The sequence below is a fragment of the Lepisma saccharinum genome, chromosome 24 (assembly GCF_977018435.1).
Source record: "Lepisma saccharinum chromosome 24, izLepSacc3.1, whole genome shotgun sequence".
Taxonomy (NCBI): domain Eukaryota; kingdom Metazoa; phylum Arthropoda; class Insecta; order Zygentoma; family Lepismatidae; genus Lepisma; species Lepisma saccharinum.
In genome coordinates this window covers 43,992,748-44,213,750 of record NC_139252.1, presented here as the reverse complement: position 1 = coordinate 44,213,750, position 221,003 = coordinate 43,992,748, and the positions used below count along the sequence as shown (strand labels likewise).

General features: G+C 38.5%; 3 protein-coding genes across 14 annotated transcripts; 1 reads left to right on the top strand and 2 right to left on the bottom strand.

Moving 5' to 3' along the window:
- The first annotated feature begins 11,408 nt into the window (after positions 1-11,408).
- Positions 11,409-13,046, top strand: LOC145978398 (ELMO domain-containing protein 2). Its single transcript, XM_083111016.1, has one exon. The coding sequence runs from the start codon at positions 11,569-11,571 to the stop codon at positions 12,505-12,507; it is 939 nt and encodes a 312-aa protein (XP_082967142.1). The 5' UTR covers positions 11,409-11,568; the 3' UTR covers positions 12,508-13,046.
- A 9,175-nt stretch (positions 13,047-22,221) lies between these two features.
- LOC145978367 (uncharacterized) lies at positions 22,222-32,725 on the bottom strand. The gene is made up of 6 exons (XM_083110969.1): positions 32,408-32,725; positions 29,670-29,855; positions 28,598-28,736; positions 27,989-28,150; positions 25,029-25,154; positions 22,222-22,801 (listed from the first exon to the last, which is right to left on the bottom strand). The coding sequence occupies exons 1-6, from the start codon at positions 32,559-32,561 to the stop codon at positions 22,648-22,650; spliced, it is 921 nt and encodes a 306-aa protein (XP_082967095.1). The 5' UTR covers positions 32,562-32,725; the 3' UTR covers positions 22,222-22,647.
- Positions 32,726-61,315: 28,590 nt separating this feature from the next.
- Positions 61,316-194,309, bottom strand: tmod (tropomodulin). 12 transcript variants are annotated; one of them, XR_014440672.1, is made up of 12 exons: positions 194,127-194,309; positions 101,870-102,025; positions 98,818-98,985; positions 97,841-97,961; positions 96,442-96,662; positions 95,088-95,242; positions 94,619-94,715; positions 92,648-92,795; positions 82,737-82,825; positions 68,026-68,070; positions 65,937-65,989; positions 62,111-62,166 (listed from the first exon to the last, which is right to left on the bottom strand). XR_014440672.1 is itself a non-coding variant. In XM_083110852.1 (10 exons), the coding sequence occupies exons 1-9, from the start codon at positions 194,208-194,210 to the stop codon at positions 82,746-82,748; spliced, it is 1,230 nt and encodes a 409-aa protein (XP_082966978.1). In that variant the 5' UTR covers positions 194,211-194,309; the 3' UTR covers positions 61,316-62,166; positions 82,737-82,745. The 12 variants fall into 12 exon arrangements, 6 of the variants coding, with proteins under 6 accessions (XP_082966978.1, XP_082966980.1, XP_082966983.1 ...); XR_014440675.1 differs by lacking the exon at positions 194,127-194,309 and adding an exon at positions 177,252-177,364; XR_014440673.1 differs by lacking the exon at positions 194,127-194,309 and adding an exon at positions 104,971-105,012.
- Between the last annotated feature and the right edge of the window lie 26,694 nt (positions 194,310-221,003).

Here is a 221,003-nt window from a genome sequence, read left to right as displayed (position 1 = left end):
TCAAACAAATCGATCAAAAAGACCGCGAGAGAACGGGAGGAGATGATTCTCAACGTATTTCCGGCCTTAAATATCAGAGAAAGGCAACAGAAAGATCTTTTCTATGATCATACGCATGACAAAGAGGATAACGAGAGATGGACTCGCCTCTCCCAACAACAACGATCGACAAGTGCGCAGGGAGGGAACCAACCCACCAAGGGCAACACACGGTTTCCCCCATAACAGTGCATAACCCCTCATGTTTCCTGGCACTATGCAAGTCCAGGAAAATAACCAATTTCCTTGGTACAAATAAGGGGAACGTGATGAAGGTCAGTGCTAGAGACGGCGCGACCTAAAATAACATCCTGAAGGAACTGCGGGACTCCGGATTTGAGTTTCATTATCTCAAGACCAAAGTGTACAAACCCCACCGATATGTCATCCGAGGTCTCGTGATTAGCACAGAGCCTCGCGAACTAGAGGAGGAAGTCGAGACCAAGACAGGAGTCAAGGTCGAGGCCCTCCAAATGACAAAAGGGAACTGGAAAGCCAGCCCACCGAAGAGGAAAAAATGCGATTTTCTCATCAAGACGTTAGAGACCGAAAAACAAAAACTTCGGCTCATTCACTCTATGACTGCGCTCCTCCAACAGAGGATAACCGTCGAGGTTTACTGATACGGTCCAGGTATTATGATATGGCTACAAGCTATGGTCTTCACGGCCAGAAGAAGATAAATAATAAGCAGATGTATTCTGTGTAAATGCTTGCTACATCATGATTCAATGTACTTGAATGTTTCGGACATAACGTCCAGTTTATATTAAATATGTTAATTGTTCACCGTCTGGTTTTTATCTTGTGCAACGTAGTATTAATCCACATCACCAAGTCCTTCACTCCGAACCTATCAATTTGGGGCGCTGTGGACAGTGAACACAGGATTGACAGTCAATAGAAGATTTGAAGGATTCCAATCGTATCGCCAGGATGACTTTATGACATTATCGGCACGGGATTATGACAAGTAAGATTTCATGTAGTAAATCAACAAGACTGTGTTTTACAGGTAACATTCAGTTTGCTAATTTTGTTCACGCTTAAGCAAAAGCAAGTTTCAGTTACGCATCGTAACTTTTATATGTTCCAGTTATTTCTATTAGTTAATGTAAAGTGAAGTTTCAACAACATGGCTCTCAACATTACATTCAGCGAATTTGTTGAAGAAAATGAAGATATCGAAAATTATTTTATGCGTTTTGATCAACTCTGTCTCGCTCAGAATGTGGTAAATGAAAGAAAGGCAGCAGTTTTATTAGCAGTCATTGGTCCTAAGGCTTTCAAAGTACTTCGCAATATTACGACTCCTGAAATGCCATATAATCTATCATACGCTGTCATTCACGACAAAATGGTTCAGCACTTCAGGCCCAAAAACAACAAGTTTACAGAGAGGTTCAAGTTTCGAAAATGTATTCAGTCTCAAGGAAAATCAGTTACTCAATTCGTAGTGAGAATCAAACAACAAGCAGCCAAATGTGCGTATGAGCAGTATTTAGATGAGGCACTTGTTGAACAATTCCTTGTTGGTGTACAGTCAGACAGTACTCGAAAAAGATTATTATCTGAAAGTGATCTTTCCTTTGCTAAATGTCAAGAGATTGTGAGTTATTAGAGCGAGAAGTTAAATTATTCTCGCATAAGTACAATACAGATTCTGTGACTTTTGCTACCAACTCAAGAAATTTGACGCGGATGAATCCAGATCGTCAAACAGGCCCTTCAACGAGTTCACGCTCGGGCCAAACGAGGCAGAACAGCTACAATCAACCTCAGAACTCAACTGCTACCAAGCAAAATCCTCACTCCCAGTGCGGCAACTGCACAAAGAATCACCCACAAGATATATGTCCGGCAAGAAACGCAATATGTAGCTACTGCAAACGACAAGGCCATTGGAATATACGATGCAGAAAGAAGCAGAAAGATAGATCCGTGAATAGAACGTCTAGTTCAACCTCACGGAGCACAACATCCGATGAGTTGTCTACGTTCAGCTTCAACCATCTCAACACTGATGCGCTCAGTCATCATTCCACACTGGTTACTTCTACTCAACACATTTTGGAGCAACAATTCAGTTCGGATAGCTTCATAATAAATCTCCAAATCAATAAGTGTATTGTTAAATGTGAAGTAGATACTGGGTCTGCTGTTACTCTTTTCAACGAAAAATATTTTGATCAGTTGTTCCACACTGTTAAATCTAATTCCAGCCTACGATTACGAGGTGTAAACGAAGGATATGTACGTGTTACAGCACAAACATCCGTCAAACTATACTTAGACAATAGGGATTATACTTTACCTGTCTTTCTCTGTCAGGAGAAACTTTTATATCCATTGATCGGTCGTACATGGTTGGACATTATTCAACCATCTTGGAGGCGATTATTAGTTACAGCCAGTGTTCTTTCAACTAACACAGTACAAGGTACTATTACTAAGGCTGGTGCCGACGACCTAAGGCGAGAAATTTCTTCTAGATACGAGAAAATCTTTGATGGTGATTTGACCAAGCCCGTTACACCTTATTTGGTCGATATACCACTGAGATCCAACTTTGCACCGATTTTTCGTAGACATTACGAAGTTCCTTACGGTATTCGAGACCGCGTTCAGGATTCTATTCAAAATCTTGTGAAAGTAGGGTTATGGGAACCGGTCGAATATTCTGATTGGGCCTCACCACTTGTCGTTGTTACCAAGAAAGATGGCTCACTTCGTCTCTGCACTGACTTCTCAGGAACGGTGAATAAAATGACTGAAAACGTCAAGTTTCCCATTGCTAGAGTCGAGGATATTTTCTCTAAGTTGGCCAGGTGTAAATACTTTACAGTAATTGACCTTCAAATGGCTTACGGACAGTTGGAACTTTCTGAAGCTGCCAAACGCATCACTGTCGTCAACACACCTTGGGGATTATATAAACCTCACAGACTACCTTTTGGCATAAACATAAGTGGAGATCTGTTTCAAGTGGTCCTAGCGAAGATCCTAGATGACATTCCCGGAGTTTCTTTCTACTTTGATGACGTCATCGTCGGAGATGAAACATTGCAAGAATGCTTCACACGCACGTGTGATGTCCTGAGTCGTCTGGCCAAACACAATGTGAAAGCGAGCGCCAGCAAAAGTCAATTCCTAACCTCATCTATCGAGTACCTAGGATACAAGATTGATGCCACAGGTATACGGCCGTCAGACAAGAACTTGGAGGCCGTCCTAAATTCTCCACCACCTCAAGACAAATCACAATTACGATCTTTCATCGGGATGATCAACTTTCATCGAAAGTTCGTTCCCAACTTAGCTTCGAAACTTCACTTCTTTCTTTCTTTACTCAAGAAAAGCGTCTCTTGGAACTGGGACGATAACTGTCAACACGAGTTCGACAGCATCATGGCGGAACTTCGACAGGTAAATCCTATTGTGCCTTTCGACCCAACAAAGCCAGTTGTACTTATCACTGATGGCTCTCCTTTCGGCTGTGGCGCGCAATTGTGTCATCGAGTTGATAGCGGTCTACAGACCATCGCCTGCTCTTATACCACCTTCAGTGAGACGGAGCGGAGATACTCCCAGGTAGAGAGAGAAGCTCTAGCCATAGTTCACGGTATCAAGCGATTTCACAAATTTTTACTCGGATCCAAGTTCTAGATTGTTACAGACGCACGTGCTGTAAAGTTTATATTTTCTCCGGATCGAGCCATTTCAAAATATTCATCCAATAGATTGATGAGATGGGCTCTACTTTTATCTTCATACCGATATAATATAATTCATTCCAGCAAGGTAGAAGTAGCTGACATGCTAAGCAGGTTGCCTACGCGAACACGTGACACAATACCAGCTGAAGAAGAACTTCATGCGTATTTCGGGTCCATTGAAGACGCTGTAGCTCCTCTTTCTCGAGATTCAATACAGAACGCCACTTCAGAAGACCCACTGCTCTCATTAGTTGTCTCCTGTGTAGTAAATGGTTGGCCAGATCAACTCGACACGTCTACCGAACGGAAGAAGCTCGCACCTTTCTTCGAAAGAAGAGCTCACCTAACGTACGAGCAGGGAACGCTCGTGTGGTCGGGTAGACTTATCATTCCCACAGTTAAACCGAATGAAGTTCTTAGAGCTTTACACGATGGACACATAGGTTCAACTCGTATGATAGAGTTGTGTCTATCCAGATTTTGGTGGCCAGGCATGTCAACAGAGATTACGGATTTTGTAGCGAGCTGCAATACATGCCGAGTTAATGCTCCTAAGGTCCGCAACGGACCCGATTCTTCATGGCCTCTCGCTTCGTACGTGAACGAGAGATGGCATATAGACAATTTTTTCTTTGCAGGGCGTAAGTTCCTACTGATAGTAGACGCCTTCAGCAAGTGGACAGAAGTGTGGCCTGTACACACATTAGACACAAAGGAAACGATCCGCTGGCTTATGCAATCTTGCGCCACTCTAGGGATACCAAATACTATCGTATCCGACAACGGCCCAACGTTCACTTCTCTCGAATTTCGTAACTTCTGTCTTAAGAATGGCATCAAACATGTTACTTCACCGCCTTATCACAGCCCTAGCAACGGCTTAGCCAAACGATACATTCGTACTGTCAAAACCGCTCTTGTCAAGCTTATAACTGACAAACCCAATCTGAGCACGCTTGAACTTGATATGGGGATCGCCAACCTTCTTTTCATCCTTCGGAACACGCGACTGGGTGGAAAAGGAAGCCTACCAGCACTTTCGGTCTTGAAACACCGACCCAGATTTTGGTAAGAACCAAACAATGTGCCCCTGTCGAGTGAATCTCCGTTCAAGCCGAGAAAGTCAGCAATGTTTCGGAACGACTCTTCGTCGAAATATGGTACCTTCGCCATCAACTCAGCAGTTTGGGTTCAATCGCCTAAACACGGTACTCCGAATTACATCCCAGGAGTTGTTATTCCTCGTATTGGGGATAGCATCCTCTACGAAATCATGCTAGAAGATGGAACCAAACGAGTGGTACATCCCAGGTGGTTGAAGAGACGTGTTTCACGTGACACTGCAGTTGGCGACGACTTGAACGTTACAATACCAAATAGAAATTCAACAAATCCCGGTGGAACAGTACCAGAACCTACCCCAGGCAGAGCCGGATACCCAGGACCAGGTCCTAGCACACTTCACTCGTCTCCGAGAAGGTCTACCAGGATTCGCCACCCACCAGATCGATACGGTCATCAGCATACCTGATTCTTTTTTAATGGGACACCTGGAGGGATGATACGGTCCAGGTATTATGATATGGCTACAAGCTATGGTCTTCACGGCCAGAAGAAGATAAATAATAAGCAGATGTATTCTGTGTAAATGCTTCTTGCTATATCATGATTCAATGTACTTGAATGTTTCGGACATAACGTCCAGTTTATATTAAATATGTTAATTGTTCACCGTCTGGTTTTTATCTTGTGCAACGTAGTATTAATCCACATTACCAAGTCCTTCACTCCGAACCTATCATTTTCAGAGTCCCCACCAAGGTTATGCAATGTTTCCAGTGCCAGGGGTTCCACCACAGTCGTAGTACATGCTTCATCCAACCGAAGTGCGTACGCTGTGGCTCTGCGCACGACGTTGCCGAATGCGAGCGGGAAACTGCCAAAGCCAAGTACGCCAACTGCGGTGGCGAACATACGGCAAACGCCCGAGTCTGCCCCATCCTGAAGAAAGTACATCAGCAAAGTTAAAAAACTATAGGAAGACACCGACGCCCGCCACACCGATCCCTACCCCGCGGAAAAAGGGAGGCCAAGAGCCGACCCGAGAAAAACCCGCATGGAAGAAAACAAATACTGGTCCTGAAAAGGGCGCTGAGTCCCAGGTCAGGAACCAACCCACCGACAGCGCCGCCAAGCAAGGTGCCCCCAAACGGGGAGGCGAAAAAAACTTCGGATCCTGAAAAGGACCCCAAGATCAGAACAATCGCCAAGGAGAAACGCGGTGGAAACACCCACGTGAAAATCTCCCCAGAACAACAACCGCACCAGGCCGACCGCAAGGTTTCTGCACCGGTTCCGGCAAAAAGACAAGCACTGCCGAAAAAAACCGAAATCCCGGCAGTGACCGAAGCGATCAATGAAACCCCGACTGTAGAGTCACCGCAAGAAATTGGACTCACCCAACTCTTTGTAGCCCTACATGCAACCATGCAGCAAATGCAAACAATGCAAGCTGCCATGAACCAGAACATGCAGCACATGATTAACATCTGTGCGCAAATAACTAGTGTTGTAGCATCACCCGTTTATGGCAGACACCCATAACCAGCGCGCTATCCCACATCTGATTCACTGGAACGCCAGAGGTCTCCTTAAACGAATTACGGAGTTCTATCCCTGGCTGCTATCCGGGCAGCCAGAAATAGTGCTATTATCCGAAACGCATTTAAAGCTGACGGACACGGTCAAGTTCCCCGGCTGCGTCGTATACAGGGAAGATCAAAATATAGCCGCAGGAGGAGCAGCACTCTTAATAAAAAACGACAGAGTGCACTCCCGCATACCGATACAGCAACTCAGAACAACAGAGGCGATCGCAGTCAAAGCACGAATGGCCTCACGCGAAATCATATTCATATCCGCCTACCGTACTCCTCGAAATGATAATAAATTAGATCCTGAGGACATTGCGAAACTTCTCTAGCTAGGACCCTCAGTCCTAATAGGAGGTGATCTACAATGTAAAACATTCGGCATGGCACAGTCACGTACATAATCCCAATGGCAACATTTTATTTAAATTCATTCAAAATAAGTCAATACTGGTGTACCCCCACCTACTATCCTGATAACCCTAATCAGACGTCCTCGATATCGTAATCCTAAAAGGACTCGATCCCAGCTCTCTCGTCTGACCACAACCCAATATTGGTCACACTGTTCGAAAAACCGGTGCGCAAGGCACACTTGAACTACAAAGAAGCTAACTGGGAAGCCCTACGCGCAGAATTAAAAAAGAATTTTGCGAACGACGAACTTCAAGCTGCAATAACGAGTGCAGCCCAAGCCGACGAGCGCGTGGCCAGAATCGCGTCAAAAATCAAAGGTACAATGGCCAAGCACATTCCGCTTCTGAGACCAACCAGACCAGACTCGGCGCTCCCAACCCCCATAATCGAGAAAATCCGACTCCGCAATAAAATAGGGAAACTATTCATGCGAACCAACCGTTCTACAAACAAGAACAAATGGCACTCACAAATGAAATCGAGAAAGACATAAAGAGTTACCGGAACCAAAAGTGGCCAGCTCGGGTTGATAAGCTTGCCACAAAGGATTCCTCTCTTTATAAATTCACGCGAAGACTTACTCGTAACAACGTGGATACGCCCACCTTGCACGGCAAAAACGGCCTTGCGTACGATGATAAGGATAAAGCCGACGCGCTAGCAGACACTCTCGAAGAAGCATTTAAGCCAAACGAGGAAACCGATGTAACGTACGAAGACGAGGAAGACACCCTCGAAACAGTCGAGGACTTCCTCAGCACAAACGGCGAACACTAATTTTCTAATTTCGACACTTGGTAAAAGTCTTCTTTAACAAGACTATAAACTAGGAAGCATGATATCCGATATCCTGTAGGTAGTTAGCATACTAGTGCATACCTGCATGAATGGAGGTCTCCTCAAAGGTGCCACATCCAGCGCTAAACCTGGATTTGACTCTCCGAGAAGTTCTACCCCCTGGCTGCAACCAAACCCGACCGCCTTAATCAGCCTTACGAGGCAAAGTTAAGACCCTAGGTGAGGTTCAAGCTGGAAAGAGGTAGTTGCTGGTTGACTCAGGTCGGGCACCGCTCATCCCCGCGAGCTCCCTTGGGGTCGTTTTTTTTTCAGAGCGCGAAACAGACGACCGCTTTCACTGCCGAACGAGAACGTCTTAACTGCAATTTCCAATCAGAGGCCGTTTTATTTCCGTGACGTATATCATCAATCTGGTACAACTTCTAAGGTTAATTTTTCGCAAGCTATGTCGAATTAACACAAACTATATATCCTGTATATATACCCTGTCAGGCATGCTCTCGACTAGTTTGTGGAGGACGTCCATTGGAATGCGTCGCCATTCCTCTTGCAAGATCTCAATCAGTTGGACAATGGAATTTGGCCGCATCTCCCGAGACCTCACCCGCCGGTCCAATGCATCCCAAAGGTGTTCTATGGGATTGAGATCAGGACTCTGTGCAGGCCAGACCAATCGGTGAACATTGTTGTTGGCATACCACTGCATAGTAGCCTCCGAAACATGACACCTAGCATTGTCATCCTGGAAGTAACAGGGTTCAATTCCGTAAAAACTCCACAAGGTTGGGAGCATTTCATTGTCTAGTATTGTACAGTATGCCTGTGAGTTCATTGTGCCACGAACAACCACCAGTGGTCCCACACCGTAGTACGAGAAACAACCCCACACCATTACTCCACCACCACCAAATTTCCTGGTAGGCACTATACACTATGGTAGAAGCCATTCCCCGGGTAGCCGCCACACCCATACACGTCCATCAGACCGAAACAATGTGAATCTCGACTCATCACTCCACAGAACCGCTTTCCACTGCTCCAGTGTCCAGTTGCGACGGTCCAAACACCACTTGAGACGCTGAGCTATATTTACCTTGGTGATATGCGGCTTATGTGCCGCTGTTCTTCCGGAATATCCGAGTTGGTGGGCCTCTGTTCGCAATGTTCCAATGGAAACTGACGCCCCAGTTGCTGCCGTAAACTCCTGTCTGATGGTAGCCATCGCTGTGTCCTGTTTTTGACAATTTCACGTTTTAGGGTTCTCCGATCTCTGTTAGTCAGTTTCTTCGGTCGCCCAGAACGTTCACCATTGTCACAATGTCCATGCACCTTCCACTTACGAAGCACAAATGCTATTGTTGATTTGGGCCTGTTTAACTTTGCGGCTATGGTCCTGCTTGACAGCCCACTATCCCAAAATTCCTGTTCCTTCACCTTGCTCATTTCGAACACGCTGATAGATAGACGATAGGCCTACAACAATACCTACGCCAGCATTCCGCTTGACGGGGTGCGCGCCTGCATGTTCAAACTTGTTACGAAGTTGCAAACTGCACGAAATCGCCCGAATAGCGGTAGCGCTGTATGCGAGGGACATTGAAACTCTTGCCTGTACGAATAACAGTGTTGCATGAAACAGCGTGTTTTTCTCTTTTCACACAAATTATATGCTCTGTTTATACACTTTGAACATACATTTTTATTGACATCTGTTGGTGAAATCTTTATTAACATTACTTCCAGGTCAGGGTTGGCATGTTTAAAACAAAAGTGTTTAAAACACTTTGTTTTAAACGTTTAAAACACACGGCTTTGTTTTTTTTACAAATGTTTTAAACGTTTAAAACAATGTGTTTTAAACATGTTTTTTTTAGAAGTGTTTAAAACACATTTTGGTACTTGATATTTTATAGTCTGTGATAATTTTTTTGTTTGGCAACCCTGTCTTTTCATTGAATCTGTGTTAATTATTCCGTGCTACACGGGTATCACTTATCGCACAACACTTGAGCAACCTTATGTTCTGACATCACGGAAAAACGCTTTTTAAATTTGGCCGAGTCTGCTGCCACGCACGTGTCAGCAGTAAGAATAAGCGTCAAATTTGCTCCTGCCACGTAATTCGTCTGCTAAGAGGATGTTACAAATCTTAAGAACAGATGAAGACGAGAAAAATGCAAGTTTATGATTAATGGGAATGAATATACAGGTAATTTAGAACCTTTTTCTTTAGATAGCATTTAGAGATATTATTTTAATGCTAACGGAATTTAACCTAACTACGAGAGCATGTAGGTTTATTATTAGAAGAATGCTAAGGCACCTAATCTTAAAACATTTATGTGAAAGTAATCGCTACAACTTCACAGTATGTGTTACAGACGTAATTGCATAAATAGCATGATGAAATCACGATAAAACAAAGACCGAGTTTGCTGCCACGCTCATCTCTTTTGAGGTTCCAGCAGAAAAAGAACGTGGCAGCAGACACTACCTTTAAAATTTAGGCTATAAATAAATGCCTACGTTGTTAGGTTTGGTAGGCTAGCTATGTACAAGGTAGCAAGACTGCTGTGCGACAAGAAACACGCGTGCTTTACTGTAGAAATCAAAACTTCTCAGTTCCTTGTTTTCTACCGTCCTGTAAGTTTGAGACTGGTGGAAGCTGGAAACTAATATCTGAATACACAATGCGTGATTTTGATAATGCCGTGAATTTTTTTTCTCCTGCGATACGATTCATTGGTTTGTATAACTGAATGAAGCGCAGGTGCTTACTTTTGGTAACATAATTTTATACTTGGAAAGATAAATTGATCTGGAGAATCTATTATGACACTGCAGGTTGCTTTCTGCCATATAAACTGTTCAGGCAGCAGGAAATATTTCACCCTGATTTTTACAGGACGAGGATAGTAATTCTATAATATTTAGTTTCTTGAAATTTAGATGAATATGAATCCTAACCTACTTCAGCAGTGACGGATAAAGGGGGCTATTACCCCCAACTTTTGTCCCTGCAGTAGAGGTGTGCGGAATCCCGAAAAGTCGGGACCAGGATCGGAAAAAAAAAATCCCGTCCCGATCAAGACTTCGGAAAATGACTTCCTGACTTTTCGGGATCCCAAGCAGTCGGTAAATACCGAATGGTCATTTTAAAAAGTCGTCAATTCTCGACGTTTTCTGCATTGTAAATGTTTGTAACTTATCGGAAATTGTTAGTCTTTGTACCAGAAGTGCAAAAACAAGCACTAAAGATGGAAATTACGTGTAGAATTCGAGATTTCAAGAGCTTTGGGAAATTTCGAACATGTCCCGTCCCGAAAATTTCCCGACTTTGTCGGGAAATTGAGAATTTTCCCCGTCCCGAATGTCGGGATTTGGAGAATTTCCCGTCCCGACCAAAAAAATTCTGTCCCGCACACCCCTACCCTGCAGTATGGTAAACCTTATCTCCAAAGGGAAATAAACTGTCCTTGCCGCCACTGTACTCATAACAATGAGTATTTTTTCTTTAACGATTTTAACTATAGTTTACTGTGGAAAGGCTGACTTTCTTTTGTTTAAAACATGTTTAAAACATGTTTTTTTTAACTCATGTTTAAAACTATGTTTAAAACAAAAAAAACATGTTTTAAACAAAAAAAAACAGTTTGTTTTGTTCTTTTTTAAAAAAACACAAATTTTGCCAACCCTGTCCCAGGTACACCTTTGGAATGCCCTCGGGCGTGCTGCCTCTGTAGTCTGCACCGTCTGCACCACAGAGTTGGAAACTGCCGGAGGAACGGCGATTGCTCACATCTGCCTACTTTTGTCGCGACAGCATGAGGCCGAAGTTTTATCATTATTACTATCCATGGAAAAGTTGCAGCAAAATATTGGAGGGACGGTTGGTTTCTGTTTATATGATGTGTAGAATTATATGATTTTTATGAAAGGAGTAAAGTATGTTGGATTTCCTGTGGACATCGTTATATTGGTATTTCAGACCACTAATTAAGTGGTTTTTGCGGAAAACAACCAGGCTGTGTGAACTTCAAAGACTTTGTTATGGTGAACCAGCTGGTGCTTCGAGGGCTCTTGGCGTCGAAAACTCGCTGTATCTCTCGAAGAGTGACGACGTGAAGCAGTTGATAACGTATTTGAATAGAATTGCATCAGAGAAAAGACTCTCTGACCATTCAGAAAAGAATATTGTAGATTTTGCTGTATTTACGATATTGCGTGTGAAGTGCATCAATCCTGTTGTTCATGACCAGTTTGTGATATCATTTGGAAATTGTGTTAGACAGATCTGGGGATATGGTCAGTTGGTTGAAGAAGTAGAAAGTTTACGAAAGACCCAATATGATAGTGCTAATGAAGAACACGAAGATAAACTAATTACACTCTGGCGGCTTCTGATGCCGCTACAACCTTTAGAAGCTCGTGTTACGAAACAGTGGCAAGAGATAGGTTTTCAAGGTGATGACCCTAAAACAGATTTTCGAGGAATGGGACTATTGGGACTTGAAAATTTGTTGTACTTTGTTAGTGAATATCCTGGTGCAGCAAGTCACGTCTTATCGCATTCACATCATCCACAGTACGGATATGCATTTGCAATTGTTGGCATTAATTTAACGAGTATGGCATACCATTTACTAAAGGATGGCACTGCAAAGACCCACGTGTATAATGTTTGCCGTTGTAGACCAACAATGAAAGTTTTTCATCAGTTATATTGTTATCTCTTCTATGAATTTGATAGCTTTTGGATTAGTGAAAAACCACGGGATGTAATGGAATTCAGTTTCATAAAGGAAAAATTTGAAAACAGCATCAGAGCTAGCCTCAGCAAACCATCAACTGTGTTTAGGATGAACCTTTCTGTCGATAACATATAAGTTGAATTGCAGTTATTGTCATTGTAATAATTTGTTACCATTTATTTATTCCTGTAAGTCAACATTGGGTTGGTGTATTACCAAGTTTAGTTGGGTTGGTGTATTACCAAGTTTAGAAAGGTATGGTGCAGAAATTAGTAGTCATATTTTTATACACAATTTACAGCAAACTGAAAAGTTTCAATAATCTGAATATGTTTATTGTTTACCATAATTGCACCTTTAAAAAAAAATGCCAGGACATATAAATAACAACAACATCCCTGTCCAAGATATGAACACGTAAGTGAAAATTAAAAGGGTAACATTATAGTATAGGGGTGATGGATTTCTTCAAATTTACAGGAGAAAGTACTTACAGAAATCATTTTCTGTAGCGTTGTCGAAGTTCATGAATGTAGTTTTGATCCATTTTAATGTGAATACATGTTTGCTGCAAAAATCTCTGTCCGACACGGTGTTTCTGTTGCCGCCATTTGCTTTCTGCACGAGAGCACAATGTTCCGTGTGTTAGATGACGTAACCCCGTAGTCAGTATTTTAAACATTCGAGGCTCATAATTGGTACCAAGTTGCATGTTTGTTTTCCTTCAAATTTGAAGAGAAAAAAAACAAGTTTTAAAATAGTAGTTTTAGCATTGATTTATCTTAATTTGTGCTTGAGATATGATTAATTGAATATAGTGTATGCTTGCCTAACCTAACCTTACGGAAAATGATTTTTGAGGCTAACGTGAATGGTTTGTGGGGCTAATGTCAATGGTTTGCGAGGTATTAGCATAATTTCAAATCCAGGCACGAAAGTAGGTATTTTCTGGTGAACGAGGTTGCAACACTGCATAAATCGACAAAACACACTCACAACGCGCCCTGAACCAGTACGCTATCACCCGCCATAATGTGTTACAGAATCGAAATAGCAAGTAACAGTAAGTACTCGTAAATGTAAGAAATAGACATTTTCTTAGTTAGAAATGCATTATTTCACCTTAGGAAATGTTCCGCATTCCAAAATAGCATGTTAGCAATGTAAAAAAGTGTGAAATATATGATTTATAGGTGTCACCCCCATACTATAATAGTACCATTAAAAGTTTAGTATCCCCGAAATGTCTGAAATTCCATTTTTTTTCTTTTTCACATTGGTACTTACGTATTCTGCATTCCTAAGGATTCTTGAAGGTGCCATTTCATTTTTTTCACGCAAATAATCTCAATTTTCGACATATCAAGTAATTCTTGTTTGTTCATTTTCGCTTGCATTACACGCAATATGGCGGAGAAATCTTGACTAGCGTTGTCCATGATCAGTGGTTATGCAGTGTTGCAATCTTCTTCATCGAAAAATACCTACTTTCATGTTACTGACTTGTATTTTTTTCCAGGTTCGAAAACCCCATGAACCATGCACGGATAGCCCCACGAACCATGCACGGCAAGGTTAGGTTAGGCAAACATAGTTAAAATTGTTATCTTCAAAATTGTCATGTTCTTGGAAAACAACGGTGTGGTTGGAAACACTGATCGGGGGTTACATCATCGAACGCACGCAACATTTGATTCACGTAGTTGAAGGACATAGAGGCAACAGCTTTCGTGCATTGGAGAGACATTAATCTTCAAAAATACATGATTTACCGGCGAAATAAATTAAGCGATGGGAAAAAACACTTCCACGACCTTTGAAAAGTGTACGGAAAGTCAGTTCAGTAAGTACTTTCTCCTGTAAAATTGAAGAAATACGTTTCGGGCATACTAAAATTTTACCAAGTGAAATGTTTATTATAACTACTGGAAAAGGCTCAACCAGGGATTGAACCTTTTTTTTTTTCATGCCCATGCGCTACTACTACAGAGCTACCAAGTCAACCTCTGGCATGCGAAGAAGTTACCATAGATTCTCTTAAGGCACTTGTACAAGATTGATAGAAATGAGCAACTTTAACTTATTAAAAACAGTAGACTCTATTTTCTAGGGAGGAATACTGGTCTTACAACATATTCCAAGTACCATTGCAGTTAAAGAAAATATTAAAATATTTATTTTGGGAGAGAGAGTCCGAACTTGGCTGTGTCATGTAATGAGCATTCCAAATGAATAAAACTACATAATTGTTTTAAAAAATCTGTTTACATAATTTACACAACTAACTAATTAGGCTTGGCACCAAAATGAAGGAAATATATTTTTAAATATTACAGAAATCTTTACCTTATTGTGGCAAATATATGAGTATGCAAGCTATGGCATTGCACAAATTAATTTAAGCATTTGATGTGTTCGACACTATTCATGTAGTTATCATGGTACCCTTGACCCTCTGTACCGCATTGAGAGAGAGAGAGAAATATTTTACATGGTTTATGAACGTTTTCTGCTGATTTTAGCTTGCAGAAATGTGTTATTGTGAAGTAAAGTACATCTGTTGTCTTAGTGAGTTAACTTACCATGAAGCAGAACAGCCAAAAGGCTTAGTGCAACTGAATGTAACACCCAACATGACATTCCACAACAGCAACAATAATTTTACGTCATTAGGTTAGTATTGTTAGATTTGGGACTGATAGCAATTTTCAATGCATTCTTTCGCTATTTGAGAGTGCATACAAACTGGTTTTACTAATACAGTGGCGAAAGTACTCCAAAATGGTAGGTTTTTACTTACACAGGCCATGCTTTGGGATCAAATATCTCCGTTGTGTGTGTTTTTCGACACAAACCAATTTTATATTACGTAAAATATCAAAATCTGTCGTTTAACCCCTACCCTGCAATGACGTTGAAGGGAAGTGCTTCCAAAAAGAAATCATCTAGCCTATACATAGATGCAACTGCAGATTCGTTTCATCGTCAATAATAACTATAAAAAGACTCTGCCGCAAATAAACATTCCACATTTGGTAAGGGAAAGTGCTGCGTGCATATAGCACTGTGCCATTAAGACACATTTAGGAGGTTTGGGGTCCCACGAGATTCTCAATCTCAGCCATTTTTGGAAGTGATGTGATCAGAATCATGCTCTGGTTGTCTTTACCCTCCAGGTACCCATTGATTTGAGGCTGGGTGAGCCGCTTTATGCAGGGACAAGGCTGAAATAATTCCGACCTTAGATTACTCACCCTGGAAATCGAACCCAGGTCTCTCGCATGGCAGTCCGACACCCTCCCGGCTAGACCACCGCACTAATAAAAGCACGATAAAGCAGAGTCTATAAAAATGACTTGCCGCAATACAACAATCATTAATTTTGAAATATATAAGTCCGCCACAGGTAATGGGTTAAAAAATTCAACGTATTCGAAGGGATACAGTGGGTCAACGGCTCCATTATCATAATTTAGTGACTTTTGCGTTCCATCACGGTGGAAAGGTCTGAGCAACATTGGCAACCATACGGATCACTTCAATTGTAATTTTTTTTTTCTTCATATTTTCTGTTTTTTGTGGCAACTGCACAGTTTTAATACTTGAATATTATGAATTGTTGTTTTCCAATATATTGGTTGCCTTTTTAAAAAAATGGAAATGGTATTGCTTTCTTGTGTGAGTGAAAAGAAGCATGGTTTGTGTACATAGAAATTTTGTTCCTATTTTCTGTTCCTGAAATGTATTCTTTGTTGAAGTCATCAGTAATTCATTCAGTGAATGTCCGATTTCAAGGCAAGTTTGTAATCCTCACTCAGCATCTAATGCATAGACTCATAATAATTGACAAAAAGATAACTGCTGACACTACGATATGAGTAAATCCATACTTTAAAAATATTTAACATACACTATGTAATTTATCATATACTGTTGAATTTCTTTAACTTATGACTATGGTGCATACTTTATTGAACAATGAGTACACACAAATCTTGACTTTGAAAGAAATTATGAAGTAATCCTTATACAAATAAAGAAGTTTTCTTTACAACAGTAATCCTAACTCTAACCAGAACTAAAACAAATGTTTCATTACATGTTTTAGTGGGACTTTCTTGGATCTAAGGCCATGTCCGAAAGATTCAAGACCGTACTTGAAGCGAACATCCTCCGAGAATGGTCTCGCAGTTCGGTCTTGGACTGGAAGTGAAAGTCTTTAGAATTGCACTTCGACTGCAGTGCCAAATAACAATCAGTATATAAAACTGAGGACATGTTCTTCCTGCATTTTAAACACTTGTTTTTCACCATAGAAATCACATAGCATTTTAAAATGTTCTCGTGCATACATATTCACACAGAAGAACTTCAACCAACAACTTGCTTACTTTCTACCTCTGTGGTTTCAAACAAATGAACGAGTCAAGTACTCAAGTCTTCAACGAAGCATGTTCTGCCCTGTGGTCTCGATTGCTCCTTTAATTGGCACTTTTGGACACGGCCAGAGTTGTGATCGTGTCGTGCATTTTCTTCATCCTTACCTAAGAGGATGAGAAGAAGAGGGTGTAGAATGCTGGAAGTGTACATGGGAAAAACTGATCTACACATTTTAATTTAGAAATTATGATGTGAAAAGTAGCTTATGCAAGTGACCATGTTAATTTAAACCCCTATTGAAAATGTTACATATATGTGGTGGAGAGGGGGAAAAGCATGGAAATAAGAAGGCAATAAATCTAGAAATTCTAACCTACTCATAAAATGCATAAGTGCATAGGAACAAAGTAGAGAAATGATTATGCACGTAAGATAAAGTAAGTACTCAGAACACCTGTTTAGTACATGCTTTTAGACATGTATTGATTTGAATTCATGAGTATGATGATGATATCATAATTGCGCAATCGCTGCTTCAGCTTTTTCTTGCTTAGATTAAACATTTTTCCTCTTTAAGAAAAGTTCGCGTAATGAGGAAAAAATCTGTGTAAAAAGATACTCAAGCTTGAGAAAAACTTCTCAATTTCTTTAACCACATCTAAACTTTTTGAACAGGGAATTTATATACATAGTTGCATAAATGTCAAAAAATAAAATCATGAATATGCAGAACCTCTTTAATTTACAAACATCAGTTATGTTGCAAGCATATACAGTGAGATCCAGCATCTGGTGGAGAGACTGGTGGTAAATTTGGTTGTTTTTCCACCTTTGTAAGAAAGGTACAAACAACCGAAGTATGCACAGTTTATCAGCGTCGGACACTATTCACATTATATGTTGTGGATGTTTCACATGTGAAGCACATTTGTTGTAATAAGTGTATTGAATGGTGACCACAATCTGCAAACATTCCTTGTCAGTATGTTGCACACATAAGATATGGATATTCTCAGTGATTATTCATGTAGTGTTTTGGGTGTAAGCACCTATATTGTTTGTGCAGATGTAATTGTTGTCGGATGTTGTGATGGATGCACCAAAAGTAATTTAATATTTGTGCCTTAGATAACTGAAGTCAGATAAGGTGTACAGTTGTATAAGAACAATAGGCAAACCACTTATATTTTCAGTAAAATTCAGTAAAATAGCTTTGTCAGGGTCGTACGAGTGTTTAGCAAATTATGTACCTTGTTTGCAAAGTCAGGGAGAAATTCTATTTTATCCATTTATGACCTTTCGTCTCAAGATATTACACTATGTTAGAATACATGTGAGCAAGACACATAAATTCAACATTCTGTACCACATGTAGAGATGATAATGCACATTTTCATCGTAGTATCATATGCTATTATTGATTGTCTTTTTATTTGAATTCCAGAACCTCACCTTGCATAAAAAAATGTTCCAACACAGAAGATATAATTTAGGTTATGGCTTGGGAAGAATTTTTTTTGTGACAGTGCCCCTGTATATAGTGGCTTACCCAGCCTTTTGTCAGTGGGTGAGTGTGATACTGATCACATCAGCTCTACTGTAGTCAGGATTGAGAATGTGTGGAGTGTATATGCCTTCATGGCAAGGTACAATTCACGAAGGAGAACTTTTTCTTGCATAACACAAACTGAACAATTTGCCTACTGCTGCACAGAAATGCACCATTCTAAAAATTACAAATGCTGTGGTGAAACAGGTCGTTGAGATTACTGTGCCAAGTCCCATCAGTGCTGTTTTTGAGACCAAATTCTTAGTGGTACATATTTTTGACTATTCAATGTGAAGAATGCAAGTCTTAGGTAAATTTAGCACTGAAATGACCATAAATCGTATCTTTGTAAAAAAAAATAATTAGAGGTATTCAGCAAGGGTGAGGCTGGATAAATCATTAGTTTTATATAAAATTTTAATATTTTCTGTACATGGGTTACCAAGATTGTGTAAGGATACTGTCTGCATCACTTTTTTATTTTTGGAAACTTTTCCATGAACCGGTTAACATAACTTCTTAGCAATTTTCTGTTTCTTTTAAGAGCATTAGACAAATTTCTCAATGACATGCAAACATTGTACAATATTTATTAATGATTCACACAAGTTACGAGGTCAGTGACAATAACATTAATAATTTAAGTGTTCCTATAATGCATTATATTGCCAAGTACATCTTATCTGACTCCTCAGATTCATTGAGCTGTGGTTTGTAATACACTACTTTCCACTTCCCACTTTTGTGTCTATTCTGTGTTGAACAGATCACTACAAGAATTTACTTAATAAAAAGAAAATTGAAGTTTGTCTTGTTCTTTTTTGTTAAAAATGTTATCCACACTGCACGATGCCCAGAGTTGCAAAAGTTACTCAAAAAGTAACATGATACTGTTACTTTGTTGCACAATCAGGACATTTTAAAGATTGCACGAGTAGTGTAAGTTAGCCCAGTGTCACTCTCCATGCACAAGTTCAAAACAACTCTGGCAAACAAATTCCACCATTCTGAATTTACCAATGTAACACAAAGTAATGCATTACTAGCATGTTCCTTGAGTTACCTTACTTCCAATTCTGATAATATTAAACTACTAGGACTGTGCAGGATACTGAAAAGTCTGTACCAGGATTGGGAAGAAAAAAATTAGACCTTTCAGAATCCTGTACAGTGGAGAAGTTCCACAGGATCCTGTCAAAAAGTGGTCAGTCCTTGGTATTTTCTGCACTATAAGTGTGTGAAAATTCTTGAATATAGCAGTTTTTATTCTGGACGTTAAAAATAACAACTTGAGAAGGAATATTGGGGTCCACCAGGAGATGCCCAATCTAAAATTTCCAATTATATTAAAATTGTGAATTTTGGAAGTTCTTTCGTATCAAAGAGTGGTCTTCCGATGTTAGTTTCTGTAAAGTGTGTGCACACAGCTTCCATAGGGCCAATGTTGGGACCATTATTTCGAAAATAGATTCCATAAGATGGCTAGAGTGCTTTCCTTATTTTCCTTTCTTATTACAGTATGTTATTAATGATTTTTCAATCCAGCATCGCCAGATTATAGGAAGGTAACATTTCTTTTCCCCCTCACTTCAGTTCATTGCCATAGCTGCAGTGACGTGCACAAGAATAATTTTGTATAAATTTGAAATACCTTCTTTATTTGGAGAGGGGATTATAAATTTCATCTATGAAAGGTCTGTCGGTGGGAAGAAAAACGAAACCAGTTACCTTTCTATGACAAATAGTTCTGCTGCTACGAATTTTTCACACATTATTGCACATTAGAAATATGCACACATTGAGACCTCACATCTGTAGAGTTACAGGCAGGGAGGGTACTGCATGCTAAAGGTTAACAGTATATACGTGTATATGTGTAAATTTACCAAAACATGTAAGCCTGACTAGGACTCAAACATGCATCACTGGCATATCATGCTATATAGCTTTACCCAGTAAGCTACCAAGACCTGATTTTCCCTATGTTGGTAGAGCATATACCCAGGTGAGTCTCCTGATCTGCCATTTTTCTCAATTCCTAGTGTAAAAATGTAATGTATACATTGTAAAGCTACACTGTGACAACAATTCTTTGCTACAGTTATCTGACTTCACACTAGTCCACTTCTACACATCTTTAAATAGCTTTGCAGTTGTCCTTACAATGCTGAGTCAGCTATAAATTATTGGGTGTCTCACACACAATCAAAAACCAACGACCACTCCACTCCTTTCCATTCTTGCTGAAAGGCTAGGGTTACCAGATCGCTGTAAGGGAAATGTAGGACATGCTGTCCCAAAATGTAGGACATTGAGTCAAAATGTAGGACACAAAACATTCTCAATAAATAATACATATTTCTATAGAACACGTTAGAAAGTAGTTGAAAAATGACACTTTTCAGTTTTAAAAAAATGAATTCTTAATTAATTTTTAAATGCAAAATTTCAAGACTTGCAATCATACTAATCAATGCACCTCTTACTATATGATTTAAGTGGTACTTCTCAGAGGAGACAATTTTTATCAAAATTTTAGGTTTAGTCAAATTATATTTATGTTAGACTGGACAGTCAAACTCTTTGAAATTATAGGGACCAGTAACAGACATTTTACAGACTTTATGAAAAAATAATTTCTCTCGTTAGTCTGTTGGCCTGATGGTAATAAAAGTACTCTCTGAACATTTCAATTATGACCTGTAGTGTTAAACAAATATTCAGCAATTACCGTAATTTAAAATTCGAGAAGTTTAAAGTTCGAGAAATTTCATCTTGGGTAGTCTTTAGTTCAATAACAGGGTGTCTACCAAAATAACACATCCACAATTCTTGACTTTTTCTGGACTTTTCTAGACCTTTTTCCTGTCTTTCTTAACGTTTATTTTTCCGACCCCTACTTAGGTAAAATTGGAAATTAGTAATTAACAAAACAAATATTTATTTATTGAAAATCCCTACCAAAGGTCTACTTAAGATGAAAACTGAAGCTGAATTTAAGAAGAGAATTAGATGTGCTTTCTCGTATTAATGCATCCTGAACTGTGTTTGGCAGACGAGCAAGGCTTTGGCGTCTGGACTCACAGCCAGTATAAACTTATGTGGGGCGTGTGTCGGTTGTCCCTATATGTTTGTGACTGTGCCTTCATCCATCTTACATTACCACCATTCATTATCATTTTCGCGATTAACCAAAGGGACAGAAAAAGTGAAGTAAAAGAAACTAAATCCACCAATCAGTCATTATGATAGCAAAAATTCTTGACCACAAGAATAATTTATTTCCTTGGGATTGAATTCTTGACCTATTTGTTGATTTCTTTACTTTTTCTTGACTACCATGACTTTTTTGACTGGTACACACCCTCAATAACTTTGTTCTCTATACCCCTGCTTTACAATCAAATTATATTGAATAAGAATGGCAACACCTTGTTCCATCAGTATAATCCCTAAGGCAAGAGATTCTGCTCAGGCATTGAACAGTTACGTTATCAGAAAGTGGTTCCAAAACTTTGTTCATTAAGTGCTTCCGTTTTTCCGTATTTTTAATACCAGGACAAACCTTTTTTCTTTTTAGGCAATGACTGAATCAAAATAAATGTCACAATTGAGTTTGGAAGCGCAGTTCATAGACTTGTAACTTGCATGATTTTTTTCTGTTATCTACTTTCCTAATTAATATTATGTGACGCTCAAAATGTAGGACATTTATGATATTTTTCAAATTCCTCCCGGACGCCGGACATAAGGCTAAAATGTAGGACATGTCCGGGAAAATCCGGACGTCTGGTAACCCTATGAAAGGCTAGGTTTAACGAATTTGAACCTTAACATAACTCCCGTTGGAACTTGTAGTCTCATATCTCCATGAAATCAGTGTGGTTAAGTCACTATTTTTACAATAAAATCACTTATAATAACTTACAAAAATATGTATTCTCAATTGACACACTCAAATGCCCTTGCAAAAGTACAAAATACAATTGAAGTATAGGATAGACTTATTTGACTTGGTAACATTTTCCTGTAAGAGTTTATATGTCATTCATAATTCATGAAAACTTACAAATGGTTTCAAATCTTACCATTAGACATTAAAAAAACCTCTATCTTTAATCTTCTTCATGACTTGTGAAAATACAAAAAAAATAATCATTTATTAAATGGTCATTCATTATACACAAACATACTGCTCAATGTTAAATGCATCCTTTATGTTTTTATGCATCTCTCACAGATTCAATGTCACACTTATTCCTTACAATGCACCAACATATTCTTTTGCTTTCCTTTGGAAATTGTGCACAGCATCACCCAAATGAAAAAGCATACATTTGATGTAATCATTTCTTCTTCTTCTTCTTAGGATCTGGTTTAGATGATTTTAGTTTTTGGATTAGCGCAATTAGTAAGATCAAACCCACGACAGCTGCCCCAATTTTCCAAACTAATGGATTCTCATGCAGGTAATCAGCTATCATCTGGGTGAAGTCATCACTGAAAAAAAATACAAAACTAAATCAAATTTCAGTTTTCAAGACCTTTTTATATATATTTTTTTTTTAAAGATGGGCCAATGGGATGATGCAACACCGATCAACCCTAAATTTTAGTACCTTTTCATGATCATCAGAAACCTAATAATGATAACATGAACCGTTTTTGTCACGCACAAACGTAAGGTAAAAGCACTCTTTTAGATACAAAATTTGTTTCACTTTTGATGCGCAAAATGTAGCAATACTTAGATCACGGAATGTTAGTCTTTAAAAGTACGTATCTTGCAACAGAGAGAGATATTCTTGGTATGTGTGTGAGGGGGGGGGGGGTACATTCTAAAGTTAAATAAGGGGTTCCCAAACTTTTTAGTTTCATGGTGCCCTTCTTGTTTCAAGATTTTTCCGCAGTGTCCAAGTCAGAATGTAGGCCTATCTAACACTTGTAAAGCTAAGTTACTGTGGTTATATTGCTTGCATTAAGTTAAAAAAATAAACGTATATTTAAAATTCAGAAACATTTTATGTGTAAAATGTAACAAGCACATATTTGGAACAATTGGAATTGATTTAATTTCAGTGAAAATATTGGAACATTTAGCAGTGACCCTGTAAGCCAGCCACGGTGCACACTTTGGGAACCACAGAGTTAAATAAAATGTTCTATTATCCCAGGAAAGTGTTGTTTTCTGATGTCCATAACATGAAAAATGCAATGAAGCTATATCAATTTCGTTTTTGACGAAATGTGAAATAACACGTTGTAATGTTAATTTTTCATGTTTTTGAAAGATGTGAGGTGCATTTTCCTACCCTGTTTTGTCATGAAATGATGCGAAATAAAATCTTCAACACGAAATTTATAGTTTATTTACCGACGCAACACTTTCTGAAGTCAGAATTATCCTGAAAGCTATGCAATTCACGAAAAATTGACTAATTCTGCTGTAAATATTTGAGAAGGAAAAATGGACCCCTTTATACAGGAATGAACTTAATATTCTGGTGACAACATAAATGTGTTATTAGAAGGGATATGTTTATTTTGTGTAGTAAGTGCAGTTCTTAATCAAATTTTGGATTACATTCACATTTTTAAAACCAAAATGTAATTTTATATACTGCTTTTTCACCCCTATAACAGTGAATTTTATTTTATTTATCACTTTTGAACCCGAAATTGACTGTTTTTGTACCAAAATTTTGCTTTTTTTATTTACCAAAAATATGTGCCTCTAATCATTGCACATGTACACTTTATTACTGAAATTAATATTTTTGGATTATCACATTTGTTCAAAGCAAGACATGTAATAATAAATACAATGGTGTCTCATAATGAATGCAGTCTGTTCTGGGATGTTGTTCGTTATGCAAATTGTTTGCTATGTAGGATGCTGTTTTCCATAGGATAATTTGAATCTATTGCAGAGCCCAGACAAAAAAAAAAAAAAAAAAAACACCAATGTTGAAAATTTAATAATTTATGTTATAGAAAATACAGTACATACAATAGTTACAAAAAATATGTAGAACATCACATAGTCTGAGTAGTGCATATATAACAATCGTTTTTTTACATGAATTTTAGTCAGGTTGCTGCTCATGTAAGACAAACAAGCAGGGCTACTGAGGGGTTAATCGTGCAAGATGACATTCGTGTGCAGTTCATAATGTGGGACACCATTGTTTACAGAAGTTAATAATGTACATGTAGAAATGCCAAACTTTGTGTTCTTAATTGTCAATAAATAATGTATTCTGGTTATATTTTATTATAAGATATGGTGCAGAAACCTGGACGTTGAGAAGAAATGAAGAGAAACGACTCGAAGCTTTTAAAAATGTGGACATGGCGAAAAATGGAGCGTGTAAAATGGACGGACAAGGTAAGAAACGAAGCCGTACTGAAAAGAGTTGGTGAAAAAAGATCTATACTGGAGACCATCAAGAAGAGGAAAAGAAACTGGTTAGGACACTGTCTAAGAAGAAACTGCCTGCTAAGAGATGCCTTGGAGGGAATGGTTGAAGGAAGAAAAGTCCGTGGAAGAAAGAGATATCAGCTTATGGATTATATTAAATTAACTGGGTCGTATGCTATTACGAAGCGTAAGGCAGAGAACAGGGAAAGCTGGAGATTGCAGTGAAAAACCTGCCAATTAGGCAGAAAACAATGAATGAATGAATGAACCACGAAGGAAACGTACTGCGCATATTCTTATACTTACAAGGGAGCTTTGGGGACAGGAACCGGTTCAGTTCTTGCATTTTTGTACCAATCGATGGCAAATGATGACAAGGAGGGAATGTCGTACTTAGCAATCTGGTAGCGGTACATCTTCCCCAGCCGGAACCTGGAAGAAAACAGTTTAAGAGTGGTTCAGGTTTGCAATAACTTCATATTTTGATCTGATAATTCATGTGCTACTCTACCAACGACAATGAAATTAGGCAGAAATGTACTATCATCACATATGAGGACAAGTAAAGCAAGCAGAGGCTAAGAATTGTTGGGCCTTGCAGGAAATGTAACGTTTAACATGCAGTGTTGCCTATTGCAAGCATTGGCCTTCCCTCCAGATTGTCATCCTTGATCTTCCAAACCCATTGTTATATCCCCCACATTACAAAGCTGGATTGTGAAACAAGAATGTACATTGTTGTAAATTCTTCAAAGAAATCCAGTTGAGAGTTCCCTTCCGATGTGGCAACAGGCAAAATTCTACATGTCCAACTGTAGTTTGTGGGCAATGCAAGACCTTCATCGGTCACTGTTAATCCCAAATTGTGGTTTTTATGTGATATCCTCATAAAACTTAATGCATTGTAACATAATATGTTGCACATAAAATTAACTCTGTCTCATTCCTTTTTGTGTGGACATACATACTTCCCTCATGAGATATTTATTTGTAGTTTGATCAATAGTAAAAAATGCCATGGACATGACAGATATTACACATGTAGACCCAAGAACAGGTATGTCGGCACATCATCAAGGAGAAAAAGCTTAGAATAGAGTAAAGGGAGGCTTCGTTCACTACAAAGGAACAGTGGAATAAAACACATAATAAGAACATTGACTCACAATGTGAGTTAGTTCTTATTTTCCACAAGTAGGGAAGCCACCACCTATGAAATTTAATCCAACTGAAAAGGTCAAGAAACATTGTTTTTAAAGATGATTTTGAATTCCCTGGTGATATTTAGGATGTATAATTAAAATTTGATAAGTTTTTCAGTCAAAAAATGGTTGCTCATTTCAATCAATTAGGTTGTTGCCTGGTTGGGCTCCAACAGTGTAACATTATTGACAAGATTTACTTTACAATGGTTTTTTTTCTTTTTGTTTGTTAAATCTATCCTATTGTTATAACTGTAACAATCAACTAATAAATGCTTGATAAAGAAAGCTTGTGTTCTCTCAAATTGTGTGTTTAAATGCTTCTGGCAATTGTAAACTGAAAGAGCAATTCTGTTTTAATACGCTTTTTGAAATGTAGCTTCGATTACTAACCTTACAGCATACATGTGAGTTACTTATACAGTTACAAGTCTAGAGTGTGTGTCAAATCTCCTGCATATGGCGATAGCCAATAGCAGCGCACTGCAATGGTACCATGCCGAAATCTCACACACCTTGTCACGGAGAGCACGGAACATTAGATAATATAACACATATTAAACTTAATGGGAGAAAAGATCATACTTGATTATGCCAGAGGGACTGCCAGGGGCTCATCATCACTGACCTCACTACTTTCGCCCTCTGTGTCGTCCTTCAAATTTATTATAATTGGGTCCAAAATTTCGTCCCGATCTATCTCCCTTACAAAATAGTTTTCCTGTAATTGTTGTGCATGTTTAACACAAACGGCCCATTGTTCTTGTGTTACATTGTCAAGTTCTTCGTTAACAACACATTTTAATGTGTGGTTCTGTTTTAACCATGTCTCGTCAAGGTAAAAGATTGGTCTCCAATCACCCGACACTCGAATTTCATGCATTGTTCGAAGTAATTTTACCCTTGACGTAACAATGTCACTTTTCTCCATCAGAAATTTACGACCGTCATTGGTTTTCCTGTACTTGAAGCCTAATTGTTTCAATATTCTCAAGATGGAAGTTGTAGAGCCTTTGTAAGATATTTTATCCTGTAAAAAGTATGTTATCTTTTTGGCAGTAGGAAATTCGCCTCGATCATAAAATTCAAAGATGGTTCTACGAACTACATCTTTCTCAAAGTCATCTAAGTTTGTTGTTCTTTTCGGTATGTTAATGTGCTTTAGGTGATTGAAACATTGGAGCAGGCCCTGATCCACATTGTTTTGCCCCCGAACATATCCGAGAAACGGTAGCTTGATTCACACCACACGCTTGAGCTGTTAGAGCCTGGCACTTCTTAAAGTCAATTTTACTTCCCTTTTCTTCACTCGAACATTATTTTAAAAACAGGTACGAAGGGAGAGCAAAAAGGATACAATGCAAATACGTTTATAACAACATTGCTTCTACAGGGGGAACGGTATATGCTACAATCACGCTTGTTTTTCGTACATACTCGCAAATTCCTTATTTTTCCATCTGTTGCACTACTGACACTTGAAATAATCTATTTATATCCGAGCGCCAGGTGCACGATTTAGTAGCGAGGTGAAACAGGTTCTGAACTAGGCAACGCCGCACGTCTGTGATTCGCTGGTGCTGTTCAGCCGTTCAAGGCCATATGCAGGAGATTTGATGCGCACTCTAGATAAGTTGCAACACATACGTTGTATGTATGAAGCACAAGGAAGTTGTTATTTTTTTCTCACAGATGACAAATATTAACATTAATTTTCATTAAATTATGATAAACATCACAAATAAGTTTAAATATGAAGGCAAAAAAATTTAAAGCAAGCCCATTTGCTGAAAAAAATTACACCCCAGAAACATTAGCTCGTAAAATTTCATTCCTATTTTTTTCATCCGAAACAATAACTTTATCCTTTACTGTTCAAGTCCAAGTTAAAGTGACACTTTTCTTATTCATTACCTGAAAAAGTAATTGTTACTTCTAATGAAGTATAACAAGTAACTCATTACTTCTAAACACAGCAAAGAATCTATAACAATTTCAATGACAGGGATTATCACACAGGCAATTAAACCTCCAATGCTACTAAAGTTAGAGTAAGGGACTTACAAAATGAAGGCTGGCACTTCTCGAACATTGAATCTCCTTGCAGTGACAGCTCCTCCGCCCTGCCTGTTGACTCTTGCAACGTTCATCCGGCCCTTGAGCTTTGCCCCCACGGCCTCCCACCTTGCCTGCAGACGTTGGCAGTCCACACAATCATTGCTGTAGCTGAGGAAACAAAATTATATGGTGGGAAAAAAATATGAGACGAAGCCTTCCAGGCATTTAACAGACTTTATTGTTTGAAATTTGACATCGGAAAGTTCTAGATGCATCATGCTAATATGATAGGCAGTGTCACTAGAACTACAGTTATATGTATAGGAATGTTTTCAGCACCTGTACTAGAGATTCACAATGATTTCAGTGGGAAAGGTAAACCTTGCAAGCCCACTCTTAAATGGTGGTTCTTCTCAGAACTTAGCATTGGTGCAAGTGCATTATGTGACTGAAAAATTGCAGTTGCAACCATTAATCTGTATCATGGGGTTGCATACGTACGGGAAAAAAATCAAACAATTAAACATGCTGTTCTTTGAACATTCCTTGACTATATGAACCACTTTATTGGAAATACAGAATCAATTTAGTGGAAATTCATGTGAAGAAACTTACAACATGACAAACCAGTCCCCTGTGGTGGCACCTGTCGCCGCTTGAGTTAGGTGCTCAAAGCTGTCATCCGTCAGTTCTTTAACGGCTGGCTCCTTGTTCTGGATAAAGGTATGGAGTATCAGCTCATCGTTCACAGGACCTGAGGGTGTACATTAGAATAAGTCTTTCATACATGCATGCAAATCCCCATGCCTTCTTTTAAATGAAAGACAATTTATTAATTTTAAAATATAATTTGTTTTCTACAGCTTGCAAAAATGCTCAGTATCATAGACAGCATAATGCTTTCTGCTCAAGTTCAGATTGTTGAATTCAGAATGAATCATGGTACACAGGCATTTTTTTGCAGGTTTCAATTGCTATTTAGCACATACGTCAATGTCTTGGTGGTTACCTACTATGTGTTTTCTAGTAAACAATTTTTCCCTTCTGTGTACACCTATTTGATTATTTGCTTATTAGCAGCTATTAATTTATTTTCATCTTGGATATGAACTGCAGCTGTCATCTACTTCACGCGTGTGAGGTGTGAAGACATTATGTTGCTAAATGCTTTCATTGTTAGGCGAGTCGGGTACAAGGTTCTTACCATTAATAAAACATCCGTGAATGCTTTGGCTATTAGGTTAAGTGAGTCAGGTTTATGGCTCATAACATTAAAATCACGTCGCCAAATGCCTCCCAACATCTGATCAGCCTCAAGCACGAAACCCCCTTTAGGCTTCCAATTATGGTTATTCAAATCATAATTTATCCAGTAAATAAAACTTAATTGAGCTTGAAATTATGCTAATTACTCTCTTCAAGCTTCAAACTTATTTCCCCAATTGTTTCCAGCATTCTAAACCACTTCCTAATACTACTCTAAAGCTTGTAAAAAAAATCAGAACTGTTATGAATCGTTTCCCCCTACAATATATGATATCTATTCATGGCATTAACCAGTTGGAATACCATTTTATTTATTACACTGTGACTTTTTTTTTACATGGAAGGATGAGAGAAGTACTGATAAATATTGTAGTGAAAATTTGTAAAGAATTGATAATAATTTCAACATATATGAACATACCATCATAAAGTAAAGGATTCCCATGTCTGAAAAATACAAGTGCTGGCTCCTTGCTTGGATTATAAAGCTTCACTAAGGAACTGGACACTGCTTTCACAACCCATGCATTGAGATTGTCTACAAGATCCTCACGCAGAACTATGAGCTCATTTTCCAGATTATCACAAGCCTCACAGTCTTTCTTTGCTGAAAGACAAAATCTGTATATAAGTAAAAACAAATAAGAATCACATCCCTATAAAGTAAATGCAATAAGTGATGAGTGTATGATGTAGAATTTTAATACATGTACATCGAAGAAGAAATAAAAAAGGTAACAGTTTACTATTCCACAAACACATGTAACTTTGGTATAATTTAACAATACAGGGAATTTCTCCAATTCGTTTGAATTTTCGGTTACTTACTAATTTGGGTCTCCTAATCACGAATCTGCACTTAAAATTTGGCGCTCACGTATAAATTTCGCGCTTATTTGGGGGCAGGTGAATCCGGCCAATTTCTAACATGCCCTTAACAGGGAGTCTATAGATATAGGCGGGTAGCCGGAGCGGAGCGGAGCGGAGGCGGGGCCGCGATAGCGGTTGGGGGCGGTAAGTCGATTACCCCAGGGGCGGAGCCCGGAACCGGCGGGAAATTCGGAAATCGAGGGTGTGGAAATAAGAACTTAATTTCGATTATTTTGCTATTTCCACGTGTGAGCGCCAAATTTTGACTGCAGATTCGTGATTAGGGGGCCAAAATTAGTGAGTATGCCGAATTTCAAACAAAATGGAGAAATTCCCTGTATTGTAAAATCGCTCCGTAACTTTTTTGTTTCGTCATTTTTATATTTGCAGAACATTCTTTAAGGTGTATTCACCTTTTTTGGATGAAAGTAACTTCAATTTTTTACATTACGAGTACTTCTTTCTTTTCGTTCTTTCGCTTCCGTAAGACACAATATGGCGCGTACACCTTTGTATATCATCGCGTGTTGTGCTTGTGTTTTGTCGATTTTCATTGGGTATGCAGTGTTTCCAACCTTCTTAACCAAAAAAATACAAACATAGTTAAAAAGCATTGAACCATTGACGATAGCCCCAAGACACATTACGTAAGGTTAAGTGAGGTATAGTTAGGTTAGACAAACAGTTAAAATTTGTGTAACTAGTTAGGTTAGGTTTAGTTAGGATAGGCAAACAAAAAACAAAGTTAAAATTCGTTAACTATGTTTGCCTAACCTAACTAAACCTGGTAAATATGCGATAATGCCCGGACACCTTTCACTCATTTATTTCCTTAATTTTACCACTGCTACTTACCTATTTTGCCTTGCAGGACATTCTTTAAGGTGAAGTTATGCCTTTTTCCATAAAATAGTGTCAACTTTTCATATTACGATTGATTACTTGTCTTGTGCACTCGTCATGGATCATCACGCGTCGTGCTTGTGTTTTGTCGATTTGGAGAGGGTATGCAGTGTTTCAACCTTCTTCACCGAAAAATACCTAATTTCGTGTTTATTATGTCATCACAAACCATTGACGGATAGCCCCAAAAACCATTGATGGATAGCCCCAAATACCATTCATGATAGCCCCAAAAAACATTCACGATAGCCCCACGGACCATTTCCGGCAGGGTTAGGTTAGGCTGGGTTAGGTAAGCATAGTTAAAAAAAAAATTCTCGTAACAAACAGGCACGTTTGGAAACACTGCAGAGATCGCGTGACTTTCAACGCTCTCGCCATCTGCATGCACACAATGGAAACAATGGCATAATGTGGCAGGCAATGCCAATTTCTTACGTAAAAAGTGATTAATTCTTGTTCGGCAGCATTCAAAAATGAAGTTTTTACTTTCCGTGAAAGAAAATACTTCCAAGAACGTCCAGAATGCTAAAGAAACTCATTTCAGTAAGTACTTTCTCCTGTAAATTTGAAGAAATCCATCCGGTCGATATCGCATATTTACCGTTGGGTTAGGTTTAGTTAGGATAGGCAAACAAAGTTAAAATTCGTTAACTATGTTTGCCTAACCTAACTAAACCTAACCTTATTAATGTTTCTTTTGGCTATCGTGAATGGTTCAACGGATTTTAATTATGTTTGTACTTTTGGTTGAAAACACAAAAGTTGGAAACACTGCATACCCAATGAACATCGACAAAACACAAGCACGATGTGCAATGATCTACGAAGGTGTACGTGCCAAAGGCTATTGTGCGTCGGAGAATTAATTTTCAACAAAAAATATGAATATTCGCTATGATACATTCCCACATGAAAGAAAACACCTTTCAGATGTTAGACAGTGCTACAGGAACTTATTACCGTAAGTAGTTTCTTCTGTAAAAATGGAGAATTGTTTGTGGAATAGTAAATTTTTACCAAAAAAAAAATAATAATTTTGAATTCATGCATGGAATAGAGGACGTTAATGAAATCAGGTGTATTAACAGTAAATATCTTGATTTTAATCAATGCCTTAGTTCACTACTATAAGTACAAGGCAGTATGTACTTAGTAATATTCTGGAATTATTTAATGAAAACTGTAGCACCTAAATTACAATTTTGGGTAACACTTCCGTATAGTGGAAACGTATTTCATTTTCAATTTAGTTTATTGTTCATACTGTAGTGTCTCCTGAAGTTGTGTTTATGAAAGACGTGTAAAGATTCGTCTCGAATAATGAATATTTACGTACATACTACTGAAAAAAACACACACGTACATTCGTATTGCAATACTTACTAAATAGTACAACAACATGCTTTTCATTCCTAATCAAGTTTAGTAACTCGTCGTCGGTCACGATTTCCAAAGAAGCACCATCACTATTACCCACCAAAAATATTGACACTAAATAAAATGTATAACTAAGTATGAGCCAATTCATTTTCCACATAATGTATTTTTTAAAAATAATAATTGCATTTCACACTTATAAATGCTAATAGGTCAGATTCGACCCCTATGTGAACATGAAAGTTTCTGCTGAATGCAAATCCCAGCTGTTCATGCAAACAGAAACGTGTCCAGTGTTTCAGTGTTTGTAGTCACAGTTGGTGCGTGGTTCCCCGTTTCTAATGTGTGTTGTCGACAGCTTTCACAGGGTTTCACTTATCGCACAACACTTGAGCAACCTTGTGTTCCGACGTCACGCAAGAGGTATTTTTAATTTTAGTCTAGATGCCTACGTTGTCAGTTTAGGGTAGCTAGGTTTAATTTACTTAGCCTAAATAATAATTTTTCATTATATTTATGCTAATGGAACCTAACCTAACAGGCCTAATCTAACCTCGTAGGCAGTGTTCGTCTGACGTCAGAACACAAGGTAGCAAAACTGTTGTGCAGAGAGGAAGTCCCGCTTTCACAAGCCATGGGGGATATATTCTGTGCCAGCTGCACGCAAACATGTCATCGTAAGAGATCACCGGTTGGTTTTCTTTCTTGCCACGCTTTCGCTTACAGATGCAAGTGAGTTTATACACAGACAACTATAAATAGTATTCTCTTCTCCCTTCCTATCTGCTTAGCCTCATCCCACTCTATATCATGTCCTGTTTCTCTCGTGTTTAAATATAGCATTTTTCTCTCTCTTAAGTCGTACATCATCCCTATGTTGTTTCAACCTGTCTTTCAGCCTCTTTTTCGTTTCTCCTATGTACACACTCTGACATTTGTTACATTTCACTTCGTAGATAATCCCTTCCTCTTCTCTGTTTTCCTTTTTCTTGTTTGAATTTTTCGCTATTCTTAAGATGATTCTCCCTCCCTTCCTGTAAGTTTTAATGCCCGCTTTCCTTGCATATCTTTTCTGTGGTCTTCCCCATACTCCTTATTCCAAACCTCCTCCCTTTTTCTTTCTCTTCCAATTCTCCCCTGTCAGTTTTTTCCTTCTTCTCTTTATGTCCAGTCTATCCTCCTTCTCATAGACATTCTTTTCAAGCTGTTTCCATCGGCTATTTATTTTGTCTTCTTTTTCACATTCTTTCGTGCATATATTCTTGATTCTGTACTCCATATTCTTTATAAAATTAATTTTTGTCACCTCACTTACATTACTTCTTTTGTGGCAGAATACCCCTGCTGCACACTTCTTCTGATGACAAGCGGTTTCAATTTCTTGTCCTCTCTTCCTTTTCATCAATATATCTAGGTAGCTTATCTTGTCTTCTTCTTCTATTTTGAGTTCCAATAATATCCCTCTTTCTAAATCTTGTATTTCCTTGGCACGTATGTCGAGCTGCCTCTTCGTTCCCTTCCATATGCCAAAACAATCGTCCACATATCTGCAAAAAAGAATTATTTTGTCTCCTCCTTTTTCTATCACTTTCTTTTCCCATTCATTCATAACCAATTCAGCCAATACTGGGCTTAGGCTAGAACCTATATTCAGTCCTTCACTCATTAACATTATTTTATCCCCCATTATACTGTAACCGTTATTCCAAATGGTTTCCAACGCCTTCACTACCCTTTCACTATCCCATTCTCCTATAATTTCTTGTCCCATTCTCTTTTTAACAATGTCCAAAACGTGTCCCCTCTTGATGCTCGAGAACATACGTTTCACGTCTAAGCTAACCATTGTCGTCTTCATCTCATTTAACTTAAGTCCTTTTATGAGGTCCACTACTTGTTCACTGTTCCTAATTGCTCTGCTTTTTTGCTGTGTTACTAACACTTCAATAACTTTCTTTAATTTATTTTCTAAGGGTTCCAAAATATTGTTTCTGCAGTCCATTACTGGTCTCAACTTTTTCTCCTCTTTGTGTATCTTTGGAAAGCCTTTCAAACTTGGCAGTCCTCCTGTCTCCTTTATGCACTTCTTGAATCCTCTCTTCCTACAGTCTTGTATGACCCTTTTTCTTATAGTTTGTTCATCTTCGGTTCCACAAATCTCCTCTTATACGTTCTCGTTTAGGTCTTCATACTTCCTCTCGTACCATTCTCTTTCCATCACCACAATTCCTCATCCTTTATCTGCCTGCTCGCTTCTTGTCTTGATTTTCTTCATTTGACTCAAATTATCTACTTTTCCTTCTCTTTCCATTTCTTTCTTTAGTATGGCTGCTGTTCTTGTTCTAATCTTGTCTCTTTCTGGTTCTTCTTTTATATCGAGCACTGCTTCTTCAATGTCTTATTTTTGTACCTTGTTACATTTGTACTTGGTGCAGAGTCTGAAGAAGACCTTGCTAGAAGGTTGAAACGTTACGTTTAGTTTATGTTTTATAATAAAATAAATTACTGCCTTGGTCAGCATATTGAGTTTTTCAAGTGTCATGTCTTCTGCTGCATGACGTCACTGAAGAAACTGGAGCAGCAGGGTGTGCACTTCTACGTAAAAGTTTACGAGTTTACGCACCATAGATAAAACTAAAAAACCTTTGGAATTAATAGGTATACATCATGATCACACATGTGGAAATAATTGTGATGTTTGTTTGGCGTCTGCCTTCTGCTTCCGTGTGGTGCGCCTGCGGCCCAGAGCACGGTGGGTGAAGTTCGGGCTGACACCTGGCGGGAAAAGTGACAACCGTACTACAAGGGGACATGTAGATTCGGACGACTTGGACGTGACTTGGATGGCACGCGAGAGCAACGGGAGAGAACGGGACGGAGCGCTTGCTAATCCGGACACGGCCACAGTATGGCGCGTACACCTTCGTAGATAATCGCGCGCCGTGCTTGTGTTTTGTCGATTTTCATTCGTTATCCAGTGTATCCAACCTTCGTAACCCAAAAAACACTAGTGAAGAAAGCTGATGTAATTTAATTTTTTTCTCACATTTTTTTTTTTACTTCTTCGCATTGTTTTACGAACAAAATTTTAACTATGCATGCCTAACCTAACCTTGCCGGAAATGGTTCGTGGGGCTATCCGTCAATGTTTTTTGGGGCTATCCGTCAATGGTTTGTGGGGCTCCCGGTATGAATTTCACCACGCATCCACGACATGCCATGTTCGTATTTTTATTGGAAACACAGGGTTGGAAACACTGCATCCCAATAAACATCAACAAAACACACGCACGACGCGTGATGATCTAGGAAGTTATACGCGCCAAAGGCCATTTTCCGTCGGAGAATTAATTTTCAACAAAAAACATGAATTTCCGCTATGATACATTCCCACCTGACAGAAAATACCTTCCAGATGTTAGACAATGCTACAGGAACTTATTACCGTAAGTAGTTTATTGTGTAAAAATGAAGAAATCTGTTTGTGGAATAGTAAATTAGAACCAAAAACAATGGTAAAATTTTCAAAGCCGGGAAACGGATTTCTTCAAATTTACAGGAGAAAGTGCTTACGTAATTGATTTTCTGTAGACTTGTGATAGGTCGTACAAGTGTTCTCTCTCATCGGTCAAGTTATTTCACCGTTAATTCATGTTTGTATGTGAGTGCTAATCATAGGCGCCGACTCCATGGGGCTTAGAGGGGCTCGAACCCCCCTTAATGTTAATGATGTGGGGGAGAGCCCCCCAAATAATTTTGCTTAAGAGGATCGAATGTATTATTTTTCTTCTCTTGTAAAGTTCTCTAAATTGTGCCACACGAACTTAACTTTAAGTACACATTTGAAAATGTTCTAGACCATCAACTTTGGGGGGGGGGGGCTGAGACTGCTAAACCATCAACTTTGTGGAGGGGGAGCTATGACCGGAGACAGCAAAACACATGACTTATTACTATATACTATGTATATAATTATTATTTACTATTATACATATATTAATCAGAGACATAATGAATTTAGCCAACGACTTGTTAAAGACTGTTTGGGAATCCCCTAAAAGAATGCAAATATTTAGGAATATTATTGATGTAAATGAGAAGGCTGGCCATACTGGACTGCGACCACTTTGCCCTCGTCGGTGGACGTTGAGAGCCTCCAGTATGCAACAGATCTTAAGGAACTATGAAAACCTTCTCAATTTTTTGAGAAATTTTCTGAAGAAGATACTACATCAAAATGTGCTGGATACCTGGACACAATGCTTCACTTCAAGACATTTTTCTTTCTCTCCCTCTACTGCCATGTGATGGGTCCAATAGAGGAGGTAAACTGTAAGATTCAGTCTCCACGCATTGGTGCTACAGAAGTGGAATGAAAACTAAAATACTTGATTGACATCTTTCATGAAAAGCGAATGTGTTTTGAGCAGTTCTGGCTGAAATGCACAGAGGGCAAACCGAGCCTAGTTGATGAGCCAGAATTGCCCCGGCAACGTCACGTCCCTAAGAGACTTGAAAATCCTGATGCTGCCAAACATCACAAGTTCTACACTCCAAAATAGTATTATAAATCAATATACACTGACGTGTGTGACACAGCAAAATCATGTGTTAAACAAGGACATGAATCTACAGGACTACAAAAAATAACAGCCGTAGAGAAAGAATGCATCTCAACTGTGAACAGTTGCACAACAAACTTTCAGCAAACGCGAGAATTCTTTCGCCAAGCTTTGGATGCCGATAGGCTCTCCTTACACATGTCCATGCTTGGTGATATCGCCAAACAGAAGAAAGTGGTACCATGCGTGACATAAGGAAGTTTCTTTTGGAAGACAGCACCCTCCAGGAGCTTCTGAGATCTACAATGAGGCAGAAGAGACTAAGCAGCTTAGCGGTACTCCAATACATCAAACTGTGCTTGATAATTTGGACCTTAGACCGCTCGTTAATGAGTTCATAAAAAAATAACCCACTGCATAGAGCAACTTTTGCTTTATTTTTAAATCATGTTCATATGTTTTTGTTGTGTATGCCACTTTATATCTTAGTGTGCATGCTATTTTCTTATTATTGCAAAATTAACTTTATAAAGTTAAATATTCAAGAACAAGAAAGTAAAATTATTTTCCTGCGATTTGTGTTAGCATTTATGTAAATAATTAAATAAAACTGTTAAATATTGTAAATATTCGTTATTTTATGGGTATGTCAACACTAAGGTTATTTGCAAACCATTACATGTCTGTTGCGGACATTAAAACACACAAATGCCCTCTCCGGGACTCGAACCCGAGACCTCTGGATCAAAGCGAGTTGAGTCGACCACCCAACACGCTCGCCTACCGAGGCCGGCATAAAACTGTTGGGTTGGTCTCTTAATGTAAATACATACTTTTCAATAAAAATGTTAATTGTTATCTAAAAAACAAATGAACAGACACAAAAGACATAAAGAGACTTTGAAACATTTTCTAAACGTTTTTCATGTTACATTTCATTTGCATGAGGAATATAATAGCTGCTTAAAAACTGCTATACGAAGACGTAATTTTTATTTTTAAAAAAGGGAGGGAGTGAGTCATTCATTAATTTATTTCAGTGATCAGAGCCCCCCCCCAATAATTTTGACAAGTCGGCGCCCCTGGTGCTAATGGAACCTAATCTAACCTCGTAGGCATACATCGTCCCTGTGATGGTTCGTGTTCACGATAGCCCCACGAACCATCATGGGGACGAGGTATGCCTACGAGGTTAGGTTAGGTACCATTAGCACTCATTTTCACCAAAAAATGCCTACTGAAGGGGAAAAACAAGGAAGATTAATTATTCGATATATCGAAAATGGAAATTATTTTCGTTAAAAAATGCTAAATCCCTTGTTAAACAATCTTTCGCAATGCAGAATAGGTAAGTACGAATGTCAACAATTACAGAATAAACTAGTTACAGACGTTTCCCGGCTTTGAAAATGTTACCAAAAGAATAACTGATCTTAGAAGATTATATGAGTAGTAGCAAGGTTTATTTTGTGAATGTTACGAGGGTCACTATTTATATTTTGAGCCTAACAATGAAAAAACAGGAATTTGGCATTGAAAACTGCTTTATTGTTTTTCGAAGTATTCTCCTTTATGACCAATACACTTTTGCATTCGTTCGAACCATTTGTCAAAGCAGTTTTTCCAATCTTCTTGAGACACCTCCATAATATGGTTTTTGAACGCATCAACGGCGTCTTCCGCCGACGAAAATCGTTGTCCACGCAATTTATTCTTGACATTCGGGAACAAGAAGAAGTCATTGGGTGCCAAATCAGGACTGTACGGCGGATGACCCATCAATTCGATTTTTTGACTGTTCATAAAGTCGGTTGTTAGACGAGATGTGTGACAGCTGGCATTGTCTTGATGAAGAATGATCCGACGGCGTTTGTTTGTTTTCCGTATTTGACCGAAGACCTCTGGCAAACAAATTGTTGTGTACCATTCAGAGTTGACCGTTCTACGTTCCTCTAAAGGCACAGTTGCCACATGACCAGTTTTCCCGAAAAAACAGGCGACCATTTGTTTCGATGTGCTTCGAGCGCGAACAACTTTTGTTGGATTGGGTTCATCTTGAAACACCCATACAGTCGACTGCTGTTTACGTTCCAGCTCACATGCATATATCCATGATTCGTCACCTGTTACAATCTTATATACGTCTTTTGAAGCATCACGATTGTATTTATTGAGCATTTGTTTGCACCAATTGACGCGAGCGTCTTTTTGAGTTTTGTCAAATTGTGTGGGATCCAACGAGAACATACCTTTCTCACAGCTAAATGATCATGTAATATTTTATATACCTAGGTATGCTGGTGGAACTAATGCCTATGGTTGCCTCAATCTCACAGCATGTCACATGACGATCTTGCAGTATTAGGTTTTGCACAGCATCAATGTTTTCTTGAACAACAACTGATTTTGGACGACCTTCGCGAATCTCGTCGGTGAGCAAATGGTGGCCAAGATTAAATTCGTTATACCAGCGTTTCACAGTGGCAAGGGATGGGGCTTCATCGCCAAATGTGGAAGTAAGTTGATCGATGCACTCTTGTCTTGATAATCCACGTCGAAAATCGTAAAAAATCATCGCACGAAAATGTTCACGAGTTAATTCCATTTTATTGTTGTCGCGCAATCTCCAAGGCAACATAAACAACACAAATCAAGCTATTGACAAAACATTTATAGTACGTTATGGTCAATAATGCCAGACGATTCCATGCAAACGTCAAATCGCGCCTAACTTCAATCAGTGTTGCCAAGGCTCAAAATATAAATAGTGGCCCTCGTACTGCATTTACCGAGAATGATGATTTGAAGGAGTCGGTACTGTAATGACATGTAAAAAGTTTGTTATGCCCTCGCGTGAAGTGTGAGTGTATTTGAGTGCCTATTTTAAGTTTTCTAAATAGATAATCTGGCACCTTTTGGACAGAGCCAGAACCTAACCATTACCTTCTCTATCTGAAAGCCTAATGGCTTGCTCCGGTCACATGACTAAGCGTCATCAACTGGAGGCGAGATAGCCGCCATGTTTGATTTGCTTCTTCGGGATCAATGTTGAACCTTTTTAGTGAATATGGGATGGTAATGCAAATTTAAGAACTGTAATTGAGTTTACATGACGTGTAAATATGCTTAAATGTGCAAGAGGTCTGGTGTGTAAGTGTTGTGTACTCAATTGCAGAGGCAATTATGATGAAAAAGGTAAGAGTAACGTTCACATTTCTTCAAGATGTCGTTGAAAATGAGACATGTTTAGAGCAATTCCATGCCATTCGGCCCCTACGAAAAGATACAAGTAACAAAGGTTTTATACTCATAAATAAATAAGAGTAATAGTTCATGATGTAAACATTTCATGTGTCCGGAATAGAAATGCAATATACTCTTAAATGTGTTCATGTTTTATCTTTTGTCAACAATTTTTTAAAATTTACCCTGAATTACAAACGTTGGTTGACGTTAAGATACGTTGTTGCTTATGATTGCAAATTAATTTCAAGATTTAGTCAACGTTTAAAATATACGTTCGTGTCTACAAGCAGTTTGTTAGTGTAACTTTTATGCAAGCATTCGATAACATATTCATATTATTGGCACAAATTTTCAGTTTCGAAATATGCTTAATGAAAGAAAGCTATACGACAGGGCGAAGTTGATAGATGTGTACATTTACATTCTTATTTTAGCTCGCTTTATGCTTCTTTCGGCTAATCGGAGGCTAATGGAAGATATGTTGTGCATTCAAATACGAGGGTGTGATGTGTAACAAGAACTTCGATGAAATATTCGTGTGTAAAATTATCTAAGAATATATTACTTATGTTTCAAACACAAATGTTTTCACACAGAAAGCATTTTGTTACCTAGCTATGTTAGGATATGAACTACAAATGTATTAAATTTAATAAAACTGTTTCATATGAACTGCTTTTTATTTTTTGTATTTGTGAAGCTTCGATGTTCGTAACTTTGATTATTAAATCAGTGATAATGTTTATTGTTTCATAATTTTTTAACATTCTTCACGATTTTATTAACAGAGTAAAGACAGTGTGAAGAAATATTCCAAATGTTTATTTCCCAAGTGAACGCTAAGATCGAAATATTAATCTGCTTTTTCTTTTCAATGAAAATGTTGGAAACTCTAGTTATTGTCACAGATCTTACTAACTACAATGAAAAGATTCAATTTGTTTATTATCGTTCAATAAGTCAATAGGGTCGAAATTACAATGTGACAAATGATTTACGTTTAGTCTTTATACGCAGAAATGTAACATTGCCCTTGTACCAATAACTTTCGTAAGTTTTTGTATTGAGATTGTATAGCTACACAGAATGTCTGCATTATCTGGTTGATTAATTTGGTAATGTTATAGACAATTTAATTCATTAGGTAACTTGGAAAGTTTGCGGTCAACCTAACATGCGGGGTTTTGATTTAATCAATTGATTTTTACATACAACAGTTCATACAAAAGGGGTTACGAGTTTTACTGTAGCTGACAAATATTCCCAATAATATTTTTCAAATATATACAATGTTTAAATTTTTCCGCCAGGAAGTTTCTAACGGTTTCCAACCCGTTCTTTGTGCTATGCTAGGAATTTTTTGTGGTGGCCATAGTGACTTTCTGAATGAAAATTTTGGTATAAATATTCAATATTCTACTTTTCTCTTCTAACTATATTCGTCGGGAAGGTAAATTCCAAAATTTAACTTCATAAAATAAATAAATATAGCTTAATTCTCTATGATAAAAATACGACAAGGGGTTTACAGCGTTAAGACGATCGCCTCCAGATGATGACGTCTTGACTGAGCGCTGTGGCCTGAATCTCAAGATGGTCTTGACCTAACGTGCATATATTGCATTGCTACAAAAAAATACATACAAGGCGAAAACAATTACTATACCTTTGGCTTTTGCCGTAAACTAGATGGACTTCAAAAAACACAAAATAGTAAAATGTAGTACAAATAAAGTATTCTTTCATACAGGAGAAAGAGACATCAGATGGAAATAATTACTATCTAGCCCATGTAATTAGGAAAATATGTTGAGATTTTGCACGTAAATTTTGACTAGAAGTTAATACCCCGCTTTGTACACGTTTTTCCCGGGAAAAAGTAACATCACAGAGAAATTAAATATTTTTATTGAACATTCATACTTTATTGGTAACTTTTATACCGTAGCTCTCTTTTACCCGACGATATAATAACAATTTTTAATTAATATTTTAGAATTGCGCGAAATAAAATATAGAATCAATGTCAAAATCGTGGTAAATGAACGATGACAAAAAAATAATGTCAGCAGCAGGACTCGAACGCACGACATAAAAATGGAACACGTGCTCCAAGCTACCGCCCTTATCCACTACACCAACTTGGCACCTCCTGATATAATTCCTTTCCCTCATCATACGTCAGAGATGTCTTCAGTACGTGGACACAAATCAAAGTTTGGCGATCATTTGTTTAGTTTTGCCTGTTTTCTGCGCACTTCATTTGAACTTTGCCAAGCGCAACAAGTTCATTTTTACACAAATGTAGTTTTTTTTATTGAATTATTTCTCGTTCAATGTGTCTGAGGAACTTTCTGGTGGAGATCTATCTTTCGATGAGGCAGCCATGTCTGTTCGGAAACTACCAGTAATCTCGTTGATCCCCAGATGAAGCACGGATCAAGTTCAGTGCCACTTAACCTCCAGTTGAGCAGTTGACCGGTGATGAAAAACTCAAAATTGCAGTAACCTCTAGTTATTTGCCCAACCCGAACTTTAATCTCACATTGAAAAACCGGCCCTCAACCCACCGCCTCCTAAATCTCCAGCCTGTCGTTATCCAGCACTTTGTTAAGTGGCAGTTTGAGTGGAGATGGTGCAACTGGCTCTTAATGAACATTTATTGATTGTAGAGTAATGAGCGAAATGATCCACGGCAGTTGCGTTTTCCTGATAGCAGAAAGTGGAAAATTAACGAGTAATACGAAGCTTGGATCAGGGACAGAGGTGAGGCATCCGGTCATCGGGAGATGCGTAGTACACGTAACCCCCCCCCCCCCTATTCGAAAATCCTGGGCACACCACTCGAATGTCTGCTATTTCCACTTGTTAAGAGGAAAAGCACACATTCAACGACATGAATCTGCTTTTCATTAACAAAACAACAATTGGCGGCGAACCATACAAAAGGTTATTCTTACCTTTAAACGCGAAAATTGAGGTGTTTACATCTCAGTTTCCATCATATTTAATAATTCTCGTCGAATGGGATAGAATTATGTGTCTTTTGTAGTCGTAAGGTCTGTGGTATGAGCTTTTACATTGAATTGGCAGTGACTTTGGCGTTTATCGCAGATAAATATTGTGCACCCCCCCCCCCCCTCTCTCTGTTGAAAGATCGATCCTGACGTTTGGCAAATTTTGCGATGATTACGTAAAAATGTCACGCTTCGCCACTGATCAGGGAGTATAGTTCGACCACAAGGAAAAAAACCTTCCGTCAAAAGCGTTCGCGCATCTTCCCTGCCGTTATCGGTGCTCGGGGCAGTGTTGCCAGGTCAGATTTGTAAAAATCGGGAGATTGTTCCTTGGGAAACCAGAAGATCTGCTACAAAATCCGATGATCTAATAGTAGCGGATGAACGACGTTCTCGGTGGCGGGGGCGGCGGCATAGGCGTGTGCACTGGGGGGACGGGGGCAAGGGGACGTCCACAGATTTTTTCCAGCGAGGGGGATTTTTTATCTGGTAAACGAGGCATATTACCCCGTAATAATGTTGCCCTCTCAGAAAACACCACTTGAGTTTGAAATTATCATGTTCCTACATCCCTATTATAAAAATGGATGTAAATTACTGTGACTGAAATCAACTCATACGTCTGAAATAATAGGTACTTTTATGTCAACATTCATTTTCCACAATATTTCAAGTCGAATGCTAATAACAAATTAATTTGCCTTCTGCTGGTGTTCGGTGTACAGCTATCGTTAGGGGTGGGCACGCGTCCTGCACCATAATGAGAAAATGCATTACGTATGCATAGGCGCCGACTCCATGGGGTTTAGGGGGGGCTTGAGCCCCCCCAATGTTAATGATGTGGGGGAGAGCCCCCCAAATAATTTTGCTTAAGAGGATCTAATGTATTATTTTGCTTCTCTTGTAAAGTTTGCTCTGAATTGTGCCACATGAACTTAACTTTAAATACACATTTGAAATGTTCTAGACCATCAACTTTGGGGGGCTTAGACCGCTAAACCATCAACTTTGGAGGGGCTATGACCGGAGACAGCAAAACACATGACTTATAACTATATACTAAGTATATAATTATTATTTACTATTATACATATATTAATCAGAGACATAATGAATTTAGCCAACGACTTGTTAAAGACTGTTTGGGAATCCCCTAAAAGAATGCAAATATTTAGGAATATTATTGATGTGAATGAGAAGGCTGGCCATACTGGACTGCGACCACTTTGCCCTCGTCGGTGGACGTTGAGAGCCTCCAGTATGCAACAGATCTTAAGGAACTATGAAAACCTTCCCAATTTTCTTGAGAAATTTTCTGAAGAAGATTCTACTGACGCAACATTAAAATGTGCTGGATACCTGGAGACAATGCTTCACTTCAAGACACTTTTCTTTCTCTCCCTCTACTGCCATGTGATGGATCCAATAGAAGAGCTAAACTGTAAGATTCAGTTTCCACGCATTGGTGCTACAGAAGTGGAATCAAAACTAAAATACTTGACTGACATCTTTCAAGAAAAGCGAATGTGTTTTGAGCAGTTCTGGCTGAAATGCACAGAGGGCAGGCAAACCCAGCCTCGTTGATGAGTCAGAATTGCCCCGGCAACGTCACGTCTCTAAGAGACTTGAAAATCCTGCTGCTGCCAAACATCGCAAGTTCTACACTCCAAAATAGTATTATAAATCAATATACCGTATCAATCTCTTCTAAATTGAGATTTATAGCTAGCCTGAATTCATAACCCCTGTCGCCAGCCGTTGCTCTCTCAGGCATTCAAAGAATGTCACATCAGTAATTTACAAATCCTTCCTGGTCTATTGGAGTTAAGGTGCTGATCAGCTGGTATTTCAGGGCAACGACCAGGGAAGGAGGAAAGAGAACAAAACAGAGAGCAACGTGTGGTGTGGGGTCTTTTGCCTGGAATCGCCGAACAAGAAGGAACTGAGGAGATTGAGCGATCGAACACGTTTCGATATGAACAGCTATCAGCGGGGAATTGTATCATCAGAGACAGACAGGTATTGTTACTTCCAACCATGTTGATCTAGACTTGAAGGTATAAATCCGAAAGCTTGTGTTTTGCCATTTCCAAGTGTGTAGTTAGTACCTCTCGCCCATTACCATTAGGCTTACCTTGAAGGGCGAGTGCTCAAATGAGGAGGATGAATAATTAAGCGAGCTACATCACCCCCCTCAATGGTGAAGGTTCTTGGTTCGATCCCACGTACTCAGAGTACGTTACGTGGATGGAGGTGCTGGAATTTTCATTCATTTCAGTTTGAAATAAATGAAAACTAAGAACATAGAACCGTCATGCCATTTTTGTGCCCGATTTCGTTCATCTCAGGCGGAAACGCAAAGGAAAATAACATTTTATTTTAAATTAGGCTTCCTCACCCTCCAGATAGGTTTTCTCATTTCTAGGCAGAGAAAAGAAAGGATGAAAGTTATAATGAAAACATTAAATGAATAACAGGCTGCGTACGTATTTAAAAGTAGAGAATTTATAGAGTTACACGTGTTTTAATGCTAATATCAGCTGGGGAGAACCATTAAGCTATGATAGATGTCGAGTTCTAACTTGAGGATGAATCAGATGAAACCTATAGACCTCAAGTCAGAGTCGGTCACCCGCAAAATGTAAATTGCGGAGGAACCTGCGCCCCAGCTCCGTCGCGGTTATCCGCGTCGGGCTGGCAATTTGGTATCAGGAGCGTCCGGCATTCCGCGTGGCGGAAGGTTCGATGTCGGATTTTAGGGAGGCCCATGTCATCAAAAATGTGGCCGGCCCAGGGACGTCCGTGGACGATTCCCTATCAATCTGCTCCTGGTAGCTCTGTGGTTCACTCACGAACCCGGTACCATGGCTACAACAAATTCCCACTTGGGAAATTTTTACCATCCAGAATTTTAAATAAGGAATAAGAATAAGGCATTTAGATTTGATGATTTCTTGCATTGACAGTGATTTTAGATTTTTTTTTATATGATCTTGGATACGAAAATTATGACAACGTTGGTTATGAGGATGCAGTAAGCTATAGTCAGCAGTAAACGATTTTTTACCCTTAACATTTTAATTAATTAACAACGTGGATTAAAAGTGGATTTTAAAGTTATTTATGAATGAGGAAAATAAATTAGTGCCACCGAGTCAGAGTCAATATATTGTTATTATTATTATTATTAATTGAAATTTCTTAAAAGTTTAATTTAAATTTGGTTTAAAACTGACCGTAACTTGTAAAGGATTTAGAATGCTTGAACTATGACTGCTAAGACTTTTGCAACGAGGATATTACATTTTATACATATATAGTTTTGGGAACGAATAAGGCCCCGAGGACCACTCATTTATATTCTTAATGACTGAAGTCTCCTAGCACCTCATGAAGGGAGCTTAGATTAAGGAGATAGTCAAGTTTATACGAGATAGTCACTTGCCTTATGTTACCTTAACTTACGCATACATTGCCTGAAAATTTTAATCCATGTTAATATGTAAAGAAACGAAACGCTAATTATATTCCTCGACACGCTGTACAATTATGTCCGCTATTACGCCAGGCGTATATAGTTAGAGTGGCGTACCGTGATTTAGGGTATAAACCGCCCGATTAATTAAAAGTTCTAGTTGAGAAGTAATAGATGTATAATTAGGCTGCAGTGACGAGAGATGTCTGTACACAGGTAAGCAGTTGTGACGAGAATGAATCCGTACACATATATACGTATACTTATATGCTTTAAGCAAAGTTAGGCACAGCCAACTTATTTTGAATAACTAGAAGAGAATTATGAGAGCATTACACGGCGTGGACCTTTCTCACATATTAACGAGATTTTATTGTTAGTATATATATATATATTTTTTTTTTCCTGTCCGAAACATTGTTTCGTTTGACAGTTGAATATTTATCCTTAGCACGTTGTAGCTTCGAATGTTAAAAACTTTAAAATGTAGTTTGTTTTAAATTTTAAAATATAAATATTAATATTCTGCTCCAAGTTACGGTATTTATTAAAGTGAAACAGGTCTAATATTTTAAATTCACTTGCATGACATAATAATAATTTATAATAAAATGGCACTAATAATATTAAAGATTAAAAGCAGACTTATTATTTAATAATGTGCTTTAGGCACAAAAGTTTTTTGCAGTATGTAATAATACTAGCTCAGCGAATACATCACTAGAATTTTATAGTTACTCTTCAGAAGAAGGTATACGATTATATTAGCAAAGTTTATTTTAAGCGCCAGTTATGAGAATATTTATATTATATGAATATGTAGACGACGACGTCAAGATTTTTTTGCGCTCCAATAACAAGTATTTTCCTGCGGATATTGGATTGCAACCGATAATCCTGGAAATCCATTCTGCCATAGCAGAATGATAATGATTAAACCACGACGGTTTTAGTTTCTAACTTTGCCACAATAATATGCTAAGCATATTTTAGAATGAGTAGAGGGAATTATAGATTCTTCATTTTTAGTGATGTTAGCATAATATAAAGTTAATTATCGCATGTTTAGAGAGTACTTTATCTTATTTTTTATGGTCGATTTCAAAATAAACGATTGTTAGCAGACGAAAAGTAAACTAACGAGACTAAAATAATAATTATCTTTTAAATAGTAAAGTTTGAACAAATTTAAACCAGAAAAGCCCCCATCAAGAAAAGTAAAACTTCAGGTAGGAAATAACGTTAGTTGTAAGAAAGAGTAACTGCGGTTGAGACTAAATATGCACAGGAACTTGTACAGTCAAGAGCAGAAGCATTACATAAATCGTGTCATCTTAACAAGAAACCAAAGTAATTTATTAATCATGTTCTTCAGAATAAGAATTTTCTTATTAAAACACCCTCGATTGTACTAAACTGCTTGCCTGGTAATTTGAAATAATATTGGGACATGGTTCGAGTCGCGTCAGCGCGATCGCCAGCAGCAACGTCGCTGGAATCAAAGTTTAAACCTCACAAGCTGAAAAACGGGAGCAGCGCCAAAAGTGTTAACACAGCTGCGGGCGAATCCTCCGCGATAACCAAGCAACCAATCACCGCGAGTCCGGCCCGACGTTATAAACATTAGAGAGAGTAAACAGTACAGTTTTAAACACGTGCATTTTTGTATGGGAGCGACCAAAGTCCAGCTCGGCAGCGGAGAAGCAAACCCCTCTCACTCCTCAAACCCCTTGCCATCCCGCAATCCTCCGTCGGTCATCTTTGGACCCAGTCGGCTTGTCACGACACATTTTTTTTTTCCAAACGTTGAATTTAGTCTCCAGTCTTGAAGCCGTCGGAATGAAGAATTTGCAACGTAAGAAAATCACCCCCCTTTCCCTCTTGTATCGAGTTACGCAGCAAGAAGCAGCCACTTCGGCCGCGAAAGACATGTATTCCTTTAACAGGACAACCACGGGAAGGAAAACTTCAATGATAGCAAATTCTTTGTTTGATACAATGTTGCCACTCCGGCCGCGAAAGACATGTATTCCTTTAACAGGACAACCACGGGAAGGAAAACTTCAATGATAGCAAATTCTTTGTTTGATACAATGTTGCCACTCCGGCGTTATAATTCCCAGAAACGCTTTTACGAACAGAATTTGCTTCAAGCGAAGCAAACTATTAGAATAAATTTAAGCGATTATATATCTTAACGTTTTATTTCCCAGTAAAAGTATGTATATTTTAAACCTCTCTCACCACAATGAGCCAGTACACGTTCAATTTTTAACGATAACAGGACTTGGTCGACTGTCTAGAATGTTCGTTAACAATAGTATAATAATAGGCAAAGTAGAGTTTTCAATGTTTATAGCAAGCAATTTTCCATTCAAAAGAGTAGTAGTAATTTAAGTTGAATCAAACGGAAACAGGACATTTCTCATAGCACAAGGGAAATTAAAGAAATAATTTCGATAATTTTAACAAATATTTCATTGGTTTCGTTATGAATTCTCACATAAATATAACTAACCTTATTCAGTATCAATCTAATTACATACCTTATTATTTTATGGTTATTAGCTTTCTTTATATTGTATTATCGTGGTAACTTATAAATGTTCATACGAGGAATGGCAAAGCAGTTGAATTTCTGTATTTGTGTTAATAAGTCTAGATCAACACCCCTTTCCTCATTTCCCGTTTACGAAATTATACTTTATCCTTTACCTAAGTCTGTCTATTCATCACACCAGTCAAGAGCTATCAACAGGAGAAGGATTTTCCCAGCGTATCTATTGGGAATCAACATGCAGCAGTTTGGCCAATCACCAGCGAGGAGAACGGGATTCGAACCCGAATCTGCACGCATCCCGACGGTTTAGCTTCCCAGGACAACAGCATGCAACAGCCATGTGAGCCAGCCAGCCTGCCAGTATTTTAGTACATGGAACAAACACTTTCCACCCTTATAAGAAGAAACTCCCAAACCGGACAAAATTCTTCAGTCCCTTTCCCCATCAATGCTCCCACAAAAGAAGAACAGAAGAGATGCAGAAAAGAAGAACAGAAGACATGAAGAGGGAGCAGGGAAGAGAGCAGAATACCAGAGAGAAGAATGAACACCGTAGTTTTGTCCCCACAAACTACACACAATATGCTCCTGTTCCGAAAGTGCATCGCTTTCCACAAATATCACGGTACTTCAATCAAAAGTGCAGCTTACATAATCCAAGTCATCACTGTGTGTAAACGTTCCCCAAAATCTGCCAGTCTTTATAAATTTCACCCAATGAAGAAGCAGAAATTCATCAAGGACGTATCCTAGTGTTTACACTTCTCACCTCTGTACACTTGCATTACAGAATGTACATGACCCCTCCTAAAAAGTCATTCCGCAGTGTTTACGAAAGTGCATTTTTATGTGACATGTAATGCGTCACATTCAACTCTACAACTTTCATGTAAAGCAGTTTTACACCCACAAAGAAGAACCTTCCAGTGTGTGCAACCTGTCTTTTAACGTCATGCACAGGAGTGTACTCAGTGAGTTTCAACGTCCCATGTCTCATTCACTTTTCCATAAATGCACAAACGATGCTTATCAACGGTGCAATTTTACATTGTTTAAGTGAATATGCTGCATGACAAAATCGTGTTTCGCCAGTGTCTACAATTTTGTCGACCGTTTCTCACTTAGTTTCTTGAAAGAAACGTTGAAATGAAAATCTGTGTGCAACCAGTTGTGCAACTTTTGCACGGGAGTGTACCATGTGAAAATCTTTAAAAGTCGTTTATTCATCATTAAGTACACCGAACAATACTAATCAACAGTGCTTTTAACACATGCCCTTGTCGATCGTTTTCTTACCAGCTTTAAAGAAAACATCGAAGCAAAATTGCTAAGTGCATCAACCTACAAAGGGAAGTCTCACAGTAACTCGACGGCATGTTTCCCCCAAGTGTACATGTGTGCTTCATGGATTCCAAATATTAATTCATACTTCCATCCGTAATTCCAGTAGTGCCGAGAGTGATAACAATCCACTGAACTATCGTGACAACTCCAAACACTTCCAGTGAATGCGTGTGCATCGCAATATAAAACAAGAAGAACCCAAGTGGAAATATATTTATTATACACACATACAAACACTACGTAGTGTATCCGCGAATTTACGGTACTTTTTAACTCAAGTGAAAATATGTGTCGTGTGAGTCCACTTGTGTTGACTACTAACGCACACGTGTGTTCACGCCCCCTTTTGGCGACCTCAGGTCATAAGCAGTCATCATTGTTGCTTGGCCACACCTTTAACATGTTACGTCAGTTATGTCATTGATCATCACATGTCAATCTTCCGCATCTATTACAAAATAGACGGTACGCTCATTCCATGCATGATTATGTGAGCGAGTATCAAAGTGCAAGTTAAGCACTGTGCTATTTTTTTTTACTAAGCAAAGATGCGAGCTTGTTATTTGTTTTTCTTACGGCCAGTTACACCAGACAGTACATTTATGCCTATGGCCAGTTCTCGCGTCTGAAGTATCGCCAAGTATTTACTCAATTACTATTCTGTTATCATTATTTTTTTTCTTTTCGGTTTTGGCGGAAACTATGGTTTTATTTCATTTTTATTTTTTCTATGTTTTTAATAAAAACTTCGATTTATAAGGATAGATCAACATGGATACCTTAAATATAAATTTCAATTCTGGAAATTTTTTCCAGAGGGGGTAATCGTATCAATCTCTTCTAAATTGAGATTTATAGCTAGCCTGAATTCATAACCCCTGTCGCCAGCCGTTGCTCTCTCAGGCATTCAAAGAATGTCACATCAGTAATTTACAAATCCTTCCTGGTCTATTGGAGTTAAGGTGCTGATCAGCTGGTATTTCAGGGCAACGACCAGGGAAGGAGGAAAGAGAACAAAACAGAGAGCAACGTGTGGTGTGGGGTCTTTTGCCTGGAATCGCCGAACAAGAAGGAACTGAGGAGATTGAGCGATCGAACACGTTTCGATATGAACAGCTATCAGCGGGGAATTGTATCATCAGAGACAGACAGGTATTGTTACTTCCAACCATGTTGATCTAGACTTGAAGGTATAAATCCGAAAGCTTGTGTTTTGCCATTTCCAAGTGTGTAGTTAGTACCTCTCGCCCATTACCATTAGGCTTACCTTGAAGGGCGAGTGCTCAAATGAGGAGGATGAATGATTAAGCGAGCTACATCACCCCCCTCAATGGTGAAGGTTCTTGGTTCGATCCCACGTACTCAGAGTACGTTACGATACACTGATGTGTGTGACACAGCAAAATCATGTGTTAAACAAGGACATGAATCAACAGGACTACAAAAAGTAACAGCCGTAGAGAAAGAATGCATCTCAGCTGTGAACAGTTGCACAACAAACTTTGAGCAAACGCGAGAATTCTTTCGCAAAGATTTGGATGCCGATAGGCTCTCCTTACACATGTCCATGCTTGGTGATATCGCCAAACAGAAGAAAGTGGTTCTATCTACCATGCGTGACATAAGGAAGTTTCTTTTGGAAGACAGCACCCTCCAGAAGCCAAATTCATGTTGGTCCTCCGCAATGTGCCAGTGACGACAGCCACAGTCGAAAGGTCATTCAGTGTTATTCACCGACTAAAGACATATTTGAGATCTACAATGGGACAGAAGAGACTAAGCAGCTTAGCGGTACTCCACATACATCAAACTGTGTTTGATAATTTGGACCTGAGACCGCTTGTTAATGAGTTCTTTAAAAAATTACCCACTGGGTCGAGCAACTTTTGCTTTATTTTTAAATCATGTTCATATGTTTTTGTTGTGTATGTCAATTTATATCTTAGTGTACATGCTATTTTTTTTTTTTGCAAAATTAAATTTAAAAAGTAAAATATTGTAGCAAGAACAAAAAAGTAAAACTATTTTCCTGCGATTTGTGTTAGCATTTATGTAAATAATTAAATAAACCTGTTAAATATTCGTTATTTTATGGGTTATTTGCAACCCATCACATGTCTGTTGCGGACATTAAAACACACCCATGCCCTCGCTGGGACTCGAACCCGAGACCTCTGGATCAAAGCGGGTTGAGTCGACCACCCAACACGCTCGGCCACCGAGGCCGGCATAAAACTGTTAGGTTTGTCTCTTAATGTAAATACATACTTTTCAATAAAAATGTTACTTGTTATCTAAAAAAACAAATGAGCAGACACAATAGACATAAAGAGACTTTGAAACATTTTCTAAACGTTTTTCATGTTACATTTCATTTGCATGAGGAATATAATAGCTGCTTAAAAACTGCTATACGAAGACGTAATTTTTATTTTAAAAAAAGAGAGGGAGTGAGTCATTCATTTAATTATTTCAGTGATCAGAGCCCCCCCAATAATTTTGACAAGTCGGCGCCCCTGTACGTATGTGAAATATATTTGGTGAATTAGACAGCAGGTCTTCCTCAATAATTCAAGATAGCAACGCTTATGCTAGAGTGCCACCTATCCTCCCCATCTGATTGATTGATTGACAGACAGACACACACACACACACACACACACACATACATACATAATCTTGTGGGTGCTAGTTTGATAAAAACAAAATAAAATAAATATTTCTCATTTGCCATTATCAAAAAATAATAAGCAATTAAAACATTGAGATGGGACAGACTTTGATCGACAAGCTAACATTTCACAGGGACATGTTTCTAGATGTGTGCAGAATGAACAAAGAAAAATTGGCCAACTTGTCAGACATTACAAATATTTTAAGTAGAGAAAACAGTGGTCCCATGCGTGAAATGCTCACAGAATTTGTGAAGTTTGTATGGGTGATTTTAACTATACCTGTTACTTCTTGTACCTCTGAGCGGTCATTTTCAGCACTTAGACGATTGAAAACGTTTTTTGCTCTCAACAATGACCCAAAAAAGATTGAATGATTTGGCAATTTTGCATGTTCATAAAGAAATGACTAAAAATATTGACATTACCAAAATTGCAAACAAATTCATAAGTGCAAATGACGTAAGAAGGAATGTGTTTTATATTAACATATCATTATTATTATTATTTGGTACATAACCTTAGTCATTTTGTAGTTTCTGTTCACAACAAAATCCTTGCATAGTTCTCTCTGCAATACAATTAAAATTATTTGCATTTATGAAGATTTTTCATTTTAATTTGTATGAATGTGGTTTTCTTTTAGTAACGTGTTGATAATATCATTCATTGCTTCTTGCAATCATTGTGCATGTAAGTTGTTTAAAGTATACAATACTTGATAATTACAGATCTAACCGCCATTGATGTGCACCCACAGAAATTTTGGAAAGTCGGCGCCCTTGACATACATACATACATACATACATTAAATAATTTGCCCACGCTACGAAGTCAGTGCAAGGACGTTTCACTGTGTTTGTGTCACTTCATCCATTTCATCAGTTTTTCATTCATCCATATTGTCGTACTTACCCGTAGAGGCACAAAAGCGACGTAAAATAACTAACATAGAAATAGATTTTCGGGTGGGATAAAATACAACCATCTAAAAATAGTAATGTAGTAATAGTAATAAAATAATAATAATGTCCTAGCACAATTGAGTATCGTTTGGCATAATTTCAGTTCAAACAGGACTTTTCATGGCTGAGTGGAGTTCCACTCTACCTCTCCCCTCCATGTTCAAGTAAGATGAGCAGGAAACGTGTTTTTGAGCAGGCCGTTGGAAGTTCCATAGCAATAGTTTATTAAGGAATTCTCCCGAGAAATCAATAGGTCTGGCAACACTGACGTGAGCCACGTTGAAGGCTCCTTACCCCTGTCATTTCCCCCACCCTCCAGCGCGATGAGGTTCTGCGCAGGTTTCTTTCCTTGTGGTTCCACTATACCTCCGAAGCCACCAGATGGCATTAGTGTAGTGAAGGTGCACGCAGTCTACTTCAGTTGAAGACCCAAAATCACTGCTTTTGAGGGAATTTCTACGTTCAACACACATTTTCACTCTATTTTCACGATTCGTATCAGGGTAACATGAGGGCCGTGGTGTGAATTGCTCACTGTTTCCCACACGCTAATGCTGTCTGGTGGCTTCTTAGTGAACTACGTGCTACGAACTCGAGACATTTCGTTATTTTTTCATGCGATTTGGACCTTCGGTATCAGGAGCACATAGCTGCTTAGGAGTATCAGTATGCTCTTCAGCCGCCACGTGGAAGGTGTACTTTGTACACTGATTTACGAGCAGACATTCAGAAAAATAAGGTATGGAATGTTGGAGCAGCAACAAGAGATTCCTTGCAAACAATATTAACACAAGATTGCTTCGATGCAAGCTTTCCTAAAGTTCCTTGATTCATATTCAGTCTCCTGGCATTACAAATAGAACTAAACGCTACTACAATGTGCAGGTTCGTTGTGTAGTGGTCTAACTTGTTGACTATGAAGCTGGTGGCCCAGGTTCGAGACTGGACAGACTATTTTTTAAAATTCCAAATTTGCACAATGTCTTCAACGTAAGTAAAACCATGAAAAATAAATCCAAATATCAATCCCTTGAGCTAATTTATCTGAAATTGTTCTCTTTATATTGGACAGTGGCGGCGATTGGGTTCCAAAACTAGGAGGGCAAGAACGGTTTACATTCCCTTAGTATATAAAATTTAGCATAGCGTGGGGGCAAAGGTTGCAACTGCACCCTAATCGCTGCCACTGATTTAGGACCTTACAGGAATTACAACCCGAACCTCTCACACCTCAGTCAGCAGCATCAAACACTACGGTACACCAACATGTTTGGAGCACATGGCATTTATTTTTCTGCAAGCAGAAACTATGTGGATGAAATTCTTTCTGGGTATTTTAATGAACATTTACAGACTGTTGAGTAATTAGCAAAAACCATCCATGGCAGTTATGTTTTCCTCATAGCGGAAAGTGGAAAATTAACGAGTAATACGAAGCTTGCTTGGATCACTGAGTTCCCTGAGAAGCTACCAGATGGCATTAGTGTAGTGAAGGTGCATTCATTCTACTGCGGCTGTTTTTTCCTGATACAAAGGCCCAAAATCACTGCTTTTTAGGGAATTTCTAGTTAAACACACATTTTTACTCGATTTTCACGTGTGGTACCAGGGTAACATGAGAGCCGTGGAGTGTACCTTGGTCGTTGTTTCCCATACACTAGTGCCATCTCGTGGCTTCCTAGTGAACTACATGCTACAAACTCGAGACATTTCGTTACTTTTGCATGCGATTTATACCTTCGGTATCAGGAGCACATAACTGTTTAGGAGTATGCTCTTCAGCTTATCACGTAGAAGATGCACTTAGTAGACTGATTTACAAACAGAAATTTGGGAAAATAAAGCATGGAATGCTGGAGGAACAAAAAGAAATTCTTTGCAAACAATGTTCACACACGATGCTAGGATACAAGCTTTTCTAAAGTTCGTTGCTTCATATTCAGTCTCCTGGCATCTCAAGTAGGTGAACTAAACGCTACTACAATGTGAAGGTTCGTGGTGTAGTGGTCTAAATTGTTGACTATGAAGCTGGTGGCCCAGGTTCGAGTGTGACGATCTATTTTTTTTAATTCCAAATTTGCAGTCTTCAATGTGAACAAAACCATGAAAAATATATCCAAATATCAAACCCTTGAGCTAATTTATCTTTGTCATTGTTCTCTTTCAATTCATTTGCTTATCAGTAGTGGAGTAGTGATGAAACTCAAAGTTTTACGGCACTTAACTTACGAAATATATACGCACGTGTCAGCAATAAGAATAAGTGTCAAATTTGCTCCCACCACGTAATTAGTCTGCTAAGAGGATGTTACAAATCTTAAGAACAGATGAAGACGAGAAAAATGCAAGTCTATCATTAGTGGGAATGAATGTACAGGTAATTTAGAACCTTTTTCTTTAGAAAGCACTTAGCGATATTATTTAAATGCTAACGGGACCTAACCAAATACAAGAGTGTTTAGGTTTATTATTAGAAGAATCCTAAGGGACCTAATCTTAAAACATTATGTGAAAGTAATCGCTACAACTTCACAGTATGTGTTACAGACGTAATTGCATACATAGCATGATGAAATCACAATAAAACAGACACCAAGTTCGCTGCCATGCACATCTCTTTTGAGGTTCCAGCAGAAAAAGAATGTGGCAGAAGACACTACCATATACTGCATGAGGCACCTAAAAGTACCACCTGAAATAGCGAAGAAACCAGAAACAGTAGCGATGTGAGGTTTGCGGGAAACAATAATATCAAATGGGGCTCGTAAATCGGAGGTATGGGGTGGGTCGAAAAATATCGACAAATGGGGCATCTGGAGCAAAGTCATATTTTTTTAAATGGAACGATATACAATAACATGCATAATATAAAAGAGCACACGCAGAGAAACACAACGCCGTTGGTCTCATGCATCTACTGCACATAGGAACGAAGATATGGCCATGTGAAAATATGTAAACAAACTAACAAGTGGCCCACTTGACCGTCAGTACCACGGCATGTACAAGTATGAGATGTCGGAAGCCATTGGACAAGATGAAGACAGAACGTGTTAAAGGAAGAAAAAATACAGTAGACATCGTCAGCACCATGTATTTGACAGTGTTACAGCATAATGAAAATGACCATGACAGTATGTCGAAGAACCACTGCATAAGAAGCGAAAACCTGTCAAAGTGTGTGTTCAAAGTGGTGGCCGTCAGCTGCGATACAGGCAACGAGGCGCCCACGCAAAGATCGTTGCACAGAATGTAGCATCTCGTAGGGAATGTCCCTACAGGCTGCAGTAATGCGGTGTTGCATATCCTCTGGAGTTGTTGGCACATCCCGGTAGACAATGTCCTTCAGCTTTCCCCACAGGAAAAAGTCTAACGGTGTCAAATCTGGGGAACGAGCCGGCCATTTGACAGGCCCTCCAAGTCCAATCCAACGATTTGAAAATGTATTTTCCACACATGCTGTAGCGCGTCTTGCACTGTGAGCTGGGCACCCGTCATGTTGGTACCACATTTCCCTCCTTGTCTGAAGTGGTATGTCCTCCAATAGTACAGGCAGTTCATGTTGTAAAAACTGTATGTATCGGTCAGCATTCAGTGTCCCTTGTATAAAAAAAGGGCCAATGAGATGTTCACCCACTATACCACACCACACGTTCACACTCCATGGGCGCTGGCGTTCCACTTGGCGAAGCCAATGTGGATTTGTCACCGACCAATAGTGCATGTTCCTTAGGTTGACATTTCCATGATTGGTAAAAGTTGCCTCGTCAGTGAAGAGGATACGTGACAAATCGGGTGTGTCGTGTCGTAACATCCATGTGCAAAACCGAACACGGTCCACAAAATCATTCCCGTGAAGTTCCTGATGGAGGGAGATATGATATGGGTGAAACTTTTGTGTGTGCAGAATGCGCAATACACTTCGCTGACTCATCCCAGCATCCCTGGCAATTTCACGGGAGCTAACGTGCGGATTCACAGCAACAGTGGCGAGAACATTTGTTGCACCTGCCTCACCTGTAGTTGGCTTGTTCCGCACATGTGCTCGTGGTGTTACACGTCCGGTGTCTCTTAATTTAATAAATAACTTACCAAACAGACGTCGAGATGGCTGTCGTCTGTCCGGATATCTATCTGCGTATACACGGTACGCTTCTGAGGCATTCTTTCGGCATTCCCCATAAATCAGGATCATGTCCGCTTTTTCTATGTTGTGAACACCATAATCTTCGCTCTTACCACTACGACTGCTTGCTATGAACTAACACGATCTCGTGGACCTGCTCTGCGTAAAGGCAGTTCTGTCAGGCACCTGAGAAGTTTTACATGCCGTGGTACTGACGGTCAAGTGGGCCACTTGTTAGTTTGTTTACATATTTTCACATGGCCATATCTTCGTTCCTATGTGCAGTAGATGCATGAGACCAACGGCGTTGTGTTTCTCTGCGTGTGCTCTTTTATATTATGCATGTTATTGTATATCGTTCCATTAAAAAAAATATGACTTTGCTTGTGAACACCATAATCTTCGCTCTTACCACTACGACTGCTTGCTATGAACTAAAACGATCTCGTGGACCTGCTCTGCGTAAAGGCAGTTCTGTCAAGCACCTGAGAAGTTTTACATGCCGTGGTACTGACGGTCAAGTGGGCCACTTGTTAGTTTGTTTACATATTTTCACATGGCCATATCTTCGTTCCTATGTGCAGTAGATGCATGAGACCAACGGCGTTGTGTTTCTCTGCGTGTGCTCTTTTATATTATGCATGTTATTGTATATCGTTCCATTTAAAAAAATATGACTTTGCTCCAGATGCCCCATTTGTCGATATTTTTCGACCCACCCCATACCTCCGATTTACGAGCCCCATTTGATATTATTGTTTCCCGCAAACCTCACATCGCTACTGTTTCTGGTTTCTTCGCTATTTCAGGTGGTACTTTTAGGTGCCTCACGCTGTATATGTGTGTGTGTGTGTATATATATATATATATATATATATATATATATATATATATATATATATATATATATATATAGACAGTGGAGACGATTGGGTTCCAAAACCAGGGGGGCAAGGTGCAAAAAGTGGGAAGACAAGGACGGTTTACTGTCAATTGGTACATAACATTTAGTAGTGTGTGGGGCAAGAGTGTAACTGCTTTCTTGGCCTCCCCCCGTAATCGCCACTTATTTTGGACCTTACAGGAATTCCAACCCAAAAGCACTCACAACAGAGTGAGCTGCTTTAACAACTTGCTTTTGAAGGAATGTCTATGTTAAACACACATTTTCACTCAATTATCATGTTTGCTATCAGGGTAACATGAGAGCCTTGGAGTATACCTTGATCGTTGTTTCCCATACACTAATGCTATCTTGCGGCAGCTTAGTGACCTACGTGCTACAAACTAGAAATTTCATAATTTTCCATGGGATTTAGACTTGGTATCAGAAGCACATATCTGCGTATGAGTATGCCCTTCAGCTATGACATGGGAGATGCAATTAGTGGACTGATTTACGAACAGATATTTGGGGAAATAAAGCATAGAGGAGGAACAACAAGGGATTCCTTGCAAACAATGTTAATTCAAATTGCTTCGATACAAGCTTTCCTAAAGTTCGTTGATTAATGTTCTTGAGAAAATGGCACGTTAATTGTAAGGAGGATTTTGCAATGTCCGCAGAATGAGAAGGAAGCTTCACTTCAGAGAGTCTGTTACAAATTTATTCTCTGTAGCATTATACATTCAATGAATCAGTTACGAGCCTTCATTAGATGAAAACTGTGTTTTCGTATAAACAAAGTTGTGAAATAAGTTGTCCTTCATATATCCTGGTGGGATCTTGTGAAACAGAAGTTTGTCTGAAAACAACAGAGTGAACAATGTTATTTTTAAAGCATGGAAACTTAAGTAGAAATATTTTGTAATTTTCTTAAAAGTAGTTGTGTAAATGATGAAAAGAATATTTTAGTCATTGAAAAGATCTTAAATTTTGGGGCCCCCTTGAACTAATGCTAACACACTTCAAATTTTCACTGGCACCGAACTTGAAAATTTTACAATCATGTTTTCAAAATATTGGTTGAAGGTGTCTACCAGTCTGTAAACCTTGAAAAGTGAGGGAAATTTACTGTCTGGAAAAAGTCAACTTTTTTGTAGTAGTGCACTAAAAGTACGTACTTGAACACAGAAACAATAAAGACATTTAAAACTTGTTGGCAAACTACACTTCAGTTTAATATATTGACCATTACCAGTTTTTACAATAAAATGTCAGCTATTTTCATGTAGAAATCTACTACAATATGGGAATATGGTGGGTATGGGAATTTACCATTTATTGTTGCTTTTTTAGCATCTGTTGGATAGTTATTGGCAAAAATACATGTGTTATTAAATTGTACTATAATTATGTATTATTTATGAAATAATTTACGATTTTTTTTAAAAAAAGTAATTCTTTGTAATCATTGGTCAATGATCAAGTCAAGTATCACATAAAAATGCACCCTTCTTGAGAGTTTCCCTTCTCGTTATTACCTTTACATGTGAAATAGATATTCCAGTATTAGGTTTAGCAAGATTCTAAGCATGCATTTAGCTGAAAAATATTGACCTTCTTTCAGACATGTACACTAATTGTCCTAATGGTTTGGTCTGTAAAATTTTGGTTCTTGGTATGGAAAAGTCAGGGAATTTCATTTTTACAAAATTGCATACACCCTGTTTGACATTTCACTTATTTTATTTAAGAATCAAATTGTCATGCAAAAATACAGTTGCACACGAGTGAGCACCATGCTCCCTTCTCGATGGCTCGCATTTTGTATTGTGGTATTTTTTAGAAGGGGATACTCGGAAAGGAAGGTAGACGAGAGCTTGGCTCACTTGCTCAAAGCTCGAATTACAAGCGTTTGAAAACTAAAGTGAACACACTCACGAGTAACAGCAGGTTAAGTGTCTGCAATTTGTAAGCTGACAACATAATCAGAATCAAAGAAAATAATTATTCCATTGTTAACAGGGTTTTTTCTTTCTTACAGTACACACAATAGAAAACAGATTTCATTGTTACATTTATTTATTTTTATGATTACCGTAAGACTCATTATGATACATGATATATATATTATATGCATGTGCAATTACTACAGCTTGTGATTACATGACTGCTCTCCATAGAGGCAATTCTATGAACTGACTTATTCTACCGGTCTCCACTAGGACAACTTACAAAGGCATACTTGCACAGTGTAACATTTAATGTAGAATTAATTTTCGCCCCCAACAATATTTACAAATTAGATAACACCATTCCTTTCACACTCTTCAGAATTAACAACAAATACATACAAATTTGTACACAGTACAATGCTGAACATATGATTGCTGATTTTAAAACAATCCAACTAAATTAGCTTTTTTTTTTATTTCCACAATTTATACAGCATAAATATCAAACTTTCTCTAAAATGCATAAAAACAAAGCTCTATTCTAAAGTTTAAAAAAAGAGAGAAAAATGTCTCGCATTGTGTCCTCACTGCAAGGTGTGATCCGTTGGTGGAAACACTTCACCAACAACCAAGCTAAGCTGTTCAGCACGGCTGACACATTCAGAGTACATGAGCACACACGTGCACATCTTCTCATGAGTATCCATAAACGTTTCCACGGAGTGCAATTTCCTTTGGCAGTAATACACGTGCAGCTGCAGTTTACACAATGACAATCTTGCACGGCATGCACGGAGCAGAAAGTTTGACAAAGACAAAGAGAAAGATTTGGGGACATTTAAGACGGGGAGGAACTATCACGCAGTGAATATCCAAACTGGTGCACTTTTCATTTCTTGGTGTTGAGCACCCAACCAACCGTGATATTGCGTGACATCCGGCCCATTCGACGTAAACGATCTGAAAAAACAAAGTGAGCAGTGATACATCTGAACAGATGCATTTCACTACACTTAGAGAAACCCATTGCAAACACAAGAATTACAACAGAGCAATAACTGATGTATGTGACTGCTAGAGCAGAATTAACTTTACACAACACAATAGTACAAAGCAAACATACACTGCACTACTTTCATTCCCAGCAATACAGCAGCTATTATTGTAATGAAAGAGTACGATACCTTAGGTTACAAGGTAATTCCACAACTATACTTAAAAACGATATGCTAAAGAATCTTCAATTCCCCCAGGGTCAGAAAGTTCCTGTTCCTGTCAACTAGGAGTGTGATTATACAGTGGAATGCATAAGTATTACTTCATTGATTTGTTGTTTTAAGTCCACTTTATGCACAGTAAGGCTTAACAGGACTGGACCTACAGTTTAAAGTGGGATCCGAACCTCTTGTGCCTCCACCGGGTATCGAACCCAGGACCCCTTGGTATAAGTATTGCCAAGCAAATTATCCATAACTATGTTTATTCTAGAGAATGATATGGAACCAGAGCTTAGAAAATGCTGACTGGCAACCTCTGCACCACCATACGTAAAAATGCATTCCTTAAAAACATGTAGTAGAATGCAAGAGAAAAAGTAGCGTACATGGACAATGTTCTGCAAAATACTTGTGCATCCCACTGTACCATCTGTGCACAGAACGAAATGATGAATGTGACAAACCTTCACTCCACAAAAGCTGGTGACATGGATCTTTCTGCTAACCACCTTACTGACACACACTCTGATATGGTAGTTTTACTAGTCAATAACTTAGTTTATAAATACAGGGTGTTACGATGGAGTTTATTCAAAGTATGCCAAAAGAGAGTTCATAATCATATGGGGTATGTAAATGTCGAAAAGTTTACAAACTGCAACAGGGCATTACCATGACTATCGCTAAGATGAACCAGGCAAAGTTGTAGCAAGTGTGCAGAAGTAGAATACAGGATGTTATTATGGTGAACATATCAAACATTTGTAAATGTACAGTAAAAAGGAATGAACATTTCTCCCATTACCATTAACTATGTTACTTTTCACTTTCCATTACAATATAGTGGTACGTTAAAATACTGAAGACAATTATGACTCGCCTTGTATAGTGTATGGTACACACAGTTAATTGTTTAATGTGTACTTAGTGTAAATCTTTGCTTCTTTCTAATCTTATTGATGAACAGAATATTGAAAAATATGACGTAGGTATAGGACTGAAGAACTGGTACTATATCAGAGAAAAATAGCATATTCGTAAATCTGTGACATTCCCAACAACTTTACTACAAATTATATTTTGTTGTTCTCATAAATGTAAAAACATTATGAAACCAGAGGGATTAGGTTTGAATCCTGGAAAAAATATGGACAATTTATTACTTGTTGCTCTACTTCAGTTTATTTCATCAATATTGTTCATATCCTAATGGTAGAGAAAGCTATGCCAAAATAATTACACATAGTTCAGACTATTATGAAGGCTTGCATTAACCTGTTTAATGGGCAGGATGTAGACATCTGTCCATGCACAAATAAAGTAATACATACGATACACTATTATATTTGTATCCTCCCCCCCACTAATTTAAATTTTATTGTTTATATAAAGGTTTACTAAGTAAGGTTGTCAATATCCTGAATTCTACAATCTGTTTGTCATGTGAAAGTTTATATTATATAATTTAATGTAAAAGGGGGGGGGGAGGAAGGTATTTTCCCAAAACCTCATTGCCTTCAGTCCTATACCATTATTAACGCAAACTAATGTGACAAATGAAATTATAGGTAAAAAGTATATAATTTACGCTGACTGACTTTTCTAGGATGTACGCTTTCCCTCCCCCATTCAATGACACTCACGGTATTGAATCTCAAATGTTGATTCTTGTACACTGGATACATTAAGAGCATATTTCAGACTTGATAACAAGTGTTGGTTGTAATACGAACCTGGATTCAATTTTGCCGGTAGAAGCCTACAATATGGACTTTTTACAAATGTAGAAAATACGTACAGCTATATCATATTTCTCCTCTTATTTAGAATGTCCTTTGCGTACAACAAAATATCTATATTGCAATCTAATCTTGATTTTAGTATCTCAATCAATGAGTACAATGTTATACTTAGCAATATATCACTGCATATGAATAAAAATGACATCTTGTTTGTTTTTTGGTCTTGTTTTGTATTGTCTTGGGTGAAGCGCTTCTAAATTGCTAATTGATTGATTTGTTTTATTTTACTTCGCGTTTTGTGCCTCTTGGCTAATTTGCGAAGATGGGGATGAGGGATGAAATTGATGAATGGACATTTACAAACAACCAAGCCCGAGCGGGATTAGAGAGACCCCTAGCGTCACAGCGCGATGGGCTAACCACTTGGCCACGGGGTCCGGCTAAATTACTAATTGGGTGGTATATTATTCTATAGTATAATTTAGTAATTTATCTGTTGAAGGAAATAAATAAATAAATAAAAAACAAATTTAGTAAGTTCTATCAGATAAATTAGGTTCTCCCCGGTCTTAAATCCCTTTCAAACATCTATTTCTTAGTTTATATCACAATGGTTGTTTCAAAAACAGGTTGCTAATTTATATTAATAACTAAATGCAGTCAAAAAACACACTAACCTGGCTGGTTTTATAAGCTCTACATGCATATATAACCATGTTTCCATGTTAGTATGTAGCATGCTTCATATACTTACAAAATCAAAAGCATTGCCTTAACAGAATTTCAGCGTGTGAATCCTTTGCTTTCATTTTTATGGCAAGTCTCAAAACATAGCAAAATATACTTTCTTGATCCTGAACAATCAGGGAAATTTGGATTATTCTTCTATTAAAACTGCTAGTTTTCCACAAGTGACTGTTCTCATTCCAGAAATGTGAAAATCGATTCCAGAAATGTGAAAATTGCTTCATGGAGGAACTGTATGCAGAATTTGATATTTTCAATATAGACATTCCTTACAATTTTACTGACGAACTTTTGCAGATGCAAACATCGGGATTTTAAAATTTCCCATTAAGGCCAAAATATTCCAGTACCTTATAACCTTGGTCATAATTAACCAAAAGATTTCTAACAATGGTGAATAGGCAAATAAAAGACATTTGGTATGCTTGTGAATATTCTGTTGGAGTTACCACATTTGCGGCCGTATAAGACACTTTTTTCCATTAAAAATACATCTGAAAAGCTGATAATCACTTTTTGATTACCTCCATTTCTGGAAATGTTCTGTTCTAATAGACAATTTCCTTGTGGTGAAGGAGTTTAAAATGTGTTCTTTCCTAGTTAGGTTAGGTTAAGTTTTTTTTTTAAAGTAGACATACATATTACTTAATATTTCAAATACTATACATTAATTATAATAAGTGATAAAGCTTTTCCCTCAGAAATGTGTCCAAAATATGCTGATGCATCTTATATGCTGGCAAATACGGTATTTGAAATCAAAGTTTCTACAGCTTTTCCCATTCATGAGCAAAATTAATACAGGATTACCAAGAATTTGTAGGTATCTTTGAGGCATATATTCCAAACAATTCATATTCAATAGATAACATAATTTTTGGAGTAAAATATTTTTCTTCATGAGCACGATAGAGAAACACATTACCAGGAAGAGATATACAGTCTTAAGTAACTACTTTCCAAAAGTTTCACAGGCTGATGACTTAAAATCTAGTAAAAGAAAGGGAAGAAATGAAGCTACTACCTACGGAGTCATCACACACTATGAGCTTGATGCCCCAACCCGAGAGAGGCGTACTGCAAAATAAAGAAACATTCAGGTCATTTCACTGCATCATCATCATAACACACACTTTTTCTATAATAATGCAAGACAAAATCTATTCTTTCTTTCTCAAACAACATGCATGTGACTTCATTCTCTTAGATCAGCAAATGCTCAAACTGCTAAATTGTAAAGAAGTCTGTCTCTACTAGAAGGTGGATTCTTATGCACTAAAATCTTGAAAATGTGTATGCACTATAATGAAAATATTAAACTCCAATGTGCAAGAGCCCTGCCAAACAAATTTTCCTTGCATAAGGTTTAGTCACATCTGTATATGTACTATAACCCAGTGGCGTATTCTCTCATGTTAACTGGTATAGCACCAGTAAACCACATTTTTTCATATATATACACAGAAATTGCCAGAAAATTTGACATCTGACTTCTATTTTTGTTTTACTTGCATGCCTGCATTAGTATTTTATTTCTATTATATCTAATTAATATAAAACAAATAAAAATTGTTGCTGTAAACCAGGTCAAATTTTCAGAATACACCACTGCTATAATCCTTGGTCAAAGTGATTCAAATATGCCAAATTTAATTTATATAAATTTAAAGCATGTTTTTTTACAAAGAACAAGCATGCCTTTGTGCAAAAATCCACCCTCTAGTCATTACACTGTTCTGAAACATCATCCATTAAAAATAGAATATGAAAAATTAGTGTCAATGATTTTGAACAGAGCATACACTTCATGTATTTCTATTCATATGTAACTATTATGGCTAGTACATGAAAAATCTCTCCGTGCAAGTAGAACACACACATGTCCTATTATAGACACAAAACACATTTCAGTTAGTAAAATCACTATGCAAATTCAAATCATGCCTAGTTTCAGCATTGGCAGCAAATTGTTAACAGTTCACATACACATACATAAAAGGCATCATTCTATTTGTTCATGTTTAAACATGAAACACACAGAATCACTGTGCACATGTACTACATACCTTCAATATATTGTAAGTAATATATACAAATCCACACACTTTTTAACTTGTTTCTTATATTTGGAAGTTGGGATGTTGCCAAGTTGATTCTACAAATTGCTATCTGGCAAAATATTTTCACAAATTGATCTATTAACGCACAAGATCTTCACTTAATACTACTTTTTGTCATCTCGAAATGCAATCAGAGCTAAGTAGGGGATTGTACAGTCACGGTCACTTTCAGTCGTAACAAATCCATGGTCTTTCAATGCAATTATTACAACGCCGAAGTGTCCGTGACTGTGCCATAGTTCATACTCATTTTAACTATTCATTACAACAATTTTATTTGGGTATTGCAAGTAAACTCATTTGGTAACATTCGACAAGGGAACGATGCTTGACATAAGGTAAAATTACATTTTTTGACCATTTAAAAAACAGTGCAGTGCTTAAAGTCCAAATTCATCATGAGTCAAGTGAAAACTTGTCAAAATTGTGGAGGGAAGAAGGAAGGATGTGTTCCCTTCTAAAAATTAATTATCATACCTAAAAGAAAAAAAAAACTTTTGCGATACTGAAAAATGTAAATTTTTCACCTTAAAAAAAATGTTATTCATTTCTATGAATAAGAAACAATAAAAACACATTTTTCAAGGGGAAATTTAATTTTCGTTCAAGTAACTCTTCATGTGGATTTTCATATGGATTCATTCATATGGATGAATCATTTTAGTCTTTCTCTGCCTTTAACTTAATCCATTGCAACAATTACGTTAGCATGGCAGAACACACCACTCAAGTGTAAATGTCTCCAACACATTACACTCAAATGCAAATATTCACAATGTGCACACACACACATACACACTCATCTCCTCTGCACAAATTCAAATGCAAAATATGCCCATGCAGCAGGGAATTTGCTCACTTAGTCATAATTTGAGCCCAGCCAGGTACACTTTTAAAAAAAATATCGAGGGGGGAGGGGAAGAATGCAAAGTTTTGAGAACACTACTAAAGATTCCAAAAAAGAACAATACAGAAAGAACTACTTTTATTTACGTATATAAGAACTCCTGTAAACTTATAGTACATCAGCGACAGAAGCTAGAGAAGGGGGGAAAAAGCAGAAAAAATTTGCAAAAAAAAATTGCCAAAAAGATCTGATAACTAAAAACTAAATTACTGCCACATTTATGTTAATAAAATTTAAATATTTCTGATTCGCATCTGAGTAAGACACAGTTAATACAACTCAAGTATCCTCCAGTCACACTTGTCCATTCACATTATCATGTGTGCCTTGTTAGCCAGTACGAGGACACTTGCGTATCGTAGTATGAGCCTATAACTATTAGAATATTTGTGATTCAGTTCCCTCCTACACTATTCAAATTCTAAGGGTGGACAAGAATGTTATAACTGATGTTTCGCAACATTCATGATATATTTCAACTCCTGGAAGAAAGCTAAGTAGCATAAGATTGCAACACCGGTGCTACATTTTCTGCAAGGGAGACAAACCCCACGCAAGTGCAACTCCCTTCTTATGGGATACAAAGCTGTTTGGATAGCTATGACTATCGTCCATTGTTCATGAAGAAATCAGTGGTGGCAACCCTGAAATTACCCTGGGACTAGTATAATTCGACTGACTCCTGGGCAACGAAAATATATCCCAATTCTTAAGCTTCCTATTTTCCCGTTAAGAGAGAGGGACTCAAAGTGGATATAGGCCTCCTTAAAATTTGGTATGCACCTCCATCGTCCATGAAAATAGAAACATTAAGAAAAAAACTCATCATGGTGTGCGATCAAAAAATATGTATAAGGAAAAAATTCCCAATTCATATAAAAGTAGAACACAATTTATTGACTCCATTTTTGAGTATGTAAGGAAAAAATTCCCAATTCTTATAAAAGTTGATGCAACATATTCAATTACAAATCAGTAGAACACAATTTATTGACTCCATTTTTGAGAACTGTATCAAATAATATGGCTAAATAAAAATAAGCAACATGTAAATGTTCAAAGTAATTTTTCACTATGAAGTGTCAATTATGAGAAATTTAGTGTTGGGTATTTTAAAGATGGGAACGAATTAAGATTGGTCAAGTATGGAAGGGATGGAGACAATTTTTATATACAGTTACAAATACTGGCACATAAAAAATTGTTGCATCCTTAGGATTAATGAAATGTCTCCAGGAAAGAAAAACACTAACCAATTAATATAATGAAATAACGTACTTACGTATCCACAAAATAAATTAATGAAGGTTCTATTGATTTTTGGGGTCACTGCCAGCATCTTGTAAAGTGGTAAAGTAATGCATAAAAAAAAATATTTATTGATATAACAAAGATATAGTCATTTAAGACCACCTTCTGCCAACCTTTAGGCAATATTGATGGGCATCTTGAAATTGAAATTAAAAGCCTCAAATGGCAACATGTTCATCAATAAGTTGTATTCAGATATTGGAAATTTTAAAAGTCATCTTTTCTTCAGGACCTTGAAGATGGTGCTCAACAAAATTGAATTCAATTTACTTTCAGTTAGAGCCAGAAAATGGTTTTATTTTGCATTTTGGCTTATTGGTAATTTATCCTATTATTTGTCACTTATTTATTGCTTTGCCATCAATTTCTTTCAATGAATTTGGCTTTTATATGGTAATTTCATCATTTCAGTCGTATTTGCTTCTACCAAAATTCTACAATGGAAATTAGTTTTATCTTTTTGGTATTACATCACTTCTCTGCCTCTTCAGGCTAATCATGATGATGATGAATGATGATTAGAGGGTTTACATTATACTTGCAAAGGAACACGCAATCCCACACCAGGATTGAAGTCTGGAACCTTTGGTGGCATCAAGAGTCGAGCCAAAGTACCCAGGCTATTTGTATTTGATTCTAACGCTAAACATCATATTCCAGAAAGAAGCTAAATGGTTGTTAGTGTTTAGATCACTAGAAACCTAATCACGAAACATCATGCAGAAGACGAAACAGTCCTTAAAATGAGGTCCATACATCACTTGCCACACACCTTAAGTCACCAGTTTTAGAATCCAATGTGAGTTCACTGAGTTCCTTGAGATTTATGAACTGCAAATTAATAAATGTAGAATATTAAGCAATGGCTTAATACTTTCAAAAATGCCTAAGCTGACAGCAGCTGTGAATTATAATTACTGCGAAAGAAAAAGCTCTCACTATCTGTTATATTTACAGTGGAACTCATTTCTGAAGCTATGAATATTTATGTTGCAGTGAGCATGAGAAGTGAAAGATACTAAACATTCTCCAATATTTACTTACAGAAACTGTGAAAGAATAATAATGTTAAATTTAATATTTTATAGCAATTTTTAAATACCATGAAATCTTAATTATTAACTACTGCATTAAGTATTTTACTAATAACTATTAACTAATTCAAATAAGTTAAAGAGGTGTCACACCTTGCTTTTCAATTTATATATAAATCTTAATAATACAGGGGCTGTTCAGCGTATATTTGACCAAACACGATTCCTCCCCCCTGCACTCAGAATGAACTCACCCAACCTTGGTCGGGCATGTTTGTCAGTGTAGTGTGAGCTGTAAAAAAAGTGGTTGTGTTTTCTCACTGGGCCAAAAATCCTGCCCAAACTAAGCCGCTTTTGGGAGGAGTGTGTTGCATAACTTTCCAAGTGTTTGCGTTTTCTCGCTTGGCCGAAAATGCTGCCAAAACAGTCACTTTTGGGAAGGTTATGTTGTAGCCCTTTATGACGCAAAGTTCAGTGTGTCAATGATCAGGAAGTAGTGTAAGAGCAAGAATTGTGACATTAGTTTGACTTTATTCAAGAATGTGATCGGCAAATATAAGGATTGCATGGCCCCAGCGTTCGGTTCTCCAACAAAGGGGACGAGAACACAGCCGTGCACACAAGCCACCACCAGTATGCAGGTGCAAGGTGCGGTTAACAGTTTCCAAAAACATACTTAGATAATTTTCCATCTGTCTTTGGGTCGGTGGATTCTCTTGCATGGCCATTCTGCGAAGTTTCGCCAGCATACTGGTGGTGGCTTGTGTGCACGGCCGTGTTCTCGTCCCCTTTATGGACAACCGAACGCTGGGGCCATGCAATCCTTATATTTGCCGATCACATTCTTGAATAAAGTCAAACTAATGTCACAATTCTTGCTCTTACACTACTTCCTGATCATTGACACACTGAACTTTGTGTCATAAAGGGCTACAACATAACCTTCCCAAAAGTGACTGTTTTGGCAGCATTTTCGGCCAAGCGAGAAAAAACAACCACTCTTTTACAGCTCACACACTACACTGACAAACATGCCCGACCAAGGTTGGGAGAATTCATTCTGAGCGCAGGGGGAAGGAATCGTGTTTGGTCAAATATACGCTGAACAGCCTCTGTATAAGCTAAACATATTTATGGGTCATTCATTCCATGTCAGATCGACCAGAGCCTCCAGGTCATGGTTCTTTGATTTGGATGAAATTTCTCACGAAGGTTCAATCATGTCTGGGAGGCTTGTATTAGGTTCCTCCGAGAAATAGTTCTAGAGTTATAGCCTGTGGAAGAAGGTGGAGCGCAACAGAAAATGTGACCCAAATTTGGGAAATGAGTCTCAAGAGCGAACTTCATGACTCAATAACTTTGGAACTATTGATCACAGCCTAGTGATATTTACACACCAAACAAATTGATGTATTGCATCAAAATAACCTCAGCCTGTTTACGTTAGCAAATAAAATACCCCAAAATATGCCTTAAAAAACCTTATGCGTCAAAAAATGCATATCTTGTGTGCCTGCTGTTGCAACTGTAAACCAACCAGGAAGGTGGCATTAATTTTTCTAGTAACCCTGATGTGAGCTCAGTATGCACACATTATGTCGTCTCCATATATATCATCCAATCCATATTATATGTGGTTGAATATGCAAGAAATTGAAAAATCACTGGAAAATGGTTGATTTTGGAAATGGTGTAGCACAAAAGGGACAAGAGATATCCAAGCCAAGTTGCATACACTACATAACTAGACTTTCCTCTAATGTGTGTCAAAATTTCAACTTGTTATTGCAAGGCACTAGTGCACAATAAAGGTAGACCCTTAAACGCCCAGCACATTTTCAGTGGGAAGTTTAAAATTGCACAAGGATTTAAATGAAGATTTATATCTCCGTAACTATGAATGCTGGAGTTACATATTATGGCTTGCTTCTTTCAGTACAGTCTCAGCTACACACCTTTTGTTGAAATAATCCAATTTTTTCATTACAAAATTTCAATTTCGTCGGTCCCCCACATAGGCAACGCCAGGACGTGAGGGTTCAAAACAGTTCCTGCGTATTGCCTGATATGTATTTCATTCTCGTAGCAAAAATTGTGCACTTACTGATAATACTTTCATAGAAAAATGTTTTCTAATATAAAAACCGTGCTTTTTAACGGGAAATTTAAAATTCCAAAAATTGTTATCTCGGAAACTATGAATCGTAAAGTTAAAACTTATACCTCATTTTCTTCTGTACACACTAGACAATATGCCCATGGTCAAATAAACTTAATTTTAATTTATCAAGTAGAAGAAGATGAAAATTTAGTAAAACTATTTTTTCATGAAATTTAAATTTCATCAGGCCCCCACGTAGGCAATGCCAGAACGTGATGGTTTAAAATGGAACCTGCATATTTGCTGGATGTGTGTTTCATTCTCGTGGCAAGAATTGCGGACTTGCTTCTGATACTTTCGGAGAAAAATATAATTTATAATGAAAAAACAGAAATTTCTTTTTCGGGGGAAGTTGCACCCACTACCCCACCCCCCTAAAAATATTCAGAATCATATTGAACTTTACTAAATACTAATAGGATGCTTAAGGCTTTTTGTGTAGCACTCAAGACATGTACCTCTTAACATTGCCTGAGTCGCAGTATGCTCCAAAATTCGAAAAAAAACAAATGTGATGTATAGAGCCCGGAAGTTCAGGCATTTATTTTCGTTAAAATAGGCAGGCAAAAAGGCATTTATAATGTGGTAAATAGGCACTAAAAATGAAAAAAAAAGGCAAAATAAACCGAAAAAAAGGGCACATTTAGAAGTCGCTTACTTTTATCTATAATTTCTGGCAAAATGTTAAAATCTAAATTGGGAAGAGCATTTCAATTTTCTCCGTCTTGATTGCACATAACTACAAGGTGCTTTTTAAGTTCTAAACATTCATTGATAGTTGTCTGTCAGAGAGAATGTTTTTCATAATAGAAAATGATCTTTCTACTTCGACAGAAGTTATTGGAGCATATACATATAACAAGCTAATGTAACTGGACTCATTTTGGTAACAGCATTTTCACCTTTTAGAATATCACAAATTGTTTTCAATTGTTTCAAGTCCTCATTTGCACTCACTACCCGTTAGCACTTTTCCGCAACAGCTCACCCCTTTTCTCCTGGCACTTCCATCATCTGCTGCATAGATTCCTCGAAGATTTTCATGGATGCTATAATTGTAATTGTCTCTGGCAATGCACCATAATGTGCAAAAGTAAACTTGAATAGCACAGGAGTTTTTTCACTTCACGAATTGAAGCTGCTTCATTTTCTGGAAGAGCATCGATCACCTCACTGATTTTTTCAAGGTTGTTAGCATAATAAAGGGTGATCCATAAAGAACGCCGAATTTGAAAAGGACGCCATATTTTTTTTGTTTGGTTGGCAGCATTGTTGGTGCGATTGTTGTTATCAGTTATCATTGAGGTTGTGTGTTGAGAAGCGTTTCAGTTGTTCTACTGTTTGCGTGTGTTGCTAACGCCATGGAAAGGTATAGTAACGAACAGCGAGTTTTGATTGTCAAAACGCACTACAAGAATGGTGAAAGTTTCGCGGTGACTGTTCGGATACTCCGTACGATACTTGGTCATCTTCATGCACCGAACGAATCAACTGTTCGTAGGTTGATCAAGAAATTTGAAGAAACTGGATCAACACAAGGCATCAAGCCCTCGAATTCGCCGGAGTGAAGCAAACGTTGCTGTTGTGCGTGATTCTGTTGCTGTGAGTCCTGCAAAATCGTATCGCTGTCGTGCTCAAGAACTGCATATGGCGCCAACAACAATGCAAAGAATCTTGACGAAAGATCTGCACTTGCACGCGTACAAAGTGCAGTTAACGCAGGAACTGAAACCAGCGGATCATGGAAAACGACGGCAATTTGTTGACTGGATCCTTGAAAGGGAACGAGAGAAGGAGGGTTTCGCAAAGTGCATCATTTTCAGCGATGAAGCTCATTTTCATTTAAACGGGTTCGTAAACAAGCAGAATTGCCGAATATGGGGATCTAAGAACCCAAGAGAGATTCAGGAAAAGGAAATGCATCCTCAGAGAGTTTCGGTTTGGTGTGGGATTTGGAGTGGGGGGTTTGGTCGGTCCTTACTTTTTTGAAGACGAAGAAGGAAATGCTCTGACAGTGAATGGAATTCGTTACCGTGCAATGCTAACTGATTTTCTTTGGCCTTGTTTGGATCAAATGAACATCGAAAATGTATGGTTCCAACAAGACGGCGCAACTTGCCACACTTCAGAAAAAACAATCAATCTGCTGCGTGAGAAGTTCCCGGACAGAATAATCTTGTTGCGAGGAGACCAAACCTTCCCACCTCGATCTTGTGACTTGACACCATGTGACTTTTTTCTTCTGGGGGTACACCAAGTCACAAGTTCACCAGAACAAACCCCGAAATTTGTTGGAACTTCAGCAAGAAATTCGACGTGTTTCAACACACTTGATGGGGAAATGTGTGATCGGCTCATGGTGAATTTCATGTACCGAGTGATTGCGTGTAGGGCTAGTAGGGGGGTCATATGCCTGATATTGTTTTCCATGTTTAAACCTTAATATCTCCTGAAGAGAATGGTATGTGTTTTGTGCTTCTTTTCCAAAAATAAATTTCATTTATAGCAACTTCAAATCCGGCGTTCTTTATGGATCACCCTTTATATAGCTGCTGATATCCAGGTTCCCTATCTCGTCAAGACTGGTTGCTGAGGTAAACTAAGCTCAATCGCAACTTCTGGAAATTTTCGGGTTCGAGAGGGAGATTTCAGAAATATTTTCTTTGTGTTCGAAATCAACCTGTCCACTTCAGCAGTCAATCATGCACAAGAAATGTTAACCGAAAGGCAATATCCTGACTCAGCATGAAATACTTTTTTCTCACACTTTTCTCCTTCAGCAATGTTGAAACATGCGTGAGTTCAATATTACTTAAATAAGGCGAAAATTATTCACATAATAAACGGAAGAAAAATAAATGCCAACAACGTTTTTTGGGAGAAAAATAATTTATACACACATTTTTTTTATTAAAAAAATGTCAAATTTCATTGAAAAAGGCAAAAAAAAAAGGCATTATAATTAAAAATAGGCAGTAGGGTGCCAAATAGGCAAAATAGGCAAAATGAAAAGGCTTCCAAAACATTCGAAACAACATAAGAAACGTATATGCGGAAAAATTTTATCAATATATGCAGTAGATAAAAATAGGCATTTTGCCAAACTTCCGGGCTCTAGTGATGTATTTCACGTCTCTGCGTTTATGGTTTAAAAACATGTATTGGAACAGATGACCATTTTTTTGTAACAACCCCAAAATTGGGATTTAACCTCGCAAAAAATCACTAGAAAGGAAGTAGACGATTACTTGCAGTTCTTTAGACATACATTAACAGGGTGAATTGAAAATCATAGGACACCCTTTCATTTCAGAAAAAGAATGTATAATTAAATATCCGACTACCACACATAAAAAGGTGTGACCTGTATTATAGCCACCATATTAGTTATTTTCAAAAGGGAAGGTTGTCATTATGATGTACAAATCAGGCAAGTTTTTCTCACTCACAAATTCATTTCTGCATCCACTAAACGTTATTATTTTGTTTCATCCCGCTAGGAGCATTCGGTGTCTAGTGCCATGATAATATCCGATGTCATTCGAATAGGATTCAACTGATCGCTAATTCCTTCCGTTTCCCAGCCGCCAGATGAAAATGTGAGCAGTATTACTCCAAGGACAACATGTTATGCATCTATGTTATGTGTTCAGTACGCTACTCTTTGCGTGGCTGAGGACAGAGCATAATGCACTCGTTATGCACTCCCACAAGAATTTCTGGAAATATTATTTTACAGGTCTCCAGGGTGCGTTCCTGCAAGTGATCTTTGTCGCGGATTTTCAGATTTCAGATGTTCTACGGTTAGAAACCAGGGGGTTAGGTCGGGTGATCTGGATGTCCATTCCTCTGGACAATTCCAACCAATCCAATGACCAGGTAATTCATTGATTGATTGATTGATTTAGTTTATTTTACTTCGCGTTTTGTGCCTCTTGGCTAATTTGCGAAGATGGGGATGAGTGATGAAATTGATGAATGGACATTCACAAACAACCAAGCCCGACCAGGATTCGAACCCGGGACCCTTGGCGTCGCAGCGCGATGTGCTAACCACTCGGCCACAGGGTCGGGCGCCAGGTAATTCATATCGACACATTGACGAACATTTGCTCCATACTATGATGGAACTTCATTATGTTGGAAATAACAGGGGAAACTGCCATCTTCAGTAAGAATTGAAGAGAAGACTGTCTCCTGCAGCATTTCCAGCTAGCGCTGTGCATTTAGGGTGAATATGGGTACCGCGAGGACCAACTGCAGCAAGGAGTCCTGGAGGCCTACAACATAATTAATTTTTCCAGATGTTTTGGTGCATAACGACTAAGCAAAGTGCCTTCAACGAGCATAATTGGTAACATCATGTGGCCACTTGGATGTAGTTGTTTCAAATTTTTAAGCTAATAACTTTTGTACCACACAACATATTGCAAAATAAATGTAATTGCAGAAATAAAATTCTGTGGTGAAAAAAAATGGCCCGATTTGATACATCATATGTGAGTCTCACATGATATGTAACCCAAAGCCAAGATACACAAGATAGCAGATTTCAATATAGCGGCTATGTTGTAGTTCTATCTTGGAATGTACAGGGTGGGCGAAAAGCCCCTTTACATGTTAATAGCATAGTACAGTTAGACATGTAGATAAACATTGATATGAATACAAAAACTATATTTTTTACTATTGTTGAGCAGATTGACTCTTTATTATTATTTATTATTAACATTATTGTTGTTCTGTTACAGATTGTAGAGATAAGAATTTCCCGCCATAAGCTGAGTCCTGCGCATGTCACGTTCACTTCGGTTAGTGTGGGAAGGACGTGGTAGAAGAACGTGGTCCACTGCATTCAGTTGAGAGAGTGAATCCATGGCAGATACAAGTGCTTTCACTGTTGAGGAGCGTTTGGTGGCTTCTGTGTGGGTTCACGAACGTCAGAACACAAAGAAGACAATGACAGACATTTTGAGGGACTTCGCTGTGCGGTTTGGAAAACCGCCGCCATCACGACCAACGTTATTCGAATGGGAGAAGAAAACCTTTGTGACGAGAAGTGCTCTCTATGCACCACGTAGAGGTACCTAGAAGGCCTACGACTCGCACTGAAACGTGTGCTGCTGTGGAGGAATCAATTGAACGATCGCCGTTTAAGTCAACCCATAAGCGGTCTGCAGAATTAGGCATCCCGCGATCGACCACATGCGGAAAGACTTGAACATTTCATGTTTTATGCCATCCTTAGTGAATGAGTTGAGTGATCGTGACTTGGAGCAATGTGTGCATGCATGCAAAATACTCCACCATATTTTGTGGATTGGACGTGGATCATGAGACCTTCCAGCACCGTTGCCATGGCCTCCACAAAGCCCAGACCTCACCACACCGGACAATGCACTATGGGGCATATTAAAAGACGACGCAAACGACGATACGTGAACGACGATCAACTGAAAGACTGAGTTCACATGGCATTTGAAAGGATCACCCGTGATATGCTGCAGCGGATGCACACAAGAACATGGCGACGCATCAACCTTTGCATCGAACATGGAGGAGTGCACACTGACGTTGTTGATCAATGAACCTTGAACCTTTGTAACAATGTTAATATGTTATTCACAATAAATGTTAACGTTAACCAGACATTGTTTATTCAAAAGAAATGTTGAAATTTAAAAAAAAAATACTGTTTTGTATTCATAACAATGTTTATCTACATGTCTAACTGTACTATGCTATTAACATGTAAAGGGACTTTTCACCCAACCTGTAGGTCCAGTTTTTATCTGTGGTACTCGAACATTTAATTTTATCCATTCCTTTTCTGAAATGCAAAGGTGTCCTACGATTTTCAATTCACCTGTTAATGTATGTCTAAAGAACTGTAAATAATAGTCTACTTCCTTTCTAATGATTTCTTGCGAGGTTAAAGCCCAATTTTTGGGTTGTTACAAAAAAAAGTGGTCATCTGTTCCAATACATGTTTTTAAACCATAAACGCCAAGACGTGAAATATGTCACATTTGGTTTTTTCGACTTTTGGAGCATACTGCGACTCAGGCAATGTTAAGAGCTACATGTCTTGGCTACACAATGAGCCTTAAGCAACCTATTAGTATTTAGTAAAGTTCAATATGATTCTTAATATATTTAGGGGGGATAGTGGGTGCAACTTCCCCAAAAACAATTTGCTGCTTTTTCATTAAAAAATTATATTTTTTCTCCGAAAGTATCAGAAGCAAGTCCGCAATTCTTGCCACGAGAATGAAACACATATCCGGCAAATATGCAGGTTCCATATTAAACCATCACGTTCCGGCGTTGAATACGTGGGGGCCTGATGAAATTTAAATTTCGTGGAAAAATTGTTTTATTTAACTTTCATCTTCTTCTTCTACTTCATAAATTAAAATTAAGTTTATTCGGCCATGGGCGTATTGTCTAGTGTGTACGGAAGAAAACTAGGTATAAGTTTTAACTCTACGATTCATAGTTTCCGAGATAACAATTTTTGGAATTTTGAATTTCCTGTTAAAAAGCACGGTTTTTATATTAGAAAACATTTTTCTACGAAAGTATCATCAGTAAGTGCACAATTCTTGCTACGAGAATGAAATACATTTCAGGCAATACGCAGGAAGTTTTGAACCGTCACGTCCTGGCGTTGCCTACGTGGGGGCCTGACGAAATTGACATTTTGTAATGAAAAAATAAGATTATTAACTTTTGTCTTCTTCTTCTTCTATTTGGTTAGTGCAAATTGAATTATTTCAACAATAGGCATGTAGCTCAGACTGTACTGAAAGAAACAAGCTATAATTTGTAACTCCAGCATTCGTAGTTACGGAGATATAAATCTTCATTTAAATCCTTGTGCAATTTTAAACTTCCCACTGAAAATGTGCTGGGCATTTAAGGGTCTACCTTTACTGTGCACTAGTGCCTTGCAATAACAAGTTGAAATTTTGACACACATTAGAGGAAAGTCTAGTTATGTAGTGTATACAACTTGGCTTGGATATCTTTTGTCCCTTTTGTGCTACACCATTTCCAAAATCCACCATGTTCCAGTGATTTTTCAATTTCTTGCATATTCAACCACATATAATATGGATTGGATGATATATATAGAGATGACATAATGTGTGCATACTGAGCTCACATCAGGGTTACTAGAAAAATAAATGCCACCTTCCTGGTTGGATTACAGTTGCAAGAGCAGGCACACAAAATATGCATTTTTTGACGTGTAAGGACTTTTAAGGCATATTTTGGGGTATTTTATTTGCTAACGTAAACAGGCTGAGGATATTTTGATGCAATACACGTATTCCTTGGTGAGAGGTTTGTTTGGTGTGTAAATATCACTAGGCTGTGATCAATAGTTCCAAAGTTATTGAGTCATGAAGTTAGCTGAGACTTATTTCCCAGATTTGGGTCACATTTTCTGTTGCACACCACCTTCTTCCACAGGCTATAAATCTAGAACTATTTCTCGGAGGAAACCTAATATTTAGAATACAAGCCTTCCAGACATGATTGAACTTTCATGCCAAATTTCATCCAAATCAAAGAACCATGACCTGGAAACTTTTCTGAAATTGGTCGATTCAGAACTATAAAGAAATCGGTATAATGTTACAAAGCATCTGTAACACATTTTAAAACAATTTTTTAATTCTCAAAAGGAAGACAAAAAAGTTCCTGGAGACAGTTGAACCCTACAAAAAAAAAGGATTATATATATCATCAGCAAATTGTTTATGAAATATAGGACCATGTAAAATATAGTTAATACCTTCCATCAAAAAAAAGAAGAGAAAACTTCATTTTAAAAAAAAATTCGAAACTTGTGTGTTTCCCCAATATAATTATTATAATGAAACACTAAATACAGTTGATCAATGACCTCTACTCAATGATTACTATTTTAGCTGTTACTACTCTCTGAAAATTTATTGGCCACTTTAGACATTGTCTCTGGGTGTGTTCACTAAGTTTTTTGAACATTAAGTGTGAGAGATTATCATTTTAGGCACTTTTCCCTCCATTTATGTGTGAAAATGTACTTTGACATCTTAGGGGTAACTGATGATTGTCCCCTCCCCCCCTGGTTAATCCACCAAGGATATAATTTACAAAGTTCCACTTAGACTTTTGATATCTTTTACACACCATTTCACAGATATCCAACAGTCAAATCATAACGTAATCATCTGAAAACTGTTAGTGTTGAAATATTGTATAAACAGAAATATGAGTGTGAAATCTAAATGAAACCTTGCATTATATATAAATTTATTATTTCATGCTAAAAATTATATTTTCAATATGTAATGTAAATTGTAACAGGGATTTAAGCATTATGACTGCATGTGCTTTGATTTGTACAAACATATCAATTTTATATTTCAAATGAATAAACATTTTCATCATGAACGTACACAGAAAGTATAAAATTGCTTAAAACTGGAAATGAAGATTCTTATGGTATGTGCCCTGATCACAAACACACGAAGAAGCTTCAGTGCAAATTTTAACAAATTTTAAACTTTACTATGTTCAAATTACACACAGTCTCAGGGAATTATTGCACATTAAAAAAAAATCTAGGAAAAAATAGGGTCATCACTAATTAAAAACTTCAGGTACAAAAAAACATGGTAACTGACGCTAACCAACTTTGTCTGGAAATATGGAAACTTGAAATAACCATAATACATACAACCAACACTTCGGTGCTTACACTTGATTTCATGTAAAAGAGGAGCCACAGAAAGTGAGCTCCATCAAAAATACTGCTTTCTTAACTCACTCACTTTCTCTCTCTCACACACACACACAAACAATGACTCCCAAAAGATACAACATACGTTACAGCATTTTAGCAGCTTTAGCTATATACTTCTTATGTGTTATCTACCTACTAGCAGACGTTTACATTTAATGGACGCTTTTACCTTGAAACACACATACACTCTACACGAACTACATACCACTCAATTAGGAAGAGTTAAGGATCATCTACAACAAATATAAAACTATGAGAAAAATCAGTGGAGCAATTTGACATATCATCTTGCTATTTTTTTTTTTTTCACGCAATGTTATTGTTACAGCTTGCTGCAAATGTAATAGTTGGCCATCTCTCCATGTTCTTTTGATTTATGTTATGTAATGCATGGTTTGAGATTTAAAAGAAAACCACCTAAAACCAGGACAATGTTTGATCTATAATCTCTCAAATTACAGGTCATAAACAGATAATTAAAAACAGCCTCCTATTGCATTTACTGCTGACTGTACATCCTAAATTCAAAAGGCTTTACTTAAGACTTCTGATACATCCACTCACAACATTTCTCATAGTTTCATGTGATAATAATAATGAATTACATGTCTCGTGGCATTTGTCATTATCTTCTTTCTCCTGATAAAAAATAAAACAATAAAAATTACATCTTGCTGAACCCCTTTGAAAAATAAAATGTAGCCGTAAAATAATGTAAATCTGGACTTACGTAAATTCCAAATCTTGTCTTCTCAAATTCAAATTGTGAACAAGTTAAAAAAATTCAAAACAAAAAATATTCTCAAAAAATATCTGCTCCAGAAATGTATCTGTTTCAAAAAAGAAATCCAAAATCAAAATGCAAAATGGTGTCCTAGCTCAATCTGCATAATGGACGGTGATGAACGTGTACTGTTCCTGGCTTAGAGGTCCCACGTGTAAACAAGGGTGGTGTACATGTGCCTTTAGTGAAATCGAAAAATGGTATATTAGCAACAGCACTGTGAGAAGCAAATCTACTAGCGTTTAGTGGAGGGTATATTAAAAAAAAAAGTAGTGAAAAAAACAACACCTGCTTGAACCCAAGAGTTTAGTGTACTTGTTCACACTCGCAATGTGTTATTCAACCTACAAAAAAGCATTATAGTAATGTTGTTTCTACCAAAAAAAAAAAAAGTACTGGACAGTGACCCAAATGTCAATATTTCGTGCCTGTTATAGTTATGAGCATGCCTTGCTTTGGGGTTACCAACAATGAGGAAAACAACTCAAATACCTTTTACGAGTAAACATTTTTCCTGCCAAGGGTGTTAAAGAATCGGCACTGCAGCCGCAGGGTAATGTCTTTCCGTACTGTAGGAAACGAAAGGATGGTAACGTCAGATCATCTGTACAACATAAGAGTGCATGACATTTTGTTTTTTAAAAACTGCTAATCATCAAATCACCTGATACAGGAAGGGATGGGGGAGGTATCACATGAAATGTACTCACGCTGTGCGGTTACTTTTTTGACTTTGGTTCCATGATTGTAAATGACGGGTTCCGCCCAAGTTTTATGTTGAATCTTGCGGTTGTCCGGCCTACGGACGAAGGAAGACAACAGAAAAGAAGAGAGAAAAACACAAAGAGATCATCACAGCCAAAAAGAAACCAGGAAATGAAACAGAAATATAACAAGCACTTGTCAACATAACAAAAGCAGCAACAAACTACATGTGTAGCAGAAATTGTATTACTATTACTACTGTGTGTCTCATGCTTGTAAATTATTCTACTGTACTCCAAATATTTGCAAAACAAAAAATTGCAAGCAATTGTAATGTTGCCCAATTTGTGTTAAGTGTTATGCATCTGATTTGTTAAAACATGACTTGTACCATGTATTGATACATATATGTTCTTCTGTTGATCAATAGTAAAATTCTTGTAACACTTTCAAAACCACAGCATAGGACCTTTCTCCTGAATTGTGATCCAGTTTTTATAAAAAGAAAAATCATAATCTTGGCCTTCTAATAATAATAATAATCCTTTGAGCAACAGCCCTGAAGGGCCTTGGCCTTACCTCCACAAAATTATCTGATGATTAAATGACATTTGTTTTAATATTCTCATTATCTTATACAAGGGGCTGTAATAATATTTTTATGTCTTAAGGCTGCATTGGGCCTTTGGCTGAAGCCAGCAAGGTCATTCTTAAATTTCCCATCCTTTCCAAAACTGTTATGATCATGGAATGGATTTATATGTAGTAAAAATGTGCTTATTATGTAAATACATATCTAGTTATTTTCACCAAAATTTGGAGTTAAATAGGGACTTAAAAATTGAAAAATTTACCTTTTTTAATAATATATGACACTACACAAGCTACATAAAATACAGTACGCTTTACATTAACGTTAACTGCAAAAAAAAACACATTCCGAAACAATGTATAACACAATCTTGTTGTAAGTGTTTGAACGTGAATTTCCTTCTGTTGTCTCTTAAGATAGATTTATATTGACTAGAACTGCGTTCAATATTGCAAGAAGTAATGGGAGGGTATTTCAAGTTTGTCAGTTATTCGCAAGAAATTCACCCAACTCTTTTGGTCACACGGGGACATAGTTATTGATTGATTGATTGATTTGGTGTTTTAAGTCCACTTTATGCACAGTAAGACTAATTGGGACTGGACCTACAGTTTAAAGTGGCATCCGAACCACTGTGTGCCTCCCCCAGGTATCGAACCCGGGACCCCTTGATTACAAGGTGACGACGCTACCACTGCACTATCGGGAGGCCCCGGACATAGTTATTGCACGAATAGGGAGTATATGTTGAGAAATGTTCTGAAATATGTAAAAATAACTAAAATATGTAAAATATGAGCCAAAACGTAATTTATGTACAAATATGGAAAATAAAAACTGAATTTTTTGAGTCTACATGCCATGATGTGCAAATATAGTACAAATATAACTGATTTCAGCTTCTTACATAAATATGCATTTACATATGCATAAAATTCCTTCCTTCATGCAGTTTACTTTGTCTGTTGTCTAGATGCATGTGATGTTAAATAAAAGTTGATACCATGTCAATACTCTTGACAATTCCACCGATACTGGGAAATTGAAACTATTTAAAGTACACTGCTCTCCATAAATTAAGCAACAAATGGTGATCATCCAATAACAAACACAAGGCCGGAGGGTGTACATATTTTATTTGTAACGAAAGTGACCGTTGTCTGCCACTAATAAGGGATATGATCCCTAACGCATTCGTTGCTTTCTTTCAGCGTGCCCACCACTCTTCTTCTCTTTTCTCCAACTGTTTTCTCTTGTACCTCACATTTTCTTGTTGTTGCTTAATTTCTGGAGGGCAGTGTAGTTCAGAATATTGATAAATTACAAGCTATCCACTGGATCAATACCGTATCAATTTACAATATTTTTGCTTTAAAATATTCATAAATGAACAAACTCTTTACAATAATGTTCCAAAATTAATTAAAATTATGCAATTTGCACATTTTCAGGATATTTATTGTTGAAGTTTGTTTTGTCTTCTTCATACACTAACACACAACACATCCAAACCTCTATGTGCCTCCACTGGGTATTGAACCTGGGACCCCTTCATTACAAGGTGACAATGTTACAACTATGCCATTGAGGAGGCCTAAAGACTAGAAAAATATTGGATGGTATCTGCGGTGGCTCAGTCGGTAACGCATCTGACTACCATGCTAGAGGTCCCGGGTTCGATCCCCGGCCGGTTCAAATCCGTGAACTTTTCTAACGTTGGAAGCGGCCCCGGCGCCCACCCAGCGTCGAATAACATGGGTACCTGGGGGGTAAAGGCAGTCAGGGGTGTGGTGCTGATCACATCACCCCCACTCACGACCGGATCAAGAAAGTGTGGGGGCGTTACCCCCACACCCCCTATATGCCTTCATGGCGTGGTGCTAAGCACAGGGGAACACTTTACCTTTTCTCTGTGATAAAATTCCAACTGGTGCTTTCTAATACTGATATCACTGGTATTTTGCCAATACTGGTCCAGTCATGGACACTACTGAGTTGTAACAATTCCACTGAAAGCTAATGGGATCGTTACAAACCAGGAGCAACCATGACTGTATATCGATATCAGCTTAGCCGTAGTTATGTCATCTTGTCAGCATCACCAGTGAAGAAAGAGAGACAAGGAGACGGCAAGTAAGGGTGATAACCACACAGTGCGGAGAAATGTAATAACAGGGCACTTTGCTGCTTGTTTCAACTGTGCTGCAATTTTTAAAACATAGAAAACCTTCTACTAGTGATCAACTTAAGAATACATTATGCATTTATTGTAAGTTTTGTTTTCTATACTACCCACTCTTAAGCAACGCTCACACACAGTAAGAGCTGAAAGAAAGAAAGAAATTAGAAGTAAAAGGCTCAGCAGATCCATCAAAGACAAGACGTGCATGTTTGTGCTGTAAGAAGTAAAGGAACGCAAGTTAAGTAAAGAAATACTAGATAGATTGCAGCTAAAAGTATTGCAAGAAAGGAGAAAGACAGAAAGAGAAGGAGCTACCTTAAGGATACTCTGAGTGACAAAAAAAGAGACAATACACAAGGTTCATTGAATTTATGTCCGTGTATGTTGGGCACTGCACACATTTTTTATTGGGACTTTTTAGTTAATGTAAGGTAATGTTGGTAACAACCTTATTCGCAGGGAAATTAAGCAATCGCGATGAAACAAGGTTCAAGAAAGCACGTAAGTGGGCATGTATCAGTGCTGCAATAATGATTGTTTTGGGATGGTCATGTATCACTTTCTCACTCATTTTTCCCTGTGCCAAAGACTGTGTACATTAGAGTACTGTATGGAAACACTTTCGCTCGGTCATACTTGTTCGAGTCTCCAACGCTTGAGCGTTTTCAATGGAATATAATTTTAATATCACAATAATTATATGTAAATTATCCATCCTTGCAGTCGCAGCCCATGATCATCTATTACATTTTCATATGTCATATAACAGACTAAACTACATTTTAACATGGAGATAATGACTACGTTCACTTAAGTCGCAATTTCACCAAAACTTTCAATTCACAATCCACAATTCGAGCTCACCCGCACAGGCAAATTACTGTTGTACATATACTACTGAGCTTCGAGCATATACTGCTAGGTTTACCATTCACTCGAACAAACAAGCTCTCAATTTCGTGCGAACTATTTGGTGCTCGAGCGAAATGCTCTCTCTCTGCAGCACTCTAGTATACACAATCACACCATTCTGAAACTGTGATATGTCCTATTGAAGGGGCAATGCTGTCATCTTTTCACACACAAAATTTCTCAATGAAATCTCCCAATGCCAAACACGAAGAGAAAAAAGAAAAAAAATCTTTCAGCAACATTGACATTTTAAATTGTAAAAAAATAGACCACTCGTGACAATAGTTATGTAGAGTGCATTCACTGTTGCCTAGATAACAGTTATAGGATTAAGACTATTTTTTATTAGAAATTTCTAGACAACAGTGAATGCAGTCAAGTCGTGAAAGCTCTAACTTTCCACGTTTTAGAATGCCCATGTAGTTCAAAATCAGAGGTTTTTGAAAAGTCATGGAGACACGCACGAGCAGAAACTTAACACACACAATAAGTGAAGAATTTTGAAATATCGTCAATTCCCTTTACCTTTAACCTACCACCAAAAAAAATTGAACTTTTGTCAAAAAATATACACAGTATGCAAACTCAAAATAGCACAAGAAAATAAATGCTTTCTAAAGAATAGGAAAATAATCTTGTTCACTGGGTTCAATGTAATTTGTCAATTTCATAAAACAAAATGAAAAATAAAGGTTTGTTTGCAAGTTAAAATATCAATTTTACATTGCTTTTCTGCCACTTTTGGTAATTGCAAATGTGAGCATGACTAATGATTGGATGAAACTGATGAATGGATATACACCATGCTTTACAAAGGACTCAAACCTGGAATTTTTCTTCAAAAACATTGCTGTCGATTGCTGGACCATGAAGGCAGGTATTATAGATACAAAATCACTTAGAAGTGGCATGCTTGTATATATTTCCTACAATTTTGAAATATTTTTCGATTCTATGATACCTTAACATGCTAATAAGCAAACTAAAGTGTCAAAGTGTTCAAAATAAATGAACAAATATTTATTCACAAATCTTGACAAAAACGCACTTGATTTTCCCTGTCTTTTCCAGGGAGCATTGAATAATTATATTTAATGCATATATGTGCATCAATAATATTTCTTTAAAAAAATATGGGTGAATTGGAAGGAATAGTAACTTGTTGAAATCCCCATTCATTAAAAAAAAAGAAGAAAACGATGTGGTATGCACTCATATTCTTTGCCTTATTTAGAATAATTATACGTAGATATTAGAACTCTATTCAATGTAAAATATTGGGCTTTTCCTCTTGGAAAAACTCTAAACATTCCAAAACAATTCAATGCTGCATATGAAGAAAAAAGACCACTAGTGTCACTATGCATGTGAAGAAAATGAATTATCCATAAAGAATGATAACACCACTCCTTTCTACCCAAGAATGTATATTGTGGAAATTCAAGCTGAGCAAGGCAGGTGCAAATAAAATTTATTTACTTGGATAATAAAAAGTTGTTCAAAATTATGAATAATAGGCAGCTGGAGCATGGTGCTGATCACATCACCTCCACAAATGTTTGATAAATCTGATACAGTGGAACCTTGATAACTCGAACCTCAACATCTCGAATTCCTTGAGAAGTCGAATTTTTTGTAATCCCCTTGAATTGTTCATAACACTCAATACTAATTTTACCTCAACAACTCGAATAAAACCTTGATAAGAGGAATTTTTGTGCAGTTTATGGGATGGTGTTAGAGCTCAATAACTCAAAGGTAGAGTATGAAAAACCTCTGAGTCTAAGTTAAATGCTAATCACCTCTATAACTCTGAAATTTCAGTCGCACGGACCTCAATAAGTCAAAGTGTAGGGTGCGTTCATACAATGTCAGGTCAATAAGTACAATCTAATTAATTATGTTCATAATTGTAGGGTCTCCTGTTCTTAAGTGATTTTATACAATATGTAGTACATACAGTGCTGTACCAAATCTTTTACCAAATAAATGTTGTACGTATGTATGTAGTGCATCTAAAGTTTTGTTCAATAAAATTTATTTCTACTTATGTTGTACTGTACAGTATATGTATTAACTTAAAATGATGCTACATACGTTATAGGCGTCAGTAAACTTTAGATCTCTATAACTCGAAGTCTGTGATTTTGGCCCTCAATAACTCGAACCTTGGTAAGTCGAAATCCTTGATACCTCGATTTCTTCTTTTCCCCCTCAAGTTCGAGTTATCAAGGTTCCAGTGTATACCTTAAATATTCTGTAACTTGGTGCAAAAGTATTTAATTTTGTTAGAATTTTTGTAATACAGTCAATTCTCTTTATGATCCGAGGAATAGCACAAAGTAACGACCCTTCTTCCACCAAGCATGAAAAAATTTTTGAAGAAAAGGTTGAATATTTTCAGGAAATATGCTTAAAAATATTTTTGTTGCACTTATTTTGGTTGCTGCATTGAGTTTCTCTTCACAGGCATTGTACTACACATTGTCGGTGGTATCTCATGACTAAATTCACTCAGCCAGAAAGGTAAACCATGCAAGTTCCTAGGCAGAGTACTGGACATGTTACTTGCCACAGTGTGATGTTAGGCCAAGTGGTAGTTTTTTGAATATTCTGACTGTAACTAGTGGTCGTAATTGTACTTGTGGGGTATCATTGTAATAGCGAGGATGTTCTTTTAAAATAGTTTTATTCATGAAGGATGTATAATTTTTGCTTACAGCTGTTATATTATGCCAATCGATTGGTAGTTTCATGTTCCCATCCTCCAGTTTTTCAAAATTTTTTGATGTCATTGGGCATATCTACACCTGTAGGGTATCACTTGGAGGTACAGGTCTACCTATTGCAATAAATTATTTAATTACTATAATGTGTATTTTTATCATTCAAGAACGAATGACCTTAGTAAAACTTTAAATCAATTTTTACATATGAAGGTTAGGAGAGGATAAAAATTGGCCTAAATTTAAATAACAGCCATTTGAAGTAATGAGCCTTTTCCTTGGAACCGTGAAAGATCATACCATTGAGTGTAAACTGTTAGCGGGTTTTGTAAAATAAAGGATGAAAATCACATGTTTTCCCAACACAAAACCCACTGCTGTTGCCTCATTAGTTACGTTAATTAAACAGGCAATTCAACCAGTCATGTTCTTCATTGAACATTTTGTTTCAGTTATTATCCAAGTGCAGTACATGACAATACAGCCTTACAAAAGGGGAACCCACCCCACATTTCCACAATTCATTCAGCACCTGTCAAGTTAGTTGTAGTGTACTGTAGCAACTGTTACTGTTAAGATGGAAACTTCTGTTCACTGCCATGCACTGTTGTATGTTTGCTGTGTAACAGACACTGGCACAAAGACGCTGGAGGTGGACACATACAGTGACCGAAAACGAAGGACGAACAACATACAACACAGTTCAAACATTTAGAAATATGCTAAATGGTTGACTCTCTGGATGGGTTAAAAACAGAAAAGACTTAGTGCCCGTAAAATGGAACCTCAGGGATCTTCTACACGTTCAACTAAAAAAAACGTTCTGTGGAGGTAAAATAAATTATAAATAGCATATAGTTTTGTGCATACAAATACATAATAATTTAACATTTTACAATAAAATTGGAGTGCTAATTCTAATACCAAACTAAAAAGAGAGAAACGGCTTGTGAGGCTCAAAAACATAACAAAGGCACAGTCGCAACATACACTCCGCTTGTCCAAATTTTGAGATCCCTTCTTCAGAACTGGTAAAAGGTTAAACATGATTATAAATACACTAGACTCTCGCTAATCCAGCCATTCCTTGCACATATGGGTGCCGGATTCGCGGAAGTGCCGGATTATTGAGAGGGTCGGAAATTACGTACTACTATGTAGTTTAAACACATTGGGACTATACAGGATGTACTTTATTAAATCCAAAGACACTGTACATAGAAAATTTAGTCGTTCAGTGTGTACATATACGGTAGTATCACTCACTATGAAACATGTCACGAATTTTTAGTTGTCGCAATGATGATACACGACAGTGGCATGCTTTATCACGCAAACGCTGTTGAACACGATAATTCATTCAGGCCGGGTGTGGGCTGGACTACTGAGAGGACTATTGAGGGCCGGATTAGCGAGAGTCTAGTGTACATAGAAATTTAAAAGCAAGATCAATGCAGTCTTTGACACAGCATGCAATTGCTGTACCAACTGAGCTACTAAGCCAGTGCTTTATGTTATGTTTCTGATACTGACATCATATGGTGTGAAATATCATGCGAAGCATTACCTATCTAACTGTAATACACACACCTGAAACTCAACTGTATCGTCAGTGTTTTCTCTACTAGATAATAAAGATTTCCAGATCTTCAATCTTGTGTAGAAAATACAACAGGGAACATACACTATCCTGCATTGGTAGATGCCTCTTAGGTGGCAAAGTTGGAAAACTATTTCTGGACTTATATACATCTTAAGTTATATATTGTAATCTTGTGATATTGCGAGGAACCTGTGCAACACCTGCCCCCCCCCAAAAAAAAAAACAAGTGTCTATGGTGGTTGAATCAAGCTGAAGAGGAACAGTTCGGAGAGAAAAAGGAATAAGAAATTATCTGAGGGTCATTCACAGAACTTTCACTAGATGGCAACATTGTGGCTCAATTAACTCTGATAAACTTACTTTTCATTTTTCCACATAAATTTCTTTCGCGATCGATTTCGCCACCCGTCTGGTGGCTTCGTCCGCGAAAGAAATTTACACGGAAAAGTGAAAAGTAAGTTTATCAGAGTTAATTACCTATCTCCACGTAACCGCCAAACAGATATCTTTAGATACATTGTGGCTCAAGTGAAAAGTGATATTTTAGAGACATATAGTGCTTGATTGGCACCATTAGCAGTCCAAAATTCTGTCCACAGATGCATGCCTTACTCACTTCTTTCCTAAACATGTACAAGATATAGAGTATTTTTGGCAATGATGATGATGACGAGTTAATTGTATTGAGCTGCAGTTGACAAATTTCTGACAGAATTTGGTTAAAACAACAATAAATAGAAAAAGCTGATGCGTTTCTCAATGATTTCATCAAATAGCAGAAACCTATTATATGTTTACTGGTTTCAAGAGAACACATCATAATGTAAAAAAAAAAAAATGCATGTTCTTACATATACAACCATGATAAAATATGATATCTATGTACTTTTCTTAATATTTGCCCTTTTTTTAATGCTACACCAGGCTGAATTCTGCTGAAATGTTATATTTAAGATAAACTACTTGTAATTAACAAAAATATTAACATTATTATACATCTGAAAGAAAAATATGTTTAAAAACTGGGCTTGTGATCAACAGATCATTTTCAAGTAGGCCAACTGCCAACAAGTTACCAGTTACCTTTCAATATTATTACTCCAAAGCAACACAACTTGACATCTTTGTTGATCGTATCCAGGATGTTCAGTGCAAGTAGCATTATGAACTTTTCAAAAATGTCCTTATGGCTGGAATAAAATAAGGAAATACTCCCCTGTTTGCATATATTCTGGATTACCACTTCTTGAATCCATTGCCTTTTTAAGGCTGCAAAGTCATTTTCTAAAATTTGTCTACTTTTGAAAAACTTATGGATTCCAAAATTCAAAAAAACTACATTGATTTAGAGAGCATTCAAGTGAATCTTATCATGGTTTCCATGTATAATTGTGATAGAAAATAGGCTTATGATGTTAAGAAACTATCAAACTACAGACAACACTGAATGCAAACCATGCAAAATATTCACTTGAATCCTCAAGAAAGAATTCTAATAGATGTAATTTTACAGAATTTTGAATATTGTTGCAGTTTTCCCAAAAGAGAAATTTTCGAAAACAAACTATGTCATTGCTAGTAGATTGAATGTGCATTATGAAGTCATGTTTCTAATGTATAATTGGCTAGATATACACAGTCGTAAGTACTTGCCGACTTTCTTGGCTTGCAAATCACTTCCAGACCTGCCGATTAAAATGTCACAAATACCAAAACAAATATAAACTTACTTAACTTTAAATTAAAAAATAACAAACCAGATGGTACTTTCTTTGAAAGAGATCAAATGTATCAATAAGTATGTGTCCTGTGTACAAACAAATACATACTAAATTGTATGTTTTGTGCAATATGTATGAATGTGTTGTGTAATGCTGTTTGTAGCTTCCGCATATACTTACTCCTGTCAATGTTGCGTTGGAGGTGCATGGCAATCCTGTGTCTTGCGTCGTTGTACTCCAAATGCAGTCCAAGTCTCAGGAGGGTGGGGTTCTGTTCCACTAGGCCTGTTATCTCCATCTCTATCTTATTGCCCAAAACTTGCGATCTCTGCAGGAAAGATCAAAAATTAAATCTTTGCAAATAGTCCATATGGGCACAGTCACCTTACAAATAACATTAATAATGAGAACTTTGTTTCTTTAACAGCTAAACCTCTATAGTTTGTGTAAAGAAGAGGAGAAAGGTGTATGTGAAAAATGTTGAGCAAATTAGGTACAAAAGAATCAAAACACTTATTATTTGTAATAACAAAAATTAATTAAGTCAAGTAAGCACGAATGAATGTGTTTATTTATTTCTTACAGGAAACTGCATCTATCAGCATAAATTAAACTATGAAAAACAGTAATTACTGGTATAAGATTGGAGCACCATTTCAAAAGTATCTCACTTTTTCATCAAGTTATACAATAATCAATCAAAACTATCTAATGTGCTTATTTGCATTATCTTATGATCTTCGCCACAATCTTTGAGAGATCCAAGAAGTGCCGTCAAGGCTTTTAAAGCGTCATGGATAAAAATGGTAGAATAAGACAGTTAAATGCAAGAATAGTTAGTACAGCCTGGTAGCAGGATTCCTTACTTTTAACATACTTTTATCATACCCATTTTTATCCATGATTCTTTCAACGCTTACTGGACTTTGTGGATCCCCTATGAAGAGTGAAACATTGGATGAAAAAAGAGGATACTGCAATGTAAGCACAGAGCAACAACAACATTGACATTTGGGAAGAACACTGAATTCTTCATCAGGCCTGGATACGAAGATTAACAATCACATTGTGAATTGGAATATGGAAAGTGTCCACGTATATGCAAAACTCAATCCTTACAGTGAGACAGTTAAAAAGTTTGGTACAGAGAGGGGAGGAGTGTAGCCAATACAGTACTGACTGATCTGTTGCCTGTACTCAGAACAGTTATTTTTCCTACAACAAAATCTTACAGTTCGACTGAGTTGACACTAATGCATTATTGACGGTTTTGGAAACTATATGTTGGAATTTATCTACCAATACCAATTGATACATTTCCGGAGTTTTGGTCTTTGGCAGGGTCCATAAAAATACCACATGACACTCTTGTGAAGACTAAATTATCTCGAAAATTATGCAAAATTTGAAGTTTCCATTCTCTTGTGCACTAGTATTGTATGCAAAACTGAATTTTAGGGAATACATGACACATTTAAATATTCTGATGTAATTCTTGAGTATTTTAAAGCAAAACTCTGGTAAATTGATGCATATAATTTAAAAAACATAAAGTAATGCAATAGTTCTACACCATTATTAATCAATAACTTAGAACAACTGTTACAATATTCAAGCATCACCATTGATGAGAATTGATAAGATAAGCCCTATTTTACAAGCATAAAATAAGCCCTATCTTACAGGCATTTGTTAACATACACCGATCATGGATAACATTCAGACTCTACAAGGAAAAACTGTTATTTTGTGTAGGTTAGGTACATCATTTAGGAATGTGGTCATTTAGCAGTGGTTAAAATGCCTTCCTTGGCGAATTAAAATACATTGTATGTCTCTTCGGTCTCCACAAAACACATGAACAAAATACAAGGGGGAAAACCATGGAAGTGAACAATTTAAGACTTTCTTACCTAGATATGTTAGCACATAAACTCCTTCTTTTCTATGAATCAATCATAACAAAATAAGGTAGGATGCAGAAGAGTCCTTCCAATAATGGAAAAATAGTACCCGATAAACTCATACCTATATAATAAAGAAGATTGGTACACTTTAGGTACGAGAACTGATTTACGCTGAAAAACATGTACTGTACACGGATATGCAGAAACACATCCCTTTTCCTATTTTCTGGAACAAAATTCATACCTGATTGGATGCCCTGAATTCTTCAATTGACTTCGTTGCAAGCAGGGACCTTATGAACTTCACTATGACAGGAGGACTCACAAAATTTGTTTCTATGCTGCAATGAAAGGAAAATAACTACATCAATATATTAAGTAATACAATATTTTAAAATCAAAAGCATTATTTGAACTGTTAAACTGAAATAAGATATTTTGGAAAACAAAAATACAGTGCCATCTCGATATCACATTTTAAAGGAGACCAGGATGATAAAACTTAAAATGAAGAAAATATTGGGAAATTTTATAGCACTTTGCTATGTTGGGACCATTAGGCTTAGACCTGATCAATAGTAACAAATCATGTCATACCTGATCACATAGTAAAAATTTCTTATCGTTCCTATCCCACTTCCAAGTAATAAATACACTAGCACCAGCCAATTTCGCTTGCAAAGACTAAAATATAGAATTTGAAGTTCACTCACTTGAGAACACGGAGTGTGCTGTTCCTCTCCAACGCCTCTACCAGCTTCAGAGCTGTTCGGTCCGAGAGGCCAGTGTTTGCCAGGCATAATGTCTCCAGGTGAGTGTTGATCGTCAAGGCCTCAAATAATGCCATGAATCTCTCTTCTGAGATATTCTGCGGAAAATACATTCCACTTTAATAAAAAAAAAAATACTACAAAACTGAACAACATGGAAGTAAAACTTGTTAGCCCACAATTAGTTTCAAATCGAATTAACATTGGATCCAGCTGTTCTAATAAAGAGGTACATCCTTCAACTGTTCAACCCCATGAAAGTGTGCCATTAAGTGAACAGGAGTGTAACATTGTGAACAAAGGTCACTACATGCTAAAAACATATTTGTAAACAAACCATAAGCCTCATAGCAGTGGACAAACTTTCATTTGCATTTTTCACAGCTCCATCTTTCTGTGAGTTACCAACTTTTACTCTCAAGCTGCTCAAATTGTTAACAGTTTGTATCTTCATAACTTTCTTTTGATGGGAACCATGTCTCAAGGGTTATGCACAATATTTTAATAATTGTTGTAGATAAATATGAAACAATTGTGACAGCATAATACAAGGCATGTCAATAAAGTTTGGCGAATGGTCTCTAAAAATTAAAGTGTGTCACACTCCAGGGAAACGCGGTATAGTCTGTATCAGGTGAATGCATGAGGGGGCAAGATTACAACATGCAGTAAAACCACTGATTCTGCACAAAGTGTGATTGGCTCAACCAGTCCATGATGGTATTACATTTCATTTGTCATAATATTCTTTAAAAACAGTGAAAAGAAAGAGTCACTACAAGAAAAGTCCACGGTTGTACATGGTTTACTAATTCTATTATGAATTGTTTCAACTCTCTTGAGTGTTTTAGTACAAGTAAATAATTTCTTTTTTGTAGATATCTACTTTATCCTAGTGAAAAAACAGGCACATTACAGTTGAATGTCAGTGCCTGAAACTGGCCCACTGTTTTTAACAAAGTGCAATGTTAGGAAAGAGCATGAACAGAAACACTGCTTGTATGAGTTGCTATTTCATTCAAGGTAAATGTACTGTATTTGATAATACACATGCACTTTCCTTCTGCAATGTGCACAGCAACTTTTATAACCTTTACATGATGTAAACTGGCTGTCCAGTCCTTCTACATACCTCATTTGTAACATGCTGCAATGTAACCACTTTACATTTCTTACACTGTTTTCCGCTTGAAATGTTTTCAAAAAAACATTTCCGGAGCTTTCAGTGTGTTTTCTCCCAACCAAAACATTCACTAAGGTAATTCCTAGTGTTAATATTCTCTGCCTGAAAACCCACCTTGATGTTGTTCCAGTTGAGATCAATCAAGTCTGAATCGTCGTCCTTCACTCTCCTGATGGACTCCTCGGGGTCTGTCATGTTGGGTGGCTCCATGGGAAACACCTTCAGCTGGGAGGACTTGGTAATGCCATCCCAGCCCAACCCCACTGGCTGGCCCTTGTTCAGCAAGGAGGCGTGGTACTGGTCCTGGTTCATCATAGAGTGGAAGCCAAGGATGGCTGTGGGAGAGGAAAGTGCACCATTAGTAGAAGGGTACACAAGAATACAAGTGTCATTCTCAAAGACTAATATCTCAAGATCTAAAAGTGGTTTATCCATACACTACAGATATTGAAAAGCTTTCACTCTATGTACTTTATTTGAGGTAGTTTATGTTAGAAATCATTACAAGCTTAACAATTACCACTTTTAGTATATACATATGTCTGCATTGTCTCGAGACACATACGAGGTGTGCTACAAAATCTTTTATTGGTTATTTTGTACAATATGAACATTATCCCCTTCAAAATACTCCCCTGCACTATCGATACACCATTCCATACGAATCTTCCATTGTTGGAAATCATTTTCCGAAACCATGTTCATGACCTCAGTCGCTTTTGTTTTCACACATTCTACGGTCTTAAATCTGGTTCCTTTCAATAATAATAATAATAAAAAAGTTGCACGGAGTGAGATCTGGTGAATAGGGTGGATGTTCTAACACTGGGATCCCATACTTGGCCAATAAAGCCTTGACTGACAATGCCGTGTGGACAGAAGCATTGCCCTGATGAAGAATCCATGACTTGCTTTTCCACAAATCAGGTCGTCGTCTTCATCTTACTCGCCCACGAAAGGTTGTCAGCATCGTAATGAAATATTATTGGTTGACAGTTTGACCTTCGGGTACACAATTCGAATCAATTCACCGACATTTGCAACATTTGATTCAATTTTTGATGTGCAAGACCATCCAGGACGCTTGTCGTTCGCAATCACTTCTCGTCCCTCTCTAAACTTTTGAAACCACTCAAATACTTGAGTGCGTGATAAACACACATCTCCGTACACTTCCTTCAACAAACCGTAAGTTTCTGTGGCGGATTTTCTGAGTTTGAAAAGAAACTTCACATTGATACGCAGTTCACTTTCACACTTAATTTCTTTTCCGACGGAGCACAGATGTACGATTCACTTCGTCCACAAACTACAGAAGAACTGAGCGCCGTGCACCCTGCACAATCACGCAGTCGGTAGTCAAGATATCACGTTATACACCCACGCACCGCTTATCCTTGATGCGCTTGCCGTTTGTCGACAGGAACATCAATCCGTTTTTTTTTCTAGCCCCACCTCATATATTAACACAGGATATTCAAAAAAAGACAAAAGAAGATTATGGATGAATTACCCGCCAAGTCAATGATCTCCTCCTGTGTGGCAGAGCTCAGGGCAGTTTCATACTCATCTCCCAGGTCAATGGCGATCTGCTCGTCAGCCGCTTTCTGCTTCGGACACTCTGGTGGAATCCACTGCAATGGGAAAAATCATGCATTAACACTAGAGTACTAAAAACCAGGGCTGAGTCACCACTGGTTCAAAAGTAATTTAAAATTAAGTTTCCCATTCAGATCAGAAAGTGTTGAACAGTTAGCTAAGATAAAATACTGGAACTGAGGAAGTCATTGGGGGACCAAGGATAGAAGGCCCAGAGAAGTATCATCTGCTTACATAGATGTTGCATTGTAATCAAGGCTTTCCAGTCTGGAAGCCTACCTCAGGATATAGTGGACTTAAACTTTGTGATGGTTGCAGCGAGTCACTGAAATTGGTATTTAAATAAAAATATACTTTTCGCAAGTGACACAGAATCATTGTAATTTATTGGAAGTATTGAATTCCATCTTTCTTTGTGCCATGGATATAAAAAAGGAAAGAATAATTCTTAATTGTGTGCAATAACTCCAGTGGTGGTGATTGGGTTCCTAAACTAGGGAGGGGGGAGGTGACAAAACTTGAGGCGTTTACTTTTCCTTGGTCGATAATGTTTAGCATAGGGCAGAGGCAAAAGTAGCAAAAAATGGAGGGGCAACTTCCCCCTCAGCACGGCACTAACTCCCATAAATTTGAAGTGTAAGTGCAAGCGACAAGTAATGTGCACTATTAGTCAAATATCAGTTACAATGCTTGAAAAGGCTAATAGGAAATGCTGAATTTTGCCAAATGAGAAACTATAGTGAATATTAAGAGGGGAAAGGAAGGCCGAGAGGATGATGAAGATGTGCACACAATGATAGTTCAAGGCTAGAGAAGAAGAATTGGGAAGAAAGAAGGTTAATTTTGGGTCAGTGTAGAAACCTACAAGATGCACACAGCGTTAACACTCACCTTCTTTCCTCTTACAACTCCTGCAACATAAGGCTTGGCTTCCGGTTTGTCAGGAGTCTCCATGGCCTGTTTGTTGATGTGCTCAATCAGCTTCTTCCGGTCCAGAGGCCCTGTCGATGATTTGTCACAGGTGTAGCTAGTCCTCTGTGATGGTGGCAGCAGTGAGTCCTGTCAGAGTAACAACACGTAAGAAGACAACCAAACAATAAACAATTCAATAGCAAATAATAAACTTTCAAAACAGTGGTAACATTAAATTATGCTTAACCCCAGTGCTTTTCTCCACCGAAAGTTTTTAATACTCTTCATAGGTCAGTTTGCTGGTGACAAACTACAGTGATTAAAAGCCAAACAAAAGAGCTACTAAAAATTGCATTATATTCCATGTTCAGTAGCGTATACAGGAGTTCATCAAAAAAAGGGGGGGGGATTATTGTAATAGTTTCTCCAAATTCACATTACCATTGTTTTATTATATTTTAATAAATTAATAATACTAATAATTAATTCTTATAATTAACTAATTAGTTTAATTACTACTAATAATACTACTAATGCAGCTGCTGTTACTACTATTACAACTACTACTATTAAGTAGTAGAGATCTACATAAATATATTTATGAAAGCAATAGAACAAAATTACTTTCTAGTATTCGATTTTTAACAAATTCTAGGAGCACTTTTTTTTTCTTAGTTTCTTTGTTACAAAATAATTGTTCAGTCAACGGTTATTTGTATATGATACGTGATATATTTTAAGTGTGAAGAAAATCCATAAAAACAATATATAAAAATAAATTGAAATAATCAAAGTATGGAACTCATCCAAAAAGTCGCAGTGGTCTAGTCAGTAGGGCATCTGACAACCATGCGGTAGATCCAGGTTCGATTCCCGGAATTGGTTAGAATTTTTCAGTGCTTGTTCCCGCATAAAGTGGCTCCTGGGCTCAGAATTTTCTTTAGTTAATTCTCATTGTTCGCAGAAAAAAAAATACATGTTCATTGAACATTGTTGCAACTGACATACAAAACATACTTGCCCTCATATTTTATTTTCAATACTTCGTGTTTATTTTCAAGGCATTCACTACTAAAGACTTGTGTGTTTGGAAAGCTGTGCTTTTCTCCGTGCTGCATGGGAATAATAATTCAAATTGTTATTATTATTATTATTAGTACCCCACACCCCCTATACGCCTTCATGGCGTGGTGCTATGCACAGGGGAATACTTTACCTTTTTTACCTTTTTAGTAGTAGTAGTAATAGTAGTATTGTCGCAGATCTTTGTGATAAATTAGGAAATGTTTAATTTTCTTTCACAGTATTTTTCATATCAAGCTCAAGGGGGGGGGGGGTTAAACCCAGTAACCCCCCTTGCACACACCACTGACCATGTTACATTCATACATATACATTTGATCAATACTAACAATTGTTACCGTTTATTCTCAAGTATGAGAAAAGGTGCTGGAATGACATGCAGCTTCGAAGTACTACAAAAAAAGGCCCACTTAACCCACCATTCTGATGATAACTAACACTTTCAACCAATTTTCTCAGCTATTTAAAAAGGTATTCCCCAAATAGCATTTACAGGCAAGTTCCTTTATTGTTCATAAATCACAGCAGCAGATATTAATGAAAAAGAAAACAGACCACTACAACATTAGATTCCTTGTGTTGGACAGTTGGGAAACTGCCATACATTCTTGCACCTTGACAATATGAACACTGTTAAAAGTAAATATGTGCTGTGATTGTGCAAACATTTCAAATGCATCTTATAATAGACAAGACGATATGTAGCAACAAAAAGTTTGTTTATATTGCCATGTTTTTGAATAACACATATGTGTGTACTCAATTACTACATCCACCTTTGATGGTCACATTACCAATTAAGAACTATCTATAGTGCTTCTGATTGATTGAAATAATATTTTTTGGGTGCATTATCACTATTCCTGAAAATACAGCACTGGCTACCTTTGACTCTCTTGAGGCGTTAAGCATTCCAAATATGCCTTTGTTGCAGTTTGGTATAACCACTGAATTTTCTCACACATGGCAAGCAATAGGAATTACATGATGTTGCTCCTTCTCGAAGCAAGGTATTGTACCATTACATGGGAACACAGAAATAGACAACCACCAGATAACTTCTATGAAAAGATGGTGAAACAAGCTTTACAGAATGTGCTTCTGTAGTCTCCATGTGCTTTTTGTACTTAGTAGATGATTTTCCTAATTTTCAAATGGTACATAAATTCCTGAACAGGAAAAATTACCAGTCAGACCACATTTCCATTTACTTTTTCTACTTCTGATATTCATATCTGAAAAATTCCTATTATACTTTTCACATTCCAAAGATCAAGGTTAAGCTCACACAGAGTGCTTCCATGTTCTTTCCTCAATCACTCCAGATAAATGCTGGAATGTTACCTTTAGCATTGACCATGAACATTTCCTTTCATTTCCCTGCCTCTTTCACTTACTCTCATACCCCATTGTAGTTAGCCTAATGGTAGAGCCAAGAGCAAAGATAACATCAGGCAAACTGTCCACCACCATGTTCATTCAGTGTTTTCCGCAATGTGGGGTCAAACAATTGAGACAAGAAGCACTAATAAGTATGGGACAACTTCTTTTCCAGCTCAAGTACAATTCCATTACCCAAAAATAGATAGATTGAAAGAAAAAAGAAAAATAATGATGGACAATTTGCCCAGTTATGTTTGCAGCTAACTGTACAGTTGGTAGAAAATGGTTATTGCGGAATTCTTATAACACACCCTGAAATGCCTATATTCCTTTTGGGCAGACAAGACAAAAAATGATATTGGAATTTTAGCATATAAATCCCTAAGAATTGAAATTTGCTCATGACTACAAACATGACACTAAATCAGCCAATCCAAAAAGATACTTTGCAGATTTCAAGGAAAAATTAGCTGACACTTCCAGCAGAAATTTCTCATGCATAACATTCCATCAAATGTCTGGTATTGACTATTGATATGTGTAATGAAGAAAATGAGGTACTTACGTCAGGGTCCACCTCCTTCGCCAACATGTCCAGCTCCTCTTGAGAGAGCTGGGCCAAGAGTTGATCCACATCCATCTCATCATATTCGCTCAAGTCTTTCCCATACAGCTTCCTGTTGGCTGCACTCATCGTGGTGGTGGTTGTGGTGGAGGACGTCTGCAATGGAAGAAATTATCATCCCTGGAGTTTTTCCTTACATATATATATCTCTCTCTCTATACATACAAAAGGGGCTGTTGACCCACATAACCCCCACCTCTCTTGAGAATTATGTTCAAGTTTTTTCAGTCGAAAGATTTTGATGTTTTGCATAATATAAAATTGGTTCCAGCATGCTGAAAACATAAGTAACTGAGATATTTGTTCCCAAAATACGGTTTGTATAAGTAAAAACTTGCCATCTCGGATTTTGACTTGTTTTAATTAGTAAAAACCAGTTGTATGGATATTTAAATAGTTAAAGAACACGTGCAAAAGATCACACCATCAAACTTGGCACTCTTAACTGAACAAAACCGTCAAAAATTGCCACCAAATCTAAAAGTCCTAACCTAATGATGTAAAATTATAAACAGCAATAAACCTAACACTCCTAACGATAATTTCACTCCTATTTTGTTTTCATACATTTTCAGTCTTTCGTGTTTGATTTACTTTATTTTATAATACATTTATGAATCGGTAGGCTGCTGTTGTGGAATGTCATGTTGGGTGCTATATTCACTTGCATGGAGCATTCGTAAAAGATGTACTTTACTTGAAAATAACACATTTCCCCAAGCTAAAAATAACTGAAAACGGTAATAAACATCATATTCTTCATAAAGCATGCAAAATCCAGTGGTCGGAAGTAGCGTGCTACTTGTAGTGTCGCTACTGTAGCTAGCTACAAAATTTGTAGCGGTATAACATTTTTTAAATTGTAGTTGTAGCGGTAGCGAAGCTACAAAATTCCTGTAGTTGTAGCTACATTTTTTCTCAGCATTTTGAGGTAATTTTTGAATGTGGCAACGGCGTCAAAAATAAATGACAATATTGCTTACTTTTGCAAGAGACTCAAAAAGACAAAGTCCATTACATGCAAATACAGATAATCTAGATTATAAATATATTTATATCACAGATTATAAATATCTGCATAATTTATTTCATTAGCATCTGAATAATTCTAATATCCAGATAAGTAACTGGCATACATGAATATATTCCGGCTAATAGCCATTTATTTTAGCTGCATCGCTATTTTGGGGAGAATCATGCCTCATTTGCTACACCGCCAGGAAAAAATGCCCCGTTTATGCCACCCCTGGAACAAACCCTGTGGATATCGATGGCGTAACACACAGCAAAATATCGATAATCACTGTGTAAAGCACAACTTACAGTGCAAAAACGGGCGATCCATTTTCTACTAATCTGACAAAGCAAAAGTGCCAGAAATCAATGATTCAGTTCGTTAACAGCATTGATCATTGTCAGTGTATAGGATCACACTGGCAAGAAATTATTGTTACAAGAACGATAGTGTTTCTGGAATTACAATTATTTTGGTCATAATGATTGTTTGCAAATTTCAAAATTACAATATGTTTAGAACACTCGGGTTTACACATCAGTTTCCTCAATATATTTTTATCATATTGTAAAAAGAATGTACAAGTTATTGACTTTCCTGCAGAAATGACATTTGTTTTGTTAAAATACACAGTTTTCAAATTTATGTATTTTTCCTACTTTTGCGTCCCTTTTCTGTAACTTTTTCTAATCATGGCAATGAGGATGCATTATTTATTTAGTTATTTTCTTATCTATGGCCCTTTTCTGCCACTTTTGGCTAATTTTGAGAATGGGGAATGGAGGAGCAGGAGGATCCCATGTTCCCAACTATAGTGGAACCACAAGCAAAACAACCTGCGCAGACCCGCGACTCCTGTGCACCGTACTCTGGTGAGGAGGGGAGGGGGAGAGAGGATCATGCTTCCTTATGGCCCGTGTTGAAGGGAAGAAGGGAAAGCTGCGTGGGGACTTTTCGTCCAAGGTTTTTTTCCTTGTGGTCGATCTATAGGAGTCTTTCCTAGCGTTTGTTTTGAGTCCACTTTATGCACAAATCAGCTGATCAAGACTGATACGATCCACCATATGCCCTCCGCCGGGTATCGAACCTGGGGCCCTTTGAATACAAGGTGACAATTACAATTTCCACTGTGTCTTCGGGGAAGCATTTCCAACAGAAAAACTTACGTAAAGCATTGTTCCAACTGTTTCTCATTTATACCATTAGAAGCATCTCTCAGCTATCCTCAAGGTTCGAGCAAATATCCGCCATCCCCCACTAAATATCACATGTTTATCTTATTCCCATTTTGTGCAACATGTTCTAGTGAATTTCGATACATGTGATATTCTTCCAATTAATTTTAAAAAGAAGTCTGTCACATAAATATTTTTTCAAATGACAATAAGAACATCACGGATACATGTAAGAAATAGTTTTTTGAATTGATATGCCACTTACAAAGGTATTTTATTCTCAAACACTTTATTAAAAATATGTATTAACTGAAGTAACACTGCTATAAAAATTATAGAATGAAGGGAATCATGGTAATAAATAACAGAATCTATTTTTCAGTAAGTAAAACTATCATACTAGGGCTTCTTTTGAATAGCCATGTAGTTGTTTAAGTTATTAATACAGAAGTAGCGCAAAAGTAGCGAGTAGTGAACAGGAGTAGCGTAGCGAGCTACTTTTTGGTAAATGTAGTTGTACTGTAGCGAAGCTACATTTTAGGATGAGTAGCTGTAGTTGTAGCGAAGCTACTTTTAAAATGTAGCGTTCTGATCACTGGCAAAATCTTTTCACTTTCTCGAGTGGGTACAGAGGGTCGAAGCCCATACACAATTATACAGAGCATGCTTCTGTAGCCCTCCCCCACTAAAGTTTATTCTGATATACTACTGGGTGATTTCAACCAGAGAAATAGTATGGTGGTGGAAGGAGTAAGAATAATTTCCAAGAAGTGGACAGATTTATTATAACCCTCACTAGTAAATGTAAAATTCGTATTTGGGATAAAAATGCATTTGGTTACCAGTTTTACCTTGTTTGTTGAGGGAAAGACAGGCATCCGACCTAACCTTTCTCGAACGTCAGTAATCAGGCATGAATTTATTCCTATCATTTTTTAATGTACAAAGTAGATGCATCTATCAACGAAAAAATATTGAAAAACCTCCAAATGTGAAAAATATGTAATATGAAATTCATTTACAGAGTTCGTAACATTGTAATTCGACTCTCATTTTTGCTTGGTCACATACGAAGAAAAAAAAATATTAGGCAAAAATCCGGCCCCTAGTCATTACTGAATTCAAGACTCAAGGCCGTCTGGTACATATTTATAATGTCGTTGAGCATTTACGCACTGTCCCTACACCCCCGTTTCACTCTTTCCAATTCCCTCGTCACGCCCTCTAGGCTCGCTTCGCAGTCAAAGGGGACAAAACCAACGGCAGGTAATGGTTGGGTAACTTTCACAAGCCACCGCCGCAGAATAGCATATCCAGGAAACCGCTACTCTCTCGCCGTCCAGTCCAATTTTACGCGAACATCTGGGGCTAACCAGAAACCAACAAAGCAAAAGCTCTAAGCTTGACTTCTGAGTCAGATCCAACGTAACATCACTGCACAAGACCTTGCATGACGTCATTGCTGTTTGTTCTTGGTCCTCGGTAAGTTGACGAAACCTCAAATATTCAACACAAGGACATCCCGCTTTGTGGCTATTGCTCACTGCTACGTCACTCTTTATACGAACCACAGTTAACTTTAAATACACACATCCAGTGTGTTTTACGTTACACACAGGCTCCTCAACAATGAAGCTATAATTTACTTATTACTAAAATATGTCCTCTCAGTGAATCAAACTTAAGGATCCCTACAGTGGCGTAGCCAGGCATGGGGTTACTGCCCCCCGAATTTTGCCAAGTTGCACTCATCAATGCATTTATTACAAAAAGCAATCTTAATTTGATACAGATTTTGCGGTGCTGACGAATTCGTTATTTTCATGTTATACAAGGGAATATAACAAACCATCAGCATATTTTTTTATGCCCTACACATAAAGGACTATCTTTCGTAATCCCGATAACGCCGAAAAATGTTAACTAGTGCTCGATGTTGCTTATAAATTAATAAAATTGCATGCTAACATTTTTATTCACATTAAATCGCAAAATAATGCATATTTATATTATCTCGTAACTGTTAGTATTGACCTCGAATTGATTGTTGTCTTAAGTCCACTTTATGCACAGAAAAGCTAATCAGGACTGGACTTACAGTTCAAAGTGAGATCCGAACCACTGTGCTATTGACTACAAGGCGCTGACGTTACCACTTCGCCATCGAGGAGGCTTAGTATTGACTGCGAATTTTACACAATTTCGCCCATATTCGGTCAAGAACACCGCGAACGTCGAACATTTCCGCTATGCTAGTTTTACATGTTACATAAATTTCTGGAAAAAAAATAGTACTTCATGAATACAGGTCGCAATTTATACACACAGTGACATGTAAATATATTGGAAGATGTTATTTGAGGACTTCGAACACAATTGGGCCAATTCCGAAAAAAAAACGGCCCTAGTTCCCAAATTCCCATGTAAAACACAGTTCCGCTACCGGTTAGTTTCCATGCACGAAATCTCTCATGTGGACGAGTGCATCTTACATTCCCAACACGAGAGAGGGTGGAAAGAAATAAAGGACATACAGAGACAAAGGAAGTTCAAGATTCCACAAATAACGAAATGTAATAGGATCGATAATATTTCTTAAAGTTCCACTTAAGTCCATTTTATACTCAAATAGTATAATCGGAACTGAGCCTACAGTTTAAATTTGGATCCGAACCACTTTGCGTTAGGTTTTTGCCACAATGGAAAACATGAGAGCATATTTAAGCTCGATCGCTATAGTTTATCCGTGAAACACTTCATCGGTTTGGACGATTGGAAAATAATTTTAACGTCCGGTAAAGGTTTTAAAAATGTGTCAGTCGGTGAGGCTTTACAATGCAAATAAACCTGATTGTGAGCATCTCTTACAGTTATCATGTTATTAACGTTCAAATTGAAGGTTACTGGGCATTCCAGCAATCGCTATACTTGCATACATTGGTACACAAGGACGTTAATTCGCATAAAAAAAACGTGTACGCACGCTGCATAATGCGATCGTGACTGGGCCGGGCTTGCTCCCAGTGACCACCGATCACGCTGGCCCACATTCTCCAGCACCCCGAGGCTATGACGTAAGCAAAACAAGCAACCTGTTGTTCGTCCAAGCTGGATCCTATAAATGGAAATGCCGGACTCGTCCAGACTCCGGCACACTTCATCTTCACGAATATCTTCTGCGACGATTCTCGCTCGAAGTCTCATTCTGACGTAACAACAGTGGCGGCGGGTTGCTTCGGATAACGTAACCGCGGTGGAATCTCCCTTCTTTGACATTCCTCCATCTCCACATTCGCTTTTTTTAATGCACACAGTTGCCAACCTGGTCATTTTACACTCGTACTAGATTCTAAAAGTTACGAATGCTCCTAAGATTATTATAGCTCTGAAAGGGTAAATCTATTTCTTTGAATACAGATCACATTACCACATTTCCAACTGTATTTGAATATCGCGTGAACCGACATCAGTGACGGAGTGGTTAGCACAGCGTGCCACGACGCCAGACTCTCGGTTTTGGATCCCGGCTTGAGGGCGAGTGTTCTTCGTTGAGTGTCCATAAATTTGACCATACCATCACTCATCCTCACTGTCGAGATTATCCAAAAGTGACAAAAGCGCCGCCAAATAACAAAAAATCAAATATCGCTACATTAACAGCAAAAAAAAATATGTACGCAACCCACCAATAACCATGCCATACGATGCGCTTACACGCGGGAAAGTTAATCTTGTCGTTCCTTTTAAAATCCACAAGGCGTGTCTCAGTGTGATTATAATTTAAATACTCGTGACAGCTTTACCGCTTCCTCGCTCATTGTGCTTTTTATCCAGAATCCTCTGTTACAGCTTATCTCAATTGTAAACAAAGTTTAGCTCTTTTTTAATCATCAAGTTTGGAAACACTGTTTATCCATCACTGCCACTTGACCGTGACACTTTCTTGCATCATACGCTCTCGAAAGGACATAATCCATTTCATCCAACGGACGTTGTGCTCCAGCTTTGATTCTTTGCATATTTCTTACGCAATGTTCATAGAAGTGCCAAAATCCGCGTAAATGATCTAGCAGTTGGCTTACCTCATAAAATAAACAAACAAACTATTGTATGGACGGGTTCATTCTTCCAATATTTTGTTCCTATGCACGTGCACTAAAAATAGCTTGCCCTAAAACTGATAACTTTGCATTTCAAGCGTTACGAAAGAACTGAAGAAAAATCTTTCAGAAAAACGTTGGAAACCTGTGCATACAATGTACTCCTTTCGGAGAATTTCATGTTCAAAATATGAACAAGACTGCTTGAAGCGCTAAGCAGTGCTTGAATAAGGGAACGCGAAAGTTTGTCAGAATGCCACCATAGGCACGTCCCCAACAACAACAAATTTCCACTTTAAGCATTGGTGCCAACATCGGTAACAAAGTAAAAAACAGTACATATTATATCTAAATGCATGGCCATGAAATTAGGCGGGTGGTAGACGTTCGCGCTGTTGCCACGTCGGAGCACAACCCCGTGTGTTCGGAGGTTGTAGAGTTTGTCTTTGTAATCTATGTGATACAAACTGACAGTGCCACTGTGGTATGACACAAATATGCCCCGGAGAGAGGTCAGTCTGACGCTCGAACTTGGCAACGCAGCCCGGTTGACGTTGCCACACAGTGCGCGGGAACCAGCAACTTTTGTCCCGCTCTCGCTTTGCTTTTCCCACATGTGGCACCAGCGCAATTCTGCCCAGCCACCTATTTTTCATAGCCGTGCGTATAGTTTTCTTAATCTACGAGTAACCAACTGTAATCTACATTGTAAATTTTCAAGAACATAAAAAGTTTTGGCAGCTTTGTTGTACGTCTTTACTCTTCTAATTTATCCTTGAATAGTGATACCTGGAAGCTGACTTAAATCTGATTTTATTTTCAAATGTGTACGAGCTGACGTTACAGTTATCAAAAGATTTCAGTAACATCACACTGCAGTTGGCAAAAAATACTGGAGACAGAAGAAAGCATGCATTAGTTCTCGCTTTTATCACACAACTTTACAATCTTTCTCTACATGGGGTGCTTAAACTGTGGTTAATTTGGTTTCCAGTGTTGGCGCCTCACGGAAATTAAACTGTGTTCTCATTTTAACAAGTGTCTTTCAAATCTTTTCGCAAGATGGTATATTTAATCTTCAGTTAACATGGTTCCCGATGGTGGCGCTATAAAGTTTTGTTCACGTTTTAACACGGTTTCCAATCCTTCCTCAAAATGTGCCTATGCTGCGCACAGAAACTAATTTCAACTTAGCACAACTTTTGAAAACGAAGTGAACCTTACTGGTTCAAGGTTTGTGTGGAAATACGAGGCGCATCCAGAAACTAAGTTTCCCTATTTTTCCCCCGTGAAAGTAAACAAGCCGTGTAAATTGCGCATGCGCAGCAGAGCTAAGACGTATCAATCATATGCCAGGCGGACAGATCCCGCCCGGCGCCAGTAGCGAGGCAGCAGTGGTCCGAAGTGGAAGCTCGTATTCCTTCTCCCGCCGCATGCCAGTAGCGAGGCAGCAGTGGTCCGAAATGGAAGCTCGTATTCCTTCTCCCGCCGCATGCGAGGTTCGGTCGGTGATAAAGTTCCTGAATGCACAAAGCATTGCGCCAATTGACATTCATCGTCAGCTCTGTGAGGTCTATGGGCCGAACATTATGAGTAAGCAGATGGTGCGTCGCTGGTGTCGGCAGTTTTCGGAAGGTCGTCAAAGTGTCCATGGTGAAGAGCGCAGTGGGCGTCCGTCCCTCATCACTGATGATGTTTGAGCTGGTGCGGCAGCGCATCGTAGAGAACCGTCGCTCCACGATTACGGAGTTGAGTAGCCTTTTTCCGCATATATCGCGATCCGTGTTGCATGAGATTGTCACGCAGCGCCTGCTGTTCAAAAAATTGTGTGCCAGGCGGGTGCCGAAAAACCTGACACCCGAACACAAAATGAAACGTTCAGGAGCAGCACTGACATTCCTGCAACGGTACCATGATGACGGCGATGATTTCCTCAACAGGATCGTCACGGGCGATGAGACGTGGATTTCGCACTTCACCCCGGAAACCAAGCAGCAGTCAATGCATTGGCGGCATAGTGGATCTCCGGTCAAGAAGAAATTCAAACAGACGCTGTCGGTACAGAAAGTGATGTGCACCGTGTTTTGGGACAGGAAGGGCATTTTGCTCATTGACTTCCTCCCCAGAGGTGAAACGGTGAACGCCGACCATTACTGTGAAACACTAAGGAAATTGCGACGTGCCATTCAAAACAAGAGGCGTGGCATGCTTACTGCTGGTGTTGTGCTCCTCCATGACAATGCTCGTCCACATACGGCTCGGCGCACAGCCGCTGTTTTGACGAAATTTGGCTGGGAGTTGTTTGATCATCCACCTTACAGTCCTGATCTGGCTACCAGCGATTTTCACGTTTTCTTGCACCTCAAGAAATTCCTGTCCTCCGGTGAGCGTTTTGGCAACGACGAAGAGCTGAAGACGTCTGTCACACGCTGGTTACATTCACAGGCGGCAGAGTTCTACGACAGTGGGATCCTAAAGTTGATACCACGATACGACAAGTGTCTCAATTCTGGTGATTGCTATGTTGAAAAATAGCTGAACCTTTGCTGTACCTGTTGCCAATAAATGGTTTCCTGAAACTGTGTTGGTTTTTTTTTTAAAAAAAAATAGGGAAACTCACTTTCTGGATGCGTACAAGTAAATTCTTCATATTATTTTTTATAAACAGAAATGTTCTGCAGGTGAATTTTTTGTTACAAAGAAAAAGCAATATAAAAGTATGCAAAAATAGTGATGTTATTTGGCACATCGATGTACCTGGATAATAAACCTTTTCGAGCAAGGCCTCATCTCTAGGAAGCTATCAACTCGCGACAAGCCACGGCACCTAGCGACCTGTTGAGTGAGATGAGTCAAGGCAAAATGGATAATAAACCTGCTCCCACAAAAATAGGCAATAATTAGGCTGGAAAGTTCATACGAACTAACCGATCACTGATCTTAAGGCCTTCCAGTGCAAAGCTATGTAAAACTATTCCGCTGTATCGGGTTCATTTTGTGCACAACGACTAATCGATACTGGAATTCTAACCATTATCACATGCCTGAGTGGAAATTGACCACGGTACTATTATTTATAACTGGAGATAACCACAACCACTACATTACCAGGAGCCATATAATTCAAAATGTCTATGTTTTCAACAGGCCTTTTCCAGATTAGAGAATTATTCTACGTGCAATATTCAAGGCAGTTTTTCTCTCCTAGCTACTACCTGCCGACTTCTTGATCTAGCAGTTATAGTAGCGAAATTTCGTTTTTTGTGTATTCTTTTCATCAGTTCATTGTGCATGCACGTGACGCTTAAACTTGAAATGCGCAAAATATATATTAAACTTCCGAGTCCTGTTGATACGCATCTCACACTGCTTGAGGTATGCTTATAAAAAGTGCGCGCGTAAGGAAAAAAAAAAACTCCCTTTATGAAAATGCAAGCCACGCCACCGGAAGTAAATACGTTTGACAGAATACAATAGATGTCAAAACGATGCAGGTAGTTTCTTTTTTCTTTTTGTGATTCTCTGCACCACACTGCATTTCCGCCATAGTAACACGCGCACACTCACACCGCCAACAAATACACGTACGGAGCGTTTGAACATGTGCCAAATGGCTCTGCTGATGTCATACGTTCTATTCACTCTCTTATTTGGCTGCCGTTGAATTCAACAGAAAGGACGGAAAGCAAAAAGACATTGAAGAAGAGCAAAGCAGCAAGAAGGGAAAATAGCAACTTCAAACTATTTTGTTATCTTGATACGTTCTTACATTTAAAAATGGGTTTGGATAGACAAAACTACAAGGAACGCCAACCAAAAAGGTGGTCGAGCATTCTGCCATGTGATTGGAGAACAAGCGCGCTGTCACGGAAAGTGGCGAATTCAGCCGAAATACAAGTATTTCGTTGGCTAAGCATGGCCATGTTGACTTGTTTTTTTTTTTCTTATTTAGCGTTTCTTTCCTGCCACTTTTGGCTAATCGCGACGATGAGGATGAGTGATGATAGGATGAAAACAAAAAACATCTATGTCCAAGCCGGGATTCAAACCCGGAACCCCTGCCCGGCCAATGTCACACTGCAAACTGACTCAAAAACTGTGGGGAAGAATTGACATTTCGTTGGATTTCCCAATGTTCCGTAAGATGTTCAGTTCGATAAGTTATACTTTCCTTGACGATGAGCAACTGCGACACAGGTCGGGTCAGTATGGTGGCTGATAATACAGTTCTAAAACGTGTTCTGTAGGCAGGAAAACACGTCACGTCAGCAACTCTGTGTAGACTGCTCCCATTCTACAGCCACCAACAGCTGTAGACCATCCGAATACACTGTTTGGAATCCTCTGCCAATTTGCCGCAGTACGGTTCAGTCTATTGGTATTGGATCCTTGTTGCCCCATTGTTGCCAGCTCTGTTCAGTCACAACCGCATTTTGAAGATGAGTTTTCAGATGGCAATGCTGTCCTGCAGGTTGAGCAACAAGTGAAATGAGGAGAGAACTTTAGCAGCACATATTTTCTGCCACACTGTGGTTGTCTGAAAGACATTAGTTTGTTTTTTATTATACTATTTGGAAACGGTCCGTGTAGCCACTCATCTCACAAGTAACAGTTAATACGAATTTTCGTTTCTTTAATGGCTTAAATAATTTATACTGCTCAGTTTCTAGGTACGGCACATACATCTTTCTAATTATGCTTACGTCTACTTTATGCACGGACGGGACCGGATAATGTAGAGCGAGTTTCGAACTGCCCTACGCTATCATTAGAATTCAACTCGAGAACGGAACGTTTGATTAGTTTATAGGCTTGAAAGCCTAGTGAACTATAGCTGCAGCCCCAGGAAAGATCAAGAGCTGTGATTTTGTATTTCGCCCCAAAACACGCCACGACAGGATCAAAACTAAGGTTGGCAGCACTGGACACACGGAAAAACGGGTACTCGAAGGCTCCTTTCTTCAAACGAATCCCCGGTTCGCGACGAGGAACAGCTACTGTCCTAGGCTACGACGCTGAGATGGGGCGATCGGGACTGTACATGCAAGTCTAAAATGATATCAGAACGACGAACCTTGTTGCTCAAAAGGTGATGGTGTTAGTCACCATGTTATGTGAGTGCTCCGCGTCTATCCCACCTAAATATAATTTCTTTTTAGATGGCAGGAGTGAATGGCAGGAGACTCCAGTGAATGTCCCCACTCATGTTGCAGTACTATTCTATTTTTAAAGAAAATGAAATGAGGCTAAAAGCACATCCATAAACATCTCAAACTGAGTTGTTCTGCTGCATTTTCTTTCCTTCAGTAACGGCTCGTAAGTTGCGTTCACTGAGAGAATGATAACACTACAGCCCTAACAGCGTGACTCATTGCTCCATTACAGATGCTTGGTTGCGGGTCGCTGCCTACCAAGTTCAAGCTCTTCCTTCCTTGTAACCGGATTTCCGGAACACAACAAACCATTTGCTTAGTTTACCAGACGAAATACTCCACGCCCTCGCAGTGGACTGTGCAGACAACGAATTCAGTAATGCTGTGTAATTTAAACAGCTCAATTCTGATGCACTGGCATTAACGTTTTGTAAAATTAATTAGAATAGTTAACACTTTCACAAAGAATAATTACACGACGTAATAGAAAATTATACTTAAAAACAGTCGGAACAATTTCGGTTCGGTAATCAAAAATAATATATAAAAAAAGCGACACCAATAAGTACGGCGAGTGTATCACCAAATCAAATTTTGAATAATCTTCATGCACTTTATTTCATCCAACGAGAGCTTCAAGAATTGAAACAAAACGCTACACACGCTGCTGATAACCTCTGAACCACCACCATATTCCTTACAAACACTTGAATTGTTGTTTTAAGTCCACTTTATGCACAGAAAGGCTAATCGCGACTGGACCTACAGTTTAAAGTAAGATACGAACTACTATGTCCCTCCACCGAGCATCGAACCCTGGAACCCTTGATTACAAGTCGACGACGCTCGCACTGCGCCGTCGGGCATGCCCCTCATTACAAATACGTAGGATGCAAAAGAAAAATTAACGAAAATAGCCACAGGCCTAATAGCAGATATTTGTTATTTTTTAAAAGTATTATTTCATAAAATCAGTAAAATCTGGGCCATCCATGAATCCACAAGGAATTTCATACTCTGTTCTGCGATTCTCTGGAGCAAGCAAACGAAAGCAAGTCTCCGTGCAAGTAGCATCGGGAGAGCTCGACCAATGTATTCGTGAGGGGAAAGTTAGTGAATGGAGGGGGAAACGAGGCTGCAGCTACCAGCTGTTTGCAGCAGCGCATACTGCTATGCTCCGCCCACTCGTTTTCTCCTCTTCTCTACCGTTACGCGCGGTGCTGCTCTACAGATTCCGAAACAGAGTGTAAGTGTGCTTGATAGATGAAACCGACGATTAAAGTCGACGAACTGGTTACAATGTTACGGATTGAAGTGTCACCTGGTAGTCACTGACCCTCAAAGAGGATTCACGGGCCAGTATTTCACGCGATGTAAAATGCGCCCGCCCAGTTCGCATATCTTCATTTCTTGCACGCCATAACGACAGAATCAGATTGTGCTCATGAGTGACATAGGACCGGAAGGGAGAGCTGGTTACATTAAAAAGAAAGAAAAATGTCGTGATTGACAGAAGATAATCAAAGAGCGTTCTACTTTCTGAATCAGAAACGTGGACTTTGAGAAACAGAGATAAAGACCGAGATGTTTACAGACGTATGTGGTAAAAGGGGATTTACAGACTAGAAAAAAAACATTACAGATGAGGAAATAGGAGGAATTACTGACAAGAGTAGCTGAAAACGTTGCAAGGGCAGGTGGGAATAGCAGGAACGGAAACTAGTAACAAAAAAAAACTAATTTCTAATTTAATTACAACATATTGACTGGCATTTTCAAAATAAAACTAATTTCATTTTGAAAAGATACCCGAATCAAACATGCCCACAGCCAGTAATGGTACTTCTTTTATTAAACACAAAACTGATATTTTTATGTAGACACACTTTTTGCACAAAAAAATATTAAGGTGGTATTGCACCATAGAATGGTAATAAGTAAGGACACAAATTTATGGTAAATAAAAACTGAGGAGAGCGGTAGTCACTGACCCTCAAAGAGGATTCACGGGCCAGTATTTCACGCGATGTAAAATGCGCCCGCCCAGTTCGCATATCTTCATTTCTTGCACGCCATAACGACAGAATCAGATTGTGCTCATGAGTGACATAGGACCGGAAGGGAGAGCTGGTTACATTAAAAAGAAAGAAAAATGTCGTGATTGACAGAAGATAATCAAAGAGCGTTCTACTTTCTGAATCAGAAACGTGGACTTTGAGAAACAGAGATAAAGACCGAGATGTTTACAGACGTATGTGGTAAAAGGGGATTTACAGACTAGAAAAAAAACATTACAGATGAGGAAATAGGAGGAATTACTGACAAGAGTAGCTGAAAACGTTGCAAGGGCAGGTGGGAATAGCAGGAACGGAAACTAGTAACAAAAAAAAACTAATTTCTAATTTAATTACAACATATTGACTGGCATTTTCAAAATAAAACTAATTTCATTTTGAAAAGATACCCGAATCAAACATGCCCACAGCCAGTAATGGTACTTCTTTTATTAAACACAAAACTGATATTTTTATGTAGACACACTTTTTGCACAAAAAAATATTAAGGTGGTATTGCACCATAGAATGGTAATAAGTAAGGACACAAATTTATGGTAAATAAAAACTGAGGAGAGCGGTAAATAAAATGTTAGATCAGCGGTATATACCAGCGGTGAAAAAAAATGCATACACTTTTTCATTATGAGAGGAAACAACATACAAAAGACCTATAAATTGATAAACTACTTCATTTTTATATACTGTACACATGCACAAGTACTTAGTTGTCCAACCAAAAAGAAAACATCAACACAAAATCACTTCATTTCTAAACTGCATATCTCAAGTGATTTATTCATTGTATGTATTTAAAGGATATCCTTGCTGTCCAACAAATAAAATAATCACAACTGCACATACACAAACACATGTTCACATTAACATGATAAACAAAATTCATTCATGACTGAACACCAATGACACCATTGTTTCCCTTGATGTGCGGGAACAGACTAATCTTATCGCTGCTACAGCTAGCAAGTTCAATGAAACTGGAAGTTGAGTAGACATTCGGGGGAAGAAAGGAATGCAGCTTGACAGGGAGCGAAGTTTTCGAACTGAGATTATGTGCATGGGAAATCCCAATTTGCAGCGTCTTCCTGATGTGATCGAAGATAAAACGTTCTTCAGCTGCTAGTGGTAGGAAACGTTAGGCAAACGTTTCGTTACAAATCGACAGTTTGCGCGCGCAACCTCGATTGCCGGTTTTTGCGTGTTTTCTACTTAATTTGATGATATTTCGCGAAAAAGCGTTCATTTCGTGCAAAAGCACACATTTCGCATTACTTCGCGAATAAAACTCATGCATATTTCATCATTGGGGGTGTAGTTACGTGCATAATGTTCAAAATTGAATCTTTTTTTTACATTTCGCGATTTCGTGCATCGCGAAAATTCAATGTCCCTAGTAATAAGGAGGAGAGAAGCATAACCCTCAAACCCTAGTTAGGCCACGTTGTCAGTTATTACTAGATTAGATTTTTTTCTTTCTTTTTTTTGCCATAAACTGCGTAGCAAACAGCCCTTTTTCTTTTGGTGACACAGCGCATCGAATCCCATCGTCGCTGTTCTCTGCCTTTCGGGACCCGAGGCCCCCTCCGGAAGACTTGTGAGGGTGAGAGAGGACAAGTCGTGAGGGTGAGGGCGAACCTTGAGGATGAGATATAGCTGAAAGTAACAAAGAAAATCTTCATGGTAGGACACTGCAGCAGAGTTTTCCAGCTCTTCGGTTGTTGAACTTGGAACAGTCATATTGTTGTCACGAGCCACACGCATCACGGCAGATGAACAGATTGGGTACGGAATTTTACCATATCCGGGGGGTCGACCCTCCGGGAGACTTATAAGGGTGAAAGCTTGGGCGAGTCGTGAGGAAGGTTGATTATAAATGAACACTTCTGATAACGTAATGCTGACCGGATCAAGAAAGTGTGGGGCGTTACCCCCACACCCCCTATACGCCTTCATGGCGTGGTGCTATGCACAGGGGAACACTTTACCTTTTTTTTTATCTACGAAACAGTTAAAGGGATGGACGACACAGAGACCGGTGTTTATACATCGAGACCGATCTTCTCGCATACAACAGAAGGATTAAGAAATTGTTTCGAAGAGTTCAAATCTACTTCCGGTATATTTGCATTTTTGTCTCTTTTCTGTTATTTTAGGATAACAGCAACGATTACACTGAATGACGACTACACTAATCAGGAGACACGACACACGCTACCTCAAACGACGGTTCGAATTCCGAACCTTCAGTGACGAAATCGTGAACAGATCCACTGAACGCGTTTACCCACAGAAGCGACAAGAAGTTGCTGCATTTTGCACGTTGTATTCATTGTGTTCAGTCAGAACAGAAAAGTGGTACGATTGAGATGAAAGCGGGTAGGTGCGAGGGGGATGTTTGTTGGAGCCGTGGAAGAAAAATGATTATCTTCAGAGGTTTTCCTAGCGGGGGGAGGGGGAGCAAAACTCGAGCACGGTATTTTGGCAATATCTAAAAGTGAATTTACAATTGAACAATTCGAACTACATGACAATATTCCCCATTACTTATCGCACAAGGACGAAGCCAATGGGAAATAACTCAGCCGTTAGATCGCGTCGTCTACTATCGGATTAAAAATTATGGATACTAGAGTTTGGTCTAATTAAAAATTAAACAGTAGACCTACATAAGAACGAGTTACATCAAAATTGAGCTTATTCAATTCTGCGTTAATTTATGGTAACCAATTATTCTTTCGAGTATGTTTTCGATTTATCATCTCGTGACAACAAAAAAGTCCCGGTTTCTTGTTATTTTCTAAACGACCGCCCTCTCTGAAGTTCTTTAAACAAAATACTTAATGGTTTGATTGTGATGAAATTTAAATACAGTGGAGGTACAAAGTTTTAAACACAATTCTTAATTTTCAGATTTTTTAAATCTGCCAAAAAAAGATTATCATTATTTTCGTGAAACAACTTTTTCTTAGCATTGAGTAGTCCCACAAATACGATTTTTGTCTTGTTTTGAAGCTCTTGATGGATGGTGATTGGCTGAAAGTTCAGATGATGTCAAGATTATGAACAAACGCGCTCGGCAGCTCGATATACGTGTTCCTCATCTCATACATCACGGTGTGTTTAACCTCGAGATTACACGTAAAATAAACACACATGTAATTCACACACTCACGCATCTATACGCACACTAATGGAAAAGCTTCTCCTAGCTCGTATCCGCTTGGCTGCAGCACTCAAAAAAGTTGGCTCACAGCACCTACCTGTTCAAAATGCAAGGTAAGCGTTCGATCCACTTCCGTCTGGCGCCCGTCTCGAGCAAAGTGCAGGTGATTCAGACGCTACAAGAGCAAGCCACACGCAATTCCCATATTCCCCCTACTTTTCTTTCATAATTAACAATCTGGAAGATCTCCTTTCCACACACGCACGAGATCTCGCAGAAAAGTAGGTCCAGGTCGCCAGGGCGGCATTGTTAGCGCCACGATGAGTTAGCTCTTCGGACAGACATTTACGCGACAAAAGCATGAGGTGGGCGTGTTGGTAATTTCAGCGCTGTTCCGTTAATAAACGACGTTTAAGACTTCGCCGGTTTCTCAAGAAATGTCTTGAGTGCATCTGCATTATCACTGTAGCTCTAAAGAGCATGTTCCCCAGAAATCCATGAACACTGGAAAGCCCAGGTACAGTCGAACGCAAAAATAATACTACGTCAACAGTCCGTCCCCACGGTTCACTTTTATTGAGTTAAAAAGAAGTATAACAAAATCAGAGAACATCTGTAACAGCATCAATAGTGGGGTGGATAAGTTTTACCAAGCAAATTGTCAATCACCATGTTTATTCTCTTAGTTTTACCGAATGATTGATTGATCATCTTCACTTTTGACATTTTTGACTAATCCCGAAGGCGATAATGATGTTGATAGGATAAAATGGATGAAGGGGCAATCACAAATACACATGGACGAAACACGGCAAGCCCCCCCCCCCCCCCCACAGAGGATTATACTGGCTGAGTCCAGACGCCAGAGCCTCGTCAGTCTTCAAAATGCAGACCTAAGTGTAGGGAAAAGAGGTTGGCATTTGGGTGTCTTCAAGACTTAAAACAAAACGCCAAACAAGCTGCTGGCAGCTTCTAAAATCTATTCCTTAAAAACACTAGAATGAAAGGAAAATTAATGAAAGTAGTCATTGACAATTTTGCCGAGTATTATTTGTGCATCCCACTGCGCAATCAAATTTCTTGCCGAAACAAGTGAACCACGGATCATACAGCCCTTTTGGGAAAAGATTGGAACGCAATTGAAAAATCCGTTAACAAAATTACGCTTCCTACTACCGCCAGCATCGGGAACCAAGTACACATAATATACACGCTTTCAGTCAAGAATGGGAAGCTACTAGATGAAACAAAATTTCACTTGCTCATAGAGCCAACGCAGAGAACCAAATGAAATACAAATAATACCGGGTGGTTATAATTAAACTGACGGTGTTCAGAGTGGTACAACACGGCCCGTAATGAGCGTAGGAGTCTGAAACTTCGTAGATATGCTAATGAAGCAATGCGCTCGCGAATTATGCCAAAAAAATGTTCAAATTTCCGCCACCAGGTTAAATTATGACGCTGTAAGGAGTCAGAACGTGCAAATTTCCGTAACTCTGACGTCAGTATGTTATTCCGACGTCGGTGACATTGCCTAACCGTTGTGTGAGCTCCCTGGTTGTTGTTGGTGACCAGTGGCGGCGATTAGGGGGGGAGGGGGGCAGTTGCCCCCTCACACTTTTCGCCACTTTTGCCCCCGCACTACGTTAAATCTTATCTACAAAGGGAAATATACTGTCATTGCCCCCTTAGTTTTGGCACCTTGGTTTTGGTACCCAATCGCTGCTACTGTTGGTGACACTTGTTGATTCCTTTTGTGATGTGAATGTTCGTTGAAAATTAAAAAGGTTGAATTTGTTCGTGTAAAACACAATGGCTATTGCGAAGAGAGACCGTGCACTGCTAGTGAAGTTGTTTTGCCAGAATGGGAGCAATAGCAACGCTGCATTGCGGGAATGTCGCCGACAGAAAGGGCTGAGAAGAGGGCCCATGTCAATTAATGGGATAAAGCACATGAAGAAATTCGAGGAAATAGGTGAATTGGGTGTCGCACCAGGGAGAGGAAGGCGGCCCATCTCCATGGAAATTGCGGACGAAGTTGATGTAGCTGTATCTCTGACCGTGCAGCACATGCCTCAACATCTGCAGCCAGTGCTCGAGCTGTGGCACGTGAACTGTCTCTTCCCTGGTCAACAGTTCGCAAGGTTTGCGGTGCATTTTACACTGGTATCCTATACGATTCATACTGTGCACCAATTGAAACCCCAAGATATTCCACAACGCCGTGAGTTTGCCTATCGGTTTTTGGCACGCATGGAAGTGGATGACATGTGGCCGGGAATATTATGTGGACTGACGAGGCGCATTTTACTCTGGACGGTACAGTGAATACACAGAACTGTCGCATATGGAGTTCTACTCATCCACATGTTGTGCAGGAACAACCATTGCACTCAGTTTACGTGACTGTTTGGTGTTGGTTCACTAGCTCCTTCATTCTTTGTTGGTTCACTAGCTCCTTCATTCTTGGTCCGTTTTTGTTTGAGATGACACCTCCTCATCATCTCTAGTCAATTTCCAGATGCGTGGCCTTCCAGATCCCCCGACCTAAATTCATGTGACTTCTGGTTGTGGGGATATTTAAAGGTAGTGTCTATTAGGGACATATCCGGTCTCTGCCTGATCTGAAGGCTAGCATACGACATGTCGCTCAGATTTCACCAGACATGCTGCGAGCAACTGCCGACAGTGACGGATTAAGGTGGGTGCTATTGATGGTGCACCATTAGGTCCATTCCTGAAATAGGCCCAGATGAAAACAGACGAGAATTTTCCGAAAGCTGAACAGTTTTCTTTTGCTATATTAACCTGAAAATAAATCTTAAGAGTGAAATTTGGAGCCCCAATTTCGGACGTCTAGACACAGCGTTACTTATTATACAGTTACTATTATTTTTGCGCTGTGACGTAACTATAACGTCGTTCTGTTTATTGTTGCCTGCAGCATCAGGCCCAATTTCGTCTTTATCCGGCCCTGACTGTCGACCATGTCGTGTTACGGATGCAGCATGTTTCTGATTTGGGAGGCCATATTGAACAGTTCTTGTAACCATAGTTCCTAATAAACGTGCCAGAACCACTGTTATCATGTGTTTGATCATTCCTGTATCCATACCACGTTCTGACTGCATACAGCGCCATATTTTAACCTGGTGGTGAGGATTGAAACTTTTTTCCCCTTGCACAATTCGCGAGCGCATTGCTTCATTAGCATATCTACGAAGTTTCAAACTCCTACGCTCATTACAGCCCGTGCTGTACCACTCTGAACACCGTCATTTTAATTATAACCACCCGGTATATATATTGAAGGGAAATGTATGTATTGTATACAGAATGTAATCTGAATGTTAAATACAATCAATTCATTAATTACATTAAATTTACGCGAAATTATTAGAGATGTGCTTGTTCTACCAACGCTTTACATTGTGGCACGCCGGGGAAGGGAGGGGATTGGCCCAGTCTTCCTTATTATTGAAAAAAGAAAGCGTATCATACGTGGAAAAATTGTAGTGTGAGAGCTTTTTACTAATAACGAAGAAGTCACACCCCTATCTACTGGATATCTAATTTTAGTGAATTGTACAGTCATTTATATTCATCCGTGTCACTGTGAGATAATACAATCAACATGAAGTAACAGTGGAACCAAATACTTAAACATGGCATGTGTTACTCACACGGAACTTTCTCACAAAATCACATAATGATGCACGTCGATATTTTTTCCAGTTTTCGCCGCTGTTCAAAGGATTTCATAATCAACCATCTTCATTTTCACAGCGTTAATCTATCCGCTCCCACGCCTCCGAATAAATGATAAAAATTCGAGCACTTTCAGTGGTTTCCTTCCCAGCAAGAGATAATACGCTTTCCCTTCCTGGGAACCTTATTATGTAAAAAAAAAAAAATGGGGGGGCTGTCACCTCAAATGTAACTTTCTAATTTGCAGCTGATTTAGACAGTGTTGGAATTGAAAGTGAAGCCAGGGAATCCCCCCCTCTTATTTTTCCCATCCATCAATATTTCTAAATTCATTTTTAACTGGCAACGATTTTCCTTCCCTATGAGAATATATGTGCTACACACTTACTTTTATCAATAACTTTCAGTACTAGAACATGATTTTAGAATTGTAAAGTAATCATTGTATTAATGGCATGAAGATTCATACTGTACAGTTTCACCAATCAATTGGTCAGCCAACTTGTCAAGTTCCTTCCCTTCTTAACTTAGTGAATTCATTCTTCTATCCTGGATAACACCAAAAGCTTAAAAGCTCCTGTGGCGTTTTACAGTTGCCTTTGTGCTATATTTATGGTATCTATAAGTTAAATTTCTGATTGCTGGATGTTTAATTAGTGATCAGAACGCTATACTTTATAAAAGTAGCTAGCTACAGCTACGTTTACCAAAAAGTAGCTCGCTACGCTACTCACGTGCGCTATACTCGCTACTTCTGCATAAAAGAAACAACCGCATGGATATTCAAAAGAAGCCCCTAGTATGATAGTTGTACTTACTGGAAAATAGATCGTTATTTATTATCATAATTAACGTAATTCGTTATATGTTTGCCCTAACATTGTGGATAGCTGGGGGATGCTTCTTTGGTATAGCTAAATGAGCAACAGGTGGAGCAATGCCTTATGTAAGTTTCCTGTTGGGAATGCTTCCCCGAGGACAAAGTGCAAATTTTGTCACCTTGTAGTCAAAGAGCCCCAAGTTCGATACCTGGCAAAGGCACTAGTGATTCGGATCCAGTCTCGATTTGCTCATCTGTGCATAAAGTGAACTCAAAACAAAAAAAAAACTAGGAAAGACCTCTAGTTGGGAGGATGGATTCTTCTGGTCCTCCATTCCCCACACTACTCATCATCATCATTCTTCCTCATTCTCACAATTAGCCAAAAGAGGCAGAAAGTGACTCTAGATAACAGAATAACAAAATAAACCATTCATCCTCCTTGTCATGATTAGCAAAAGTTACAGAAAAGCGACTTAAAAGTAGAAGAAATACATACATTTGGAACCTGTATATTGGCATTAACTAAAGAAAATTATAGTTTCTGCAGAAAAGTCAATAATTCGTACATACCTTTTACAATATCATAAAATATATTGAGGAAACTGATGTATAAACCCCAGTGTTCTACACTTATTGCAATTTTAAAATTTGTGAACAAATATTATGACGAAAATAATTGTAATTCCAGAAAGTGCATGCCTATCATTCTTGTAACAATAACAAATATTATGACGAAAATAATTGTAATTCCAGAAAGTGCATGCCTATTATTCTTGAAACAATAATTTCTTGCTGGTGAGATCCTATATACTGACCATGATCAATCTGTTAACGTACTGAGCCATTGAATTCTGACACTATTGCTTTGTCATTCTCCATCCACTGATCGAATCATTCAGAACGCAGAATGCAATGAAAGGCAAGTTCACAAACTTCAAAATACGAATATCTTCGAAATTCGATGCCAACCAAGAAAATTTATCGCCTATTGAGAATATATGTACAGTTACGTACATGGACGCACATAAAGTTATGAACAAAGTGGCAACATTACAAGTTCTGCTACCTTCCAAGTTTCATGTTCACAGGGTGGTATTCGTAGGAGGGGATTTCCCCCTCTGGGTACTTGTGTCTCCCTCTGCTTGATAAATTTTATCCATGGGGGGAATGTTATATGGCATAAAGTCATTATCTCAACTGGAAATTTCTTAAATACCACACAGCTTGTTCCTCACTGGATGCCTGAGTTTGCACATTACATATGCATTTTAGTTGAACTCTTGCTTAATAGATGGCGAAGTGATCAAAACAATGTGGTTCCTTTATTTAATTAAATTAAAGCACTAATAAAAATATTCTTGGAAAAATAACATTACATAAAAAAGGGTGTTTTTACTTGCTTGTAACAAGTGTAAGAAATATGAACATTCATTTCAATGATTTATGTACTTATGTGGGCTTGTGTATATGTACATGCGAACATGCCCACTCATGCAAGAACACATAGTTTTTGTGGCATATTGAAATTCCTGTTGTCAAGCTTGAACCCAAAAATAAATACATTATCTGTGGTGTGAACACCAATGCCAACCTTAAACCAGATTCCAGAAAATAAAAAACTTTCAAATATACAGTGTATTTGAAAGTTACACTGTTTTCTCTCAGTTTGAGTCCTTACATGGAGGCTGAAAATTATTCGTTAGCCTTATGATTATTTCTATAACAGCAGAATCAGAGCTTCCTCATTGCCGTTTAATACTGGCATACACTTAATTCTTTTTGATATATATATAAATCACTCCAGGACCAGGCACGGATCAACGGGGAAGGCAAAAGGGGTGATCGCCCCTCCCATCTGCCATGTTTTGGATATATTATTATGCCTAATAATATTCAAGACTCATTCGTTCTGTATTTTAATCACCACGTTTATCAGGCTCAAGAAGTCCACTTTATGCTCATGATAGGTTAATCGGAACTGGACCCACAGTTTAAATTGGGATCAGAATGAGTCTACAAGGTGCCTTAAAAGGGAATCTGACCTGAGACCACTGCAGAGAATGCACCTTTATTTATTTCTTTATTCCTCATATCTGGCCTTCAGTTTACCCTGACAATGGGAGGAATTATGATAACAACAGGGGCTTAGCAAAGGGTGGGTGAGCTCCCGGGGTCTCGCGTCCCATGGGCTTATTATTTTTTAAAAGAAATGTAATAAATATAGGTAAGAAAAATAGATGAAAAGGACTAATTTTTGTGGGCAATAAAACTACAACATTATGTTTTCAACTGGTTATAAATTCTAGTGAAACATTACAATTTGAATGAATAAGTCAACTATTTAGTATTTTAAATAAACCGAGTAGTAGCCGTCTAATTTTAGAATATTCACGAAACCAAAAAACAATGAAACATTCTCTTCGAAATCGAGGGTGTAGAAAGGGGTACCGGAGCCGAAATGTATTTCGAAATATAACCAATTACCACAAGAACATTTCAGACATACACAATAAAATGAGATTCACAATAATTATCCACATTCTGAAATTCAAAATGAACTGATACAGGTAACGAGCAATGATGTCAAAATGGCTATCCTAAAAAAAAGTAAAATTAGCTAAGTCCAGAGATTTACTAACTTCACGTTCAGTTTCAATATTTACTTTCTTTAAGTTTGAAATGTCTTCTCTTACATTCAAGATTCTTTTGTACCTGAACGTAAACTAACACAAAAAAGCACAACAATGTTTAAAATGCAACAGTTATTTTTCATTGTTGAAGCTCATTACAGTAGCTATGAAACTACATCCAAAAACTGACGACCAGACATGCATAAGAATTATATTGTACTAAAGCTTTCATACCATTCAAAAGCGAAGAGATGCTAGCAGCTGCAGGACAGTACGTAAGTTTTTTAATTTTATTATTTTCAGTTGCTTTTCTGTAATTTCTGGCCAATAGCAGGAACGAGTTTACAATACCGGACCACTCTTCAATTGCTATGAAATTTCACCTACTCACTAATTGAGACCTCCTAATCACGAATCTGCATGTAATAATTGGCGGTCAAGTATGGAAATCGAGAAAAAAACGAAATAAACTATGTTTAGCAATGATGTGATTAAATTTAAGACACTTACAAGGACACCAATGCTCAGATCGAGATTAGAACACGGGAACTCCTGTGGCAAGATCGAAAGTCAGCCACCTAACACACTCATTCATCAAACCTATGTGTTTATTGTTATTAATGCTACATTAATTTGGCTTATTTTACTTTGCTTTTCTGCCATTTTTGGCTACTCGCGAAGATGAAAGGACTGTCACAAAGAACACCCATTCCCAGGCTGGCATTCGAATCCGGGACCCTTATTAATACTATATATATGTTCGAAAGCGTTGTTTGTCTGTAAAATAGATAAACCCTGTGGCCAACAGGTCTTAAGAGCGCCAAAGCCTGCCAACCAGATTTCAGTTAGATGGTACCTAGCGAACTCATAGAATCCCATCACCGCTGCTGTTACAGCTTGATAGATTAGATTGTGCAATGAATGCTAGTTATTTTCTTTATCTGCTATTTTATCTACTAGTTATATCCTGTGTGTTATATTTTGTGCTAACAAAATATAACACAGGATCATCCTGAAGTAACTTGGGTTCTTGCTGTAACACAAATATGTCTTGTTTCCATATTAAACACACTATAGATGCTAACCAATGCAGATTTTTTAATTAATTAATTAAAAGCACTATACATTTCCACCCTATATCTCATGAATTCTTGTTATTCGGATGGCAAGAAAAACTGCAGGATCTCTCCCGATAAGGTTTAGCCCTACAGATTGGTAGGAGACATCGTTCAAGTTCTATCTAGGACAATGGGCCTGCCTCTGCATTGGTCGCCCTATACTAGGTGTGATAGTACATGACGTTTTCTGAGCTAGTACGAGTTTGTCAGCTCTGGAATATTGCTGGGTCGGAAAGGCTCTATCTATGTTTGATCAGCATCCACTTTTGTTATGCTGGGGTGAACTTGGCCAGCTTGCCACAGTACAATTACAGTAATAACAGTAATCCCTGAGATATTCCCATGTCACTTCATGCAAATGTAGGTATGTAATGAAGTAAGTCATGATAGCCAGTGTGTATGTAAGTATGCAGATAGGTATATAATGTAAGACTACTAAAGGTTCTTCCTTTTGGAACTGTGAAGTATTCCTTAAGCTTGTAGGTTAGGTTGAGGGATAGGTATTTCAAGTGCCTTGTGCAATTTTTATTACCTTAGATTTAAACATGTCAGCATTTGCAGACTCAAAAGGAAGAATGGTGTATTACAAGAGATCGCTGTGGACATGAAAGCGAGATCTTGTTATACACAGATGCAATCGACATTTATATCGAGTGTATTTGCAATCGATATATCAAGTCGATTGCAGCTGGTTCTCCAGCACGAGGCTGTAAGGTACAAATGGCCTTGTGTCCCTCTTCCAAATGAAAAAAAGAGGTCCTCACAGATGGTAGAGACTTTGACGCAGTTGTGAGGCTTTGAACTGACATCTACCTGTACCAACGCTAGTTGACCACATCTTTTCAGGATCTTGAGAGACAGATTGCCAACGAAACTTATCACATGGAAAGCACATCAGGCATCTAACTTCCCAGCCTCAAAATCAATAATGCAAGGATCCATTCTAGGTCCCGAATGATCAAAAGCACAATAGACTTCGCATATCACATAATAATTGTTATGGAAGGTAATTCAAGAACAGGGTTGGAAAGATAGACCAGCATTGCAATAAACTCTCGAGGACTTGTGTATATGGCAAAATTGACAATTGGCACCCAGAAGACCCACTTTATAATCCTAAAGGATAAGCTGAATGCTAATAAATGCCCACAGATATAACTCAAGAGAAAAATCTTAGAAGCGTAAAGGAAGCTAAATATCTAGGTGTGAAATTACAAGAAATACAACGATGACATGGATTACATAACTTCAAAAGCTGAGCCTGTAATAAATAAATTGGTAGAAATAGGTTTGAACACATGCAAACTCCCTATGTTGCTTATAAACCCATACGTATTCATAATCTAAAGCAATAGTTTCTTTCAGCGGATCAAACTGAGAAGACTACCTAAAATATACAACATATGTAACAAAAATAACATCACAAACGAAAACCAAATAATCAAACACAGACCCACCATATACTGGTGCAATGAAGGACAAGAAGGAAGAATTTACAAAGTACCTATGTAATTGGCAAATATGACCCTACCATTACAGAACCAGGAGTGGAAGGAAGAATGGACTAACAGTCTCCACGCCAGGAGACTGTGCCACTTCTTCCCATGTATAAGAGAGAGGCTGATAACAACAGATTGCTTCACTTATGGTAAAAGGTCGACCGGATTCACAGTTTCCAAATTCCTCAGCATACAAAATAACTATGTCTCAGTACTGCATCATATGAGTGAAGCTTCTGTCTCTCCATTTTTAATGTCAGTTTGCTGTGCATTTTGCAAAAGCTGCCTCATTGACCACCTATTTACAGGAACACCAGCATAAGAACAAATCACAGAGCTCACTACTAAAAATAGACTGACTCTTCCTTGTGAATGTTCATTGTCCTAACACAACAAATTTAAAGGAAACAATTTTGTTAAGGGTGATTTTTTTTAGTGATACTTGTACTTCAGTAAAATATCGAGGAGAAAACTTAATTACTGAAATTTGCAAACTAATACCATGGTATATTTACCTACAGGGTTAGAATTCAGGTGCCACCCTCTTTTCCTCACTCAGGACCCAGCTCTCCTTTTTATATTTGCAAATATGGTGTAAGAAAGCCATGAATCCAACTAAGATAAAGCTACACATTTTGAAATATGATCTTAAAACATTTATTAATTGGACTGGATTTTTTTCACATTTTCAACATCAAAGACCAGAGAAAAAGTTTTGCCTGGAATTCTTCGTACATAAAAACACAAACAAAGTTTAATAACTTTCAACATGCGTACAACATGGTGTCCGAGGAATCTGGCACTAACTCTATCGTAATCAACAACAGACTACTGAACATATTTGTTCTTCTTCGTAGTTGCCTGGAATTCGAAGAAATACTGTATTTAAATTTCATAATACCTTTGCTGACGTATGCCTGAAGATTTTGTATCTATGCACTTTAAGATGTAAATTTTAAATAACACATCGGGGTTTGCATTCTGATCATGCACAGGCTCTACAATATATTGCTACGCCAATGGATAACAATGTACAATAATAACCATCTACTCCACCCTGGACCCCTTAAAAGAGCTAATCCGTAGAGCATAAAAGAACAATATAGATATTGTTCATATAAAACAGTGCAATTGTAGGTTCGACTCTGAAATTCACCCCTCCCAACAGTATGGATCCGCCTCTGTAAAGGACTGCACCTTCAGTCTACAGTCCATGTGAGCCATACATTTGTATTACCATACATGCTCATTTAGGACCATACGGTTGGCATACTTCATGCCATGCCGGTAGCCCTGTCTAGTTGGTTACAAAGTGCAACACATGAGTTGTCTACTTTGTCAATTTGGCATAGCATAGTGCAGGGCATGAAATTTCAAGTTTGAAGTCAGTCGCCGGTCTAAAATCTTTGGTCACCACTATTTTATATTGATAAATAATTATTAAAAATAACACACCTTAGGAATTATTGTTTTGTGTAGCGCTGTTGTTCTGCAGTGAAGTACCCAAGCCTACAATGTAACACTTGTTTCTGTATTTATTTGAACCTATTGCCTTATCTAAATAATCAGTTATGGCTGTGAAGTAACCAGCAGAAGTAGAGTTTGGCAGCTCTATTACTCCTAAAATGCCCTCCTTGATGTGACCATAATTTGCATCCACGTATCAAACATACATACACATTTGCATGCTCGACTGATGATCTATCTGTGGATCCATCAATCAGAAGGCTGATGTATGTACTTTTCTTTATTTTCTCCACTACATCTAACTTCAGATCTACAAAGTCTTTAAATGGATTATCATGTTTAGCTACATAGTATGCTACAGTAAATAAATTTGTAAGATGAGAAAACTGTATAATTTAACAATACAGGGAATTTCTCCATTTTGTTTGAAATTCGGCATACTCACTAATTTTGGCCCCCTAATCCGAATCTGCAGTCAAAATTTGGCGCTTATTTGGGGGCAGGTGAATCCGGCCAATTTCTAACATGCCCTTAACAGGGAGTCTATAGCTATAGGCGGGAAGCCGGAGCGGAGCGGAGGTCGGGCCCCGATAGCGGTTGGGGGCGGTAGGTCAATTACCCCAGGGGCGGAGCCCGGAACCGGCGGGAAATTTGGAAATCGAGAGTGTGGAAATAAGAACTTCATTTCGATTATTTTGCTATTTCCACGTGTGAGCGCCAAATTTTGACTGCAGATTCGTGATTAGGGGGCCAAAATTGGCGAGTATGCCGAATTTCAAACAAAATGGAGAAATTCCCGGTATTGTAAAATCGCTCCTGAGAAAACATCTGGTGATCCATTTTTAGACTGCATTTTGCCATCTGTGTTTCTGTCGGGCATTCTGTTGCCTTTGCACTGGCAACATTTTCACCATTAACTTTAATCTGATTATGCTTCAAAAATGACTCCTTTTTAAAAGGTACAGAAAACCCATTTCTTATCAACGTTACTGGTAGGCACCTGTTTACAATATTTGCAAGATGCGAGATTTGTTGCCTCGTCATACAACAACCACTCAAAATGGTTTAACCACTCTTTATTAAATTTTGTAGGTTTGGTGCGTATTACTCACAATTCCAGAATATAAAAAGGACATTAAAAAATTAACGTTAAAAAACTGTACTTATGTATGCGAGTATGTTGTTCCTATTTTCCTTTCTTTAGAACTACGTTTCGGAGACTAACTATATCCTTCTTCAGGTTCGTATAAAAAAACTAGGTACTTACTGTACGGACGCGATAAGAAGCGGCGTGCAATCAGAACGCAGAACGGCAGAACGTGACCAAATTCTGTCTCCTCGTTGGCTGCCATGTGGCTGGGGGATTTCTACGTTGCCACGTTCGCACAAACAGGCGGACAGGCTAATCAGCTGTTGGCAAGCTCGGGCATTCTGGCAAGCATGAAACATTTTATCTTCCTGCTCTACACAGCAACCGAAAACCTTCACTGAAAGAACCTTTGTTGTGTTTTTATTATGGTGCATTGCAAGCATCGCTACCGGCATCTTTTTACTTATGTTGTATCGTATCACAATTACCAACAAAAGAAAATGCGTCTTGTGTTATGAACAACACTGTGGCAAATCGTTCTCCTTTGATTTCATGCCGCCTCTCTTTGCCTTCTTTATCACGCCGCAATTGTTGAAGCTTCAGAATGTACAAATGAAATGTATTTCTTGAAAATCAGGGCAAATTACGTAAAAACAAATTACATACAACTTCGTTTCGTTAACACGTTTTTAAATTATATTTTGAAGAACCTACAAAAATTCACCTCGAAAACAGAATTTTACAGAACTGAGTTACTGTATTACGGAGAAGAATTTATCAAGAACAAATCAATTGTGTGTGAATTGATTGATTGAGTTGGTGTTTTAAAGTCCACTTTGTGCACACTACGGCTAATCTGGAATGGACCTACAGTTGGAAGTGGGATCCGAACCACTATGTGCCTCGACAGGGTATCAAACCCAGGACTACTTGATTACAAGGCGACAACACTTACCCTACCACTGTGCCATCGGGGAGGCACATGTGGGTGTGTGAAGTGAGATAATTTGGGAGCTATATGAGAATACAGGCTCTGGCAATACAGAGTTCAATAAATTACAACGAAACGCTTGGCAATTGCTCGATTTCCTTAACATTAATGATACATTTGGTACATGCGTTATTAATGCTTTGAGCTACCTGTATGTAAAAACATAAAAAAATGAATGAAAGAACAGAAGTAGTAGTTAAAGAATCAGTTGTTTTTGCTTACCGGCTACCATTGCAGTGGCGCCATCCCAAGATCATCTTCATTGTTGGTTGGTAAAGGAACATCTTCGTCTGAGCTACTACTGTCACTGTTGTCTTCCCGCCCAAGTGAAATCACAAAATCCTCCATTTGCTGCTCTTCAACTCCCTCCTTTTCCCATGCTTCGGAAATAATCTTCCTTGTGTGTTCTATAGCCGAACGCCACCTATCTGCTGTCACATCCCCGATAGCCTGTTCTGTCAATTGCAAAATTTTAGACGGTGGAAAAGGTGGCAAAGTGTTGCTCTGTGCTACCAGCCCTTTGACCTGTGCCCAAATATGTTCGATTGCATTGTTCATACAATGATAAGGCGGGAGACGGACCACCGTATGTCCCACTTCTTCTGCAAGCTTGTCTCTTCGATATATGGGGAACTAGGGTTTATGTAACGTAAGGAGCTGCAGTAGTTCAGCCTTCCTCATGTTTCTGTGGGCTCGCGAGAATCCTGAAGTAGGTCGATCCGGCAACAGCGCGTCGCTACCAGAGTGGGTGGTCCCACGCCGCTTGCTAGCGCGTCCCGACAATAATACCACGTCGAAATGTAATAAAAGGATTGTGGACAAGGGTTGGTGTGGATACATTTAAGATATTATATCCCCGCCCCAGACGTATATAAAAAGCACGTCGTTCACTAAAGACTTGCACAATTAACCTATTCTCATGTTACAAATGTTAAAAAACTAAAAAAAACCTGTGTGAATCACTATATACAACTTGCAGGTATGGCCTTTCCTGCTCGACTGAGCTTCCTAATCTACATGAAGGTCACTCCTCCACGAACGCTTTCCTCCCCCCTTTATTTTCTTATTTCCCCTTATCGTGTCACAAATTCAACATAAATTCTCGTTCTTCTCGAGCAGCTTGGATAACTTCCAGAGTGACGTGGAACACATTTTGGAAAGTGGACATAGAATTGCAAAATAGGAAATAATTAGAAAGAGAAAGTTAGGAAGAAATGTGTACGAAACAGTTTGTAGAGGGGGAAGAATAATCTTAACACGGATGAAGGAAATTTAGAAGAAAGATGGATCAATTTCCTCAAAAAAATGGGATACAGCCTGGAAGATTGCACCCAATATCGGTTCCCGAGTGATTGTGGAATGCTTAGGTATATGTTAAATCATGGATAGACGAAATAAACTACAGCCTGTACATAAAAACACAAACAGAGTTTAATAAGTTTCAACATGCGTACAACATGGTGCCCGAGGAATCTGACACTAACTCTATCGTAATCAACAACAGACTACTGAACATATTTGTTCTTCTTCGTAGTTACATGATTATACATAATATAATGTTCAATCACACCAGTCACCATTGTAAAACTTGTGAAAAATGATAATGTACCAGATGTAATAAAATATATGAAGAAATGTAAGGAAAACAACTCTGTCACATGGAGTTTGAAGAAATCAATGAGTTTCATCTAGCATTAAAAGTAGTACCTTCAGTTCCTCCAACTGGTAGTATAAAATATGGCTGCCACTATTTTCACCAGGTGGTGAGAATAGCATGTATGGCTTTTTTCATCCGGTGCTGAGAACAGCATATGTGGCTATTTTCACCAGCAAAAAGTAATTACATGAATCATACCATAATATTGTATTTCATCTTATTTTATTATATTCATTGGCAGTGTTGCTGAACTTACTGCTAAGAAGTTATTTTAAAATAGAAACTGGTGCGACTACTACTGTCACCAGGTAGTGAGAATAGCAGAAAGTGCTGGAGACCATAAATTACATGATCAGTGTTGGTTTGATTGATTGGCCTTATTATACTTTGCTTTTTGTGCCACTTTTGGCTAATTTGCGAAGATGGGGATGAGTGATGAAATTGATACTAACAAATATTCATGCCCAGGCCAGGATTCGAACCCGGGGCCCCTGGCACCGTAGCTCGATGTGCTGACAACTCTAGCACAGGGCCTGTGATCAGGTGTTGGGAACTGTTTGCAAAAGTAATTTTAATGTTCATGCTAATAGCTCTAAACCTGATCTGCCTAACCTAACAACAAAAAAGAATTTAGGAACGTAATACCTCTTCATACGTAACTCATGTGACACATTAGCAGCACCAGTCCATATCAGAACACCTTGTGGTATTTTTCCAAATCCATGGCATGCAGAAAAATAAATGTACACTGGCGTAAGCTTCATACACATCAACAACTAAAGAATACAGACCAAGCCAGGTCATGCGGATGTGCAGTTTCAAATCCAGTGAAAATAGCTCAAAAGCTACCTTCACCAGCTGGTGGAGATAGTCACTCTGATAAAATATTATGTGCAGTGTATGATGGTATACACTTTGCTTCACACGGAAATCAGTGTCACTGACTAGAAATATATGCTACAGTGCAACTTGTGGAAAGTACAAGGGAGAATACTTGGTTTGTAATTTTTATTACTGAAGGGAGAAAAACGAGCACCGGATTCTACGATCGAAATGTAGACAGTTCGAATAAAATAACTTTAAAATATGCTCAGTCATACTGTATAGCCCTCTTTCGTGACGGAAAAAATATAAATAGCTAGCACAACAAATTGGCACATACACTAAAATACAATATATCTACATAATCTCGGTGAAAAAATATTTTAGTCATCTGATCATGTGCATAATATGCGAAGTATGAATGCAAAACTGTGAAACAGTGTTACGGAGCTACTTCAAGTGACAAATAATGCTGTACAGAGGAATACATCATCTAGTTATCAAAATTAAATTAAGTATGTGGCCATGATAATGACATGAAAAAAAGTTGTTCCGTTTAAATGTCTCGTTAGTGCTTTTAATGAATTCTGACACTGTGTGCACAATGGGGTTTGGCTTTCAAATGATGTACGTTCAGGTGTTCTCAGACCAAAGCAATGGTTCTGAAGACTTGGCAATGCATTCAAACTAAAGCCTGAAAATAATTAAAACATAGAATATTGAAAATACTCACCGACTTTCAGTTACAAGGGATAAGCTGATTCTGGCAACTGACTTTCGGTACACTAAATACTGTACACCAGTGATAAAACACAGGCGTCACGGTTCTGCTTACGAGTATATTCACTTCACATGAAAACACAATATCGGCCACCTCCCTGCACCGAAATCAGAACACGGCATATCGTATTTACCCTACGTTTCAGTACCGTACACTTGCGCTTAGCGTATTAATACAATTTTCAATAATATATCTGTAGTTTTGTTTGATTATATTAACATATGGAATTTTTTGTACAGAACAAACACAATATCGGTAAACTATAAAATTGTATAACTTTAAAACATAGTACCGTTCAAACTATGCTAATCAATTAAATTGTGGTAGACTTGCAGTAAGATTATGGATCACGTGAGGTAGCCATAGACGTTGGAAGAATTTCAGGATGGCTACTGGAGTGCCTTATTGTCGTTAAACGTTGCAATATGGAATCAATGATTTAATAATCCTGTGTAATATATACAGCATAGTATCATTCCATTTATTCCCCTCTTCCCTCCACGTTTTATATTTCTATACATGTCTGCTGTACTTCAGCAATTATCTGATGCTTGCATCACAATCAAGGAAAAAGTTATTCAGTTTTTTCATAGTTACTAATATTTTCCCAGGTGGGGGTCAACGATGGCGCCGCAGGTAAACAAAATTTAATACGCGTTTTTAAAATGGTAATTAAGGGCGCAATATACAGGAAGCAGTGCGGGCGGGCCCGAAAAAGGAGTACAGATTATTTCCGTATCCCTCATATAAATTTACGCAAATGTTCACGATTACTTGCTTGGACATTTTTACTCTCTTCTCTATACCCTGGTGTGCCCACAGGGGGGATTATGGCGCAGGTTGCGTCATCGAGATTTTTGGGGGGGAATTTTTCCCTTCAAATAATATAAAATTCCACATTTATATATTTTTCCAAATAATATGTAAAAATGTTACAATTAAATGCACCATATTTAATCCATTAGATGAAGAAAAGAAAGTGTTTAAGGGTATTATTGAAGGGAGGGAGAATAATTGACACGTGGGTTCTGGAGGGGGATTCTGAATTAAACTTTGGAAGGACAGGACAGTATCCAACTCTAGGTCTTAGATTATGGCGGGTATTTTAGTTAGAGGGGGATTGAACATTAAATTGATGGGGATATCCAATACTTGTGTATTACTATTGTTTTAGTCTGTAGCGTAAATTCTGAAGTGGAGACTGAGAATTAGTTATTTGGAGCAGGCAATATCCACTCGTCAATATCAACAGTAAATCTAAAATTTGCATGGAAATTTTGGTGGTAGGATTGACTATTAAATTTAAAGGGGGAGATAGAAAGCTTGATTGATTGATTGTTTGATTTAGTTTATTTTACTTCGCGTTTTGTGCCTCTTGGCTAATTTGCGAAGATGGGGATGAGTGATGAAATTGATGAATGGACATTCACAAACAACCAAGCCCGAGCGGGATTCGAACCCGGGACTATTGGCGTTACAGCGCAATGTTCTAACCACTCAGCCACAGGGTCCGGCGAGATAGAAAGCTCTTGATAAAGTGTTAAATCTTAGATTGTCAAGGAATTTCTGTAGTGAAGAGAGAGTTTGAACATTAAATTCTGGAGACTCTATTTAGCGATAATGTATCCACACGTTTTCGGCCCCGAACGTGCCAAAGGAGAAACTGGAAAAGACTAAATATTTCGAGATCTTAAGAAAGTACTGACACCCCATTAATATTTTTGAAAGCCTGCAAAGAAATAGATGTAAACATTTTCTTGCTCGCTTCGCTTAGATAATGTGTTGCTATGATGCGTGTTTGGCGCTTTAATAACGTGAATGTGAAGTTTTTGCACTATAGCTGTATTACAAGACAATCGGTAATCTCGAAATATGATGAACAATTTAGGGGTGGTCTTGAGTGATGGGTACCCCTGTTTAGGGAGAAGGGGCAGATCAAATATAGCGTTAAGTAACGCTAAGAAAATGTTACTTTCGGTAGACGTGCTGTCTTAATTAAATTCATTGTTGGGATTACGATATGGTTTGAGGGCGCTAATGATATGATTGGGGGGCGCATGACATGATTTGGGGGGTGCGCCATTGGCCTTGGGGGGGGGGATGGGCACCCCTGTCTTTACCTTCTACCTCCAATTTTCATATGTTAACAAGAAACAGAAAAAATCCTCCCCAGAGTAATAAGATCAAAGGTAATCTTAATTGGAAAAATAAATCGTTGACTTGGCACAAGAAAAAGAGTTTATTTAAGTAAATGCGAAGCTAAAGTTATGATGGTGCAGCTCAGCTCAGATCTCTGGGATTTATAATGGGCTTAAAGCGACAATTATGGGAAAACAGAAAGCCGTTCATTGTTCAGTCCACAATTTGAATCCGGTTTTGAATGATGATGCATGTGAAATTACTGAAGTAAGGCAGTTTAGAAACATTATAAAAGGTTTCATTGGAAATGTAAAACTATGGCAAATTTTAGCTTCGGATACACTTAAAAAATATTGTTCAACCCAGTGGTCTACTAGATTTCAATTAATCAGATCATTAGGTGGATGAAGGCACTTTCAATAGTAATATTAGAATCTAAAAAAGCGATGAAAGATGCCAAACTTCATCACTGAAAAATGACTAGAAGAGTTTGAATTTAATATTCATATAGACATGCAAACAAAATTAGTTGAAACAGTACATTTGGTATCCAAAGTTCGACAATCAGAAAATGTCGACTTGGAAAAAGCTTCGAACCTCCTTAAAAAATTTCAATTTCGTTACAATACAGAAAGAAATTTCAGAAAATATTGTTGTCTGCTAAATCGATAGCTAAGACATGGGGAGATGAAACAAAATTTGAAACTGCGAGTTCAACACGACAAACTCATTTCGATGAACTGTGTCTGGATGAAAGATTAAGGACACAGATAATGCCAGTTTTCTTTTTTCTTCGAACCTTCTACAACTTCAGACGAGAAACTTCATAGTGCAGCGATTGCCCTCCGTAATGAGTACGAAGACGATGTATTCTCCGAATATCCTGTTAAGTTTTAAGTTTCAGGAATGCGCTTAAATCTGAAATCACCCTAACATCTTCCATATGTGCTTCTTCTGGTTGATGATTGACACCAGCTTCCAGTGTTCCCGATCGCTGCACCGCCTTCTGTTTGTTTCCCCGCTAACTATTGCTATCCCGCAGAACGGAGTTTCCCAAAATTGAAACTTATGAAGAACTAACTACCTGTGGAGTACGTAGTATGACTCAGGCCAATGTAATCTACCGGGTGTCCCATAAGTCTGGAACTATAGGTATTTTTCACATTACCCTTTTTTCTGTTACAGGTAAACCATGGTTCTGACTAAGGAGGAGCGAATCCAAGTTATTTTGCTGGTGGGGACTTTGAACAAATCCTTTAACTATGTTGTACAGTAATAAGGTCCTAACATTAACTTGTTTTGTTCTTCTCTTATGGTTCCAGACTTATGGGACACCTTGTATAATAATTTATAGGCACACGTTCGACTTGTATAATTATTTAATTCATAAGCGTAGCTCCAACCAGCCATTCAAAGTAATTACCTGAATTTCTAGCAAAAAAAACTTTTTTGCTGACTGTATTCATGGAGGGGACCAATTTTTGTTATGCCACTGATCGTAATGTTCCATTCTTTCCTTAAGGCTTATATGGTCTATGGTTGATTTATTTTGTGCCCTATGTTGGAGATATTGGGACAAGTGGAGCAAAATTTAAATCTCACTGTTTTATTCGTAGCTGCCAAATCTTTATCGAAAGGCGTATATGTTATCTGTAGTTCAGTTCAGTTCCTACTCTATCTATGTTGGTGCTTCAAATGAAGTAAAATGTAATTCACTTCCAACTTTCATAAAAACCAATTCCTTGGAAGAGGGTCAAGAAATACACTCTGTAGTACAGCTGTTGAAGGAAATCAGTCTAGTTCTGCAGCGGAATCATATTTTATATCTTTATACAAGTATATTACTAATATTTCTGATATTCAGTGCTGAAAAATGTTTCTTCAGTACCCACATGGTAGACGTGAATAAAAAGTAGTAAACATAATTAGAACATTTCAACACTTAGAAAATGTTGACCCTCTGTACAGTCACAGACAATTCTAGGTTCTAGCGACATCATTGACTTTCAATATAGGAGTTTCAACTCGGGAATGTGCATGGATGTACACCCAACGGCTAAATAAATATAAAGCGAATTGTCCATCAGCATATTCATTCAGTCTGTTTTCCACAGTGTGATGTTAATTAATAAAAACGCCAATAAGCAGGGGACAACATTTCCTTCGTATCAACAGAATTCCATTGCTGACAACAACACAGGATTTAGAACAGGAAAAATGAAAATAGCGATGGACAGTTTGCCTAGTATTATCTTTGCCGTTGACTATACGTACAGTGGGATGTACAGTGGGATCCATGAGTATTACCGTGCAAATTGTCCATGACTATTTTCATTAATTTTTCTCTTACATCCAATGTGTTTCAAGAGATGGATTTTTATGTATGCTGGTGCAGAAGTTGTCAACAGCTTGTTATGAGTTTTCTTTAAATTCCTGAAGCTCTTATTGGGTCAAATAAAGTGCACGAACATGGTGATGGACAATTTAAACGGTAATACTCATGAATCCCACTGTACAAGTATTAGTCGGCAAATTGTCCATGACAATTTTCATTACTCTTGCTTGTTTGGCGTTTAGTTTCAATTCTTGAAGCTCTCATTTCGTAAAACAATGACAATAAACATGGTGATGGATAATTTGCTTCGTTTAATCTCCACACTCTTTGGGATTGCTTCCTTCTGGAGCTAAACAAGCATACTGAAAGATCTCGGGATTCTGCCACTAGTAGAGATGTCCGTATCTATCGATTGGAAGTGGAACACATATGAAAGCATTCTCTACAGCAGTTCCTGGCATCCCACTGCGAGTCTATTTCGAGTGAAAGGAGCTTACAAACGCCTTATCCAAAAATACATGCAACACAGCTTTTGGCAACTACGCGTTCCTTCTGGCAGACTGTTTATTGTTTAATGCAGATTCTGACAGTTTTCAATGACAATGTAGTCGGGATTATGAATACTTTTCAATCATCTTTCGTGATGTGAGATTCTTTTTAGTTTCAACTCTCATGGTACAGCCGGTGGCAAATGTTATATTAAGCAAATTGTCCACTACTAGGCTATGCTCATTCGAGAATTGAAAGAAATGAACCAAAGAAGAAGAATGAAATGTTTGCTCCAGTATCAGTAGGACTTCCATATAGAGAGAAACAGGAAGTGTAAGAGAAAGAGATTGTAAATAGCAATACAATTTGCCTACTATTACACTTACCACCGATTATACCTTGCATCAAGACAGCAGGACGTTGCTACTCGAGAACTAAACCCACATAATTGACTAGAGCAATGACGAACACTTCATACGCACCCCTTCATGTATCAAATATATGTGTATTTTCTGTTATATGCTACTATTAGTGACATCTTATCTATCGTTTTACACTATGTTGATAAAAAATATTCAATTCCAGCTGTCCACCCACCCCCCAGACAAGACAAAGACTGCGCGAGCTGCCCCTCGGTATATGGAGTGTCCGCCACTGGTCTAAAGAAGCGGTTCCTAATGGGTGGTCCGTGAAACCTATCTAAGGAGTCCATGATACCATCTCTTCTCTATCGGAATGTATTATTAATTAAACATTATTGATTGTCTAAGTTCCCCCCTTTTCTACCTAAAGAATCATTGTCGCCAACATTCAATTATTATCATTCTTGCATGTAATATCACCATTTTTGGGCGTCCTTTTAGTACCTAAAATATTTTCTTCATTCAAATACATCTAATATTTTCTTATTTCTTTCCCTGGAGTGTCCTAATGAGCAACACTGACCCATGACAGAATTTGTCATGCCCATTAAACAACACGTGAAAAGTGCAGAAATTAGGCGTAGACTATTTGATCGATTGATTGAATATTTTTTAGGTGGGTCAACAATGGGATTACTTGCACCCATAGCATTACACGGAGACCAGCCCTTTACCGTACCTAAAAAAAAAAACACGTATCTCTGAGGACTAAAATATCCTTACCTAGTTAAAAGCTGAGGCTGTAAAGAGGATTATAGCTACTGGTCGTAGGTCCAGACACCAGAATCTCGTTGTCGCAGTAACAGGGGTGTACTACGTGAAAGTGAGGTTGGCATTTGGGTGCTTAAGGAAAAGTTACCCCTTACACCCCGCTTCGATTATTGGTTTCATTTATGAAAAGAATAGATTTTCTATCAGTGCCATTGTGGATCGTACTTTTCTCCTGAAGACCTCTAATGTATTAATAGTATACTCGAAGCTGTATCTTCATGGGTTCGGGGCCGGGATAAAATACCTAATATGAGCAGGGTCCATAACTAAAATCTCCTAAAGTCATGACAGCTGAAAACCAGGATATCCCCCTATCTCACTCCCCGTCTCTATTTTACAATGTGGAGCACACATGTTCCCGTCAAAATAAACAACCAGCACGTCCCACCTATAGGTTTCTTACCATTAGGTTTCAAAACAAGTACTATATAAATGTATCTATCCTCTCCCATCCTTGCTACGTGGCCTACTCATCAAAGTCGTCTTGGTTTATTATTTCAATGATGCCAGGAGATGCATGTAGATTATTCAGTTCGATATTATTATTATTTTTATTTGTATTTTCCTTGTGCGAGCTATACGCTGTACGCACTACATAAATTTTACTTTACACACATTTACTCTTTCCTTACAGTCATCTTAACCTCTTAACGTTAATATACAGGTACTCTTAGTAGTTGATCAGATATAAGGAAATAAGATAATTAGAAAATACGAGAATTAGACATAATACGCATAGTTTAGCAATCAAATAAAGTTATGTGTCTGGTTGCTTTGGTGTCCAGTCTCTATATCAGGCCCGTAGCTAGAATTGATCTCTAGGGGGGCTCACGGTTTATCAGGGGGGCTCAGTTTATCAGGGGGAGGGGCTTTATAAAATGAGTGACTTTTAAAAAAAACGTTTCACATTAAATAAAGGTAAGCTATTTTGTGTGTGTTAAGGGGTCATTAAGTTAATATAAAACATTAAATAGAAATATAATACAAATAGTACCCTCTTTTTCAATATCTTCTAAAACACTCTCATCTCTCGAAGTGTTAATTGAATGTTACTGACCTCATTCCTTACTAAACACTTCTTACAATTTTGATTACACAAATATTTGTATCCCATATGAAAAATGCACAATATTCAATAATAGTGACTACAGTACATACCTCTGCCTTAAAAAAGTTGGAGTCGGCGATTCTTCATGTTCTTGAACCTGTGAAGCAGTCTGGACATACCTATGTTCGATGCTCATTTCTTCTCAAATGCCAGAAAACAAGATTTGCCAGGCACTTGCTGCACATTGACAGTCTCTGAGGGCTATTGATGCGGGTTAACACAGAGAAAGTGGATTCACACAACGCTGTACTGCATGCAAAAGTTCTTATGCCAGCAAGTAGAGCATAAGTGTCTTCGTAGGCCATTCTAGTTTTGTACAGTTCTTCAAAAGTATCATGGGAATCTAGTTTCTTGAGATATGCATTGGCAACAGTTAGTTCCTCTTTCGACGGAATGGTGATTCCAAAGGATGATAAATATTCAATATTGCTAAATTGAAGGAACTCAGCCGATGACATAGCCTCCAATAAGTCGTTGTTATTGGTAAAGCGTCTATTTATTTCTGTTAGCACAAGATCTAAACATTCGTAGAGTATTTGTGTGAGAGATGTGTGCTTTTCCTCTCCTAGGACGTCAGTGATAACGAAGTCTTGCAACTGTGTATTTCGTTTTCTCTTTCTTGTGGTGTGCTCAACAATCTCGTCCTGAATTCCAACCTCTTCTTACTTTCTTTCAGAATGGCTTCGTACACATCTTCCTGACGCATGCTCCTTAATGTTTCTGTGGCAGCTTCAATCATCTTTCTACCAGCATCCAAATGAACATTACGTGCTTGAAGCATTTTATCAACTGGACTTAATATTTCAAGGATCTTTTTCATGAACACTAAGCAAAACCGAAACTGAGGTTTGCTAAAGACTACAAGCAAACCAACACTTGCTGCTACGTCATCCCCATTAAAATTTCCATTTTTCACCAACTGCAAAACATGAATTATATCTCTGTAGTTTTCAAATATTGTTCTCGTCATTTCTAAATGTCCTGACCAACGTTGTTCTAAATGTCGCGAAAGACTTCTCCCCTCGTATAAGATGGAAACTTTTCCCTTTTTTAGAAAATTGTGCAACATGGAACTCTGTTCGAAAAAGTGTTTGATTGGAGAAATTTCATCCACACATTTAACAATTACCAGATGTAACCGATGGTTAAAACAATGAACGTAAGGAATTAGACGCCCAAGCCGTTGCTGGATTAAAGTTGCACACCCCTTTTCTTCCCACTCATAACTGAAGCTCTGTCAAAACACTGGCTGAGCAATTTCGCACTATCCAAACCATATTTCTGGAAAATATTTAGTGTTAGACCTGCAATAGACTCTGCATCAAAAGTTGACAGTGTTTCTATGCACAGAATTGATTCCACGACTATCCCATTCTTTACATAGCGAATTCCTATGGCTAAGTTTTCTCTGTTGTTTTTATCTCGTGTACCATCTTCAAGCCAAGTATACAAAGGAACATCTGCACTATTAATGTCACTAACAATGTTTTCACGTACGATGTCAGCCATTATTTCAATAATGTCATTTTGAATTTCAGGGGACAAGCAAGATGCGTTTTAGGCACCTGCTTAAAACAGACTGCCAGTTTCTCATCTTTTCGAAGTGTGAACTCGAAAAGATTTCGAAACAGGCTTTGTTCTTCATGTTCTTCTAAGTGGTACGTTCCCCTAAGAGGCAATTCGTTTATTGCAAGGAACTGAATAACTTCAACAATGCTCTTGATATAATAATGATTCTTTACAAGAACATTCTGATTCACTAGTGTAGAGATAGATTTTCCCATCAACGAACGGTTTTGCTTTTCTGGCCACCTTGACATTGCTTCTACGTGTGTAAGTGTCGCATCATGTTTCACTAGCCCTGCTTTGGTTTTACCGAAAGGCCGATATTGTCTACAAGCATAGCAAAATTCTGCATCTAGAAATTGTGAATACTCTAACCATTTGGACCTTTTAAACCAGTCACTTTGTAAACATCGTCCATCAGTATTTCGGGGGTAATGTTTGAGTTTTAGCTTTTTAATTTCCTCACCTGGTTTGGAAATGTCCTTTACTTCTGTAGGCAAGAAATCCTCGTCTTGATGGGAGGCAGCCGTAGAGGGGAAAGAGTAGTTACGGTGGTCGCCGTGGTCAAAGATTCAGATGTTTTTTTACGAATTATAAATTTATCCATGGTGCTAAGGAATCGTTAAAATATCACAACACTACACACCAAGGACGAAACATGGTAATTATTCGTCACTAAAACCACTCACTATCACACGAATCAGTTTTACGAAGATACAAAACTCAATAACACCCGCGCAAACGCGAAACCTTCTTTACACAAATAAAGAACTCAACAAAGTGTCTTTGTCAATGTTTTTCCCCAACAGGGCATGGGCAAGCCCTTATATTCCACCCCCGACTGGACAATAAAACTCCCCTTCGCAAAACTTGGAAGCCGATGACCTTTGATGCAGATGGAAAGGACCTGCTACAAGGGAAAGCTGAAAGAGGGGGAGCGAAGGTAAATAGATCCTCCATGGAAGAACTTTAGAGAACCTTCTAAATACTTCCCGTTACTTAAACTTCGGTTTATAAACAAGATGAACAAATGTGATAGCTGCTCTTCATGTTCTGTGAATTTATCCTTCTATCAAGTTATGAGCAAATAATATCCACTCTCTACATTTCACTTGAAACGGCAAACAAATTATGCAACAGTTTTACCTAATACCAGGGGGCTGACGACAACGCCAGGGGGGGCTGACGACAATGCCAGGGGGGGCTGAGCCCCCCCTGGCCCCTGCCTGGCTACGGGCCTGCTCTATATACCTCTATTTCAATCTTTCACTTCACACACAAACTCCCACACAAACTATCCTGTTGTTTCATTGCTATTGGGTGCAAATTCCTTTCTGAACAGTTTATTTCTTTTGCCACGAATAGGCGTCCTCATCCCATCCCTCTTCCTGCCGAAACTACAGCGCGTGCCACGGTCGAAAGACTTTTCACATCTATTCCATCTTCTCGTCTGTCAGCAGCGAGCATTCTCTGGATATGGTCACTGCATCGCCCAGCAGAAGTATTGGGGGGACAATTATGACATGAAGGTTAAAATACAAAGAGACTGGACTGAATCATTCGTGACCCTCGAAAAAACGTTCAAGGGAAGGAGCAAGGAGGGAAGAACGTCCACCTTAACAACTTCCTGTCCTGTTTTAGAGAGGTGAGGGGAATGGCAAAACAGTTGGCAACACCAAGCTAGCCTTCCTTTGACGGTGTGTATAACTTGACAAGTTTAAAAACAAGACGCTGCAATCCATTGTTTGCGCACCTCACATCACATTTCCCCACTCCATAGTCTGAGCCGACGTTCATTCGCAGTGTTGCAAACTGGAGGGAGCTGAATCCTCTGAGAATTTTCAACGAAATTTGAATGTGAAAGGCATGAATTAGTATCCCGTCACCTACGCTACCTATTGATTGCGCTAAATTCTAAATACATTTTGATATTTTCCCTTTAAACCTTAAATGAATTAAGTTATATTAGGGATATTTCTTACCAGCATAAGAAATGTATGAAATAAAACGATAGAAAAATGAAAAATATATAAACGATAGAACTGAGCTCACCTTCTAAATGTTTTCCAGTTCTCCTTCTTCAGTTTCACTCTCCCACTTATCCGAGTCTGTGTCTACCGATGAATCTGTGTCCGTGTCTGAATCGGCTTCACCAAGTCTAATTATCAGTTCATCTACACGCTCGTCCATAAGTCCATCTCTTTCAAAGTAAGAATCTTGCAGCCAAGAGTAAAGAGCATGAACATTTCAATGCTTTAGAAAAGAACACAGGCAAGCTTGTTATCAGATTGCCTTCTCGTGGTGATTGTTGAACGATAAACATACGAACCACCACCCCACTCGGTTTAAAAAAAACAAAAAAAAACTGGACACTGCTCGATGTCGCATTCAGAAAATGAAGTCATTCGTCCTGTAGTTTCTCTTCGTTATAAACCTTAACGCACGTGCGTAATACTACAGTTTACGATCGGCTCACCGCACGCATTTTCAAAGGCCGGATTAAATAAAATGAACCACTGATATAATAGGAGCCTGCAGTGGCGTACGCAAGGGGGGGGGTTACCGGGTTTAAACCCCCCCTTGAGCTTTTGAAATATTATGGAAAATGCTGTAGAAAAAAAATAAAAATTGCTAATTTATCACAGTCAAAGATCTGCAACAGTAATAAAAATAAAAATAGTAATAATAATAATAATAATAATAACAATACTAATAATAATAATTTGAATTATTATTCCCATGCAGCATGGAGAAAAGCACATTTCAAACACACGCATCTTTAATAGTGAATGCCTTGAAAATAAACACAAATTCTTGAAAATTAAATATGAGGGCAACTATGATTTAAAAGAAAAAAGTTGTTTTGTACATCAGCTGCAACAATGTTCATAGAACATGCATTTTTTTTCTGTGAACAATGAGCCTTAACTAAATAAAGTTCTTGGTTCGTTGTAAGCTGCTAATGTAGACAAATGCTAGGCCTACAAGAACACACGATCACCAGTCCACCCTTCCATTGTTTGCGCGGTAAATTTGAATTTCTGAAATCGAACTACAATAAGCTTAACTATTGTGAAATGTTTTGTTGGCAAGAACAACGAGACAACCAGGTGTGAATTATAGTGCCCGTGCATAGTAGATTTTGAAAGCGGCATTGGCGTGTTTCTCATAAATCTTTACAGTGTAGTTTGGGATCCGTCGATATGTCTAAACAATTTAAGCCGCCGCAAAGTTCAATAATGTTGAAGAAGTGCTTTGTGAATCACCTAGAAGTGATAAATGTGTTGGAATGTCTATAAACTTACTTTTGAACAAAAACATACACTCAGTGGAGTGGAATTTAGCAACATGTATTCTCCTGCCTCATCATCATCCTGGGTGAGTTCCCATAGGTAAAGGTAATGTGAGTTCCCATAGGTAAAGATAATGTAAATTCCCCCATGCATATAGCACCGTGTCATGAAAGCACGTTTAGTGGTGTGGTGGGGCTCCACACATTCTCAATCTCGGCCATTTTGGGAGTGATGTGATCAGCACCATGCTCCGGCAGCATTTATCCCCCAGGGTTGCTCTCAGGTACCCATTGATATGATGCTGGGTGCGGGGACAAGGCTGGATAAATTCCAACCAATTCCGGGGATCTCCCGCGAGGTTGTCAGACTAGACTAGTGCGGCTCCATGCTGCGGCTCCTTGGCTGAGTTTCATATTTTGATTATTTCAATTAATTTAATATATTTGATTGTTTTTATGGACTATCATAAATAAATAACCATTGACTACACAATTATTTCGTAACAAAGAAACCAAAAAAACTCCCAAGAATTTGTTAACAATCGAATGACTAGAAAATAATTGTGTCCTATTGCTTTCATAAATATATTTATGTAGATCTCTACTACTTAATAATAGTAGTGATATTAGTAGTAACAGCAGCTGCATTAGTAGTATTACTAGTAGTAATTAAACTAATTAATTAATTATCAGTATTATTAATTAATTAAAGTATAATAAAACAATGGTAATGTGAATTTGGAAAAAGTTTTAGATATAACCCCCCCTTGATGAAATCCTGCGTACGCTACTGGGAGCCTGCATGCACCGTCACGCTAAACAGTGAAAATTGTTTGTCATATTTGTTTTAGCTTAATTTTGCTGAGTTGGCACCACTGGTACTCTCAACGCCAGACCAGTGAATAGAAGAGTGGTGGGGAGGATGACGTATATGAAGTGCTCCGCAGCGATCTGCGCATATCGGGACTTAACTTGTCAGGCTATACTACCAGGGTTGGCAAAATTTGTGTTTTTTTTTAAAAAAAGAAACAAAACAAACAGTTTTTTTTTGTTTTAAACATGTTTTTAATGTTTAAAACAGTGTTTTAAACAAGAATCGAAAAAAACATGTTTTAAACAAATAAAACGTTTAAAACATAATGCCAAGAAGACTTATTTTCTAAGAATAATAATTAATAAGGAGCCTGTTAATCATCCAAGGATGGATCGTGTTCCTATTATAAAATAAACGCTTGTCTAACTTCTCAAAAGTCTTAAAAACCTCACATGTAGGCTCTTCGAGAAGCTTCAACTAATCCACAGTTGCCAGGCCCCACTGAGTCCACGTGGTAGCTACTGTTTTATTTCTTTTTACATTTTATCGTGAATGCAACTAAATATGAACAACAATGTGCACATTTTGCACTGTGTTAAGTGAGAAACAAAACTGCTTCATCAGGAGCGTATATTCTAGGATAGTTAGGCTATCTGCGAAGCCTGGAGTCTAGAGAATAAAATTCAGGAGAAAAATCGATAAGAAATTGCAAATAAAATTATTCAGATCAGTGAGATAGATGGTGATTCTTGAGTTGGCAACCTGATTTCCTATGAATTGGAAACTTGATTTCCTATAAGTTGGAAACCTGATTTCTTATAAGTTGGTAAACTTATTTCTATTCATAGCCTAGGACAACGTGACAGTGAGATAGCCCAGATCTTGGACTCAGTATACGCCACTGTGTTTCATCCATGTAGTATTAAATTTCTTAAAAATATTTTAAACACCTGCAAAAAAAACATAGCCAGGTGTTTTAATTTTAAACGTGACCCACGGTATTCATCACCATACGTTTCTTTGTTAATTCAATATACATTTTGAGCCACTGAACAGATTCCAATGCACAATAAACAGAATGATACCCATTGAATAGGCATAGTTACAAAACACGCAAATAAACACACAAACTACAAGTATCAAAATGTGTTTTAAACAAGTCTGAAAAAAACATGTTTAAAACACTTTGTTTTAAACGTTTCAAACATTTGTAAAAAAACAAAGCCATGTGTTTTAAACGTTTAAAACACGTTGTTTAAAACATGCCAACCCTGTGTACTACACCCCAAGATTTAAGGCTGTGGTTTCCTCTTCATTCGGGACAACGGAGGACGTTTTAAAAAATCGAGACATCTACGAAGGGACTATGGGGTTCTTTCAATTGGGGTATGACTGCTACCCAAAGAGTTACACCCCTGCACTCCACAGCACAGTGGCGTGCCCAGGATTTTTGTAAGACTAGTGGATATGACCGCACCAGTCCTTTATTTTGTAACCTTTCCTGCATCTGATGTCCTCTTTTTTTTAAGAATGACACCCAACAACATCCCCTAACCCCTTTGGACACGCCACTGGCACAGCAACCTCATGAGCTGAACTAAAAAATGGCCTCTTGCCAGCCGGCACATGCAGAAAAGTTTTCTTTTTTCTTTTGTTTCTTTAAGGGCTATTAATAGTGTTCGCTGCATGTCAGGCGTCAACATGAGAGTGTCACAATCCTCAGCAGCTACAGCGAACGTCTGCTGTTGCGCCGCGTCCAATTCCCAAGGTCGTTCTACTGATAGCGTTTGTTATTGAGGAAAGGAGATCTCGCCTGGAGGTTTTCCCTCGACGCTGGTCTCCGATGCGGCGCCTGCACTTTTTCTTCCTCTTGAAGCGGCTAAATTTACCTCTTTGTGTCTCCAGTTTGAAACTGCGTATCTTGAAGAGGAAAGGAATCGAGGCGAAGACGTACAAGGAAGCATCGGTTACTGACATGGAAATCCTGAATACCGCGCTTTCCAGAATTCACCAGCGTCCATCAGACTGGCGAACCAAAAATGACGTCAAATTCGGTGAAATACGGAAAACTTCATACTGAAACAAGTGAAGAGTAAATTCGGAATGAACACGCATATTCGTGTTTATTCGGAAAAAGTTACTGATGGTGACTAAAGCCCCTATCACACGGAACTGGATATCTAGTTCGAATGCCCTAGTTGGCGACGAACTGACTTTCTAGGTAGAAATTATGGCCGCCTGGCTGACTGCTTGACTGGTTTTGAGGAATAGGACATGTTCTAATTGCTACTAACTTCTTCGACTAGATTCTGTGGAACAGCCTATCAGAGCAAAGTTTGGCCATGTGAAGATAATCTGTGAGTTTGCAAAGTAGCCTTTTTTGTCTGTGGTTTCCGAGTGCATACAGCACGAAAGGAATGTTTACAATTGAAAAAGCTAAAATATTGTTTCACACGTGTATGGTAAACGTTGTAAAGTATGTATTTTATCAGCGCCGTTCTTCTCTACCTAAAATCATTTAATACGAAGCGATATTCCTCTCGGTTGAATAGTTATCGTATTTTAAAAGTGTGAAGTGATACGTTGTTTACATCTCGCGCGGCCGCCATTATGGGAACGAAAGACTATCGACAAGTACGGTGTAACAAGTACCGTGTGAGGCGAAAACTAGCAAATAGGTAGCCAGTCCAGCGTCAACTAGAGCGTTCCTACTAGAAATCCAGTTCCGTGTGATAGGGGCTTTAATCACAGAAGATATTTCGTTAATATTATATACTTTCACTTTATGACATCATATTTTGCATGTGCAGTACGAATTTAAGTGGTATTTTGTTTGTAAAAATATGAAATATTGCGAATGAAGACTTTCCTTCATGTTGCAGCAGAACATGGACGCATGTTTTGATGCAGGAACAGTACTATTAAAAATGTCGACAGTTTATGCCTGCATCCAGCTTATTAGCCTTCAGTGCAACAAAATCTTCGAGACATTTACAGACTGGATATAATGAATAAGAACACGTTTCAAAGCAGACGACGCTATTTTAATTCACCAGCTCTGGAGGCTGGTGCAAAATGATGACGTCATGGTTTAACCTGGTGAAAGCTTCGGTGGACACCGGTAAAATACGGAACGCCGAAGCGTGCATCAGTGGTGCACCTGCCCGTCCGCCGGTGTAATCTGGAAAGCGCCCTCGGCAAACATTACCGGACTGGTGACCTGCAATACGCCGCAACCAAATTGCGCACACTTTAGATCCAGAATTGCGCACAAATCTCACTGTCCTGTTTTGCGCACAGATTTTGATCGAACGTTGCCACTTTGATAGCTTTAAAGTCTGTGCGCAAAACTTTTTTTTAGAAGAAAAATTAGAAATAAAATAGTAAATCTCTTAAGAATTAAATAAAAAATATAATTTGACCAGTAAATGTAGCAAGTCAAGATACAATTTTCATACTAATTTACATAATACAGTAAGTCACTATTGATGTTTTCAACATACAATTTTCATACCAATTTACTCAAACTCAAAAGTTAGGTTATGGTAATGACTGCACTTCTGTCAGTCGAAGTTCGTGACCTTCGGTATAAATACGGAGATACACCGACCATTACATTCTAGTCCACCAATCAGGTTCATCCTCTATGCCTATCTAATGCTACCCTTCCAGCAAAAACACGTGTAAGTCCACACACACACACACACACACACACACACACACACACACACACACACACACAACAGAAGTGAGAACGGCTTGAGAACATTTTACATCCTACAACATCGCCTCATTTCTTTGTGCGCAATCCTGTACATTGTGACAGCTTGTCAACGGCTTATCAGATACCACCAAGGGTGCCCATCCCCCCAAGGCCCATGACGCACTCCCCCAAAAAAGTAGAACAACCCCCCCCCCTTTTATGCCGAATTAATTACTCAAATTATTTTTGTCAGATAAAATTTGCGGAAATATATAATACCAAAGGTGAAACCACGAATTTTTGTCTCGGGGAAGCAAGTACCAGGGTAAACGTACCAATAATAATAATAACATTAATAATGGCACAACTTCACATTTTATGCAAATAGAAACACTATTCGTAAAATTTTCTTGCTCGCAATGCCTTCTTCTCTTGGTCTTATGAAGGTGAGAACCGTAGTTAGGGGGTGGCGGGAGTCGGCCCTGGGCGCCGAACGATCTAAAGGAAAATAAGTTGTAAAATTGATTGATTGATTTGTGGTTTTAAGTCCACTTTACGCACAGAAAGGCTAATCGGGACTGGACCTACAGTTTAAAGTGGGATCCGAACCACTGTGCCATGTGCCTCCAGCGGGTATTGAACCTATGGCACCTTGATCACAAGGCGATGATGTTACCACTACACCATCGATGAGGCACAAAAGTTGTAAAAGAGAATGCATTGGCGTCCCGTGAAATTATTTGCACCCTATTAAATCAATATTGATTTCAGCCTAGAAAAATATTGGATCCAAAAATTTTCTTGCTCGCTTCGCTTGCAATTTATCATTGTTCTCTGTAATGCTTTGTGAATTCCCAGGCTGAGAAATGAGACTTGTCTTAATTGATTTTTGTCTTAAATGCATGTACAATTGTTTTGAGGAATGAGAGCGTGCTCATTTCAGAGACAATTTATGTAATTTTTGCTGTTGGTTTATTGTGAGATGGATGAATTGGTTGTGTAATGTATTTAAATAATATATGTTGTATGTAATATGTATTCAAGAAACTTTGAATAAGCACACAATTTAGTGTCCACGTCGCTCCATGTTGCATATGTGTGAAACATATATCGTGCATGAAAGTTATACATGTTAATGTAAAAAAGAATTATATTTGGAATGCATTTATCAAGCATTTTCTGTCTTTCAAAAATAGTTTGTGTGCTTGTGCTCCATTATTAGTATGAAATTGAACGTGTTGAAAAAATAATTCAAATAGTTTGTTCGAACACAAATGCTTTAGCACCAACTTCTACCCCTTTTTGCATAATTTACGAGGATAATAACGTCTTTGATACTACTACAACTAATAATAATAATAATGTTGGTCCCGGGTTCGAATCCCGGCTTGGGCATGAATGTTTGTGAGAATCCATTCATCAATTTCATCATATCATGACTCATCCCCATCTTCGCAAATTAGCGAAAAGTGGCACAAAAGCGCAGTAAAATAAAGCAAATTAATAACAACAATAATAATAATATAACAACATTATTATTAACATTATTAATATTAGCATTATTATTATTAACATTATTAATATTAGCATTATTATTATTAACATTATTAATATTAGCATTATTATTATTAACATTATTATTATTATTGGTAAGTTTATCCTGGTACTTGCCCCCCAAACAAAAATTCGTTGTTGCGCCTCTGTTTCGGACAGATGCTATACTAATTTTCGAGACTTAAACTTTATCTTCGAGACCGAGAGCGAGGCAAGCCTTTACAATTGGGAATGAGGCCGAGTGCAGGTCTCGTCTCGGTGTGTTGAGGTTGCAAACTTTGTCATGTTAACGCTTTGTTAGTGAACTCAAGAAAGTAACCGTGGATACGCCACTGGACTGTCTTGACGTCAAAGCTGATGAAGTTCCGCTGCCCTTTAATTAGACGTTCACGGTCGCCAAGCAAACTTCACGCACGTGGGTTCAAGGCCTGCTCTCGGCATTCGACACAACAGAGCATTTTTCTCTTTGTTTCCGTACCGCCGTGACGTCAGCCTTCTTCAGCGCAAAGATCGCTCACGTCTTGGCACAGCGATTTCTCATCCGCTCGTCGAGGCGTAGCAATTTATCATGGGGACGCAAACAAGATTCGCGAATTTGTTTCGTGTTAGTGGAGTTTCCGTTCAACAGGTGGGGCTTGTTGTAAATGGGGCAGCTGGCAGCAGTCTCTCACCTTGACAATGTGCAAGTTTCAAGTAAATAACCATTATTTTTAATTCTCTTTTCACTGTCATTATTCACCACTGTAAATTATGAAATGTTCAGGTACAAATTGAAACATTCCAGAAATGTCCGAAATCCCTTAACAAGAAATTCAATTTTTGAATTTTTTTGACGAACATTTGTTAAGCATAATACGGCGCGGTCTCAGATTCAACAAAAGCTTGTACTCATTGTCATTTTGGTATTTGGTATTGAATGTACTTTCATACCTTAGATCAGTGGTTCCCAAAGTGGGCGCTGCGCATAGTGATTGTTATGAATATGTGCTTATTTAGTACTTTTCAAACATAAAATGTTTCTGAATTTGAAATATGTGTTTATGTGTGGAAGTAACCTAACCACACTAACTGAGCGTTGCAAGTTACATTCCGACTTGGTCGCCGCGGAAAAAAATCTTGAAACACTAAGGGCACCGTGAAACGAAAAAGTTTTGGAACATTTGTCTTAGATGGAGAATTCTGTATAAAACTTATTATAGATGCTGTCAAGTATACAGCAATAACAATCATCGTTGAGTGATTGTCTCATGATGTCGCTATCGAAGATCATAGTTTCGAGTTCTGGCCAGGGCATGAGTGTCCACCAAACCATTCAATCATCATTGATCCTCATCGTCGCGATGAGTCAAAAGTAGTAACAGTGACGCCCCTGCCCCGTTTGAGAGATCTCTTAATTTCGATGAACTTTCTAAAGAAATATTTTCATTATGGACGAATGCTTTCGAATAGGAACGAAATATTATTATTACTTTATTTTAATAAATCTCTTCAATAAGAATGTGCACGCCTACGAGTCCAGTCTCTTCTCGCTTTTACAGAGATCTGCCTCGATGTCGTTTCTACAAATCTCGAAAGTCAAGTGTCGTTCTCGCCTCGATTTCCATAAGTCCATCTCGGTGTCATCTCGATATTTGAGACGAGGTGGGATCAAGACCGAACTGGCCTCGGTACTATCTTAATAAGATGAAAATTTGCAGAAATAATTAGAATGGTGTCAGACAAGCTGAAACGAGTTGGAAATCCGATCGATTCGTCCACCATATTGGAAAAATGTCCGCCAATCATATTAAACTTAGTAATGGCGTAGGGACTAGCTCTGCTGGGCATGCCATTACATGTGTGTGTGTGTGGAGATATGTGCAGTTATAAGATACGTTAACTCAGGTTCCCAATCCGTAAGTCACTACGACGAGTCTCATTTCAGACTGAGTCTGCAATCTGAAATCCCGTGACCGGTTGTTGACCGGCGCTACAGAAGAATCCTAGAAACAGATAAGATGCCCAGGGTCTAGCTAGGAAACGTCTTTAAGCGACGCGTTTGTTTTTCCTCACCTGACATTAATAATGCAGGAAGCAGTCCCCTGAAATCCAAAGCGTTTGCCAAAGAAATAAACCTCTTCTATTTCTACCACTCGCATGGGGCACTCTCACTCTCTCTCTCTCTCTCTCTCTCTCTCTCTCTCTCACACACACACACACACACAGTCGCAATTATGAGCCTCTTAGGTGGCAGAGTTCGTTGACCGGTCACTTTAGGATCTCGGTACTGAAGGTTCTAAGTTCGAGTCCTGGCATAGGTGTTCCTTCTTTTGAATACTCTTATCCATCATCCTCAACGTCGCTATTAGAAACTAGTGGAACAAATGCGACGTAAAGTACAATGCATTTCTTCCACGAAAGTCTGGCATCTGCACCAGAATCCATGATAATCCTCTGTAGGAACTGTGTTGTGTCGTAAATGTGTATTTGTATCACCATTCATCCCATCGCCACGATTAGCTAAACGTGGCAGAAAAGCGACGTAAAATAACCCTAATTCAATGAATCAATCAACACACAAACATACATTGGTGCGTTTAATGTTTAGAAGCGTAAGTAACAAAAATTCAATACTCAATATTTAGAAAATATACACATTATAAAACCAATGCTACACCATATAATTATTCTCACATGTTCTGTGCCTCCTCTCTCCGCCCCCACCCACCGCCCAACAATCGTATACCCTCCTACGAAAGGGTTTATTGTTCTTGTTTGGGGTGGGTTATTTGTCATCTATCTATCTATAAATATAAAAATGGATGTGGGTGTGTGTGTGTGGGTGTCTATATTTGTTTGTTCCAGCATAACCCTCGAACGCCTGGAGCAATTTCAACCAAACTTGCTACACGTATCACTTACAATCTGGAAATATTATTTTGGGGTAAGACACCCCTGGCACCCTTAGGGGTGGGGTGGGAAGGGGTGACATGTAAAAATAATCGAGAACCACCGATATTAAATTCCGCACAAACAGACATCCGTAACTCTATGCAATCCGCACAACGATTGTGTTTCTCGGGTTGTCTAACATTCAGGCTGTGTTGCGAATGGAATCCATAGTTCTCGTGACACTCCCTATGCGGTTCGACTCCAAGTTCATCACCTATCGGCATGGGGGGGTGAGGGGGTGAAAAATAAAATGCCAAAAATGACCTAGATTATTGTCGAATCCATAGATTTCGGAGTCGCTAAGCTAATTGGTGACATTCACGATCACATTTAAAATTAGTTACATTTTACACTATAGTTAGAATTCATTATTCCCCTGTCTAATACAAGATTGGGATAAATAAATACCCGGGCAACGCCGGGTATCAGCTAGTTGGCAATAAAAATGGGACATCTAGAACCTGAATACATCGCTTCACGGATTAGCGTTATGTGTGTTGCCTAACTCTAAAGAGACGGAACTTCAATAGGAACTATTCGCAAGTCCGACTACTGATGTAGTGCAACACACATAGCGCCATGCAGGTAAGAGGGTATTTCATGATCTAGGTGTCTTACTTTACATTCTTGCAATACATTGTTGTATATTCTTGAAATGCACCAAGCTAAGTCACAAGACATGCTACAAAGCTCCCCCATGAAGCAACATTTGCAGAACATGAAGCGCCCAGGGACCACCCTAAATCCCGGCATGTAAACACGTAGAGAGCGGCCAAGGCTTTCATTATCACGTGACACAAGCCGCGGCAGCTTTATGTTTCCTTTGCTTCTCAACAAAAAAGCGCCATATTTCTTCAAGAGGCCAGCTGCGCCGTGAGCACGTGGTTCAAGGGTAAAAATAATTCTCCACTTCGACCCGCTGCAAATGTTAAACTAAATTCAGCCTGGTTTTGCAACAGAGCGCCTAAAAACGTAAGCAAACAAGACCCTGTAGTCCTGTACTAAGGTAAAAGTGTACTGTCGCTTTCCTACAGAAGAAAAACGAAAGCGACATCCTGAATCTGTATTGCGTGGTAACATACGTGCCCACTAAAATGTCTTATGAGGGCTCGTAGCCATGGCCTTATAGTATATATTATAAATAACGGAAGAGGTTGAACTTATTGCAGCCCAAGGCCTCCCCGATGGCGCAGTGGTAGCGTCGTCGCCTTGTAATCAAGGGGTCCCGGGTTCGATTCCCGGTGGAGGCACATAGTGGTTCGGATCCCACTTTAAACTGTAGGTCTAGTCCCGATTAGCCTTACTGTGCATAAAGTGGACTTAAAACAACAAATCAATCAATCAAATCAATTATTGCAGCCCAAGAATGGCACAAATTTCATAGTTACAATTTAATTGTTACTATTTATTTATTATGAATATCATCTTTAAATTATAACCAAGAACATTTTCATCATTCAAATTTACTATTTTATACAGACAGTGCGTTTTCCCGTCGCTTGGGCCGCGGGCGACCGGCCAGACGGCAATATCCGGCAAATCGCATGTAATATCTCCGCTACAGAAACTGCTAGCATCAAGTTCTCAGAATTACAGTTACAATCAAAATCAAAAGAAGCACGCACCCACCGTATGTATATCAGTGCTTGGAAGTAACTAGTTACAAGTAACAGTTATTGTTTTGAGGAATTACTTAATTAGCTACTTTTAAAAGTAACTAGCTGTAACTATAACAGAGTTACTTCTTACAACGGAAGTAACGTAATCAAGAGTTACTTCACGACACTTACATCGTTAACTTGAAAATTTGTATCGTGGGAAAGAAGATAAATTTGGTGACAACTGTTTCCAATTGTTTCTCTGGATGCTAAAGAGGTGGAAATATTTTCGTGGAATCGCCCAAGGGAAGAAAGCTATGCTTCGTTGCGTGCTAACTTTGGAACATTCACGTTTTATTGCAATCGTCATTTCTAACTGCGAGCAAAATCTTCGGTGTTTTTGGTGGGTTACTGCATTCATTTGGAGCGGGTGATCGAGCTAAGTCATTGTCGAGGGAGTAGATCTTGGATTGGAATGGAAGAGAACGAAACAGGTGCAAGTGGAATTGACGTCACCACATGCAAAGTACCGTGGCCGGCATACGAACGATTTTTATAATTAAAAATCATTCAAGCAAAACAGAGTCCTTGTTCCATATTTTTTTTAAAAAAAAGGATAATAGTATATAAATAATTAAGATTTATGTTATGTACCAGAAACAAGAATTACATGTAAGTCTTCATGTATTTATTATAACTCATGATCATTGTATTTCATTTGTTTACAAGAACATTTCCTGCAGAAAGGATCTTCAGATGTAGTTAATTACTTTTCAAGTACTCGTAACTGTAACCGAGTTACTTTTTAAAATAAGTAACTGCAACTCAAGTTACTTTTTAAAGCAAGCAACAGTTACTTTTCAAAAACTAGCTTTCCGAACACTGATATTTATAAGTATAAAATTAATTGAATTATTAAACCTAACACAACTAAAGTTGCCTAAAGATTGTCAGTGCAAGGGCTGCAAGGATAATACCTTGACACGTCTTCAATTAGACAAAACAACACAGACAAGTTCACAGCTGTTTTATGGGAATGACAAACAGTGTAGCCATTTCTGAGACATGCCTAAAGGTCGAAGGACAAACGAAAGTCGGTTCGGTGCCTACTCCACAGTTGATCGAGCGAACGGAACTTAAATGAAAAAATAACAACAGCAGGTCGACAGCCGTCAGTCTCTTTGCGGCCAGTTCGATGACTGCCTCCGTCAGTGCATTGTGCAGAGGAAGGGGGAAGGCGCTTCACAGATCAACGGACATAGCTCAATAATAGATCCCTGGGATTTCTCCCACTTTGGACACAGGTCATGCAAGTAACAAAGATTGTGTTTCAGTGATTTTTGAAGCGCAGATGCAAACAACCTACACCTTCTATACAAATAATGTTGATACAAGTACAGACACTTCAACACTGTTAATTAAAGTACTACGAATATACTGCATTAAGTTACCTTGGAGCTATAATACTATAGTTTCGATCCTAGATATTTGTACCGTCGAAAAAATATGTGAACTACAGGTTTCCTTGTGATTTAAACATTCGACACCAGCGCCACTGCTTCCGGGCCCGAGGTATACTCATAGGTTTCATTTCATTTTCATATACAGCATTTTTATCCAAAATGTAGTTCGGCCAGCATTATCCTATTGTTGTTGCTTCGTGTGACTAGTTTGTAATTTCCTTTTAGTGAAAGTGAAAACCTTTAATTCGTTTTACAAAACGTTAAAATGAATTAATCAAAATTGCGCTGTATAAATTACATAACAACTTTTAATTTTTGGCCCCTAGAAATATGGCAGTGGATTGGTAGTTCAGAATATTCATAAGTATTCTGTTGCAATTTATACAACACAAATCTACCAGAGTTTTTCATTAAGATATTTAAAAAAAATCATGAGATAATCGGATTATGGTAAGTCCATTAACATTTTAATTACAAAATATACGTAGATCGCATGTTAGGAATTCTATTAGAAGATCTCAGACATTCAAAGTGGAGCCAGTATGGAATTATTGTTGCAACTGTGTACGAGGGTCACTATTTATATTTTGAGCCTAACAATGAAAAAACAGGAATTTGGCATTGAAAACTGCTTTATTGTTTTTCGAAGTATTCTCCTTTATGGTCAATACACTTTTGCATTCGTTCGAACCATTTGTCAAAGCAGTTTTTCCAATCTTCTTGAGACACCTCCATAATATGGTTTTTGAACGCATCAACGGCGTCTTCCGCCGACGAAAATCGTTGTCCATGCAATTTATTCTTGACATTCGGGAACAAGAAGAAGTCATTGGGTGCCAAATCAGGACTGTACGGCGGATGACCCATCAATTCGATTTTTTGACTGTTCATAAAGTCGGTTGTTAGACGAGATGTGTGACAGCTGGCATTGTCTTGATGAAGAATGATCCGACGGCGTTTGTTTGTTTTCCGTATTTGACCGAAGACCTCTGGCAAACAAATTGTTGTGTACCATTCAGAGTTGACCGTTCTACGTTCCTCTAAAGGCACAGTTGCCACATGACCAGTTTTCCCGAGAAAACAGGCGACCATTTGTTTCGATGTGCTTCGAGCGCAAACAACTTTCGTTGGATTGGGTTCATCTTGAAACACCCATACAGTCGACTGCTGTTTACGTTCCGGCTCATATGCATATATCCATGATTCGTCACCTGTTACAATCTTATATACGTCTTTTGAAGCACCACGATTGTATTTATTGAGCATTTGTTTGCACCAATTGACGCGAGCGTCTTTTTGAGTTTTTGTCAAATTGTGTGGGATCCAACGAGAACATACCTTTCTCACAGCTAAATGATCATGTAATATTTTATATACATGCTGGTGGAACTAATGCCTATGGTTGCCTCAATCTCACACTATGTCACATGACGATCTTGCAGTATTAGGTTTTGCACAGCATCAATGTTTTCTTGAACAACAACTGATTTTGGACGACCTTCGCGAATCTCGTCGGTGAGCGAATGGCGGCCACGATTAAATTCGTTATACCAGCGTTTCACAGTGGCAAAGGATGGGGCTTCAGCGCTAAATGTGGAAGTAAGTTGATCGATGCACTCTTGTCTTGATAATCCACGTCGAAAATCGTAAAAAATCATCGCACGAAAATGTTCACGAGTTAATTCCATTTTATTGTTGTCGCGCAATCTCCAAGGCAACATAAACAACACAATTGACAAAACATTTGAAGTACGTTATGGTCAATAATGCCAGACGATTCCGTGCAAACGTCAAATCGCGCCTAACTTCAATCAGTGTTGCCAAGGCTCAAAATATAAATAGTGACCCTCGTAGAACTGTGAACAAATAAATGGCAATTTTGAAGTAAATATGTAGGAGCCTCTTTTCAATTTAAAAAACAACGACATAAGAATTTCATTTTTTTAAACTTTAAAACTAAAGTATTGTTTCAGGACCTTTTTGTGTTTTATAAGGAGTAATTTGTCAAAATTGTAATGGGTATTTTGTTATTTAAGAACAAAATACACAACCACGTACAAAATGAGAGTGTGAGGACACACACTCATGGAGAGAGTCACCTACTGCTGGTTTCCGATATACGTTCACAGTAACTCCACATACCTGCACTACAATATTAATAATAATTATTAGCAACAACTAGAGGAAAACAAATGTATATAAAACAACCCATTTATATCTTTCCCGACCATTTGTTACATTGAACTTTAATTGTCTTTTATGTTTGTTACACGCAGATTATTATATTGATTATTTTTCATTTTAGGGGTTAATTATGGAAAAGACACACCGAGATGTAAACAGAACACGCTCACACACAGGGCGAGGGGGAGGGAAAGAGACAGACAGACACACATAGACCAACAAACACAGAGAAAGAGAGAGAGAGAAAGGCAGGCGCACACACACACACACACACACAGAGAGAGAGAGAGAGAGAGAGAGAGTAACCCACAGCCAGGTTGTTGAAGTATTGCACCTGCACGATTAAATCTTTACACGGACAACATGGAGATGTGGGATGTGTCCCAAGATAAACTTTGACGACCAGAACACCATCGGAAGACGAGGTGTGTTAAGCAAGACGCATGGAAGAGGAAACGTAGCAATTAATTGTCCCTGAAGGAAACCTCAGGTCAAGGCTACCTGCCGTGGTGATAGGTAACGGAAGCAACACCAGCGAGCGCCATCTTTTGTCCGGAATTAGAGGGAGCAGCTGGGTCCCTGCCAACACGCTATACTTGGCCATCCTCGGCGGAGGATTATTTATAGGGAGAGGAAACCTCGGCGGGCATTGAACGGGGGCAGCACTGCATGCGGTCAACGCTTCCAGACGCAGGAAACATGCTAGAGCTGCGTTTACGGCAACAAACGGAATGCTAAATGGTGTCATCGGCACTTCCGGTCAGTAGATACAAGTTCGTAAAATTTTTATCATCTCGTCTATAGTATCAAAAGAATCTAAAGGATAAGGAATACAATACTTTTTAGGGTTGAGCCGATAACGATGCCGATGTATCGGTATCGGAAAGTATAGGTTGAAATTTATTTACTGATACTGGCGATACTTTACCAGCATATTGGCCTTTCATGGGGTCCCCAAAAATGTCGCGCTATACTTTCGCGGAAATTATACAAAATAAAAATAAACTTCGAATTTTGCATAAGTTTTGCGTGAAAAAAAAATTGATTGCATAACATCTCGTATTTCAATATTCTGGTGTAATTCTTGTAAATTTTAAAGTAAAGGTATTTGTATACCTACTTACAAACTAATATTAATCAATATTTTGAACAACTTTTAAAATAGCCTAAGGTCTAAATCACCATCCCTGAGACCTTCTGTAAACAAACGGTCTCACCGATTCGATGTATCACTCCGCGTCAGCTGATCCATGACCGCAATCATCTGCTGTTACACTCATAGTTCGCCGCACCTATTCATTTTATATAAGAGCCTCTGAATGTGAGAACCTGATCTCAAAACATCAGACGAATATGCAGCCGCATACATTGTTACTCTCCCGGTCATTCTCTTTTTCATAACCCTTAAAACTGCAGACACTGACACACCACTGCACTGGGAAACCAACTTAACCACTTCATTTACTGGTTTCTCAGGATACTACTGACAGAACGTTACATAAATATTGAGTAGAATCTGTTTCTCACCCCTTTTCAAAGGCTGTCCTTGCTGGTGTTTTGAAAACAAGCTCGGAGTAAACGGAGACTTTCCCTCACGCATAGAACTCGGCATGTTATTTTTCTAAGGCTAAGTCAGGCAATATTACTAAGTTGCACTACTTCCTTGCTGTTCACATGATTATTTTTAGAAAATAACCAATGTTATAAAATATCATTATGTACACAAATCTCTAAGCTCATTGAAAGTTATATTACTACAAAATGTTCACACTTATCTTGCCTTGCCATGTCACCAAGTTATTTTACGAAGTGCACTATATTTGGCGGAACGAAAATCGTTATTAGGTTGCTTGTCAAAGTTACCAACCGCAATAAATTTACGAACTTTTTGTCTTGTTTTGATCATCATTAATATATTTATTGGACTTACAGCAATGCATATGGCTGTTTATGCCCATTATATATTTTATTTACATAAGATACAATTTACATAAAATGTACAAACAAATTTCAAATACAGTCCTATCTATATCAAACCTTAGAAATATACATTACCATGTTATATCATTTTGTCTAAAAAATGCAAGTAAAATATATTCAAAGAAAAAAGCCAAATTTATGGGAAATGATTACTGGTGCAAAGAGTTGTTAACCATAAAGGTGAAGCAATAAGTAAAAAAAAGAAAGAGCATTGGGTTTAAAGTGAGACGTCATTTGCGGCAGCGTATCCCATACTACAAATTTGCCAATGTTTTACCTTACGTAATGAATCCTGTAACAACGCTGGATTTTCGTGTGGATTATTTTACTTCTATGAGTTTGCAATGCTTTCTGCATGCAGGTGGTTTTGTTTACAGAAGGTGTCAGGGTTTGTGATTTGAACTATAGGTATCTGTATCGGTGGACATCGATAAGAGTATCGGCATCGGTAAACGTATCGGTTGGAAGTGATACAGAAAATCTCTCGGGGGAAACATGAATTTTTCCTAAGTATTCGCAAGTTTCTATTTTCTTACTTTTATACCTCTTTAAGCTAATCGCGACCATGATTATCATTGACGATTACATGAAGATGATGAAGGAATTCGGAAACTTCGACGTCTATACGTAAGTCGACCACTCAACCACAGAGACAATTTATTTCATGTGTAAATAAAGGTAAATGTTTATCCTTGCCACGAATTTTGTATAGAATATATTTACAAGAGAAGAGCTTGTGTCATGATATTACAATGCAACGTAATGCAATAACAAATTTAGTGTGGGCTTCGTAATGAATATATTTGTCGTAAGATCAAAGAGATAAAAACACCAAACATATTTATCTACTTTTGTTTCAAACCGTTTTGTGTGTTTGTTGTGTGTCTTCTAGGAGCGTCGCCAGCGGGCGGGCAAGAGTGGCGGCCTCTAGCCCACAGTCCCGTAGTCTCTGCCTACCATTCTGCCCACCCAAATAGCTAAAGGTAGAAATTTTCAGAATTATTTATAGAAAAGTAAGAATCTCTCTCATTAAAGGGATAAAGAGGCAAAACGAAAAAGAAATAATGAGACAGAAATAAAGAGAGAAAATGATAGAGGAATAGGGGATGAGAGTGAGAAAGATTCAGAATCATTTAGAGCAGGGAAATAATCATAGAAACACAGAGGAGTAGAGATAACGAAAGTGATAGATTGAGAAGCCGAGGCAGAAAGCTTATTGTAGTTTTGAGGTCAGAAAGAGACAGAATAAGTGAACGAGGGGAGGAGAATAAAGAGAGAAAAGGAAGTGGAAGAAAGAAAGACATACGAACAGCTGCGGACGAAAAAGAAGGAAAGAAAGAAGGAAAAATGAGACACAAAGAAAAGATATGAAAAGAGGAAAAAAGAGAGAAAGAGATACAAAACTTGGGACTACAGCACTGGTTCAACGTCACTGAATCAACAATACTCAACAATACTTTAAGTTTTCGTTATTGTTGGTTGAAAAAGAGCAATTTAGATACAAGCAGTTCAGAAAACGGGAAAATTTAGCATTTTATTATAGTGGAGGTTAATGGCACGGATGCAAAATCTATTTTGAGAATGAAAAAAAAAAGCAGTTAATCGTCCACTGTTGCATATCCGTGACCCCCGGTGGGTCCCCATGTGTGCACACGTTATTTCAGTCTTACGGCTGCAGGACGAACGGTGGCCAAACGCCTACACCCTGCAACCAATGACCGTAAAATTGAAAGAGCACGTCTTGGGGAATATTTCCAAGCATTGCACGTGGCCGTTCACTCAGTCTCGACGGTTTTACTGCGTTTCGCGATTTCGGAGACACAATGCTCCGAGGCAGCTCAGACAACCCACCTGAAGCGTGTCTGGCTTCATCAGACGCGAGTAACGTCTAATTGCGAGTGCGCATTGCGATGCATAAATATTACAAGTTAAATGGTCCATATCTCTTCTACATCCTATACACGGAAAATAAAATGCATCAAATTTAATTATGCACTTCAAATATATTAATTGATACATATGTGCGTGTGTCGTTTATCGAAAAAAAACGAAGCGTTAAGATGTATCAAGTCCCACTGTTTGTACTTCAATGCATTTTCTTACATGTTGCTTCATAATCGATACAACTGATTTACTATACATGCATTTTCCTTTCGCTCTCCTTAACATCATTCTTGTTAACTTATTGCTAAAAACCAGAAAAAATCTCGGGCAGAAAGTTTAAAATTACTATTAAATTAATTAATACGCCATGCAATATAAGGCATTCAGTGGCGTGTGCTTATTTCAAGATGTGGGCTATCTCATCATTCTGCAGTATTCGAATGTGCTGAAGGTAGGAGGGGTTCTTTGTCGCTCACAATTTGTGATTAAAAATTGAAACCAGGAATCACAAATTAATAATAATAATAATGACCTATGCTCAAGGTGGAAAACCTCAATGAAACAAAGGAATAACATATGTCTAATAGAATGAGTAAATAAGGAAGCAGTATGAAAAAAGAGGATTATTTGTATTCCGTGTTACAATTTCAGATCTAAACTTTTCATAGTAATATTTAAAGTTTCAACTAACTGTGTTATTACAATAATTTGGACAGGTTGACAAGCCCTGAAATGAACAATTTTATGTACATTTCAATAAATATTCTTTCTGAATTTTAGTCTCTGACCTACGCTAGTCTGATAGCATTCCAGTCAAGGAAGTCTTATTCTATTAGGATGGACTAATTTGTTTTAAGAATTCAAAATCATTTAGTTGTGCTTGAAGAAAGTCTACAAAATACTTTATGCAGTGTGATTTATATTATATTTATATATCATTTTATATTTATAAAAAAACATTTATGCATTTCAATGTATATATTCAATATCTGATGCATGTAGACGTTAGCCTGAGGCTACAGCTTTTATGCACCTTTCGCTTGTACTAGGGTAAATAAAAAAGTAAGTTATATCCCCCCTGTATAAAACAAACAAATCACATTAGAAAGAAAATAATTATTGTACAAGAATGTATGAACATTTAACTTTTTTCGACATAGTCACCAAAGTATTCCAAGCACTTTTTGAATCGTGTGACCAGTTTTTTTATTTCTTGTGTGTAAAAATTCCGTCCAATTTCAATCGAGTTGACTTTTGTTCTCATCGGTTAACAATCGCGGCACCCAGTGAGAGCACAGTTTACGATACACCCAACTGGTGATGAATCAACATAGACACACTATCGTAGGATATGTTCAGTTCACTTGCAATCTCTTTTAATTTTCATGTGGCGGGTGGCAAGGATGATTGCATTCACACCCTCCGTTTTGTCGATAGTGTTCAAAGTTGCAGGCTGCCCAACACACTGTTCGTCTTTCACGTTTGTTCTTTCCTCTTCGAACATCTGGCACCATTTCCTGATCATGGGGTGTGACATTGCATTCTCACCGTACACCTCGACAATTTGGCGATGGATTTCACTCTGATTATGCCTTCGTGTCCATAAAAGTCGGACAACAGAGCGCACCTTAATTTTGGACGCCACCTCAATACGATGCGCCATACTCATACGTTACTACTCTCATATTAAAGCAGCTGCTGCATGGCTGCTTGGGGTATGGGGAGAATACATTCCGGACAGTGTTGCCACCAAACGTGATTATTTTATCTTAGTACAGGAACACGGCTCGGGTGTAACTTACTTTTTGATTCGCCCATATTAACGTGTTTACTTTTCTGTGTATGTGTGTTTTATAGTTATGAAAATGTATATGATTCCGGTACACAGGTTATCAACTGCTTCCTTGGCGTTTTGTATCTATTCTTAATCTTCGTATTGCTTAAAGAAAAGTGAATGGCAGGGACAGTATGGCTGCCACTGATAGTGTGGATAAATCACTGGGAGGTGAAAGTGACGTGGACCTCCATAATTGGCGCCTACATGTTGTAGTGCCGGAGAGAGTGAGGGAGAGCCAGTAACAAGTGTCCGAATTGGCAGCTGCTACCCGCCTAGAGCCCCGTTTCACCCGCGGAATCTCCGTACCGCCATAGTCTGAATCCGCAGCATAAGTGGGTATGGAGGGGAGAGGCTGTTGGTGCGACAAGTGCACGCTTCAACTCACTGTCACTGTAGAGCTACGCTCGGCAGCCATACAGCAGCTTTCGCGTTGTAGAGGCAACGTTTACTGGATAGACGATCAAAAAATCTGTACTATTGGGACATTTTATGGATAAAACTGTATTTAGAAAAGAAGAAATCGCATCAGTTTAAGTAGTAAAAAGGTGGAAAGCATTATGATGTTTACCTTCAGCTTCGTATTATGCGCCTGCGTCCCACCCAGAGCGCGGACTGGACTGACAACTGGCGGGAAAAGTCGCAACTGTACTACTCGGCAGCCTTTCGACTCGAACGACTTCAATGGTATGTGAAGTTGACGGGAAAGAAGGTAACGTTGCGCTTTCGGTCACGGCAACTTTGTAAGTGTTCCTGAAAGAGAGGGTGAGTTGAGATTGAAAGTGAGATAGAGATAGGAAGTGAGAGAAAGAGAGTGTAAACAAAAGAAAAAGAGCGTAAGAGAATTATTTAGCGAGGCGCGAGAGATATTAACAGAAGGTAGGGGATACTGAGAGACATTACTGTGAACGTAACTCTTGGAAGGCCACAGCAAGCGATAAAATATTGGAAAACCAAGGAAGATAATGCCAACTGGATATTCCTTGCCAAGGGCACGAAGAGACGGCATTGGACCTCGGCTCCTGACGTTGCAGAATCGCAGGTCCTGCTTTTCCCAGAACCGGGTGAAGGTCCCTGGTTGCATTTTCAGTCGCCATCATTGCAACACGAGGTGGAGGCGTCCAGAAATAGCCCCCCGCCGGCATTTCCCTGCCTCCCACGGGCGATGAAGGATGACGCTCCCACCTGCCGCAGACGCGACAATCGACGCTGCACGTTCCTTTGTGAGAGTCTAATTTTACCTGAAACAATTAAGAGAAGCCATTCCCAAAGACGCTGGCGGATAATTGAACGGTAGCCGCGGCTCTAAATCATCTAACGAGACGTCTGGTTCCCTGATTAGCCTTGTTATGGGAACCCAAGCGCGTCGAATGACTCCAATCAAGAGTCGAACACTTGTTCCTTCAGATCCAGTTAGCTCTTGGTCCTGTCTCGGAAATGGAATTTTCAATGATATCTTCTTGTACCGAAGAACCACTATGATATATATATTCTGGAAAATTAATCGTAAGGTTGTCACCACTGATTACTTGTGCAGGTTTTCATAACGAGTGTTTGCCAAAGTTTTTTTAAAGTTCGTTATATGCACAGAAAGGTTACATAAAGGGACTCAAATTCCATGGAAGTCGAACCCGGCTAAGACCAGTGGCGACTAGTGGATTATTTTGGGTGTAGAAGTTATGATAAACAGACAGAGGAAAATTTTCGATGGCTCTCCCCGTCTGTCGTGTGTGAAATGAGTACAGTTTTGCCAATTCCAACCTCCTGATAAGAAAAAAGTACTCTTTCAACTCTTAAATTACGCTAAATACGATAAAATTATGCTGGTGTCTTATTATTATTATACAATTATTTTAAATTTATAATTTTCTGATGGTTGTAGTAGTTTTAAGTTCAATTTATGCAGCTATTTTGGAGTTGTGAACTGCGTTATTGATTATTTATTATAGTTAAGCAATATTAGGAATTTCGACCCTTTAAATGGGTTCAGTATAGTGCTGGAAAAAAGTTGAAAAAAGTTCGAAGACTAGTAACGGCGTCTGTTTGTTTTTATTTGTGACTTTCTAACGATTTCCTTTCATAAAATGTTCCTCACTTGTTAAATTGGATAGGAAAAAGAAAAGATTAAAATTAGAGGATGTACCAGGGACTGTAAAAGCTTGTCCCTTGGTCGGCATACTTCCGTTTGTTGGAAACAAGTCCGCTTAAAAAGTACAAACAAGATCTGGAGATTTATAACAAAAATAAAAATATTTCCTCAAAATATCTTCATTTGGATTATGCCAAACACAGAGTGTTAGGTGTGAACCAAGTTCAAATTTTGCTAGGTTTAGAACCATTGTGCTAGGGTTGGCACCACTGATTTAGGAAGCCAGGAGAGGTTCCTCGCGGACCTTATAACTTGGCAACCCCCTCCCACCTTTGCACTACCCCTCACCCATCTGCCTGTTGGATGACGAGAAAGCTTCCTCAGCCACTCAGTTGCAGGCAAAGACGGTCGTCTTTGGGCAGCAGATCGGAGCGAGCGAGTGATAGCATATTAAATTTGAATTATTTGATTTTGGGTGCGTCAGCACTGAGGCTATTTTGCACCCGTCACACTATACGGGGTCCAGCCCCTTATCATAACAAAAATAAAAGCGTGTCTGAAAACTAAAATTTCCTTACCTTGGAAATTTCCTTTCCTTTGCGGCGCAGTGGTTACCAATGGTAACCACCTCAAGATTGTCCTTTTCGGCTCGGTGGTTAGTGTCACTGACCACCACTTGAAATGCAAATTTTCGTTTTGTGTGGTATTTTAACTCGAATGTTTCGCTTTGAGGTGTATCGCCTTTTGTCTGAAATGAGATTTTGGGGATTGTTGTTTCTTATGTTTACTCCAGTCTCCTTTATGGTGCCGCTTTTGTTGAATGTTGTTGTAAACAGTGATTGTTAATGACTAAGTGTTGTAATGGTAGTTCTTTTTCGTTTCCTGCCGAATCCACTGTGCTTTTATATTTCCCCATTACCGTGGCTACGTCTGTGCCAAGAAGTGGAGGTGTTTGTGCGGTCGTTCACAAAGGAACTCTTCATATGTAGGTGGTTAGTGTTGCTGACCACCGCGCAGATTTGGTTGCTTTCGGAACTCTGTGTAAAGTTTACATATTTCCTAGAATCATGGAGAGGCTGACTGATCAGGATATTCGAGACTTTTTTAATGCTGAGGACATACCCTCAGGCTCCGATTTGGACTTCAGTAGTGATGATTCAGATGCAGATCCCACTTTTCACCCAGAAATAAGTGCAGAAGGAATGTGCATTGCAGAAACGTCCTCTGATGATGAATTTCTTGGGTGCAATATTCCTACTAACGAAGGACCTTCGACATCAACACAAAGTGCCACAGGTTGTGTTAGTGCATCAATGAGCGTCAGACAACAGGATGGTTCCAATGAGGTCACAGTGAGTACTCCAATTGTGCCATTGGTTCATGTAACAAGGTCACCAATCTGGGATCAGACATCTCATCAAACAACTCCAGTGCCACATTTCTCAAGTAGGGTGGGACCGACTGATGCTGTGAAGGAACTGCAAGATAAGAGCCCTCTTGCAATTTTTTCACTCTTTTTCAATGATGAGCTGCTCAATCATATTGTGTTTCACACGAACTTATATGCTACACAACAAGGTAAGCCCTTCCAACCGACAGACATGGATGAAATTCGAGTATTTATAGGAATGAACATTTTTATGGGTCTCAAACGAATGTCAAGTTACAGAGATTATTGGTCATCAAAACCAGACTGGCATGACTATTATATTTCAAAACTAATGAGTGTAAAAAGGTTTGGTTGGCTGTTGGGTCACATACATTTCAACAACAATGCTGTTCAACCAGAGCGTCGTGATCCACAATTTGATAGATTATATAAACTCCGACCATTTCTGAACAATCTGGCACACTCTTTCGCGCAAAACTACAAAGCTTATCAGAAACTTGTCGTCGATGAATCGATGGTAAAATTCAAAGGAAGATCTAGTATGAAACAATTCATGAGGGATAAGCCAATCAAAAGAGGTTTCAAGATATGGATGCTCTGTGACTCGTCTGGATATAACCACAGGTTCGAAATCTATACTGGGAAAACAAGCGATCAAGGTGAGAAAGGGTTGGCTTCCCGAGTTGTTCTCAGTCTCTGTCATGATTTTATTGATAAAAACCATGTTCTATTTGTAGACAACTACTTCAATAGCTATGAGCTGCTGCTAACTCTAAAAGCCAAAAATATTTTTGCATGTGGGACAGTGAATCCTGCACGGAAGTTCCTACCTAGTCTCAAAGCGGAGAAGGAACTAAAGAGAGGAGAATATGATTGGCAACAGTCCGATGATGACATAACAATGATAAGATGGAAGGATAAACGAGCAGTGAACTTTTTGTCTAATTTCCACAATCCCAATGATACAATAACCATCAGTAGGAAGGCAAAAGATGGTACTATTTCAGATGTGCCCTGCCCAAAGATTGTGAAGGAGTACAATGAAAATATGAATTTTGTCGATAATTTTGATCGACTGAAGAATGATTACCAGATTGACCGCAAAAGTAAGAAATGGTACTTGAGATTATTTTTTCACTTTCTTGATGCAGCTCTAACAAATGCTTTTATTATTCACAATCAAATTGAAGGTGAGAAGTTCACTAACAAGGAATTTAGGAGGGATGTATATATAGGTTTGCTCTCCAAAAGAATAGCAACTCCACACACTCCCCCAAACAGAAGTGTAGAAATAAAGCGCCACAAACCTAGTGTCATGCCGAGTATTAGGAACCAGAGTGCAAGCCATCAACCTAAGAGGTCCACATCAAGAAGATGTGCTAAGTGTAGCACGAAGAGCAATCCAGTCCGCACAATATGGATGTGCAGTGTTTGTAATGTGCCCCTTTGTTTGCGGAAGGATAAAGACTGTTTCCAAACCTTTCACCGAAATTGAAGTTGAATTTAGGTAAAGAAAACCTTTGTATTTCACAATTTTCATTCACATATGTTGCATAAAAAAACATGTTACATTTGCGTGGTGGTTAGTGCTGATAACCACCAGTTTTTTTCAAATTAAAATTACAATTACAATAGAATTTAAGAAATATTATGAAAATATGTATTCTTATGTCAAAATAAAAGATATTAAAAGTGTTAATGTAAAAAAAAAATTTCGAACCTTCTCCGCGCAGGAAGGGTCGGGAAATTTATCCAACTCCTGAGCCGCAAAGAGTTAAAAGCTGAGGCTAAAAATGGCGCTCAGCACAAATAAGGGCAAAACACAGAACGACACAGAATTATACTGGCCATGGGGCCAGTCGCCAGAGCCTCGTCAGTCTGCAGTCCAGGGTGTACTACGTGAGGAGCACTCCTTACACCCCTGATAGCATATTGACTCTTGACAGTTGAGTAGCGAACCTACATTACGCTCATAATTTTACAACGCTCATTGAACTCTTACAAAATAGAGAACTGGAAATAAGTATAAATGAACTGTAGGAAGTTCCTCACTTCCTACATGAAGGAATCGCCCCTGGCTGAGACTCCCTATCAAAGGCAGCGCGGCGAGTGAAAAACAGGTGCTCCTTTGAAACACGATTTCTCGAAAACCATTTGACACATTTGAACCAACTTTGCGGGAAATTGATTAGAAAGGATGAATCTTAACAATGAATGTTGGAACTTTCTCCCTGCTACTATATTCTAGATGATATTCGTTGTCAAATATCCCAATATTTGAATAGACTTATAGGGGCGGATTCTAAGTTAATGTAATAATTTATCTCTCTTAGCCTTTTTTGCATCCTTCCTTAGTAAATTTGTTTTTGTTTTATTCAAAATACAATTATTACGGTACACAAAAAACCGTTACTCGTACAATGATATTTTAATAGAACATTGTTAACATATTTTTATATGCTCTAATTTGCTCATAGGCTCTACACATAGAGTCCATGAGCAAATAAAATATTACAACAAAATATTTTTAATGCGACAAAAATACTGGGAATACATACATATCGAAGAGGCGTAGAAGTAAAGTTGTCGCCTTGTAATCAAGGGGTCCCAGGTTCGATACTCGGTGGAGGCACAAAGTGGTTCGGATCCGACTTGAAATTCTTGGCCCAATCCCGATTAACGTATCTGTGGATAAAGGACTTAAACCTATGCCGCTCATAATAATTTCGTCAAACTACATATATCCGATTTTAACCATTTGCAGAAAACCCTACACATACATACTAGAAAGGCATTACTCAGTACTTTAGATAATTACAACCCAAAAGTGTCTGTGACTATCAATTAAGACCCGGCTCATAATAAAGCTCATTATTTCTGTTTAGATAAAAGATGGAAATTTTATATTTTCTTATGTTGTTTCACGCCAAGCTGCTGTCTTTTTGTTTATTAGTAATACAGGGCTAGCATAAATGATTCATTCGTTTTGAAAAGGCTATATTTTCAAAAGTATTACACGTACACACATGAAAAATATGTGAAAATAACCACAAACTCACCAAGTTTGTATTGTGTTTGAATTGTGTATTGTGTATTCCAGGTGGCAGCACGATATCATTATCTTTCCGATCGGGTGTGGCAGTGTGCCAGTACGAAGTTAGGATCTGTCAAAAATGGAGGGAAAGCAAGAAAAGAGTTAAAGATTGTAAAATTAGAGTTATGTGTGTGCTTCAATATGCCAGATGTTCGTCTGTTATAGCTGTGCAACGCGCATTCAGAAGAGAGTATGGAAAAGAACCGCCATGTAAACAAAGCATTTTGCGGTGGTATCGCTGAGCAAACTGTGACCGGTAAATGTTACCTGGATATGTTGCAGTTGTGGTTGTTCCCGCAACTCAGTGCTGACTTCAGGGATTTTGTCTTCCAACAAGACGGGGCACCCCCTCATTGGAACATTCCAGTTCGTGACTACCTAAACAATGAACCACAATCCTTAGTCGAACTCAAAGAACGCATCAGTGCTGCAGTGCAGACCATTGACAGGACTATGCTACAAAATGTATGGAATGAGCTCGAGTATCGTCTGGATGTGTGTCGTGTAACCAAAGGGGCACATATCGAACATTTGCAGAGGGTGTACTTGGTGAGTTTGTGGTTCTTTTCATATATCTTTCATGTGTGTACGTGTAATACTTTTGAAAATATAGCCATTTCAAAACAAATGAATCATTTATGCTAGCCCTGTACATTAGCAAACTGTCCTCTTTCATTAAATATTAACGGATGGGCCTTATTGGGCATCAGGTATGGGCCTTATTTGTAACAGGTGTTTCTAAAAAGGCCCATTTGAAAGGGTTCGCAAAATAAGTTATTGCAGATATGCCATTTAGGTTATACAAATTTAAAGTTTGCACTTTATAGCCAACACATTGGGGTTTATTTTAATATTTATCCAACTTGCATCGTGCTCAGAAAAATTACAGTTTAGAACATGTATTTTAAGTAAAAACTTGATATAACTATCAAAGGAACGGTCAAAATTAAGTGCGAGTCTAGAAAGTAAGTTCTGGCGAGAAACCTGATTATTGGAAACGTACAAAATATTCAGGATGTCATGTCATATACTTTTTCCGGTCTTTTCCCCATCCTGTTCATTCGGTGGAAGGAATTGTTTGTGTATCTGTTGATCTCCCCTGGAGAAGAGAAGGAATCTTGAGATTGTAGGAGGGGATGGCTGACAAGTGGTAAATCGACGGAGCTTAGAAACGAGTTGTTCTCGCCACAAAACGTGCTTAGCGTAGAGTTAAAATAGAAACCGCGGCATCCTGCAGGAATCCGGGGAAGCGAGTCTGTGCTCGTGGAACAAGCCTCTTAAGACATCCTTGCACACTAGCACGTCAGACTATAAAATCACTTACATTGCAGATACACAATTAGGTACCCTTAATATAATCAAACTTCAATTATCATTTTGCATTCGGGATACGAGCCTTGCGGGAAACGAACCTCTCAGACGCTATTCTATGAAAATTGGCATAATTCATCTCAAATCAAAGAAAAGAAACAAAAAATATTTTTATAGCCGATAACGGACGTAAACCTCACATAATTAATATTCTAAAAGAATAACCAAACTAACAATTAAAATTGAGTGTAAAATGCATGCACCAGGTCAGATTGCCATGTTTTCATAGTGTATAGTGGGATCCAAAAGTATTACCAAGCAATTTGTCCACCGCCTACTTGCTTTACCAGATGAGAGCTCCGAGAATTGAAACAAAAAGTCAAACCTATGATGTAAGAGAAAAATGAATGAAAATAGTCGTGGACAATTTACCGAGCAATACTTGTGCATCCCACTATACCACTTAATCCCAAGAAAAAATGGTGCTATGAGTTTTCGGAATTCAAGAAATTATATCTTTCATTTGATAGGTCACACAACGTATAATCTATTTTTGTTAAAATTTCCGCCTAATATTCAAAGATGTTTCTTGAACGAAATGTATGTAAAAGTCAATAACAAAATGGAATAACTATTCATTTTCAGTATATTAACTCTATGGAATGTCAAATATGCAGAAAAATAATCACTCATCTGGTGATTCGTATAGAAGAGTCTGCCCAAGGAAATAATAAAAAATTGACAATATAAGTACTAGACTATTATTAGTTTACAATAATAATTGCTATCATTGTATTTTTATTGTTCTACAATTCAATTTTGCCAAAGGGTTGAAAAACGTGTAAAAAGTGGCCTTTATCCGCAATGTAATGTGGGTAAAGAGCAAATTGATTCATATAAAATTTTAATTTATGATCGACACCAAGTCAGTTGTGATGGGACAAGGGGAATGAAACCAGTGTAGCCAGGTGTAACCATAAATCCTGTCACAAGTACCAGAGTAAAAGTATCATTTTTCGTGCCGGTGTTATGATCACTACTTGGGTACATGCAGCCTACTGGCAAAATTCCGGACTGCCAGTGTTGCTGATCAAGATTATATAAGTCCACTAAAATATCACTTTCACTTCTTTCGTGAGATCACTGTTCCTAAATCCATTTCGTGCTGCACATGACTTGCAAGTCGGTGCCGATCTTGCTTGAATGCTGTCATGAGATCAATCCAGCAGCCATGGCACTCTCAGCTTCAAACCTTTGAATTCACGGCACTTATTGTAGTCGCAAACATTGATCTTCCACAAACTACTTACTTTGTTTCAAAGCGTAGCGCAAATTAATGCAATACACATCCAGGAGAAATGAAATTATATTCGCAGAAAGCTCTAAATACGGCCCAGCGCTTCAGAATAGTCTTTTCGCAGCGTTGTTTTTACAAAACAAGAGAAGTCGTTTTGGCGTATTGATGAACGTCAACAAATATTGGTTTCCAGAAAATGAGCCCTGGTTAGTTTGCAGTAAAGCTGGAAGTTTTTGCTTCTAATACGGAAATAAACTAACAATGACAGACAGCCGAACCATGCTAGAAAGTATACTGAAGGGAGGGAAAATCAGTCGCAAAAGTTACAATGAAGAAAAATAAAGAAATAGTAGGTAATGTAAATTAGCAAGACTAAGATAAATGAATAGAAATACGAGAAACCAAGAGTGCATTGAGTAAACAATCTCGCCAACAAGGATTCTGGGTTCGATTCCGGGTCCTGTCTTAGTGAATGCCCCTTTTTTGTTGTGGGGGGATGTCCCTACAAGTCTTGAGCGTATGCCAAAACTATTACTTCTCTAGGTTTGGCAAAACGCTGGAAAAATACTATTTGGAAGCGTTCGATATGTTTAGAAATTATCCCAGCGATTTCAATGGATATAATATTCTCTGTCCTGGATGTATATTGCATTAATTGAGTTACACTTGTTACTTCCAAAGCCTGTAGTTACGGAGTCCAGCACTTCACTGCTTTTAGTTCAGTCAGTTCTCTTGCCTTGACTTCACAGTGTCCTTGTCTGGAGAACGAAGAATCACCTGGACAAAAAGGTCCTCCAGAGCACTTACCTGGTGGCTCCAGCGAAAGATCTCCATCCCGACTTCCGTCATGGCGACCGCTCCTCCACACAATGGCAGCGCGAGTGCAGCTTCCTCGCCGAAGAGGTCCTCCCACAGCGCGTTTGTTGATGTTTGCAGAAGCCAGAGAGAACATATTTCAGTTTCCGCGGCTGGCAACCGAACCAGCCCCGCCGCATGGCTCTGATCCTCCGAGGCCCACGTGCTGCTCCGGCGATATTTCATGTCGTGCGACCTCACAAGCGATGACAGCGCCCTCGGTATCTCTTCCTTGCGACTCTATATTCTATGGAAAAGGTTCCAGGTAGACCTGCCATGCGCACTAATTCACTGTCTTTCCTCATTTCTCGGCAAGTCTCTTCCTCACCGTGTAAATATCGTGCTTCCTCAAAAACATAGGTGTCGCCAGAAAGTTTTGTAAAGAGCAGATAAAAACTGGGGTGTAAGGGGTGACCTTTTCAGAAGGTACCTACCAAAATGTCAACCTCTCTTCCACGTAGTACACTCTGGACTGCATTTTGAACACTTGCGAGGCTCTGGCGTTTGAACTTACAGCCAGTATAATCTTCTGTTGGATTGCCCATATACGTGTGTGATTGTCTCTTTATCCACTTTATCGTATCACCTTACATTCCTTCGCGATTAGCCAAAAGTTGCAGAAGAGCGATGTAAAATAAAGCAATTCAATCAATCAATAATGTTGTTATTCTCATGGTCGTTGGGAGGTGGGGGTCGAACTGATTCGTTGACATTCCCTGGAAACTGATGTTCCTTTCAAGGCACAAAAAAAAACATAAAACTTGTTTTTATTGTTCAACTAGTATGTATTCGAAGGGACTAACGAGGTAAAATGTGTGATTAAACAATTAAAGTAAAAACACATCTTATACTTGCTGCAATATTGTTGCCTTTTATGTGGAAAAGTCCAAGATAGTATGCGTTCGTACTTTGTTACAATATTGTTGGGTTTTCTCTTTTGTAAGTGATTATAGGATTCTTGGCTCTTGAAAAGAATCATGTTCAGTACGTCGAAACGGTGAGCAAAATAAAGAATTTCAGCCACTGAAGAGACAAGAGTTCTTATTACTGTAATATTAAATTTAAGATGAATGTGGCTCCACGGACAGTTCGCAAGGATTTAAATTCACAAATCCAAATCTTCGACACCCAGAACACAAAGCTAAATCCACCACTGACTACAAGTGCGGTGGATGTGACGAAATCACACTTTCTTCCATAGACTAGATCGACAACTACTAACGATAATACAATAAATAATAATAACCCGTGGCTAGACAGCCCTGGAAGGGCCTAGGCCTATCTCCCGACTGCAAGTCTCCCTCCCACAATCCTACCTAGAGGTGCGGAGATCTTCAACCAGTAAAGGGGCGACGTGGGGTCAGCACGTCGAACCCTCAGCCGTTCTAGTAGATTTCCCAGACCGGGTGACGCTACTCACCTGTAGCTCCCCAATTTCCTCACGATGGTGGGTTGCCACAGGCCGAAAACCCAGAGACTGAACCCAGGCGGACTCGAACCCATGCTGTCGGAGTCCAAAGCACAGCGCCTTAGACCGCACGGCCAAGGAAGGAGGACCTAACGATAATAACATGAAACTATAACATAAATACTACGACAATACAAACACATTTAGGGTTGAAGTTGCGGTTATGGCGGATCCGCAGATCTCAAAAGTGAACAGACACGGTGAAAGAACTTTATTAGCACAAGGCGTCCCACCAAGGTTTATTTCCAACAATGGCGCCTTGTAACATTTCAACAGTCGACACGAAAAGCGAGTATATTTCTCCGCGGACCATTAGTGCCCCGAAAGCAAACGTGATGTACGAATTTTAGGTAGCAGAGGCCGACCTCTGAGACGCATAAAGTCCGGAGAACGAAAGAAAGTGATCGTAAATACCAGAAGGAATTGGGTCACAAGTGTTTCTGTTCCTGCATTTTCCTCGGTCCAATGATAGTAAACAAACACTCCTCTTTCTCTCATCAACGCCTCCACAAAGGAAACTTTTAAGATAAAAATGTTACAAATATAGTAAATATGAATTTAAAAGTACAAAAATATTAATTTGTCCGCAGTGCTAAAAAAAAATTGCAATTATTCTGTTCTATTCAACCCAACAATACAGTCAGGAAATTTGCAGACACTAGAAGCCAGAACATGTTACGAATACAATACTGCAATCAAGAAAGTGCAGGACAGATCTTCGGGATATGGAAAAATTGCATTGGTTGAGGGAGACATTGGATTTTGTGCCTTCCTCTGAGAAAAAGTTTTGCTTACAGGAGTTGAAATTTGTTATAGGCTAAAATAGTATATGCAGTATTTATGGATCGTGATACATGAAAGTAGCAACTGGTTGTGACGTAGGTGAAACACGCCTAGAGAACGCATGTAGTAGTACAGCACATGACTAGTACGGATGTAGATAGGCTCGTTCCAACAGCTAGGGTAACCTTTGCAAATATTGTCGACTCGCTGGCAGCGGTTCAGTCGGCAGATGTCGTTAGGGCAAATCTTTATTGTACGGCGCGTTGGAACGATTCGCGCCGAAATGTTACGACCGTAGAAGTTATGTTCCACAGTTTACTCTGGTCGCAAATATTTTGGCGCCTGCGAGAAAGAGAATATGGCGCTGGAATGTTACAGTCGTTTCATTCCACTCGTCAGAGTTTATGACCCTCGAATCCATTCGTACATAAATACGCGACGCATTACATCTTACAAATGCTCTGCATGAAAGAAGAGTAGCTTTCTTTCTATTTCAGTCTTGTTTACGTCCATTTTCTACCTTTCGGGTTAATCGCGACGGTGGATACGGAATAACGGGATGTGAATTGTATTATTGAACATGTTGTAGGAGAAGTAAAATTGATTGCAAAGCATGATTGATATGGAGAGAGAAACTCCTAAGCTAGATGGATTAGTGAAAACAGAAACAAGAATATGAACACCAATACAATGAGGGAGAAATAGGACCAAAAGGAATGTCCATCATCATGAAATATGTTATCAACGATGAAATACACTTTTCAAAAACCAGTTAATAATATGTAAATTAGAGAAGTAATATTGCACATGACACATTATCAGATGAAACAATACCGGGCAAAAGTGGCAGTGTGTGCGGTTTACCGCTAACACGTCATTGCACACAAAAACATGAAGCGTACCTTGGATACGGGCAGGGGTTGAGTACCACGCGAAGATTTCTCCATAGCAACCGATTGTTTCACCCTCTCCTCCTACTACATTTCTTCGGATAAGAGGACATTAGTAATAATTATGTTCCGATAAGAAAGTTAACAGTTCATCTACACACACTGCTTTAGGTATAATAAAAAAGTGAATATCACTTACCTGTACTCTGGCGACATATTATACGTGCGAACTTAGACACAAATAAGAGTAATGTATCCTGAATATATGCTACATTCATAAGCATATTTTGTTCACCTACCTGAAAATAGAAAAATGTAAAATATGGTTAATATATTAGTGACGTTTAAAGCATGCCTTGATTTAATTTTCTAAAAGCAGCAAAGGTGTCGAATATCCAATATCAGTCGTAGCAATGTTCGACTAAAATATTTATACTTAGCTGTATTCAAAGTACAGAGGTGTCCAAATGTCTTGTCACCCCCTTAAGTTTCAGTGAAATTGTGTATTTACATTTCACCCTCAATTACACGAAAATGATGGTGCTTATACTGACATTGTGGATTCGTAAACATCCGTCCTGGTGACAGTCAATTCATGAAATGTGTGTTTATTAGAATACCTTATGCTGTATTGGATTATTGTGTTATTACATAGTTGTGTAGGTGTGACAAGACTTTTGAATCACCCTGTAGAGTAAGTTACCAGGGAACTGGACTTTCGTTTTTTAAAGTTTCAAAAATAAAATTTTTAATGTGTAGCAATACTTCATGTAACTTACATGTTTACATCAATATTTCGCTCTAATGATAGATTAAGCATAATGTTCATTTATGTTCCAAAGTGTATTTTTATTGAAATTGCTGCTTTTAAACTTCAAGATGAACTTGGTTATGGACATTGGCATTGAAAGTAATGCAAAAGTAATTGTTATACTACTCTATTAAGTTTTAATAGCTTCATGTTCTAATTGTATGTTACCACCAACTTTATAGAGAGAAACACACAAACACCTATCAGAAAATATTCCAATAATACTCCCAAGAGGAGGACCCATAAGAGAAACATGATTATTGTCTAACTTTTTACATTGTCCAGATTTTTTCTTCAAAATATGGAGCACACTGTAGTGCTGGCTCTTAGAGGAAGAAGAAGCAAGCTACTGTTGTGAGACAAGAGTCTGTGCAAAACAGAACCTGGAATGGGGGAATGTAGTTTCGTTATAATGTAAAGTGTTACGTTGTTTTGTGAGTTCCTTAATAAATTCAGTTAACCTTGTTAATATATGTGTTTTCCATCGCACAACACACACTATTAAGAGTAATCACAAATTTCATCACGAAATAAGTGCCACAAAGGGATTTATGAGTGTGTCTTCATAATTTCATCCAATCATCATTTTCTTCGGCGTCGCGGTTGGGCTAAAAGTGAAAAAGCAACAAAAAATATGTCATCCTCAAAAGGCAGTTGCCCCTCAAAATTAGTCAAAAGAGGATGATGAAAGAAGCACCTTCCCTATATTTCCCTTGCTATTTCAAGTAAAGATTTTGTTAATTTGATACACAGGATTCGTAACTCTCGTCAATCTTGTAACAACCCACGTACAACAATTTTAGCAGAGTGCTTAACCGAACTTCGCCATTCGGTGCTAATCTTAGCCATGTCATTCACTTTGCCACGACATGCACTTAATACGCAAAGTGCCGCGATCTATGAAAAAAGTATTTAAAAAAACAAGGAAGGTTCACATACCCAGTCTATTTCTGCATCTTCTAATAACAAAGCGAGTTATAAATAGATGATAGAAAATTTCGAGGAAGATCGAAGGTTATTAACCGAGAATAGATCTTCTTTCGACTTAAGGGAAACAAACAGTTCGTCGATTGATGTTCACCACTGTTGCCAGGCCATGACAACACCGGCAAAGATAATACTCTTTCTTTCTTTATTTGGACTTGACAACCCTAGCTGTCTATACATTTTTGTAAATTTACATTTAAATCATATCCACAGGGGCAGACTTTGGGGGAACAAGGCAAGAAACTTTCTTAGGATGTGTATGTATGTGTGTGTGTGTAATTACTGAAATTTCTAGAGTAAACCTTTACTTTTACTTTTGACTAACATACATTAAACCCCCGTTAAGTAGCTACATATGGTCCATAATATTTTCCAATTAAACAGCAGATCTACATAAAAAAACCAAGAGGAGTTCACTCATACCGGAAGTAATGCTGACACCAACCTATTGCGTCAAACTATTTTTCATGTTTATCACTATCATGTTGCAAATTTTCAATTTTTTTTTGGTACACTTTATCTATCTTCCCTGGAAAGAAACGTCATAAAGCATTACAAAATTGTATGTTGGTCTACATCTGGATTCCAGTATTGTTGAAATCTATATCTGCATTCCATCCCAACTATTGTTGCTAATGCGTAACGAAGCGTAAGCCTGTATATTTAATAAAAGCTTCAATCTGAACAAGGGTCATTCACTTATTCTACCAGCTGCCTAATCTTCTTATGCATTTCAAATATGCAAAGTCAAGTGCTAACGTACTTCCTGGAGTGTTGGTGTAGCAAACTGGCAGACAGGTAAACAGGCAGTAATTTTGCTAAGAGAATAGGAAGACAGAACTTGACGAATCGGCATGGAGCAGGTCTCCACTGGTAGAGGAATAGAGGAGAAAGGTATGATCACTCTTTTGATTGACTTCGAATAGTCAGGAGCAGCTTTTCGTTTTCTCTTCGAACAGACTGAGTCTGTCTGATTCAGCCTGACAAAACAAGCCTTCAGTACAGGCTTACACTTCGTTCTTGGATTTTACCATCAGACTACACGTTAGACAGGTAATTATCCTACCTCACTATGTATGATTCAGGTTCGAAGGTTTTAAAATCCAAGTGTTGACTATTTGCCATTTCTAGTTCTTTATTAGTGTATGTTGTTATAGTAGTACCTCTTGCACCTTACCACCAAGCTCACTATAAGCAGCAAGTTGCTCTACCGTCCCGGATGAATGATTACTACATCGACCCAATAAGATACCTGAGGATAAAATAGATTTCGCTTTGTTTTCTGTTAGTACGAGTGCATTCAACGAACACATTAGCTACTATGCACCAACTGACACAATTAATTAATGTGCAATTTTAGTTTACTTCGAAATGACCTTGTCTAATCGACGCAACTAAAGCACATCTTTTGATGCGTATCTCTGCAACACTATTCATTTACAGTGGGATGCATAAGTATTACTAACGGACTTGTCCATCAGCAAGCTTATTCTATTTATTTCGTGCACTGCGAGCTTCAAGAATGGAAACAAAACGCGAAACAAGCTGCTGACAACCTCTGCTCCAGGAAGTTAAAAATCATTCCTTCAAACCACGTAAGATGCAATAGAAAAATTAATGAAAGTAGCCATGAACAATTTGCCGGGTAATACTTGTACATCGCACTGTACGAACTTTCAATGATTTATCTACATGTATTATGAGAACTTTATATTAGTGCAGTCAGACATGCATACATTTTGGGTTCTGTGTACGTGCCCAGTACAGGGTGATCCAAGAGTCTGGTAACTTATTTATGGTTAATAAAAAAAAAATATATTCGAATTGTTTTTTTTCGACAGACATTAAAAATCCTTGATCTTATTTGGAAGTGTCGTATAGAAACAAACAGAGCGCAGTGGTAGCGTCGTCGCCTTGTAATCAAGGGATCCCGGGTTCGATACCCGGTGGAGGCTCATAGTGGTTCGGATCCCACTTTAAACTGTAGGTCCAATCCCGATTAGCCTTGCTGTGTATAAAGTGGACTTAAAACACCAAATCAATCAATCATACAGGAAGCAATGAAAAAGGGCGGGATACATTTTGTTCCACACAAAATTATCACGTTGGCGTATTTCCGTGGTTTGCAACTAACAAGTTAATGAAACATCTGCTGTGGGTCGGCAACGTTTTTTTTTTAAAAAAATGCTGTTTTAGATACAACATAAACAAAAATAATATTCAGAAGTTAGAAATTCCAAGTGACATGTTGGCTTTTCCCGCCAAGTTCAGGAAGCGGAAATGAAATGCTGAGGCCGGCCATTTGAGTGGTGCTGGTGACCGACAGTGTTTACATATTCGGCCTCTGCCCCACGGAGGAAGGCTGCGAAATTGCAAACGAAATAAACAAGCTCGCATCACGTCGACGCCTCCAGCTCCAGAGAGAATTTATTGCAACAGTTTCCAGCTGAAGATCTTGGAACCGTGGTGAAATATATTTCCTCATCATTGCACTTTGCAAATCTAATTATCTCTCGGTTTTCTGTGCCTACTATTAGGATATATTCAGATTAATCAAAATGAAGCATGTTAAGATGTTTAACACATGGCGGCAAACGTGGGCTTAACAAGGGCGTTGTAGAAGTGAATAATAATAATTCTATGTTTCAGTTGTTGGAGAAGCATGGGAAGTGCCTTGCAGCCATATTTACAAATACGAACAATTTTCTGATGAGTATCAAGCACAATATGTGTATAATTCTCGTGATTTGATGGAAAATATACTACATTTGTCTAAAATGTATGCCACGTGCTTATTGTCTACATTTCACTTTTTCCAACAGTTGATGATCCAAAGAGAATGCGATAAATCTTTGTTGTAAACTGGATTGCTTTCAGCTCGATACGAACTAACATTATTTTAAAATGCTACTTTCCCCCCTAAAACTGGTTGTAGTTTACATTGTCTAGCTAGAGTATATAACCCAGATTATCAGTGGTGGCGATTAGGGGGAGTGAGGGGGCAGTTGCCCCCACTTCTTACCACTTTTCCTCCCGCACTATGTACCAAGAGCAAGTGAACTGCCCTTGCCCTCCCCCCAGTTTTGCAACCCAATCGCCGCCATTGTAGATTTCGCGTCAACAATACGTGTAGACGTACACATAGTCTGCGGCACATCACTGATAGAAGTCATCAAAGTTTACATGTAAAAAATCTAATGGATACATTTGATTTTCAAAGTTTCAAAGTTTGTTTTTTTGCTCGGATAGGCTAATCGGGAGTGGACCTACAGTATAAAGTAGAATTCGAAGCGCTGTGCAATGTGCCTCCAACGGATATCGAACCCGAGATTCATTGATTATGAGGCGCCTTCGTCGAACCTGCATGTAAATATTGTCATTGTATTGTGATGAAGGGGGATTTACCATCGTTGCCAGATACACTTAGTTATAGTGGGGAAAATATTCAGTAATTCGCACCATGCTTGTCCCCTTGACAACTGAAATCTCGCCTAAGGGTGTGATGGTGGAATGATGCCAAGTGCAAGTACTTTGTATCGATGAGTACTTAATTTATTGAGTCGCATACCATCCTTGGAACGTTAACAGCACGACAAGGTCTTTGGGGATGTAGTGGCGTATCCGGTTCCCTTGGCAAGGGAGGAGGCTCGCAACTCTTTCGCAGTTTGTTCGCTTCATCGAGGATTAGGAAACGCATCTTCGGGCCTCGAGGATTCCTCCCGGTTGGCTGCAAACCAACTGGGGCAGGGATGGAGGGAAGGACGCTGACAGCGAGATGCCGCGTGATCACTTTCAAAGGCGCCATATGCAAAGGAGCCTTGTTTTTGTTTATGCATCCTCTCGCAATGTTATTTTAACGGTTTTAGCCTTTCGATCAGAAAGAGTCGACTTTCCCTTGTAAAATGTAACAAGGCTACTTATGTTATAACACCATTAAGCCTTGTTTCCATGATATGAAGAACTCAATATGCTGACCAAGGCAGAAATTTATTTTATTTTAAAACATAAACTAGACGTAACGTTTCAATCTTCTAGCAAGGTCTTCATCAGACTTTGTTCCCAAGTACAAATAAAACAAGGTACAAAAATCACTCCCCTCCAAACACAAGATTATTAGAAAGTTGTTTCTGGAACATTCCAGCAGGTGGCCTTCCCTTGTCAACTGTGCTTTCACCTGACAGGCGATTTAGCTAAACATTTCGTATCATCTGGAAAGTGGTTCGACTCTTTATCTCACTCTCTTTTCCCTTTCTTTCTTCATTCCTCTTCCTTCTTCTCTCCTCTTTCGCTCTTGTCCTTTCTACTCTTTCTAACACCTTCTTCCATTCTTTGTTTATTTTCAGTCCCCCATTCCAGTTCATTGTGTCTTCTTCCCTTTTCTTCTCTATATCCTTGGCCTCCTTCCATTTTCTCACTAGTACTCTCTTCTCCCTTCCTATCTGCTTAGCCTCATCCCACTCTATCTCATATCCTGTTTCTCTCGTGTGTTTAAATATCGCATTTCTCTCTCTCTCTTAAGTTGTACATCATCTCTATGTTGTTTCAACCTGTCTTTCAGGCTCTTTTTCGTTTCTCCTATGTACACACTCTGACATTCTTTACACTTCACTTCGTAGATAATCCCTTCCTCTTCTCGGTTTTCCTTTTTCTTGTTCGCATTCGTCGCTATTTTTGTACCTGGTACAGAGTCTGATGAAGACCTTGCTAGAAGGTTGAAACGTTACGTTTAGTTTAAGTTTTAAAATAAAATAAATTTCTGCCTTGGTCAGCATGTTGAGTTTTTCATACTTTTGTTACATTTTTATGTTCAAGATTCGAAGATATGGTACGAGGTGTAAGGGTGGCCTTCTGGTAAGGCACCCGAGAGTTAACCTCACCTCCACGTACCGCACCTGTTTCTTGCAGGCTAACGAAGCCATGGTACCTGCACCCGCAACCAGGATAATCCTTTCTAAAGTCGTGTTTATCCTTGTGTGTGCTGAGTGCCCCTGTACTGCCTCAGCTTTTAACTAGTTAAGGAGGTTTAAGTCCTCAGAGATAGAATAGTTTTAGTTCTTGTTAAGTAATGTGAATGAATGAATTAGTTTTAAAACTTGAGTAAGTAGGTGCCTGTACTCAATTTTGTTTTAGTTAAGAGGCTTATCCACGTATTGCGTGACCGGTAAAAATTGCCAATGTGCTGATGTGGCCATAACATAAAAATCAATCAATCATCCAAATATAGTACAGAAACATGTCATTTACGTTCATGAAATATATGGCATAGATGGGCCTCCCCGATGATGCAGCGGTAGCGTCGTCGCCTTGTAATCAAGGGGTCCCGGGTCCGATACCCGGTGGAGGCACATAGTGGTTCGGATCCCTCTTTAAACTGTAGGTCTACTCCCAATTAGCCTTACTGTGAATAAAGTGGACTTAAAACACCAACTCAATCAATCAATATGGTGGGGATATGCTACATATTCAAACAAGACACAGAAATCTATAATTTGTTTCAATCTGTATCTACTACATATTCCAAAATAAGATGCGTGCACCTTTATCTGGAGCAGGAATTGAGGAATGTCAATCCAGCATTCAACTGTCAACGATTGCGGCTTGGTTTGTCTACTTAAATCTGTATCAGTTGCTGGTTCTTGGGTTTCTACTGGAACGTCACTGCTGGTGACAACTTGTATTAAACATCTAGCTTCATGAATATTGTGGACACATTGCACAGTGGTTCGGATCCCACTACAAACTGTAGGTCCAGTCCCGATTAGCCTATGTGTGCATAAGGTGGACTTAAAACAACAAATCAATCAATAAATAAATATTTTGGTTCTACTTTCTTTCTCTCCTCTTGGGGCCAGAGGTGCCGACAGAGGTGCCCAATTCCGGACGCCTAGACACAGCGTTACTTATTATACAGTTACTATTATTCTTTGCGCTGTGACGTAATTATAACGTCGTTGTGTTTATTGTTCACCGAAGATTTCAAGCATCAGGCCCAATTTCGTCTTAATCCGGCCCTGGTTACAGTGGGATAATAAATGTGCCTTCTTTTCAGCTGAAAGTACAATTGGTTTACTTATTTTTGGAGAAAATGTCCTGGAATTTAACTTTCTCTCATTGTAGCAATCCGTGTTGTAACATAGACAGGCGCTTGCACTGTCATTCATTCTTTTGTAGATCGAGCCGAGACAGGCGCTCCCTTCACCCAGCACAGAATGAAACAGTCGTCCTTTGCTGTTCGCTGAAACAATCTATTTATGGCTCTGCGTTAATATACACAGCTCGGCGCCGAGAGTATCCGCACCAGGAACAACAATGCTCCGGTTGTTGCAATTGCAAGAGAAAGAGGACAGTTTGAATAATATTAGAATTGCCATGTATAAAAATAAGAATTCCTTAAGCGTCCAAAAGGGTAAATGATTCTAGACAGGGAGTTATCGTGTTACAAAGCTTCAACGCAGTTGAAGTGAGGACAGGGTTTATCACAAAAAATATTTCTGGGGTGAGGAGGTGTAAGTTCATATTTAGAGTTGTGAGGGTAATTTGTACCAATCTTTACAAACTACCAACAAAATGCCACTAGGGTCGAAATAAGGAAGAAAACTCCCAACATACACGATATAACGTTGAGGTTATGGGAAGTTATTGTATAAAAATTAATAACTAAATCCAAATTGACTCTATTATCCTTTCTCACACATTGCGTTCTCTTTGGAGTATACGCAATTCTTGCGGCTAAGTAACACTTTTCTCAACATTACAACTTAAGTATGAAGTCATATTCCTTTTTCCATGTCTTGAAAAAGCATCGTAATTCCAAATTCTAATAACTTCGAGTGATATTTCATATGAGGAAAATTCATGTTAAGTTACATAAATTAAGGTAGACCAATATACTTTGACATCACGAATAGGCAAAAGTTTACAAATAACAATCATATATTTTGTCCTAAAGAGAGAGGAAGTGTCAACCTCTTTCTCACCTTCAGATGAACTTTTTGCGACACTAAGCAACATTTGCTTAATATGTGACTCCAAAACTACAGACGGAAACTTTATTGAAAACGGCCGTTGGATTGTTTGATTGCGAATACTGGTACTCGATGCAATAAGGTGTGCTACTCCATACAAGAAAGAATTCCCGGAGTTCCCTCACAACTATAATGCTCTGCAGGTTAAATCACACTATCGCCGCAGCTCACCTTTACAAGAAGAACTTAGTGCCTTCACCAGTTTGTTTGTGTAGTGAATATATTGCAACTCCGAACCATATTATATTTCAGTGCAAACTTCATGAAACACACAGAGACCAATTTTTACAGGACTTGCACGAGAGTGGACATCAAGCGCCACTGACACTGCCTTGACTACTGACTTCTTCATCTTCGATGATCAATATTCTTACAAAATATTTGAGAAATTCAAAGATAATGTTATAAATGTGTAATGAAATGGTTTATCTTTATTATGAAAGTCATGTGTGTGTGTGTGTACAAATATTATATGCATGCATGTACATATTGTAATTTGATAAATTGTGAACTGGTGCATGAATTATGTCCACAGTCCACAACCAATACAGTTAAAAAATAATAATAATAATAATTTTGCGACTTGCCAATAATAATGGAGATCGAACATATATCAGTAACATAGTAAATCGCAAGACTTGTAGTTTCGATCCAGTTTCGATCCTACCAATGGCAAAGGTGTAAAAAAGTTTATTTGTAGGTGAGGGAAGATTTGATCACTCGAAATGTAATGTTTAAATAGGTAAAAAATAAACCAGAGAACGGATGTCTTGCATCCATATACCTCTTAACAGGCTATTTGCATCCTTCACTTCCTGCGAGTTGAGAGAAGGAGAATTGTAATTAGGAAGGATTGGCAGGTGATTGTGGACTACAGAAACTACAGAAACTGGAGGGAGGGGAAGAATATTTTTATTTGTAAGATAAATAGCAAAACTCTCACCTGCGTATGGCAACCGTGCCATTGGATTGTCGGGACCCGCAACATTAGCATACGAGGCAGTTTTTAGAAAGCAAAAATAGATGGCAGCACTGCCGCAATAAAGAACCATAGACGGAAACTTTCAACGTCAAACAGGGAACCTCGGGAAATGAAAAACAAATACTGCAATCTAATGTAAAATATTCTACTTGTATGCCATATTTGTAAGTTTGTCGTTTTTAGTCGCTTTCCTGCATCTCTTAAGTAAATCGCGAGGTCGAGAATCAATGGTTAATTGATGAAATTGATAACGTAACAAGAGTAATGAAATGTTAGTCTTATTTATGGAGTTTAACAAAGAATCTCTAGCTTCGTAGAGCGCTACGCTAACCATTCGATTAATGAAGCTGGCGAGGAAGAGAGCTACAGCAATTCTGAGATGTGAAAGAACACGGGTGTCATAAAATCAGTGATGTGCGTCTACGCGTAAACAACGATAGTCTACATTCTACACGTAGACTATGTTATACACGTAGATTACGTAATCTATGTTAACAACATGGCGAAAGGTAATAACTTAGCAAAGAGCGCCGTGGAATTAAAAGAAAATTATACTGCGTATCAGTTGCTGATATGTGTGGAAAACGTTTCATATTCTTTCTTTCAAATTCGAACAATTTCTCACCTAGGAAGAAACGTAATATAGGAAATATTCTAGTGCTTTATGGGGAAACTACCACTCGTGCCTCACGACTGCCATCTGTTGTTGATTTTTGCATACTATTTATCTTCTTCCATAGTTGATAATAGAAGAAGATAAATTTTGTTGTAAATAGGGTTCTTTTCATTTCGTTAGGAACCAATATAGTTGAAAATGTCACTTTCATTTCATGAAAGCCTTGAAAATTAATTTTAATGCACTTTAGATTGTCTACGTAGTCTATGTAAACTACAAGCCAATGTAATCTATGCGTAGATTACGTGTAGACAACGCATGTAGACGTAAAATTATAGTCTACGGCACATCACTGCATAAAATACACCATTTTTCGCATCGAATTATGAAAGGCTGTATATAAATGTGCTCGGAGATTTCAACCAACTGCATTAGTTGTGTAGAAGGGGTTATAGGGGTGTATACTTCTCCCTCTTGATTCATATTTTATAAAGGAAACGTTGAATAGTAAAAAAAAAAAAAAATCATTGACTACGTAAGAAATAAGCTACAACCTTCATATAGTCTCCTACGAAATTTCGTGGTACGTTACTGAACTTAAAGGGGTCTTGGCTTAGAATCCCGGACTGGGCATTGGTGTTCTTTGTAAGTGTCCCTTTATGAATTTTATCACACCATCATTCATCCTCATCGTCGCGATTAGTCAATAGTGGAAGAAAAGAGACGCTAATTAACAAAAGTAAAATCGGAGCGAATTTACAATACCGGAAGTATCTTCAATTGCTTTCAATTCGGCATACTGACTAATTTTTGCCTCGTAATCACGAATCTGTAGTTAAAATTTGGCGGTCACGTCTAGAAATTGCAAAATAAGTCGAAAAAAGTGGGTCCGTGAACGGAGTAAACACCCTTGATTTATGAAGGAAAGAACTTTTTTTTGCAATGATTAGCGTTTCAAAACTATGTTTATGATGGCCCTTAATTTTAACTATGCTTGCCTAACCTAGCCTAACCAAACCTAACCTTACCGTGAATGGTTCGTGGGGAAAACATGTTTCCCACCTTTACGCAAGATGCCATTTTCTCACATGCAAATCAACGCTCTCACTTATTGCACAACACTTGAGCAACGTTGGTAGCAAGACCGTTGTGCGGAAAGGAAGACGTCTTCATATCGTTTCCATGTTAGTGTATGGAGAATCATAGCGGTAATTGACAAGGTTATTTTGCAATTTCTAGACGTGACCGCCAATTTTTAACTGCAGATTCGTGATTACGAGGCCAAAATTAGTGAGTATGCCGAATTTGAAAGCAATTGGAGATACTTCCGGTACTGTAAATTCATAGCGTAAAATCAAACCAAAAATCAAGTTATTTTCGTTCAATATGTGGGAATTGGAAGGAGAGTTGGATGTGTTGGTTCTCAACGCGGTTGTAAGTGTTCTAAACTTTCCAGCGCGTATTACACTCTGAACTTCCCCTGCGTCATGGCTCGTGCGTCCTTTTCCTCTAAAAGCACTTCGTTATCTCTCGCGCGCGCCTGGCCCGCACCATGTGTTGAATCCTATTGACGTCAACGAAAGACCTGGTTTTCAACAGCCCATGTGCTGACCACCCGGCCTACATTGACGAACAAACGAAATGCCGTCAATGTGGATATAAATTTAGATGCTTTTACTCCACACCAACAAAGCCACTTGAACGTGTAGATTTAAACTTGGCTGGAAAGGTGCTACTAATGATTTTAAAGTAAAATTATTTTCTTGCACTGTAAGATATCAGGTTTTGTTCTAGCGATTAAATTGGCCCAATTCTGAACTTTGCAAAATAACGCATGTAAAGTAACATACAGCAATGATCGTTACTTTTTTAAACAGCAAGTCGTTACCGTTACAATTATTTATGTAATTTATGTAATGCGCAGTGGCGGATTAACGACTTTCTGTCGTAGGGGACGGATGACTTTTTTTTCGAACTGACCTCCGAATGTTCATTGAAGGTCGTATCCAAGTGCATTGCATTGCGTCAGGAAGGCATGTGGGAGTGAGGACGTGCAGGTAGGCCTCCAAACATTCGTGATCCAGGTCATATTTGAGGATGTGTGATCAGCACCACTTTCCGGTCGCCTTTGTCCTCCCCGATAATCATTTATTAAAGGCTGGGTGAGCCTCAGAGATTCGTAAAATTCCAATCAGAGATCAGCCTTCCCCGGATTCAAACCCGGGTCTTCAGTGTGACTGCCAGACGCACTCTTGATCGTGGTTCCCTTTCTACGGGTGATAGGAAACGAGCAATTGTTAATTACTCTGTGTTAATTAAGGACTTACTGTTGCTTTTGAAAGTCTTAGGGGGTGAGACAGTCGGCTTTTCGCCCATTTTATGCGATACTACCTCATTTATAGAAAAGTAAGTCCTTCTTGCGTTAGATTGAATTGAATTAGATTATTTTACGTCGATTTTCTGCCACTTTAGCCAATCGCGACGATGAAAATGAGTGATGATATGATGAAATTGATGAAATAACATTACATAGTGATACAATAATTCCATTCAAACAACAACAAAGAAAGCCAATGTCCAGGCTAGGGTACGAACCCGGAACCCCTGGCGTCGTAGCGATTTGTGCTAACCACTTCACCACGGAGGTCAGCATTTGCGTTAGATGACAGTCAAACTATGTCATGAAATACAGTGAATCTATGTCTTGCGTGTTGAATGGTTTTTGTTAGGTTAGGTCAGTTTAGGTTACGATATGTTGTGTTAGATTTAATTCCACCAGAATTACGTTCTCTTTCTTCGTGGCTACATCAGGTTAAAATTCTGTAAATGCAGTACCCACGTCGTTTCAATCTGCTGATTCATCTCACTTTGAGAACGTTTATCTATCTTATCCCCCAAGTACATCTCCAAAGAGTATGCTATACAGTAGGATTTATTTGATTCAAAATCATTTGCTAGCTTAGCACGTACAAAATTCTGTGCTTTCATCAAGTCGTATGTAATACAAAGGTGGATTGATTCGGAGACAGTTCCAAAATCGAGTTGTGAACTGGGTGGCTGTATAGCATTCTGCAAAAGAAGTTAAGTCAAACTGGTTAAAGAAAACTTGGGTTTATTTGATTTCAAATTGGGTTCCATTAACTGTGCTGGCGGGAATACTAGACAGCAATCTGTGCCTTCCCACAACAACTTGAAAGCTTCACCAATGCTATTTATGACGAATGGGGCAGAGCTGTTAATTTGGGACTCGTAACTTCACACTCACCTCCTCGATTTTGTACGTCGTCCTGACGACTTTCCGCCGCATTCCTCCATCGAAAGTCTCGTTGACTGTCTGTTCGGTCTCCATGGCTGCTGTTCACCCGCGGTCACTCGGCGAAATCACAAAAAGTTTCTTCAGGTGCGGCCTCCTTGCCTCACCGGACACTACTCGCCCTCTCCCTGCGCCTCCCCGGCAGACGGCCAAAGTCTTCCCAGCAGGCACCGCGGCAGCTCCACGAATTCCTTTGCGGAGATCGGCCGGGCGAAGCAGAGCCACCTACAGACGAGGAAGCGACTTTTATCTGCTGCCGATTTGATCAGTTTTCGAAAGGCGAATCGTTCGCTCAACGGCTAACATTAACAACGCATTAGTGCTGACCGGAACCGACAGCCAGTGTTGCCATACCAAGGCAAATTTCTCAAGGTGCGAAAAAATCAGTACAGTACGAAGGGGAAGTTTTCTAGAGCACCATTCATTTAGTTTGAACATAATATAGCCAGCCGATATCGTTCACATTGCATTGAGGTAAAAGGTAACGCTATCCCTTATGCATTGCACCATGCCATGAAGACACATCAATCTCGGTCATACTCTTGAGCGTTGGGAAAGGAGGTTGAACAGGTCCATCGCCCCCCCCCCCCTCTTTCCCCAGTTGGAATTAGCACTGTTCATTTCAAGTTACAAAAAAGCAGAAAGTTTGTTACTTTTATTGTTAATAACATAAATAAAGTTCAATTAGTTAGTATTCGAACACAATAACAAAGTTAAAATGAAAAAATTGAGTGTAAAATATAGGAACCAGTTTAGGTTTTCATATTCTACTATTTAAACCAAAGAATAAATGGTTCCATAGCTTTCAATGTTCCAAAAGTTAGTTTTCTATCTCCTTCTTCAACGAGGTAATAACAAAATACAATAGCTCTGCATTTTGTTGACAAACTGTACGAAATGTAAAAAAAAAATTAAAAAACAGTGGCCTGACTCTCCAATAATTTTTTTTTGGTGACGCACATTGATTGAGTTGACGTTTTAAGTCCACTTTATGCACAGTAAGGCTAATTGGGACTGGGCCTACAGTCTAAAGTGAGATTCGAACCACTATGTGCCTCCACCGGGTATCGAACCCGAGACCTCTTGATTACAAGGCGACGACGCTTCGTTGTGCGCCTTGGTGACGCACATGACCATACTGAAAGTTATATGATCAGTACCACGCTCCAGGCGGGCTAAAAATCACCATATAAGCAACATGTGACTTCTGCTAAAGTGTCTACAAAGACGCCACAACTATAAAATTCTAATAAATGACTTGTCTTTTCTTCGTAAGGTGTAACATTTATGCAGTTTTCAATGACAACTTTGTGCAAATTTTCAAACGTAAATTAAAGCCTATTATCAGTCACCGAAAAGCTTCTTTCTCATTCGACTAACGCAAAAGGAGAAATTTTCAAAATGCTCTGACAAAATCTAAGTGTAAAATAAAGTTCTTTACACCTTGAAAAAGGGAAATTTCTGAAAATAACAGAAAATGGTTAAAATGTGCGTACGTATACTCTGACGAAACACCTTAACTTAATTAGTTTTCATTATATGAATTTCTATATTTCAGAAACATATAAAAAGAAATCTCTGGCGCTTAAATTCACAGCCAGTATAATCCTCAGTGGAGCTCGTGTGCTTTATAGTAGCTATGTATGTATATATATATATATATATATATATATATATATATATATATATATATATAGGCTGTCATTTTAATGGCCACAGATTAGTATAGAGGACATCAAAACAAACAACTTTTCTCAGTAACATTTTTCTCGTTGGTGCGTCAATTCGACGTTACAGCCGTTCAAATAAGACCGTTTTGCCGCCTGAATGCTGGCAACCCAACACAACATTTGATCGTATCTGTGACGTCATTTCCTACGGCGAAACAGCGCACGGCAGTGTTGCAAGGAGCACACAAATTTTGTGAAAAATGACAAACTAACAAACACATTATTAGCTGTAAAAACGAAGCGAGAAAACGCGTCCAGTAAACCGAACATCATAGCTTACCAGCCACAATCAGCAGTCATCTCAGGGGAAGGGGGAAGTGAACCAACGATATGAGAAACGGTAAAAAACTTATTCAAAATGAAGTGTCAATATCAGATTTTGTCTCAGCCTACATGTCAAATATCAACAACAATAAATTTTATTGGACTTACAACTTACATGTGGCTGTTTACGCCCAGCTACACGTCAATTATATTTGCAAATCTCGTTGCAAGGTTGATAGATATCTACAGGTTTGTGTCCAGATGCCTTGTGGTACTTTTGTGCTGATAACGGAAGTATCCGAGGTTCACGTTGTTACATTACGGTTAAAACACGTAGAACCACAGTAACAATCTAATGATGAATCAGTAGCGAATTTACTGCCCTGTTCATAGTTGCAAACTATTACCTGTGTATCCGGTGCATAGATAAACACAGTCGTCGGAGAGCTTGTATTACTACTATTTATATCCCTGTATTTTCAACCATTTTTGTCACTTGCCTCATAATGCCCTGAATATATATTATATTATGTGTTGCTTACCTTTGGAATTTTGAGTTCTCTCATTTCTATTTTGTCATCTGTTCAGTGTGTCACAGACAACTAGTATCAGAAGGACGAAGTGGATAGAATAAATCGTAGTTGCCAACTTGGTAACTAGATTTGCAAATATTTGACATGTAAGCTAAGACAAAATTCGATATGACCACTTCCACTTGAATTCTATTTTCTTTCTACCATTTTCCGTATCGTTTGTTTACTTCCTGTTAGGTTACAGAACGTGTTTTCTCAGTTTGTTTTACGGTACATAATGTGGCTGATTGTAGCTATGTCATTTTTTCACAGAATGTGTGTGTTCCTGGCAACCCTGGAACGCATCGCTTCACGACGGGATATGACGTCACAAATGCAATCAAATGATGTGTGTGGTTGCCAGCATTCAGGCGGCAAAACGGGCTTTTTTGAACGACTGTAGCGCCGAAACGATGCACCAATGAGAAAAATGTTACTGAGAAAAGTTGTTTGTTTTGATGTCCGCTATACGTTTCCGTGGTCCGAGTGTGCCATTAAAATGATACCCTGTATATATGTATGTATGTACGTATATGTTTGTTAAAGTCTGTTCATCCGTATTCATCCTCATCGTGGCGATGATTAGCCAAAAGGAGCAGAGAGGCGATGTAAAATAAACAAAATTAATAATTAATCAACTCTCTCTCTAGCCTTCTTAAATCCGAAGGTTCATGGCTGCAGCAACACAGGCCTACCATCTGTCATCAAACTTATCAAAAATGCCAAGCCACGATATCCTATCTCCATGAAACAAGTTTCAAAATCAAATATCACTTTGTTTGCCTTCAAACTACTGTTCGTAAGATGCTCTACTTCCGACTGCAATCCTTCCAGTTGTCTCTACTTGACTTCTTTCAGTTTGATTTGAGTTTTATTTATCGTCGCTTTTCTGCCATTTTTGGCTAATTGCGATGAGGATGAGTGATGAAATGAGGAAATTTATGAATAGATATTTACAAGGAACACCCATGCACAGGCCGGGATCCAAATCCAAGACGCCTAGCGTCATAGCACGCTGATTACTAACCACTTCGCCACGGAGGTCCGCGGGACTTATTTTCTATGCTACTGACTCAAGATACGCATAATTACACCTGTGCCGTATATCTACTTCTAAAAACATAAAATTGACTAAAAATGTTCAAGATTCTCACTTGGAGCATAAATATAGTATATATCATTTGATGCAGGGTTAATATTTTATGAGCAATGGGGATTTTAGGGTCATACCTATGGCAACACTGTCGCCGAGGGGGAAAACATGGCGGATAGCACTCTTCCGCTACGTGCGATTCTCGCGGTCATATTTATAGACGAGGATGTCTTGCAAAGGATGATTGCGATAAATGCATCTCCGAGAGGCGGAATGTGTTGAGAGCGGAATTTTGCGAGAAGCGTTTACACAACTTGTTGCGGAGACATTTGTGTTGCGTCACGAAATGCTTCAGGATCCACTTGAAAGCCAACTGTGCTCGCCTTGGCTTCGCTGGCCGAAATCCATTAATTCCTCGCGTTAGCGGTGTTTCGGAATTTTCATATTTATTTCCGTAATTCACTGGAATGACTGGAGAAAATTATAGAAAACGTCATTCACGAGGTTTCCACTGAGGTCAGGGAAATCAAGCTGTTAATGAAAAAGTCAGGATGATGTAAAAATATGTAAAAGTCTGTAAAACTCAGTCAGGGAAATATAAAAACAAAACATTTGAAAAAATTCAGTCAGGGAAATATAATTACACATTTCCACTCTTCTCCATCTTCTTATCTAGGTTTACTCTCATGAATAGGAAATTCAGATTAACATTTTAAAATGTTGTTATCTGCATATTACAGCACCAGATGATGATATGGAGATCTATTTTACACTTGAAGAGTGCAGAGAAAAAACTGACAGATCCAATTTTATCGATATGCTGTTGTCGATGGCATTAAATAGTTTTGTATGTTGGTGTAAAAACAGGAGAATGTGATTTATCAGGTTTCTTCCCTAAACTCTTCATTTGCCTCGCCAAAACGAGTAGGAATCCTGAATCAGGATGGTCAGATACCACCGCCATCTGGTATACTACTGTTCAGTGACTTCTTTCACTTTCAGCCTCTTATATTGTTTTTTCATCCTTAGTACTCCTTGCCCCTTTCTTCCCATAAAGTCGTCCGAACATGTTATTCTCTTCCGTCCTCTCTGTTTTCCCCTTCCACACTAGGGTGTACCCAAAGAACTGCCTTCCCTAAATGCATGGAAAATATTGAGAAAGAACTGGACACATTACCTTGAAAAGTGTGGATCCCAACTACTGTCAATGACAGAACAATAATTTAAGATGTTTGTTTTCTGTTATAGATTAATAGTGTCGGGTCGGAGGCTCAGGGAGCAAGTGCCCCCCTTGCCTCATTTGACCTGTACGCCCGCGTTCCTGTGAGAGAAACAGTACAATAATAAACAATTACAGAATTATGGCTGAAACTCGTTTCTGTGAAGTCCGCTTGGGACTTCGTATCCTTCGTTGTATGCAGCCCAACACAGTTAACTATTGTGCTGGTTGCCTACTTTCAGGCATTGTGGGAAAACCAGGAGGTAAGTACAGCTCATTCGGTTTAGCCTGACCTCTGGCAGTCGCAAACCGGGAAATGTTTGTCACCTGCAGAAGACGTCACGTGACTCATAGGAGCAGTGTTGCAATTCGCGGAAGTTACAATTCTACTAGACATGAAACTGGCAAAGGCTATAAGCTGTTGTCTCATTAAAAAAAAAATACTTATGAATCTAAAGTAGTAGTAGTACGCTGTCCTCCATGATCGTGAAATTCGTCAATTGTTGTACGAAAACAAACATGTCAAAATTCTTCCACATCATTTTTAAATTTCTTTCTTCTACGTGGTTTGTTAGGCGTTACTAATCTTTTCTAAGTTACTTTGTAGCGATCATTTCCGTTTCAAAGTACATACTGACATATCAGTAGCTGCGCACGTTTTTGCACTTCTTTCACGTTCAACGCAAGACCACACTGTCAGCTTCTTTCTTCATAAACTTATGCACGTTAAGATAATTTCTCTACTCTGACTGTGAAGGAGGGGTGTTCGGTACTCACTGCATATATATATATACAGGGTGGCTCAATAAGTCACTTAACACCCCCAGTACAACGCCACTGCGGCATGGAACGTGAAAATGGCGATGACCAATCGTTATCAGGCCAAGAGGGAACCACATTGACGTCACCCGCATGGTCGGCAGCCATCTTGATGTCCGCCATCTTGAATTCAACTTCAGAAATTTAAATGGGAAGGGGGTCGTGCGACATATCAAAATGGGCTAGAATTTCACCAGGAAAACAACTGTGACATTTGTTTTCACCTAACTTTAATTGTTGCAGAGTTAACAATACCACAAAGTTATAACACATGCTCAATATGAAATTCTAGCCCATTTTGATATGTCGCACGACCCCCTTCCCATTTAAATTTCTGAAGTTGAATTCAAGATGGCGGACAACAAGATGGCTGCCGACCATGCGGGTGACGTTAATGTGGTTCCCCCTTGGCCTGATAACGATTGGTCATCGCCATTTTCACGTCCCATGCCGCAGTGGCCTTGTACTGGGGGTGTTAAGTGACTTATTGAGCCATAACTTTGTGGTATTGTTAACTCTGCAACAATTAAAGTTAGGTGAAAACAAATGTCACAGTTGTTTTCCTGGTGAAATTCTAGCCCATTTTGATATGTCGCACGACCCCCTTCCCATTTAAATTTCTGAAGTTGAATTCAAGATGACGGACATCAAGATGGCTGCCGACCATGCGGGTGACGTTAATGTGGTTCCCCCTTGGCCTGATAACGATTGGTCATCGCCATTTTCACGTCCCATGCCGCAGTGGCCTTGTACTGGGGGTTTTAAGTGACTTATTGAGCCATCCTGTATATATATATATATATATATATATATATATATATATATATATATATATATGTATGTATGTATGTAGTGAGTACCGAACACCCCTACCAATAAGCTCTAAAGTCAGATTAATTATATAGGTAATTGTTAAAGTGGTTAGCAACTCTGATCTCAGAGGAACTCTCGCTCGCATCGTCGCGTTGACTGCAGGCTTCTGCGCAGCTGAAGGCCAGACTCAAGCTAAACTGAATGGCCTGTAGTAGTGCATTAAACCAGTAACGTTAAAATTGCATTTTGAATCACTTTAAACCACAGTGAAATTTGGTATTAATTTCCTTCTTACGGGATAAAATATCCCCTATACGTTTCATCATGCCATGAAGATACACAGGGTTCCATAGAATAAGATTGGATGCCTGAATCTTCAAAGCGCGATTCTAATATATTTGATTTCAGCGCCATCATCGCGAAATGGCTGAACTACAGATTATTTACGTCCCATAGAATAAGATTGAATAACTCCATGTTTAAAGCGTAATTTTAATACAGTTGATTCCAGCGCCATCGTCGGGAAATGGCTGAACTATAGATTATTTACGTCCCATAGAATAAGATTTGAAACCTCCATGTTAAGAGTGTAATTTTAATATAGTTGATTCCAGCGACATCGTCGGGAAATGGCTGAACTACAGATTTTTACGTCCCATAGAATAAGATTGGAAACTTAAATGTTAAAAGCGTAATTTTAATATAGTTTATTCCAGCGCTGTCATCGGGAAATGGCTGAACTACAGATTATTTACGTCCCATAGAATAAGATTGGAAACCTACATGTTTAAAGGGTAATTTTAATATATCATAGTTGATTCCAGCGCCATCATCGGGAAATGGCTGAACTACAGATTATTTACGTTCCATAGAATAAAATTGAAAACCTACATGTTTAAAGGATAATTTAAATATAGTTTATTCCAGCGCCATCATCGGGAAATGGCTGAACTACAGATTAGATTATTTACGTCCCATAGAATAAGATTGTAAATCTCCATGTTAAAAGGGTAATTTTAATATAGTCGATTTCAGCGCCGTCATCGGGAAGTAGCAGAACTACAAAACACTTGCCTCCCTTTGGAGGTATGTATCCTTTCCCAAAGGGAGATAAATGTGTAGCTCAACAATTCCCCGATGAAGGCGCAGGAATCAAATATATTCTATGGAACTTAAATAATCTATAGTTCAGCCATTTCTCGATGATGCCGCTGGAATCAACTATATTAAAATTACCCTTTAAACATTTAGGTTCCCATTGTATGGAACGTAAACAATCTGTAGTTAAGCCATATCCCGATGATGGCGCTGGAATCAATTACATTAAAATTACCCTTCAAACATGTAGGTTCCCAATCTTATTTTATGGGAAGTAAATGATCTGTAGTTCAGCCTTTTCCTGATGATGGCGCTGGAATTGACTATCCTTTAAATATGTAGGTTTCGAATTTTACTCTATGGGACGTAAATAATCTGTATTTCAGCCATTTCCCGATGATGGCGCTGGAATCAACTATATTAAAATTACGTTTTTAACATTGGGAATCAAAGCAAAGGTAAAGTTCCCTGTACATATAGCACAGTGCCATGAGGGGACATTTAGGGGATGTGGGGTAAGGGGCCCGCATATTCTCGATCTCGGCCACTTTGGAGGCAATGTTATCGCTTCCACAGTTTCCTCCAGGTAACCATTGATTTGAGGATGGGTGAAACCCGGAGCCGGATAAGGCCCGAAAAATTTCGACATTAGATCACCCACTCCGGAAATCGAACCTGGTTAACTCGCGTGGCAGTCAGATCCCATACAGAGTTGACCACCGCGGCTTATGTATTTTCAAACGACCATCTCAGTCACGGTAATATTCATAATTTTGTTATTGCAGAATTTTTCAAACTATCTGACGGTTTTTTCCTTGGAAGAAACAAATAAAGCAGTTCATTTTTTTCCGATTTTGTGGCGTTTCTGTGAGGACCCAGTGCCAATCTCACTTCTGGCCTATTATAATAATAAATGCACTCAGTGGCGTCTGCCTTCTCCCCAGCAAGTAAAATATTGGGTGTGTACACACACACACACACACACACACACACACACACACACACACACACACACACACACACACACACACACACACATATATATATATATGTGTGTGTGTGTGTGTATATATATATATATATATATATATATATATATATATATATATTGTAGAGATATGGAGACCATTAGACCGAGAAAACCTCGTCATGTTAATATTCACACTTGTTCATTTCCTGCACTTGTCCGACCAGCGAGCGATCTCAAGAATGCGCTAACTTGTAACTCTCGTAAACCAAGGAACTGGAAGGCAAACGCGTGGATCTAAACAAGATCTATCGTGTTCGAAAGGTTTAACAACCTTTCGACGCCTGAGATTATAAAAGCAAGCTCCGTCCCGGAGCTAGCTCTTTTTGATTCTGACACTCATCGACGCTACATGGATAACTAGTCCGATACAACACGTTACACTGCTAGCTACGACGATGGAACACGGAGTTACTGCTGCCTAGCATGCTACAAGGCGCAAGGGATCGCTTGGCTTGGTGAACTGAGGGTCGCTGGATAGAACCTTGGAACTGTCACGATTCGGTCTGCGAGAAGCATTAGGACAAGACATCACACATCTACCAGGTATGAACAAGCGTGAATAACCTTTTACTCCAACTTTCCATATCTCTACCCTCCTACGGAGCAGGTTCAGCCATCAAACATTATTAAGCTCTACCTAAATGTTTGAATGAAACTTCCCTGTGACCTCTCTAACCCCAGGAAACGGGGTTACAACATGGTGGAGTTGCTTCAGGCCCTTTTTGCAATTGCGTACCCTCCTGTGCGAATTGCTTTACATTAAATTATTCTCTCCCCCCCCCCTCCCTCCCACTTTGGGAGCATTTTTAAAGTAAATTTTTAGTAATTCCAACTCATACTCTCACAGTACGCTTAAGATGCGTCAGACCCAGTGACAATTTTGTGTATTACCCTATGGAAAACAACCCCTCTTTTTCTTTTATGCCGAGCCCCCCCCCCCCTTTTTCAACAAAAATCTAGTTCTTCTGCATAACATGTATTCAAGCATCATTCACACAGGAATGGGAACATTTGCTTATACTTCTTTGACCAGCGATATATTAATGACATAAATAACTGTATACCCATACTTTCATTTGTTCTTTGGTCAGCACGACGAACCTTCGTTTATGAATACGTCACAGATAGCGTTGCACGAACACCTAGATTCCTCCCTCGACCAAATCATAGAGTTAGCAACTGCAATCACGGCAAATCCAATAAATTCACGTCCTTTATCCCCAATTCCCTCCCCTCCACTAACACGGTTAAGGTCTGCTAATAGAAATTACCCTCAATTTGTCCTTGGACTAGCAACACCCGACAGAAACCGACCCCAACCCTTAGCGAGTACCCCGGCTCCCGTTTCAACTTCCTCTAACACTGTTAATAATTCTGGTAACGTAGCTGTAGAAATTCCCACGACTAACATGGCCACCCAAATTCCAACTGCATTATACCCGGCACCATTTAGCGGAAATGACCCTAAGGACATTGACTCATTTTTCCTTAAGTTTCAAAATGTAGCACACGCCGCAGGATGGACGGAAGCTAAGCGTAAAGAGATGTTACCTTTATTTTTGACGGACACCGCTTTAACTTATTTTCATGACATACAGAAACGACCCAATTTTGTAGACTTGACATACACCCATATCAAAGACGAACTAAGTACGCTATTTAGGGGAACATACTTGTCAGCAGATCCTGTACAGATAATTCTCCAGAGAAAACAGGTGGTAAGCGAACCCATTCACACCTACGTTATTGCTAAAAAGGCATTAGTCCAGCAATACTTCCCGAACGCCACTGAAGAACAAACTCTCTCTTACATCATCACGGGACTGCGAGCCAAATACATTGGCTGTTTAACCAACAAGCATTTTGCTAGAACAGAAGAATTAATTGCCCACCTACAGAATTTCGAACGCCAGCAGTCATTAATTAATTCCCGTATGTTGGAAGAGAAAATGGAAATTGATCAGGCTATCGCTCAGGCGAGCTTGCCCCAGACATTCACCCCGTCACCACTTCACAGCTGTCCGCATGCACAGGTCTATTCCCCCCTCCCCAGTAGTGCACACAACCGAGCTCAGCACTTTGTACCATACAACCAGTGTCCATCTTTTTCTCTCCCACCATTGACACCACAAGTCCAAAGTCTACAGTCCAATCCGGCTCTCGTAAATAATAGTTCCCACACAGTGTATCAAGGAATGCATCATATACCGAGTTCTGATAGTGCCCGCTGCGCGGCGACACTAGCCGTACCCAGAGTAGAACACGCTCCAAGTGCTACCTCTGGTGACGAAATAAACAAACTTTCGTCACAAATGTCGACGTTAACTCTGCACTCGAACGAAGAGATCAACGCCAGTTCTCTCTTCAACCTTTGCTCAAATGTGCTGGAATTTGCGAAAACGGCTAATCAAAACGCACATAACAGAGGTTTCAACAAGGGGAATAATAACTCTTCCTACAGAAATAATAATAATTCTAGAGCTAATCACAGAGGTAACTTTCGATCGAACTCAAGAGGCCAGTTCAGAAGCAATGGTAACAAGAGGTTTCAACGTCGAGATCAGGCTAATCGCGACGATGCAAATACCTCAGCTTGCAAGTTTTGTGGTCGTTATAATCACGAAAGCGACAACTGCTTTTACAAGCCACAACGAGACAGTGTTTTAAACTAAAATCGTCTTCGACTTGCAGGAACGAAATCGAAGATAATACCAGATTAGATAAAGTTCCTATAATTGAGAGAAATGGCCTATACTTTATTAATAGTAGCATACAAGGAAAACAGGTAGATTTACTTATTGACGTGGGTTCCCAAATCTCAATTTATCCTTCCCATCTTCTCCCTACTGAAAGAAAGACATACAAAGTACAATCCACAATCCAAGGTGTGTCCGGATCGAAACTGAGTGTGTCTGAAATTGTAGTTCTTCCTATCATAATTGGAAAACGTAAATATTCGCACCCATTTAGAATAGTAGATTCAGTTAACGTCCCTCCCCTTTTAGGAAATGACTTTTTACGAACGCAGAGGTGCGAAATGTCGCTAAAAGACAATACAATAACTCTTTGTCATTTAGGACGTACTCCTGATTATAGTATTTTAAGATCAAAGTACAAGACTCACCAGCTGTCGCATGACATATTTACCCAAATTGAAAATGCAAATGTGTATGAGGGAAAAGCTACCCTTTCAAACACAGTTCAGTTAAGTCCACGATCCAAGACTTATATCAATTTGAACATTACCACTACGACACCTAATACCCATAAGCCTGTACTTTTTACACCATCTGCTTCCTTTATGAGCCAACATCCAGTAGTCCTTCCCAATGCTGCAGTAAACCCGCAGTCACCTGTCATTCACATACACAACCCTACGGAAACCACAATCACTTTGGAAAGTGACACAATAGTAGGCGAAATATCGACATGTGAAATTTTAACTGATGTTACTTCCGCTTGGAAAAAAAGTGAAGATGTTGCATTTTCATACTCTTGTAATGAAAATACTACAGTAAAGCAACAACTTAGTGAAAGTCAAAAGAAATTTGACCCCTCCCTTCTCACAGTTAACCCTGATATTCCCCGAGAAGAAAGAGAAAAAATCCTAAAGCTCGCATACACGTATGCAGATATTTTTCTCTGGCCAGGGGATAAATTAACGAAAACTAATGTTTTGGAATACGATATCAAACTGACAGATGACACCCCAGTGTATGCCAAAACCTACCCTATTCCTTTTCATTACCGAGAACCCATGAAACAGGAAGTTCAGAAGTTACTAGACCAAGGTGTTATAGAGCGCTGTGAAGGGAGTCCCTATCGACACCCAGTCCTATTAGTTAAGAAACCCAATGGGACTTACCGCTTTATTTCTGATATGAGAGCGCTTAATGATATAATAGCTCCGATTTCCTTACAATCCCCAGACATAAAAACCATCATGACAGAGATGGCTGGAAAGAAATATTACTCAATTTTAGATATGTCCAGTGCATTTTTTCAGGTTGGATTAACAGAACGTTCTAAAGACATTACCGCCTTTTCTATTAACAATCTGGGTAGTTTTAGGTATGCTAGGTTATGCCAGGGATTGAAAACATCCCCCGGCGTAATGAATCGCGTAAGCGAACTTGCCCTTAGCGGAATAGACAGTTCAGAACTTTCTGTTTACACTGATGATATTATTATTTACAGTTCAAATCTCCCACACATGCTTAACATACTGGACAGAGTGTTTCAAAAGTTACGAACAGCATCCCTTAAATTATCACCCTCTAAGTGTAGGTTAGCTTTTACCGAAGTTAAAGTCCTTGGTAATTTGGTATCTCAAAAGGGAGTTAAAATTTCAGAACACATTCTTAAAGCTATTTTGGAATATCCCACCCCTAGCACCAAACGCAAGCTTCGAAGTTTTCTAGGACTTGTCAATTTCATTCGACGATTTGTGCAAGGTTTTGCAGGACCAACAGAATGTTTATTTAAGCTTCTTAAAAAGAATGTTAAGTTTCAATGGACTGATGAACACCAGAAAAGCTTCGAAACACTGAAAGAAATGATCACGTCCGCCCCTATCCTCCGCCCTTATGACCCTAAACGGCCCTCATATGTATACATTGACGCGAGCGGAGAAGGAGTTGGAGGATCGCTGTTACAGCCTGATGACGAAGGAAATTTACATCCATGTGCCTATTGTTCACGAGCCTTAACAGAAACAGAGAAAAGAGCTGACACATTTTCACTTGAAATTGCAGGTGCATATTATGTATTGAAAACTTTCAAATTTTTTCTTATGAATCAACATTTTGTGGTTCTCACAGACAATAAAGCCTTATCTTATCTTCGTTCAACTAAACACCATAGTTCTATTTTAGGAAGAAGAGCCCTTTATTTTCAGAATTTTGATTTCGAAATAAGGCATGTCAGCGCTAGTAAAAATGAACTTGCGGATGCACTCTCCCGTGCAAGTTTACCGCTTGACAAGACTAATCATGACAAGAAAGATGATGATGATGATGATGACTTATTTTTTCATCAAGTATTTCATGCACAAGCAGCAGATTTTGATATTAGTTCAGAACAACGTAAAGACCCCTATTTCAGAGACATTATTAATGTTTTAGAAAACAAAGATAAAGCTAGTGACCCTAAACTAGAAAAGCTTTCGTATTCTTATGTACTCAAAAATGGAGTCTTATACAGGACTAATAAAATCAAAACTGGTAATAGGGATAGACTTTGTATTCCTCATGCATTAAGAAATCAAGTTTTCGATCTTATTCATGCACACAAAATGAATGGAAGTCACCAAGGCGCACAAAAGACATATAATTTAATGCTTATGCGCTACTTCTTCCCTAATATGAAGAAATTTGTGTACGATAAGGTTAGACATTGCATCCCTTGTCAGATTTCAAAGAAACCACAAGGTTCTAAACCGCATACGCTGCAAACATTTCAACCAGCCCAAATTCCTTTCCAACGAATCCATATTGACGTATGTGGTCCTTTAGTCTCTTCAAAAACGCACAAATACAAATATTTCCTATCGGTAGTCGATAGTTGTACAAGGTATGTAATTACAGCTCCTTTGGCTAATCACGATGCACAAAACATAGCAACAGCCCTAGTTGAGAAAGTCTTTTTAGTTCATGGCATCCCGGAAACAATCTATTTAGATCGTTCAACGCCCAATTCAAGTTTACTCTTACGAGAGTTAGCCAATATTACAGGTGTACAACTAAAATATGTAGATACTTGTGCCCATTTCACGAATGGATTAGTTGAGAGTTCATTTAGTTACTTAAAGAAAGCTATGAGAGTCTTTGTGTTAGAAAAGAAAGCTTCGTGGTGTGATTATTTGGCTAGCGCAGCGTTCAGCCACAACGTTACAATCCATTCTGGATCCCTCCAGAGCCCGTATTTTACTTTATTTGGTTACAACCCAAGGATCTTAGCTGACGCTGTCCTTCCTTCGAACCCCGACAATGTTTCCCAGACGAACGCACAGAGACTTGAACTCCTGACCTCCATACGTAAGACCGCACATGACAACTTGAACAAGCGTTACGAACAGCAGAAAAGGTACGTAGACAGCAATTCTAGGAAAATACAGTACTCACCAGGACAACATGTATGGATTCTAGATGCCACTCCAACTCCAGGCGTGTCAAAAGCCTTTGCGTCCTCTTATAAGTACAAAGGAACTATTCTTCGTAAAGTTAACGAGAATTCCTACGAGGTAACTTACATCGACGGGAGAAGTAAGCAAAAGACTGACACTATTACTATTTCTAGACTCAAAGCCCGCTACGACTAGTGCCATGATAACCCCACTAACATTCATTAACACGCCACTCCGTTGTCACTCGCTTTAGCCTCCTCGCTCCTCGTTGCGAACATTGTACATGCATGATCCAGCATTTTCTCACGCTCATCCACCGTCCCCCCCCCCTTCTTCCACTCCTCGTGCACGCACTGCATTTCTGCGTTAGAACGAACTCATTTTTATTTTTAATACAACATGGTTATTTTTTAATTTTAACAATATCAGGATTACAGAATGCTATCTCAATCGTCGGAACATTTATAATACATCTTTTGCCTAATAATTTATTTTTTACAGATATTTTAATGTTATTTTATAATTTGCGTTTCAACGCATAGTAATAGTCAGAACATATCACTTAGCTGATTTGACTAATAAGTACTTAGTGTGTTTATGATCCGAACTAGCAAATATTTTTTTTTTCCCCATTTGCTGGTACATATACGCTCAAATGAAGAAAAAAGTACAAAGAAATAAAGAACGAATGAACTAAGATAGATCAAGATGAATGATCTAAAGAACAAATGAACTGCGTAGAACTTGCTTGAACTTTTGGCTTTTTGGCCATAGCAATTATTTTTTTTATTTACGCTTAGGTGTCACGCGAACTGCTTCTTTGAAAGCTGCAATGCACTAAATATGTTAATAAAGCATATAATAAAATAGGCAAATGTTCCCACTCTCTCCTTTAATTTTAGAATTCAAATATTGATAGCATACAACATGGTATAGCTCATATCCCATGAAATTAAAACCTACTCTATTTTTTTTAATGAACTATTACACAAATCTATTACTTACTCTTTTTCACTTATTTTTCAATTTTTTTTATTAGCAGCGAATCGAAGGCGCTTAAACCTTTGTCCACAATACACGTAAAATTCTTGCAATTGTTTTTATAAACGACATTTACACATATTACAGAAGGAAATGTCTCGTAATCACTTAGTTCGTTCTATTATCGCTGAATTCTCCCTTTCTTTTCTCATTTCAGACCCCTACAACAAGATGTCTCCAGTTCATTATGCTATTATCGCATTCATCGTAATAGCTCTTCTTGGCATACTTATTTTATTGGCATTATTAATTATATCTTGCTGTCGTTCCCCCAAATCACCTGTCACCACACCACAACTACGATTAAAGAAACTTTCCATCAGTGCCCCGATTGCTTTACCATCACTTTCACATGCCCCGGAGACACCAGTCATTCCCACACCACCCCCTCTTCCCCCGGCCCCTTTCACTAATGGTACGAAACAGATAATTACTCCCACTCAATGTACCACCATTCTTTCGAAAGGACGCCGACTTCCGGCACCTCAAGTCAAGCCACCGCCGCCCCCGGCCCCTATCCCGGCTAAGCCGACTATTCCACCTATTCCCCCCCCATTCCCCCCCGGCGAACTTCCCACAGGTAAACCTGTTAATCATAAACAGGCCCCCTTAAAAACTCTACATCATATAAGTAATAACGCCCCTAACGCCCCTTCGCCGTCATTCAAATTAGATATTACCTCCCCTCCCCCCCAAAATAATTCACCAGTTTTAACTGAAAGTCCCTTTTCAGTCGATTTCATAACCCGTCATCATTTATTGTAACTCTCCTCCACTACCTTTTGCTTTTTCCTAATTTTTCCTTTTACGCTTGTTTCATTATCTCATCGCCACGGATGTTCCTGGACCCATGACATCACCGGCTTGTACCATCGAGCGACAGACCTAGGCCCATCGCAGAGACCAACAACGATTTTGTGGAGTTCCAGCACCAACAAGGACCCGTTCCCGTCTGGACCCCATGGCTGATTTTTCCATCTTCCACGCCGCGACCCAGATGTGGAGCGCTTTACCCAGGACGTTTCTTGCCCCGAAGCGCCATCGCAAATTTGACTTCCAGACTCAACTTCGCTGACGTCACGGCGATCTACATCGACAGGCCCCGCCCACTCCGTGCATCCTGCTCTTGTTTACTGACGACACATGATACTTATTGTTATTTTTCATCGGCTAAAAGTGTTCCGGTGCTCAGCTATTTCAAGTACCGTAAGGCACACGCTATTAGTACAAACATATGTCATTTACAGTGCCAAAGTTTGTGCCCATGAATGCTACCCATATTGGATTAGAGATACGTCTCTTTCTTTTGTGTTTTTTTTTTTATCGTCAGCTGCACAGCACGTCCCGCCTATGGCGGCATGCAGTTTACAGAGTTGCCATAGGTAACATCCTCAAGGCTCCGCCCAGCATTGTGTATCTTCCGCCGAGTGTACTTTGAGCCCAGCACACAGTAAATACAACCGCTTGCGGTTCCCGGCGTTTTCTCACACTGTGCTGACATGTGTTGTTTTTTTTTATTATTATTGTGCTGTCATCACTCAACCAAAACTAGTTTAGTGTTACACTTATGTAATTATTTTTATCCATGCCTCAAGACTTAGTTATTGTGCTCGTACTTTTTGAGTTCATAAGAGGCTATGACCTACAATTTTATTATTTTTTTTCTCTACGTGGTTTTATATATTTTTTCTCAACGGTGTTTGGTGCCATGATATGATATCACTCTTCTGGTGATTTCAATTTTTTTTTACGGTGATGTGATTCTTCTAGTGATTGGTTTACTGTATAGGTCTTCTACACGTTTGATTTGTTAATAAATCCTAATTTTTTTTAAATATAATCTACTCCGGACGAAATAGTCGACCATCACAGAGTGGCTCGAGTATTTCAACAAGGGGAATGTAGAGATATGGAGACCATTAGACCGAGAAAACCTCGTCATGTTAATATTCACACTTGTTCATTTCCTGCACTTGTCCGACCAGCGAGCGATCTCAAGAATGCGCTAACTTGTAACTCTCGTAAACCAAGGAACTGGAAGGCAAACGCGTGGATCTAAACAAGATCTATCGTGTTCGAAAGGTTTAACAACCTTTCGACGCCTGAGATTATAAAAGCAAGCTCCGTCCCGGAGCTAGCTCTTTTTGATTCTGACACTCATCGACGCTACATGGATAACTAGTCCGATACAACACGTTACACTGCTAGCTACGACGATGGAACACGGAGTTACTGCTGCCTAGCATGCTACAAGGCGCAAGGGATCGCTTGGCTTGGTGAACTGAGGGTCGCTGGATAGAACCTTGGAACTGTCACGATTCGGTCTGCGAGAAGCATTAGGACAAGACATCACACATCTACCAGGTATGAACAAGCGTGAATAACCTTTTACTCCAACTTTCCATATCTCTACCCTCCTACGGAGCAGGTTCAGCCATCAAACATTATTAAGCTCTACCTAAATGTTTGAATGAAACTTCCCTGTGACCTCTCTAACCCCAGGAAACGGGGTTACAACAATATATATATATATATAGAATACTAAAACTTATACACCATTGATGATGCTAGTCCATCCCTCTAGAGTTGCACAAGATATTAACTTTGATCCCAAATACTCTAGCCCCAAGGACGTATTTAGGGGAGAGGGTCCAGGGGGTCCGGGCCCCCAGGAAGACTTACTAAGTAATAAATTTAAATATCGAAATAATAATATAACTCAAATGAAATAATGAAAATATACTTGTTGTTTAATCAAGGGTTATTTGTTTCCGCCAAACTAATTGAAAGGCAAGGATTATATAGGAATCATAACACTTTGGATGACAGTAAAAAGAAGACTTATTCAAGATCTATTACTACTTATAATAATATGCATAACATATTACTTTCGTTAACTCGGTCTAACATCATTTTTTGATATTCAATAAATACGAGTATTCAAATCTTTATCTATTTGACATTTATTTCCTTGTCAGGGCATTTTTTTTACAAATATTGCAGACCTTAGTTATACGTAAGCTAGATAACGAATACATGTTCTTATAACGTATATAATATTAATTGATTTAAATATTTAGTTAATACTATTATGATTATTTTAATTAATTTAATTTAGTTAAATAACACATGGCTCGTCTGCCCTTGCAGGGCCTAGGCTGATCTCCCGACTACCAGTCTCCGTCCCACAATCCTACCTAGAGCTGTGGAGATCTTCAACCATTGATGGGGTGACATGTGGTCAGCACGTCGAAACCTCAGCCGTTGTAGGAGATTTCATTTAATACAGTTATACTTATATTAATTTAAACCTTGATTTTCTTTGATTTGTTGTTTTTAAGTCCCCTTTATTCAGAGTAAGGCTAATCGGGACTTGACCTATAGTCTAAAGTGGGATAGGATCACTGTGCCATGTGCCTCCACCGGGTAGCTAACTCGGGAGGCCTTGATTACAAGGCGACGACGTTACCACTACACCATCGGGGAGGCCCTTTTAACCTTATTATTATTATTATTATTATTATTAGACATTTGGTTCGAACCCACCTGAAATATATTTCTAAATACGTGCCTGCCTGTCCCCTTCCCTCATTTTTGTCACAGACGTGTGCATCAGCGTAGTAACATTTCACAATAGTTAAGCTTATTGTAGTTCGAATTAAGAACTTCAAATGTACCGCGTAAACAATGGGAAGGTGGACTGGTGATCGTGTATTCTTGTAGGCCTAGCATTTGTCTACATTGGCAGCTTACAACGAACCAAGAACTTTATTTATTTAAAGCTCGTTGTTCACAGAAAATAATAGGTACATGTTCGTTGAACGTTGTTGCAGCTGATGTACAAAACAACTTTTTTCTTCTAAACCATAGTTGCCCTCATATTTAATTTTCAAGAATTCGTGTTTATTTTCAAGGCATTCACTATTATAGACGCGTGTGTTTATAATGTTGTGCTTTTCTCCATGCTGCATGGGAATAATAATTCAAATTATTATTATATTAGTATTGTTATTATTATTATTATTACTGTCGCAGATCTTTGACTGTGATAAATTAATCATTTTTATTTTTTTCTTCAGCATTTTCCATAATACTTCAAAAGCTCAAGAAGGAGGGGGGTTAAACCTGGTAACCTCCCCCCTTGCGTACGCCACTGACCCAGGACATTTTGAATGGCACATATATTCTTATTCTAGAGATAGAGATTTGTGCGTAATTCATGATCTAGGACTCACGTACATTAAACCATGAAGGTCCCCACAATATTTCCTTCGGAAAATATATCAAAATGTGTCAGCTTAAAAAAATTAAGTTATTACGTTTAATTTCACTAATAATCACTCAAACCACGCACACACATAAAAATACTCATACATATTTTGTCTCTGTAACATATTCTACATGTAATTACTAGAAAGTATAACAATATAATAGTAAGGTTGATCATTAGGAAAATGAAAAAGAATAGCTCTCTTATACAAGTGATGGATGCTGTCTAGAAATGTAGGCTATTGCAATGGACAGATATACAATACGTCATTCTTATGAAAAAATTGCAATAACTTTGAAACTGAGTTATTACTTTCTGTCGAAGCAAAAAAAACAAAAGAACCTGTCCATTACTAATATCAACATGTACAAGTGTTTTATGTGACAGAAACAAATACAGATACTTTTTCTCTTACGAACAATTAAACATTTAGCAACACCGATACTTCTCTCGGCTCGCGAATCCCACCTTTATTATAGTGTGTGCGGACTTGCGAGCTCAGGTAGCAAGACAACAGTGGTAAAAGCGATGGAGCTTTGGGTACATCACACTATTTCAAAACATATCTATCATCTCTCACAATTCTTTCTATCGAGATCCACTTCGGAGTCCCAATAACAAAATCGCACCACTGTCTTCTTGTGATGTGAAGTTGTCCTTGGATCTGATAGTAATAATTGTGCGAGACTTTCAAGTGCAGTTCATTTCCAGCATGAACTACGCTACAAAATTTCTTCAGGCACCGGGCAGCTTCAATAGGTGTCATATTCCTGACACTGAAAGGACATTTCACCTCCAAAACATCTTCAGTCGACACAAGACCATCGGGAGTAGCAGCTAGGAAAGGGAGCTCCTCGTCAATAACCAAACCACATTTGATTACCGACGAGTTGGTTTGAGCTTCATATCGTGCAAAATTATCCGAATAATTTGTTCAGACCACATAGTGTCCAAACTATCTCAATTCTTTACATTGGTAATTTGGTCAAACCGGAAGTTTTTCCTCCTTCGAAAGGACTGATCGATTTTCTTTTGGTTTACCCAGGAACATCTCCTATACAGGTGATGCTGTGTAGAAATGTACTGTAATGGGCAGATATAGAATACAAGATTCTAATGAAAAAAATTACAATAACTTCGAAAGTAGTCATTATTTACTAAATTACTAATATCACAAATAAAACTGTTTCATGTGACAGACACAAATAAGTATACTTTTTTCTCTCACGAAGATATAAACTTTCTGGCAACACAATATGGTAGTTTTGCACACAAAACATCAAATAGCAGTATAGCACCGTGCCATGAAGACACATTTAGGGAATGTAGAGGTAACGCCCACACACATTCTCGATCTCGGCTATTTGCTGTGATCAGCACCATGCTCCAGCCACCTTTACTCCCAGGTACCCATTGATTTGAGGCTGTGTGAGCCCCAGAGCTTCATAATGCGGAACAAAACCTGAAAAATTACGAACTTTGATCATCCACCCTGGGAATTGAACTCGGGCCTCCCGCGTGGCAGTTAGACGTTCTACCGCGGCTTTTACCCATACATGTTTATACAATATGTTTCAAAGATCTTCATTGCCAATTTTTATCAAAATTGAAATGTGCACATCTTCTACATAAGATGAGAGATTACAATAGTGACTGGTAAACGTTGTCCGCCTGTTTCTGTGAAATTATGCAACAAGATTTGCTTAGTACATTTAGGACTATTATTTTCCTGTAGTTTACGGTTATTACAAGCATAAGAAAACAGTTATTCTTTGTGACGTTTCAGGAGAACACACGATCCTTTCATCAGACATTGCAGAAGAACACTGGAATAAATTAAATAATGAAAATGGTAACATAGATCCAGTATGGAGTTTTCTTTTTCGAAAATGGAGTAAGCCACCATTTTTAAAATTTAATGTAACAGAAAACATCAAGAGACTTTGTGAAAACAATGACGACTTTGAATTACCTGATGATATTTGGGATTCATAATTTAAAAAAAAATATCTGAAATAAAAATAAAACAGACTGCTTCTTTTCACAGTTAAGTTGCTATATTACAACAATGTAACATTGACAACATCCATTATATAAAGGATTCTTTTTGTTTAAAAAATTACTAACCATTGTTATAACTGTATCTTTAGTCAAAATGAAAATAAATGTCTGATGAAAGGAGCGTGTGTTCTCCTGAAACGTCACAAAGAAAAACTGTTTTCTTATGCTTGTAATAACCGTAAACTACAGGAAAATAATTCTACAATGCAAGCTATGTGTACATACAAGAAAAACTATCATTTAGGACTAACCATTAGATTTGTGATTTGTGATATATGAAAAAAAAAAATGAAAAAAATAAAAAACTCGATTTATATCCTTTCTACAACTCTATTTATGAGTAGTAGTGATACAAATGTAAATATTGTGAAAATGTTATACTTATAAATGAATCAAATAGACTAAGGCCAACTATCCTGTTTTCATTAAAGGCGATTGTGCAACCAGCGGCAAATGTAAGAGTAGGCCAAATATCTCCTATCGTGTTCAATCGGTTGGTTTTACACCAAATTGTAAAAGACAGCCAAGAAAGCAGAGGACGCTGTTTGCATCAATATCAGAACAATCCCTTTCCTTGCAGACAGAGCTAGTGACAGCCATGAAAACAGCAATGAACAATTAGCCTACTATTACATTTGCCGCAGACTACTAGTTGTCTGTCACAAAAGAATACTCTAATTAATGTTGGTAGACACTAAAATTCAGATTTGAATGTACCAGGTATAGGCAAATCGGGACTGGACCTACAGAATGAAATACGATCAGTACCACTGTGTCACGTTTTTCCAGTAGGCATCGAACCTGGAGCCAGGTCAGTCACACTTAGCTAGATTCCTGAAGGAATCGTCTGTTGTGATGGTGTACAAGAGGCTACAATCAGTGCATTTTATTACTTTAAAAGCACAATGTAAAATACATGAAAACTTGTGAAACAATTTTGTGCGCATATATCATTGTGGGTCAGTTTCTGAATATGGTTGTGCAATTATTACCTGGTAGGAAGAAAAAATAATAATGTATTTCATGGAACCCCAATAATTCCCATAATTTCCATGATGGAAAATAATTTTGCAAAATAGTGGTATGCTTGAAAGTAGAAAATGCGACAAAAATTATTGAATGGTATAAAATCAGTAATCGAATTATGCCACTATGGCATACCAGTAGTAAATTAAGATGCCAAAAAGCATACCGGCAGTAAATTTTTAATATTCGCATTTATTTATTGTAGCCGATTGCACAAGCTAAGCAATGGTCAACAACGTAATTGCTCATTTCTCTCTCTCTCTCTCGCTCTCTAGTGATGATAAAAGAGAGAATAAGAATCGATAGATTATTTAAGAAATCACCCCCCCCTCAAAGGGGGGGGATTGTATCAAAAGACAGGCCTGTGCATACGATCATACCGGCAGTAATTTATTTCCAATTCGGCTACTGTATAAATGCATGTTCAGTGTGAAATTCACCTTCATTAACAGCAAAATAAATATTCAATACACAAAATCCAGTCTATTTGTTGTCCTAAATCAGAGAGCATCCAAGATTAATCTAAATAATTTGTTCAGACTCGTGGAATCCCATCTTTATTTACTCTGGTGGGCATTGCTGGACCCTCTGAAAAGAACATGTGGTGCGGTTCTGCTCAAATTACTAACAGACAGACGTCTTCTTCCTCCTCCCCTCGAAAAGTACGGCAAGGAGGAGGGAGGTCTGTGCCAGGATGGCTGAAGGAGACGGGAGGAAATTTAACATTGATCCTTATGGGAGAATTTTTTTATTAGTTCTCTCGGGAACATAAAACCTCCGATGGCCTTAAACGGCAAAAGGACACTTTGAAGTACTGCCTGTCTATCGGAAAGGTCGGAAACTCCACTTGATTAGCCGTAACTTGGAAGTTTACGTTGTTCTTTTTTTTCTTCTGCATAAGGAATACATGGGATTCTAAAAAATATTATTCATCATATTTTTGAAACATTGCTTAATAAGCAACTTGAAGAACAGTTTCCACTTGCCACATGGGAAGAGATTCTTGCATAACTATCGCTGTTTTAATAGCAGTGCCCATTCCGATGATATTGAAATAAATGCACAACTGATGCGTAATTGTCCCTCCTCGCCTTAGTTTGAACAACTTATGTCCTTAAAATTATGTTGAATTTGTTAATATAAAATATATATATATAGCAGTATTCTTCAAATTGCCTGGATACTCAATTGTTATTAATATTACACATTCTTTGATACTACATATTTTCTATACTACATATTTAGGTACATATTTTATGTACATATTTTGTACTTTGATATTACATAAAAATCCGGGGTCTATTGATAAGGTTTCACGCCACATAAATGATTCTTTAAAAAGTACTTCCAATACACCCATGCACTGCTGAACAGCAGTTGATAACCACTGGATTAAAAAATTGCAAGTGTCTTGAAAGTGGTTTCTCCACCAACCAATCTTATTAAGTTCACAAGTCAAGCTTTTAGTTCATGAAATTTTAAAACAGTGCCCTTAGATAAACTAACTGGGACTGGGCCTATATTTTTAAAGTCTGAACTGAACCACTGAGCAATGTGCATTAACAGAGTATCAAATCCGGGACCCCTTGATTCCAAGGCAGCCACATTATCACTATGCAAGTGGGGAGGCACATAGATACATGTCTGGACATCTCCCCAGCATATGAAATGCCCACATCCAAGAACACATGATGGGTTACAAGTCCAATTTTAAACATTTTTAACCCTGCCAATACCAAACATCTGAAACTATGCAAAATATGAAAAGTAACATATGTGGCATGAAAAAGAAGATGCAAGATCTTCAAAATGTTGACATTTAGTGAAGAGGTACAAAATGTAAGTACTTTCAAATCTTTGTCATTGTTTATTATCTAAACCAACTTTTGAAACTCTTTTTTGTTTCCATACAATCTAACCTTATGAGGAACAATAATTAACTTCCTTGAACATAAAATTACACAATAAAACAAATAAAAAACCTTGGTAAGCAAAATTTTATTGTCCCGTATGAAGTGCAAAATCATGGTAGCAAAAAATATATATATCTCACATATGCCATGTAATTTATTCACGCATAGAGCATGGTCATGTAATTTTCTTTATAACAATAACCACATTCCTTCAGGAAAACAACCAAAAAAAAGAGGGGGACTGTACAAAACTTACATCAAATTAGCCGATAGTCGTATTCAAACATTTGAAAATGGCATTTATACATAAATCTAGCTAAAGTTTATTTACATTACTTTCTCACACATCACAAGTGATCTAATTTCTTATGTGCACAAGGTCCATTTAAAAAAATTACAAATGACCATTTGGCTTTGTGGCAATATTACATAATCTTAGATTTATCCGTTTTTGTTCGAGGCTAAACAAGTATGCGATTCAGGGAACGGATTTACATGTAAATACATATTTATGTATGAAGTTGAAATCAGTTACATTTTGTATTACATTTGCACATCATGGCATGTAGACTCGAAAAATTCAGTTCTTATTTTCCATATTTTTGCATGTATTACGTTTTGGCTCATATTTTACATATTATTTCCATATTTCATAATTTCTCAACATATATTCAATATTTGCTCAATAACTACTTGTCTCCATGTGACCAAAAGAGTTTGGTGAAATTCTTGTGAATAACTGACAAATTTGTAATACACTCCCATTACTTCTTGCGATATTGAATGCAGTTTTTAGTCACTATAAATCCATCTTAAGAGACAATAGGAGGAAATCCATGTTCGAACACTTGCAACAAAATTTTGATATTCATTGTTTTGGAAACAGAAAATGAAAACACATCTTGTTTTTTTACTAAAAATGTTATTTTTGAATGGACTGTATTTTATGTAGCTCGTGTAATGTCTTATATCACTAAAAAGGTAATTTTTACAATTTTAAGTCCATATTTTGGTGAAAATAACTTAAATACGTATTTACATATTTAGCATATTTTTACTACATATAAATCCCTTTCCTGGTGATTACACTGTACTTGAAGACATTGATAGTATGATGCCTCAGCTCTAATTTTGTGTTATGAACTAGTAGTTTGATCTGCTTAGTAGTATAACATAAACCTTGTGTATAATTGTGTGTGCCCAAGGTAAAGTAAGGTAAAGTTCCCCGTGCATATAGCACCGTGTCATGAAGGCACATTTAGAAGATGTGGGAGTAGGACCCCACACATTCTCTATGTTGGCCATTTTGTAGGTGATGTGATCAGCACTATGCTCCAGCTGCCTTTACCCCCCAGGATTGACCCCAGGTACTTATTGATTTGAGGCTGGGTGAGCCCATCCGTCACCCAGCCTTTTATGCAGGAACAAGACCGAAAAACTTCCAATCTTAGATTAGCCACCCTAGGAATCGAACCTGGGACTCCTGCATGGCAGTCGAACACCCTATCGACTAGACCAGCGTGGCTCCCAAGTTCCCACTGATTTTAACAAACAATAATCCTTGACATTTCCAGGTTTTCCATGCAACTTTAAAATAAAATTTCCAAATCATTCTGTGGTGCTTTAGTATGACCTTACTACAAGACAATAAAGTTTATTCAAAATAAATGAACAAAAATTATATAAAAAACATTTTGTAGAGAGTATCTCCATCAAGAAGCAGGTTCAAGAAAGAGTGGTATTTATTTCATCCCAA

Coding starts and splice junctions, on each gene's coding strand:
- LOC145978398 (XM_083111016.1), top strand. CDS start 11,569: ATGTTGGATTTCCTGTGGACATCGTTATATTGGTATTTCAGACCACTA.
- LOC145978367 (XM_083110969.1), bottom strand. CDS start 32,561: ATGTGGAAAATGAATTGGCTCATACTTAGTTATACATTTTATTTAGTG. Junction 28,151..28,597: donor GGGGACTGGTTTGTCATGTT/GTAAGTTTCTTC, acceptor TTGTTTCCTCAG/CTACAGCAATGATTGTGTGG. Junction 25,155..27,988: donor GAAGTGCCAGCCTTCATTTT/GTAAGTCCCTTA, acceptor GTTTTCTTCCAG/GTTCCGGCTGGGGAAGATGT.
- tmod (XM_083110852.1), bottom strand. CDS start 194,210: ATGGAGACCGAACAGACAGTCAACGAGACTTTCGATGGAGGAATGCGG. Junction 96,663..97,840: donor GGAGATCATTGACTTGGCGG/GTAATTCATCCA, acceptor CCTCTCCCACAG/CCATCCTTGGCTTCCACTCT. Junction 95,243..96,441: donor TCAACTGGAACAACATCAAG/GTGGGTTTTCAG, acceptor TATTTTCCGCAG/AATATCTCAGAAGAGAGATT.